This window comes from Homo sapiens, chromosome 4, assembly GCF_000001405.40.
Source record: "Homo sapiens chromosome 4, GRCh38.p14 Primary Assembly".
NCBI lineage: Eukaryota > Metazoa > Chordata > Mammalia > Primates > Hominidae > Homo > Homo sapiens.
The window spans coordinates 154,625,657-154,891,088 of record NC_000004.12 but is presented as its reverse complement, the minus strand read 5'-3'; the positions used below and the strand labels follow the sequence as shown (position 1 = coordinate 154,891,088).

Genomic DNA, 265,432 nt, shown 5'->3' with positions numbered 1-265,432 from the left:
CATGAACCATTAGGAGGTGAGATCAAGAAAGGTAGAAGCCAATACAAGAAGCATTCATGAGCAGGTTATTGCTGTGGGAGACCTCTGAGAAAATGTTTAGAACCTACCTCAGGGTTGTTGCACCAGAGGGGCAGGGAAGCTGGAGTACTTATCTGTCAAATCCTATTTGGTCGTTCATTGAAATTTGTTCCCAAGGGTTTACTTTTCCTGCCTGTCCTGAAGGGCTAAGCACACACTTGCCAACAGAGAAAGCAGGAAGTAGCAGGTTCTTGCAGAAAAGGGCCATTGGCATGTATGGAACAGTGGATGAAATAGAATGCAGCTATTAAAAATGATTTATAGTAGACAGTTGATATAAAAGATAACCATAAGATATACAATGGAAAAAACAAGTTACTGAAAGATATGACATCTTTGTTAAAAAAAAAAAAGGAGTATATTACATGCACCTGTATGCTTAGAGAAAAATTTGAAAAATATACAACAAAATAGTAGTAATTGTTATGTCTGGGAGGCAGGACTACCATTCATTTTTATTGCCTCCTTGGTGCATATTAGTATTTTCTTAGTTTTCCACAGTGAATATGCATTATATTTGTTAACAGAGAAGCCCTTTTAAAAATAAAAGAAATGAATGCATTTCTGCATTGTGAGGGCTATCTAATCTCGAAGGATTCTGTGGATCCTGATAGCAGCACAGCCCCTATATTAACAAAGGTTGGGGTAGAAACGAAACTGGGAGAGCAGGATGCTGTGAATGAGCATTTAATTTAGGATGTCCTTGCTTGCTGTTCTAGATAAACATAATCAGCATTCACTCACTTAATGGGTAGATTTAGTCAATAGTTGTTCCAATTAACAGAGCAAATGAAAATTTATTTGCCTGACTCCCTGATTTTTGCTCACATGAGTGGAAGTGGGAGATAAATAAAAATATTTATGAGATTGATATGTGGGAAAAAACCAAAGGTTTTTTTGGCCAGTGGAGAGATATTGTAGCCCTCGGCATGTTAGGGAAGTGTGAGAACCTAAACTGGCCAATTGCATCCAGAGAGCAACTAGTAAGAAGAAAGCCTGAGTGAATCATGTCCAGTAAGAGACAAGGACTGCGAAAGATATGGACCAATCCCTGAGGCCACATAAAGTTAGATCTTCTCTCTCTGCTATGTCTTTTAATTTCTGTTTCTTATTTTCAGTCTACCTTTTCCCTTCTACTGTTCTCTGAATAGTTTATTTGCTGGGTCTAATTTGCTGTTAAGTTTATCCATTGAGTTCTTCGTTTTGATTATATTGTTGTTCTTTCTAGAATTTCTAATTGTTTCTTTGTCACATTCGCTTGTCATTTGGGTCATCTCTTGCTCCTTGTTCATATAGTGGACCCTTGAACAATACAGATTTGAACTACATGGGTCTACTTATACACAGATTTTCTTCTGTCTCTGCCACCCCTGAGACAGCAAGACGAACCCCTCATCTTGCTCCTCCTTTTCAGCCTTCTCAACATGAAGATGGGGATGAAGACCTTTATGATGATTCACTTCCACTTAATGAATAGTAAATATATTTTCTCTTCTTTATGGTTTTCTTAATAACGTTTCCCTTTCTCTAGCATACTTTACTGTAAGAATACAGTATATAATACATACAACCTACAAAATATGTTTTAACCAACTGTTCATGTTATTGGTAAGACTTCCAGTCAACAGGAGGCTATTAGCAGCTACGTATTGGGGAGTCAAAAGTTATATGCAGATTTTTGGCTGCGTGAGAGTTGGTACTCCAAACTCCCACATTGTTCAAGGGTCAACTATGTTTTCAATCCTCTCTTTCATTTCTCTGAATATATTAATCATACTTTTATTCTAGGTTTAAGTATACTTTTTGAAGGTTTTTTGTGAATCTGTTTTGCTACCTAATGTTTTTCCTGGATCTCACTAATGTTGCCATATTTTTTGGGGAATTCTGTGTTTTGTTTTCTTTTATTTCTTTAAGAGGATGACATGGGCTCATGCTTCTTGTAATTTTATCTATAGGAATTTTTTTGCAGCCAGTACTATAGATAATTTCTTTATCTATAGGATTTTTTTAAGGCCAGTACTTTAGAGAGGATTTGTGTTTTCTTCTCCTATGTACCTAGAGCCATGGCAACCTAGGACAGTTTTATTATATATCTTGAAGATTTTGTACTACGCAGATAGTATGAATTTGGATTGCAAATCCACGGAAAAGCCAATGGGTGTTTACAAAATCTCAGGGAATATTGTTTTACTTCCATCCTGCACCCATGTTTGAGACATGCTAGTCTTTCCCAACTTAACTTGAAGGGGGTTGAACATGCAAATTTATTTCTACTTCATCTTTGCACTTATGGGCTGCTTTTCAATATCCTGGCTTTATGTATGAGGTCTCTGTGATAAAGGAAAGAAAAAGACCAACACAGTTACCCACAAAATAAGTTCTGAGTTTATTATACCAGACAAGGAGACAATGACAAGAGAAAAGCTTCAGTGAATGGCTCCATAAAAGATGAAAGTCTGAAGTTTTTATACTCTAGAAGGTCGATTGTACTTATGCCAATTGTGGGTGAAGTTCTGTCCTAGATTAGGCAGGATGAGTCCATAAATTATAGCCAGTTGATTTCCTGTGTGCATTCAGGAATGAGTTTTTACTTTGGCTTATTGGGGTTGCTAATATTCCCAAGCATTTGTTAGCTTTGGCTGGTGGGTTGCCCTAAGTGTTAACAGTATCAACTGCTCAAAACTATTGTGGCTATATATATATCAGCATTTGGCTTTGATTTCTCCTGTGTAGGGGTTTTGCAAATAGAAACTTCTTATACATTGTACTTGATTCTCGCTTTAAGCAAAGGTTGAGCCCTTCAGGAAAAGTAAAACAAAATTTTAAGTTCATGCAGCTTCAATGCTTACTTCTCTGCACTCCTAACCAGCTAGCCAGCTGGTTGATGTACTTGAAAAGATTACTTTACATTATTTAATCCAGTTTTTTAGTCGTTGTCAGTGGAACAGACAATCTGGATGTCCTGTCTGATGAAACTAAAAGTCAAATAAATTGTAGGTTCCTTCTGCTTTGTAATGGAATTCAAATGTGTACCTCACTGGAATAATTCCAGTCTGGATTTACCCAAATCAATAATCCTACATATATAGTTAGTGTTATTTGCCCAGTGGCAAACCAGTGGGCTTGAGTCCTTTAATTCCACAGTAAAAGACTCCTTTTATAAAACAAAATGGTTAACAATTAAATTAACTTTGAAATACAATAACTAATTATGAAACATTTCAAGAGCAAGGGACTCTGTCATATTCATCTCTTATATTCCCAGTCCTGAATGAAGAGATAAACAAATGAATGAATGATTTACATTGGCAGTAGATACCTATGTGTTAAGATATGAAAATCATTCTAAAAAATATAGAAACAAGAGGAAGTACGATTTTTTGTTTGTATTTGCCATTTAGACTACAGCGTACATTGAGTAATTGAAGCTTGCTTAAAATGGAAATGTTTTCCTCTGGCAGATATAGTAAACAAATTCCATAGAAAAGGCCTCATATGAATCACTTTTCATCAGTTTTCAGACTATTCACCTAAATTACTGCAGCAAAGTAAAGACCTGTAAATTGTATGGCCAAGCAGATGCATATTGTTACTGGAATTGAACAACCTTCTATTTCTGGAATTGCTAAAACTTCATGGGGTATTACATTAAAACAAAGGCAAGGGAAAAAATTCCATCATTGGAGGAAAAAAAAATAAGAATTTATATATAACTCAACATCAGAACTAGAAAAAGCCAGGCACAGCACTTCCTTTAAAGTGGCTTTTCAAAAAACTAGCAAAAGAAGGCAATAGTTACTACCCACAAGTTCACTGAAAGCCTCTTTGCCTGAAGTTCCTATAGTTTGCCTGTTCATTTTCATTCAAAAAATATTTATTTAGTACTTACTATTTGCCACACACTGTGGAAGGCTTTGAGCATATTAGAAAGCTCACAGACAAATAAGGCAAAGAGATACATAAATATAATACAATGCAAAATAAATTCATGCATTGTTCTTTTTCCCCATCACCCAAACTTTAATATTGTATTCAATTAAATACCGGTTAATTATAACCAATGTCCATAAACATAGATTTTATTTCCCAACTGGCAACTAATGCTTCATTCAAAGTTGTGTAATGTGAAATTCAGAGTGAAAATTTGGACCTTGAAGTTTCCTGCCTTCACAGGGTATTAGTTAATTTGAATGATTGGCTACTAGTTGCCTTTGGACACTTAAAACATAAAAAAGAACATTACACAGTCCATTATGCTGCCAATCTGAGGCCTGAGGAGAAAAGAAAGAAGAGAAAAATGAGACTAGGCATTGGAAGTGAAATGAAAGCACAGAGTCCCATTTCCAGAAGCAAATGGTCCTCATCAAGGCAGAAAAATGCCAAATCAAATTTCAATGAGCCTGAAAATCCCTTGCCTCAAAAACATGACATTATAGAAAGAGTAAATAGTAAAAGTAAACACAACTGGGGAGAGAAAGAGAATGAAGATAAATTTATATATTTAGACCAAATGTAATTCAAATGTTACCTCGAGTCCTTTGCAGAATGATTGCTAATCCTTGGTATTGCAAAATAAATGCATTCATTAGAACTAACAGAAGGATCAAAGAAACCAGACAAATGATTGTTGGAATGTGGTTTAAATGACTCCAAGGGGAAGGAAGAAATCCCCAGGTAGTCTTGCTTCCCCACCCTATCAAGCTCACTCTCTCCCTCATAATTTAAACAAGTCTTAAATTTACAACACACAGAAAGCCAGTGAGTACATGTGGATCAATACAGAGAAACAAAAACATGGTAGTAGGAAGTCAAATGCTGGAACAAGATTTCCAGTCATAAAAATCAGGCAGAAAAATGGGGAAAGGGAGACAGTGCAACAATAGAGAGATGCCATGTGATATGGTTTGGCTGTGTCCCCACCCAAATCTTGTCTTGAATTCCCATATGTTCTGGGAGGGACCCAGTGGGAGGTAATTGAATCATGGGGGCAAGCCTTTCCCATACTGTTCTCGTGGTAGTGAATAAGTCTCACGAGATCTGATGGTTTTAAAAAGAGAAGTTCCCCTGTAAAAATTCTCTTCTCTTGTCTGCTCCCATGTGAGACTTGCCTTTCACCTTCTGCCATGATTGTGAGTGGAACTGTAAGTCCAATAAAACTCTTTCTTTTGTAAATTGCCCATTCTCAGGTGTGTCTTTATCAGCAGTGTGAAAATGAACTAATACAGTAAATTGGTACCTGTAGAATGGGGTGCTGTTGAAAAGATACTCAAAAATGTGGAAGTGACTTTGGAACTAGGTAACAGGCAGGTTGGAACAGTTTGGAAGTCTCTGAAGAAGAAAGAAAAATGTTGGTAAGTTTGGAACTTCCTAGAGACTTGTTGAGTAGCTTTGCCCAAAATGCTGATAATGATATGGACAATGAAATGCAGGCTGAGGTGGTCTCAGATGGAGATGAGGAACGTGTTGGGAACTGGAGCAAAGGTGACTCTTGTTACGTTTTACCAAAGAGACTGGCAGCATTTTGCCCCTGCCCTAGAGATTTGTGGAACTTTGAACTTGAAAGAGATGATTTACAGTATATGGCAGAAGAAATTTCTGAGCAGCAAAGCATCTAAGATGTGACTTGGGTGCTGTTAAAGGCATTCAGTTTTATAAGGGAATCAAAGCATGAAAGTTTGGAAAATTTGCAGCCTGACTGTGTGGTAGAAAAGAAAAACCCATTTTCTGAGGAGAAATTCAAGCTGGCTGCAGAAATTTGTATAAGTAATGAGGAGCCAAATAATGCTAATCCCTAAGACAGTGGGGAAAATATCTTCAGGGCATGTCAGAGGTCTTCACAGCAGTGGATGCCTAAGACAAAAAAGTGGTTTCATAGGCTGGGCCCAGGGTCCCCATGCTCTGTGCAGCCTAGGGACTTGGTGACCTGCATCCCAGTCACTCCAGTTGTGGCTGAAAGGGATCAACGTAGAGCTCAGTCTGTGGCTTCAGAAGGTGCAAGCCTCAAGCCTTGGAAGCTTCCACTTGGTGTTGAGCCTGCCAGTACACAAGTCAAGAATTGGGGTTTGGGAACCTTTGCCTAGATTTTAGAAAATGTATGGAAACACCTGAATGTAGAGGCAGATGTTTGCTGCAGAGGCAGGGCTCGCATGGAAAACCTCTGCTAGGGCAGTACAGAAGGGAAATGTGGGGTTGGAGCCCCCACACAGAGTCCCTACTGGGGCACTGCTTAGTGGAGCTGTGAGAAGAGGGTCACTGTCCTCCAGAGCCCAGAATGGTACATCCGCTGACAGCTTACACCATGCACCTGGAAAAGCCACAGACACTCAAAGCCAATCCATGAAAGCAGCTGGGAGGGAGTCTGTACCCTGCAAAGCCACAGAGGTGGAGCTGTCCAAGACCATGGGAACCTACCTCTGGCATCAGCATGACCTGGATGTGAGACATGGAGTCAAAGGGGATCATTTTGGAGCTTTAAGATTTGACTGCCCTGCTGGATTGTGGAATTGCATGAAGCCTATAGCCCCTTTGTTTTGACCAATTTCTCCCATTTGGAACAGCTCTATTTATCCAATGCCTGTACCACTATTGTATCTAGGAAGTAACTAACCTGTTTTTTATTTTACTGGCTTATAGGTAGAAGAGACTTGCCTTGTCTTGGATGAGGCTTTGGGACTGTAGACTTTTGAGTTAATGCTCAAATGAGTTAAGAATTTGGGGGACTGTTGGGAAGGCATAATTGGTTTTAAAATGTGAGTACATGAGATTTGGGAGAGGCCAGGGGCAGAATGATACAGTTTGGATGTGTCTCCACCAAAATCTCATCTTGAATTCCCATGTGTTGTGGGAGAGACCCAGTGGGAGGTAATTGAATCATGGGGGCAAGTCTTTCCCATGCTGTTCTCATGATAGTGAATAAGACTGATGAGACTTATGAGATGTGATGGTTTCAGAAGAGGAGTTTCCCTGCGAAAGTTTTCTGTTTTCTGCCACCATGTGAGACATGACTTTCACCTGCCATGATTGTGGGCCTCCCGGCCAGATGGAACTGTAAGTCCAATAAACCTCTTTCTTTGTAAATTGCCCAGTCTCGAGTATGTCTTTATTAGCAGTGTGAAAATGGTCTAATATACCATGGAAAGTCAGAAAAAATTACAACAGAGTTGACCAACAAACCAAGGACCCAGTGGAGAATTAATATAATTTTTGTTGCTGTTTTTCACCATTTTTTATTACTATAAATATTTTCCCAAAACCATATAAATTTTTTCAGCTTTATTGAGACATAGTTCATATATTATACAATTTACCCATTTAAAATTGCAATGCAGTGTCTTGTAGTACATTCACAGAGCTGTGCAACCATCACCACAATCAACTTTAGAACATTTTTGTCATCCAATAAAGACACTTCATAATCATTACTAGTTATTTCTCATTTTCTCCCAGTCACTCTCACCATTCTATCCCTCCACTTCCCAGCCCCAAGTAATCACTTGTATAGTTGGTTTCTATGTATTTGCCTATTCTGAACAATTTTTTAAAGACTTTGATCTTAGAAACATTTCTAACCAAAGAATATACTTGCTAGCATATATATACTTTTTGAGACAGGGTCTCATTCTGTCATCCAGGCTGGAGTGCTGTGACATAATCTTGGCTCACTGCAACCTCTGCCTCCTAGGCTCAAGCAATTCTCTCACGTCAGCCTCTAAGGTAGCTGGAATTACAAGTGCACACCACCACGCCCAGTTAATTTTTGTATTTTTTTGTAGAGACTATTTCACCTTGTTGCCCAGGCTGCTCTCAAACTGCTGGGCTCAAGTGATCACCTGCCTAAGCCTCACTAGCTTCTAAAATAGAGACTGGAATTTGCCTTTGGAGCATACTCTCTTTTTGTTTGGAGAAGCACTACAACAGTAGGCTCTTTTGGTTATGCAAATAAAAATTAAGTAAACACCCAATTAAGTTCTGCGGGGATAACTCATATGGCAGCACTTCCAGGTTGGATGTTGTTGTTAAGTGAATATCAAAGTTGATACACCCAAGTACCTATTTGCATATGCTAATTGACAGAGAGTCCGTGAAACAGGAAGTCATGAGAAAGAGAAAGGCTAAAGGAGGGGATTTTAAACTTCATTTCGTTTGTTTTTGCAGATATTCTTCTTGGTTATAGAATTCTAGGTTGACAGATGTTTTCTTTCAATATTTTAAAGATATTTCTTCACTGTCATTATATACATTAGGACAACTGAATTTTTCCGATGTGTGGTTCTTTTTCTTTTTTTTTAATCCTATCTTCTCTGTGTACTTTTGAATAATCTCTCGTGCTGTGTTTTCGAGTTTACTAATCTTTTCACATGCCTAGTGACACCATAAAATATTAGAATTGATTGAGGAACATCTACAAGACCAGATTGTAGGCTCATAAGAAGTCTATTTTAATACTCATGCCCCCAAGAAATTGATAAGATTGGCTATCTATCAGAGACATCTAAAAGCAGTTTGACATGATAATGTCGGCTTTGAAATTCTGATAACACTGGGAAAAAGTTAGATGTATCTCCATTTTTATGCTTTATAAAGAACCCTCTACAAAATGGGACAACCTAATAAAACTCTGCTGCAAACTGGGTACTAGCCAATCACAGACCTGACATGTGATGATGGGAAAACCTTCCTCCTTCCCTATCTCCTTAAAGATAATGGACTTGTCCAGTAAGAAAGGATGGAAGAGAATGGTATTGGCAGTATTGGTAATAGAATCATGATATAAGATACAGATTGTGATATTTTTAATTTTTAGCCAAAGCAGTTATGAGAAGCAGTACCAGGTTTTTGACGTGTTTGCCTAAGTGGTATATGGAGAGGATGGTCTCACCCTATAACTTGTCTACTGGTAGATTTGTGACAGTAAAAAACTGGGCCCCCTGAATTAGGACCTGGCCTACAGTACCATTTAATGCCTCTAAATCCCCAAGGGAATTCCATGCTCAGTAAGTTTTGGAGAATAAAATCTGAAGTGATAACCTGGAAGAATTTCTTAAAAGCTATTTGTTGTACTTCTCCAATTTGTCCAGGGCTTAATGAAATGGCTACGGAGTTATCAGCTAGCACTGTGTATGACTGACTAGAGTAACCACAGAGTTAGGGTCCTCTACTTACAATGCCATTGTGGCCACCACTGACATCACCCATATTTTTACCAGGAATGTTTTTGGGTTTCTATACTTCTTGTCACAAAGGTAGATTTCATGCCATAACATTTCAATTTCAGATAATTGAGGAAAACACAATTATTTTCATTTCCAGCTTAGCTGGTGAGGAGCTGTATTCCAATATGGCATCAAATTTCACTTCTCCACCAAGAGCTGGAATACAACCAACACAGTCCTGTAACCCTATTTTAGGAAAGCTTCAGAGATGCTGTGTATAATTATTAACTATTTACATTCTTCCTGTTCCACCTCTTGCAAAACATGTAGTGTTGCTCCATGCATATATATTTTAAGTGTTCATAAATGGTCTTAAGGTACAATTGTATCCTGATTCTTACATATTTTTTCAAAGAATTCTGTTATTACCATCAATTCATGTTGCTATATGAAAATCTAGCTTCAAACTGTAGCATAGTAGTTCCTAGTGGGAAGCTCCAAGTTTTTGATTATCCATCTATCCACCCCATCCCCCGAATGCATACTAGATTACCTTCAGCTCCCTGCTATCATAAATGCTGCTATAGTGAACATCTGTAAACATGTTCCTTTGTGGATCTGTGTAAGAATTTCTCTTTTCAGTTTCATCTTCTCTTAATTGCCCATTAACATTCTTTTTTTTCTCTGCTTCTCAGTAATTTGGAAGTATTTCTTGTAAATACAGATACTTTTAAATATCATTCCATCACTCATTTTAGATTTTGCAAATAACTTCACTCAAGTTGTCATTTCTCTCTTACTCTGATCATGGTGTCAAGATTCAGAACCAAATGCAGGATGTAAGGAAATCTAGGAAAACTTGCACAGCTTATCTGTAGGACTTCAAAGGAATTGTGATCATCTGTCCTGAACTCTTTCCCAGGAAGGCTAGTTCCATCAAAGTATTGGGTTGAATGATTTCACCTGGTTCTACAACTACAACTTGAAATGAAAAAAGGAGACTTAACAATGTTCACAGAGATTTAAATGCCTGGGCTTCCCAAGGGTGCCTTCACTATAAATATATCTTGGTTTCAGTGTCCTTTCAAAAGCCATCCAAATATCACCCCTTGATAATATGCTTATTTAGGTATATCACCAAACTATGTCTTATGAGTCATTAAACATCAGAAGGAGGTCAAGTGAAGAAACGAGAATCCTAGAGAGACTTAGTATCTTCATTAGGGTGGGTGTCCAGGGAATCATTAAAGTGAGTATCTAGGGAGAAAATACACAGCTGTTGCTTTCAAAACTGAAACAGAAATGCTTCAAGATATTAAAAAAATAAAAAAATAAGTGAGCTTCCTAATGCTAAATGAATCCTAAATCCTTTGAATATTTATTAGAGTGCAACTTAGCAGAAAATTTTCACATGGAAATGTTGAAAAATAGATTTGTGCCAGATATTGCTTTTGTTTTAAACTAAAGTAGTCCATTTAAATCTCCTTTTCAAGTGGGCATATTCCTAATGCAAAGAAAACAACTGAATTGATCATGAATTTGGTCTTTGCCCGTATGTCTTTGATGAAATTAAATTTTAGTGATGTGTTCATTTCTCTTGTTTTGTTTTATTTCTCACCAAAAAAATATATATCATTCTGAAAAGGTTAATGTTAGCTTGTTTTTGTTTTAAATACAATTCTCTGCTAACATTTCCATTTTCTGAAAGTTGCTAGGTCATATCTCCTATATTAATGCCACAGATATATGTGAGATCTATAATAGGAAGACCTACATGTAAAGATAGAGATGAAGATGGAGATGGAGATAGATATGTATCTAACTGCAAAGATTAAAAGGCATTTTGAAAATTTATATCTAATCTTTACGTTAAGACTCAATCATGTGAAAACCTATTGATCCCATAAACAAGCATTCTATCATTTTGTAAGATTGAATTCTAGCATTGTGAAGCTAAATTGGTTCAATTTGATTATCATAATAAATAGCTATCAGATAACTATCAAAGTTAGGCTATTTTTTTTTTAAAGAAAAAAACCAGACAGTTAAATGTTAAGTAAATTATTGATAGTTCATTGTTCCCCTATCATGACTTCTAAAGGTGCTGATTCACTGAAGTATTAAGACTCTTCTTACAACATGGGATTTATTTTAAGCATATCTTCAGACCAGAAGTTAGAGATATTAGTACATTTATTTCAATGACCAATCATTTTTCAAAGGACATTAGGAATAAAAGGCAGTAGTTAATATGCTGGAAAATATTTTTAATCATGGACTTAGAAAAACAGAGTTTAAAATTATGAAAAAGTATCTATTAATATCTACAAATCAATGCCTATTGATCCCCCTACAATGTACTCTGCTATTAAGAAGTTTCACATACAATGTTTATGTTATCTTACGTAATTTCCACTCCTAATCCTCACAGAGACCTACATCTCATTTTCCCCTCATTTTTACAGAAACAGATAATTCAAGATAGGCCTGATTGACCCCAAGCCACTGCATGCTAATTTTCTCCTCAACAATTGGTGTTACACTTGAAATAATAAAGTTGAAATGTCCGGAAGTTCTATAGCTCGCTCACTCTCTCTCTCGCTCCTCTTTCTGCCATCACTCTCTCCTGCTCTCCTTCTCTTTCCAATAGACAGTAGGTGTTACAGTCATTCTTTCTCTGACCTGTGAACAATAAAAAAGCAGATAAAGATCCAAAAATCTGGACATAGAGGAACAAGTTATACTACTCATATTTTGAAAGATATAAAGTGAAGCTCCAGATTTAAATTCACAGTCTTCTAAATCCAGAGTTAGTCAAAGTAATTTATAAGCCTCAAATAAGATAAAACAAGAAATAATGCTAGTTAGTAAGAAATATACGTACAAAATATTTTTTGACTCATAGCAACTCATTATTTGCTTAGAAAAAGAAGCAAGGGAAGATCCATCTGTTCCAATTTGAATGAGTTAGAAAAAAATTAAAGAAAGATAAATAGGATGAAATTTACCTTTCTGCAAATGTGAAAGCTGAGAGGCTCCAAATCCATTAAGGAAGTATTCACTAGAAATTGTGCAGGCAATTCTGTCTCCTCAAGAATCTGTTTTTCTCTGTGAATCCTTTTCTCCCTCAAAATTTCAATCCCCTGTCCCCACCAATAATTCTTTCTTCCTGATAAATAAATATCCCCAAGTATTCTCTGCCATAACAAACAAGAATAAACAAGCAAATCCTTGGCAGTCCTTTTTCCTCAAGTTGCTGCTCCCTATGCATCATTTCTTCCGTTGTCAAGCTTCTCAGAGCAAGGGCTTCACCTACAGATTCATTTCTCTGCAAATTCATCCTCATCCCCCTGGGAACTGACGTATTATTCACCTCTCACCTGAATCTCTTTCCCTCCTCATCTCCTAAAGTGCTTTAATTGGTTGGGCTTTTTTCTCATCTCTCTGTTTCTCCTCAATCTCTCTGGTTGGGTCTCCCTAATTTTCTAACTCCTTAAAAGTAGACATTCTTTAAGTTTGTGTCCTTCTCATTTTGTTCTCTCTGGAGATCCTGATCTGAATTCCCAGCTGCCTGTTGGGACATCAAAAACATTGAACCAATATATTTCTCCCCCAAAAAAAATTTGTCCCTTTTCCCCCTGCGTTATCTGGTGACATTCCTATTTTATCAGGATTATGCCAACAGCTGTAATAAATGACCTCTGAAAATCTTAGTGGCTTGACACAATGAAAGTTATTGCTTGCACATGTAAGTCCAAAATAGTGGTCCTAATCAATGGACTGCTCTCTGCCAGTAGTGACTCAGAGACTCAAGCACCTTTTGTATTATGACTTTGTCATCTTTAACACTTGGCTTTTAAGGTAATTGAGTATGTCTTCATGGAGCCATTAGAAGAAAAAAGAGAATGGAAAATAAGACAAAATTTTAATTTTGATTTATTTTTGATTCTTTGGTCAATGCTGAAAATGATGCACACAGCACTTCTGTTCATAGACTATTAACTAGAACTCATTCATATGACCACATCTAAGGAAGGTGTGTGTTAGGTTCCAGCCCCAGCTGACGCCTGAGAGGAGTGGGTGGATGAGTGGTAAATAGCTGAAAGAACACTTGGGGGGGCCGTAGGCAGGTGAAATATGTTTTTATTCAGCAGCTCTCTCATCAGCAGCTCTCTCACACTATCCACCTTTATCTCAACTGTCTGCTCCGACTCTGTGGCTCCTCTCAGCAGCTGGTTCTGCAGCCCCTGCTGCTCCCATGCACAGCTGCACAGCCAGCTCTCCCTACAGGTTCCGTGGCTTTACTGTCTCTACACACAGCCCCGCTCAGCAGCTTAACTCTTTCCCTCTGGGCGCACTTGCTGGTTTCTGGCTCCTGCCCCCCATGTCCATCTGCGAGATGAACAGCTCTGCCTCAAAGGGGTCAGCAGCTTCACATTTTCTCTCTGGGCACCAGCAACACCTGTACAGTGTCAGCAAGGCAATTATATGTTTTACAGACAATAGTGGCATAGAGCCAAGTATGAGCTTACACAAACAGATTATATAGCAAGTGAAGGTTTATGCCTGCACTCCAATCCCGCTGAGTCATGCAGGCCTGGATGTCTGCCTCAGCCTAATTCTTCACCGAAGCACTTCCTTGTACCTTACAGTTTCTTAGTCTGCTTGGGCTTCCATAACAAAATACTATAGTCTGGGTGGCCAAAACAACAGAAGTTTATCAGAGTTCTGGTGCTAGAAAGTCCAAGATCAAGGTGCCAGTCAATTTGGTTCCAGGTGAGGGCTCTTTTCTTGGCTTGAAGATGACCTCCTTTTTACTGTGTCCTCACATGGAAGAGAAAAAGAGGAGCAAGATCTCTCTCTCTTCCTCTTCTTGCAAGACCACAGCCCTATCAGATTAGGTCCCCACCTTATATCCTCATTTAACCTTAATTGTCTCTTGAAGAACCTATCTCCAGATGCAGTCACATTGTGGGTTTCAACTTCAACAGAGGAATTTGGAGGGGATATAATTCATTCCATAGCAGAAGGCCAGGAAATACAACCTATCTGTAGTCTCAGGAGAAAAAGAGGGAATAGGCTTAGTAAATGGCTACTCAGGCTCTGGCACAGCCCAACCTTCTGCTCATTAAATATCCATTCCACTCTTCTTTCCACACAAGAAACACAGTTAGCCCCTCCTAGAGGGATAGAAGCCAATGTCCCATCCAGGTACTGCCTCTAGCTCCAATACCAGGGTCTTTGGGTGATGCATGTTCCCCTCCATCATGTATAGGGGTGTCTTTTTATAGTTCAGTGACTTATAACCTAAAAATATAAGTTGTCGTCTGTCCCCCTCAACACACAGTAACTGCAATAAAGATTTCCATTGGAAAAATGATAAATAGTCACTGGTCCATAACAATGCTGTAATTCTTCCAGACAGGAATTTTGAGGAAGCTCTATCCTGGAAGCTGGGGGATTTCCTTAATCAGGTACTGATTCTTCTCTCTGGAGGAAGTTCCCTTGCCCATTGTTCTCTATGTCCCTGGCTTGACCTTGTAAACCAAAAAGTATCTGAGACAGGTCTCAGTCAATTGAGAGGTTTATTTAGCCAAGGTTAACAACATGCCTAGAAAAAAGGAATATGTGGTCCATGTCTTTTTCCAAAGATTATTTTGAGAGCTATAATATTTAAAGGGGAAAAGCAGGCTGAAAAGGAAAGAGGGAATGTATGCTCACATTACTGAATTCACATGTTGCAAGAGAAGAGGAGTAGGTAGAACAATAGTCCAATTATGTATTTGTCTTGTACTCAGTAAATCAGCACTTTACATAAGATAATGTGTACATATGTACTACCTGTGGATATTTTTTAACTTTTTATCTATAGCTATCTGCTTAGGAATGAAAGGAAAGGCAGTTTCTTGCATAAGTCAGCTTTCAGATTAATTTTTTCCTTTTAGCAGCATGAATTGGGGTCCTAAGATTTTATTTTTCTTTCATAACATTTTGGATGATTCTTCTCTGTACATTGTCCTCAATGGCCACATCTGAAGTGGGTGTCGAGAAGTATGTCTTCTTTAGGGTCATATGGCTTTTGTGACTGCTTCCTACTCATTTAAGTTTGGGAGGCTGAGAGTTGTTAAAAGGCTCCTGACATTTGCAATATCATTTCTTCCAATGCCTTCTGGACTACTTATTTCCAGTCATAGCCATGTGCCAATAACCACACTCAATGCTGTTTCCTAGACAGAATTCTCAGAGTGTGTTGTATTTTCTTGCTTTCTCTCTCCAGCAAGACTCTCTCTTTTTCAATTTAATGTAGGCTAACATGAGGCTCACTGCTCCTAATCTCATCTTTGCCACAGGGCTGAGTCTCAACAGACTCTTTCAGTATTATCTTTTACAATTTTCATTCTAGAAGTTGTTGGCCTCATCATCTTTATAATCCTGGAGTATGTGAGACATTTCAAGGAGTACTGGAACAGGCTTAATACCATGAGATCAGTGTCAAGGTGTTTTATGTCTTTATGTAGTTTTTTTCCTAAAACATACCTGCCTTAAGACATGCCTGAATTTCAGACCTAATTCTGGTTTTTCTCTCCCATCATCATTCCTTTCTTCAGAATCTCTCTTCCACCCCCAAAAGAAGGGGAAACACACACACACACACACACACACACACACACACACATTTCTTTACTCATCAGAATTTGTAATGGTACCCCAGGCTTGGGATGTTAAAAACCTTTGCATACCGAACAAAGGGACAGTTAGAAATATCAGTTCTCAGTTGAGAAAGTGAATGGCTCTACTGACTGCATTACAAATCTTTAAATCTTTTTTGTTGTTATGATATTTAGATAACTATGTTTTTCACTTTCAATAGAATTAAAGGAGGACCGAATGTCAGCTGATAGATCATCAAAATACATTTTTTATATTAGAGCAATAATCCAAAAGGAATTCAAAAAAATAAGACACTAATAAAACAAAACTTCTTTCATTCCCTTTTAGTTATTTAGGTAAAAAAGTTTCTCAGCATCTAAATCTTGTTGCAGGAAGTCAGGGACCCCGAACAGAGGGACCGGCTGAAGCCATGGCAGAAGAACATAAATTGTGAAGATTTCATGGACATTTATTAGTTCCCCAAATTAATACTTTTATAATTTCTTACACCTGTCTTTACTGCAATCTCTGAACATAAATTGTGAAGATTTCATGGACATTTATCACTTCCCCAATCAATACTCTTACAATTTGCTATGCCTGTCTTTACCTTAATCTCTTAATCCTGTCATCTTCGTAAACTGAGGATGTGTGTCGCCTCAGGATCCCGTGATGATTGCGTTATCTGCACAAATTGTTTGTAGAGTATGTGTGTTTGAACACTGAAATCTGGGCATCCAAAAGGAACAGGATGGCTGTGATTTTCAGGGAACAAGGGATATAACCATTGGGCCTGACTGCCTGCAGTGCCGGACAGAACAGTCATATTTCTCTTCTTACAAAAGCGAATAGGAGAAATATCACTGAATTCTTTTTCTCAGCAAGAAACAACCCTGAGAAAGAGAATGCATTCCCAGGGGGAGGTCTCTAAAATGGCTGCTCTGGGAGTGTCAGTCTTATACAGTTGTAGATAAGGGATGAAATAAGCCCCAGTCTCCTGTAGCGCCCCCAGGCTTATCAGGATTAGGAAATTCCTGCCTAGTAAATTTTAGTCAGACCGGTTGTCTGCTCTCAAACCCTGTCTCCTGATAAGATGTTATCAGTGACAATGCATGCCCACTGGGACATGAAACTTCATCAGCAATTCTAATTTCACCCTGGGCCTGTGATCTCACTCTGCCCCCATTTCCCTTGTGAAATTTTATTGACCTTGAAGCATGTGATCTCTGTGACCCACACACTATTTGTACACCCATCCCCTTTTGAAATCCATAATAAAAACTTGCTGGTTTTGCAGCTCAGGGGCATCACGGAACCTGCGGACATGTGATGTCACCCCCAGACACCCAGCTTTAAAATTTTCTCTCTTTTGTACTCTTTCCCTTTATTTCTCAGACTGGCCAACACTTAGGGAAAATAGAAAAGAACCTATGTTGAAATATTGGGGGCTGGTTCCCCCAATAAAATCTGCAAGAGTGAATAATATAAATAGAATTGTTGACGAGCTCTGTCTCATTCTGGGAATAAGTAATATTCACACACAGATACATCAATCAGCACCTCAGCTTGTTATCCTTGCTGACTCCCCTCATGATCACAGGACAGTTCCAGGAACCACATATGGATAGCAACCTCAAAACATAAAAGAGGCACTTCCTCAAATGAATCTTTTTCTCTGGGCTAGGAAACAATTTCCAGGAGTCCTACCGAGCAAACCTCTCCTATGTCTCCTTGGCCGTAAGTAGGTTGTAGTACTATTCCCTAAACCAATCACAAGCCAACATTTCCTGATTCACCTCAGACTACCAACTATCTGAACAAAATCAAAGTTCTATTAGCAAAAACAAAGTGTGGGCAGGCAACTAACAACGTCTGCCCACTGAGACAACTAGGATGTGTTCTAACTGCTCTTCTTTCCTCCAACCTCTCATATCCTCTGTGCACAGAGATTTGCTTTGCTCCCTAAGCACAAAATGGACCGTGTTATTTTCCTGCTCACAGAGAACTTTTAAAAGTTTTTTATTGCAAATTACTAGGAGTTGTGCAGGACAATTCTGAAAGACGTGTGTCATTCTGTTATTATTTTCAAGGAATGTAGGAGGCAATGGAAAATGTAGGAGTAGAAGAGAATGGGAAGGTATTTTGGAATCAGGTAAGGGTGGTTTTGCATGCAATGCTAATTCATTAACATAGAATGAGGCCTTCCACCGTATGCAATATATTATAAAGTCTTTGAAAAAAGAATTGAATCACATTCATCTTTGAGTGTTATTATTCTTTACAACTCCTAGCATAACCTTTATATGTAATTTAATACTCACTGAGATTTATTGAGTGTTTGCCATTGACAAGAACTGTTGTAAATGCTTCTCATATAACAAATAATTTAATCTCACTGCAAGGGAGGACTTTTCATCTTCAGTTTTCAAGCCATGAAACTGAGGTACATGAAGTTTAAGTAGCAGTCACAGGTGCTACGAAGTGCAAGTGATTGAATTTGCTCTCTTCATCTTATAATACTGCCTCTAAATAGCATTCAGTAATTGGTTATCTGATACAACTTATGGAAAGCTCTCTGAATTAATAATTTCAGCTTGTTACCCAGCAATCTAGTGTTGTTGATTACTAGTTATATGCCAGTGCTGAGTGCTTTCACATGCATTAACTTATGGAATACTAGTTTTCCCATTTTACCAATGTGGAAAGTTAAATCAGAGATATTAAGTAGTTTAGCTTACATCACCCTGCTGGTAAGTACAAACCAAAAATAAAATCTGAAGCTCCCTCCTCCCCCAACCCTTTGAATAGACTTCCTCTTCTGGGCCAGGGCACTCCAAAGCTAACCTAAAAGGTTGGTTCAGTCCATTACTGGAAGGGATAGTGTTGGACATATTTAATTATGCCCTCCCTCCTTTTGGAATTCAGGAAAATCTGACCAGCATTTAACATCAACATAGACCTTAAGTCTGATAGGAAACATTTACAATCTATTCTCTCTGAAGCCTGCCACCTGGAAGCTTCATCTGCATCACAAAAACTTGGTCTTCACAACCTCTTAAAACCTGGACAGTCCTTTCTATAGATAATAACTGTTTCAACCAATTGCCATCAGAAAATTTTTAAATCTACTTATAACCTGAAAGCCCACTTGCTTCAAACTGTCCCATTTTTCTGGACCAAACCAATGTATATCTTAAATGTATTTGATTGATATCTCGTGTCTCCCTATAATGTAAAAAAAAAAAAAAAAAAAAATTGAGCTGCATCCCAACCACCTTGGGCACATGTTCTCAGGATCTTCTGAGGGCTGTGTCCTGGGCCATGGTCACTCATATTTGGCTCAGAATAAATCTCTTCAAATACTTTACAGAATTTGACTTTTTCTGTTGACATAAGTATTAGAGCTATGCTTTCTTTTCCCATTACATCAAGCTACAAGTAAGAACAATATGATTATTTATAAAATCAGGTAAAAAAATCAAATTAGCTTTTTCCAATAAAGTGGTTGAGCCCAGAGTAATTATGACATCTAGGAAAGCCTTCCCTCCATTTGTGTTTTTTAGAAATTCTATTACCTGAATCCCTTGTTTGAACTGGGTCTGTCTTACAGGAAATTTTCTATGCATTATCAAGTTCTGCATGTCCACACGAGTTGCTGTGAGGTCTGTTACTATGAATTCTTGGGTCTACAAAATGTTTAGAAAAACAATTACAAAGTTGATTTCCTCTGCCAGTGAATTTACTTAAAATGCTAATCCAAGGAAGCTAAGAATCACAATAAAACAATTCAGAAGCTGACAGACAAAATAGCCAGGATAGAAAAGAACATAACTGACCTGATAGAGCTGAAAAACATACAACAATTTTATAATGCCATCATAAATATTAATAGCAGAATAGACCAAGCTGAGAAAAGAATCTCAGAGCTTTTTAACTAAAGCCCATTAAAGCTTGACTTTAATCAATCAACACTTGATACTGGATCTCTTCCCCTCCTCTTTCCTTCTGCCTCCTCCTGTTGTGTGCTTAGGATTGTGTTAAGCATTAGGAAAATCCAAATAAGTGTTCAACAGGTTACCATCCTTTGAGGACTTTTAAATCCCATTCAGTAAATAATATTTCAACCACTAAACAATTACATACTTTATCACAGTGGTGTGTGGTATATGCTGTTATAATTACACACATAAGGTCCTAAGAAATCTTAAGATATCAAAAAATGTGTAAACACTATTAATTTAAAGAGACACAGGTTCAGCTAAACAACTTCAGACTCACTATGCAAAACCATTAACCCTGCAGGAATTTCACTAAAAAACATCATTTTTAAAACAAAATATCCTGTAAGTACATGTTGTTATTGCAAGTTAAAAACAATAAGTTGGTGGATTAAAACTGATAAAAGCAGCTGTAAAGTCCTCCTCCTTTGATCTCTAATCCACATAGTCAATAACTGTTTTTTCTTTCTCTGTCACCCATGACCTTTATTTTTGCAATTTTGCTTCTAGCAAAGTTCAAAAGGTAAACAAGAGAACAAAGGAATGCAATGATAAACAAAGCACCACACAATGAAAAATCAGAAATGCTAGAGAGCAAAAAGCAACACTGCTCTCCCAATTGTAAAGGAATAGTTCCCAGTTGTGACCAGCATTATAACCAACTGGGATCCAGTTAATGCAAATCTTGTTAAGCTGTGTCTAAATCACATAATGAAAACTGTCAAGGAAATGCATGCATAACCAAAAGCTTTTTCTTTTGTTTTTGTTTTTGAGATGGAGTCTTGCTCTGTTGCCCAGGCTAGAGTGCAGTGGCACAATCTCAGCTCACTGCAACCTCTGCCTCCTGGGTTTAACTGATTCTTGTGCCTCAGCCTCCTGAGTAGCTGGGAATACAGGGGTGTGCCACCATGCCCAGCTAATTTTTGTATTTTTAGTAGAGACAGGGTTTCACCATGTTGGCCAGGCTGGTCTTGAACTCCTGACCTCAAGCGATCTGTCTGCCTCGGCCTCCCAAAGTGCTGGGATGACAGGTGTGAACCACCATGCCACCAAAAGCTTTTTCAATGCATGCCATACATAAGTACCTTAAGAGTTCATAACAATAATCAAAAAATACTGGAAGAGTCAGCAAAGGTTTTATGAGGTGTGGAATTTTAAGCTGGGCAATGAAATGATATGTGAGATGTATATAGATGAAATGAACAGTATCTCAGCAGGAAACAATACCTATGAGAGAGTTTAAAGAAGACAAATGAACTTGGAATGGGTGTGGTAGCAAACTGATTAAGCCAGCATGGTCATTTGTAATTATCGGAAGTTTAGAATAGATGTCAGTAGCCACCCACAGGTAATAGCTATCAGGTGTAACAGCTCTACAGAGCCTCCCTACCATCTCACTGTCAATTTCCAATAAAAATACCTCTTAAAGTGAAAGTTTTTACACCTATAAACATTTATTAGCAAGCAGACAAATAAATAAATAGAAACCTGTTTCATGAGGTCAAGTCCCAGCTCTTTGTCTAAATTTTTAGTTGTCCTGACCATAACTGGCAAGAGAGGGTCAATAGAGATAAAAGTGATCATATTCCAGAGGCAGGGACAACTGATCTTGTGTTCAGCATTAGGCAAAAAGATATTTCTGAACATGAGGCGGCCCATAGGCAACATTCTGGAATCAAGCCAGGGGCACCATTCCAAATGGTACAGACTCTTGGGCCTGCTAGATTCTTACATGCTGTCCAGATTTCTGGCCAATCCACATATCTTGAACACAATTCATTTCACTAATGAAAATTTAATTTCTAACATTCCTTTTGCTAATTGACAAAGCATCTCGTGTTGATTACAGCTAACGAGAGTTGAAGAGCTCATAGGCTCTCTCTCCTCTGAGAGAGCTTTGATTAGATGCCACATCACCACCCCCAAATTGTGTATTCCCCCTTCAGGCCACTAAACACTGCCTAGGTGGATTAAAACTGATGAATATACCCCTACATCACACCATTTCTGATGAAGGATTTTAAAAATTAAATCACCACTGACAAAACAGGTGGGAAGCAGCAATGAATCCTCTAGTGAACCAGTCTGAAGCAGAGTGAATGTTGGCAGATATGAGGAGGGGAAAGCTGCTACTAGATTATGGAAAGAGCTCACTACAGGGAAGGAGTTGAACAGGCATCAGGGAGCTGCCTAGCAGGGAATGGAGCAGCGTTCTCATCACAGGGCAGCCTGCAGGAACTCAGCTCTAGAGGAGGGCCGCTGGGTGTGAACACTAACTCTACCAGTTACTAGCTGTGTGGACTTGAGCAAATTATCCGTATGCCTCAGTATCTTAATTCACAAAATGGAGATAATTAAAACACCTCATTCATATAGTTGGGAAGAGTTAATTATAAAATAATATAAGGCTCTTATACTGGTATCAAAACTGATGATATAGCTGCAGATGGAATCTGAAGGCCTGAGAATCAGGAGAGCTGATGGTATAAGTTCTGGTACCAGTCTGAGTCAAAAACAGAATACTGACGTCCTAGCGCAAAGACAGCCAGACAAAGAGAGCAAATTCTCCTTTACTCAGCCTTTCGTTCTATTCAGGGCTTCAGTGGATTAGCTGAGGAGGCCCACCCACAGTGGGGAGGGCAATCTGCTTCACTTTGTCTACCATTTCAAATGTTAATCCCATCCAGAAACATCCTCACAGACACCCCAGAATAATGTCTAACCAACTATCTGAGTATCTGTTATTCAGTTAAGTTGACACGTAAAAATACTCTTCACTGTGAATAGCTTTGAATAATCACAGATTAAGCTTGTAGCTTCTATGGCTTTATAATTCCCTCAAAAACTTGATAGGCTTCTCATCTGATTTGCCTCCAGCCGGTTTTATGTACCAGGAATTCACTCACAGTCTTTTTCTGGACATAGATCTTCAGTGCGCTTTGTGTACTGCTATACTGCTAGGTTCATAGTTTTTTTCCCTTATTTAATGGAAGCCACATTGAGGCACCTAAAACAAACTTGTGTGAGAAGGAAATGCTCTTATTCTGACCTTTGATCACAGGGCTCTCTTCCTTTGTTTGGCTGAGAAGTCTTAATGGGAGGTCCCAGGGAAAGGCTCATTGTGAAGTCTTACGCCTGCTATTTGGGGTACAGAAGACATTAGCTTTTCTAACCTGTAAAGTCCCAAATTTCTGAATTTTTAATCTCTTCTTCTGGATGAAAGCCACTAATTCTAACCTGATCATGTCTCTCTTATAATAGCTTGCTAATAACATCAGAGGGGCACAGGAATTCACATTTCAGATTAGCTTTTTCACCTCTAGGTGCCCAGGTCTAGCCAAGGTCATTGGTAGAGGCTTTCTGAGAATCACTCTGTCTCTGATGCTGCAGACTAAGAGAGTTGTCAGTAGCTTCCTGAAGGTTTCTAAGGCTTCTAGCAGCTTACAGGTGAGCTCTCAAGCACTTCTTGGTAAGATCAGCAGTGACAATCCCTTGCTCTTCACTCCCTTTGTCCTTACATTGATTGTGGGAGCCTATATAGATTGACTTTTATTTTCCTGACCAAACTCAAACTGTGGCACCATATTTCATAAAACTTAAGTCATCTCAAATGTAACACCCACCATTATTTTATTTGAAACAAGAAAAGAAAAAATGTTTGCTAAGTAAACTATGATATGTTGTACATTCTAAAAACATCCTGATTTCAGAGATATTTGACTGTTTCAAACATGCTTGTATATGGTATGAAGTAGAGTCAACTTTTATTTTTTTCCCAACAGGGATACCTAATTGTTTTGGCACTGTTGATTAAAAATGGTATCCCTTCTCCACTGACCTGCAGTCCAGCTCTTCATATATCCAGTATCTTTAGTGTGTGGTCTGATTCTGGACTCTCTAGCCCATTCTACTGGTTTGTCTAGCCCCATACCAATACCATGTTGCCTTAGTTACTATATTGTCAAAAAAATGTTTGATAGCTAGTAAGAAAATCTTCCCAACTTGCTCTTCTTCATGGCAATCCTGACCTTTTGTATTTCTATATAAATTTAGAATTAGATTACCAAGGTAAACACAAAGCACTGTGGGGATCTTGGTTAAGATGGTGTTGACTCTAAATGAAACTGGGAAAAACCAACATATATAGTATTTAGTCTTTTATTCATTAACATATATATCCATTTTATAATATTTTTCCATAGTCTTTTAATATAATTTGAAGAAGTCTGGCCCATATTTTGTTGGATTCGTTCCAAAATGCTTCATATTTTTTAAGCTTTTGTGAATGATGTCTTTATACAATTCAATTCATGTTTGCATATCATTTTTGCAAACTCTCGTATAACTCTCTGTGAATAATGACAGGTGTGTTCCCTCCTCCTAATCTTTGTATCTTTTATTTCTTTTTCTAGCTTTATTGGTCTCACTAGAACCTTGAGTAAAGTGTTGAATGGACATAGTGATGGAAGACATAATTGTCTACTTCCTAGTCTCAAAGAGGAAGGAATTCAACATTTCACCATTAATTGTGATGTTTGCTATGGTTGTTTTGGAGAATAAGAAAGTTCTCTTTTCTTTTATTTCTAGTTTGCTAAAAGATTTTATCAGGATAATGTTTTCCAAATGTTTTATTATGTGGTGATAAATGGACAACAGCATCCTAGACTGCAGTGGCTGTTTTTTTTTGTGTGTGTGTGTGTGTGCATGTGTGTCACCTACCTTTTGATCACTAATATGTAACATATCATAATGTGTTGTTTTGATGGAACACCATTCCCAGGTACCTATTTCTGAATTTGTTAGGGTAAAGTTTAAACTGTTCTAATAAAAAAATTCTCACCACACAGCATTTTATGTCTTTCTTCTTCTTCTTCTTCTTCTTCCTCCTCCTCTTTTTTGATACAGGTCTCTCTCTGTTGCCCATGCTAGAGTGCAGTGGTTTGAAGAAGTCTGGCCCACCAGCATATCTCACCATCAGTTTAAATGAAATGCTTTGTTTCCCACACAGCAGTCTGACTGTCCTGTCAGCAGTGCTTTATTTCATGTTGTCATCCACTTGAGATTCTTTTGAATATACTTTACTACCTAAAGAAAGGAAAATGTGTACTACTATTCTGATGTATTTCAATATAAAAATCATGGATGCTGCTTAAAATGATCATATCAAATGTGGCAGATTGCGAATTGAACCCACCAAGTCTGTCCTTCCCTCTTCCATGCACATGGCTGCCCAGTTAGGGGGTACAATTCCAAGCCCTTCCTTGCAGCTGCCTGTGGCCATGTGACTTAGTTTGAGAAGATGGGAAGTGAAAGAAAGGAAAGGTCACAACTTCCAGATCATCTCCTTTTCATAGACAAGCTTCCTTTCCAGGAGTCTGGCTCTTTTCTCTTTCATGAAAATTGAAAGACAGACCTGCCAACAACCCAGTTGTGAACATGCAGGTGAAGATCATGACCTAGGAGGGGGCAGAGCAGCTGTCAGACATTTTTCTATTTTTTTTTAAGAGATAGGGCCTCACTCTGTCACCAAGGTGCAATCATAGTTCACTGCAGCCTCAGATTCTTGGGCTCAAGCGATCCTCCCACCTTGGCCTGCCAAAGTGCTGGTATTACAGGCATGAGCCACCACACCCAGACTACTTTACTTATTTTTAATTTGCCTCCTCCATTCCATTAGCATAGTCACATTTTAGGAAAGATGTTTTATCATCAGCCAGTAAAATAAGAGTTAAAGAATTAATTGTAAAATTTCTTATTGCAATATTTCCATTAAAAGCTAATAACATATTCAATTCTCTAGGAAAAGAATACTGGAAGTATGTGTTAGTAAATAAAACCAATAGTTCAAGCATTTTCTAGTTTTACTTGCCACTAAATTCAAGCCTAGCAGCAGTTTTCAAGTGCCTGTATTTTGTAGTAGACATTGATGAGATTGTGGGAAATAATCAGGAATAAGACAGACACTGACTCCATGCACATACCCATTGCTCTTTCTCTATATCTCTCTTTACTTTTTCCCTGGTCTCTGAAATTTGGCTTATGAATACAGGTGTGATGGTTAACACTGAGTGTCAACTTGATTGGATTGAAAGATGCAAAGTATTGATCCTGGGTGTGTCTGTGAGGGTGTTGTCACAGGAGATTAACATTGATTCAGTGGGCTGGGAAAGGCAAACTCACCTTTAATCTGGGTGGGCATAACCTAATCACCTGCTATCACAGCTAGGATATAAAGCAGACAGAAGAACATGAAAAAACAAGACAAGACTGGCTTAGCCTCCCAGCCTACATCTTTCCCCTGTGCTGGATGCTTCCTGCCCTCAAACATTGGACTTCAAGTTCTTCAGCTTTGGGACTCAGATTGGCTTCCTTGCTCCTCAGCTTGCAGATGGCCTATTGTGGGTCCCTGTGATTATGTGAGTTTAATACTCCTTAATAAACTCCCCTTTATATATGTATCTATCCTGTTTGTTCTGTCCCTCTAGAGAACCCTGACTAATATAGCAGGTAACCACCGAAGAGTATATTTGAAATTGTTTGGTGGCTATTGGAGAGATCCCACCTTCAAACTAAATCAAATCTTCAAACTCATTTCAAACAGACCTCAAGTATTTATTGTTGCAGCACAAAGAAAAATTATCACTGTTTTTGGTTTCCCTGGTTAGACTATTTTGAAGATACTCAAATATTAGAGCAGGGTACAGTCTAACCTGTAAAAAATTCATTATCTGCTGGTCATTACTTAAAGGGATAACTAATAAAAAACTATAATAATATTTGAAGTTCACAAGCTTAGTTATATATTACCTAATATTTATGTAGTGTTAATTATGTGCTAAGTCCCTTCCATGTATTAAGTCATTTAATCCTCACGTGAAATCTCTATGAGGCAGATATTATTTGATACGGTTTGGATATTTGTCCCCCAAAATCTCACACTGAAATGTAACCCTCAGTGTTAGAGATAGGGTCTGATGAGAGGTGGTTATATCCTGGGGGTGGATTTCTCATGAATGGTTTAGCACCATTCTCTTGGCATTGTCCTCATGATAGTGAATGCTTTATTTTGATGTCTAGTTGTTTAAAATCCTGTGGCAGCCTGCCATTCCCCCTCGCCCCGCTAACCACTTGCTCTCACCATGTGAGGCACCTGCTTCCCCTTCACCTTCTGCCATGATTCTCAGTTTCCTAGGCCCCCACTAGAAGCTGAGCAGATGCTGGTGCCGTGTTCATACAGCCTGCAGAAACATGAACCAATTAAACATCTTCTCTTTTTAAATTACCAAGTCTCAGGTATTTCTTAATGCAAGAATGTCCTAACACAGAAAATTGGTACCAAGAAGTGGGACATTGCTTTGAAAATACCTGAGAATGTGGAAATGACTTTGAAACTGGGTAACGGGCAGAGGTTGGAAGGGAAGGGCTCATAGGAACATAGAAAGATGAGGGAAAGTTTGGAACCAGTCTCTGAGAGACTGGTTAAATGGTTGGGATCAAAATGCTGATAGTGATATGGACAGTGAAGTCCAGGCTGACAAGGCCTCAGATGTAAATGAGGAACATATTGGGAACAGGAGCAAATGTCACTCATGTGATGCCTTAGCAAAGAGCTTGGCTGCATTCTATTAATGCCCTAGGGAACTTAAGTTCAAACTGTGAAAGTCTGAACTTAAGAGTGATGACTTAAGGTATTTGGTGGAAGAAATTTATAAGCAGTAAAGTGATCAAGATGTGGCCTGGCTGCTTCTAGCAAGCTATTTCAAGTGCAGGAGCAAAAACATGACTTAAAGTTGTAGGTTATATTTAAAAGGGAAGAAGAGTGTAAAAGTTTGAAAACTTTGCACCCTAGCCATGTGGCAAAGAAAGAAAAGGCTCTTTTGGGAGAGAAATCCAAGCAGGCTGCAGAGCAACTATTGCTAGATAGAATTGCATGTCTATAAGAGAGCCAAGTGCTAATAGCCAAGACAATGGGAAAAGGGGACTTCAAGGCATTTCAGAGATTGAGGCAGCCCCACACATCACAGGTCCAGAGGCCTAGGAGGAAAGAATGGTTTCATGGGCCAGGCCCAGAGTGCCAAAGCCCTGCACCACCTTGGGAGGCTGTTCCCAGCATCCCCACTGCTCCAGCTCCAGCTGTGGCTGAAAGGGCCACTGGTACAGCTTGGACTGCTGCTTCAGAGGGTGCAAGCTGTAAGCGTTGGAGACTTCCACATGCTGTTAAGCCTGCAGGTATGCAGAGTGCAAGAGTAAAGGAGACTTGGCAGTGTCGCCTAGATTTCACAGGATGTATGAAAAAGGCTGGTATACAGGCAGAAGTCTGCTAAAGGAGTTGAGCCCTCACAGAGAGCCTCTACTAGGGCAGTGGAAGGGAAATGTGGGTTTGGAGGCCCCACACAGAGTGTGCACTGTCTATGAAGCTGTGGAAGGAGGTCACTGCCCTCCGGAACCCCAGAATGGTGGTAGATCCACTGGCAGCTTGCGCCCTTCACATGGAAAAGCCACAGGCACTGAACTCCAACCTGTGAGAGCAGCCAGAGAGGCTGAACCCTGCAAAGCCACAGGGGTGGAACTGCCCAAGGTGTTGGGAGCCCATCCCTTGCATCAGTGTGTCTTGAATGTGGGAGTCAGAAAAGATTATTTTGGAACTTTAAAATTTAATAACTACCCTGATGGATTTCAGAGTTGTGTGGGGTCTGTACCCAATTTTTTGGGCCAATTCCTTCCTTTTGGAATGAGAATGTCTTCCCAATGTCTATATGCCATTGTATCTTAAAAGTAAATAACTTGTTTTTTATTTTACAGGGTAATAGGTGGGAGGAACTCATCTCCAGATGAGACTTTGGACTTGATACTTTTGATTTAATGCTGGAATTAGTTAAGAGTTTGGGGGACTATTGGGAAGTTGGGAAGGCATGATTGTATTTTTCAATGTGAGAAGAACATGAGGTCTGAGGAGCCAGGGAGGAATGATATAATTTGGATATTTGTCCCCCCAGATTTCACACTGAAATGTAACCCTTAGTGTTGGAGGTGGGGCCTGGTAGGAGGTGACTGGATTATGAGGGCAGATTTCTCATTAATGGTTTAGCACCATCCCCTTCTCTTTATAAATTACCCAGTCTCAGGTATTTCTTTATAGCAATGCAAGAATAGCCTAATACATTGCTAGTATTCATATTTTACAGATAAGAAAACAGGCTCTAAATAGTTAAGTAATTTGCTCAACTAATATAATATTCAAGTATACTAGGCTTAGTTTATTAGTATAGTATCTTTGTATGAAGTCACTGTCTGGCTCTCATATTGCTTCCCTATGGCCTTGTTTTTACTCTGCCTCATTTTATCATCTGCTTAAAATGTATGTCGTAGAACTGCATTGTATACATCAATAGGTCTATCTTAAACTTTTTTAGAAATAAGCAAAATGTAAAAAAGTCAATCACTTAAATTTTATATCTCTTTACGTGATGTAAAGTCTTTAATGTTTAATTTATGTGTATTTTTCAGAGTAGTTTTATTTAAATGGTTTTAATTACTATAAAAATATAGTAATAATTCTTAACTTTTTGGAGGACACTGATCAAGTCCAAATGGAAATTTTCTCCTGTTAGGAATTTACTTTGTAATCTAATATACACAATTATCAATGAGCCATAAATATTTCCTTTATGTTAAGAATCATGCAACATAGAATTTGCCAAAAGGGTACAAATTTGTAGCAGCCCATAAACCACAAATGCAACTATGTAGGAAGTCACATATTTTATGCATCTCAACTACCAATAATAAAAACAATAAAAACAAGCTAAAAGAAAGACTAAATTATCTTTCTGACTTTGCCATAAAAATTATATTAATTATTGTCACATGAATAGGCAATAAAAAATTATGTTGCCAAAGATATAGGGAAAATGTCCTAGAAATATGTGTCAGATTGCTCATGCTTGTAATCCCAGTATTTTGGGAAGCTGAGGCAGAAGGAACACTTGAAGCTTGGGGTTTGAGACCAGCTTGGCATAGGAAGACCCCATCTTTGCAGAAAATTTAAAAATTAGCTGGGTGTGGTGGTGTGCACCTGTAGTCCCACTCGGGAGGCTAAGGTGGGAAGACTGCTTGAGCCTAGGATTTCAAGGCTGATGTGAACTGTGATAGCACCACTGAACTCCATCCCAGGCAGCTGAGCAAGACCCTGTCTCTAAAAATATACACATATTTATAAATATTTATGTATATATGTACAATGTACACATATATAAAATGTTATTTTTCTGGATTTTGTAATGATTATGGTATTATCGTCATTTCAAATTTTAAATTCGTTGTGATTTCTTTTCTCATTCTAAATAAATATACTTTCTCACTTAATTTTATATTATTTTTCTCATAGAGCACCTCCAAAGTTATTTAAACTTTAGCTTCCACCATAAAACTTCCTTTGCCTGTACTTTACACTCATATTATGTGATTGTTAGGAGGGTAAAATTTTTAAATGCATTTTAAATAACTTGAAAAAGTAAAAAGAAATACAAGACTGAAAAGTGTTGGTATTATATTACTTTTACTATGACTCATTTTTACCTAAAACTTCCACACATGGTACAAAGACTTCCATGAATAAGTTTCCATTTCCATCTCAAAGTTGTGGGTCATGACTGCTGAGTGATGTGACATCTCAGGAATTGAAGTAGGAGATATGTTCTCTGCACTGAAAAGGTTTAGGAATTCCTGAGGAATTTCCTCAGTTGCACAGGTATTCACTTGTTGAGCATCTACCGTGAGCCAGACAATATGTTATGTGACAAAATGATTCAAAAACAGATCCTGCATTCAAGGTAGTCTTAGTGATAGCATTCATTCATTAAGAATAGATTGATTTTTGAAAAATCCAAAAGTCATTTGGAAGTAATGGGGTGAATGAGTTGAACAAACTTTAATAATCATGTTTGAGGCTATAAGAAGATACTAAGATAATGAGATTAATTTTTTTTATATGGCCCATCTAGTAGAGCTTTTGAAATATTTATTTATACCATTCATTCATGACTTTATAGTCATATTTTTGTATACATTGTGGTTTGGAGATCTTCTTATACACTCTTTACTGCCTTCAGTAAAGAGAAAGCCAATGCAGCTACATTTTTACACATTAAATTTTTCAGTGAGAAATTCACCAACACGGATTGTACTTTAAAAAACATAAAATTTATTTTTGAAATTATGTATGCACAGACATGGGTGAATAAGATCACTATTTTCACTGAGGCAGAGCATCTGCTTGTAGTGACATAATTATTAATTACCATTAGATAATTAAATCTTACCTCACATCTGTGAAAAATGGCCGTTGGTTTGCAATTTTGCCCAACTTTCAGGATTTCTCCTTTCTTGATGAAAATACTCTACTTATGAAGATGTAAAAAGAAACTCATAATAATCAAATATCAAATCAGTGAAATTTTTTGTTTATTGTCTATTGGAGCCCACTAATATAACTAAATTTAAATGCAAACTTGAACCTCCTTAAATATCTATCCCTTTTGCTTATATTGACTTTGGTTTTACTTATTATGGAAATCAGTGTAGTTTAATTCCTTCACTGCTCATTCTCTCCCATTCATGAACTTCTTTCCCATCCATAGCTCTAAGAAAAACAAAACAAGAATGACATGTTAGGAAATTTAACCAATATTGAGGAGTTGAATCCTTCAACCTCCTGTGCAACCTCTAGGTCATTACACCTGTTACTGCTTTTGTTTTGTTAGCTAAAAACATAGGCGGTATGCTCAGCTTTAGCACTGGCCTCACTGGAGCCAGGACGTATCCTAATGTGGAAGGCAGGGACCTGCTCTGCTATTGACATCCCCATCTTCAATGCCTTAACATATGTTTTATATTTAAAAGGGACTTAATAAATATTATTTATTTTCACTTATAAAATACAATTTATGATGTATTAAATATGTATTTTGAAATTCATAAGCATTTTATTTACTTTTATAAATATTGCATATATGTTTACTTCAATAAATATTTAAAGTTACCAAGTAAAATGTACTCAGTAAAATCCCCCCCTTTCAAAGTTATTCTCCAGACTATAAAAAGGTGTAACTTGACGATGATGCAGCTCTGAATAAAGCCCTCCTTTTGCTCACTACTACCCTAGGTTATGACTTTTTAGCCTGGTTTATAAAACCTGACATCATCTGCCTCTTCTTAGCTCTCCTGCTTCATACCTTGCCATTGCAATCATCACACGCTCTGCTCAAGCCACAGGCTCTTCGAGTTGTATCTTTTATTTCTAGGCCCTCTTTTTAAATACTTTCAGAAACTGTTCACATTGAAATCTCCAACCAAATGAATATCTAGCCTAAAACTTTCTTCTGTTCTCTCACATTAATATATTTAAGGAGAGATGGTAAGAGATTAAGTTTTAGAATATTCATTGGAAGGTGAGCTGTTGGAGGACAAGGAGGCAATAGACCACGATTTTTAAGATAACCTCTGGATGCTCAGGTCTGAATTCCTACCAGGACATCTGCTGCTTAGAGAAAACCACTGGGGTATTCTTACGTTTCTTATTTAGAAACAAACTTAAAGCAGATTTATATTTACTTCCACCACATGCATATAAGGAAAGGATGAGATTTTCTGGAGGTAGAAAGCTCTGAGAAGCTTAAATTCTGTGCCTTGGGGAGTAGGAGTTTGAGGAGCAGACTCTTTGAGGAGAACAGGACAGTCTGCAGCAGTGATTGAGCAGCAGCAAGAGCAGTGAGGCCTGGCCAACAACTCAGGAGAAGCCTCCTAACATTGCCCTGTCCCAATGCCAGCCACCCACAACCTCCCTTGGCTTGGCTACTTGCCACCACTTTTTCACATTTCAGCTTGTACATCAGCGCCCTGGCACCCATCCTGGTAGCAACCATCCTGGTATTGAATTCACACCATCTTCTGGGATCCTTCCTGGGGTATCAAATCTTGTATTACAGAAGAATGCCCACAAATCAATACATTCTGCATTCATCAATTTTATGTTAGCCTTCTTGACTGACCAAGCACCCTTAGAATCCTTTCCCATTTATAGGATCTTGTCTTTTGCTGATACGTGGTGACTCAGTCTTGCAACGCCTTTGAGGTATATTCCCTTTCCTCCGTTATTAGGCCCAGAGCTTCCCAGCTGGATTCTGCTGAGACTTGACTCTAGGTCTGTCTAGGCCTCAAGGCCAGGAGGAGACATAGGGGAAGATCCTGGGTGGGTCGAGGAGTGGGGGTGGGGAACACACTGACTTTGAGGAGAGGGGCCTTTGCATTGTCTCCAGGCATGTAGAGGGGTTAATTCAGGGGAATCTGGGTGCTCAAGATTTGGAGATGGAGGGAATCCCCTGATATGTCACCAGTCTATATGTCAGGGTTCCATTCTATCTCAACCAGGGGGCTCTTACCTTTGTATAGCCCACCTGCCTAGGTTAGTAGTTTAAACCTTTCTGGAGCTGAGTTGCTCTGACAATTAAGTCCTGGGCGGGTCCACAGCTTTATCTGATCTCCCTCTTCAAAAGATGAGAGCCTCTTTGTAAGATACACAGGCCCTCTGGCTTTCACATTTGATTTTCAATTGCCTATTAAATGCTTTCAGCTTCTCATAATTTTTAGAGCATCCATCAAATTCACCTACAGCCATCAAATTCCATTGTTCTTAAAGTTTACATTTCCTCTGTACTTTCAAATAGTTGATGCATTGCACCAGTGACCATATTCCTTTTTACCAGTGTATCATCCCAATTCACCTACAGTGTTAGTTTTTAACAGTTGCAGCATATGCTGGTACCAGGAGCTATTCGCACTCTACCTACCAGAGATGGAGCCTTTGTTGTCAGCTCAGCAGAGAGTGGTCTGACTCCAAAACTCAATCTTATCACTTGCTTTCTCTGCAGACTCTTGGTACCAACCAAGAGTAGGTAGCAGGCTCTAGGAAGCAGACCCAGTGGTAGAGGTTAGTGTTTAGAATGTTTATTAAGGAGTGACTTTGGGATCGATACCTATGCAAGGAAGGGAAGTGGGGAAAGGAATGGAGGGAGATGTTGTCTGTGCAGGCCTGACATCTTGTGCCAACACCACAGGAAGGTCTGGCACTGAATGGCGCCTCATTATTATCTTTCACTGGGCTAAAATGGTTGTACCTTTAGACTCCCACCTTGATCCGTCACTGGAGCTCAGTACTTCCTTATCCAATTATCTTCTCAAATGTCACCCTTCCTCCTGTATAAGATGACTCTTCACTCACTTTTCCTTATCCCTGTTTTCTTCAAAGCACCTACCTGACAGTATATTTCTATGGTTATTAATTAGGCTTCTCTCCAACTAGATTATAAGCTCCAGGGGGGCAGGGATTTGTGCTGTTTACCTATATCCAGAACAGTGTAGAATGGTACCCAGCACATAGCATTACTCTATAAAAATTTATTGAATTAGTGAATGAATGAAAGCCAGTCCACAGAAAAGGTGAAGAATGATGCAGACACCAAAAGAAAAGCACAGATAAGAGACTAGGTGAAGGAGAGATGGAACCTTGACTTTGGATGAGTTTCTTTACAGTTGGTTATAATCCCTCATGAGACTAGCCTGCATTATATGCTCTTGCATATCACATTCCGTGAGATACATACATCTGCAACTTTCCAAAATAGATGCCCGTTTTTATTTAAACTGGTTTCCATTAATTTAAGTGTCTTATAAACAAAGATCCCTGTGAAAAACAACTGGAAAAATAGGTGTAGGGCAGACAGTGACAATGGAGTTCAGACCTGGGTTGGCTGTGGAAGCTTCGGGGCAAGGTTGATATAATCAGAACTAGGCTTTGGGAAGACTTATTTTTTTTTATTATTATTTTTTTTGAGACAGGGTCTCACTCTGTCACCCAAGCTGGAGTATAGTGGTGCGATTTCGGTTCACTGCAGCCACAACCACCCAGGCTCAGGTGATCCCACCACCTCAGCCTCCCAGGTAACTGAGACCACAGGCACGTGCCACCATGCTCAGCTAATTTTTTTTTTTTTTTAAGAGATGGAGTTTTGCCATGTTGCCCAGACTGGTCTGTAACTCCTGAGCATAAGCAATCCACCTGCCTCAGCCTACCAAAGTGTTGGAAATATAGGCATGAGCCATTGTGCCCATCCAGGAAGATTTATTACAGCAGCATTCATCAATCCAACTTTCATTCAACTAACAGTTATTGAGAAACTTTTATGTATTATCCTAAGTGCTGTATATACATGGGTCCTTCCTTGCCTTCAAGGAAATAGGTAATAAAAAATACACTCACCAACAATATGTAATTATAAGCTTTGTTTATTAAAGAAAAAAAGACTTCAATATCAAGCTCAATTTGAAAGCTACTACAATTGTCCAGGCAAGAACTAACCTGAACCATTGTTTCAGGCTCTAGAGAGTGTCAGCAGCAGGTAAACAAGATGGAAATAAAGCAAAATACATTTGGAAGTGAAAAGGGAAGATTTTTGTGACTGATGGAAGTAAGAGGATCAGGATTTTAAACCTCAGAGACCTGAACAATGAAGGTACTTTAGTGCTTATACACATTTGGAAAAAGAGTAATTGACTTAAGAGATAAGAGTCATGTTTGGTCAAGTTATAGATATGTTGAGTTTTAGATACCCACTAGATAACTAGAGGTCCCATGAAGAAGATCTATATAGTAATAATAATATCGTTGATAACATGCTTAGGTGTGGGAGAAGTGATACTTGTCATTTCACATAATTTCACTGTAACTCAGCTTCACTGAACTGTTAACATTAGAGAACTTGAAAGGAGGATTAAAAAATAGTACTTGTGTAACCACTTTGCAAATTGCATACAAGTAAAGCCTTCTAAGAAATGGCACTAAATGATGCAGAAAAGTTAAGGAAAGTGAAGATCTGGCAAAGTCCTCTGGGTATTGCCATGAAGTGGTTGAGGACCAGGTAAAATATCATAAAGAAAGTAAAACTGATCTCTCCTTTCTAGGCTCAAAGGCCAAATCAGATGACAACAATATGACCCATTTACCTTTCTGAAAAATAAAGTTATAAAAATCAAATTGAAAAGAAATGTTTACAATGCTTATTGACAAACATTAATTTTTTTCACTTTGAATTCAAAGTCAAAAACATTATTCACTTTGGTATCCCTAGCACGTAGCACAGTGTCTCACACATGAGACACAGTTAATAAATTTGATTGAGTGAATGCATGAAGGAACGGCAATTCCTACCCTATTCTTTTCTGAATATCTCACTCATTCCTTTAGCCTTTACCTCTGATTGTAGTCACGCTTTCTAGCTCTGCAATTTTAATAACAAATTATAGTAGGTGGCCAGTTATGCTCACGGATGATGCAGGCCATCCAAGAACTATACATGCAATAAATGTTATACAAGGGTCAACTAGGAGTTATCTAAGATAACACATATCCTTTTAAAGTTCCTTTTTTATTTAAAAAAAGGCACAGAATTATCCTTCACTAAATAAAAATAGCATAGGAATCAAGCACATACAACTTTTATTTTTAAAAAGCACATACAATCTTTACTAAGCCGGATTGCTGATGCTGTAGGGTTTGATATATATTTTATTCCTCATAAACTGGAGGATGTTTCCCCCTGCAGGAAAACTCAGGTAACTTCATAACCTTTAACAGCTTCTGGAACACTCATTCTTGCCAGGGGAAGGAAAAAACAGTGGTCCCACCTCTTTTCAGGGCTTCTGAGAGAAGGCACCTTGGAAAAAGTCACCACTGAGGTGCATTCTTTGGCATAATTTCGGCAAATCTAGGTGAAGAGGACATACTCATTGTTTTCTCCTCCCCATAAACCTCAAACAAAAAGAAGCATGATGCATGAAATTTCCTCCTTCTGGTCTGCCCTTAGAATAGCTGTGGGTTCTCTGATTATACAGAGTTGCAGGGCAGGAATATCTAAGGAGGTGGTTAAGAAGGTAGGCTAGCTTGTGACTGTTTCCTAAAATGGGGTGACAACTTGAGGCTCATTTTATATCTGGGATTATTCTCTTATTGTGGAGTGCACATGATTATGTGTTCAATTTTTAACACTTTATTTGTTCATCCACCAGGGTTTTTTTTTCTGGTGGGTCATACATAATATGGTTTGCTGTGTCCCCACCCAAATCTCATCTTGAATTGTACCTCCCATAATTTCCAAGTGTCATGGGAGAAACTTGGTGGGAGGTAATTGAATCATGGGGGCAGGTTTTTCCTATACTGTTCTCATGATAGTGAATAAGTCTCACAAGATCTGATGGTTTTGTAAAGGGGAGATCCCCTGCACATACTCTCTTGCCTGCTGCAATGTAAGACATGTCTTTGCTCTTCCTTCCTCTTCCACCATGATTGTGAGGCCTCCCCAGCCACGTGGAACTGGGAGTCAATTAAACTCCTTTCCTTTATAAATTACCCAGTCTCGGGTATGTTTTTATTAGCAGCATGAGAACAGACTAATACAGTAAATTGGTACTGGGTAGTGGGGTACTGCTGTAAAGATACCCAAAATTGTGGAAGTGACTTTGGAACTGCGTAACAGGCAGAGGTTGAAACAGTTTGGACGGCTCAGAAGAAGAGAGGAAAATGTGGGAAAGTTTGGAACTTCCTAATGACTTGGAGGGCTCAGAAGACAGGAAGATGTGGGAAAGTTTGGAACTTCCTAGAGACTTATTGAATGGCTTTGACCCAAATGCTGATAATGAAATGGACAATAAAGTCTAGGCTGAGGTGGTCTCAGATGGAGATGAGGAACTTGTTGGGAACTGGAGCAAAGGTGACTCTTGCTACGTTTTAGCAAAGAGTCTGGTGGCATTTTGCCCCTATCCTAGAGATTTGGGGAGCTTTGAACTTGAGAGAGATGATTTAGAATATCTAGTGGAAGAAATTTCTAAGCAGCAAAGTGTTCAAGAGGTGACTTGGGTACTGTTAAAAAGCACTGAGTTTTATGTATTCACAAAGATATGGCTTGGAATTAGAACATATGTTTAAAAAGGAAGCAGAGCATAAAAGTTCAGAAAATGTACAGCCTGACTATGCAATAGGAAAGAAAAACCCACTTTCTGAGGAGAAATTCAAGCCAGCTGCAGAAATTTGCAAGAGTAATGAGGAGCCAAATGTTAATTGCCAAGACAATGAGGAAAATGTCTCTAGGGCATGTCAGAGGACTTCACAGCAGCCCCTTCCATCCCAAGTCAGGAGGCCTAGGAGGAAAAACTGGTTTCCTGGGCCAGGCCCAGGGCCTTGCTTCTTTGTGCAGTCTCGGGACTTGGTGTTCTGTGTCCCGTGGCTAAAAGGGGCCAATGTATACCTCAGGTCACTGCTTTACAGGGTGCAAGCCCCAAGACTTGGAAGCTTACACATGGTGTTGGGCCTGTGGGTGCACTGAAGTCAAAAATTGAGGTTTGGGAACCTCCACCTAGACTTCAGAGGATGTATGGCAACGCATGAATGTCCAGGCAGAGGTGGACTGCAGGGGCGGAACCCTCATGGAGAACCTCTGCTACGGCAGTGCATAAGGGAAATGTGGGGTTGCAGCCTCCTCACAGAGTCCGCATGAGGGCACTGCCTAGTGGAACTATGAGAAGAGGGCCACCATCCTCCAGACCCCAGAATGCAAGATCCACCAAAAGCTTGCACTGTGTAACTGGAAAAGCTGCAGACACTCAATGCCAGCCCGTGAAAGCAGCCAGGAAGGGGGCTGTACTGCAAAGCCACAGGGGTGGATCTGTCCAAGACCGTGGGAATCTACCTCTTGCATCAGTGTGACCTGGATGTGAGACATGGAGTTAAAGGAAATAATTTTAGAGCTTTAAGATTTGACTGCCCCCCTGGATTTTGGACTTGCATGGGACCTGTAGCCCCTTTGTTTTGGCCAATTTCTCCCATTGCGAACAGCTCTATTTACCTAATGCCTGTACCCCCATTGCATCTAGGAAGCACCTAACTTGCTTTTGATTTTACAGGCTCATAGATGGAAAGGACTTCCTTGACTCAGATAAGACTTTGGACTATGGACTTTTGAGTTAAGGCTGAAATGAGTTAAGACTTTGGGGAACTGTTGGGATGTCACGATTGGTTTTGAAATGTGAGGACATGAGATTTGGGAGAGACCAGGTGTGGAATTATATGGTTTGACTGTGTCCCCACCCAAATCTTATCTTGAATTGTAGTTCCCATAATTTCCACATGTCATGGGAGGGACCTGGTGGGACATAATGAATCATGGTGGTGGGTCATTATCATGCTGTTCTCATGATAGTGAATAAGTCTCATGAGATCTGATGGCTTTATAAAGGGGAGTTTCCCTGCACACACTCTCTTGCCTGCTATCATGTAAGATGCTTCTCATTTGACTTCCACCATGATTGTGCAGCCTCCCTAGCCATGTGGAACTGTGAGTAAATTAAACCTTTTCCTTTATAAATTATCCAGTCTCAGGTATATCTTTATTAGCAGCGTATAACACATTGCAAGGCAAGAATCTCATGGTATTTTCTAAATTTTTAAGCATTTTTTCTGATCTAATTGACACTTCACCTATATTGACCTACATAGGTTTCAATGTCTCAGCTTAATTCTCTGGAAAGGTGAAAATTTCAGATACTCAGTGACTGATGAACATAACCAGCAACTTAGTAGAGATGGTTTCCACATACCAAATATAGCAAGATATTGACTCCCAACCATGCCAGTCAAGCTTCAGCACAAGAAACAGAAAACATTCTAGATATTTCACACAGAAGGGGACTTAGCACAAGAAATTGGGTGCTGAAAAAATTGCTAGACAGAAACATAAGTAAGGAGCCCACCCATGGACAATTTGGATTTCAAGATCACACCCCCTTGCCCCCAGCTGCAATTTAATCAGGTAGCTGCTGGTGTTGCTGCTACCACAACTACTGCCACCACGAGTGCCTCACACCCACAAAGTTCATGACTAGACACTAGGAATTGCCATCTGCTACTGAAAACATGTATATTTAACTATTGTCACCAGCCAGCACAGCAATAGAAAGAGGGCCTCTGTCTCACCTTCAAATTCCAGGGGTCCTGTGAGTGCATCTTATTCACACTACCTGAATCAAACCCAGAACCACCACTGCAAAGGAATCTGGAAAATGTAGTTTTTAGCCTCTCTGCCCTTACAATACAGGAGGGAATAAAGAAGAGCATAAATAAAACTCATTGCCAATATAGCATACCCTGCATACCACCTAATTCTACTAGTAGGAAAACTAAAGCTTCTCCTGATTTCTTTTCTCATCCCCAATGTCTATAGCCAATCCCTTCCCAAACCTTTCAAACCCATCCTTTCCCCTCTACCTCAGTTGCTATGTCCTAGTTCAGGCTATCCATCTATCACCTGGATTACTAAAACAAGCTTCCTAACTGGAATCTCTTCCTCAAGACGTCACTCATTACTAACTTGCCTTCTGCAAGTCTTCCAGGACTTGTCTTGGCAACTAAAGTGACTTTCAGAAATTCAAATAATATTACTTCTTTTCTCTATTTAAGGCTGTTATCTGTTTCCCATGAACTACAGAACGAAGAACAAGCTCACAAATGTCCTCCTGACCTGATCTCTGCCTTCCTCTCCAGGCTTATGTTTGATTATCTCATTCTCACCTTCTTCTAATTCTGCAATTTAGGCTTCCTTCATTCCAAACTTCTTCTAATTCTCTGTAAGTGCTGTGCCATCTCACAATACCATGTTTGCATATACTATTTTTTCTAACTGAAATACCATGCCTCCTTCTCATCTTAGAAAACTACTTTTCCTACTTCACACAGCATATTATCAATAATTGTTTACTGGCACCCCAGATAGTTAATCACTTGTACTATTTCAGTGGCATGTTGAGGAATTTAAAAGGCCAGGATGTCAGTGGATGACAATTTGGTTTGCATTCCTCTCTTACGTGTTTTCTGAATATCGTTTTTAAGCATTACCTATTGTTGGAAAAGATTCTACAGAGCCCTTTTGGAACAGGTACATAGTTACATAATCAGAGCAGAGGTAATTTACCTGAACATTTGTGCTCTATAGGATTTCATGCAATCCTGATGTTCCCCTTGTTTATTGAGGACTGGATATTGATGCAGACACTTGTTCTCAGGAATATCCCTGTCACTGAGAAATACAGAAGCTTTGACTCAAGGGGACTTATATATTGATTGGTCAGTGCTGCACCCCATGAGAAGAGGGACAGTGCACTCTCATCATTGTATATCCAACACTGATTACCACTTGCAGGTAGTAGGCATAAATTAAATATCTGCTGAGTATGTGAATATAAGAGGTTTACAAATTGAACATATAAGATATTCAAGGATGAAACTTTTCAAATTAAGGGCAAGAGGTAACTTACAGCCAGCTGCTCCTATCTTTCTTGAGAATTGCTCCTATTGCTTATTTTAGAATGTTACCATCATAGTATAATAGGGGACAGTGAGGAATGTTTAAATGTGAAGGGAGGCTTAGCTTATATAAACAGTTTTTAAAATTTTTATGTTAGTCTAAAATATATTTTCACCTACACTTATGGCATACTGGGCAACAGAAGAATCATGAAATTTTCTATGATTCAGGACACAGAATAATCTTCTACAAGACCCTGGAATTCTAGTTCCAGTAATTTCTATCCAGATGCTTTTGACAATTTTCTGGCCTCACTATGTGTATTAGTCTGTTTTCACACTGTTGATAAAGACATACCCAAGACTGGGCAATTTACAAAAGAAAGAGGTTTACTGGGCTTACAGTTCCACATGGCTGGGGAGGCATCACAATCATGATAGAAGGGAAAAGGTACATCTCACATGGCAGCAGACAAGAGAAGAGTACTTGTGCAGGGAAACTCCTCTTTTTAAAACCATCACATCTCATAAGTCTCATAAGTCTTATTCACTATCATGAGAACAGCATTGCCCACACGATTCAATTACCTCCCACTGGGTCCTTCCCACAACACGTGGGAATTTGGGATGAGATTTGGGTGGGGACACAGCCAAACCATATCATTCCACCCCCAGCCCCTCTCAAATCTCATGTGCTCACATTTCAAAACCAATCATGCCTTCCCAACAGTCCCCCAAAGTCTTAACTCATTTTAGCCTTAACTCAAAAGTCCACAATCCAAAGTCTTATCTGAGAAAAGACAAGTCCCTTTGGTTTATGAGCCTGTAAAATCAAAAGCAATTTATTTACTTCCTGGATACAAGGGGGATACAGACATTGGGTAAATAGAGCCATTCCATATGGGAGAAATTGGCCAAAACAAAGTCGCCCCATGCAAATCCAAAATCCACAGGGGGCAGTCAAATCTTAAAGCTTCAAAATGATCTCCTTTGACTCCATGTCTCACATCCAGGCATGCTGATGCAAGAGGTGGGTTTCCATGTTCTTGTGCAGCTCCACCCCTGTGGCTTTGCAGGGTACGGCCTCCCTCCTGGCTGCCTTCGTGGGCTGGGGTTGAGCGTCTGTGGCTTTTCCAGGTGCACAATGACAGAGCAGGGGCACCATCATCTCAGACAAACACCGCCACTTTAAGTTCCAGCTCCCTTTCTAGCCTCATGCATTTCAAGAAAATCACTTCTGTTCTAACTACAAGCAGCCAGAAAGAGCAGACAGTAAAACACAAATAAGACAGCTTGAGCACAGAGGGAGGTGGGGGAAAATCTCTTGTGTAACTGCCAAACTTCACCCTCACACAATGGGTCCCAGTAAAACAGTGGGCCTTAATAAGCACATTCCTTTTCCTTCAGGTGCACTAAGATGAGGAAGCTAAAAGCAGACTCAGGGGTATACCTGCAACTGCAGAAAGATGTATGGGAATAGACACACAACTCTCCCTCCCAGATAAGCACAACAAAGAGACACAGAAGCAGTCCAAGCCTCTGATAAACAATCCCACCCTGAATCCTTAAAAACTCTTAGTCTGTAAGAGAGTGCGCCTCTGACCTAACTCAACCAGAAGCTCCTCTAAGGTTTGTTTTCTCTAAAATAAAAATGTCTTGACTGGTGAGCCACCTTTTGTGTTTCTTTCCACTTTCTTTAATTCTTACACATGGTGAAACTGTCAGTGGATCTACCATTCTGGGGTCTAGAGGATGGTGGTCCTCTTCTCACAGCTCCACTAGGTGGTGCTCCAGTAGGGACTCTGTGGGCTCCTACTCCACATTTCCCTTCTGCACTGCCCTAGCAGAGGTTCTCCATGAGGGCCCCAAACCTGCAGCAAACTTCTGCCTGGGCAACCAGACGTTTCCATACATTTGAAATTTAGGCAGAGGTATGCACACCCCAATTATTGACTTCTGTGCACTCTCAGGCTCAATACTACATGGAAGCTGCCAAAGCTTGGGGCTTGCACTCTCTGAAGCCATGTCCTGAGCTCTACGTTGGCCCCTTTCGGCCACAACTGGAGTGGCTAGAATGCAGGCACCAAGTCCCTAGGCTGCATACAGCAAGGGGACCCTGGGCTGGGGCCAAAAAACCACTTTTTCCTCCTAGGCCTTGGGCCTGTGATGGGAGGGACAGATGTGAAGACCTCTAACATGCCCTGAAACATTGCCTCATTGTCTTGGGGATTAACATTCGACTCCTCATTACTTATGCAAATTTCTGCAGCCAGCTTGAATTTCTCCTCAGAAAATGGGTTTTTCTTTTCTATTACATAGTCTGGCTACAAATTTTCCACATTTTTATGCTTTGCTTCCCTTATAAAACTGAATGCCTTTAACAGCACCCAAGTCACCTTTTAAATGCTTTGCTGCTTAGAAATTTCTTCTGGCAGATACCCTAAATCATCTCTCTCAAGTTCAAAGTTCCACAAATGTCTAGGATAGGGGCAAAATGCCACCAATCTCTTTGCTAAAATGTAGCAAGAGTCACTTTTGCTCCAGTTCCCAACAAGTTCTTCATCTCCATCAGAGACCACCTCAGCCTGGATTTCATTGTCCATATCATTATCAGCATTTTGGTCAAAGCCATTCAACAAATCTCTAGGAAGTTCCATACTTTCCCACATTTTTCTGTCTTCTTCTGAGTCCTCCAAACTGTTCCAGTCTCTGCCTGCTACCCAGTTCCAAAGTCACGTCCACATTTTTGGGTATCTTTTCAGCAGCACCCCACTCTATTAGTACCAATTTATTGCATTATTCAATTTTCACACTGCTGATAAAGACATAACCAAGAAAGAGTTTTATTGGACTTACACTTCCACGTGACTGGAGAAGCCTCACAATCATGGCAGAAGGTGAAAGGCATGTCTTACACGGTGACAGGCAAGAGAAGAGAGCTTGTGCAGGAAGACTTTCATTTTTAAAACCATCTGATCTCAACAGACTTTTTCATTATGAGAACAGCACGGGAAATACCCGTCCCCATGATTCAATTGCCTCCCACCAGGTTCCTCCCATAGCAAATGGGAATTCGAGATGAGATTTTGGTGGGGACACAGCCAAACCATATCACAATGTTACATTTTATTTGTTTATATGTTTATCTGCTTTCCAGTACTATGATTTCTTTGAGGTTGGGAACCATATTAATATGCATCTTTCCAGAAGTCAGCACATAGGATGTGTTCAATCAATGCTTGTTGAATTGAATGTAAACAATTTTCATCTTGGGTCATTAGCCCTCATGATAATCTTTCCAATCATCAAAAGCCCTCTGTATTGTTGAAATAATGAGGCAACTGTGACTTTCATGTGTGTTTTATCTATTAGAACTATTTTTTGGTCTAATAGCAGGCTTTGCAATCTTGGTCCTTGGTATAATTCTCTCTAACCTAATGTAACACCATGTCTTAGCTAAGCAGGAGCTGCGGCTAGATACTTGTGGAACATAAATTCAGGAGTGGATACGAATCACTAGTTCACAATGAAACTGAGAAATCACATATGAAGTTAACCTATGAACACTGTCATCATCAAGGTTCTGTTATACACAAAAAGTAGACGAGGCCAGACGCGGTAGAAAACATTTGTAATCCCAGCACTTTGGGAGGCTGAGGCAGGTGTATCACTTGAGGCCGGGAGTTCGAGACCATCATGGGAAACATCATGAGGACCACCCCCCAACAAAAAATACAAAAATTAGCCAGATGTGAGGCACATGCCTGTAATACCAACTACTCGGGTGGCTGAGGCACAAGAATTGCTTGAACCCAGGAGGTGGAGTTTGTAGTGAGCCGAGATTGCATCACTGCACTCCAGCTTCGGTGACAGAGCGAGACCCTGTCTCAGAAAAAAGCAAAAGATAAACAGAAAAAGGTAAGACAAACCAAGTTTGTCCAAACAGAGACTAGATTTCAGGAAAGAAAAGGGTGAAACCGGATAGATACTTCATCATAAAAAAAAAAAAGAATCTGGAAATACAATCTTCTCTTTGTAATTAATAATAATTTGTGGTGAAATACTTTGACAATATGAAAATATCCTGTTACTCATCAAAAATTCACTCACTAGTTTTAGTAAATGCTGATGATTCTTGTCTTGATCAGTTTTGCTATTTAGCTTGCAAAATGGTGATTTTTCCAAATCCACCATTTCTTTCAAATTGTGTGGCATTTTATTGTAAGGAAGAGTTTTTCTTTCTCCCTTGCTTATTATTTTTTATTTACATCAATATGGATATACAGATCCTTATTTTATGCAAGAAATTATACTTTATTATTATTATATTTTATGCTCAAAATGCCCCAGAATTGACCAAAGGGAGCCCTTTAAGCTAGCTCTAGTGTACTTTTAACATATCTCCATTTTTGAATGCTGTCTTACTTTCTAGCATAAAAGATACCCCAGGCTCATCTTGTATTTTTCTTCAGCCTAGACTGAGAATCATGCAGGAGTCCTGGTCTATTTTATTGAGAAATGGCATTTAGAAGCCACTATATGGGTGCAAGGTAAGCTTATGTCTACTTGAGTGTCATTGTCTCAGAGTCTTTTCAGCAGACACAGCTGGGAAATCTCATGGTTTAAAAAAAAAAACATATCTACACAACCATAGCTAGATTTCTATTAAAAATACAAGTTCATACTGATACTTCTACGTGAAATCAAACTCCACAGGGTTCATGCTAGCCTTCTCCCATTCCATATTAGTAACACCTTTCTCCAGAAGTGAACAGCCTGCCTCCCCACATCCCAACTTCTTCAATATATTTATTTATTTGCTCATTCTTATAAAACACAGAAATAGATTCAAAATCACTAACCATATCATTGTGTAAAATAAACCTAATAGCTTAATTTTATTTTTGTTAGCCATTGTCACTCAGGGTTTGAACAAATACAGACAAAATACTGGATTCAAAATTTACTTGGGATAACTCTTCCTCCCCACCCATTTAGAGTGGCTAAGTCCTTTTGAAATACAACCAGATTCCTTTTTCTATTTCTATTTTAGGAAGAAAATAGAATTTCTCAATTTAAAATTTGAAAATTTAAAAATTTTATTTCCTCAATTTAAATGGTTCCATAATTCAAAACCATACAAAAAGAATAGAGATTTGTCACCAGCCTTTCAGTAATTCCTTCCAACGCAATGCCACTCACCTCTTTTTAAAATAAAAATGAGTTACATACACATTTTCTATTTATTGCTTTATCTACAAAAAGTAGCATACATTATCTTCTCTTCCACTTTGCTTTTGCACTTAATGTATTCTGGAAACCACTCCATATTAGTTCACTGAGTTTTTTTCCTCATTCTTTACACTTGCCAAGCATTCCATGATGTAGATGTGCTAGTTTATTCAACCAATTTTCCATGTATGAACTTTTGGGTTGTTTGCCGTGTTTTGCAATGACAAATTATGCTGCAGTGAATACAGTTGTACATATCTACTTTTATTTTTGGTATACTGGTATACATTTGTAATTCCTTTATATTTTGTCCTTATAAATCACTTTGGTTTAGATCTGTCTCTTATATAGAGCATGGAGTTGGACCTTGTTTTGTGAGTCAATTTTAGGTAAGCCCATTCACAGCTGTCTCATTACTTTAGGATCTAATCACTACATGTATTGTTATATTTACCGTGTTTTCCCCCATGTGATGAGTTTTCTTTGTTCTTTTTGTTTTCTTTTAATATTTTAGGTTTGTGCTTTTAATCTAGTGTTACTTTTTTACTTGTACCTTTCATAAGACTTTTAGTTCCTGTTATATGACATTTTGCAATCTGGCTTGTCAATTTTTAATGGCACCATCTGACTGCTAACTATTATCTAAAAGCAAAGAGCTAATTACACCTTCCTGTTTTCCTTATTCTTCTCCTATTTTTAGTTGCATTATTTTTACTTTGTGACAACATATAACATTTATGTATTATATTCCCACCAGCCCCACCTAGGCTAAGCCATGGATCTACAAGTAAATATATTAAATGCTCACTATCATTGCTTTTGCTAGTTTCCCTAGAGCTCATCCTCTAGCAGATTCCTTAGGAAGCCACAAAGGATAATAGTCTCTGAGTTTTTACAAGATGTTTTGTTTGTCTGTTTGCTTCCACATTGCCAAATACCTGTTTGAGGAGATATTTTAGTTTCGATTGCTGTGAAAATGTTTTTTCCTATTTAATGTTTGGCTTTTGGAAGAAATTTTCAAAAGCTGAAATGTTTTCATATTTCTGTTTTCTTGTAATAGTGGCTTTATAAGAGGTTTGCTTTTGTATATTCATTCCACAGATAGAATTGGCAGTTTTGTGTTATTCATAAGATTCCAAGTTCAAGAATGCCCTCTGTTCTCAATGTAGTAAAGGGCAGATTTAACAATGGATTTTTTTTAATAGCAGAAAGAGGTTGTATGTCTCTTTTTTTATTGTGGTAAAAATATATAAAATTAAATTTATCATCTTAACCATTTTTAAATCTACAATTCAGTAGTGTTAAGTATATTAACATTGTTGTGTAACAGATTTCTAAAACTTTTTCCTCTTGTAACACTGAAACTCTTCACCTGCTAAACACTAGTTCCGCCTCCTCCCTGCCCTTGGCAACTATCTTTCTACTTTCCGTTTCTATGATTTTTACTGTTTTGGATACTTTATATGAGTAGAATCACACATTTTTTGTCCTGTGACTGGCTTATTTTTCTTAGCATAATGTCCTCAAGGACATCCATGTTGTAGTATGTGACAGAATTTCTTTCTTTTTGAAGGCTACATCATACTCCACTGTATGTATATGCCACATTTTCTTGATCCATTCATTTGTTCCTAGACATTTTTGCTTGCTTCCACTTCTTGGTAATTGTGAACAATCCTGCAATGAACATAAGTGTGCAAATATCTCTTCAACATGCTGGTTTCAGTTCTTTTGGATATCTACTCAGAAATGGAATTGCTGGATCATATAGTAATTCTATTTTTATTTCTTTCTTTTTTTTTTTTTTTTGGAGGCGGCGTCTCGCTGTGTTACCCAGGCTGGAGTACAGTGGCGCGATCTCGGCTCACTCCAAGCTCCACCTCCCAGGTTCACGCCATTCTCCTGCCTCAACTTCCCGAGCAGCTGGGACTACAGGCGCCCGCCACCACGCCTGGCTAATTTTTTGTATTTTTAGTAGAGACGGGTTTTCACCGTGTTAGCCCGGATGTTCTTGATCTCCTGACCTCGTGATCCGCCCCCCTCGGCCTCCCAAAGTATTGGGATTACAGGCGTGAGCCACCGCGCCCGGCTCTATTTTTATTTCTTTGAGGAAACTTCATACTGTTTTTCATAATGGCTGCACCATTTTACATTCCCACCCATAGTGCACCATGGTTCCAACTTCTGCATCCTCATCAACACACTTGTAATTTTCGGTTATTTTGATATTAGCCAGCCTGATGGCTGTGCAGTGATATCTCATTTTGGTTTCGATTTGCATTTCCCTAATTATTAGTGTTGAGCATCTTCTTATGTGCTCATTGAGTATTTGCATATCATCTTTGGAGAAACGTATATTCAAGTCCGTTGCCCATTTTATAATTGTGTTTTGTGTGTTGTGTAGAGTTGTAGAAGTTGCTTATATATCCTGGATATTAAACATTTATCAGATATATGACTTTCAATGGCTAATGGGTACAAGAAACCAGAAAGAATAAATAAGACTTACTATTTGATAGCACAACAGTGTGACTATAGTCAATAATAACTGAATTGTACATTTTAAAATAAAAGTGTAAATGGACTGTTTGTAACACAATGGATAAATGCCTGAGGGGATGGATACCCCATTCTTCATGATGTGATTATTACACATTGCATGCTTGCATCAAAATATGCATTCCATAAATATATACACCTGCTATGTACCCACAAAATATTTAAAAAACATATGATTTGCAGTTATTCTCCCATGTCATGGGTTGCCTTTTCACTCTGTTGTTTCCTTTGACATGCAAACATTTTACAATTTGATGTAGCCTCTTTTGTCTATTTTTATTTTGTTGCCTGTGTTCTTGGTATCATATCCAAGAAGTTATTGCCAAATCCAACATCCTGAAGCTTTTCTCCTACGTTTTCTTCTAGGAGTTTTATAGCTATAAGGTTTACATTTAGGTCTTTCAACCATTTTAATTTTGTATATGGTGTAAAGATTCAACTTCATCACTCTTTCGCATGTGGATATCCAGTTTTCTCAACACCATTTGTTGAAACGGCTGTTCTTTCCCATTGTGTTCTTTCTTGTTGAAAAGGCTGTTCTTTCCCATTTTCACATTTTTTGTGGAAAGTAGTTTGACCATACATGTAAGAGTTTATTTCTGGGTTCTATATTCTGTTCTATTGGACTAAACAGCTATCTTTATGCCACTACCACACCATCTTAATTGCTGTTGCTTTGTAATCTGTTTTGAAATCAGGCCACTTGAGGCCTCCAATTTGTTCTTTTTTAAGATTGTTTGGCTATTTGGAGTCTCTTTGGATTCTGTATTAATTTTGGGATTTTTTTTTTCTATTCATGTAAAAAATATCATTGGGATTCTGATAGAGATTGCAATGAACCTGTAGATCACTTTGGGTGGTATGGCCATTTTAACAATATTAAGTCATATTAGTAACAATATTTAATAATATGGCCATGCACAGTGGCTTATGCCTATAATCCCAGCACTTTGGGAGGCTGAGGTGGGTGGATTACAAGGTCAATAGTTCAAGACCAGCCTGACCAACATGGTGAAACTCCCCATCACTACTATGAGGCATGGTGGTAGATGCCTGTAATCCCAGCTACTCTGAAGGCTGAGACAGGAGAACCACTTGAACCCAGAAGGCGGAGGTTGCAGTGAGCCAAAATCAAGCCTCTGCACTCCAGCCTGGGCAAAAGAGCTAGACTCTGTCTCAAAAACAACAGCAGCAGCAACAACAACAACAACAAACAATATTAAGCCTTTCAATCCACAAGCATGGGATGTTTTTCCATTTGTACTTTCTTTGATTTATTTTAGTAATGTTTTGTAGTTTTCAGTGCACAAGTCTTTCACCTCCTTGATTGTTTATTCCTAAGCATTGTATTCTATTTGATGCTTTAGCAGATGAAATTATTTTCTTAATTTCTTTTTCATATTGGTCATTGTTACTTTATGAAAACCTACAGATTTTGTGTTGATTTTGTATTCCAAAACTTTACTATAGTTGTTTATTGTCACAGTTTTTTTTGTGTGTGTGGAATCTTTAGTGTTTTTGACATATAAAATCATGTCATCTGCCAAAAGAGTTAATTATACTTTGTCTTTCTAACTTGGATGCCTTTTAAATTTTTTCTTGCTTAATTGTTCAGACCAGAACTTCCAGTACCATGTTAAACAGTTGCTGTGAGAGTGGACATCCTTGCTTTGTTCCTGAACTTAGAGAAAAAGCTTTCAGATTTTCATTGTTGAGTGTGATGTTAGTTGTGGACTTTTCATATATGGTTTTTATTATGTTGCGGTAGTTTCCTACTTCGTTGATTGTTTTCTTTTTTCATGAAAAGATGATGAATTTTGTCAAATAAGCCATCCTTGCATTCCAGATATAATTCCTTCTTGGTCATATGTGGGAGTTCAGTCAGGCTGGTGGGAAAAATTTTAAGATGAAGTTATAGGATATAGACATAAAGCTTCTTGGAAGGCTGGAAGGTTTTACAAAAGTCTCAGGATAGGGTTATGGCTGAAAGCAGCCTAATCCTTACCTTGAGTTAATAGCCTGGGCTGCAGATACAAACAAATGTAGAGTAGTTCATCTGAATAGCTTGTTTACTCATGTGGTCCTAAAATCAACCTTTGATCATTCACAGGCAGAATGGCACTCTCCAGGGTGGGGGTGACCAGGTTAATTACCACAGGTGTGTTCACTCAAAGCCTTTGTCAATTAAATCTGTACTAAATAAATGTAAGCTTTGCCGACTTGGAGGGGCTGCAAACTCTCTTCAGCCCCTAGTGCTGGCAGCCCCCTGGCCCACTCTTTCACTGAATATCAGTGTCTGAGTACGTGTCTCATCTGTTGTGCAGCTGGGGTGTGCAGGACAGACCCCCACAAGTGGGAGCTCAGGGGGGATTGTTCAGGCTTGGGTTTCATCTGGGACAATAATTATCAGTTCAACAGAAGCAGTATACAAAAGTATTGAAACATCTGCTTAAAGCTAGTGGAGCCTCGATTTCGCAGGCTCAATTAAGGGACCTAATGCAAACTGTTGAATCCCATAACCCGTGGTTCCCCAAAGAAAGCACACTAGACATAGAGCTCTGGGAACAAGTGGGGAGAAATCTTAAACAACATCATGTGCAAGGGCAACGGGTCCCAGTATCTTCTTTAATGCTATGGGCTTTAGTTAGGGTGGCCCTGACTCCGTTATACACCAAAGAGCCTAAAATGGGGAAGGAGGAGGAACTGTCACCTGCCTTACCACCTCCTTTTCCCTCAGCCCCCCATCACTGGACCAAAATAACAAAGAGGAAACAGAGGTCTTGCCTGAACCCCCTCCTCCAATGAATTGGGAAAAAGGCAAGGGATATGCTACAGCTATAAGACACTGTCTTAAGCAAGCAGCATTGGAAGTGGAGCTCTTAGCCTGCCTGGTAATGCTAGATTGACAAGGCAATCAGGTATATAAACTCATTTATTTTAACACTTATAAAAAGATAAGAAAAGTCATTAGAGGCTGGAGCTGCATGGCCGAGCAAGCGGTAGGTAGAAGGAAAGGCTCAGCAGTGGGTAAGCTCACAAACCCAAAGCCGGCAATTGCTCCCAAGAGCTCAGCCTGCACAGTGGCGGTGGCCACCGGAAGCCAGGCCCAGAGTGCAGGAGCTGGCCTGCTAGGGAGGGGTAGAAGGCATGCGTGGGAATGTCTGCCAGCCAGTAGCAGCCTACTGGTGGCAGGGGTAGGGAGCAACACAGAAAAAAAAACAGCATAAACAAAAAGCAGCGACTAGGTGGGCACAACACAGCCACCACCCTGGGACCCGCCTGCTTAGCTCTCCAGTTCCACAGGCAGCCCAGGGCAAAATTTCATGTGTTCCTTGTATACAAGTGACATCCCAGATTATAATTCTCTGCTAAGATCTAAGTAAAATTTAAGAATTTAAAAGACCTAATAATGGCCACTATTGTTATTTGTCTTCTACCCTTAACATAACTCTCTCCAAATCCAATTTAAATAAAATAATAACCTCTAAAGGGACAGAAATTACAAAGGGCCCATAAATTTGTTAAGGAGCAATTAAAAGCTACCCATATAGAATGATGCAATCAGTTGCTAGGTTATGATCCTGATATCATCAGGATTCCTTTAAGTAAAAAGCAATTCGAAGCATTATTGCCCTTATCGATGGATCTGCAAATAGCACTCTCTGATTACGCAGGACAAATAGAGCATGTACTTCCTGCTGATAAACTCCTTCATTTCTTATCTCATAGTCCTGTGATCTTGCTACAAAAATAGTTCACTCCCCCATACCTAATGCTTTAACACTGTTTACTGATGGTTCTGGTAAACATGGAAAGGCAGCAGTCTGGTGGAGACCACATAATTCACTCACTTGATCTAGGTTTACTAGCACTCAAAAAGCTGAAATTTGGGCCTTAATATTGGCTTTGGAAACTGTTTCTGCTCAGCCCCTCAATATTGTTAGTGATTCTGCCTACTTTTTATTTCAGAACCTTGAGATAGCCCTAATTAAGTCCACTCTGGAGCCCACCTTGTGTGCTCTTTTTCTCTGACTTCAGCAATTGCTAGATCAATGTACACATCCTATTTTTATTATACCCCTTCAAGCCCACAGCTCACTGCCTGGCCCATTGGCTTATGGCAATGATCAAGCAGACCTTCAGGTTATGACATCACTGCTTGACCAAGCCACCCAATCACATCAATTTTCCCACCAAAATTGAAGAAACTTATCTAAACAATTTCAACTTACCCAGAGACTGGCTAAACTAATTATCCTACAATGCCTGGATTGCCAGCTCACAGGCATGTACCCTCCTTCAACAGGTGTTAACCCTAGAGGATTAGAACCTGATCAGTATGGCAAATAGATGTTACACACATCCCTGAATTTGTAAAACTAAGATATGTACATGTATCCGTTGATACAAACACTCATCTAATTAGTACCCATGCCTTACCTGGAGAGTCCACTCAATATGTCATTAAACATCTTCTTTTAACTTTTGCACTTATGGGACAGCCCACAAAAATTAAAACTGATAATTGTCCAGCTTATGCCAGTTCACAATTCCAACAATTTTGTCACACTTGGAACATCCAATATTCCATCAGCATCCCGTATAACCCCCAAGGACAGGCCATAGGAGAACGTACCCATTCAACCCTTAAAAATATGCTCAAAAAATAAAAAAGGGGGAGTGTGAGTAAAGACCCTGCAACACTATTGGCGCAAGTCTTATTTACCCTTAATTTTCTAAATTTAGATGATAAATTTCAATCAGCTGTAGAAAAGCACTTTGCTGAAACCTCTCAAGACATAAAACCTGCAGTTTTATTGAAAGATGTAAACAGCAATGTACGGTGTGGTCCAAATGAACTGTTAACTTGGGGAAGAGGGTATGCTTGTGTCTACACCCCCTCAGGTCCTCTTTGGATTCCAGCATGACGCATCAAACCACACCATGGCATGGCTAGGAACCAAGCCGGTACCAGAAATGAAGGAACTGACCCTACAGGACCTGCATCCCCGGAGGATGCGGCTTCCTCAAACAACACAGGCCCCAGACATTATACTGAAGAAGACAAGTCAGAAGACTGAGCAAATCCTGCTCCGGGAACAGGCACCATTCACTCCAGATAATGTATTCCTTTTTTATTCTCTCCCTGTGCCTGCTACCTATACCTGCTACACTCAATTAAGCTCATCTTCTAAACCTGCCATTTTTCAGCCCTGTTATCTGGGCAGACACTTCCTTCCCAGCTTCTAACAATGAGACTGCTTGGCTGGAAGGGGTTAACTTATCCCCAGTGAGGTTCCTTAGTAACAGCACACATCAAACTGAAGCGCCAAGCAATGCTGCAGGTCGTTCCTTGATTGGAAAAGAATGTTGCTAATTTTACTCATGACTGTCTTATGTTATTTGCTAATTCTAGGATGCAATGCCAGAATAAGAGCAATGACTGCCTCGCCCCACAGACCTGTTGTTGCACATATCTGCATGCTTCAATCAACAGAACCTGATGCAAAAAAAAAACAGGGAAGAGGGAGATGTGGGAGTTCGGTCAAGCTGGTGGGAAAAATTTTAAGATGAAGTTATAGGATATAGACACAAACCTTCTTGGAAGGCTGGAAGGTTTTGCAAAAGTCTCAGGATAGGGTTATGGCTGAAAGCAGCCTAATCCTTACCTAGAGTTAATAGCTTGGGGTGCAGATACAAAGGAATGTAGAGTAGTTCATCTAAATAGCTTGTTTACTCATGTGGTCCTAAAATCAACCTTTGATCATTCACAGGCAGAATGGCCCTCTCCTGGGTGGGGGCGACCAGGTTAATTACCCACAGGTGTGTTCACTCAAAGCCTTTGTCAATTAAATCTGTAGTAAATAAATGGTTGCCAGCTTGGAGGGGCTGCAAACTCTCTTTGGCTGCCAGTGCTGGCAGCCCCCTGGCCCACTCTTTCACTGAACATTGGTGTCTGAGTACGTATCTCATCCGTTATGCAGCTGGGGTCTGCAGGACAGATCCCTGCAGTCATGGTGTATGATCCTTTTAATGTGCTGTTGAATTTACTTTGCTAGTATTTTGTTTACAAATTTTGCATCAGTATCCATCAAGGATATTGTACTGTAGTTTTCTTGGTGTCTTTTGATGGTTTTGGTACAAGGGTAACGTTGGCCTCATAAAATTAGTTTGGATTCCCTCCTCTTTAATTCTTCCAGATAATCTGAGGATTGATGTTAATTATTTTTCTTTACAACTTCTTCTTCTTTTTTTTTTTTTTTTGAGACGCAGTCTTGCTGTGTCACCCAGGCTGGAGTGCAGTGGTGCGATCTTGGCTCACTGCAAGTTCTGCCTCCCGGGTTCATGCCATTCTCCTGCCTCAGCCTCCCAAGTAGCTGGGACTACAGTTGCCCACCACCACGCCCAGCCAATTTTTTGTATTTTTAGAAGAGACAAGGTTTCACCATGTTAATCAGGATGGTCTCGATCTCCTGATCTCCTGATCCGCCCACCTTGGCCTCCGAAAGTGCTGGGATTATAGGCGTGAGCCACCATGCCCGGCCTGTTTACAACTTTTTTAAGGCAGAGTATCACTCTGTCACCCAGGTTGGAGTACAGTGGCATGATCACAACTCACTGTAGCCTCAACCTATCAAGCTCAAGCTATCCTCCCACCTCAGCCTCCCAAGTAGCTAGGATCACAGGGACAGGTGCCACCACACCTGGCTAATTTTTAAATTATTTTTTTGTAGAGATGGAGGTCTCACCATATAGCTCAGGCTGCTCTCAAATTGCTTTGCTCAAGTGATCCTCCCACCTCAGACTCTCAAAGTTCTTGGATTGTAGACATGAGCCACCATGCCCAGCCCTAATTTTTCTTTAAATGTTTAATAGAATCCTTCAGTAAAGCCATCTGGTCCTGGGCTTTTCTTTTTGAGAGGTTTTTGATTACTGTCTCATTCTCCTTACTAGTTATAGGTCTGTTCAGATTTTTAATTTATTCATGACTCACTCTTGGTAGGTTTTGTTTCTATAAATTATCCATTTCTTCTAGTTTGGCCAGTTTGTTAGTGTGTAATTGTTTATAGCAGTTAGTCTTTTGTAATTATTTTTATTTATGTGACATCTGTTGTAGTTTTCCCTCGTTTATTTCTAATTTTAGATAATTGAGTCCCCTTTTTTTCTTAGTCTAGTTACCGGTTTGTCAATTTTCTTGATCTTTCCAAAAACTAAGTCTTGGTTTAACTGATTTGTTTTTTCTTTTCTATCCTCTATTTATTTCTACTTTAGTCTTTATTTTCTTCCTTTTGCTAGCCTTACGTTTTATTTATTTTTCTTGTTCTAGTTCCTGAGGTGTAAGGTTAAGTTGTTGATTTGAGATCCTTTTTTTACTATAAGCATTTACCACTATAAAGTTCCCTTTTAGTACTGATTTTGCTGCATCCCATAACTTTTGGTATGATTTGTTTCTGTTTGGCTCCAGATACTTTCTAAATCTTATGATTTCTTCTATGGCCCATTGGTTGCCTAAGGGTATATTGTTTAATATCCACATATTTGTGAATTTTCATGTTTTCCTTCTGCTATTGATTGCTAGTTTCCTTCTGTTGTGGTGTGAGAGGATACTTTGTATGATTTCAATATTCTTAAATCTGTTGACTTGTTTTATGGCCAAACATGTAGTCTATGTTGGAGAATGCTCCATCTGCATTTAAGAATGTGCATTCTACTGTTGTTGGGTAAAGTGTTCTGTATGTATCTTTTAGTTCCAATTGGTCTACAGTGTTCAAGTTTTCTGTTTCCTTGTTGCTTTTCTATCTGTTTTGTCTATAACTGAAAGTGGGGTATTGAAGTATCCTAAAACCATGTGTTGCTATCTATTTCTCTCTTCAGTTCTGTATTTTCCTCATATATTTGACAGCTTTAATGTCAGATGCATATGTGTTATTTTTATGATGAATTGACCCTTTTAGTCATATATATATGTTTTATATATAATATATATATTTTATATACATATATTATATATATGATTTTATATATATATATATAAAATCCATCTTTGCCTCTGACAGTTTTTTCTTAAAGTCTACATTTTCTAAGTATGGCCATCCCTACTCTTTTTGTATTCCTAATTACACGAAATATATGTTTCTACCATTTCACTTTTATCCTGTCATTTTCTTTTTGCTTCTTTGCTTTGGTAATCTCAAAAGTCCTGTCTTGAGAATTTGCTGATGCTTTCTTGTGATTGGTTAAGTCTGCTGTTGATTCCTTCTAGTGAATTTTTCAATTCAGCTATTGTATTTTTCAGCCCAAAAATTTGTTTGGTTCTTCTTCATAGTTTCTCTTTGTCAATATTTTCATTTTGTTTTTTATAGTTTTCCTGATTTCATTTAGTTGTCTATTTGTGCTTTTAATTCACTGAACATCCTTATAACGGTAATTTTTACTTCTTTGGTAATTAATATTTCTACATTTATTGAGGGTTGTTTTCTGGATATTTATTCATTTAAATGTGTCATGTTTCTTTGTATGTCTTGTTATTTTTTACTGGAATTTTGCCACTTGAAGAATCAGCCACCTCTCCCAAATTTTATGATCTAGTTTCATACAACGAGAACTTTCTTCACTCACTCCAGCTAGAAATTCTGAAGATATCTCAAGCCTTTTCTGAAGATGTGCCCTCTCTGGTCTCGTGTGTATAATCTCCTAATTGAAGAGATTTGCCAGTTTCTACCCTGATGTCTTTCTGCCATACTGTGGCAACCCTGGTGCTATAAAAAGCCTTAGTGCTGAAGCTCCATCTAATTTCTGTGGTACCGCAGACTTTGGTGTACTTTGTTTTTGGAGAGCACCCCCACCTACCCCGCCGCCCCACAACCCCTGCCCACAGGGTAGGCCATATTCCTTTCAGTGTTTGGATTCAAGCATGATAAATACTGGCCCCTCTGGTAAATCTGAAATTCAAAATGTTGGACCTACATTCTACCCTTTTCCCTCTCCAGGAAGAAAACAGGAGTTGTAAATTTCCTCCCAATTCAGCCTCACCATGCTGGGGGTAGGGGCTCTGGTGATAGTGCCACAAATCTTCTTATTGGGCTTCAATTTGGTCTACGTATTACTAAATCCACATTTCCGTAAGGGAAGAAAGGTCTAGGGATTCCTATTCTGCCATCTTGCTGATGTCACCCATGCTCTTTTGGTTCTCTTTGTCTTGCAGGATTCTGAATTTCCCCTTTGCTTTTTTCCCTTTCATCATCCACAAAAAAAGGGTACCTCCCAGTTCTTTTTAACTCTTTTCTCCCATAAGTAATGCCTTTCCAAAACTGCCATCTCAAGTCTACGTGATTTTAAGTCATTCTCCATTAGTCAGTACTTTTATATACCAGGGTATTCTTACAGTATTTTCATACCTGGGATGGACATTGTTAGCTCACCTTTAGGGCCTCTGCACTCTTGTTCTCTCTTGTGTAGTTTTCCAGCCCCTCAAAACACCCCTTCTTCTCCAAAGGCTTGTGGCAAGAGCTAAAAACATAATTGCTGGAACTTGATGTCCATATATATTTATTTTTATTAACAGGTAATTTGAAAAGTTGTAGTGTTCTGTGGTTATGCTGAAGGTGTGGATCATGTGTGGTTTCATTTGCTTTTTATTATTTTTCTATATAGTTTGTATAGGATGTGTAAAGAGATTTGTTTTTGGTGACTTCCATTATCCTTAGGATACTAGGTTCCAAAGATTTCTCCCTCAGCCAACTGATCTTGGGTGCGTTCCATGATATAACAGGCCAAGTGATGGTAGTATGGCAGGAAGAAGCTTCTAGACTGTCACCATATTCCACTTTGTAGCAGTGCTGTTGAACATGCTCAACTTTATGAATTTCGTGATCAAATAACACCCAATTCATGATGGGTATCCCATAGTCAGTACCTATTAGGGCTTAATAACTGGCTAAGAGTTATTTCTCAAAAGCAGACTAATTCTTTGCCTAAAAGAACACAGCTTTGCATCAAATCCTACAGGCCCTCTCTGTGATTTTCCTACCAGACTGAACGTGCTTCATATCTACAGACATCATAATTAGTGAAGGACATTTCAAGTATATTGGGACCCACTGAGTCAAAAGCAGTGAAGTTCACAGCTGTTTGCAGTGCTGTTTACCATCTGCAGAGCTTTTGCCCTGGGTTTCTACTCAAAATCCACCAACTTCTGGTCACTCAGTAAAGAGATCCAGTGCAGCTTTTCCTAATGTGTTTTTGTTCAGATTACTGTTCACTAGAGCTCTTCATTTTGTTTCTGAGAACAATTATGTGTCTTTTTACTTAAAATTATTTATCATTTATTAGTGTCTGCAAGTGAAAGAGATGTCACACTGTGATCCTATCCACTTCTCTCATAATTCTTTTTTTTTTTTGCATATCCTTCTGGAGTTCTGTATGCACCTATAAGCACATACAAATGTTGTTTTCCTCTTTACCAAAACATAGAACACTGTATTATACATACATTCCTAAATAAGCCTTGCTCTTTTTCACTTAACATCCTCTCTTCCTGTATCAAGAATAGTCATTCTCTTTTGTACAGCTTCATAGTATGTACTGATAAATGTATTCTTAACCAGTCCTCTAATGATGGATACCTTTACACATGTACCATTTCACATACACACATCCAAGTATATCCCAGAGTAGAATTGCTGGATCAAAATGTTTGTATGTAATTTTGGACAATAGCTGCCAAGTTGCTTCTTATATAAATACCAATTTTTAATCCCAATGACAATGTATGAGAATACTTATTTACAGGCTTGCCAAACGTTTATCAAACTATGAATTTCTGCCAATCTGAACTTTTAATCTGCCTTTCCTATAATGACATGAGCCACCTTTTTAATAGGTTTGGGAGCCATTTGTCATCTGCCTATTCAGACATTTCATCCATTTTTTTCATGGGTGGTTACTTTTTCTGATATCTAGAAATATTAGAGATTAGCCCTTTGTAAAACAACATGCAAGTATCGCTTTTTTTTTTTGAGACGGAGTCATTTATCGTCTTTTGACATACCTGTGTTACTTCCTTGCCATGCAGACTTTTTTAAAATTGAATTTAGCAACCTTTTCTATTATGGTTTCTACATTTTAAGTCATAAAGAAGTCTTTCCCTCTCTAACTATAAAACAAACTAGGGAAGAATGATAGGGTTAATTAAACTTTCTGCATACCTTCTGATCTTTCTGCTTACAAGGGATTTTAACCAGGACAGGTCCTAGCTCCATCATAATAGGTCATAAACTTCCACATGTCAGCCATGGTTCTTTGTGTAATGTTGCATACAAAATTTGAAGTCTGTCTTTAGAACGGTTTCCCTGACCAATGAGATACATCATATGGCTAAGACTTATCAATAGTTTGTGATCATCTAAGGAACCCTCATTTGGAGCAAATGCCTTATACAGCTTATTCTGCAAGAACTACAGCAGCAAATAATTAGTAGCTATGTTCACAACTCAAATAAAATTTTATTCAGTATAAACAAGATTAATTGCTCATCCAGAACATGACAGAAAGGGACAGTGTTTGACATGAATGTGCTAATTTCTATATTTCCAGTTAAAGAGAGTAGGGATGAAAAACTACAAAGTACTATGCTCTTCATATAACTATACCCATATAATACCACCCACCACCTGAATGTCTTCCATTTGCCAGGCGTTTTACCTATCTATACTATGACTACAGAAGTGAAAAGTACGGCTAGATTAATAACTGTGTCCAGGTTCAAACAGCTGTTACTTAATGGAGTGGGATTTGACTAACACAGCTTATATGCTTCTCATCCAATCACCATGGATCTCCAAATACAATGTGTGGTTGGTAAGCTCAATTGTCTTGATTTTTATTGAAAGTGAAAAAGCTATGTGGAAACTTGCAATTATTATGATGGGCTATTTCAAACATTTCTATGAAAAACTAAGTGTCTCTTTTTCTTCTGGCTTGGAGTCTCAGTAACCTCTGTATTCCAAAGGTATTACCACAATCACCAACAAAATACTCACTGTATGCTTGCTGAGTGATATGCACCTGTGAGCCCCACATATACCTGGCAATTAAAGAGCAAAATCTATGCAATTCAAAGTTGAGTAAGGAGAAAAATAGTATTTTTTAAGCACAGTGTCTATGCTCATTTAAATTAGAAAACCTAAGGCAGTAACTGGAAGGTAAGTATTGCATATGATTTATATGGAATGAACATTAAAGGTTGAAAAAACTGAGATTAATTTCCATATAACTTCTGCTTGAAACTCGAGAAAAAAATATTTGCAACTATTTCAAATTCTGTTTACAAATGCTGTCCCATATAGCTGCACAATGAGTTGATTAAAAAAGGTAATGTTTGCTATCTGAAAGATTTCTCAGACATCAATTATAAAAACTATTAGCAATCATTATAAATGTATACTAAAATATTTAAGTGAAAATGACTTGAATTCTTTAATTATTCATAACTGAAAGGCAGAAACTTCACTGGGTCTATTAACAAAGTATTTCTATTAGTCCCTGAAAATAACTTTTGTTACTATTTTACAAAACAATTTATATTTCTTCCAAAAAAAATGGGATACATGTGCAGAACATGCAGGTTACATAGATATACATATGTGATGGTTTGCTGCACCTATTGACCTGTCTGCTAAATTCCCTCCCCTCACCCCCAGCCCCAAAAAGGCCCTGGTGTGTGTTGTTTCCCTCTCTGTGACCATGTGTTCTCAATGTTCAGCTCCCACTTACGAACAAGAACATGTGGTGGTTTCCTGTTCCTGTGTTAGTCTGCTGAGGATGATGGCCTCCAGCCTCATCCATGTCCCTGCAAAGGACATGATCTCATTCCTTTTTATGGCTGCACAGTATTCCACGGTGTGTATGTACCACATTTTCTTTATCCAGTCTGTCATTAATGGACATTTGGATTGGTTTCATGTATTTGCTATTGTAAATAGTACTGCAATAAACATATGTGTGCATGTGTCTTTATAGAATGATTTATATTCTTTTGGGTATATAAAAACAACTTTCTTCAACATCCTTCACTTGAGTCTCATAAAAGCACTGAGCCTATGACTGTGTAAGTAGTAAGTGAAATTGTTCTCAAGAAAAGCTCAAAGTGATTGTGAGAACTAAAGGTTTTGTCATTCTAATATAAAGAAAACACATAATAGAAGCATCACATATTTAATGTCAAAAAATTTGAATTCAAGTACAAAAATTAACACATGATTTCAACATTAAAAACCCATAACACTTGTTATTAACAATACAAAGAATATCAAAAACACAAAGCATAACTATAAAATGCTTAAATACATTAACAACAAAATTATAATTTGTGTCTAACAAATAACAAAAATATCTATAGTTATTTTCAAGGACCACAATGGTAGACTGCTTTTTCTTTAGTACTGCACAAAATTTGTATCTTAATCTTTTTGTCTCATCATTTCTTTTTACATAATGGTTAGATGCTTCTGGTCATATAATTGTTCTAATCTCCAGTACAGATAGTGATCCTTGGTAATCAAATCTACTATAACCATTGTCTTCAAGTGCTTTAATATTTGTGAAATACTATTTAGTAAAATTATGCAAAAAAAAAAAAAAACATAAATGACTAGGTTCTATTGCCCACTCAGAAAGTAGAAGAAAATCCTAGAAGTTTAAAAAGAATAGTAGTTTGCTGTACCTTTATCAAGAGAAACCACTGAATAACTTTTTAAACTTTGCATTTTTATAAATTCTACAACTCCATGTTATTCTGAATTATAGCTGATGTTTAGTACTTTGGAATAAATACCTTTTTAAAACCAAATATGCAAACCCGATTCTAAAATAAAACAATATTTTAATTTGCAAGTTTTCATACTACAAATTTACACAAATTTTCATACTAATGTTAGTATTTTCTTCAGAAGAAGGAGGCCTGATTGGAGATACATAGCCGCTGTCCAACATGGCTGCCATTAGCAAGTGATATTGTTGGTGACAAAGGATAGCCTGGATAAGAATAAGGCCTTGAAGTATAAGGAAGCACGCTGGGAGTCCCAGAAGAGAGGGTAGCACTAACAGGGGAAAGACTATTTATTGAGCTGCGATGGAAATTGTAGTCTGTAAATAAATACATGAACAATTATGCTGTACATCTTTATGGACACAAATTTAATTTAAAGAGACAAAGCATTAAACAATAATCACATTTTAACATAATGTTCTAACACTGGAAATCTTGATGATACTATATTGCTGGTTAAAGATTATTTCAGCATTCACTGCACTGCAAATCCTGAGAGTTTTGTCAGTATTACCTTTCCTTTACTCACGCAATGTTTCAGAGATCTTACCAGAATGAATTCTTGGATATCTACTATTTCTTGGAGTTTTGATTATAGAAAAAGAGAACGTCTCATTTCTCTTGCTCTACAAAGAAGCTTCTTTTAAATTTGGTTCTAAGGGGTAGTCCATGAAGAAAAGATAAAAAACAGTGAATTCATATTTGCTTTTTTTTTTTCTTTGAAGCTGTATTAGGCATCAAACCAGCAGAAACATTCACCCCTGGACTGCAAAAACATTTGGTATAAACTAGCTGGCCAATATTTCATTATTTAAATACTAATATAAACACTTATCTAACTCAACATACTGATTTAACATTAAAAGTCCTACTGGTATGATAAAACAGTATAATGAATCACCTTTATTAAATAAACTTCAAAAAACCATTATCAACTTATAGTTACTTCAAAAAACCATTATCAACTTATAGTACAGAAAAATATCCAATTAAACCAAATTATTAAAAAATAACATTTGAAATACTGTTTCACAATAAACATTCATCTTATGCATCAATAATTTCCTGTTTCATTAACTGCAACATTTATATGTGTGTGTGTATATTACAGACCAAATTTTTAAATCCTGTACCTTCCAAAAACTCAACTATGTTCTTTAGTGTAAAATAAGCCAAGGGTGTGACAATGACTATAAAATCATTATTTAGAAACATTATGGTGTTTCTAGGAATGGAAGAAAAGAAATTAGGTCATCTAATGTACAGGTAAGGTTTTTTTCTATAATACTGTCCTGGTACTATAAATGATGCCTACACCATAGGTGCATTAACTTAATGTTGTCATGGGACTTAATGTTTAGCCAACAGGAATGAGATCAACTGCAGGAGAGTAAGCTCAAGCAACATCAGAAAGGACCTAGTTCAGGAAAAAAAAAAAAAAAAAAGGAAAAATGAAAATCAGTTAAATATAGGTTTAATTTCCAGCATTATAAAACTCTAATTAAACTAATTTTATAACCTTTTTATGAATGGTACCATAAGATCAACAAAGCGATCTGTTCCAGGAAGACATAAATACATTTAAAGTAACCAGTTCCAAATATTTTCACTATTTTGAAAATGAATGAGGAATTACTTTGATACCATTTACTTTTCTAACATCCAAAGTAGGATGACTCTACGTACCATACAATTTATTTATTTATTTATCTTTATTTATTTATTTGAGACAGAGTTTCACTCTTGTTGCCCAAGCTGGGGTGCAATGGTGCGGTCTCAGCTCACTGCAACCTCCACCTCCTGGGTTCAAGCAATTCTCTTGCCTCCACCTCCCAAGTAGCTGGGATTACAGGCACCCACCACCATACCCAGTTAATTTTTGTATTTTTAGTAGAGACGGGGTTTCACCATGTTGGCCGGGCTGGTCTTGAACTACTGACCTCAAGTGATCCACCCACCTCAGCCTCCCAAAGTGCCGGGATTACAGGTGTGAGCCAACGTGCCTCATGCTTTTTTTTTTTCTTTTTTTTTTTTTAAAAGGATCCACTTCACCTGAAGGGTTTGGTATTGAGTATAAACGGGACCATTACCGGCTCCATGTATTCCCAAGTAACTGCTTTATTTAAAAAAGTCTGATTCTTTCCTTCTGAAAATTATTATGCAAATACAGTCAATTTCTTATTAGCCATCTATCTGTAATACACCTAGCTCTTCAAATTTTAACAATGTGGTCATCAACAATACAATTTAGAAGAGCAGGCTACTGCAAACAGGGAAATGTAGTTTTCAAAGAGAAATCACTTTTGTTTTGAGTTTACATCCACTCAAGAGGTAATGCAGCCTATTTAAGAAATGTGGATACTGAAGGTATCTTCAGGTAATGCAGCCTATTCATGAATTGTGAACACAGAAGGTTATCTTCAGGGAAAGATTTCAGAAAGCAGATAGCCAAGCAGTTGGCTACTAGCATAATGCTTAGCTTATCTTCATTCCTGATGGTCCCCACTGTAAACCTTGAACTTAAGCCCTTAAATATACAATGATCATTTGTTGTACTGCATATTTTCAAGGAGACTAAATTAAATACAAAATTAAAAGTTGATGACTTTATTCATGTAGCATAAATCCAAAGGAAAAAAATCCTTCACAAATAACAAAGATTAGGAAACAAAAGGTTTCAGAAGTTTGTAAGATTTTACAAGCATTTCAAAAATAAAATTTTTTACTAAAATCACTAAGAATCTAAATATATTCAGGAAGACATCTAGCTGGTTGGAAAATACAATACAAACCAAACTTCAATGAATGAAATGTAAGCTGAAAATGCTTAGTGGGATGAACCTAAAAGTACAATCATGTTTTCCTCAGATCTATTGTAACATATAATTTTCGTATCATAGGAAATAAAAAGTAGAAATTCTAATTTTCAGAAAATATATTAATAAATTAGTTAACATTCCTAGCATATACTTATTTGCCCACCCCTAGTTTTTCTTCCCAATTAACATCCTTAGCTCTTCAATCCCACTGTTTCTTCCTCAGACTGGGATCTGTACTTCAGATCCCTTCTTAAGGAATGATACAGAGCCAATTTCAGAATATAAGTTTTACACTAAGTGTTATTCAACTGCCTTAACACTTGGAACACTGATATACAATTTATATAAAATAAAATGCATACATCCTATGTTTATTTCAATGAGTTTTGATAATTGTATAAATCTATGTAATTGATACTCAAAACAAGATATAAAACATATCCCCAATCCAGAAATTTCCTGTACCCTTTTCCAGCCAACAGACCTTCACTTGGAGGCAGCCACCTTCTGATTTCTATTTCAATAGATCAGTTTTGCCTGTTCTTAGACTTCATATAATATGCATTAAGTATTTTTATGTCTATCTTCTTTCTCTCAACATAATTTTAAGCACATTTGAATTAATTTTTACCAATAAAAAATTAGTTACAAAAAGAGGCGGCCTCTATACAAAATAAGGATGCTTTTTTTTTCCATTCACAAAGAGAATCCACTGACATATCTTGCCTTGCCAAGTCGAAACTCAAATAGCTTGTTTCGGTATAATTGTTCCAGAAAGATAATCCAGACAATCTCTCAATATAATTTCTAAGATTCGTTCACATTGTATCTTTCAGTAGTTTCTTCATTTTTATGGTTATTACTTCATTGTGTGAATATACTTCAATTTCATTATCTATTTGCCTAATGATGAATATCTGGGTTGTTTCTAAGTTTTATTATGAATAAAGCTGCTATGAACACTTTTATACAAATCTTTTGGTGGATATATGTTTTCATTTCTTTTGGGGCAATACCTGGGAATGGGATTGCTAGGTCATAGGACAGATGACCCATACTGCTTAAAGAGTTCTCTAGTATGACCATTTTATATTCACACCAGTAAGATATGAGACTTCGAGTTGCTCCACATTCTAACATTTGGTACTGCCAGCAATTTTAATCATACCCATTCCAACCTCTCATTTCAGCTCATGTAGCTCTGCATTCCCTTGTTTTATACGCTAAACTTTCACTTGAAGTAAAGGTTGTTTTGTGGAAAACAAAAAAAAAAAAGAGAACAACTGCTCTGACATAATGATTATAGAAAACCTGATCAAATGTTATCTTTAATTTCCTATTTATATATGGAATACACATATTTTCATAGAACAAATTTGATATATACAAAGAACAGCAAATAAGCTTAACCTTAAATGGCAATTCTAATTAAGCAGTAATGGCTAACAGGAATTCTAGATTCAGAAAGATTCTGGTGGTGTGTCTGGAATAAACAGGAAAGCGAGTGACAACTTATGCCACATCTGACACAGGAGCAAGAGTAGAGACTGGTAATACATATACCACATACTTGTCAGGCCTGTTTATGTGGTTACTATAATTTGGTCTACCACCTTTCTGTATTCAACACAAAGACAGTCTGTTAGTGAATAATACCAGTAGGTTTCTCAGTGAAAATGTGAACAGTGGATAGATATATTGCTTCAATGTATTTCTTGTTTTGTTTCTAATTCGTCTTACACATCTTGACCAAACACCACTAATTCTTAGCTGCTTTTCTGTCTTAAAGATGAGGAAAACCCTTAATAGAGACTTTAAAGTGAGATAAAAGTGTCTTCTCAAATTAATTTTGACTCCCTTTTTCTTTTGTTTCTGACTAGATACTCTTTAGACTAATTTTTCATTTAAAAAATATATTCCTCATAATTGGTTTCTTTCTTCTCTGTTAGCTATGTGAGTTCTACCACCATATCCATCCACTTTCTATCTTTAAGTGTGCAACTTAGTGATTTTTATCACATGTACAACTAGCACCACTATAAAATTCTAGAACATTTTCATCATCCTAAAAAGAAACTCTGTTATCTATTAGCAGTTACTCCCACTCTCTCTTCTCTCAGCCCCAGCAACTACTAGCCTTTGTATTTCTACAGACTTGCCTATTCTGGACTTTTTGTATAAATTTATGTGGTCTTTTGGAACTGACTTCATAACATAATGCTTTCAAGGCTCATACATGTTGTAGCATGTATCAGAACTTCATCCCTTTTAATGGCTGAATAATGTATCATCATATAGCTAGATTACACATTGTTTATCCATTCATCAGTTGATAGGTATTTGGGTTGTTTCAACCTTTTGGCTATTATTTATAATACTGCTAAGGAATAATATGTACAAATGTTTGTGTGAACATATGTTTTCAATTCTCTTTAGTAAGTAACTAGGAATGAAACTGCTGAGTCATACAGTAATTCCCAGTAAAACTTTTTGAGAAATTGCTCAACTGTTTTCCAAGGTAGCTAAGACTATACTATTTTACATTCCCACCAGTGTTAAGGATGAGACACCTGATTTTTTCATCTATGAAGTATGTTTATCAGACCTTTAATACATATTTTAAGCATTTCTTTAGATACCTATGAGATCTGTATTGAAATTTTTTTAAAAAAAATCCTCATTGTACCATTTTATTATTATTTCAATTTCTAACATTCAATAACCATAACTAACTATCTCAATAACTTACTTTCACTCAAACACTAAATTTTATCTGCAAAAAAAAACTTTTTTTTTTAAGCTATACTACTATACATTCCTAGAACATAAAATATGGCAGGGTTCAAACACAGAGATTAAAATATCATATAAGCATAAATAATACCTATCATATAAGCATAAATAATACCTATCATTTATTTTGTACTTTCTATTCTAGTATAGAAAATCAAGAGCTAAATAAGCAGAGGAAATAAAGAAATGAAATTTCTTTAAAATGAAATTTTAAATTATCTAAAGATTACGATTTAAACCTTCGAAAGCAAGGGGTTGAAATTCTAGAAAATGCAAACTAATCTAGAGTGGCTGCCTGAGAAAGAGAATGGAAGGAAGAATGGATTACAATGGGGCATCGGGCAACTTTTGGGGGTGAAAGAAATGTTTGTTTTCTTAATTGTGGTGTCATTTCATAGATGTAGACATAAATCAAAATGAACCAAATTGTACACTTTAAGTATGGGCATTTTGTTGTATTTTATTTATACCTCAATAAAGTCAGAAACATATTAAATAAAAACAAATAAAACTCAAGTGTGTCTTTGGGTTAGCTTCAGTATTTCCCAAACTACATCCCATACAATTAAAGTGCAAGAATTTCTTAAAACAAGCATCCTATAGCCAAATAATCTCAAGAAAAATTTAGAACAGATAGGCTTATACATTAAACAGGTTGCTACCTCAATTACCTAGGATGCTAGTATGCACTATGATTTTCCCAAGGAAGTATTTAGTATACAGTTTTTCCCAAACCTGTTTGACCTTAGAAGCAGTTATTTCACTGAATTTTGAATATCAGGGAAGAAATCTCAATGGAGTTAATACATAATGGGAAAACATTAAAAACAAAACAGAACAAAATCTTCAAATATATTAACCACAGCAATTAAAAACTCAAATGCCTTCACAGGCAAGGCAACACACAAACAAAAAGAACACAAAGAGGGTCAAGAATAAAAAAACAGATACTTATTTGTACTGAAAATAAGTCTAGTTGCTTTCCATTAAAAAAAGAAATACATCTAGATCTTCTAGTTTGCTACCTTTGTATTAAGAGATAATTATATCCAACTCCTTTTGGTGCTACTTTCTAAGCTATTTGGAAAGTTAGTACTAGAACAGCAGCTTATGAGAGAAAAAATTACAATCAGAGCTGCAGCAATCCAGGTAGGCTTCAGTATAGGTTAAAAAAAAAGTTGTAGCTCACTAAATAAACCATGTGGGCAAAAAAGAAAAGCCTTAGAAAATACAGCAATTCTTTTCAAGTTTTATTTCTATAAGTAAAATCAGTCCTTGTAATTCAAATTTTGAACTATAAAAAGTTGTAAGGACCTCTAAGACTGGTATCACTTATTTGAATTTTTATGCTAAGATTAAGATCTGTAAAAATAAAATTTTAAGTCTCAAGTATAACAAGCATTTCTCTTTGAGTCTGAGAACAGATTTTATTAATTGTAATGGCAATATTATTAAGTGATAAAAATAACCACACAAGATTAGTACAACTGAATCCACATAACAGACTTATAAGTACTATTATTATCCCCTTTGTCAATGAGGAAGTGAAGCACAAAAAGGTCAAATTAACTTACTCAAGGACACAGATGTAGTACATGAATTACATCCTAGAAAACATCATTCTTTTGCCTCTACATGTAAAAAAAGACTTTGTGAGGTAATAATCTTGACTCAAATAAGCTATCTTTTAACTTCCTACTAAAACTTATCTTCCTCAAGAAGTACCTTGTTGAATAAACTAAACACTAAATCTTAGTAAATACAACTTTTATCCCAAATTGTTTCAATAAGACTTGGGTTTAAGGTTGAAAAACAAGAGAGTCGTATTCTCAGATACTTTTGAGAAATACTTGGATAATCTATAAATAACACAGTAACTCCAAATATATCGAATTTATAATACTGTTTACCATCTTGGTGGTTCAAGGTATACTAGCATGTTAAATGTTTTGAGAAGACCTGAAAATACAGAAACCACTTTAACTTTTTAAAACATTTGCTTAATGAGTCTATAATTAACAAGGCTATTATAAAAAATACTTCATAAAGTTTCATTCTTTTCATTATAAAGAACAATTTGAAACTGGTTTTCTGACAATTAAATATATTACTTAATATTCCTAAGAGAGTTTTACCTAATAAACTCTTACCTGTTTATTTTCTCCAAATTCTTCTACACAGGTCCAGGCTGAAGAGATTGTGTTCCCTGTCTGTAAGCAGTGAAGACAGAAAATAATTGAGTCTTTAGATTGATGTTATCCCTATCTTGGAAGTGCATGGAATCCTTGGTAACTTTAGTTAAAAACCTTTTGATCAGTAAATAAAAAAACAAATTTAGAGAAAAAGAAGTAAGGGGCAAATAGTTATTTCTGGAGTTCTATAAAGATGAACAAAGAGAAGAGTATTTTGATATTTGAATGAAAATTATGATTAATACATTATCAGAAAAAAATTTATCTTTCTAAACAAATTATCGTTTATCTTTCTAAATATTACTACCCTGCTAAGATAAAGAAGAGACTCTAAAAACAAATGAGATCACCCAATTTCTGATAAGCAGAAAGCCAAAGAATCTAAGTAAATTTGGGAAATAGAAATGTTGTATAAGGTGTAGTTATTTTACATATGAAACACCATTTCCTTGCTGTCTTAAAAAAGATAGATGGCCAAAATAATACTAAACTTAAATCTTTCTTCCCAACAGCTAAATTTTATCTACTTGAAATCTAATTTAGTCATATATAGTACAACTGTGGGCATCCATCTATTTTAGTGGTTACCTCTTCATATGCCTTAAAGCTTTCTGTTATGGATGTATATCCAAATCTATGCTAAGAAATTGTGTATAAAAGTATAAACAAATGAAAAATTTCTGATAACCTATAGAAAACTAGATATAAAAATAACCATCTAAAGATTATAATTCAGTATAAAAATAATCACAATATCTTCTGTTTTTACATGATGAACTAGGTAACACTAATCAACCCTCTTGGTAAGAACTAGAAAATGTAAGAAATTATTAAAAACAAAAACATTTGTTTCAAATCACTGAGAACCAAGACAGTGACGAATTATGGGGCTGTGATCTCAGACAAGAAGAAAACCCAAACGTATGTGCACCTCTTTGGGAGGTGCATTTCCTCTGGAAGGCTTGGCCAATTCCCAAAAGCTCCCTCTTGGGAATTAACAGAAGGTGCCAAGAGACAAATGAAGCTAGGAAGACAAAAACTAGAACTAAAGAGCTACTAACAAGGAATGACTGGAACTGAGTAAAAATGGACCAGAAACAGACAAACTTTAACAGAGACTAAATTTAACTTCAATTCCTGCCTAGATTAAAGCAATCTGGGTTTGTCAGTCCTTTGGCCACCTTTCTGAAGCCAAAATAAATCTTCTATGAATAAATATAACATCGTGCTAGCCTTCAAATTGTCTCCACAATTTTTCATACACAGTATCTGGTATTGAATAAAAAATAACCAGTCATACAAGGAGGTAAAATTACTATCACCTAAAACCAACAGAAACAGCAGACAACAGTAACAGATCCACAGGGTATTTAGATCATTAAATTTCAGAACTGAGTATTGAAATAACAATGCCTAATACACTCAAGAAAATAAAAGACTAAAATTTTTGGAAGGAAGTAGAAATCACAAAAGAGACTCAAATTTAATTCTAGAACTGAGAAATGAATCTAAATGAATGGTTCTTAGGATAAACCTTTTAAATTTTTTACAGATAAAAAAATTACAAAACAGAAGACAGGTAAGAAAATATACAGACTGACATACAAAAGGATGGACAATACAGAAGAAATATAATCAATACACAGGTTACAGTAAAAAGGTTTAACATATGTGTAGCTGGATTACCATAAATAAGAGAGAAAATGAACAAATGCAGTATTTGAAAACACAATAACGCAGAACTTACTAATACATTAATCTAGACTTCAGAAGTGGTGAAAGTACCAAGCAAGATGAAAACTAAGAAGACTATACAAAAGTCAAATCCATAATAGTAAAACTTCTGAAAATCATAGATAAAAAGAAAATAGTAGAAGTAGCTGGGTACAGGGAATGATGGCACAATGTATGTTCAAAGGAGTAACAAGCTGATCAACAACAGATTTCCCAAGAGAAACAACAGAAGCTAAAGGACAGTGGAATCATAACTACTGCAAAGGGCTGAAGTAAAATAACTGCTGGCCTAGCAAAAATAACCTTTCAAATGGCAGGTGAACTAAGAATACATTCAGACAAATGAAAATAGAGATAATTTGTCATAAGCATATCCACACAAAAGAAAATATGAATCAGTATTCTTTAGGTAGAATAAATAAACAATTCTAGTGGAAGCTTAGAGATGGAAGAAACAGAGGGCAAAGGAAATGATAAATGTGTAAATCAATATCAATGTATATTAAGTATAAAAACGATTATAACTAGATGTTTTTATTATATTGGGCATTGTGGGGTTTTAAATGTATAAGGTTTAAATATATATATATAAGTACCAATGACACTACATAAATTGTAAAAGAAATGAAAGAAGTCAAAGTGTACTAAGTTCCTTGTATTATCTAGGATGTGATAAAATACTCATTAATATTAGACTTCAGTAAGTTAGGAATGCATGTTGGCATTTATAGAGTAAGGACTAAGAGATTAAAGACTGAATAACTAATACAGCTAAAGAAAAGAAAGTCAAAATAAACACTGTATAAAAAAAAGGCAAGAAATGAAAAAATAAAACAAGCAGAGAAAACAGAACGCAAATGGCAAAATGAGAGACTTAATCCCAAGCCTATCGGCAAGGACATTAAATGTATATTTAGAAATTAATACTGAAGATTCAAGAAGAAATCAAAACATAAAAAATATTTTTAAACAAATGATAATAAAAATAAAACATATCAAAATGTATGGAACACAAGGCCAGGCATGATGGATCACACCTGTAATCCCAGCACTTTGGGAGGCCAAGGCGGGCACATCACCTGAGGTCAGGAGTTTGAGACCAGCCTGGCCAACATGATGAAATCCCATCTCTACTAAAAATACAAAAATCAGCTGGGTGTGGTGTGCGCACCTGTAATCCCAGCTACTCGGGAGGCTGAGGCAAGAGAATTGCTTGAACCCAGGAGGCGGAGGTTGCAGTGAGCCGAGATCACGCCACTGCACTCCAGCCTGGGCGACAGTATGAGACTCAGCATCAAAAAAAAAAAAAAAAAAAGAAAGAGAAAAACCAAATGTATGGGATGCAGCTCTAACCATACTTAGGAGAGATATTTGTAACCTTAATAAAAGAGGGGCTAAAAACTCTAAGATGGCCTCTTAAATAATATTCCACATATTCAAAAACGATGTAACACCAATCTTATATAAATTCTTACAGAGAACAGTGAAATTTAAAACATTTCCCAACTATTTTTATGAGGAAAAGAATGAGTCAATCTCACTAATGAACACAGATGTAAAAATCCTAAAAAAAACAAATGAATTTTAGCAATATATAAAAAGTATAATGTATAATGTACCATGACCAAATTGAGTTTACTTCGGAAATAAGATTCATGTAACATTCAAATATCAATCAATGCAACTTATTGCATTAAAAGAATAAAAGACAAAAATGATGTAATTAACTAGATGCAAAAAAGTATTTGACAAAATTCATGACCCATTCATGATAAAAACTCATACAAAGCAGGAATAAAAGAGAGTATCTTAAGTGATAAACGACTTCTATAATAAAAGCTATAACACACATCATATCTTAGTGGAGAAATACTGAAAGTTTATAAGGATGGTTTTTATCATAATTTGTATTCAATGTTGAAAAAGTAGTTCTAGCCAGTGCAGTAAGGCAAGAGAAAAAAAAAAGATGTGTATAAAGGATGGAAAGGAAGAAAAAGCTCTTTACATTTAGTTGATAAAAGTGTATGCAGAAAAATTACTGTAGAGTCAAACTATTTGACACAAATAAGTAGTTTTACCCAATATATTAAAAAATAAATCGTTTTCACATAAAGCAGGAACAATTAGAAACTGAAATTAAGATAAGTTATTTTTTATGATGACATTATGAAAAACACTAGGTATAAGTCTGGAGAAAGATGTAGAAGATATTTAAACAGTAAACTACTGAGAGAGCAAATTTTTTAAAAGCCTAGGTAAATGAAGAGAGGTATCATGTTCATGGATCAGAAGACCCAATACTATAAAAATGTTATTGTTCCCAAACTGATCTACAGATTCAATTCCGTTCCAATCAAAATCCCATTAGGATTTTGGTCTTGGATATAAAGTTACAAACTGATTCTAAAATTCATATGGAAACTCAAGGGCTGAGAAAAGTCAAGATAATTGTGAAGAAGAAAAAATAAGTGAGAAAATATTATTTACAAAATATAAAGTTACAGAATTAAGACAATATGGTATTGGTGCAAAAACAAACAGATCAATGGAATAGAATGTTAATATCCAGAATAAGTCATATATGTGTGTGTATATTAGAAGGCAGTGTATATACACATACTTGATTTACATTAAGGTGGCACTGCAGAGTCATGGGAAAATGGCAAGTCTTCAAAAAATGGTGTTGGTTAAGTGAATATTCATATGAGCGGGGCGGACTCTGATACTTCGCATTGTCACTAAATTTAGGTATGATATGAAGTTTCTAAAAGATAATAAAGAAAATATTTCATGACCCTGTGGTGAGTAAAGGTTTTCTAAGCAGGATGCAAATGGCACAAGTAAGATTGATCAATTGAATCATATTAAAATTAAGAACTTCTATGTTTCAAAACATACCTGAATAAACAGGTAAGTCATAGAGTAGAACAAGATATTTTAAAAATATATTCAATAAAGGACTTCTATATTAAGTAATAAAATAAAAAACAGACAAACCAATAAAATGAAGGAGCAAGACTTGAACAAGAAAGATACTTCACCAATACAATAGCGTAATGCCCTATAATCCTCCTAAGATGATCAATATCGTAAGTTATCATCATATAAAAATTACAATCTCAGTAAGAAATATACACTAATCAGAATATCCAAAATGTAAAAGACTGATATCTAAGTGTTGGCAAGAATGTGAAACAACTGGAACTCCCATTTACTGCTAGTAAAGTGTAAATCAGTATACTTACTTTGGAAAATTATTTGGCCCTATTTACTACAGTTTAAAAAACATGACCCACCACTTTCACTCCTATATATTCAACAGGAATGTGTGCAAATGAGCACCAAAAACACTATGTTCAAGAATCTTTAGAGTGTCATTATTCAAACAGCCCCAAACTGATAGTTCTTTATATTTTCATCAACAAAGACAGCAAGTTATATACAACACTCCGATGAAATACAGGTATCAATGACAGCAAATGAACAGTACTGCTACCTGAAATAGTATGAATCAATCCACAAACATAATGTTAAAAGAAGCCAGACAAGATGACATAAAATGTTACATAAGTTTCAAAAATACATAGAATAAGTCAGAGGAGTGGCCTCCTTTGAGCAGGAAGGAAAGTAATGTCTGGGGAAAATACAAAAGAGTCTTTTGGAGTGTTGGTATTTTATGTCTTTACCTCGGTGGTGAGTTATACCGACATAGTCCCTCATGGTAATTTACTGAATTTACACTCATTATTTGTGCACTTTTCTGTTTGTATGTAATGTTATAGCTTAAGGAGTTTTAAAAAAAAGGGGGGGAGGGGATAAAAACCTGCCAGTGATATATATAAAGGAGAAGTTGATAATGTATAATTATGATAAAATATAAAATCACTTTATAGTTACTACCAAAATAGAGCATATGTGATTCAGACTAATTTAAAAACTATAATGATTTTCAATACAGATGCTACATAGAAATATTATTAAATACAGAACAATTCTTGTCTTCATAATGGCCTTCACTATCTACCACCTGGAGTTTTAGAATTAGCTTTGTTAATCTTTGGTTTGAATGAAATCAAATTTAACAGGAAAAATGCTGGGATTTAAATTACCAATGTATAAGAATTAAATTTCTGTCGGCATATAGAAGAGATGGTGATCATTCTCACAACAAAAGCAAAAACTTAGCAGCAGAGTCTCAATTTCCTGTCAAATGCAAGGTTGCTACTTACTGGTACTTTCACCCAATTTAATTTACCATCTTATTTGTGTCATTCCTTTTTAAAAAGCAACAACTGTTAATGAATATATTCTGAGAAATTATTTCAAAAGTGATTATTTAGTAGGCAAGACAATAAGAAAGAGACTAGGGGAAAGAAAAGGCATGTCAAAAAGTGGAGAATAAGAATAGGATAAATTAAACTTCAGAGACCAGAGTCAGGATCTTTACCACCTCTCTGTAAAATGGGTATCATTAAATGTTTTATATTTAGTTTTCTATAAGTTATGCAGGAATAAGGGCCAAAATAAGGGAAAACTAAGTAAAAATCTAAGTAGGCTCCTAATTTTCATTATTTTCAACAAAACATAACATTGTAGATAGATGACTTGTTCTACAAAGATGTGATGAAGTTTAAAATGTCACTGAAACTAATTACAAAAGCATATTCTATATCTTTGAAGATTTTACTGGTCTTTAGTTTGACAGAAAATTCCATATAAATTTTAAAGTAAATGATATGAAAGATAAAAATTATTTTCAGACTCTCAGATATGTCATACTATTTCTTCTTTTGAAGACAGAAAATAACTGAGTGCACAGGATTCCGGTGTATTCCAAATAAGCCTGCTATATTAGCACCTGGAATTTTCAAGCTTTCTTCCTATTTTTAGGAAACTAAACTGAAAGGAACACCACCATCTTCTCAGTCTACACCTGTGTAGAAGAATATAAAAGTATAATGCTAGTAATAAACTAAGATTAGAAATAACATACAATAAGCGACTGACATTTCCTATTTGTGAAGCCTTGATCAAACGTTATAGATTATGCTAGATATAACTGTGGATTACATAATGAATTTTAAAAGAAATTTAAAAATTGCACATAAATCATTATATTCTATACTGTATTTGGTTGATATAAACACAAAGGTTTTCTCAGAGGGTTTAAAAATAACAATTACAACCTTAATCTCCTATTCCACTATACAAATTTATATACATATATATAATATACACATATCCAATATAAAATCATCCATATGCCCCTGTCTATATTTCAGGGGTTTCTACTATTTTGAAACCTCCAACATTAGCATGTTAAAAATTATATACTGGTAATTTTTACTTTGGTGACATATACACAGATATTTCAGCCCATTAACCACCATTCATAATTTAACCATGCCTGTGTTTATACCTGTCAACTTCCTATCTCATATATTTCTTTCCCAATCCTTTCTTCTTTCTGCTCAAAGCACAGCCGAAATGTATCTTTCCTTGTAATCTTTATCTTTTAACTTTATAGCATGTAGATTGCTTTAAATTATTTGGAAAGCACCATATGCTGAGTACTAAAGGAGACAGTACTCACCCATATAATGCAGGGAATAACAACAAATCATACAGTCCACTGGCTTTATATACACTGATGGAAGAAAAATTTTGAGTAAATAAAAAATATAAAAATTATTGAGTAATATCATAAAGAAAAAGTCATTTTGGGTTACTATGTCCAATAACAGCTTAATATAAAAGTATATAAGGATAAGCAGAATATTCTAAGCACAGTGCACAGCAATGGGAAAGGCCTAGACCTACCAATGAGCATGGCAAATTCAGATGATCACAGCAGGAAATGTATGGCTACGGTTAGGTTAAGTGGGGCCAAACAGTACAGCATTCTGAACAGGAGAATGTGGAGTTCAGAGTATTTGATTATACTACAATAGCAAGCCATGATAGGTTCCTAAGGAAGTAACAATGAAAAAGCATAAACCTATTCGGACTGATAAATTATATGGCTAAACTATGTATTGGGATGTTTTGAATATAATCAGAGTAAAATGAGTACCAAGTAACAGGGGACCAGGAAATAGATACAAACAAACTTTGCCTGTTTGATGTTCTGTCTAGAATCTGGATGGGGGAAAGACATATATCATCTGCCACCTTGACACATGCCATTCATTGGCTGGCAATGCTGATCCTAGGGTAAATTTAAAAATCATGAAGCTACCTTGTAAACAAGATATGTTTACAAGATTTTTCTAACTCAGGATAACTCAGAATTCAACCAGATGTCTCAGGTCAACATTACAATGGAGTGGGGTCTGGTACATGGGCCTGTAGGTTTCCTAAAGCCAAAATAGTCTCTGGAAAAAAGGTAAGGCAGGACTGAAAGCCCATCTCATTGTATTTTAACTTACAGAAACATAATTTGCCAATAATATTTCACAAGTCCACTGTCTGTTACCAAATGTTTAATATTAGACAAAAACCAGTTTTTCATTGGAATCATGTGAATTTACAAAGGATGGCAGTTAAGAGCACAGCCTCTTATGCTAACTAGGATCTTGGGCAAATTATTTAACATACTGAAGCCTGTTTGTTAAAAAAAAAAAAAAAAAGTAAAGAAGTGTCAACATTAAAATCCTATCTACAACAGGCCAGGCGTGCTCATTCATGCCTGTAATCCTAGCACTTTGGGAGGAAGAGGCAGGCAGATCACTTGAGGTCAGGAATTAGTGACCAGCCTGGCCAACACAGGGAAACCCCGTCTCTACTAAAAATATGAAAATTAGCCAGGCATTGTAGTACATGCCTGTAATCCCAGCTACTCGGGAGGCTGAGGCAGGAGAATCACTTGAACCCGGGAGGCGGATGTTGCAATGAGCCAAGATCGCACCACTGCACTCCAGCCTGGGTGACACAGCGAAACTCTGTCACACACACACACACACACACACACACACACAGACACACACACACACACATATCCTATCTACCACAAGGAACTGTGAGACTAATACATCATATAAAGGCATTTAGCACAAAATCTAACATGTAGTCTTAACTATTATTATTTCTAATATTTATATTACATATGATTGGAAACTGGTATCTTGGATTTGTTTTCTGAATAATTATTCTTCACTATTTACATGGTACTTAGTATATATAAAAGGGAATGTTCTGGGCCCTTTATAATTTTAACTCATTTAATACATGTAATTACCCTATGAGATACTGTTATCATCATTCCTATTTTACAAATGATGAAACTGAAGGACAGAGAAGTTAAGTAACTTTCCCAAGTAAGTAATGAAGCTAGAATGTGAACCCAGGAAATCTGGCTCGAAATGCCATACTCTTTTTTCCTGTGTTGCCTATATGCTATGCCATAGTACTTAATTTCCTTTTCCTGAAATTCTTTCTAAAGTGCAATGTACCATTTCCTGACCCCAATACCAGTTTAGGTCAGGTCATCCAATTGTATGTTCTCATAACACCCCGTACTACTTCAGAGCATTTATCAGAACTCTAACTGAATATTGGTCTCAATAGAATGTAAGGTCTATGAAAGCAGCAACTGTGTCTAATTCACTACAGTGATCCTCATAACTTTACACAAAACAGCCTTAGGTAAGTATTTGTTGAAGGAACACATTTTAACAAGATTTAACAATCAGCCATCTGCCAGTTAATAAACTAAACATGAGAAGCCTAAAGGAATGAATAGTAAGCAAAAGGGATATTCTTACGAGAATAAAAATTCCCAAATCAAACTTTCTTAATCAGTTTGCAAAAAGTAAATTAAAAAGTAAATTTCTCAGAGGGCTTGAAAATGGCAAGGCCATTATATTCCAAGTGGTATTAGGGAACATAATTCTGAGTTACAATAGTCTAGTAAAGACTCTTTCCTTCCCCCATATATTTCATGGATTTAAAATAAATGTTAAAAAATTATTTTTGTTTGTTGTTTTGTACTGAGAGAATTTTTAGCAGCTGAAAGGCTTAGATAGTTCTGACTTATATTAAGCCATAATCTACCTCCTTAAAACTTTGCTCTTTTAGACTTAAGTCCACTTCCTAGAGCTCCAAAGATAAAGACTAAAGTCTTTTTTCCACGTGCGAGCACTTCAAACATTTGAAAACTGCAATCACATTTCCTCTGTATTAGTATTTACACACTAAACAGCTCCAAATATTTCAGTTGTTCACTGTCCTATTACATATTATGGCGTTTCCAAGCTCACCCAAGTTGTCAAGGTTGAATTAAATTGTGGTGCCCAAAAGCAACCAAAACATTCCAAATATAGTCTGAGTATAATAAAATTATTTAGCCTTGATACTATGTAACTTTCCTATTTTACCTTGAGTTATATTAATTTGAGACTCTCTAGAGTAGAAAGACTCTTATTCCAATTTTGACAAAATAACACAAGTTCTCACCCTTGGCTGGCTTTCATTTTTTCCCAATTTAATAATGAAATATAGAAACAGAGAAATATATACAATATAGATGTGTATGCCTTACATAATTAAAAAAATGAAAACATGTACTCACCACCCAGGTTTAGAAATAGGAAATTACCAGTACCTCAGAAGTCCCTTTGAATCCTTTCCAATTTCTCCCTCCAAGTAGTAACTTTTAAATGTTAGTAATTCCCTGGCATTTTTATGGTTTTACCTCATAATCATCTATCCCTAAACAACCTATTGTTTGGTTTTGCTTGGCTTTATTTTCCTAATCATAATTTCCAATTGTCTCAATTTCTCCAATTTAAAATCTGAATCCTTTTGTATTTTACATATTTTTAAGGAGCCACCTCAAATCTTTTGTGGAATGAGGCAGGAATGAAAGTGAACAACCTACCCTTACCAGTAAAAACCATGAAGAAAAAACAGAGGGCAGACTAATGTAATACTTAGGTAAGTGCACTGCATCAGTATGAAACAATGTCATCTCTGCAGGTTAAGAAATTGAGTGGAGGAGAAACTGAACATCTTTCCAACTTTTCCTAAGCTGGGTTTTGTATTGAATTTGTGTAAATTTCTAGAATCAATATACTATATATTTAAAGAGCATTCTAGGATAAACAAGTAAGCTAACTATATTCAGATTATTTCCTTTCCATTTTTCATGCCTCCTATCTAAATACTTGGGAGTTGATTATACAAGTTTTTGTCATAGAAAACTCATTATAAATAATTTCAGAATAAAAAAACTAAAATTAAAAATCATTACAGAAAAATTCTGATTAAATCTAAAGGCAATGAAATCATTCTCCAATATATCAATTCAAATGAGAGCATCTGATATCATCAAGCTGCTTTCCAAGGCCTCAGAGGATTGATGAAAACCCTGTCCATCCTTCTCCCAAGCCACATTAGCTAATGTAGCAACACCCTGCCTGGAGCATAAATCACAATAAAAAAATACATAAATAAGAAAATAAAATGTAAAGATATAAAAAAATCAATAAAAGTGAGTTTTAGAACACTAGTATATTAGTGAGAAATAGAAGAGTCACACATACATATATGTATTTCAATACAATAACTTAAAAATCTTAAATCTACTAAGTAAAATAGGGAAAATATTAAGAAATAGAGAAAATCATTACTATCTCATTTGTAAATCCCTCTCCGAAACTAAGTGAGTGCCTTCACAGTGAAAGCAATCATATTTTTGCTTAGTATTGCCTCTTTCCCTTTAATTCTTAAGTGAAAAGAAATAATGTTTCAATGTTCTGGTATAATCACTATTTCTATACTTGATACACACACCTAAGTTCACACCAAGGAATCCCTTAAGGGATTCTTATTCTCTCAAGGAAACACATGTACACACATATATACAGGTGAAATGCCTTTAAATTAACAAGCATTTCACTGCTTGAATTATTTATAGTGCAGAACAGAATCTTAACCTGTTTTCCAAAGATTGATAATGGCTCACCTGGAACCTTATAACTTCTGTGCCCCAAATTATCCAATACTTTCATAAATTCGTAACTACAGATTTGGTCACCCTTGGACCAAAAATTAACTGGGCAGCAGCAGGAAAAAAAAAGCCGTCCACATACATGGCACATATGCTGCAAATTTTGTGGATATTCATTTACCCCATAATCTGGCCAGTAAACAAGCAGACTGGAACTATGTATTGTTGAAACAAAGTTAACAAGAAAAAAATTAAGTAAATGGGCTTCGGTCTTACAAAAATCCATATACAAAACAGGATTAAAGAAAAGTACAAAGAAAAAAAGTAACTCTAATAAAAACATCCTTAGACTATATAATGGAAGGACAATCAAATTGCACAAAAGAAAAAGTAAAGCATAGGTCAACAAAGATTTATCTACTCTATAAAAAGGTGGAGTTTTATATCATGGTTTACATTTTATTTAAATAAGTGCCAATCCCTTGAATTTGTGTACAGAAATCAAGGTATACTGTTTAAACACACAAGAATAGTAACAAAGTACAAAAACCAAATTATCAGGCAATACAACTGTTTAAGAGATTGATGTTTTCTGATGATTGTACTCTTATATACTTTTTAATCCAAAGTTATAAACATAATTATAGTAGAGCTGATAATATTATTAGTGTAGTACAAAGATTATATTTACTGAATCAAAGCAATGTATAGGCAAACTAAATTTATTTAGTTACCCAAATTATTTTCTTAAAATATGAACTATTGTGTACATAAAATTTCATATGCAGGCCATTCTTATAGCTCAAATGTTACTTGCTATATATGAGACAAATAAGGACCCGCATGTCATTAATACATCTCTAACCAAATACTGTCACTTAAGGAGCATGAAAATCCAAGGAGTTATTAATATTCTGGTGATTTAAAGTTTCTAATTATTTGGGGATACTAAGGTTTTTAATTATTGTCCTTCTGTTTTGAAGCTTCACAGGAAAGTGAACCATTCTTGGAGGTAAGGTACTACCAGGTCTTGGAAAGAGGAAGAAATGCTCTGGGATTGATGATATATCAGATATTAACTAGTAAGGGCAGATACTATGTTTGATTTTACCTAAAAGGCCTGGAAGAAACACTGAATTTTAAAGTAGTTAAAAGCATAAAATAAATTCGCCATAGTGAAACCATCATTCTACATCTTCTGTCTCCTTATTCATGAGTCCATTCACTTAATTACACTGCTACAGCATAAAAAATTGTCTACTAAATATTAAACAGGAAGCAGAGATAAGGGCATGATAGGCTGAAGAAGACTAAGTAGAGCATTTCACAGAGATTTTTCTGATTCTAAAAAAAAAAGAAAGGTAAGACAAAGAGGAGCTACAAATCAACGTAACATTAAATTTCCTTTTAAAGCCACATTAAAAATACGTATTTAGGGACATCATGTGGCAAAATTATGAACTGCTACATTCAAAATATGTATTTAGGGACATCATGTGGCAAAATTATGAACTGCTACTAACATTTAATTGTGTGTATATTTAACATATACACACAATTGCTAATGGCATCTGACATAAAGGGAAATTTTTAAAACCATTTTTAAAAATATGAATTAAATAAGATTAGACATTAGATTAATACAGCAGTAGCTGCTATTAAAACTAGTTTATTAGAAGGAGTATTTTAGGACCGTATTAACCAGACATTAAGAAGTTATAGGGTAAAGAATCAAGCATGATCAAATAGATTTATGAAGTAAATAAAATAATAAGGATCACCTTCATCAGTTAATAAACCTATGGGACAGATACTCCCCACATGGCATGTTTTGATACACATCATTATTTTCCTAGATCCTCTGTTACAAAAAGAAAATTTAGTTTCCAAACTTTTAAGTAGTTAACTTGTTTTCTAAAAACCTTGGTTTTGGCTATAGTAATTGATTAGCAAATTCAGAGAAGAAAATAACTGAAAAACAATTAGTTGTCATTATGCAAATAAAACAGTTGACTGACTGAATCTTTTATTTATTTATTTTTTTTTCCAGCTGTTCTGCTGTGAAGTAGGGGGGCATAAGCTTTGAATTCCATAAAGGAAGGGATATTAAACTGATGGATTATTTCTTGCAAAAGCAGCTGTTGGTTTTAAACTACTTGTACTCAAATATGTATCTCTGCAGACATAAAATATTTTAAAGTATTATTTTTGGTTCTACATAGGATTTTGACCATATTTTAAATGAAACCATAATCTTTTTAGAAAAAAGATTCCTTAAAACTTACTAAATAAAATCCTGATATTTTAGATCTGAGGACATTGAAGTCCAATGACTAAACAATTCATTTGCCATTCTAAGGTCACACAATTTGTTGATGGCTGAGAAAGGATTCTCAATTCTTATACTTTTATTCTGGTAATCATTCTATTAAGCTGCTTCTCTCACTGTACTAACTCCATAATATATATGGTGCATTAATACAAGTGTTTGTAAGATGAGAATTATAAGTAATGCTAAATGTTCATTTAAATGGTCTTTCAGAAAAAAAAAAGTAAACTTCAAGAGTAATACAAATACATTTTCATGAGGACTAAGCCCTCTCAGAGGGTCAAAGACACATAGTTGAGTTAATGGAATTTTGGTCACCACTTGGTCATATGAAAACAAATGTGTAAAATGTTGATCCTGATGCCTATTTCTCATTTAAGTAGGTAAATTTTAAAAGAAATTTTGCAAATTACCTTTGTTCTTTAAAATATGAGTTTGAATAGTATCATCCAAGTTAGAGCTGTAGTTAAAACTGGAAAAAAATTCTGAAAAGTATTATTTTTCTTCTATTTATAATTTATAACTCCATTATAATATCATAGAATCATTATTTCATGTTTGGCTTAAGTGCCTCCTAGAATTATTTCTTAAGTTAAAAAAACCTGGAGAAAGTTTCTCTTTATTTCAAAGCAATGGTTTGGAATATTTTTATCTGAAATTATTTTTTATTTTTGCATTTCTGCCCATCAATCTGGAAATAATAATAGCTCATAAGAAAAAAAGCACCAAATATTTTTCAGATTAAAACTTCTCACAATAGTATACTTTCACAAAAGTGTAACTTTCAACAACAAATTTACAAGTGATAACAGAAATAAAAGCTTCATTTGAAAAAAAGGATAAGCTAACAGCGACTATCATGCTTAGAATATATATCTACTAAATACTATTCAATTACCAGAAAAAAATGCAAGATTCTACTGATGTACGCCATTTCAAAGTCAAATATAAGAAGCAATATACAAGTCCATTACAAAATGAATACTGAAATAAGTAAGTACAAAAGATATTGTAAGAATGAATATTCACACACAAAATGGTCCACACAAATCAAGATGGATTCATCTGGGAAAAAAATACTTGCTCAGAGGAAAAGCAGATATATCCAACATAGTTGCACTAAGAAAAAAAAGCAAAGTTTTAAGAAACAGGACTAATGAAATTTTAATTAACTAATGTTTACATCTTTTCAACTCCTTTAATTCTTCCTAAGTCACACTGAAATTATGAAAGCAAACAATATACAGAACTACCTGCCATTAAACCACCACATGCTATTTTTCTAAGAGGAGTTTGCTCATGTTGTGCCCCTCTCTGACACAAACTCTGCAAAGGGTTTACAACTGAGGTCAGGGAAGCATACCTTTTTCCTCTTCTACTCCCAAAATAACCTATGCAAAGAATTTGTGTATCTGCCTTCATCACTAGACTGTGACTCCTTAAACAAAAAAACAATGTTTTATTTATCTTTAGCTCCAGAATGCTTAGGAAAGCACACTTAGCATGTAAGAGGCTTTCAAAAAGACCTGTTTAAAAAAAAAAAAAAAAAAAAAACAACCTTAATCATTTTTGTCCAGAACAACAGTACACAAATCTGATGAAATTAAATCAGTGGCACATGTTAGTGACAGGTTCTTCATCCCTGTTTTAAAAATTTTCCAATAGCCATACAAGTAAGAAAAAAATACCACTTGTATCAGTATTACACAAACACAGAAGAGATGCCCTGCTTAAAATTATTTGCTAATAAATTATACAACAAGGTGAATTATCAATACAGATAAGACTACCTTCCTCTTTCCACTAAGTATTCTCCAGGACTTTCTTCTTCAAAACTCTAACTCTCCAGGACGTTCCTTGATCTCCTTGATTTTGTTTATTCCACTTCTACAATGCAAAGAATCCTCCAAAGAAAAGCAGTGGCAATACTGAAAGACCCAGATTCAAAACAGAGTTGACTTTTAGAAAGAGAAGTACTATTCGCCTTGATAGTTTGCTTTATTACTAAACAGATAACGAGATTGTGAAGATAGAAAAGACTTACTTAAAAATAAGTGATACTGAATGACCCAAGATATCTCCATATAGCAAATATTTAATATAGAACCTATCTATTCTAACCCTCCAGTCTATATTTGGTTTAGATCATTCTTGCACTGCTATAAAGGAATACCTGAGACTGGGTAATTTATACAGAAAAGAGGTTTAATTGGCTCACAGTTCTGTAAGCTTTACAAGCATGGTGCCAGAATCTGCTAGGCTACTGGGAAGGCCTCAAGGAACTTTTATTCATGGCTGAGGGCGAAGCAGAGGCAGGCACATCCCATGGCAAGAGCAGGAGCAAGACAGCGAAAGCAAGAAGGTGCTACACACTTTTAAACAACCAGATGTGGTGAGGAATCATTCACCATTGCGAAGACAGCACCAAGGGAATGGTGCTAAACCATTCATGAGAAATCCACCGCCATGATCCAATCACCTCCCACCAGACCCCAACTCCAACACTGGGGATTACATTTCAACATGAGATTTGGCAGGGACAAATGTCCAAACTATATCAGGATTCTACCCATTAAACTCACTCACTATCCTACAGATTACAGATCCCTAAAAATAACCCAGTAAATACATAATTTCCTTTTTTTTTTTTTTTTTTTTTTTTTTTTGAGACGTAGTCTGGCTCTGTTGCCCAGGCCTGAGTGCAGTGGCTTGATGTCGGCTCACTGCAAGCTCCGCCCCCCGGGTTCACGCCATTCTCCTGCCTCAGCCTCCAGAGTAGCTGGGACTACAGGCGCCTGCCACCACGCCCGGCTAATTTTTTTGTATTTTTAGTAGAGACGGGGTTTCACCGTGTTCGCCAGGATGGTCTCTATCTCCTGACCTCAAGTGATCCGCCCGCCTTAGCCTCCCAAAGTGCTGGGATTACAGGCGTGAGCCACCGCGCCCAGCCCATAATTTCTTTTCCTGCTGGTTAGGTAATGAGTTTCCAGTGAGATAAGAGAGGTCATTCCTTGCCATTATGAAGATGAAGATAGTCTCTAATTTTAAGTAAGTGAAAAAGGATAAGGAAGGTTCTATTTTGGCATTAACCCCAACTTCCAGCTTTTCTTTTATTAAGGGTATTTTGCTTAAAATAGAGCTTCCTTTAGATAGGACCAAAAAAAACACCTAAATATTTTAAAAATTGATTTTAAGGACCTGTAAACCAAGAACTTTTGAGATGCTAGTAAGATCACTAAATGCTCACCAGAAGTAAACTCCATGACTTCTAGTACTCATGTAGGTGCCTGTTATCCCTGAAAAGACATACATTTTTTTTCATAACAGCAATGATTGCCATTTAAGCAAAGCCTAATTTTTTTTCTTTTATTTTTCAAACTTGGGAAATAGAAGTGGTAACACCAAAACTGTATGGATATTAAAAGTACACTCTTAAAGAGATCTAAAATATTAATTTAAAAAATGACTTTATATCACATATGATAGTAAAAGATCATCAAGGTTAAGATTGGATGGTAATTCCCAAAATAGCATCACACTGAAAGGGTTAAAATAAGGATACTGAGGCAAATTCTTAAAAAAAAATTACTATCCCCAAAGAAAATATCTTAAAAACAGTACTTAAATGGATTCTCTAGAAAATTTGACTTCTCAAATTCTTTAATAGAGCCAAAAGATGACTTAATAGGTAAGGAACTTCGTTTGAGAAACTCTAGGAACTAATAACAACCTCTCAAGACTTCAAAACAATTCAATCCTTGGACTACGTAAGTATTTACTAGGATGTCAAGAACACACCACTACCACCAATTGATCTCAACTCTGAGCTATTTGATGAAACCCTATTACCTTTAACTAAAAGAAGGTGTAACTAGAAAGGCATCAACCTTTTAAAACCCAGAGGCTCCAACATTAACAGAAGGGAAAAAGTGATCCAGAACACTGCTATGGCAACACTCAGATCTACTCTTAACCTGCCATATGGCAACATAGAACCTCCTCACTGTCTACAGCTCCTGGCCCTACTTTAATGACCTCTGAAGGGCTGACATTTGTTTTCTGATCAAAGTTTCCTAGACCCCTGATCTCTGGCTCTTCTGCTTCCCTGAATTCTCTTTCTCCTTCTCAGCTGCCTAAATATATTTTCCTGCCTCTAACTCAACAATCTTCACTTACATAGGTAGTCAAGCACCATAAGGATTTCTGTGTTACTGTCCATAGACAAGACCTCAGGCTTTGCGTACTCCACCGAAATAGGACCTAGGGTTTTGTTTAATCTTTTTGTTTATATGTGAATTTTGCTTACATTATATTAACTGTTCTGAGCCTGAATACAGATTGAGGAAATACATAAAATACAAATTGTTCAACTTTTTATTAAAATCAGCATTGATACAAGGTTGATAAAATCTGGAATAGATGACTAAAGCAATCTGCATGTGCCCACTAAGGATTTCATTTACTGATGTTACCTTGATCACTAATTAACCATAATTAAGTTGAAAATATTGTACCTGATTAGGTGTTTTCTTAGGGAACTATCGGTTTAACTATGCTATATAGTTAACTATGGTAATAAGGGAGTTAAAAGCTCTGCTTCCATATAGAATCTGAATCTTCTTTATGAAATGGGCAAACAATGTCTACATATAATTTTGCCATAAATTAAACTAATATGGCTATGTTGTAAGAATTTTAGAAGTTTATGTGTAAGGGAATGAGGGAGGATAGAAATTTTAAAAATATTTCAGTATTAGCATGGTAGATCAGACACAAGTATCTTGGGAGAAACTTGCTCAGCAACTAATTACATCCCACTCCAAAATAATATTTAGACCCATTTTTCTCTAAGAAACTTAATTTGAATTATTTGCTGTCTACCTAACAATTTTATCTTTAACTTAGATGGTCTTTATTGAAAGTAAAATTGAAGGCTTCTATTTTGTGCATCAATAGAAATAAGAACTAAGAATTTATTAGCTTCAATGATGCTAAATCCCCAAATATCTCCAAACTAATAATTGAAGACACTGCTTAAATGTGTCTTCAAGCAGAACCTTACCTTTAGTCCCACAAGTTTTGCTGATATCTCCAAATCAGAATCTCTTAAAAATATTTGTAATATACTTTGGGAGGCTGAGGAGGGCGGGTCGCCTGAGGTCAGTAGTTCAAGACCAGCCTGGCCAACGTCGTGAAACCCTGTCTCTACTTAAAATACAAAAATTAGCCGGGCACGGTGGTGGGCGCCTGTAATCCCAGCTACTCAGGAGGCTGAGGCAGGAGAATTGCTTGAATCCAGGAGACAGGTTGCAGTGAGCCAAGATCATGCTACTGCACTCAAGTCTGGGTGACAAAGACAGACTCCATCTCAAAAAAAAAAAAAAAATTTCTAATACTATGGCAGTGGCTATGGTAAGCCTAAACAATATATAAAAGCAAGCCTAAACAATATATAAAAATTATTCTCCCTTTTGAGAATGTTTTTCTTGACTGTTTTCTCTTAAACTTGAGAATATGAATTTTAAATACATATAAGCTTCTGTACTATGGTTCTGCAACCATATAAAAAATAATTTTCAGTGAAGAGTTTCACAATTATAATCAAGAAACAATGATAACACTCAAAAGATCTTTCTCTTTTATTTGATTCTCAGGAAACCACTACTCTTCCAATAAATATTATTTGGGACACAAAGTAATCATCACTAAAATCTATAGCCGCATTAAAAAATAAACAGGTTTTGGGGGGTGGAGGAGGGGGGAGGCTAACCTAACAGTAAAAAACAGAAAGTAGGAAAACACCATAGTGATATTATGTCTCTTCCTTCACAACGTCAAATATTTAGTTAGCATATCTTTCTATGCTTTTGCAAAGCCTTTCATAATTATCCTTCAAACGTTTTAAAGAAAATTTACTTTTTGAAAAACATGAAATTAAAAAGAGAATGGTCACAAACATCTCTTAATGATGCTTTTTGTCTTTCATGAGTGATAATGACAAATTTCCAGATTGGTGAGCATAAAGCTGTGTCTACACACGACCCATCTGAAATCCCACTGATTTTACTAACTCCCTATCCCCTGCCCCTCAAAAAGATCATTATGTAGACTTCACCAAAGATGCAGGGACACTCTATAATAAATTGGTTTAATGAACATATCTTGTAACTTATACAAAAAATTTTTATTTCAACTGAGAATTAGTCATTAAAAAAACAATAAATTAATAAAACAGGGTTATGAACACTACAGTAAAACCAAATTTTCCCACAGGTTAATGCTTAAAAAGCTAAATGTAGGCCAGGTGCGGTGGCTCACGCCTGTAATCCCAGCACTTTGGGAGGCCGAGGCGGGCAGATCACGAGGTCAGGAGATCGAGACCATCCTAGCTAACACAGTGAAACCCTGTCTCTACTAAAAATACAAAAAATTAGCCAAAAAATTAGCCTGGCATGGTGGCACGTGCCTGTAGTCCCAGCTACGCGGGAGGCTGAGGCAGGAGAATCGCCTGAACCTAGGAGGCACAGGTTGCAATGAGCCAAGATCATGCCACTGCACATAAGCCTAGGCGACAAAGCAAGACTCCATCTCTCAAAAAAAAAAAAAAAAAAAAGAAAAGCTAAATGTAGGAAGATTTTACAGGGCACAAGTTTCAAGAAAGTTATCATGACTTTATAAAATTGAGATAAAATTTATGTTACATACTTACCACTAATGTTGAGTTCAAAATAAATGAATTTAAAAATAATCTACAGTATTTCCTAATTTCATATTATACATCATTTAAAGTATTTTTAAACTTACCCAAATGAAGTAATGTAAACTGGGCTGCCAGTTCCTTTGCATCTTCTAACGTAGTACAGAGTTTGTCTGGCATGAAGTAACTCTGGGATCCATTTGCAATAGCAGGAATAACTATCTTATACACCAAGAGTACTTTCCCATCTTGACTTGTTGTTGAATATAAATAATATTCTGGTGGTGCCCAGTTATTTTTGTTGCAGTAATAATCCAAATGCATTACTGCAGAATTAAAATGATTGGATTTTAAAGAATACATACTAATTGGAGTAAGCTTTGTTCCAGGATAAAAAGGGTAAGTGCATCTTTCAACTTCAGGCGGACTTGGGCTATGCTGACCATTGAGACGAGCAGGAAGAGTTGGCAGCTTGCCTAGAGTTTTTGGGTGGCTCTCTTCTTTGTTAGCAAACACAATCAGATTTTCAGAATTTGGACTAATCTGACCATTAAGATGCTGTCTCCAAGTGTTTTCTTTATTTACTGGTTTAGCTAGTGTTACCTCAATACTTGCTCCATCAATGCATTTTCCATTCATAACAGACATGGCAGCCACTGCATCTTCTCGGTTGAAAAAGTGAACAAAAGCATAATCTCTAAGTTTCTTTACCCGTTCAACTGCACCAGGCTTAAATTTATTGAATTCTGCTTTAATTGTTTCCTCTGTAGTTGAGATCATTAAATTTCTTACATAAAGAACTTTAACTCTCTGCATGGTTTCCTCATCCACCTCTTTCTCTGGGTCAGCCCAATCTACCTGAATGGTGTGGCCCCATAGTTGGAATGTTCCTGTAAAAAAAAAATAATAATTTGAAGAGAATTAAAATAAAGAATAAAAGGTAAAGATGTTCAGTAAAACTGTTTCCCCAGAGAAGCAGAAACTCAACTACACATCAATAAATTTGGTTAAGCATTTGTTTCCTATTCACACAAAAATTTTTACTAAAGTAAATAACTAAAACTTACTATGTAATTTCAGAGTCAATAGAACAAATACACTTCAAAGATAGATCTTTATCAGAAGAATTAAGTGTTGCCCTTTGGATTTTTATTAAACAACAATTAACAGCTCAAAGTGTATATATCCAGTAAAAATATCATAAATAGGACTCATTTTACTGGAACAATTTCTTGTCTTTTAGAATCATGTAATTTATTTTACTTCATTACTCAAACAATTCTTTACTCTTCTTTAAGTGACATTAGTATTTTGATAATATTGATCCCTGATGTACTATCATCTCTCCATATTTGTAATAATGTTAATATTGAAAAACAACCTTTCAGTTTACCTGGAATTAGTTTCCTCCTTGCCATAGCAGCAGCTCTGTGAGATTCATATTCCACAAATGCAAAACCACGATTTTTGGTCTTATCAGTTGCACTTGGATAAACAATGACATCTACAACTCCTTCTGTAACTTTCTTCATTTCATCTAAAATTTCTTCTTTCTTCTTTTCCTTGGGAATAGCTCCAATAAATAATCTACAATTATCCAGGCTTACACACACACCAATAAACTTCCCTGGTCGAATTTCATAATTATTAAGAATTCTGATGGCTAATTGGGCTTCTTCTTTTGTAGTGTACATCACAAAAGCATAACCTCGATTTTCACCACTAAATTCCATCATAAGTCGAAATTCATATATCTTCCCAGCTCTTTCAAATACAGGAACTAACTCATCTTCATACATATCACGAGGTATTTTTCCTACAAAAACTTCACAGCCTCTAGGTGGAGGTGGACCTTCCCAACCTGAACGACAAAAATGAAAAGACACATAAATTCTAATTGGATATTTGTACTCACTATTCAATCATATATTCATTCAACAAATTTGCTGTGCTATGTGCCACTCACAATTCTAGGTATTGGTGATACAACAGTGGACAAAATAAAGCCCCTTCCCTTATGAAGCTAATATTCAATAGAGAAGGGAGATAACAAGTGAGTGGTTAAGTGCTACGAAGAAAATCAAGGGAGTGGTCAGGCAAATCTCTGGGTACGTGAGATTTAAGCAGAGACCTGAATAGAATGAGGGAGTGAGCCATGAGGATTATCTGGGAAAAGGGCATTTGGAAAGAAGAAAAAGCAAGCGCTTTTATGTCAGAGCAACATAGATTATGGAAGCCTGTACAGCTAACATGTACGTGAGAAAGGAAGAAAGTGGTAAGTGCTACAGCCATTGAGGTACCCAGAAGCCAGATTTTTATTTTAAGTGTGATAAACTGAAGGGTTTCGGGCAAAGGAATTGTACTGACTATTGGTAGAAAAGTCGAACATTCTATTTACCTGTTTCCATTTGGTTTTCTAGTTTAAACACCACTCACTTACTCACTGCTGTTTCAAATTCCTCCCCAGATGATCTCCTCTTTAACACCTAGAGTAGCACCCTTTTTCCTACTTTCCTAATCCTGACTTCTTTCTCAACCTAGCCCAGCTTCTTTCTCAACTGCTTCTTAGATGAAGAGCAGGGCTGAAAAAATGTAATGGTAAGACATGAATAACATTTATAATTTAACTCTCCTCAACAGTAAAAAAAAAAATGTCTTAAAGCAGTTACAAGGAGAGAGCTATTGTTTGGAATACTTGTGGGGATACACATCTAATCTACATGACGAGGTTAAAGATTAAATTTAAAAGACTGTAAACAAATCCACACCTGGAGGAGGACCGCCAAATTTCCTTTGTCCATTTTCCTGAACCATGTTGTAACCAGTCTTTTCCATCAAAGCAAGTAATGCTGCTTCATTCTGAATACCAGTTCGAACTTTACTGCATCCATTTGTTCCATCTATATTTTCTTCATTCATGGTTGCAGTTCCTAAAATAAAGTTTAATAACACTGGTTAAGTTTACAACAGAATACCAAGAATCTATAAGGCATTTCTTTGGGTTGCAGAAAAACAAAGACAGTTGTGGCTGGCATGTTTGATTAGCCTTCACTGTCCTCTGAGGTTCTGCCCCAAAGCTCTTCCCTACAGTGGAAACTTGGAAACTTCTTTCAATGTCACTGACCAATTATGCAGTACCTTTAGAAGGCCTAAGCTATAAGAAAGGGACACAAACAATGAAAAAGAGAAAGCAACAAAGAATGAAAAAACAAAATTAAGTGAAAGAGAAGAAAAAGGAAAGCAAACAGAGTAACAACAAAATGTAAGCCATCAATGAATATACCTGCCAATCTACATAGCCCAAAATTTAAATCATTTTATCATCTAAGCCAACTGGATTTTCCTGTGGCTTACATTCAACCAATAAATGGCACCCCAACAAACATATTTCCTCTCTTCCAAACTCTCACAACCAGAAATCTGGGTGTTATCCCAGAGTCCTTTGATGCACAGCTCATCAGTCACTAAGACTTGAAGATTTTATCAGATATTTATTTCATTTTTTGAGACAGAGTCTCACTTTGTCACCCAGGCTAGAGTGCAGTGGTGTGAAGGTGGCTCCTGCAGTGTTGGCTTCCTGGTCTCAAGTGATTCTCCCACCTCAGTCCCCCAAGTAGCTGGGACTGCAGGCACACACCACCATGCCTGGCTAATTTTTGTTTTTATTTTGTGTGTGTGTAGAGACTGGGTTTCACCACGTTGCCCAGGCTGGTCTCAAACTCCTGAGCTCAAGCAATCCACCCACCTAGGCCTCCCAAAGTGCTGGGGTTATAGATGTGAGCCACTGCACCCGGCCCTAAATATTTCTTGAAATCAGTCTATTCCCGTCCATCCCTACAGCCTATTCTCAGATGATTATTTTTTACTTCAATTAGTGCTAGGTTCCTAAATGCTGTTCCAACTTTTAATTTTGTTGCCCTCAAAATCTCCATAATGCTATCAAGGTGATATAAAATATATATCTGCTTAATTTAAACTTCTATTTCAAATCAAAAATAAGGAAGAAAATGACTAAATTATTAATCTTAAAATCAGGGAGCTCCTTCTAAAAAATAAGTTTAAAAGCTTCAAAGGTACCTGGGAGTTTGAGGCTGCAGTGAGCCGTGACTGCAAACCACTGCACTCTGGCCTGGGCAACAGGGCAAGATCCTGTCTGAAACAAACAAATCCCTCAAAAAAATACATTAATAGATTTTTTTACTACATAAAAATACTTTAGAAGGCAAAAGAAAAAATCCACAAAAACTAAGTCAAAAAAATTACACAGAAAAATGATCTGCAATACATCATAAAGAGCTAATTTCCTTAAAATAAAAAGGACAGCATGGTGTTATAAAGTGCAGACTCAGGTTCAAGACTGGCTAAAAAATCTGAATCCTGGTTCTTCCCTTACTAAGCTCTGACTTTGGACAAATTATTTAGCCTCTCAATGCCTATGTTTACCTGTCTATAATAAGTAGATAATAATAGTTTCTACCTCAGGGTAGAAGGATTCAGGGGATTCAAAATAAAGGGTTTAAAATAGGTCTTTGCATATAAGCACTATACATGTATTTCCTATTATTATTACCTAATAAAACAGTAAGAAAAACAAACTGCACAGCAGAGCCTGCAAATTCAAAATGCATTCATTTGTTCAACAAAGATTTATTAAGGACCAACTATATTCTATGCACTATTCCTTACATCTGGGATATTATTAGTAAATAAAAGGCCAGAATTTCTCCCTTGCATAGCTTACACTCTAATGGGGAAAAAATAACAGATGATTAAAAAAAAAAAGCAAATAATAAGAGGTAAGAATACTTAGGGAAAAAAGGAATAGGAATAGGGCACATGGGTCAGTGGAAGGTTGACAAGGGAAGAGAACCTGCCAATTTAAACAGGAAAGCTAGTGCAGACTTCACCAAAAAGGTAACCTTCCAGCAAAGAATTAAGGAGCCTACCCATGCAGCTATCTGGGAAGAACATCCCATACAAATGGAGAAACCAAGACAAAGGCCTTATATAAAGGTGTACTTGGCATGTACAAGGTATACCTTGTAAGTTAGGTAACTTCTTATAAACTTTAGCTTTTATTCTGAGTTAAATGAGGAGCTACTATAGATTCTGAGCATACAAGTAACAGGTTCTTTCATTTTAAAAGGATCATCTGGCTGTTGCATGGGGAAGTCAGTAGAAGGGCAAAGGTGGAAGCAGTGAGACCACTTATGCCTGTAATCTCAGCACTTTGGGAGGCCGAGGCAGGCAGATCACGAGGTCAGGAGGTCGAGATCATCCTGGCTAACACGGTGAAACCCCGTCTCTAGTAAAAATAGAAAAATTTAGCCGGGCGTGGTGGCGGGTGCCTGTAGTCCCAGCTACTCAGGAGGCTGAGGCAGGAGAAAGGCAAGAACCCGGGAGGCGGAGCTTGCAGTGAGCAGAGATAGCACCACTGCAGTCCAGCCTGGGCCAAAGAGTGAGAATCCATCTCAAAAAAAAAAAAAAAAAAAAAGTGATTACTACTAAAATCCAGGCAAGAGATGATGGTGGCATGGGCCAGAGAGGTTGAGGTGGAAGGGATAAGGGGTCTGACTTGAGATATATTTTGAAGTACATCCAACAGAATTTTCTGACATACTGTGAGATAAACAGGCAAGTGAAGGATGACACCACAGTTCTGGCCTAAGCAACAAGGAAAGAGATGAACACTGAGTAGAACTGGTTTTAGGGGTAAGATCAGGGTTCAGTTTAAGGAATTTTAAATTTGAATATCAAACGATCACTCAAATGCTTTTACAAGGCTCTGGCAAGAAATGTTAAGAGGTCAAGAAATGAGACCATAAGAAATGGAATCGACCGTGCTCCTATAAAGTCCAATGCACCATCTGAAAAAGGCAGTGGCTACTAAACTCCAGCAAACTAATACAAGAGAATCCAGCTTGCCTAGTTATACCAAATTTTCCAATTTTTCAAAATCTCTCAATATTTAAAAACTGAAAATTAATTTGTCAAACAGCTATGAAAGTGTACAGACCAAACAAAACACCTGCAGGCTTCCTACGGTTCAAACTCTGGGCTGCATGAGGGCAGAGACCACTTCAGCCTTCAACACTTTCTCAAGTACCCACCACAGTCTTTGGCACACAGAAGGTACTCAATAATTATCTGCTGGGAAGCCCAACAGAAAACTCAGGGAAAACTTAAGACTTCATACACTGCTAGCATGTATGCATTACTGAAATTATCCTTTTAGAGGAAAATTTGATAATAGCTATCAAAATCTAAAATACACATATACTTCATAATTACTAAAAATTTAACCTACAGATATAACTGCAAGAGTATACAAAGATATAAGCATAAGAATGTTCAGTGAAACACTGTATATAGAAATAACAGTCTAGAAAATATCTAGCTCCTCTTCAGTAGAGGACTGCATCAAAAATCAGGATACAACTATACAGGGAATGTTATGAAGCTATTAAAGAATATCATAGATTTGCATGTACTGATATGGAAAAATATTCAAGAAATACGTGAGAAAGAGCAAGTAGAAAATATATTTACTTTCATATCAACTGTGTGTTGTTTTAAAGATATACATGTACACATTCATAGATGGCTGTGTAGGAATATAAAAATGTTGAAATAATTTACAAGGAACTTTACTGGTAGTTATCATTGGTGAGTAGGAATAAGGACTCAAGTAACCCTTACTTCTCACTTTTCTGTGATTATCAAGAGCATGTGCTACTCAATTAAATAAAAAGCCCTTTCAGGGGTTTCCCAGTTCCTTAAAAATAAAATCTGAACTCTTTAGAAAGCCATAAGGATCTCTTCATCATCTCTTCCTCCAGCTTCATTTCTTATGATATGCCAACAACAATGCTGACCTATTTGCAAATTCTCAAATATGCCAGGTGCTCATATATGTTCCTTTACATAGATTGTTCCTATAGTCCTTCTCTACTTTCTTGGCCTTTCCTATTCCTAATATTCTCCAGGAAAACCCTCCCTGACCCTCCCTCTCAACTCTAAATCAAGTATTCCCTTATATGTACTTATATCACAGAATCCATTTCAGCGTGCTGTGACTGTCAATTCCCTCCATCTCTCTCCCACTACCAGACATTGAAAAGGGTCTAGCCTTTCATTTCTGAATCCAAAGCACCATGCAGACCCCTTGGCATATGATAACTATTCATTCAATGAATGAGACACGGAAGGAGAGACATCATGATTTAACTAAAAATAATGCAACTGTGTGGGAGAAGACCTGAATTCCAGTTGTTGGTCAGATTTTGGCAAGCACTTTACAACTCTGACCTTTACTTTCTTAATCTATGAAATTCCATTTTACTTCTACATTTAATGATTTAGCATATTAAATACCACATATAATGACACGCACTTTATATACATTATCTCATTTATTATTTATAGTAATCTGTAAATATTTTTCTTTTCCAGTTTAAAAATACATAAAACGAGACTAAGAGAGAAAGTAATAGTGCTATTAAATTGATAAGGTAAATATGGTATTCAAATCAGAAATCTGTTTGCCCAAATGCTGGGCTACTAACCCCTACTTGTACTACTCTAATTTTAGATATTTAAAATTCACATCTCTGAAAAGCTATGTGATTTACTTGAGGTCATGTAACTTACAAATAGCAACACAAATACCTGAATCCAGATTTTTTTCACAATTTTTTTTAGATTATAACATCAAATCAATTATTCATACCTTCTCCGAAAAACTATTTCATGCTTTTAAAACAACCCAAACATTGTATTAACTTAGATGGAAAAGTCCGGCAACAAAACTTTTTGGAAAACCCTTAATAAAAGTAATTTCAGATTTATAAGAAACCTTAAAAATCATCTAATTCAACCACCCACCTGATATGTGTATCCTCTTTATAATATTGCCACAAAGAAGATATGCATCTTATTTTTTATTCTTACAAAGAACTCATTATCCTCTAGAGCAACTAAACTTTGAATAATTATTTAAGAAACTTATTTCTTATAATGTATCATAATCTCTTTCCTGGTTAACTTTCACATTTCGATCTTGATTTTAACTTTCTGGCAAAAGTGAACCTGCCCCTTTCATATAACTGCATTTGAAAGATGATTCACTTCCAAGTACCTGGGACTACAGTCATGCACCACCACATCCAGCTAATTTTTTATACAGATGGGGTTTCAATATGTTACCCAGGCTGGTCTCGAACTCTTGGGCTCAAGTGATCCACCGCCTTGGCCTCTCAAAGTGCTGGAATTACAGGCGTGAGTCACGGCACCTGACCTCATTACCAGTTATTTTAACCAGACACTTCCTAAACTGGCATCCCTTAAAACATTGTTCCAGAGGTGATTAAAAGGTCTCCAAAATGTGTTCGATGTCTAAACACACCTGAGAAATCACTATGCATCCCTCTTAAAAGGATCACAATGATCATCTGCATATTTAAGGCCAAGAAAAGTTTCAGTTAAAAAGAACTTTCCAGCTTTAACTCAAGTGTTTCAGCATGATACCCTAATTGTCCTTAGCCTATCTATTAAGTTTCTACAGAACCATGGGAAAATGCTACTTAACTGTTTCTTATATGACATAGTTTATGTTCTCTCATTATCCTGTCTCTTCTTCCTTCAAAAGTGTGGTTGGCCAAAATTGAAAACTCCAGCAATACAGATAAACAGCACAATGGTGTTCTACAAAGCTGCATGCTATTGTCGGTTGAAATTCAGCATGCTGTCAACAAAAACCTCAAATCTGCCCCACCCTATATCAAGTATCCGAATTTAGAATCAACTTAATCTCATCTTATTAGATTCAACCTGCCAGTTCTTCCTACCTCCCGTCTGATCTTTTACTCACTTGTCCCATCCATGAAATGGCTAATTTTTCCCGCTTTTCCAAGATAAAACTTTTCATATTAGCAAACTTAAGAGCTATCTGTCCAAATATAAACAGAAAACATCTTAAAACTTCCCTAGTCTGACCATTAGTAATAGAATTCTGCATTGTCTTAAATAGTCAACATTGTTTCATAATTGTAATATCATAGAATATCTACCCATCAATACAATCTGGGCCCTGATAATTCATTTTAAGATGTATTTACATTTGAAAAACAGGTATATGTGATATTCTGAAGAAACTCATTTTGCTTTTTTTAAAAATTTATTCCCCCGAGGGGAATGCACCATACCTGGAGGTACTGCAATATCAAGTCAGTGAGTGGAGCAGATGGAGCAAGCTCCTATTCCCTCTCCTGGCTCCAAAAATCCATTTAAGATCTGTTCTCAGCACAACATATCAGAATCCCTGGGACACATTTAAAGCAGTGTGTAGAGGGAATTTTATAGCACTAAATGCCCACAAGAGAAAGCAGGAAAGATCTAAAATTGACACCCTAACATCACAATTAAAAGAACTACAGAAGCAAGAGCAAACACATTCAAAAGCTAGCAGAAGGCAAGAAATAACTAAGATCAGAGCAGAACTGAAGGAGATAGAGACACAAAAAAACCTTCAAAACATCAATGAACCCAGGAGCTGGTTTTTTGAAAAGATCAACAAAATTGATAGACCACTAGCAAGACTAATAAAGAAGAAAAGAGAGAAGAATCAAATGCAATAAAAAATGATAAAGGGGATATCACCATCGATCTCACAGAAATACAAACTACCATCAGAGAATACTATAAACACCTCTACACAGATAAACTAGAAAATCTAGAAGAAATGGATAAATTCCTGGACACATACACCCTCCCAAGACTAAACCAGGAAGAAGTTGAATCCCTCAATAGACCAATAACAGGCTCTGAAATTGAGGCAATAATTAATAGCCTACCAACCAAAAAAAGTCCAGGACCAGATGGATTCAAAGCCAAATTCTACCAGAGGTACAAAGAGGTGCAGGTACCATCCCTTCTGAAACTATTCCAATCAATAGAAAAAGAGGGAATCCTCCCTAACTCATTTTATGAGGCCAGCATCATCCTGATACCAAAGCCTGGCAGAGACACAACAAAAAAAGAGAATTTTAGACCAATATCCCTGATGAACACTGATGCAAAAATCCTCACTAAAATACTGGCAAACCGAATCCAGCAGCACATCAAAAAGCTTATCCACCATGATCAAGTGGGCTTCATCCCCAGGATGCAAGGCTGGTTCAACATACACAAATCAATAAACGTAACCCATCATATAAACAGAACCAAAGACAAAAACCACATGATTATCTCAAAAGATGCAGAAAAGGCCTTTGACAAAATTCAACAGCCCTCCATGCTAAAAACTCTCAATAAATTAGGTATTGATGGGACGTATCTCAAAATAATGAGCTATTTATGACAAACCCACAGCCAGTATCATACTGAATGGGCGAACACTGGAAGCATTCCCTTTGAAAACTGGCACAAGACAGGGATGCCCTCTCTTACCACTCCTACTCAACATAGTGTTGGAAGTTCTGGCCAGGGCAATCAGGCAGGAGAAATAAATAAAGGGTATTCAATTAGGAAAAGAGGAAGTCAAATTGTCCCTGTTTGCAGATGACATGATTGTATATTTGTAAAACCCCATTGTCTCAGCCCAAAATCTCCTTAAGCTGATACGCAACTTCAGCAAAGTCTCAGGATACAAAAGCGTTGTGCAAAAATCACAAGCATTCTTATACACCAATAAAAAACAGAGAGCCAAATCATGTGAAGCAATTCACAATTGCTTCAAAGAGAATAAAATACCTAGGAAGCCAACTTACAAGGGATGTGAAGGACCTCTTCAAGGAGAACTATAAACCACTGCTCAATGAAATAAAAGAGGACACAAACAAATGGAAGAACATTCCATGCTCATGGATAGGAAGAATCAATACATGAAAATGACCATACTGCCAAAGGTAATTTAGACATTCAATGCCATCCCCATCAAGCTACCAATGACTTTCTTCACAGAATGGGAAAAAACTACTTTAAAGTTCATATGGAACCAAACAAGAGCCTACATTGCCAAGACAATCCTAAGCAAAAAGAACAAAGCTGGACGCACCACGCTACCTGACTTCAAACTATATAAGGCCACAGTAACCAAAACAGCATGGTACTGGTACCAAAACAGAGATATAGACCAATGGAACAGAACAGAGCCCTCAGAAATAATACCACACATCTACAACCATCTGATCTTTGACAAACCTGACAAAAACAAGAAATGGGGAAACGATTCCCTATTTAGTAAATGGTGCTGGGAAAACTGGCTAGCCATATGGAGAAAGCTGAAACTGGATCCCTTCCTTACACCTTATATAAAAATTAATTCGAGATGGATTAAAGACTTAAATGTTAGACCTAAAACCATAAAAACCCTAGAAGAAAACCTAGGCAATACCATTGAGGACACAGGCATGGGCAAGGACTTCATGACTAAAACACCAAAAGCAATGGCAACAAAAGCCAAAATTCACAAATGGGATCTAATTAAACTAAAGAGCTTCTGCACAGCAAAAGAAACTACCATCAGAGTGAACAGGCAACCTACAGAATGGGAGAAAATTTTTACAATCTAACCATCTGACAAAGGGCTAATATCCAGAATCTCCAAAGAACTTAAACAGATTTACAAGAAAAAAAATCAAACAACCCTATCAAAAAGTAGGCGAAGGATATGAACAGACACTTCTCAAAAGAAGACATTTATGCAGCCAACAGACACATGAAAAAATGCTCATCATCACTGGCCATCAGAGAAATGCAAATCAAAACCACAATGAGATACCATCTCATACCAGTTAGAATGGTGACTATTAATAAGTCAGGAAACAACAGGTGCTGGAGAGGATGTGGAGAAATAGGAACACTTTTACACTGTTGGTGGAACTGTAAACTAGTTCAACCATTGTGGAAGACAGTGTGGTGATTCCTCAAGGATCTAGAACTAGAAATACCATTTGACCCAGCCATCCCATTACTGGGTCTATACCCAAAGGATTATAAATCATGCTGCTATAAAGACACATGCACATGTATGTTTACTGTGGCACTATTCACAATAGCAAAGACTTCACACCAACCCCAATGTCCATCAATGATAGACTGGATTAAGAAAATGTGGCACATATACACCATGGAATACTATGCAGCCATAAAAAAGGGTGAGTTCATGTCCTTTGTAGGGATATGGATGAAGCTGGAAACCATCATTCTCAGCAAACTATGGCAAGGACAGAAAACCAAACACTGCATGTTCTCACTCATAGGTGGGAACTGAACAATGAGAATACTTGGACACAGGGTGGGGAACATCACACATCGGGGCCTGTCATGGGGTGGGGGGAGGGGGGAGGGATAGCATTAGGAGATATACCTAATGTAAATGACGAGTTAATGGGTGCAGCATGGCATATGTGTACATATGTAACAAACCTGCACATTGTACCCTAGAACTTAAAGTATTAAAAAAAAAATTTGTCCTCAGATAGAAGACATATCAGATATTAAACTGGTAAGAACACATACTATACTTGATCTTGGCCAAATGGCCGAGAAGAGTAGAAACTCACTTATTGAAAAATAATAAAGTTATATTATAAAGATCTATCTCCAGAGAAGGAAAAAAAGCTATTCAGCTTTCCCTCAATTCCTCCTTTCTTATTCATTTCAATATGATAAGTACTATCTCATTTATATTGCTTTTAGGTTCTTATAATTTACTAACCTCACACAGTTATTGTTTTTGTTTTCCAAGAAGGAGTCTCGCTCTGTCACCCAGGCTGGAGTGCAATGGCGCAATCTTGGCTCACTGCAACCTCCACCCCCCAGGTTCAAGCGATTCTCCTTCCTCAGCCTCCCAAGTAGCTGGGACTACAGGCATGCGCCATCATGCCTGGCTAATTTTTGTATTTTTAGTAGAGGTGGGGTTTCACTATGTTGGTCAGGCTTGTCTTGAACTCCTGACCTCGTGATCCACCCGCCTCAGCCTCCCAAAGTGCTGGGATTAAAGGCGTGAGCCATCGCACCTGGCCTACTGTTTTTTTTTTTTAACCGAAGATTTAAGATGAATATCCTCACACATTTATTAAACAGCAGAAAGAGAAAGTAGACAATAATTTTTATCAAGGGAAAAGTCTTATGTCTGTATTATCAGCTTTGTATCTTACACTATACCTCATGGACAGATTTATGTGACACCAAATGCAATAAATAAAACAATGTAATATTAATAGATTCAGATAAAAGAAATGTTATTTTTTGTAATCAGAACCACTAATAAGATAAAGACTGGCCAGGTACGGTGGCTCACGCCTGTAATCCCAGCACTTTGGGAGAATGAGGCAGGTGGATTGCCTGAGGTCAGGAGTTCAAGACCAGTCTGGCAAACATGGTGAAACACCATCTCTACTAAAAATACAAAAAAATTAGCCAGGCATGGTGGCATGCGCCTGTAATCCCAGCTACTCAGGAGGCTGAAGCTGGGGAATTGCTTGAACCTAGGAGGTGGAGGTTGCAGTGAGCTGAGATCGTGCCACTGCATTCCAGCCTGGGGGAGAAAACGAGGCTCCATCTCAAAAAACAGAAGATAAGGATTGACTGAGCAACCAACTTTCAGTCTTTTGTCTTTTAAAAAATTCAATATTTTTCTATCACCATTCCTTTAAAATTAAGAGCATTTTAAGTGATATAACCACCTTTCTCAACACTGTTTGACTCTAGGTTTTGCCATTAAACCATCACTGAATATTTTGTAGTAATATTACAACTGCAAGTGGACCTTAGATGACCTCCAATACTGTAGACAAGAAAACCAAAAGTAAATACGGTGAAGAGTCCTGCTTAAAGTCACAAAATTAGTAATCGAAAAGACCAAGGGCCCAAACCATGGAGCCTCAGAAATTCATAACTCTGAACTCTCTTCAATAATTTAGTCCAGAGAGTCTTCAATGGCCTCGACATCCCACAGGACATCATACTGGCCCACTACACTAAAGATCATGTTGATAAAATGTGAATAGGGAATTGTGACATTTGTATTTTTTTAAACATGCTACAGGAAAAACAGTGAGAGAAAAAACAAGAATCTAGTTAAGACTGTTGCAAAAGTTTTTGCCATTAAAAGTAATGGCAAAAACTGTGATTACTTTTGCACCAATCTTAATATGGTACCTTACATATGCTACTTACTGGTTATAGAAATAATAAATATGCTCCCGTTTTATCCAAAATGTAGAATTTAACTTAATAAACAAGACTTTTTTTTTTTTTAACTACAATTCACAGCTAGCTCCAAATGGCTGATTTCTGCAATCCAACCCATCTCTACAATTACCTTACAGACCTATTTTTTGGGTTAATTCATGTCTCTAAAGTTCTATTTTTAAAGAGATTATTTAGGTTCTTACAATGAAATAACATGCCAGTCCATACACATTAAAGGCTCCTTTTACTAGATAATGACTAGAAACATATGCTAGACTTTGTACATCTCAAGAAATCTCAATCAAAATATTATGAAAGCTTGAAATTACAGAAGTAAAAGACACACTGAAGAGTCACCAATCCTATATTCTCTTTAGAAAAAAAAACCCTTATCTCAAAGCCTCCAAAACAAAATATATGCACGTGTATAATTCACAAGAAAGTTCAAAATTACCTAACTTTAACATATTAATTTAACAAAAGTTTATTTCTAAAAGAGGCAAAATTCAAGAATAGCCAGAGAAATATAATCAAATCTAAAACAAGCATACAATACATTCATTCTAAAATACTCCAGAATCAACCTGTTACCTAAATATCCAAGAAAGCACATCTGTCCTATACATTAAAGCAAAACTGACATACCAATTGAGGCTTCCAGACTTAATTTGTCCTCTGCCACTTTCAGGTGTGAAGTCACACTACAAAGCGTTCTAAAAACTTATTTCCTTACCCTGCTGACCCAAGTAATCCAAGTAAGAGAAGGAGGGATCCTGAGTAGAATGTCAAAAATGGTTTTGCAGACAAAGTGGGAATGAGAAATTAAAAGTTGTGCCATATTTAACTCTAGCTTTCAGATATGTATTTTTTTCCCTAAACTGTAGACTTTCAAAGATTCCTCTCTAGCTCACTTTCAAAAGAAAAAATAGAAGGAAAAAACCTCTCTAAGGTATGAAGCAAAAGGCCAAGACAGGATAGCAAATCACAAGCTATTCAAGTAACAATGTGAATCAAGCCTTTATCTTTAAGTGCTAACTATATCTCCTTTAATTTTAACCTTCTTAACAATTATCAAAAATATGTATTTTCAAATTTGTACTGCCATTCAAAAATAGAAAGTATATTAATGAAAAAAGACAAGCACAATTTAAGCAAAACATTAATGAAAATTATTTAAAGGAACTGTGTCAGCTGTATTAAAACTACTTCAACTGAAACTTCATCTTCCAAGTTACTGTAAAAATTTAGAAAGCTGTGAAAGAGAACATTATATAATCTTACTGTGGGTTTTAAAAACTCAATGTAATAATGAAAAAAATTAAGAATATCAAAGCGTGCCTTTATAGGGGCACATTAAATGTTTATGACATTTCTTGAATTACATGGTACTAAACTCCTGATTTGTTAGCACTGTTGTCATTGAGTATGGTACATGGAAACCATGGTTGCCAGGTCAATGGTTGCCAGGTCAATGGAGGTTTTCTGTTTGTTTTTAAGCAGCAATTCATTTTAGTGACAGACTGCACTACAGCCACTACACTTCTCGTTCTTGGAAAACGAGAAGAGTTAATCAAAAGTGTGTGGACATGGAAGTCTAAAATTATTTCGAAATAAGTGTACAGATGGATCAGTTCAATTCCATTTTAAGTTGTTTTTATTAAAGAATGAGAGCACATTTTATTGCTAGAAGTTAAATATATAATGGATAAAAGTTTTAATATTAAGTTTAAATTCTGAATGACTTAAAAATTGAACTATTTAAAAAAACTGTAACTAATACTTTTAAAAAATACTGCTTTGAACACAAAGGTGTATATGCTGTTTGAATTCAGGATAAAGATATCTACATATTCTTGTCCAAATTAAGTACACCATTCCTTACACAAGGTCCTTCATAATCTGTTATTTTAAATCTGTTACCAATTTGAACATAGAGATCACATTTTCTTGCCTCATCAATCATCGGGTAGTAAAATGAGAAATAACATTCGGCATTAATATGCAAATCTGGACAATTTTTACAGCAATTACTTGATTTGTAGTCACAAACTCTACTTAAACTGACATGTCTTCCTTCTCCTAACAATAAAATAACACCATTAAACCTGAGACTTAATTTCAGTCCATAAACTGGGTTTGTTCTCGTTATTAATAATTCTTGTTTCATAATATATCCAGTAATGCATATATTTTAAGTGTTGATATGTATTATATTTGGCAATAATATTCAAGTACATTACTCCAACCTCTTAAGTGAAAATCAGCAATCAAAGCAGTGCCTTAAGCAGAAAGCATTAATATTTAGTGATTGCAGGCAGCACTGTCATCTTTATGTCTATAAAGATGCAAACAAATTTTATTAACAATGCAAACAAATGCAGACAGATGCAAACAAAGTTTAAAGTAGAATGTTTTAAACGTGTGCCCTGAAAACAAGTCTATTATTAGACCCCCATAAGGAGATTCAATTCTGAAAAGATCCAAATGGAAGTCTGTCAAACTGTATATACATCGTGGTGATTCTTGAAACGAAAATATCTTCCCATTATTTAAATAAGCAAAATTCTACAGACCCTTGAACATGTCCTTTATATGTTATTCTCCTTATACACGCAACATATCCTGCTTCCTGGTTATAACGCCATTCTCAAACACAAAATCAGGCCAATTTTTAAGAGAAGCCAAGACTTAAAAAGCTCGGCGGCGATGGCTCACGCCTGTAATCCCAGCACTTGGGGAGGCCGAAGCGGGTGGATCATGAGGTCCAGAGATCGAGACCATCCTGGCCAACATGGTGAAACCCTGTCTCTACTAATACAAAAATCAGCTGTGCGTGGTGGCGCGCGCCTGTAGTCCCAGCTACTCCCGAGAGTTTGAGGCAGGAGAATCGCTTGAACCCGGTAGGCGGAAGTTGCAGTCAGCCGAGATCCTGCCACTGCTCTCCCGCCTGGGAGACAGAGCGAGACTCCGTCTCAAAACAAAACAAAAAACAAAACAAAAAAACTCCTTATGATATTTCCTCTTTGATATTTGCCTATATTAGGATTACCACATAACATAAAGGTTACGGGGAATTTATCAAGAATGTAAAGACAGTTAAAGCTTAAAGAACTTAAATATTACCTAAGCTAAATTTACATAGGAGAAAACTGGTGCCCAAATAAATCAAGCAGCTTCGCAATATCTCAGAATATCAACGCCAGGATTAAATGCCGCTGGTTCTGTGGTTTTTCCAGCAGCTCCAAAGAAACATTTTTAAATTAGGGGTTTAAAAACTACCAGATGTTAGGAAACAAAGGCGGTGCCACGACGTGTGCTGCCGTCCGTGTGTCGGGGGAGAGGCGAGCTATCTTCCCTGTGCACCCGCGGCCTCCCACTGCCCACAGCCCAGCACACACGAGGTACTCGGGGAAGAAACAGGGAGACAAAGGCAAAGTAAAGTTCGAGGCTCAGTCCCGGCTAGAACTCCACGCAAACGACTAGGAGCCCGCTAAAGCTCACCCAGCCTGAATTCAATTCTGAAACCAGACTGCTGAATCTCACCCAGCCGTCGGGACGCCCCAGACGGCGTCCAAAGCCTCCAGGGGACGCGCGGACCCTACAACGGCCAGGCAGCGGCCCGGGCCTGCAGCGGTCGTTGGTCGTCGGCGTAAGCGTGTCAGGAAAATAACACGAAATGCAGCACAGGTGGGAAGCGGCCGGAAGGCAGCGGGGGAGAGCGGAAATAAGGCGGAGAGCGCAGGGCGCCGCGGGGCGGAAGAGGCCGCCAGACGCCCCAAAGAGACTGGCCGCTGGGCCCTCACCATGCAGCGCCTGGGTGACGGCGAGGGCGCCTTCTGGCCGGATGCTGCCGGGGCAGGAAGCAGCGTCTCGGACACTTGCCCTCCCACTGCTCGACGGGGCTGGGGAAGGACGAGGGTGAACCCCGCAGCCACCGCCGCCAGCCCCCACTGTGTATTCGGCGTGAGAGTGAGCCGGGCACTATCCAGCCGTTAGCAGTGGTCTGGTAGTGACCCCGTTTCCCCTTTCCCCTCCTCACCCCTTCGGGTCTTCAAATGTTGGTCCTAAATCCCGGGGCCCAACGACCAAAAACCGCCGCCACCGTTTAGGGGACCAGTCGGTCAGAGCGAGGGGGGGTCGTCGCAGGGGGAGGGTAGCCCACCGGGACCGCTCGCGCTGGTCCTCGTGTCTCCACTCGTTTCCCAGCGCGCAGCGCGCGCGGTGGCCTAAGCAGCCCCACGAGGAGTGGTGCCTCATCCAATCAGGGATTAGCTTCGGGGCGGGGCGAGGAGGAGAGAGTGGGGCTAAAGTTTAAATGAGGCTCTTGGGCTAGTCAAAGTGCTTGGAGTGACAGGCATTTCGAGCAATTGGGGTGAAGAGAGCGATTTTTAGGGTGTGGGTGGGCACGGAATAATAAATGAAGGTCCTAGGTGCATTGTTTAGGTGTTTGAAGACGAGGGCTGCAGTGTGAAATTCCGCACTTAAGGGAAAACATAGATGCATCGTAATGGTTCTTTTTCTTGTTTGATGTAGTTTTCTTGTAAACTGCTAGTTTGGCGCAAAACAACCACATATATCCGGTGGACCTTTGAAATTAAGGGCTAGGGGGAGGTGGGTTATAAAGCTAAAAGATGGATTTGCAAATAGGACTAGAAGTATAAAGTATAAGTGGTTTAAATGACAATGACTAAGAAAATGGGTTAGATGAGGAGAACTAGCGATAGGCTTGACGCTACCACTAATCAGCTTGCAGGGACATTTGGCAGAGGCGAACTGCCGAACTGGGTTCTATGCTCTTGTAAAACCAACTTTCACAGATAGGGTTGTTTGGCATTCGGTATGCATAACTTCAGTTTTGCTTCCTTTGAAGACAGCTCGAAATTAAATGCAGACAAGGAAAGAAAAAACCACCTTTAGGAACCAACTATTTATGTATAGATAATATTAGATTCATGGAATATTAGACAATAAAGAACCTAGCTCATGTTGATTCTCTAATTAACAAGGAACTTCATGCCCAGAATATTCACCGAGTAACACAGATCTCCTTATTCCCAACCTCAAGGTGATTTCTTCCACATTAACTCCTAATGTATTTTCTCCATATATTCAAGGAACTAATGAATGTCTACCAATTTAAATTTTGTTAAAGTATATTTTTAATTTTTAAATATACTACAACAGTGAGGAATTAGCAGGGACTTTGGAGCCAGACAGACCCTGTTTAAAGTGGGGATTGTGAGAATAAAATAATATATGATATTACCAAATATTGAGCCAGATGCCAGAAACAATCCTAAGGACTTTTCATATTTTCATTTAATTCTCACAGTAACTTTGGTAAAGTTACTAGCCCTACTTTGCAGACGGGGAAACAGATGCAGAAACCTTAAGTAGTTTGGGCAAAGTCATATAGCAAGTAAGTGGCTCCAGTTTGAAACCTACAGACATAATTGCTATACTATACTGTCTCAAAATACGTCCAGAAACAAGTAGAAAACTTGGCATAGTACTTGATGCACACTGGAAGCTCAACAAATATTTTTTGTAAGCCGTCTGCCCTTTAGTCAATGAATACAAGTGTCATTTTATATAAGATGTATGCATTCAAAATAAAGCAACTAGAAAACCTAGACTGATAGATCTAGTTGGCTTTGTTTGACATGTCACCAATTCTGTACCTCGGGAACTGTGATTGTTATATTGATTACTATTTTTTGCTGCTCTTTTATTTCTCCAGAAAAAGATTCTCCTCATTCTTCATTTTCATGTCGGTACCTTCTCAATTCCTAGTAATTAATTCTAAATACATGTGTTTAAGGTTAAATTATCTGAAATGAGGTTAGGCATATTAGTGGCAATTTAAAACAAGTAATTTCTAGGAATGGCTGTAAGATCCTTAAGGAGTCACTAGGTGGAGATGTTGTGAGGTACAAAGATTGTTCTTGGAAATAGCCTGGAAGGTTGTTGAACATTGCTGGTTTTCTTGTTTCCCTTTTTGTCTTTTTTCTCCCCAAGTATAAAGAAAACCAAATAGACAAGGGCTTCTCAATAGGCATTACAGTCAGACCATAGAACCTTGCCATAGATGAGACAGTGTTGTTTAAAGACCCTTCCCATACTTAACATTGTATGTCATTTTGGTTAGATTTTGTCTAAGTTTTTATTATCCTAAAGTTTATTAATAGGTATACTTTTCAAATGCTATAAAAACTATTGTCTGCATGTACAATTAAAGAAATGACCTTTAACTTTATTTCTCAAGGCTCCCAGAGAAAGAGATCCAAAACACTTTTATCAGCTAGAATTCTTCAGTAACAGATTCCAAATTGGATTTGTTTTAAGATTATTTGAGCTTATGGGAAAAGGTGACCCAAATGAGTAAGAAGGAAGATGATAAGCAATGTAAAGGTGTTTGTGACTAAAAAGAAGTGTCGAAAGATACTTGGCATACAAGGGAGAAAATAGAAGGGGATCTCTGCAAACACCAGAAAGAGAAATAATAGTGACTGTGTGACATGGGAAGTAAAAGTTATCAATAAAAAATTGGAAGGAGCCGGGTGTGGTGGCACACACCTGTAGTCCTAACTACTTTGAGTTAGGCTGAGACAAGAGGATCACTTAAGCCCAGGAGTTTGAGGCTGCAGTGAGCTATGACCGTGCCACAGCACTCCAGCCTGGATGACAGAGCGAAACCCTGTCTCAAAAAAAAAAAAAAAAAAAAGGAAGAGATGCAAAATTCAAGTGGTTAAAAATAGTCTGAATACATGTATTTTCCCCATATAAAATGCAAGCTTTTATATCACTTAGAAGTTAAGATGCAAGCTTTTATATCACTTAGAAGTTATTTTCATATACATTCTGCAAAATACACCCCCTGACAAAGGAAAGAGAAGCAATGGGAAATCTTTAAAATGTTTAACATCCAACTTAGTCCTCTGTTCCATATAAATGAGCCTGTGCAGTGATCTGGTTTATTTTCCATGTGTTGGAGCTTCTTCAGCTTCCTTTATCACTGTGGCAGTGATATGACACAGATCCACCAAAAACATGGCAGCTACTTGCATGTTTATAGAATTAATGATCTACAGCACATCGCTCAGGAACAAGGAACTCTTTAATGTGGTGAATCTTCAATTGAAATGTCATCTCAAACCTGTTTTGGAAGTGTGGATTTGGGGTTTTGTTTTATTTTATGTGTGTAGTAAGTATGTTTATTCTAATTCACTGACCCTTACTTTCTTATCCTGGTTTAATGCATTCTGCCTGACAGATGAATTTGAACTTTTCATTATACTGGAAGGTGAGCATCAGCACCAAGATGACTATATGTGGCGGGAGAGGCGCATTAACATTGCTTTTTTCCAGTTATGGTGATGAGCCATATTTACATCCTGTCAGTGTACCCCCTATGATTAACAACCTCACTTCCCAAGGCAGCAAATCAGAACCTGAGATCTTCTTCACATGTAGCTAATGGCCTATATATGGACCAAACCCATGACCAAGGCCTCAGTTGACATAGGGGCAAACTAAAGGAAGTACTCATAAAGCTAACCCTTTTCAGATTGGTATAAGTTGTTAGTTAACATCAGGATCCACTTATCTAATTATTAAAAATAAATACATAAATAAACCACAATAATAGAAATAGGTGATGCGAAAGGAAATACACATTTTTCTCTGAGAGATCTAGGATTAACTCACAACATAAGAAACTAATATATGTAATAAAAAATAAGTTTCTGATAATGAAGACTGATTAACTTTGGTTGAGAGAGAATGTGATTAAATCTTTCCTGTCTTATCTCACTGGATAAGTTTGGTAGTGTGCTTCCCTGGGTAACAAGTTACAATGAAAACTAGAGCTGTAAGACACCTTAGCAACCATTTGGCTGGGAAAGCTGAAATTAACTTGCCCCAAGTCAAAGAGCCAGTCAGCAGCAATACTGGATCTCCAACTCCTCTCTTCTAACTTTCATTCTGATACTCTGGTTCTCCCAGAAACTTTTAAATTGCATTTTAAGTTTTTTTAAGCCATCATAAATATATTCCATGAAGAAAATTATTTTGGTTGAGGACAACAGGGCCAGCATTGGTTCAGGCACTTCAGTACACCTGGCCATGAAGGATGTGTGAGGCAAAGCACTTTCTTAGGCATGACATTTCTCTCTTAGCACTCCATGGATGGCATCTTCCCTGGATGATTCCAGCTGGGACAGTCCAACTCTGTCATTTGTCACTGCAGAGGAAGCAGAGAGAGACTCCCGTTTGGTGCCCAAGAGGGCACTTTGCTTGCATTTCTCAAATGCAGGAAATAAGGAGAGTCCATGGAACTCGAAGGGGAAAGAGGAATGCCATTATGACCCATAATGCAGTCTGGGTTCTAAACTAAGCATCAGATCTTTCTAATGAGTCACTGTATCTCTCTTAATTTGCATTGATCAGCTTGTATCCACAGTCACTAGGGCATCCCTGAAATCACGGGCTTTTTATGTTTTGCCACCTTTTACGTATTCCACTCCAATTCTGATTCTTAATAAATTAGATACATTTCTCTCAACCTGTGTCTTAACAACACTGAATTACTAAACCCTTCTGACGAGAAAAAAGAAAAAAGGCCAAAAAGCAGTCTTGTTCTGCTGTCAGAATAATTAATTCAAATGTAAACTTTTGAAACATCTACAATCTGTAATTCTGGTTTTCACCTGAGTCCTGTGGCCCTATGTATGTTTGGCAGGCTAACCAGACTGAGTTAGAACTTCCTCTCTGATGCAGTCCAGTAGCTCTGTGTAACCCAAATAGAGGTCTTTAGTTCTATTAATAAATGTTATTCTATGAGATAGAATAACTCTGTAGTATGTGTTTAGTGGGGTAAAGATTGGGTGAGTAGTTTATAGGTCAATTAGTTGGAGGTTCAAGTGGTAAGAAGGGAGTGATCAGTGGAATGACTAAGACATAAATTCAGAATGGGTGTTCAGAAGATTGATTCAGAAGATCAAATGAAGATCAAATGAATGAAATGAAGCAAGAAGAGAAGTTTAGAGAAAAAAAGCATGAAAAAAACGAACAGAGCCTCCAAGAAATATGGAGTATGTGAAAAGACCAAATCTACGTCTGATTGGTGTACCTGAAAGTGACAGGGAGAGTGGAACCAAGTTGGAAAACACTCTGCAGGATATTATCCAGGAGAACTTCCCCAATCTAGCAAGGCAGGCCAACATTCAAATTCAAGAAATATAGAGAACGCCACAAAGATACTTCTTGAGAAGAGCAACTCCAAGACACATAATTGTCAGATTCACCAAAGTTGAAATGTTGGAAAAAATTTTAAGGGCAGCCAGAGAGAAAGGTCGGGTTACCCACAAAGGGAAGCCCATCAGACTAACAGCAGATCTCGTGGCAGAAACTCTACAAGCCAGAAGAGAGTGGGGGCCAATATTCAACATTCTTAAAGAAAAGAATTTTCAACCCAGAATTTCATATCCAGCCAAACTAAGCTTCATAAGTGAAGGAGAAATAAAGTCCTTTACAGACAAGCAAATGCTGAGAGATTTTGTCACCACCAGGCCCGCCCTACAAAGAGCTCCTGAAGGAAGCACTAAACATGGAAAGGAACAACCGGTACCAGCCACTGCAAAAACATGCCAAATTGTAAAGACCATCAATGCTAAGAAGAAACTGCATCAACTAACAAGAAAAATAACGAGTTAACATCATAATGACAGGATCAAATTCACACATAACAATATTAACCTTAAATGTAAATGCTCCAATTAAAAGACCTAGACTGGCAAATTGGATAAAGAGTCAAGACCCATCAGTGTGCTGTATTCGGGAAACCCATCTCACGTGCAGAGACACACATAAGCCCACAATAAAGGGATGGAGGAAGATCTACCAAGCAAATGGAAAACAAAAAAAGGCAGGGGTTGCTATCCTAGTCTCTGATAAAACAGACTTTAAACCAACAAAGATCAAAAGAGACAAGACCATTACATAATGGTAAAGGGATCCATTCAACAAGAAGAGCTAACTATCCTAAATAGATATGCACCCAATACAGGAGCACCCAGATTCATAAAGCAAGTCCTTAGAGACCTACAAAGAGACTTAGACTCCCACACGATAATAATGTGAGACTTTAACACCCCAGTGTCAACATTAGACAGATCTACAAGACAGAAAGTGAAAAAGGATATCCAGGAATTGAACTCAGCTCTGCACCAAGCAGACCTAATAGACATCTACAGAACTCTCCACCCCAAATCAACAGAATATACATTCTTCTCAGCACCACATTGCACTTATTCCAAAATTGACCACATCGTTGGAAGTAAAGCACTCCTCAGCAAATGTAAAAGAACAGAAATTGTAACAAACCGTCTCTCAGACCACAGTGCAATCAAACCAGAACTCAGGATTAAGAAACTCACTCAAACCGCTCAACTACATGGAAACTGAACAACCTGCTCCTGAATGACTACTGGGTACATAATGAAATAAAGGCAGAAATAAAGATGTTCTTTGAAACCAGTGTGAACGAAGACACAACATACCAGAATCTCTGGGACACATTTAAAGCAGTGTGTAGAGGGAAATTTATAGCACTAAATGCCCACAAGAGAAAGCAGGAAAGATCTAAAATTGACACCTTAACATCACAATTAAAAGAACTAGAGAGGCAAGAGCAAACACATTCAAAAGCTAGCAGAAGGCAAGAAATAACTAAGATCAGAGCAGAACTGAAGGAGATAGAGACACAAAAAAACCTTCAAAAAATCAGTGAATCCAGGAGCTGGTTTTTTGAAAAGATCAAGAAAATTGATAGACCGCTAGCAAGACTAATAAAGAAGAAAAGAGAGAAGAATCAAATAGACGCAATAATAAATGATAAAGGGGATATCACCACCAATCCCACAGAAATACAAACTACCATCAAAGAATACTGTAAATACCCTACACAGATAAACTAGAAAAACTAGAAGAAATGGATAAATTCCTGGACACATACACCCTCCCAAGACTAAACCAGGAAGAAGTTGAATCCCTCAATAGACCAATAACAGGCTCTGAAATTGAGGCAATAATTAATAGCCTACCAACCAAAAAAAGTCCAGGACCAGACGGATTCACAGCCGAATTCTATCAGAGGTATAAGGAGGAGCTGATACCATTCCTTCTGAAACCATTCCAATCAATAGAAAAAGAGGGAATCCTCCCCAACTCATTTTATGAGGCCAGCATCATCCTGATACCAAAGCCTGGCAGAGACACAACAAAAAAAGAGAATTTTAGACCAATATCCCTGATGAGCATCAATGCAAAAATCCTCAATGAAATACTGCAAACCGAATCCAGCAGCACATCAAAAAGCTTATCCACCATAATCAAGTGGGCTTCATCCCTGGGATGCAAGGCTGGTTCAACATACGCAAATCAATAAATGTAATCCATCATATAAACAGAACCAAAGACAAAAACCACATGATTATCTCAATAGATGCAGAAAAGGCCTTTGACAAAATTCAACAACCCTTCATGCTAAAAACTCAATGAATTAGGTATTGATGGGACGTATCTCAAAATAATAAGAGCTATTTATGACAAACCCACAGCCAATATCCTACCGAATGGGTAAAAACTGGAAGCATTCCCTTTGAAAACTGGCATAAGACAGGGATGCCCTCTCTCACCACTCCAGTCAACATAGTGCTGGAAGTTCTGGCCAGGGCAATCCGGCAGGAGAAAGAAATAAAGGGTATTCAATTAGGAAAAGAAGAAGTTAAGTTGTCCCTGTTTGCAGATGACATGATCGTATATTTAGAAAACCCCATCGTCTCAGCCCAAAATTTCCTTAAGCTGAGAGGCAACTTCAGCAAAGTCTCAGGATATAAAATGAATGTGCAAAAATCACAAGCATTCTTATACACCAATAACAGCAAACAGCCAAATCATGAGTGAACTCCCATTCACAATTGCTACAAAGAGAGTAAAATACCTAGGAATCCAGCTTACAAGGGATGTGAAGGACCTCTTCAAGGAGAAATACAAACCACTGCTCAACGAAATAAAAGAGGACACAAACAAATGGAAGAACATTCCATGCTCATGGATAGGAAGAATCAATATGAAAATAGCCATACTGCCAAAGGTAGTTTATAGATTCAATGCCATCCCCATCAAGCTACCAATGACTTTCTTCACAGAATTAGAAAAATCTACTTTAAAGTTCATATGGAACCAAAAAAGAGCCTGCATTGCCAAGACAATCCTAAGCAAAAAGAACAAAGCTGGAGACATCACACTACCTGACTTCAAACTATACTACAAGGCTACAGTAACCAAAACAGCATGGTACTGATACCAAAACAGACATATAGACCAATGGAACAGAACAGAGCCCTCAGAAATAATACCACACATCTACGACCATCTGATCTTTGACAAACCTGACAAAAACAAGAAATGGGGAAACGATTCCCTATTTAATAAATGGTGCTGGGAAAACTGGCTAGCCATATGTAGAAAGCAGAAACTGGATCCCTTCCTTACAGCTTATATGAAAATTAATTCAAGGTGGATTAAAGACTTAAATGTTAGACATAGGCAGTACCATTTAGGACGTAGGCATGGGCAAGGACTTCATGTCTAAAACACCAAAAGCAATGGCAACAAAAGCCAAAATTGACAAATGGGATCTAATTAAACTAAAGAGCTTCTGCACAGCAAAAGAAACTACTAACAGAGTGAAAAGCAACCTACAGAATGGGAGAGAATTTTTGCAATCTACTCATCTGACAAAGGGCTAATATCCAGAATCTACAAAGAACTCAAACAAACTTATGAGAAAACAAACAACCCCATCAAAAAGTGGGCGAAGGATGTGAACAGACACTTCTCAAAGGAAGACATTTATGCAGCCAACAGACACATGAAAAAATGCTCATCATCACTGGCCGTCAGAGAAATGCAAATCAAAACCACAGCGAGATACTATCTCACACCAGTTAGAATGGCGATCATTAAAAAGTCAGGAAACAACAGGTGCTGGAGAGGATGTGGAGAAATAGGAACACTTTTACACTGTTGGTGATACTGTAAACTAGTTCAACCATTGTGGAAGACAGTGTGGTGATTCCTCAAGGATCTAGAACTAGAAATCCCATTTGACCCAGCCATCCCATTACTGGGTATATACCCAAATGATTATAAATCATGCTGCTATAAAGACACAGGCATACGTATGTTTATTGCGGCACTATTCACAACAGCAAAGACGGAGCCAACCCAAATGTCCATCAATGATAGACTGGATTAAGAAAATGTGGCACATATACACCATGGAATACTATGCAGCCATAAAAAGGATGAGTTAATGTCCTTTGTAGGGACATGGATGAAGCTGGAAACCATCATTCTTCAGCAAACTATCACAGGGACGAAAAAACAAACACCGCATGTTCTCACTCATAGGTGGGAATTGAACAATGAGAACACTTGGACACAGGCTGGGGAACATCACACATCAGGGCCTGTCATGGGGTAGGGGGAGGGTGGAGGGATAGCATTAGGAGATATACCTAATGTAAATGACGAGTTAATGGGTGCAACACACCAACATGGTGCATGTATACATATGTAACAAACCTGCACGTTGTGCTCATGTACTCTAGAACTTAAAGCATAAAAATAAATAAATAAATAAATAAAAATAAAAGTGTTCCTTTAAAAAAAATAGGAGCGGAATGACATTTGTAATGTCTAGAGTTTAGAGAAGTCTTGGATAAAGTATGTTGAAATTGATGGGCATGTGACTCTAAAATTAGGTTTTAGACAATCTATGTGGCTCTTATTCATTTATCCCTTGATGGAAATTATGGTGAAGCTTAAATTCCTGCAGATCCTAAAGGAAATTTTTCAGCCAGCCTTCTCTTTAGCCTCTGGAAGTATTCTTAGCTGGCACAGAGACTTCATCCCCTTCATCACTGGAAAAGTGGTTCAAGGGCATGTTCAACATTGCTCAACAAATATTTGTCTGAAACTTCCTGATTTCTAATAATGATAGCAAGTCTAATGAGTTGTACTTCAAAACATTTTTTGAGTCAAAGTGATAAGGTGGAAACACAGTGGGCTTTGGAATGAGACAGGTCAAATGCTGGCAGTGTGACTTCGGACATGAATTATTTAGTTTCCCAAGTCTCCACTTTTACATAAGTTACTTTTTTTTTTTTTTTTTTAGCAATATTGTCTCCCTTGTCTGATTGTTGTCTGGAATAAGGAAGATGCTGTGTCTGTCATGATGGGCTGGGTTATGCTGCAATAATAAACAGTCCCACAAATTCCAGCTTAAAACAACAAAGTGTATTTCTCTCTGGAGCTGTGGTGTCTGTAGCTCTGATCCTAAGCAGTCATCCTTCAGCTCTTTACTCAGGAGTCAAGACTGATGGAGCATCACTGGTTGTTACATTGCAGGTTGCCATGGCAGAGAGAAAGGAGACTCTGCAGGGTCCTGCATGGGCAAGTCAGTGCTAGGTTCTAAAATGGCAAGTCTTTTTCAGGTACAGGCTGTGATACAGGTGGTGGTCAATTTCAGATTCACTGTATCTTCTAAGAAACTGGTGCAGAGTCCTCCTCTTCCTCATGCAGGTTACCTTCTGGGACATTCCAGCATCTGCAGGGCCATTAGGACTACATGTACCCATGTGCCTGCCCCTTTCTGGCATGGAACCTGGGAATGGACCGTCATAGTCTAGTGGGATCAGCCCATCTTTGATCAACTTCCAGATCTGCTGGCTAGAGTTGGCATTGACTGTTTGGTTGGTTTCACTGGGATCCTATGAGGCCTTTTCGTCATGGCAGAGGATGCTGGAGGCATGCCTCTTCGGTTGCCTGAGCAAGATGTATGGCTGTGGCCATGGTACTCAAAGAAAAATAACATATCTGACTTTTTTTCTCTTAAAAATTACATTATCTTTTAGGTGAATGAGAATCAAGCAGATTCTCCTGAAACACATCCGCAAGCTGAAGGCAGAGAAGGCCTGCAAGAAGCCCCTGGCTAACCAGATAGGCCCCCAAGGTTAAGACCAAGGAAGTACAGGAGTGCCCCGAGGAGCCACTTCAGGCCAAGAAGGAGGTAACCAAGACTCTGTCCAAGCAGGAAGAGATGAAGACATGAAGGCCCCCCTCTCTTATGTAAGCATAGTGGTTAATGTGGTTTGGCTCTGTGTCCCCACCCAAATCTCATTTCAAGTTGTAATCCCTGTGAGTCCAGGGAGGGTCCTGGTGGCAGGTGACTGGGTCATGGGGGCAGTTTCCCCCATGCTGTTCTCATGATAGGGAGTTCTCACAAGATCTGATGGTTTAAAAGTGGCAGTTTCCCCTGGACTCTCTCTTTCTCCTGCTGCCTTGTGAAGAAGGTGCTTTCTTCCCCTTCATCTTCTGCCATAATTGTAAGTTTCCTGAGGCATCCCCAGCTATAGGGAACTGCAAGTCAATTAAACATCTTTTTTTTTTTTATAAATTACCCAGTCTCAGGTAGTATCTTTATAGCAATGTGAAAATGGGCTAATTATATCTATCAGTCACTCAGTAAAACAAGCCTTCATCTGCCATAAGAAAAAAGATAACATTATAATTAGCCGAATAAATATATGTGTTGGATTTTGTTTTAGTAAGGCATGTGTGAGTTGATTATGTACCGTTTGTTGTCATGTCTGAACACAACCTCCTATGATATGTATGTACACGGTTAAAAAACACACGAAACCTAGATACTGTTTAGGCTGAGAACTAGAATGACCACAGGGGCGGTCAGCTTCTCACCTATGGGGTGGACACTGTCAGGTAAAGTTAATAAGAAGTCACTCAGTAAAGATTTAACACTAGATTTCTCTTTACAGTAGAAACTTACCTCACTAATTCAGATTAAAAGGAGGAAAAGGGATTTTGTCTTGAGAAAAAATTAAAATATTTTATATGTCCAGACTAACAATAAGCATTTACCGTTTTATACAGAAATTTGAAAAATAAATTCTGACCAAATGACTTCTTTTGAGAACAGATTTATTGAATACATAAGAGTGATTTATAGTGTACTTGCAAGTAAATGGGTATAAATAAATGACTTCTTAAGAAGTGTTTGGGATCTTTAAATGATTGTCTAAAGTAATTTAAGTATTCTGTCTTGTACCCTTGGCCATGCTACTAATTTTTTTAAACTCTTGCAGAACTAAACCTTAGCCCATCCCTGTCAGGAATGTCACAAAATACAAATTGTTGAGATCTGAATTAATGAGACTTTAGGTATATCAGTACATAATTTAAAGCCACTATGTTACTGGTCTTAGTAGTGACAAGGGAATAAGCAAATTGAATGTGTTACCAATTGTTAATTCATACTGAGGTTGCCAATTTACGCATTAAGAACTTAAGAATAAAGGAAGTAGGGATTTAATACAATGGGAGAAGATACTGAATGAGTTCTTTTTTTTTCCCTTTCCCACCTCCTATGATAGATTTATTATTTTTCTGCTGATATGAAAATGATATATTCTATTTGACTAACCCACTACAACCTATACCTATCAACATTTGTGTTTTCTTTCTGATTAAGACAGGGACTTCAGAACTCTCTCAGCTCCCTCTTTTCTTCCCCACTTCCCCAGCCAAACTACACATACCTGCTTTGTTGCTGTTACATGGAATTTTAGTTTTGGATCATCATTACACACACACACACACACACACACTCACACACACATTTTTTTCTTAAACATTATTTAAATTAGTTATTTACTCAACCCTTATTCCTGTATGACTGCCTAGATTTATTTCTCTTAGGATATTTTTTCCAATAGTCTTTTCAAAATTGGGCTTTGAATACAAACTTTTTGAGCCTTGAATGTCTGACATCATCATATTTCTTGCTCCATCATTTTTAGATATTAGTTTTTCTAGGTATAAATTCTTTTTACATCAGTACCTTGAAATAGTACTTCATTATGTTTTTGCCTCCAGTGTTATTATGGATGAGTCTGATGTCAACCTAATCTTGTTCTTTTGAAGATTTTATGTTCTTCCTTTATGTAATCACTTATTATTTCTCTCTCTTTGATCTTAAATTTTATCACAATGTATCAAGGTATAGGGTTTTTTTCATCTATTTTGTTGAGTTATCTATGATAATCCATCTGAAGATTGAAATCTGAAGGATCAGAGATTTTTATCTTTCTTTGATTCTAGACTATTGTCAGTCTGTTAATATTTCCTTCTTTCTACTTAATTGTTTTCCTCATCAAGGTTTGCTGTGAGTTACGTGACATGTTTGTGTCTCTCCTACATCTCCCACAAATAGCTCTTTTGTATTTCCTACTCCTTAAAATAGTAATAGCTTATATTTATGCAGGATTAGTTATTTGCCAGAGACTCTTATGTGTACTGTGCATATATTAACTCATTTAATCCTCATTACAATCATATAGTGTAGGTACTATTATTATCTACCCATTTTATAGATGAAAAAAAGTCATTACATATTAGTTAAGTGAATTGCTCAGAGCATTTCAGCTAATATTTGGCAGAGTTGAGATTTGAACCCAGGCTTCGGGATCCAGGGTTGCACACTTTTAACCACTACGCCATGTGGCCTTTTATTTGTCCCTGATGCTATTGGTAAAGTTCTTTGACTTTGTAGCTTTCAGCTCCTAATTAACTTATTGGTTGTATCTGTTCTGCTATTTATCTTTCCTGTTGAGATTTTACTTTAAATCATATTTTTAATACATAACTGTTTCCACCTTTTTTTTTAATAACTACTAGTTCTTGCTTCGTGTTACTGTTAGCCTCCTTTATTTCTTGGAGAATATATGTTAGTTTAGTTTCATTTAGAAGATATTAACTTAATCTACTATAGCTTGTTTATTGTGTAGGTGTTGCCCTATTTGGTTATCTAATATTCTTTGTGAGTTTATAGTCACATCTGCAGTCTTCATTAGTAATGTGAATTGGCGGCAAAGGACAGTGTACCCTTCTTAGTTATTTAAGGAGTCAGCAGCTGGCCATCAGCCAGTAGAGTCTTCCTATGTTTTAGTCATAGTACCCAGTGCTCATGGAATGAATAGAGAAGAAGGGACAACTCCAGGACCTGCCTCTATTTTTATCTACTCTTCACCACAGCCAACACAACCCTGATGTAACTCTCCCACTAGGTGCCCTAGCTAGTGCTGACATTTTCCTGCTTCTCTGTCAAAGTTGTATTCCACCCAGTAGAATTTGAGAGAATGAAATTATATCACACAAGCTCTTCCCAAAATTTCTCCCACAATGATGTCCACCCTGCTACATCCTGACTGCTGTTTTTTGCCAAAACATTTTTAGTCTTCTCAGAGTTTCTCACATTTTTAACAATAGGTTTTTATATCCTTTGAGGTCTGTCTTGAAATTGTGACATCTCCAGGGTTTGGTCCTGGGGAACTGCTTGCTGCCAATGCAAAGTAGCCATCTAATGAGGAACCAGAAACCCTGAACTCAGTCGTTAAATAAATATAGAAGTGGGAAGATAATGTTTTTGACATAATACAAATAAACAATTCATAATGTTAATGAATATTATCCCTCAGTGGTACTGAATTGATAAGCTTATTTTGTCATTTCTTGCTAATGATACTTGCAAACCTGTAAGGACGGACTCCAAGGCTTCCCTCTTTTTTCATCACCCCATCTCCTTAGAGGAAGTTTAATGGAGGAAGTATAAATAGACTATAAATGGAACTTGGCTTCTGTAACCATCTTCTGCTATTCTTTCTTTCTCTTTTGCCATCATGCAATTAGGGTGAGCTGAAAGTGGGCATGGTGGTGTCCAGGGGATGAAAAGCTGGTTATGGATTTGGGCTTGTAACCCTGGCCCCAACAAACTGACCTGGTGAACATTGGACAAATGTGGCAGCACTGGGTTTTCATTCTGTTATTAATTTTGATGATGTTTGAAGAAGTAATTGAAAAATGGTTAATTTTCAGAAAAGTGATCCTATTTTCCCATTTATTAAAATCCTAAAAGAATAGGTTTAAAATAATATATTTTATAAAGTTTAACAGATGTTTTATCTTCTGGACAGAAACACACAAGGAAGATGAAACATTTAATAAAAGGAGAAAATACGGGCCAGGTGCGGTGGCTCACACCTGTAATCCTAGCACTTTGGGAGGCCAAGGTAGGTGGATCACCTCAGGTCAGGAGTTCAAGACTGACCCTGTCTCTACTAAAAAAAAAAAAAATACAATATTAGCCAAGCGTGGTAGTGCATGCCTGTAATCCCAGCTACTTGGGAGGCTGAGGCAGGAGAACCACCTGAACCTGGGAGGTGGAGGTGGCAGTGGCAGTGGCAGTGAGCCAAGATCACACCATTGTACTCCAGCCTGGGCAACAAGAGTGAAACTCCATCTTAAAAAAGCAAAAAGGAGAAAATACAAATCATAACTATCATTTATTGAGCACTTACTTTGTTAGACACTGTACCAGAACTTTAAATACCTTATCTCATTTATTCTTCACTGCAATTCTATGAAAATTGCTATTATTATCTCTATTTTACCTAGAAGGAAGCTAAAGCTTAGAGAGTTTAGGTTTCTTTGTTTTGTTTTGTTTCAGCTATCAGTTTATTGACTTATAGAGTCTGTCAACTTGGGTAAGCTGACAGACTCTATAAGGAATCTGGAAACTCAGGAAAATAGCCAAATTGACTAACCCTATTTTAGAAATGTTGGCTAATGAATGTGCTGAAGGGTGCAGGTGACTATTTCCAGAATTTGTAGTGAGAATCCCATAGATCACCAACAGGCATCACCCTTTACTTCTGAGCACCACAAACAACTTCTCATTCAAGTAACTGGTATTTCATTAGCCTAATTATCACAGTAATGAATTGCCATAATGTTGGAAAACATATCTGAGAAGTTGGAAATTTATTTATAAAGTGATGTCTTATGTGTGCAGGTATACACATACGTACATATATATTTGTCCATAGGTATATACGTGTGTGTGTATATATATATATATAGATATATAATATATCTATATATATATATCTAGCCTAAATATATATATATCTGTATATGTATTTATATATATATATATAAAATAAGATACCGTAAAAACAACACAGTGAGCACTTAATTGCTTGGTGTGTGGGACTGGTTTTTGTTTTCCTCCCCATGAGACTAGTAGTATTGAAGGACTTGGTACGCCTACTGGACTCACGCTATCCTGGTAGCAAGCTCTGGAAGAGACACCAGAGGCAAAATAGCCACCATATTTAAGAAACCGTATTGTCACTGCAAAGCTGCTGCTCATTGTTTTGTGGTTCATTCATATACCTAGACCTTTCAAAGAAATAGAAAAATGATCCGCCAGGTGTTCCTCAAGGCTGTCCACAATTAAGAAACATTTTCTCTGGTAGCTTGCAGAAGAAAATTAGGGGTGGAAAAGAAGACTTCTCTTAACAATTTATTTATTCTGCAGACCTTGATGGACCATCCCTCACTATTTGTTATGGTACTAAATCCTGCAGAATACAAGTAAAGGTATAATGTATACCAGCCCTGTCTCTGGTCTATCTCTAAGAAATAATTATAAAATTATTTATAGATCTTGTATCTCATGGCAGGTTTTTCAAAATTTGATTGTGTCTAAGAATTGTCCTAGGTGTTTATCAAAAATGCAGATTTCACAACCCTCATATATTTTAAATCAGGAGAATTAGCCAGTGGCATTAGGTCAGCTGCATATAAGACAGCAATCTAAAATAACTTCAACTGCTTCAATAAGTTAGCAGCTTATTTCCTCTGGAGGAAGACAGTCCAAGCCCGACCTGCTGGCACCATAGGGACCCAAGGTTCTTTCTGTTTTACCACCCTATGTGCCTGGCTTCCATCCACAGAGTCACCTCATGATCTGGAATGGCTTCTTGTTTCTAGCCATGCTGTCCACTTACAGGCTAGCAGCAAGAGAAACGGGAGAAGAAAACTTTGTATTCTTTCCCATTGAAGGAGGCTTCCTGGAATTCCTGCACAGCATATCTCCTTTTATTTGATTGGCCAAAACTTTGTCACATGGAAAAGAAGGCCAAGTGTATGGCTAATTCCACTTAAGTCAAGATCATCTTACTAAAGAGGAAAGGGACTATGATGTTGGGGTAGCCAACTAGTAAGCTCCAGTAGATGTAGAATGTTGCCCCAGGAACCTGAAATTTTAACAAGTTTCCTGAGAAATTCTGATGCAAGCGGCTCATGGAATGCACATTAAGTAACAGTATCATAGGAAATCAGAATAAGGGGGAAATTGGCTGATGTTATGGCGGTTTTTTAAAGTCTATTTGATGGAGGCAGTAAGCCCAAGGAAAATGTACTCTCCTTTATAATGAATATTGGAAAATTGGGTATCAGTGTTAATTAAAAATTTTAATTAACTAAGTATTGCCTTATTGTATGTGTGTTATTTTTCCAAATATTTAGAAGAAACACTGAGCACACACATGTACACACACACAGATTGATCTGTGCGAATCTTTCAGGTGGAAAGACAAGTGAATCTTTCAGGTGGAATCTTGAATGATGTAAAACCTCAGAATTATCAGTACGATTGCTAATTATAACTGAACAGTTATTTTACTTTTCTAAGTTCTGATTTCAGAGAAAGAGGTGTTCATTTATAAAACATGCTTTGGTTTGTATTCCTGGCTTCTATTATTTAGGCTACACTTCCCTTCCTCCTCCTTTCCCTGACAAACAAACTTTCTTGTTGGGCAGCTTTGACCAAAAAAAAAAAAAAAAAAAAAAAAAAAGCACTTTACAGCCCATATCCTTTCTCTTCATAAACTGATTGCTTTAAAAGAACCATCACATCCAGTTGCTGTGAGCCAAGCCAGTCTGGCCATTACTGGAATTTCCAAAAGTTCCAAAAGTTCGGCAGCTGGGTCAGATCAGTCCAATGGAGTGGGTAGAGGGACTAACAGCCACCCCAGGGCTCATGGTGCCACCCAGAAACCACAGGGCCTGGACGTGCTCCCCAAAGTTTGGCAGCAGGAGGGCCAAGCAGCTGCTTTGATTCTGAGAGCTCAGTTGTGGTGCAGAAGCTAGAAGACACAAGGATCTCTTTAATAAACGTTATCAGAAAGAATTGATATGTAGGTACTAGGAGGAACTGTAAGCCTAGAAATACTGTTCAGAATATGAAGGGGGTGATACTACCTACAGCCTCTTGGTTAGCATTTATTAAGGACATCTATGTGCCAAGCCCACTGGAGGGCTCAACATACTTTAACCTTCACAGTAATCCTGAGAGGTAAGTAGTAATACCCCCATTTATACTAGAGAAAATTAAAACAGATAATTTTCAGTGGATGTAATAACTTTCAATGGGGATCATTTTAATGGAGCAAGACAAAAATGTCAGGCCTTTTTGTTTTATCACAGAGATTTCCCCATGAAGACTGAACAGACTCATCAGAGAAAAATGAAATTGTGGTGAGGAACTGCAAATAAATGTGATCATATTTGTGAAACAACACAGAAAAATTAGAGAACTGAATAACAAAACTTCCAGTTTGACTAGTTATATTCCCATTAAATCTAGAAATGAGAAAATTATTCTGACAGTCTCCCATTAAATTAGATGGTACACAAACAGAAGAACATCCAAGAGAGGAGTAGTGTTTTTTAATTTATTTTATCTATATATATTTTTAATGATGAGAGTAATGATGGAAATGGGTAATGTAGCCAACCTAAAAGCTCACATGCTGAATTGATGGGGTTCCCACAGGCAGAGAGTGGGGCAAACACCCCGGAAAACTGGTGCTCTCAGAGCCAGTCAAATCCACTTCATATTGGTGCACGTCAAAATGGTTTTTTATATGATAGTCATCTGGGCAACAGAAGAAATTTAAGAAGACAGAAAGGAAAAATCCTTTGTACCTTAAACCCAGAGCCAATCTTAAGAATAGAGATTTCAAACTTTGGGATAAGATAAGCAAAGGATTAAATAGGAAATTTACAATGCATGGAGATAAGTGTGAGGTTTATGCATGCATGTAAGCCGCAGCCTGAATAATATCACCACTAATACTGTCAGGCGTAAGATTGAGAGACCACACAGACCTACCCTCTGCATTCTGATTGTGAGGAAGACTTGGTGTTTCTTCTTCCAAACCAGAGCAGAAACAGGCACAGCACCTGCTTTGTGCTCAGGTACTCAGTATAAACTTGTTGCAGGGAGGAAGGCAGAAAAAAGAACAAGAATGGTTGGTTAGATGTTTGAACGTAAATCTCCTGAGCAGCTAGAAATGAAAGATCTTCCTTACCTTGATTGCCTGTCTGTAGAACTTTATAAAAAATAAAATAACTCTGGGAGAACATGAAATTCTATTCACGCTTTATAATTTATGAGTGCTATGTACACTGTGACTACTAGACACTAAGAAACTCCTTTGAAAAGTGTATAATTTTGTTAAGGAGTAAGACAAACTATAAACAAGGCAAACTCATCAATTTCAAACTTTCAGCATAGAGGTGTTTTGGAATGGCTCAGCCTCTTGAGCTGTGCCTCCCTCCACTGCCCATTTTATCTATCATCTATAAGACGGGGTTTCATTGTGTCATCCAGGCTGGAGTGCAGTGGCATAATCATAGCTTACTGCAGCCTTGACTTCCCAGGCTGAAGTGATCCTCCCACCTCAGCCTCATGAGTAACTGGGATTACAGGGGTGCACCACCACACCTGGCTAACTTTTTAATTTTTTTAGAGACCATGTCTTGCTATGTTGCCCAGGCTGGTCTCAAACTCCTGGCCTCAAGTCATCCTCCTGCCTCAGCCTCCCAAGTAGCTGAGATTACAAGAATCAGCCTTTGTGCTCAGCCTCCCATCCTCCATTTTAGAATCCCTGGTAAAAGAAGGGTGCTGGACCTGCATCCACCAATTGAGCCCCCATCTGCAAAGGACACTTGGTGTGGTCTTTGTTTTCCCACACTGCTGCAAACGTTCAGGCTGGCACTTAGTAAGTGCCTAGAGGGGCCATGTGGAGCTGGAAGGACTGTCTTTATAAGAATAGACTGGACCACATGGCCTTCCAACAGGCACTGTCATGAACCACTTGCCCTGCCTGTCTTCCACTTTGCCTTCCAACACATTTCCCATCTCCTAGGCTAATTTCTTCTTCAGGACCTCACCATTCTGACCTGACAGTGGCCTCGCTCTTGGCTTCTCAACAACATCAGCAAAGATTCTAGGGCTTGGTTTATAAGTGCTAAAGACTCTGAGGGAGAACTATAGGAGGATTAAGGCCTGTCCACTCTTAGAAAATGGCCAAGACAGATTTCTGCTGAATCAACATTATGTATGTCACACATGTAAATGATATCCTTTGATTTGTAACCAGGTCTGTCATTGCAATAGGCCTGGAGGCCTTGAGAAGGATTGCACCATTGCCCACTCGTGGAGAGCCAGGGTGGTCCATTTGCCATCACTGCATCCCAGCTTCTCAGCATTGGACCAGGTGAGTTTCAGCACTGTAATTTGGAATGCACATTTTGTTGCCCAGAAATAACTTTTCCTTATACACCTAGAGAGTAAATCCCAATTACCAAGATGCCCAGTTTGGGAACCTATGTGTGCATCTGTATGTATAACAACAAACAAGATACAGGGACACATCTCTTACTATTACAGGCTTTTGTTTTATCTTAATACCTGTTGTGACGTTGCTTCACAAAAGGAAGTTGCTTTGCCAACAGTTCACTGTGGAATATAGATTGTTCATAATGCTGTCAGCTCATAAACACCATACTGTCCTCATTGGGGACTGCTGAACATGAAAAGTATGTGGTGTAACTGGGTGCAACTTGCATGGCTACTGTCTTAGCTCAAGCTGCTATAAGAAAATACCATAGACTGGGTGACTTGACAGACATTTATTTCTCATTGTTCTGGAGTCTGAGAAGTCCACGACCAAGGTGTTGGCAGATTCCATTCCTGGTGGAGGTCATTTTCCTGGCTTGCAGATGGCCACCTTCTCACTGTGTCCTCACATGGCAGGGAGAGAGAGAGAGAGAGAGAGAGAGATCTCTGGTCTCTCTTCTTCTAAGAACACTAATACCATCATGGGACACCACCCTATGATGTCATCCAACTCTAATCACCTCCCAAAGATCCCACCTCCAAATACCATCACACTAGGGGTTAGGATTTCAGTATATGAATTTAGCGGATACACAGATAGTCAGCCCATAACAGATACATTAACAAAACTAGAACCAGGCATTAATTGTGTCAGCTTAAATTTCAGGCTCCAGGGGCAGGCACTGCCATATCTTTCCATACTACTTCCCTAGGTAAGGATTTTAAGAAGTTAAGAAGTGTTATATCATGTTGAACTTTATAGTCAAAAAGCACATTTATTTATTAGAAATAAATGTGTTGCCTTCTCATCATGTCAGGTGGCCACTGGCTAACTGTAGCACTGTGATCTTGGAAAGAAAGTAATGACTATATTTACTTAGTTTCCCTACAAATAGGGCATGTGATATATTACAGAATTTTGAGTGAAAATACTGAGGTATGAGTCTTAATATAACATCACTGATTATAGGATCTTGAATAAAACATTTAGTGTGTTTAGCCTCAGTCTTCTTGTTTGTAAAATGAGAATCACAGTTACCTTGTTGGTTAAAATGGCTATATGATAAGCTAAGTCATTTGATATTTATAGGCTCAGTTTCTTCTTTGCCTTATGGGGGTGACAGTTATTAAATGAGCAAACTTATGTGAAAGTGTGTTATGAAATAATAAATCCTAAAATGCTATATATTTTCTGAAGCTGTTTTCAACTCAGATAATTGTAACTCTGTGGTCACAACATACCTTTTCCATGAGAATAGAAACTTTTGTCCTTTACCTCTGTAGCCCCACTACCAAGTTCAATGCCTAGCATATTGTGGACAGTGAATACATGTGAACTGAATGAAAGGAGTGAAGGAACTGAATTCTCTGTCATGGGAATAAGCTGGCTGCCTTGCCCTGCCAGGAAAAAGTTAATGCTTAAGGCTACAAATGTGGAACCCTACAGATCCTCTGGGTTCTTGGAAGAACTCCTTGATTCTACCAGGTATCTTCCATACCATGCAAAATTTATACAAGTTATTAGAGCCTGGCAAGGAAAAGAATCAAGCAATCCAAAAAAGGGGGCAGAAGGGATAAAAATTGATCTTTTCTACTTTTCTAAGAGTCTGCCCTGCTGTCTAGGTGGGACAATAACTTTGGGATTGAAGTTTTTCTCTCCAAATAAGCTACCAATGATACCAGTGTGGAATAAGAATCATATCTGCTGGAGAGCTTGCAAACAATACATCAATATAGAATCCCCAGAGCAGAACAGGGAATAAGTGTCAGGAAAGTCAGATTTTTGCTCTGGTTCTGTTACAAAATTTCCTGGAGTTTCCTATGTTATTATAGGTCTCTAACTTGCATATAAACAGAAGGGATTAGATTGGCTCTAGCCTAAGCCTCTCTATCATCCGGGAGCTCTGAATGTGTTGTCATCTCTGATTCAGTAGATGATCACACCAACAGTTGCCATGGCTGTCCACTTCTGACTGATAATTACTGGAGTTCAGGAGTGCTCATTATCTAAAGATTCTCCCCTACACTTGGGCATCCATGGCTCCTCAAGAAACTTGTGATCCCATTCTGTGCTATTATGAATGATATTCAGCGTTGGTCACGTAACTACAAGATAGGATTGCCATTTCACTGCACTTTGATCATAAATCAGCTTGGCAAGTTTGTGGTGACATTCCATAGTTTCAGTATGTTAATAAAGCTTTCACGCTCTGGTCTCTTGCAGAGTGCTCACTCTGCACGTTGCATCTGTTCACCTTGCATGGAAAAGTCCAGAAGAGCAGGTGAAGTCCTTGAGAGCTAAGGCACCTGAGCCTAGACATGATAGGAACATGAGCACAAAGTTTTCTTTTACATTGGAAAAAAATAAAGACCAAGTTCTGAGAATGAAAGTTGATTCATTTTTCTCTAAGTAAGAAAATAAAAATAAAATAATAATAAAATGTAAAGGGGAAACTGGCAAGTTGACAAATTTTATGTAATTAATTACACTGTAAGAGGGTAAATGTCCGAACTCTCAGGTAAAGCCATGATGACAATTATTTCAGTGATGCCCATTGAAACCACACAGTACCCCAAAATAGTGACTGAAACTTGTATTTCTGCTCTATTAGAAGAAGAAAAAGACTGCCACTAATCTACACCATTCATTCCCACTTTCTAGTACACACTGAAGAATGGACTTCCTTTTGCGGGGATAAGTTTGAGTTTGAAAACCAAGCAAAGGGCCATATTTTGAGACTAGAAATCCCACAGCTGAGGTGTGTTGAGAATAAATGCAAAAAGAACGTTGCCTCAAAAATATCTGATGAGGGAGAATCCCCATTACACTGGCTCGCAGGGTGGTCAGGACGAGCACTAGCAAAGTGGAGAAATCTGGCTGAGCTGTGGCGATGCACCAGCTGCTGCTGCAGCAGTGAGATGAACGCTGCTGGTTGCCTGCTGCTTCACTTCACAGAGGAGGTGCCCCTCAAACATACTGAGGTGGTGCAAATCCACTTCCTTCAATCTCATTTTCAGATTTTCTCCCATCTTGAATTATTCCTTAAATGCCTTTATATTTTTAAATATAAAGTTTATTGTCACCTCAACTTCCCATCCAGAAAAATTGCATGTAGTGTGAAATAATTTACCATGGTTAAATTCCCTGGCAGTCATTTGTCTGTGACTTGTCAGAGGTAAAGTAGAGAAAGATGTGTGTGGAGATGTGATGTGTAAAGAAGAGAATTGGGGGCATGGGGGGATTAAAGAAGAAATAAATCTTGATGTTCATCAAGCATGTAGCAATTGCTACCTTTTAGGTTTCTACCCAGCAGTGAGACACCTGGTCAGATCAGGTGTCTAGACCAACATAAAGCTTATGCCTGAACAGATTCTTGGGGGCAGCTGCTGCTGAGCCAGGCTTAGCAGACAAGTGTTGTTTATCTGATAAATTTTTGAATTTGGAATCATTGTTTGGCTCATCATAAACAAGAAGGTTTTTTCGGGAATACTAACATATTCTTCTTCAATGGATGGTGATTCAGTCAAGTGCCAGATAAAGTGGTCTCAAGATGCTATGTGAATTGGGTTAGTATAGGACAAAGGGATAAGAAACCATTACTTTGTCTGGTTGTCATTGGCTCTGTTAGCCACCTGGATTTATTTAACCTTCAATTCTATTTTTCAATGAATAATTTAATTATAAAGAATCTGAAGTGTTTATGAGGTCATGCTGGTCAAAAAGTTTCCGAAAGTTTGAGTCTTGCACTGTGTCTTGATCTCTCTGTTCTATCATTCCGTGAAAGGGAAGGAATGGTAATGGACTTTCCTCAACAGGTTGTTTGAATGAGAGCCCAAGAATCGAGAGTCCCATGCAGTGCAGTTTTAATTTCTACCCTTTCCCAATCCTCTGAGCCTGTTAGACTCTGAATCTGAATATGTGTTCTTTTCAAAGAAGCCAGTAGAAATGAGAATGCTCATTGATTAGACTGAACCTCTGATAGTAATCAGTCTTGGAAAAAAAGTGCAATTGTGATAATGTCACAAAAAAAGAGTGTTTGTCCCTCAGAAAATAATTACAAAAATTAACTTGCAACAGGTCACGGTACATTTTGTTCTAAAGCATGCGGAAGTAGTAAGAGATATCACGTTATACTGCTTTCTGAGTCTTTGGGCTTTATCTGTTTCTTTCTTCTCCCACCAAACTGCTACAAAGAGAAGCTCGTAGTCATTTTCCATTTAAATCTCAACCCACAGTCTGCCTTCTCCCCGCAACCGCAACATCCCTAACACCCCCATACTTGAAGTTAGTGGAATGCCTATTAATCAAGGTCACTCACAGTCTCCTTTTTGCCAAATCCAATGTAGGCACTAATCAGTTCTTATCTCATTTCTGTATCTTGATGCTGTTCACACCCATACCTTCAAAAGCTCACTCCTCCTTGGCTTCCTCATACAATCTCTCCTGTATGAGGTCTGCTCTAACTTTTTGTACCATTATTTTGCAGTCTCCTCCTGGAACTATTCTGGATCATTCTTCCTTCCCCTTGTTTGTGACCCTAGTCTTCCATCCTTATCTTAAAAAAAAAAAAGTTCTTCATAAACTTCCCCAGGATGGTCTAGCTCACTCACATCCTTGGCCTGAACCACCACTGTTATAATAACTCCCAAATACATTCCTATCCCTGAACTCTGTCTTATGAGACTCCAATTTCCTATTGCCTACCTGTGAGAACTGTGAGACCCTGGGATACTCAGACTTCATAGATCCAAAACCAGATTCATACTTCTCCCAAGCCTCATTTTTAAAAAATTCCCTAAATTAGCCATGATGCCACAGTACAATCAGTCACACTAATCTGGTGCCTGCCTCTGCCTATTGTCCCTCAGATACATTGTTGCCTTGCTCAGCAGGCTGTTTTCCAGGCTCTCCTGTTAGCTGGTTTCTGCATTAGCTGCCCAATGTGAAGTCCTCACAGGAGATTGGAGGGTAAGAGGAAAGGAAAGGAGAAGCCACGGTATCTCTTATGCACACACACCACTAGACAGTACCTAGAATGGTTTTTGTTTCCTTGGTTGGACCCTATATGAAACACTCTCCATCTTTCACACCCCTCAAATCAATCCATTCTCTCCCCTCCATCTCCACTCACACTGACTTCATCTAGTCTTCATCATTTCTCTTCTGCATCTTGGTAATAGACTTCATATTCTTTAATTTACATCTCGTCCAATCCATTCTCTATATTGCTACAGAATAAGCTCTCTAAAGTGATCGTTAGATATAGGTCTCCCATTTAAACTAAAGCAGACAGCCATCCTCCAAGTGATATCAGTTATGAGTAGCTCCTTAAGAATAAGAGTAGATCTCCATGCCTGGGAACACATGGTCGTGCAATTTGGCAACAAGTGATTAGCCTAAGGATGTCACCTGATCTGAAGGTACCAGACCTAAAGGCCATCAGGGGAATCAATGGTCCATTCAGTAGCCTGGCTAGAGAACTGTTTACTGTGACCACAAATATTGCATAGTGACTGGTCAGCTTGGTTAGATCCCTTTGCAATTTTAAATGAAAGACGGCGACCAGGTACAGTGGAGCAGAAGCTAAAAGTAACAGGGTAGAAGTGTAATGAAAACCACAAGGCAGCAGAAACAATGGTGCAGTGTGAGTTAGCGGCAGTAGGTGGGCCGCCACGCGAGTAGCCATCATAAGCTAAATGGGAGCAAATAGCAGCACCAGAATCCAGACTCGAGAAGAAGATATCACTAGAGTCATTTGAGGATGCAGGAACAGTTGTGAGCTGAGCAGGGAGCAGTGACTATTCATCTGCTGAGCACTGAAGTGATTTCTGTACTTTCCACTTCTCCTTGTAACCTTAAATGAAACCCCATCCAAAAAAAAAAAAGTGTTTCTTTTCCTCACAAACTAACTGCACACCTCTTCTTCATGTGTTTCAGAAAATCACATGGTCCTAATACTCACGGGACCCAGTTGCAAAGTTTGGGAAATGCTTTCTTTCCTCTCCAAACTTTCACAATGCAAAGTCCTCCGTGAACTTGCCTCCTGTCTGCAGCATTATCTGAGTCAGACTTGTTCTTCTCCAAAGGAATGGTGAGTTCTTTGTGGCAGGACTGGCACCTTTCTCTCACAGCAACAATATAATCTCAAGTGATTGTTCTTAACGCCCTGTTGTAACCCAACTGTGATATGGGTTCTCCTGGCTCCATCCCTTTGTGTAATAGTTGCTCCTCCCTGTGCCTGAAAGGCCTGGAAAAAGGAGGTCTTTTTCACCTTAAGTGTTCATATTCTTTACAGGTCAGTTAAGGTATTAATGAAGACTTCTGTGACGTGACACCCCTCTCCTTTATTGGTCCCCATCAGACAGGTAAAGGTTTCATATCTGCTCTTCTGACACTTGTACAAGCCTACCATTATTTTAAAATCTTGCCATTCTTTTACATTAGTCTGAGCAATTCCAGGACTAAGATTCTAACCAGTTTATTCTTGTGTGATCCTGCTTAAAGTACATAGAACGTGTGCAAGAAATAAATACATTCATTGGAGAAAAGTTTTTCTAATCCCTGGGAGACCTCAGGGAGCCATTATACCTCAGGGAGGTATAATGGAATGAAATCTGGAGCAAAGTTCTGAGTCTTTCTCTGAAGCACCTCAACCCCTAGGAGCCTGATTTTCCACATCTTTAAATATCGTTGGATGGCTAAGCATCAAGCTCAGTAACCTCTATGGTCCTTGGCACTGCTATGAATGTATTTCAAGACTGGCCCTGGAATTTGCTTCTACTCACATCCCATCACCTCCTCACCCATAAATCTGGTTACAGTGTTCCCTCGATATCTTCAGAGGTTTGGCCCAGGACCCCCATGTACACCCAAATCCACACATAGTCAAGTCTGGCAGTCAGCCCTGCAGGAACTGGAACCCACATATACAGAAGTTGGCCCTCCCTATATAAGCAGGTTTCAGATCCTAGGAATACTTGGTTTTCTGTCCACATTTGGTTGAAAAATTTTGCACGTAAATGGACCCACCCAGTTAAAACCCATGTTGTCGCTGGGCCTGGTGGCTCACACCCATAATCCTAGTGCTTTTGGAGGCTTAGGTGGGAGGGTCAATTAAAGCCAGGAGTTCAAGACCAGCCCAGGCAACATAGCAAGACTCCATCTCTGCAAAAAAATTGAAAATTAGCTGGGCATTGTGGCATGCACCTGTAGTCCCAGCTACTTAGGAGGCTGAGGCAGGAGGAACGCTTGAGACCAGGAGTTTGAGATTACAGTGAGCTAGGATTGTGTCCCTACACTGCAGCCTGTAAGACAAAGAGAGACCCTGTCTCAAAAACAAAAACAAACAAAACTTGTTTTGCCCAAGGGTCAACTGTATAGAGTTCATATTATGACTAATTATTTGTTGTCATTGTTACTTAATTTTGTGCAATGGAGAAGGGATATGTTATTTAATATTACACAGAACCTATTCCTACACAATCAAGGTAGGCTTCAAGATATGGATAACATAGATATTATCAGTCTGAAGACAGATCCACATAAAGTTTTAACTTCAAATGCATAAAACTAAGTTTGGTAATCTGTAAAGGAAGATTGGAAAGACAAAATTCTTCAGGCTACCACGCTGAAAAAAAAAGTTTGTGATCTACATTTATGTATTTAAAATTTAAAGAGAGAATAGTATGTAAAATTAACTTTATTTGACATGCATGTATACCAAATATAAAATTAGCTTAGCTGACAGATCTAGGTTGGTTAAAACTCTAAATAGATCATACAAAACAAAGATTGGCAACCATTTCTTATATGCTTCTCATCTACAACAAGGACTTTTGCCATTGCCATAACTTGATATTGCTGGAAAACATTTTTGATATTTGACATTAACAGTATGAAGTAGAAAAATAGAAAAACAAGAAACATATATATACTGAAAAAAAATTCAAACAACAAGTCTATACATAGTTGCTTGTCCTTAGAAAGAAACATATCTAACAGAGCTAAAATTAGGAGTATCCAATATACACATAGTCATCAAGTTAATCTATTTTGCAAGAACCAACTTTCTGGCAGGAAAGAAAAGTGAATGAGTCTTCCTTGACACTCCATCAGGAGTTATGCATGAATCAAATAAAAGGATTTTGCTAAAGTCTGTTGACTCTTCCTAAACAACCTTTCTCTCTACTCTCACGAATACAGATCCTTTTTTTTTTAGAGATTGAGCATCTTAGCTAGTCCTTTAAAATGAGTTCCTTTGTTCTCCATACTTTTGGGATTTATCTTTCTGAACCCCAAATCTCGATTGCCTGTTCAAAAGTCTAAACTTCTTGTTCTATACAAGACTTGTACCAGACCATTGCTTTCCTTTTCTGACATCTTTACTCAGCACTCTGCTCTGCGCTGGCCCCTGAACCACTTGCACTTGCCTGAATGCCCTGTGCAGTTCCATGTTTTCAAGTCAACAACTCATAGGGTACCTCACAGCTATGTGCCAGGCATGTTGTAGGCAATTTTCATGCATTTGTTCATGCTATTTCCAGTGCATGGAATGTCCTGCCCAAAATCTGTTTCCTGGAAAATATCCACCCATCTTTCAAGTGTTGGTACATGGTTTGTATAAATTTGGTCATATCTGTCTGTCTCACTTTCTGTTCCTTCAGTCAGTCAGCTTTATGCAAATGTCAACTGCAGAAAGTCCTAATACAATTATGTCTACTGGGCCATAAACTCTGAGGAACAGGTCCATGCCTCATTCATCATTTCATCCCTAACACCTGCCTAGTATCTGACACTTACATTAATTCATCTTAGCCCCAATTAGTCCTATTCTTCTTTCATCTGTGACAAAGAATAAAATAAGCATGAAAAAACTTCATCAGACACTACTAGGTTATCATTTCAGAAATCAGAATAGAAATACATAAATATAAGAAACTTGCAGGAGCATAAGGATGAATCTTAATGGATGAAGCCCAGAGAATTCATGAACTTCCTCAAGTTACGAGACACATTAATGGCTCAGGGTTTCTTCTTCTTTTTTTTTTTTTTTTTTTTTTTTTTTTTTTGAGATGGAGTCTCACTTTGTTGCCCAGGCTGGAGTGCAGTGGCGCAATTTCCACTCACTGCAAGCTCCGCCTCCTCGGTTCACGCCATTCTCCTGCCTCAACCTCATGAGTAGCTGGGACTACAGGCGCCGGCCACCACGCCCAGCTAATTTTGTATTTTTAGTAGAGATGGGGTTTCACCGTGTTAGCCAGGATGGTCTCGATCTCCTGACCTTGTGATCCTCCCTCCTTGGCCTCCCAAAGTGCTGGGGTTACAGGCTTGAGCCACCGCGCCCGGCCTCAGGGTTTCTTTTATAACTGTGATCAGGAAGATGTGCTTTTCTTTCTACTTGGTTAAGCAACTAATCAAACTCAGCACAACAAAACAAAGATTCTCCTTTTCTCCCAAGAAGTTCAACAGTTCTAGCGTTGTAGAACATTTCACAAATAAAACCATCCTAGTTTCCTTTTCCCATAAACAGTTGAACACATCAGTGTGATAAGATCACCTCACACTATTTCTTGGCTTAATGCTAGCATTGCCTCCTGCATACAGATTTCTCTTACCCTTCTAGCAGATTTAATTGCTTCTTCCCCTGTATTCCCACAGCACTGTATATACTCTATTATAGCTAGTTTACGAATAATAATATTAATTCTGGACCATAAAATTGCAACTGGTCAATGCCTGGCATATAATGAACACTCAAATGAACAAGGAATTGAATCTTGCTTTAATGAAGTAAGTCAAGACTAATTATGTCAGTTCCAATCTTAAGAACGTCCTTGGCTTTTAATGAGGGGTCTTCATCTTTGAACACAGATTTAGTTTCAGACAGTGGTTTTTGCTGCCTGTAATAACTAAAGTTTGCAAAAAAATTAATTATTTGAGGACACTATATTTTTAAGAAATGAATTTCCTTAAACTATTCCTACAAGGGTAATATACAGTAAGTGAAAAACCACTAACACGGTAGTTCTCATAGTGGTTGCTTTTATGTATGCATACTTAAGATAATTTTAAGTGGTTAGAATAGGTCCAGAGAACACCTATATTCTATGGTGTTGCCATTTAATGTTTTAATTATTTAAAATACTTAAATAATTTAATATTTAATTTGAAAAATTAAATACTGAGTTTGTTGTGGGCAAATTAGTGGTGATAAAACATTATTAATCTAAAATCTGCTCTTAAAATTTGTTCAGATTATCATTGACTGATTGGCCCCGCCCTCCCCATATTCACTCATAATATGATTTGTTATTTTGTGATTCTTGACAGTTAAGAAAGCAATTTTAATACCTGAAATGCAAGTCTAGCTGTGGCTTCATTTTAAGAATTTGGTAATTTTGTAAAAGTGCTTGAATGCTTGTTTTACCATTGTTATATCTCAATTCTTATAAGACCCTCAGCAGAATCAATTTACATGACTGGCAGTACTAAGCCACTTTAAAATTATTTTAAATAATTTTATTTGCTTGGGTTCTACTTGTTTGGGTTTTACATACTACTGTGGCATCCTTCTTTTAAGGATATAAACTATAATTAGAAATGATATGGAAAAAAGTGACTAGAAAACAAATCTGAAGGCTTTTAAAAATTTCAGAGTACATTAGTAAATGCTTTAAAAGACAACCCATCCAATAACATATATGCAAGTTAACACTACAAATTCAATGACATAAGAAAATAGATTGGACTTACTTTTACATTCACCTCTACAGATACTCTATAATGAACACACTAGTATGATGATAATAAAGCAATCAAGAACAATTTATCTCTCAGTCTGTGTATATGTGACTATCTACATATTTATTTCACACACACATGCCAAATACCCACATAACTTCAATCCTATATCCATTTACCTCTCAGAGTGATTTAAAGTAGCCACAGTGGCACATAAAAGGAAAAAAATAATGAATTCCAGGCTTCCTAGTAAGTAAAGCCAAATCAAATTGTTCAAGTGATACTATAGTGCTATTTTTACAGGAAAACACAGATTTCTATAATTTCTGGTCATTTACTTCATCATTAAAGTACTATTTGCCAATATTGGTTTCACATAATGACAATAAAACATTCTTGACTTATATACTACATGAAAAAAATAGATTATGAGCTTATTTTTTGACCAGTCATCAAACATGTTTTCATTTGAATAAAGAAAATTCTTCCAGTTTAATATGTTTATCAATTTGTTTTTTCAATGAAACAAAGTAAATTTACAGTAAAGTTACTGGTCTCAATATAAGTCTTCCAATCTTCAAATTCAGCCGAACAGTACAAGGATTACAGGAGAAAAAAAAACACAATTAATCTCTTGTGGCTATCATTTTAGGGGCTGGTTTTCTCATATTGCTGAATTCTACCACACCCTGTCGTATTTCCAAGGTTTGGATGGTGCTTTAAATCTGAACTGCCTGAGAAGATTCAGAAAGCCTTTGTTCTTGGGCTTACACAGTAAGCACTTTGCGTGATTCCTAATCACATTTTTATCCAGAACACAGTGTTACGGGTCACATTTTTCTCAATAATGCTTATATTGATTGATGCTCTATAAATATAAACATATTTACATACAGAATACACACACTGACATGGGGGTATGAAGTTAGCCAGCCATCCATAGGAAGAATGGAATAAAAATTGCAGGAAGGGTAGTGTATGATACCAAGCCCGTACAGACTATAGACGCCAATCCCAAGACTGCTGAAGCAAGAACACTTCTCTGATCACGAATAATTATCTTCACAGTCTCACAAAACTGGAAAATAAAATATTGGAAAATTAGGAAAGGTGGCTAAACCCAAGAAGAATCACATATATCAAACAGTAAATCAGTTTTCCCAGCTATTTTCTGTCTACCAGAAGAACTAGACTTTTTCTTATGACTTACAAAAAAATTTACAATGTTAAGAGTCCAGTTCTGATTCTATACCGTATAGTAGCAGAAATGATCCCTTAGGCAACTAATAATGGCAGTTGCCTATGTAAATACAGCATTTATAGAAAACTATAGAAAGTATAACCACATGGTTATTCAGGACTAAAGGTTTAAAACATCAAACTGCTTATCAATAACAATAGCATATTTTAAAATTAGATGAGCAAAGAGGTGTCTCTAATCTTGAGTAAAAATAATAGAATTTGGCCAATTAAAAGTAGATTCAATTCCTCCAATCTGCCATTCTAAAATCTAATGATACCAATGATAACTTTTTTATAAGTCTCAAAATCTACAGGCATAGAAAGTCTAATTTTATTGTCAAATCCCATTTCCTGACTAAATATGCTAAATTCAGGATCAATTATGTGACACATAACTGGCTGCTGGAAAAAAAGACAAATATTGTCCTTACCCCTGAGGAATGCATCCTTCTAATATGTGTAATGTTTTCCTTAGAAAAATAATTTTACTTAGAAATGATGGCCTATGTCTGAGTCCTGGCTCCAGCTCTTATTGGCTATGTCACCTCAAGTAGTCAAATGGGAACACTCAAATTGTTCTGAGGATTAACTGAGATGTTTGATGCACAAGTCCTCTGTATTCTTCTACGTGCTGTATAAACATAAGGTATTACAGTGATTATTATTAGTACTCTATTTGTTGACAGTTATCTCTACCATATTGCCGTTGATGCCAGAATGCAGTGATTGTCAGTCATTTCTATATGGGTTTTGCTATTCATACTAATTTTAAGCTCTGTTTCTAGACATGGCATTTTATGTTCTTTTAGGGTTTTCTACAGTGGCTTACATGGTACTGGGCAGCTAGGTTTCCAAATTATTAAGTGATAGAATGAACAAGTTCAATATGTTTTAATACACCACTTTGACAGTATGGTTATCTCTATCCATACTTTTACACAATTACCTAAACAAGTGTGAAACTTATCTAGATGTTGGCCTATTTTTCTATCAGACATACTATTTGTCCTTTTTTAATAAACTAGCAAGGCATTGAGAAGTATACTATTTTAAGATGGTAAAGATCAAATTGAAGTTTTCAGGACAAGGAGAAAAGGAGGTTGATGGAAGACATATTTTTGTAAATGACTAAGTTGTAAATACAGTTATCCTTATTTTTTTCCTTGGTAATTTATAATTAAGTCAATCAGAATCATTTTCGACTGTATTTCCCACAAAAGCAGATTTTTCTCAAAAAGCAACTCATGTCTAATACCCTGTTCCTGTTCACTTGGTCAGCAGACCAGCAGGCATCTTTAGTGGTGCTCAACAGTAGGAAATTTCTAGAAGGGGTCAATAAGTCTGTAGGAACACTCTTGTGAGCACTCAATCCACACAAATTAAAAGGGGCATTTGCAATCATTTTTGGCAATGAAAGAGCAGTATTAACAAAGTAAAAAAAAATCATAGTAGAAAAAGCATAAGGAATAGTAATAGTTATTAACCAAAGGAATTTTTAGTTTACAAAATACTGATTGTCAACAGTATTATAAAAATCCCATTATTTTATGACTTCTAAACTTGTAAAATAGAGTGTTACCACAAAGGAGTAAATGTTCTTTTCCAGTTCATTCATTTGCAAACTAATTGCAGTGTTTTCCTTAGGGGTAGTGTGTTCTTGAGAGTTTTTATTAACTCAAATTTAAGTAAGAGGCAACTTTGTAACTCTCATGTTAATATTAGTTGCATATATGGAGAACTCAGCAATCAGACCCAGAATCAAATAATTTCTTATGTTTCTAAAAAGTAGAAACCAGTCCTTCCTTCAGTATTAATGACCTACTTCTCTCAGTGCATGTTCAAAAACAGTTTGTAGAATTAGGAAATTTGGGATGAAAACTTTTTTTTTTCCCCCGGGAAATCTACTCTGTGGCCAAATTGTTTGTTAGACCATTCAAAGTGAAGACAAAACTCAGTTTCACAAGAGGTGCTATGCAGCAACAGCAATTAAAACACTTCTCTACTTCTGTAGACCCTAACAAAGTTTCCAAAGATGAAAAACTACTCCAACTAGTTATTTATGCAGATTAAATATTTTACTACCTTACAAAAGCACTAGTTACTGTTTTTCTGTAGAAATATATAATGCAGCGCTATATGTGTTCCATGAAAGGGTAACTCCTAATTACCTGATAGAAATACTGTTTTTCCTTAGAGAAATGATTTGCTTGGTTCCTAAGTAAATCTGACATGTTTCCTTTTGTACACTTTGGGAGCCCGTGTTTGTAAATGTGGTGGAGTTCATTTCTAAACAGGCCTGGACTAGAGCTGTGATTCTTGAATCGCTGCACAGTGCTCTAACTGTATTTTTATTTTACTTGGAAAAGAATTCCTAGATTGAGTCTTTTGTGGCTCTATAAAATCTATAAGGAGTTTCATACACCGATCTATAAAAGCAAAATACTTCCATGCTCTCCCACAGAGGATAGAGAAAGATGTTCCCAAATGGGTCAAAAAAATTAACCAAGATGTGGAGCAATTAAAAACTGGTTACATGAAAAAAACTGACTTAGCTTTTTCTGGTCCCAAAAATATCTAAACATGAAGAGTAACACTAAAGCTCATATGTTATTGCCCAGGTTTCCATTATAAAGACTGAACATTAACAATGACTTCTTTAACAAGTGCAATGAAGGCTGAGAAAGTTTCCAATTGTAAGTGAAGTTTCAGGCTTAAAATCTTAACTATTTTTAAAAGTTAAGAGGTTTTAAAAGGAAATAAAAATCCATTTTTCCCTTTGGATTTGTGGCTAATTTAATAATCATGAGTATTTTTTCAAAATACTCATAAAAATTACCTTCCAATGTTTAACATCTCTTCTTGAAAACTAATTGTATTGATCTCTGGGGAACCCATAAACAATGTAATCTACCTTCAGGGCTAATGGGTAAAGGATGCTTAACAATGAAGTCTAGATGAGGATCAAAGCCAACCCAGAAAGAATTCAGAATACCATGGAAAATACAACTCTGAAGCACCAACACAAAGAATAAGGGAACTACCAGGGGGGCCCTCTTACTGGGAATTTTGATAGCTTATAGCAAGCAATGAAAAATCCCTCTATGCAGCTTTCAAAGGGAGAAAACTGCATGGTTCCTTATTTTAAAGGCACACACTTTGTTTATAGTGTTATGGATTAAATATAAACTCTGGACCTCTTCCTTTCAAGTGAAATTCTTGGTTAAAGTTGCAAGCAGCGGTGACTGATTCCTTGTATCCCCCACCCCCAGTCACTTGCCCTTTGTCGTTTGAACTACACTGTGGGTGGACACCTGATGACTTCTGCAGCAATACTGGGCAGCTCTGGAATCTCTGGAAGCGGTCCTGCATTGCCACATCCTTTCTCTAAGCATTTCGAGATATCCTGCAAGGCACGTTGCCATTTGCTTATTTACTTAGCCTACCTTAGGAACACCAGAACTTTCCTTACTTAATCTAGAACTTTAAGAATGTTATGGAAGGCCGGGCACGGTGGCTCACGCCTGTAATCCCAGCACTTTGGGATGCTGAGGCGGGAGGATCACGAGGTCAGGAGATCGGGACCATCCTTGCTAATACGGTGAAACCCCATCTCTACTAAAAATACAAAAATAAATTAGCCGGGCGTGGTGGCGGGTGCCTGTAGTCCCAGCTACTCAGGAGGCTGAGGCAGGAGAATGGCGTGAACTCTGGAGGCGGAGTTTGCAGTGAGTGGAGATCGCGCCACTGCACTCCAGCCTGAGCAACAGAGCGAGACTCCGTCTCAAAAAAAAAAAAAAAAAAAAAAAAAAAAAAGGAAAAAGAAAAAGGATGGTATGGAAGTGGTAGGGGAGGTGTCCAGGAATTAGATCCCTACTCGCGGGGAAGAGAAAAGGTCAGGGATGGGAGGGGGCATCTCCGCGGAGCCCACTTCCCCTGGGAGTCACACATCATACCTTGTCGGACTGGGGACTGATCGGGGTGCCATATCTGCAGTAGGTCACGAAGTGCTCGCAGTTGTTCCACAGCAGGCTGTAGGGGGTAAAGCCCAGCAGCTTTTCAGCCCTCCGCGCCACCTCCTCGTTGAGCAGTGCCTTTTTCTGGAGGGACTCGTCCAGGTGATTGACCAGGATGTTAGCTCCGTAGGCGAAGTCCTCCACTGTGTCCACGCGGATGCTGGCCACTTTGACAATAACGCCCAGGATGAGACGCTTGTTGGAGACCACCTTCTGCGTGCGCCCCATGTCGTCTGTCAGGGCCAACAGGATGTCGGGCATCATGTGGGCAACACGGTTGTCTCCTAGGTAGATGCCATAGTGGGTCAGGTGGGTCCGGGGCACCTCCAGCACGTCGCCTCGGTGGAAAGAGCTGGTTTCATAAAAACTGTTCCTCCCTTTGTCTTCGCCCGCGGCGCCCGAACTAAAGAGCGTGAAGTTGGAGATGAGGAGCAGCTTCTCCAGTAGTAAAGACACCACCTCCAGCATGGGGTTCTTCATCCTGCAGGGAAGAGGGCGTCTTGGAGAGGTGCCGGTGCCACTCCGGCAGGGGCCGGGCTGGGCAAGTTAAGCTCGCCGGGCAGGGGTGCTGCGCTGCTGCTCACCTGCAGGCCAGGTGAGGTACGGCGCAAAGTACGGCCGCTGAGGAGAGAGGAAGGCAAAGGAGGACAGCGAGGCCTGGCGACCGGCTCAGCCAAGCCACAATGGGGAATGAGACGGATAAGGAACCGGTGGCTGACGGCGGGGACAGTGAGACCAGTGCTACAAGCAGCCGGAGAAGGAGCGCACCTGGGGGCCGTGCCGGGGGCAGGGCCGCGCGCGGTGCTCGGAGGTGCAGGCTTCGCTGCGACTTTTTATGGCCGTCGAGGGGGCGGAGCCGAAGGCCGTCACAGACCCGGAAAGCTCACTGATTGGGCGCCGCTGGCGCGCTGCGCTAGCGGCGGGGAGGACGCGGGATCCCGGTTTCTTTGGGAGGGGGGCGGGCCGACTCCCAGCTCCAGGGTTCTGCACAGTGATTCTTTATCGCCGCGGGATCCCGGTTGCACTACTGGCTTTTAAGTGGCCTATTTAGGGAGGTAGAGTCCCAAGGTGTGGCGGCACGAAAGGTCCTGCACCTGTCGGGACTGGGGCGAGTTCCTGGCACTTCGCGGTAGTCTTCGGTGGAAAGTCCTCTTGGGAGAGATTTCTGAGTTGGACCACCTTCCTCTAAAAGGATAGATATGAGGGACTTCGGCTTAATAAAGAGATTGCATTTACTTTGCAAAGTGCGAGCGCCTCGAATGCCTGCAGATTCTTTCCTGACCGAATCTTTCGTTTTGTTTTGTTTTGTTTTGAGACAGTGCCTTGCTCTATCACCCAGAGCAGGAGGGCGGTGGCGCGATCTGGGCTCACTGCAACCTCCGCCTCCCAGGTTCAAGCGATTCTCGTGCCTCAGCCTCCCAAGTAGCTGATATTACAGGCACCACGCCTGGCTAATTTTTGTATTTTTAGTAGACACGGGGTCTCACCATGTTGGCCAGGCTGGTGTTGGCCAGGCTGGTCTCGAACTCCTGACCTCAAGTGATCCGCCCTTCTGGACCTCCCAAACCGCTGGGATTACAGGCGTGAGCCACCGCGCCCAGCCCCTCTTTTTTCAAATGCCCTGAATCCTCCATGCTTTCAGCCGGCGCGAGGGTGTGTGTGTAGGGCGGGGGGGGGGGGGTTGGGGGGGTCGCTACCCGCGAGTCCAGTCCCTGCGCGCCGGTGATTTGAACCCGAGGCCTCTCTGCGCTCCTAGGCACCTGTGGCCGTTGAGTACGAAGCTTCCAACGGTTGGCATGAAAAACGGCGGGGTCCCAACGCCCGCCAGGAAAGCAAGATTCATGTTAAGTTTATTTCTCCGGCTTCAGGGTCACATGGACCCAGCTTCAGTTCACCCACCGAAACTTTGTCCGCCTCCCTTTATTTTTATTTTTATTTTTATTTTTATGTTTTTAAGCATAACCTCCCGGAGACGGCCAAGGAAGGCGAAGTACTTGGATGAGATGCTAAGTTCTTTGCCCGTGCGCCTGCAGCCCGACTCCAATGCCTCCTCGAGGGTGGTCCTAGGGAGCTGCCGGGTGAGGGAGCCGCTGAAGCGTTGGCCGCGCCAGGCTTGGCACGCGATGTCCCCACCGGGTGCTGAGTTCCGTGCTAATGCATTATGTAAATGCTTAAATTCTGCAGACAAAGGCCACAATGGAGAGCCTCGGGTGGCTCCACAAAGCTGCCCAGTCGGCGCTAATAGGTTTCATCAGCAGATTCTACGCACGCCTGAGGGTACTCTGCGGATGATGGATGAAGGAACATTCATTTTACCTGGAAGACGAAGGGGGCCATAGAGACCAGGCGTGAGGGAAAACGGCTCCCCATTATCCTTGGAGGCCGGGCCTTTGCTGCCACCCTCAATCTGCCGTCAGCGATCTGTCCCCGTCTCCCTGCTTGCCGGTGACTTTTGTTCATTCACAAACGATTGCGCATCACATTATAGTCCCAGCAAAGAGGAGAAAACTCCCACAAACGAGTCGAAAGAGGAAGTTGGAGAAGGGGAGAGAGCCAGTGGACGTGGAGATTTTTTTATTTTCCCAGTTTACTCCCAAAATTTAAAGAAAAGCGCCCAGGTGGCGAGTTGCTGAAACTCATCAGCTGCGCACAGGGAGCTTGCTAGCCTCTAGCAGCACAGCAGTCAGCACCCTTCGCTAAAATCGGGGGAGTCTGATAGACCTCGGTGTGTACGTTCAATGCAGACCCGACCTCACACTCTGAACTGGCTCCTCTGGGCCAGTTCTGGGAAAGCGCCAATACCGAAGCCTCTTGTGTCACGGGCCAAAGGGCCCCTGGAGATGAAAGGAAACGTGATAATTAACGGTTTCCGTCCCTGGTGGTCACTAAGGCGGCTTATAATGCTTATGACTGCCTCCACCTGGGGAACTTGAGGGAGACAAAAGCATGGAGAATTGCTTCAGGGCTCCACATAGCTATATACATATATATGAATTCTTTTATGTATATAAAAATATATACATATGTATACATTTTATATACATGAAAGAATTAGCTATAGACTCAATAGCCTTGTCCCACCGCGTTTTGGAAGACGCAAGCAGTGCCAAGCTGATTTGCGTTTCATTTTTCTTTTTCCCCCGGTGGGGTCCACTTTCTGGCCGCCTTCTTGGGAAAGGGCTTTACTTCAAAAAGAAAGGAGGTGAGAGCGATACGAGGCATGAATCTGTATAGGTGGCTCAAGATGCAGATACTCTGCTGCCATGGAAATGAATAGGGCGCGGAGTGTCCATAGTTTCTTGAAGGATATTTTTGCCTCTGATAAATTCCAATTTTTTAAGCCAGAACGTTATGCCATTAAGTGATTTATTTTGCTCAGTGGAATTGCCTGAAAGTAACCCTCTCCTGCTGCTCTGCGTGCTAGGACTTCGGCTTCCGGAAGCGACAGCCCGAAGGAGGCAGTGAAAAGTCTTCATTTGCCTTGTTTCTGAAGTCTTCCCAGAACTCTTATGCGGGAAGCGGTTAGCGATGATTAGGCAGCTTTTCAACTGCAAAAATATAGCGTGGAATGAGCTCCTCTCTCGGCTGGACTTCTCCCCGCCCCCGACCCCCCTTCGTCAAGGACCATTGCAAATTTACTTTGCAAAAGGCAGCTTCTCAATGTTCTCAAAATCTCATCTATTTCTGTGGTTGAGAGGTCAGTTTTTAATGGCTCCCTGGAGGCACACTTCATAAAAATACGTTTACACACTAATAGGCTTATGCCCCCAATAATATTTTCCTACCTGCCTCAATTTTAGCTAAACAAAGGGAAGACTATAGCTGTAGGTGGAAAGGCCCAAGAGAAATCTAACATTAGTTCTTCTAAATCAGAAGATGTCACATGGAGATAGGAGAAATTCCTCTACCCTGAGTAGCTGGAGAGACCTCTGGTTTCCCGGACCGTTAAGAAAGGTGGCTACATTCTGTGATAACGTTCTGCGTGCAAACGCCTTAAATACATGCGAATGCGTCACCAGGTCTGGCGGCGAGATTTAGAAAGAGCCTGGACTTTCCTGGTCAACACTCAGACAGACTGTGCTGAGCGGTCGACTCCCACTTTGGCCACCGCTTCCCCTACCCGCCTGCAGAAGAAGGAATGACAGCTACAGTGTCCCCGCAGGGTGGTCGGCCCCGGGGCAGCGCCCTCGCACCTGCCGCGCTCAGGCCCACGTCCATTTCCCCCAGTAACGCATACAGGCCAAGCAAGATCCGCTTGGGTCTCAGCGCAGAAGAGGCCGAAATTGAGGCTCACAGGTCCCAGCTTACTTCTGCACCTCATCTTCCCACGGCTACCTCACCAGAGGTCCCTGGAGAGTTTCTGTTCTTAAGAACTAGGACAGGGAAGAGGTGCAGAGTTCCACAGAAACCTAACGCCCTAGAAGGCTAACAGATTTCCCACCTGCAGGCTTTTTATCTCTGGATGCCCCCTGCTCCTCAGAGAAGTCTTTGGATGGAAGATATGATCACAGTATTAGTAATAATAATAACTAATATTTACGGTGTGCTTCCTGTGTATTAGGCACTGAACTAAGCATTTTCTTATTTAATCCTCATAACCCTATGAGGTATTATCTCCATTTTACACAGGAAGAAATTGAAGCTTATAACTTCGTCTAGTCAGTGTGCTAATGTGTGGGGATCAGGACTCAACCACAGGTCTCTTTTGCCCCAGGTCCTTTACCGTCACTGGGAAGGCCTGCCTTTCCATCAGTCTAACCACCCATTACACATCATTTATTGAATACCTGCTATATGGCAGGTGCTATGACCAACCCTAGAGGTTCAATAAAACACCTCACCCTAAACTTAGATCCCACAATTTCTTTGTAATCTGTAATTAATTTCCCCTCTTCTCTCATGTCACGAGGTCTAATTTTTAACATCATTTTACTGGGATAGTGAGAATAGAGCTGGTTAAGGTTCTGATTAATAGTATGCCATCACTAGGAAGGCTACAAAATCCTACACCCTCCTTAGGGTGTAGGATGAATCTGGGGTGGGGAAGTTCAATGTCTTACCCAAGGGCACAGAGTCAGGAGCAGAATGCAGGCCCAGTGTTCCAGACTTCATTATCTCAGATTTTCTTTTACTTGAGCTCTAGGCCTGAGAAATTTGGTTTTCTAAACTGCATGTTTTAAAATTCTTGTCCTTCTTAGGGATTATTTTGTTGTTCTTGGATTTTTTTAGATTACTAAATCATTGGGCTATAAATAATGATAATCTTAACATTTGTTTTTTTCTTAGCTATCCATCTATATTCAGTTCTTTTACAAATGTCCAGGTCTGGTCCCCTGGACATAAATAGGGGCCCTAACTAGCTAACTCCAAAGGTGTGGGGAAAACAAAGTTGTTTGTGAACTTTGTTCTGACAGCAGAGGAAAAGAAGCAGACACTTCTCCATGGAGCCTCCTAACTCAGTGCTACATGCAGTGTTAGGCCAATAGGGATCAATTACCCCCTGGGAGGAGATTTTCCCTGGCTTCCTTCCTGGTGACTAGCATCTTATTATGAGGACCTCACTTTAGCCTATTGTCTTTAGAAAGATTAAAAGCTGCAGCTTCAGTTGGTTGTTTCTGTTGTTGTTGTCAATGCTGTTTTGTTGTTTTTGTTTGCCAACCATAAAATAAGAACATTGAACAAAACAAAGAATTTACATTTAGCATTATGAAGACTCCTAGCCCCAATTAATACAGCTTAATATAAAATTAACAACAGGTTGAGGCAGCTGTGATGCAGAGGTAGGAGGCAGAAAGGCAGAAATCCTGAGTTAAGGGCCTGGAAGTGCCATTTACAACAAAATAATCTCAGACAAGTCACTTGCCACCTCTGAGCCTCAATTCCGTCTTTCTAAAATGGAAATAATATCCAGAGGGCTATTTTGAGAATTAAACAGAATCAAATACATTGCAGTATTCTATGAAAATTCATAATGTGATGCATCATCTGCAATATTTGTATTATTCAGAGAAACAAAGTAAGGCAGAGGGGCTTTTCCATTTCTCGTTTGACAGCACAGTCATCCAAGAATGCAGTGTAGACAAAGGACATACCTTTACTCACAAACACGTTCTGAGGACTGGCACAGAGCCACAGGGGTGAGCAGGAAGCAGGCAAGTGTTTTGGAGTTGAGTAAAATGGACACAGTCAGTATGCAGCCAGCACACAGAGACTCACACTCAGGAGATTTGGGAGCTTTCTGAGAGCTCAGCTCCTCTGGCTGTTCACCAATGAAGTGGTTTATAATCATAAAAACAAAGACTAAAACCTGGCATTTGTTCAAAAATGCCTCTCACAAAGCAGAAAACACCCCAAATGTCTATTTCAGAAATGATAAAATGATATCAAGAAATGAGTAAAACATTTGATATGCCCACAAAACATAAAGCATATTCCACTTTTAAATAGAAACAATAAACAGCAAGGCATGTTACTTCTGAGTCACTTGGAAGAAATATAGCAGCTACTTTATAAGTTAATCTTGTTTGCTTTAGATCCTAATTTATTATTATGAGACAATAATAGATATGAATATTGGATGACCCAGGATTGTTAACAAAAGGAAATATGACTATAGCCTTTGGCTACGTATTCAGAAATTCAGAAGAAAGCTGCAGTGCCACTGTATTCATATAGGAAATGTACTGAGAAATTGGGTATTGCTATCATCAAACAGACCAGCATTGAGAAGCATCAGTACTACCAACTACCACAGCAGCAATGAATGTTGCTATTATATTTCAAAAATCCTAAATAGGTAGACATTTTAGAGACATGAAGACAAATAACTTTTAATGTCATGCTTTGCTTTAAATACTCATATCTGATGCTCTGTGAGATTGCTGACCCTCTTGAGGCCTCAGAGCCCTCATGTGTATAGTGTCCTGCCTGTGCTAGACTGGAATGAGATGCTCTCTAAACCCCTCCAAGGGTTCATGGAGCACCGGGCCTACAAAAATCAAATTACTCAGGCCCTTCAGAGTGTCTTAACTGCTAGTCAATTTTCAGGGGAGTAATTATAAGAAAAAGAAGATCAATCACTGTCTAGTACTTAGAAAACCTAATAGGATCCATAATAACTGTTTTAAAAGGAAAAAAGAAGTCATTCATACTGCAGTAAAGGAGTAATTCCATAGCAAAACAAGAAGAGATTGAGCAGGAGTTTGGCAGCAATTGGTGTTGAAAATCAATGGCTCCTTTAATAATGTATCTTCAATTGCAGAGAAATTTTAAGTGACATAGGCACACTATCTCATCAATGATTTGTAGCAATACTTATTGTTGATATGTTTTTTGAAAATACAATGTCTAATATCTAAAGTTAATCTGAAAGGTCAGTGTACCATTCTGGTCTTTTGTAGTTACATTTACTTTTTCAAATGTTTAAAAATTTTTTAGTTCAAAGTAACAATTGTACAGTATCATGGGGTACATAGTGATGTTTTGATACATATCATGCATAGTGATCAGATCAGGGTAATTAGCATATCCATCATCTCAAACATTTATCATTTATTTGTGTTGAGAACACTCAACATCCTCCTTCTAGCTATTTGAAACTACATAATATTATTAACTATAGTCATCCTACAGTGTTATAAATATACTCTTATCTCACACCATGCTAAAAATTCAATGTAGTTCAACTGAAGCTGATTCATACCTAAAAGTCTCATACAACTATAGAAAAAAAAATGGATTTTTGTCTCCAACTTCTTAATTGGGAGAACTCCAAGTGGGCAGCTCTCTTAAGAACCAAGCTGCCTGTGTTTGCCTCTGTAGGTACAAACTACACACTTGACTTAAGTACACTTATTTTTATCCTGGTTTCCCTCTACAGTGACTTGCCTTTAAGTCAGATTACGTAGAATTACTTTCATTTTATTAACATCCAGACTTTACTCATAAAGAATGTGAGTGGAACTGAAATTGGATCACATAGGATTAATTTTTTAAAATTCAGTAACCTTTTCTTTCTTTCTTTTTTTTTTTTGATGGAGTCTCACTCTGCCACCAGGCTGGAGGGCAGTGGCATGATCTCGGCTCACTGCAACATCTGCCTTCTGGGTTCAAGCAATTCTCCTGCCTCAGCTTCCCGTGTAGCTGGGACTACAGGCATACGCCACCATGCCCAGCTAATTTTCGTATTTTTAGTAGAGACAGGGTTTCACCATGTTGGCCAGGATGGCCTCAATCTCTTGACCTTGTGATCCGCCTGCCTCGGCCTCCAAAAGTGCTGGGATTACAGGCGTGAGCCACAGTGCCAACCCAACCTTTTTCTTTAAAGATAAATTAAAAACCTATAAAGTTTTTAATCTACATAGCAGTTTAAACCAGAAATCACAGGCATTTTTAAAGTTCACCTAGTTTAACTTTCAAAAAGAATAATCTAGAATATTTGCCCTTTGGTCATAATTATTTCATGTTGTAACATACATTACACTTGTTCTTTTGCATCTGTCATTCTTTTATCTCATTTAATTCTAGGGTGTTGGAATCCGGAAGGGAGGGCTCTAGTTTTTTTCTGTGATATCCTCTAAGGACATTGTATTAGTCCGTTTTCGCATGTTTGATAAAGACATACCCAAGACTAGGCAATTTACAAAGGAAGAGATTTAATTGGACTTACAGTTCCACATATCTGGGGAAGCCTCACAATCATGGTGGAAGGCAAGGAGGAGCAAGTCATGTCTTACATGAATGACAGCAGGCAAAGACAGAGAACTTGTGCAGCAGAACTCCTGTTTTTAAAACCATCAGATCTCGTGAGACTTATTCACTATCACAAGAACAACATGGGAACGACTTGCCCCCATGATTCAATTACCTCCCACTGTGTCCCTCCCACAACACTTGGGAATTCAAGATTAGATTTGGGTGGGGACACAGCCAAACCATATCAGATATTATTATGATGGGTCTAATTGTCAGAGGCCAAATGGCATCTCAAAAATCATCCCTGAATACCTTAGAACCTAGGAAATCAGGGTCACAATCAGCAGGGAGAGTGACCTGGGGTCTCTTAGATCATGAGTTTTATCCAACTGTGACCTGCCTCCTGCAGAAGAGCAAGTAACCAAACCAATAATGCTGTGAACCTCAGGGTGCCAGGCCACACTCAGCAGGTCCTTACCTATAGAGGGGTCTGTAGAGGATGGCCCTGGAACCAGGTCCAAAGGTTTAGCCAGACTTAGAAATCCTCTAGATTGTTATTAGATTTCCTCCTTTTAGTCCTGTGTCACCCAGAATATTGGCACAACCTACTTCATGATTCTAAGCAAATCAGTTGAACTCTTTGTGCCCTGGTCCACTCATCACAGAAAAAGCAATAGATACTATCCATTACTCCCCTGCTGGTGACTCTCATCGTCAATTCAGCTTCTGAACCTTCCTGGAATTCAATCTAGTGATAGCTGTAGATGGTCATTCTCACATCTCACTGCCAAGTCCAGTATAAGATGACAAAGTCCAAACTCTCTTTCTGTTTCCTTAAATTATGTCTCCTCTTACATTTGTTTTTATTTCTTTTGAAAGGGACTGGATTTTCTTGTATGTCTTTTAGGGCTGCACCATTTGGTTTCCAAATAACAATTCTTCTATTTTTCATCTTTTTTAAAAAAAGTACGTGGTGCTTAATTATAATTTAACCAAGTATTTTGCTTTATAGGTGAAATTATAGAAATCTTGAAGATTTCTCTCTACTCGTTTATGAATCCTCCAATGTAAAATGTCTAGCAGAGGTTTATTCTTTTTTCAGAAAACCAAATTCAAGAAGAATAAAGAGTAATTACTGATATTACAAAAGAAAGATTAATTGTCAAGAAGCTATTTTAATTATGTGCTTTACCAAAAATGTGACTTTATATAACTCATTTTAGCAATATTATCTAGAAATGGATCTTCCTTGAGTAAGGCAACATATTCATAAGAATGTGTTCTGAGTTCACAGTGGGCATTCAATAAAGTTTTTGCTTACAATTTTATCTAACAGTTATATTGTAAGTTACACTTATTTGGATTAGTTAAGAATTTTAACTCTCTTGGCTTATATTCCATAATTATTCCTATTTAAAATTTACATTTATTACCTTGGGTAAGTAGTCATCTCTCCAATTCAAAGTCCCTTTTGACTCAAAACTTCTACACTTCTTTGAGAAAGTCAAAAGCAATACATATTTTATTTAACTATTTTAAAATTACAAATTATGTATAAAAATTATATCAATAAAACATTCCCATATTTACATAGCCAAATAGATTTAAACGTACTGACATAAATTTATCTGTTCCTGAAAACACATGTGTTGTTGCTACCAAATAAGGAAGACAAAAGGGTAGGCTGGGACAGCACACTACAAATGGAAAAAGTGTGGGATGATGGTTAAGAATGTCTACTCTGTAGCTAACTTGCCTGGATTCAAATCCTGGCTCTTCTACTTCCTAGCTTTGTGACCTTTGGCAAGTTACTTAACTACTCTGTCTCAGTTACCTCCTCTCTAAGGTGAGGATGATGATAAAGATGAAGCCTACCTCATAAGGTTGTTATAAGGATTAAATGAATTAATATGTATGTATTACAAAAGCAGCACTTAGTAAGAACTCAAGAAATGATGGCTATGTATATTTTTCTTCTAGAATACATAAAGCAATCTCTTCATTGCCTATAACTCTCATGTAAATTTGGAAAAGGTGACAAAGAGCCGTAGGGCAGTAGGAAATTCTGTAAATGGGGATGGGAGAATTCTAGGCTTGAATCCACTTCAACAGGTATTTATTGAACATTTAGTCTCAAGTTCCATGTGGACATTCCAAAACACAGCAATGAATGAAATGCAGTCCCCTCCCTAATAGAACACAGAGCCTGGTAAGGAGGAAACAGACCTCAATAAACTTTCATAATTCTGTGTGATGTGTTGGAAAAGGATCATGCACTAAAGGTGAGAAATTCATCTACTTGGGGTAGGGAATGTGAGAGAATGAGTAGCTCCTAAGCAGTACCATGAGGAGTCAGAGTTTGTTAGATCTACAGGGGTAGGCATGTGGGTACCAAGAGGGCAGGCAAAGGAAGCAGCATGAACAAAGATGAGATTTAAATAGTCCAGCTCAACTAGAATATAGGACTTATACCTCTCTACGGGTAGAGGTCAAATCCACACTGGGAGCTTGTGGGGCCCGGGTTGTGAAGGGCCTCCTGTGCCATGTGGGGAGCTCAGACTTTATTCTGTAGGTAATCAATAGCCATGAGGGACATTCAAGAAGGGGAATGATGTGATCCAAAGCAACTGTGGAGCAGAGACCAATTAAAAGGTCACTTAGTAGTCCAGGGAAAAGATGAAAAGGGGCCAGATTAAGGTAATGGAAAACAAGATGGAGGAGCACGTAAAAAAGTTAAAGATATTTTTGGTGACCAACTGGATGTAGTGGTGGTGGCAGAAGTGGGAAGAAGAATAAAATGGAACCAGGGATGACTCTGGGCAAAGAGTGAAACCCTTCATAGGAATGGGGAAGGTAGGAGAAAAAGCAGGTTTTACAGGAGGAACAAATGAGTTCACTCTCGGACATGTTGAGTTTCAGGAGTCTATGGCTTTTCAAGTTGGGATGTTAAGTAGGTGGATACATAGATTAAACAAGATCTCTGGAGAGAAGTATGGCCATAGGATACAGATTTGGGAGTCAGAAGTGTGTGGGTGCTACTACTTTGGAGTAGACAAAACTGCCCAGGGATAACACATAGAACGTGGTGAGAAGGCAGCCAGGATAGAGCCCTGCATAAAGGGAAGGCAGCACTAAGGAGTCAGCCAAGATGCTGGGGAAGGAATGAGAGGTAGGAGATGGCCAGGCCGAACAAAGTCTTATTAGGAGAGGCATGTTCAGTCGTGTCAAACAAAGAGGAGTTAGCAAGAGCGTCAAGAGACCATTTGATTAGGCAATAAGGAAGGCACTAGTGTGAAAATAGTTTCATGAGTACCTGACTGCTGAGGGTTGAGGGAGTGAGAGTTAGGCCAAGGGAAGGGCTAGGCAAAGAACAGACAAGCTTTTCTAAAGGTTTTGCAGTAAAGAAAATGAGAAATAGAGGATAAAATGGAAAATATTTTTTATTGTTATTTGCTTTTTCAATTTTCACTTTTTACATTTTTTATGGTTTTTTTTATTGCTATTTTTTTGAGATGGGGTCTCTCTGTGTTACCCAGGCTGGAGTGCAGTGGCACAATCTCGACTCACTGCAGCCTCGACTTCCCAGGCTCAGGTGATCCTCCCACTTCAGTCTTCCAAGTAGCTGGGACTACAAGCATGCATAACCAGGTATTTTTTTTTTCTTTTGTAGAGACAGGATCTTACTATGTTTCCCCAGCTGGTCACAAATGCCTAAGCTCAAGCAATTTTCCTGCCTTTGGCCTCCCAAAGTGCTGGGAGGTGTTACAGGTGTGAGCCACTGCACCTGGCCTACTTTTAATTTTTAAATTTGTTTTAAATGGAGAACACAGGAGGATATTTGTACATAAAAGGAGACTCAATGGAGAAGAAAAACACAGCTAAATAAATAAATAAATAAATGATGGAAATCAGTCCAGAGGAGGTGGGAAGCCATGGGATCAAAACTGCAGATGGAAGTTAGAACTGATGAGGAGGAAGGACTTCTGTTCCTCTGAGACAGGAAAGGAGGAAGGAGATTAAGAAGTGTAGCTCCAGAAACATTTGGAAGTGAAGTCAAAAAGGGTTTGTTCCTACCCACTTTAGTTTGTAAAGTAGATTCTGAAGAAGTAAAATCCTAAACCCAACCAGTTGGTGAGGTCATCTACCAGCCCATGTAGATGACTCAAAGCTTGATGTAACCAGGAAATTTATGGAAGTTATTGATGTGTAATAAATTGACAGAGTGACAGTAGTAGGTCATTTGCTTATATTACAAATCTTCATGAAAAACAAGTTTTAATTCTATTCCTATTTAGAGCATTAATAATTGTAGAAAATTTTACATACATGTTCCCAAAAGCTTGATCTTTCTTTCTCCTAGTTTGTTATAACAGTAAGTTCTCCCTTAGTGCTGTCAATCTTCAGTATCAAACTAGGCATGTGGCAGGATGCTGGTGAGAGAATCATATTAATGATAGACACTAGGAAAATTTAGGCTCAGAGTAATTTGTTAAAATTTGTAATCACATTTTTATTGCATAAAATCACTGTAATATCATTATCATAGTATGTACTATAGAAGAGAAAATATGTGTAGTTAATTGAAAGTGGTTAAATGTCCTCTGGGCTAAAATGCAAAAAATTTTATAGCAAACCTTGAATTTAATTTGAGCTCAAAGTATTAGGTCACTGTACCATTCATTTTTTAAACTCTGACTGAGATAGATAAAATATTCAGATTTCTCCATTTCTCCAAATTTAGTACAAGAATCTTATGAAAGCATTAAAATTGTGTAAGTAATTGTTAGATTGCTTCTTATACAAAAAATATTTATACATTATATGTATAATGTATACAATGTAATGTAAGCTTATAATAATGTATTTGTAATGTAATCTTATACATGCAAATTGCTTGTAGTAAATAATAAGATGTCTGCACATTTAAAAAGAAGAGTAAGATACTCTTAAATGAGGACAAGAATAGTACAGCTTGGATTTGGGCATCAGAGAAAGATACTCTAAACGTGAATATATTAAACAAATCACAGTTTATCAAAGTTTTTAAGTATATGCTTTACAGAAAAAAGAACATCTTCATCGAATGCCTATAGGAGATATATATATGTGTGTGTGTGTATATATATGTATATATGTATATATATGTGTATATATATATGTGTATATACATATATGGGACAAGAAGACATATATATATCATATATATATGAGACAAGAAGATATATATACATATACATATATATGTATATATATACCAGTCTTCTTGTCTCGTATGTTATATATTTGGTGAGATAGTTGGTCTACATTTGTTAAAAATTACCTACTCCCTTCCACATTCCAATGACCACATTGTTAATGCTGGTATTCAGTCTATCACGCTGGTGTTTATTTATACTGCCTATCTTGTGTATTCTTTTATCTGGGATTCAATTTTGCATTTGTCCTAAGAATAAGTTTTCTAAAGCTGAAGCTCTTTTGTCCATCCACTAATGACTTTAAATTAGAAATATCTTTGATCTGGAAGTCCAGTACCATTTGCCCAATATTTTGCTTTGATGCACAAAATAGAACATTACTGGGTGTTTTGAGCATTCTATTATTAGAATTATTATCTTTCAGGTCACACATTCTTAACAGTGACTCCTATTTAAATGCTCTGGGTAAATGAGATTGTATTTGATACAATGATAATAAGTACATTTCAAAAATGCATACTAAGGAACAGTAAAATACATTATTTGGTAGACAAATTCTATGTGGAAAAAAATTTTACAAATTAATGTATGCAAAAAGAAGCAGTTCCTGAATTAGAAACTCTTCATTTACAGGAATGAACTAGTTACAAGAAAATGCAAAAACTAGGGATTACCACAAACAGGGAAAAATAAACAAATATCTAAGTAAATTGAACATATAAAGGAACTGAAATATATATATTTTTGCTCGTGATTGACCTTATAATCTTCTGAAGTAATATCTTTTCCTGCTCATGATTCACCCTAATTTTAATTTCATCAATGATGCCTGCAGGTTATCTGCTGAAACAAGAAGCATAGCTGAAGAATGTGAGCTGTTTTAACAAACTTTACAATTATTTGCTTATCAAATGACTATAGCTTAAAATGACTTCATTATCTTTAGATGATTCAAATAATAGATTAAGAGCAGAACTACAGAAGAGCTGAACTGAGGATATCTTAGGTAGTTCTGGACTTTAAGATCTTGAATGAATAAAATTATTTCAGTGCTTTCTTATGTGTTTAATTTGAGATATTGATAAAGTATGTGATGTGGAAAGAAATATGAGAGAGATGGAGGAGTATAAAGTACATTCATTTTTAAAAAAATTAATTTAAGGCAAGTTCTGAGAATGTTTTTCATACATTAGGCACCTAAGGATCACTTTAGGGAGCTTATTTAAAAAGCAGATTCCTGGGTCTCACAATCAGTTTCCAATGGAGTAGGTATGGGGTGGAGTCAGGAATCTTCATTCTAATCAGCACCCCAGTTGATTCCAAGGCAGGCAATACTCACACTTTGAGAAACACTGTTACTGAGGCTGGTTCTTACAATTTTGTCAAACCTCAGGTCATTGCCACAAGGTAATGGGGCCCAGTGAGATCGATGGTATAGTCCTGAAGGTAAGGCAGTCCCCGTCACATATTCATGAGAACCTAAGAGATACTCCTACTAAATAAGACATTGTTACTATGCATTTATTAAAAATTATATAGCCACCACCAATTGTCAATTATAATTAAGAAGAGCTAAATATAGCAAGGTTTCAAAATCATTTGCAAATGTTAAGGCTAAGTGATACAATGGACTGAGCTAAAGTACTGATTTTATTTCCTTCTTAGGATGACCCAGGCACATGTCAACCCACTTCCATAGTATCTGACTTTAGCTGACTCTGGACCATATATTAATAAGATAATAACTTTCTTTGCCTCAAATAATGATTCATCTTAATCTATAGAATACTAAATAATCTTTAGCTTTAAAATTAAGTCATTTATGAGCACACACACACACACACGCGAAGTTAAATGTAAAGGCACTATGTTTTCTCTTGTGCTCTATGATCTTCAAATCCTCTAAAACAACACTCATTAAAATAAAGACAATTATGTTTCACTAAGAAGCTATCAAAAATGATTTCACTCCTATTTTATCCCTAATTCTATACTCTGTGTTATAATGAGTTTCGTGTTATAATGCATATACCTAGGGTCCTGTTTCATAGAATGTGTTGATAACAGCCTGACATCAACAACACACGAAAGAAAAAAGCACAGAATAGAAAATGTTCAATGCTTAGACGCTCACCTGTGGATCACTTCTCAGTGATCGGCATCAAGGGGATTTTTCAAAACGAAGTTTAGTGCATATGTTGCCAGCAATTCTTATCTACAGAAGAAAAGATGAATTAGAACATATTTTACCAAATACAAGGACTGCTAAAGGAAGTATATACTTCTGAGTAAACCCCACAAGTCGTCAGCCTTATCATGGCCATTAAAAATTAAGCTAGGAGGTTTAGATGTAAATATGTGTATAAATAGACATTTTACCTAAGAATGCAATGAGTCAAACAACAAGATTGAATTCACCAGAAGAGGAAGACTTTTTTTCCTTTTTCCTTTAAATTTTGACATCATTACAGATGATCCATAGCATTTGCAACAATTGTGTGAGGAATTCTCATATATTCTTTACCCAGATTTTCCAAATCTTGTTTTATTCTTCCCTTTGTGTGTATGTGCATACATGTATATACATATACAAATATATGGCTTTTTCTGAACTATTTGAGAAAGGGTCAGATATAATGCCCCTTTACCCTTAAATTCTTCAATATATGTTTCCTAAAAATAAAAATATTCTCTTACATATCATAGTATAATTATCAAAATCAGAACATTTAACACGTACAAAATTACCTAATCTACAGGCTTATTCAGAATTTGCCAACTATCCCAGTAATGTCCTTTAAAGCAAAAGTAAATTCTAAATTATGCATCGCAATCAGTTGTTATGTCTTGCTAGTCTCCTTTGATGTAGAATGATTAATTACTCAATCTGTCTTTCTTTTATGACATTCACATTTGGAGGAATACAGGCATGCTATTTTGTAAAATATCCAGCAATTAGTATTATTCTCATTTTTCCTCATGATTAGATCCAGGTTATTAATTTTGGGCAGGAATGTCACAGGAGTGATGGTGTTTCATTTTCAAAGCATGATATCAGTAGGCAAGTGATGTTGATTTGTTCCTGACATCTGGGATCTGAGAATACCACGGTAACCTTGGTGTTGCTAGGAGATACACTGGCACTCACAGCTGAGACTTGAAGTTCTTTTGTTGAACATAAACTATTAACCAGAACACCAGTCAAGGTCCATTTTATTGAACCAGAGCAATCAGTCAAGGCCACTCTGTGACCTTGTGACAAGACCATTCATTATCAAGTCTGAGCATAGACAAAACCATAAACATTGTCATCATCATACAAATGACTAATCATTCCTTGATCCTGGCTAGTATGCCTGTGGCTTATTTACCAATTACAGCTGGAGCTTCAGTCTGGTCTTCTTTCCTTCTATATTAGATTTAATAAGTTATCCAACCATAGAATTACCCCTGCTTCCTGAGAACATCCAATCCAGAAATTATTTAAATCCTCCACAAAATTATCTAACACAAGCCCAAATCCTATAATTCCTGTCTAACACCTTCTTACTGAGATATCCCCGTGATTTCTCATGAGGTGCATCCTCTGTCACTACAATAATTAATAACTCATCTTGTTCAACTGCAGGTGTGTTCCTGTTGGTCTTAGGCCACAAGGCATTGACACCAGTGATGATAATATCGATCAACTGGTTAAAGTATGTCTGCCAGGTTTATGCAATGCAAAGTTACTATTTTCCTTTTGTAATTAATATGTTTCTTCTGGGGCAATACTTTGAGACTATGTGCATATCCTGGTACCCCTCAAAGTTTCTACCGTTAGTTTTAGCATCCATTGATAATTCTTGTCTGGATTAGTTATTGTGATGATGATTGCCAAATGGTAATTATTCTAGTCATTCTTTCTACAGTAAGGAGTTATATTTCCATCATAAGAAAAAGGTTTCTATTCTCTCCTGCCTATTAATATTGCTGTGGATTTCATTGTATTATTTTATTCAATGGATTAGATCCATTAATATTTTTATTTCTTTTGATGATCAGGTTGTTCCAGTTTGTCCTGTGAAAATTCCTTCAGACTGACCTGTGTGTTCTTCTGACTTGTCCCTACCATTCTTTGTTTGTTTGTTTGTTTGTTTGTTTGTTTGTTTTAGAGACAGGGTCTCTGTCACTCAGACTGGAAGGCTGAAGTGCAGTGGACTGATCACAGCTCACCACAGCCTTGAACTCCTGGGGCCAAGCGATCTTCCTGACTCTGCCTCCCAAGTAGCTACAGCTGGCTAATTTTTTTATTTTTCTAGAGATGGGGGTCTTGCTTTGTTGCCCAGGCTGGTCTGAAACTCCTGGCTTCAAGAAATCCTCTCACTGGCCTCCCAAAGTGCTGGAATTACAGGCATGAGCTATTGCACCCAGCCCCTATCATTCTTTGAGCACTTCTTTACTTGCTGCCACCATAAAATGTTCCAGGCTCATCTTGTTCTTTCCCAACCCCAATTCTACAATCAATAATTTTTTTTATGTAGCCCCTGTTCCTTTTAGTGTATAGAATGGTATTTAGAAATAAAAATCTGGACACTTTGCATGTAATTGCTAGTGGGGTGCCATTGCTTCTAGATTATCTCAGCAGACAGACGTAGAAAATACCTTTATGACATACAAACACACATATGCATATATGCACACATGCGTACATACATTTATATCTATTTCCGTGTCTCTCTCATGGAAAATCATGGTTTATTACATAAACCATGAATTTATCCTAATACCTGTAATCTGACCCCACAGGGGTCCTTCCAGAGTTGAAAGGCATTTTAAGTATACACACACATCATGAATGGGAGGCAAAAAACCATGTTCCCAACAATGGCAGCTTTAACCGAAGAGCATTTTACAAGAATGAAGAGCATTTTACAAGACTGAAGAGCATTTTCCAGGTATTAGTATGGTTCTTATGGCCATGTGTGTCCAGTACTGTCTATTGGTAATTCCTCTTATAAAGCCCTGCTTACTGTCTACCAATAGTTTCTTCCAGCCGCCTTCCTCAAAGTTAGAGATCAGTCCTTCCAAATGTCAGCAATGGTACTAGTGCCCTTCATATCGGCAATGGGCTTCCACCAATCTTAAATTGATTTTTGCTCACTTTTCACTGACAATCAGTTTGAAGAAGTTTTAAGTCATGGTAAAACTTGCATACAGAAACATCTTTTGTTTTTTCTTTGCTACGGTTGCAGCACTATCACTAGCATTCTGCTGTCAGCCTTAGAATTCAAAGTTGTTTGCCAGGACACAAAGTTGGTGATAGAAAACAAGAAGTCTGCACATAGCATATTAATCATGAGAGTGGTATCAGGGTGGATATTATTTCCTCCAAAATTTTTTACCTGCAATCTTTGTTATCCTTTGATCATAGACTAGCCTGGATATCACAAAGTATGCACAGAAGTCACAATATCTCAGTAGAGGCTCATGGAAGTATTCACAGGAAGATTTACTAATGACCACAGGACAAAGCTATTTTATAACTTCTGTTCAGTGCTCACTGCACTTACACCATGAGAAAAAATATGCGTATATACACGCATACACACACACACACACACATACACACACACACACACACATTAATAGTATGTCCTAATGGATTGTTTTATTTTTATTTATTGTATTTTTTGAGACAGGGTCTCACTCTCTTCGAGGCTGGAGTGCATTGGTATGATCATGGCTCACAGCAGCCTCGACCTCCCGGACTCAAGAGACCCTGCCAACTCAGCCTCCTGAGTAGCTGGGAACGCAGGTGTGTGCCACTGTGCCTGGCTGATTTTTGTAGGGACAGGGTCTCCCTATGTTGCCAGTCTGGTCTCAAACTCTTGGGCTCAAGCAATCCTCCCGCTTGGCTTCCCAAAGTGCTGGGCCACCACACCCAGCTTTATTATTATTCTTGACCAAACAACTTTAATTTCTGTCTTCAATATGAAGTCTACAATCTCTTGAAATGCTCACCTGGCTCTTGTAAAGGCTGAGTCTACACTTTCAGTCTTCATCATTAGGAAGGATGCCTAATTCTACATCTGTCCACTGGGAAGACTCTGGATATAGAAAGTGACCCAGCACAGCATCTGAGTCTCATGACAAAAGCACCAGAGAATCCAGAACCATATTGTTGCACTGAGGACCTCAGCCTAGATCACCTGGGATCTGGTCAGTTGGGGAAACTGGATATGCACACCACCGCCCATCCGACACACTGTGCCACCTCCAGCCACCTGTGCAGCAACCTTGGAAGAGGCGGCCTCCAACACCAAGAAAAGGCCAGCTGGGTCAGAGCCCACGTGCAGCCGCGTCCCCACAATGTCACCAGGCTGCCGTGCTATCCATCATGTGACGGATTGTTTAATATGCGTGTGTATTTATGTTTATGGGTTTATGTGCTTGTGCAGGAAAAATAGTTCAGAGAATATCGGTGCTGACCAAGGAAGTGTGAAACAGGGCATTGTGATTAAAATGTGTAACTGTGAAAGGAGGAGAGGTAGAAATGGGAAATTAAATGAAAGGGGAAAGGGGGCTGAATTACCTGAATGTTGTTTAGATGTCATCCAGCAACAAAATATTAGGTTGGTTCAAAAGTAATTGCGGTTTTGCCATTGAATTTAATGGCAAAAAATGCAATTGCTTTTGCACCAACCTAATAGTTTCCTTTACTTGTGATATTTTAAACATTGTTCTTGTTATTTCTTGAATATGTAAATGAGTATAACTGAAAATATACAAGGATGTATAGAAACAAAAAATGGATTTAGAATAAATATCTTAATTAATTGCACAGGCACCAACAAGAATTTACACATTCAACATTTATTCTAGCATTAAGATTGGCAGAAGACAGCTTCATCATCTTTCTGTTTTTTGAGATGGAGTCTCCCTCTGTTGCCAGGCTGGAGTGCAGTGGCATGATCTCGGCTTACTGCAACCTCTGCTTCCTGGGTTCAAGCGATTCTCCTGCCTCAGCCTCCTGAGTAGCTGGGATTACAGGCACATGCCACCAAGCCCAGCGAATTTTTGTATTTTTGGTAGAGACAGGGTTTCATCATGTTGGCCAGGCTGGTTTCAAACTCCTGAGCTCGTGATTCGCCCGCCTCAGCCTTCCAAAGTGCTGGGATTACATGTGTGAGCCACCACACCCGGCCCATCATCTGTCTTTAAAACTATTTTTTTTAAATACTGTTTTCACATTTTTTAAATTTTTACATTTTTCACCTTTTCTTCAGATTTTCACAGAGCATATATTGTATCATAAGACTGGTATCAGAAAGGATTATTTTTTCCTCTCAACCTTTTTACCTTCAAGGAACTGAAATAACTAGACTTTATATATTTTCCTTTTTACTGTGCAATTTTTGCTACATAGTACTAAATGCATTCATTATTGTTCAAATGAATATAAGCTATATTTAAGAGCAATTTCTAAATATGTTATTTCAAGCAGAGATTAATTTTAAATAAGAAAACCTGACCTAGGTTTTCTATTTTCTTTGTAAGTTTCTAGGTTTACTATTTTCTTTGTAAGTTGATGGCTGTTAATATAAATCTGACCTATTTTTTCCTTGCACATATAACCAAGAGGAATGTGGGCTTAATGAGGAGACTGAAAATTGTATAAGAACTGTTATTAATCATACTTTCATAATTACTGCAATTATATTTAAAAAGAAAAGTCTGCTTATGAATTTCAGGTGACACAGAATTCTACCAGATTTTTTCATTTATTTCCTTATTTACAGGACAAATATTTCAGTCCTGCTGTGCTGGGTGTATACCAGCCTTCCCTAACAATCCAGGTCAGTGTGTGACAGGAATAATATAAAGTCCTTTAGGAGCTCAAAGTAGGATAAAATGTGGCCAAGACTGATTCATATTGTATAAAGTTGAATTGCTTTAACCATATTAGTGCTAGATCACAGCAAAGCCCCAAACACACATGTACCTCATATCCCATTTATCCCTTGGAGGCCTCAGTGTCCAACTCTGCACAAAGAAATAATGCAAGAGATAGTATTCTAGCTATAGAGAGGGAACTGTGGGTAGGATCAATTCCCTTACAAAAATAGAACCAAATTTCAAGTAATGAAGAATGAAAATCCAATCTAATATTTAGAAACTATAAACATATTTTAACAGAGACTTTGTACATAAGTTCCAGTATTCTATTCAAACTAGCATCAAACTAAGCTCAATAGAACCACAGTATTCAAATCTGAATCACTTTCAACTTAGTGCTAGGTGAGGGCAAAGCCCAAAACCCACATGTACCACACACCTCACTTATACCTGGGAAGCATCAATGTCCAACTCTGCACAAACAAGTAATGCAAGGTAGGATGCCACCTGGTTGCAGGGAGACAGACTGTAACAGGCATTCCTTCCCAGAGGCATGGTGATGCAGTACAGTGCTCAAGAGCATAGACTTAGGGGCTGCATTGCCTGGGTTTGAATCCCAGCCAACCACTGTGACCTTAGGCAGATTATCTCATCACTGTGTGCTGTACTTCCTACCCAGTATCCTAAGTATGTTGCCAGGAGGAATAAGTGAATTAGTAAGTGCTGAAAAGCTATGACTGGGTCAGATAGACTTTCAGTAAATAATACCTGTTGAATGAAATGATTAGCTCAATATATGCTAACAAAGTCTTTCTACATGTAGAATACTGTGCTTGGATTTAGAGGCTACTTCCTATGAAGATCTTTAATATGGTTGAGGTAAAATTACTTGATAAGCTTTAAAAAATATGATACAGTGACCATTTAATTTCCCAATAAGCCTATGTCCTCTGTACTCACTTTCACATATTTAATCAGTAGTAAGTGGGGAATATATACTTATGCTATATTAAGTGCTGGTAATATGAAGTGTGAGACATCGTCTCTGCCCTGAAGGGCCTTAAATTGTAGCGGAGGAGGTAGGATATAATAAATAAGGACGAAAAAGGGGCTATGTATCCAGCAATAACTGCGTGGCATAGATAGAAAGTATATTTATATGGGTACTGATATACAAATGAAAAATTTTTATCTGTGGCCTGATTTTTTTTTAGTTAAACACGACTGACTCAATTATTTTCCCTTGAATTGCTGTTCCAGTTTTATATTATTACTCAATGCTTGGTATTTAATTGGTCCACTCTAGTTCCCAAAATTCTATTTCTCTGTGATTTGTTTTGTTATTGTCTTGTTTTGTTTTATTTTCCTCCTGAGTTTCAAAGCAACTGGAGTTCTGGATCTGTGTCTCAGTTCTTTTTTTTTTTTTTAAATCTCCAGTTCACTTTGTGCAGTACATTATATGTATTTAGCACTTACATTATATGTAAGTGCTAAATAAGGACATATTTTGTTTAATAAATATAATATATAGGAACCAAAAGTTAATCTGCAAAACCAAGTCTGAATCAAACCTCTTTCCAATTTAAAATATATAGAGATTCAGTTCAGTTTGCCTATCTACACTGGAGGAAGATGTAGACAACTGGTAGAAGGCATGAAAGAGAGATGTAAGAGTGCTGCAAGGTTTACAAAATAGATTTTATAAAAAGCTAAAGAAACTGGTGTTGTTTAGCCACAAAACAGAATCTAATGAGTGAATGTCACTCAACAGTTGTCTGGCAGATCAGTGCCACTGGAAGGAGAGTACAGATGATTGGCTTTAAACTCTATCCAGAATTATTTAAACCAAAAATTAGAAAAATATATAAACTGTAAAGTACTGCTACTCCAACAGTGGTCTGTGGGCAGACAGCGTCTGTGTAGCGTGGGAGCTACTTAGAATTGCAAATTTGTGATCCCCACCCCAGGCCTACAGATCTGTTTTAACAAGCTCTCCAGGTGACTCTAATGTAAGTGCAAGATTCTTAAGCAGTGCTCTAAAGAATCTTTGCTGGGGAGGGTGCACTTGAAATACTCATCAGGGAAGGTTGGGCCTTTCTTTTCACAAGATTGCTAATCTGAATAGCAATCTGACTGACTGAGTGATTATCTCTGAACACAATCTAACATGGTGAGTGCTCTATTCTTTAGAAGTGTTACTTGCCTGACCCCCACTGGACTTCCCAGGCACCCAGCCTGCCTCTCAGCCTCACTTATTCCTATGATATGGGAACAAGTGAGCGGCTCAGTTTCAGGAGTCTTGAGCACCTTTTGCACCTTGAGAGCATGGCTGTCAGCTAAAAATTCCAGGAGAAGCAGAAGTACTGAAAAATGTGATAGAGGGAGATAAAGCAAAATGTCAAGAAGATAAAGTGTGACACAAGTAGGGAAAATGGGTCAGGAAAAAATTAAAATAAGAAGTATGAACAAGAGAATAGAAGAATAAAGACAGGTGAGCTTATTTAAAGTTAGAATTGGGTTAAATGAGAAGCAAGGGAAAGAAAGGGAATTTAAAGGTAATATGTGAAGAGTAATGGAAAACCTATCTGATAGAGATGCTGTAAGAGTTAAGTGAGTCAGTATGTGTAAAGTGCAACCATGCTTGGCAAACAGTGAGCACTGTGTATGGGCTAGTTATGACTGTGACTTCAATGAATAAAAAGAGGTGGAAGAGTAAGAGGTAAGAAACCACATTAGTTAGCCATGCCCCACGGTTAATACAGGCACAGCCCTTTCTGAAGTAAGGTGATGAAACAGATGACTGACCTCTTAGAAACTTTCACAGTTAACAGTTATTACATGGCTAGTATGCTACACAGCACGTATACACACACACACACACACACACATACATGCACACATACCACTTGTGTATATATATATAATTATGTAGAAAATACCTGTGGTATTTAATACTTTTTTTGCAAATTGAATAGGTATTTTTATTGGCATGTCTAGGCCATTATTTTAAAAAAAATCATCTTTAAGTTACATGAAGAATAATTTAAAAAATAAATATTTATAGAGTAGCATAGCTACAAACAAATTTCATTAAATTTTTGTTTTAAAATGTAGACATACTTTAAATTTGACAAAAACTCATAAAAATAAAAAAATCCTGTTTTGGCTGACCTAGCATACCTAAACCCAATAGGGTGCCTTCTTAATTACTTCCTTTAATGTGTTGAACTTGGTTTCAGTATTCATTAGAGATCAGACTTTCAGGAGAATTTCTTATTAGCTTTGGCTAAATTATTATTGATGAAATGTACAGAAAAATAGAAAATATCAACTGATAATAGATAATCTTTTGAAAGTATTAAATGAGAATACAAGAAAGAAAATAGATCTCGTAGAATCTAGGAATGGAAACGACAGAGGATCAGACTAAGTCTTGAAACACATGAGTGAAATTCACCTCTCTCACTGGCCAATGTTGGTATTGATTGGCACCATATGGCTTGCTCAAAGCAACTAGAAACATATTTACTCCTTCCTTCTTAGTGAAGTTACCAGATGCCCCACCTCCGAAAAGAATATGATTTTTCTCCAATTTTACTTATCCAGAAAATAAAAATCTTAAATTTAAATGTATTGCAGCTTTCCTGATTGCATCATGATTGAGCACACCCAGGAAATGAGTCATTCAAAGATACTCAGAAAGATGCTTTGTGTGTTGTTCCCTGGTACTTAGAGAAAACATCAAGAGCGAATTACTCTTTCTACGGTGAGTTTATTAAGAAGAATAACAAACCATGCTCTTTGTTCTCTGGAAAATTTCAGCAATGTGTGTGTGAGGGTTGAGGTGGGTGGACGGTGGTGATATTGCTGACCAGAAGGTAAGCCATGTGGTGGCCACATGCTTCTCTGGTTGACAAAATCAGAAAGTGTATTTCTAGGTCTAGATATTTCCCAGGATTTAGCTTTTCAAGTGTAGATTCCAAGATTATCCAGACACTGAAAACGGCCATTCTACTTTTAAATTATTGTATTCTGGAGTAATGATTCAGTTCAACATCCCACACTGTTGGTGCCAGTTATCCAGCTGATTAGAGCAAGTTGTTAATGAGTACAAGGTTGGAATCACACAGGGTAATTAGTTTTCAGTCCCTTGTACAAATGGCTCTAATCTCAGGACGTTCAAAAAATGCATTTTACAAATAACAAAGGGGACAGGGTGAGAAAGTAGAACTAACTGGTAGAAATTTATCAATATCCTTAGAGATAAATAAATATATCCCATCTGCTTAAATACTCAAGTTAGAAAGTGGGCAGGTTTAGATGACACAAGCTTTAGGCCACTATATATGTTTTACTGAACTGTACAACCATCTCCTTCAGAAACCTAAAAGTGGGCACAAATATCTAACTCTGAGTCCTACTTACACAAGAAGAAGCATCATTCAATGCCAAATACTTAAGGAACTATTATATTCTTACGGAAAATATACTTTGTTCAAATGCTGAATACTCACTGAAATGGAAATTAAAGAGCAATAAAATATGTAAGGTTTGCTTTTGTTGGGGAGGGAAAAAATAGCTTCCCTCTACCTTCCTAGGTTCTTTTGCTGGGGTACCAATGAAATTGACAGAAGATAGATTAACAGGAGAAAAACCATATTTAATTTCTTATGTGCACACAGGAGTCCCACAAAATATGAGACTTGAAGAAGTACCAGATGATAGAAGCTTCTATTGTATCTTGAGCTACAGTAAAGGAATAGGGGCATGGTGCTTCTAGTGGATGGTAGAGAGAGGTTGCAGGAGGGTGAGGGGAGGAAATGTGTGATGAATACAGATTGTCTTATTATGCAGATAAAAAGTCTCTTAGGTAATAAAAGTTGTCTCACAGCAGGTCTCTTTCTGGTACAGATACTTTTACTCATGTAGACTTCCTTCATACATGTAAGTTTCTTTTATAAAAGGGGAGCTTTTCAGAGCTACTCCTGTGTCTGCAATTTCCCAGAATTTCCCACTCAATTTCCCACTCAATTTATGCAATTTCCCACTCAAAATATGCCAGAGAAGCAGATTCTGGTCACCTACAGTCATATTTTGGGGTGGAGCATCCTAAGCCCCAATGCTGTCTTTTGACAAAATGCCTCTATTATGATACAAATGAATTTCCTTGGGCACAGAAGTGTTTGTAAAAGGCAGAAAACTAAAAATAACTAGACATTTGGAAAGTTTATTAGTTAAGTCATTGAGAGTCATTAAAAATTTCCTTTTTGGGGGTGTGGATGAACAAGAAAATAATAATCTATCAATCAGAGCTGGATTTCAGGAAGTCTAGTTTAAGCATTATTTTAAATTATAGATTAGGAAAAAATAGTCGCTCAAGTCAGAGAGAGCAATTAAAATGCTATTTTAGTAGTCTAGTTCTAGATTTTCTAGACTTGTGTTCTGTGGAACACTCAGGAGATGTTAATTGATGTGGCATCAGAAAAATGCTTCCATTGTAAAATAAATTTGTAAACCCCTATATATTATACTGCCTTAGAAGATATTTATATTTTTTAAATGAAAGGTTCAGAGAGGATACTCAGCAATAAAACCTAGTTACTTTCATCTGACCCAGTGTCTACCTCCAAAACATATTTGCTCCTGAAGAACTCTTTTCATTTTCTTTGTATGCTTCTATGAACCTTTGATAGACTGCAAGAGAGCAGATTGGAAATACTGGTCTAAATGAAAGCACACACTAGCATGGTGACAGTGGAAATGAAATAAAAGAGAAATATTTAAAATTTTTGAGGAAGACTTACCAGACTTTACTCTGGATTTAGGGACCAGGGAAGAATCAGAGAAGATTGAGGTTTGTGACATTGGTTACCAGGAAAATGATGGTATCATTGACATTGATAGGAAAGAAAACAGAGGTGGCTTTGGAAGAAGAGATGACAGATTTGCTCAAAAAATATTTGTTTAGTACAGTTGTGCTAAGCACTGTGCTATAGCTGTGCTAGGCACTGGGCCACGGATATGACACAATCCATTTTCTAAAGGAACTTCAAGTCTTCACTCTTCTTTATCATCCAATTAACATTTTTTAAAGCACTATGCTAGATGCTAGGGGCTAAAAGAAATAAAATAAGAAACCATCCTTGTCTTTAAGAAGTCTCAGGCTGGTAGCTGAAACAGTCATGTATAAAAATGATCGCTAAACACAAAATACTATACAAGAAATATGCCAAAATATTTTGGATGTCATTTTGTTGAATTTCAGGAGTAGCAGTGGGCATCCAAGTGGAGTTATCTGTCAGGAAGCTGGCAGTTTGGCCTGGAGTACAACAGAGGAGTTATGGCTAGCCATGTTTGTATTTTTCAGAACATTCACTTAGATGAGAAGGCTAAGGGCAGTCAGCAGAGGGGACCCAAGCCCAGTATCCAGTGTATGGGAAGAGGATGAGGAATAGGAGCCCCAAAGATGGAACAGCGAGAATCCTGGATTTATACAGATAGTGAAATATTAAAGTAGAATTCAAGAAAATGAAGGGGCTCATTTGGTATGGTCTCAGTCTTCCTAGGAGCATCAAGAGGTAAACTGAAGCAAAGGGAGAATAAATGATCTTTAACAAGGGATTTATCAAGGATCCAATTTTGCAGAGAAATCCAAGGAATTTGAAGAGTGAGAGAGAGTGGTTCTGGCAACTGGGCATTACTCAAGAGAGCAGAATTAGAGGGTAGAAATCAGATTACAAGAGATTTAAAATCCAACGGATGGTGAGGAACTAGAGGCAGTGATTGCATAAAACAGTTTATAGACTCTGAGCCTTCTGCTGAAGAAATGATAAGGAACATTAAGGAGTTAAGTGGCAGGTTTAAGAGTTTTGGTTTTTGCTTTTATTTGATATTTGGGATAAGGACACTTAAGCACTTGTCTAAGGAGAAGAAGGGACTGGCAGGGTATTAAAGACGCAAGAGACAGAGTCAAGGATGAGATGCAGTGGGATGTTACCAAAGCTTTGAATGGAGCTGTTGTTATCTTTGGAAAGAAGATGAAAGATTTCCTTCTGTAAGAGTGGAGGAAAGAGAACAGGGTGAACAAAGATGAAGAATAGTAAAGGGAAGAGGGAGGGAATTCAAGTTTTTGTTGACTGATATGAAGAGTCTGAGAAAACAAAAATATGAAATTGTAACAGCAGATAATCCCCAGTGTATTTAGGAAGAGCAGAAAAAGTTTCATTCAAATGCCAGTGCCAATGCCCTGGGAGTCAACTAGAAATCACTACAGGTATTGCTAATCATGGTAGTGCTAGAGGAATTCTTGGTTGTGCAGGATTTTTGTCTTGCGCATTTATAGAAAGCTTAGCATCACTGGCTCTTCTCCACTTGTGTTAGTCCATTTTGTATCACTATAAAGTAATATCTGAGAATGGGTAATTTATAAAGAAAAGAGGTTTAATTGAATCACGGTTCTGCAGACTGCACAGGAAGCATGGTGCTGCCATCTGCTTAGCTTCCGGGGAAGGATTCAGGGAGCTTACAATCATGGCAGAAGGTGAAGAGGTGGCAGGTGCATCAGGTAGCAAGGGCAAGAGCAAAGTGGGAGAGGCGCTACATTTTTTAACAACCAGGATCTCATATAAACTCAGAACAAGAATTCAGTCATTATCAGGAAGACAGTACCAACATATTCATGGAGGATCCACCCTCATGACCAAAATATCTCCCACCAGGTCCTACCTCCAACACTGGGGATTACATTTCAACATGAGTTTTAGAGGTGATAAAGATCCAAACCATATCACCACTAAATGCTTGTATTACTCCCTTGTCATTGTGATAACCAAAAAACACTGATGCTAATTTCCAAGAGTCCAGGTTGAGAATCACCTTGCAGATGTTAGACAGCCTGACAATACAGCAGATTCAAATGACCTTCCCCAGAGACACTTCGGAACCCAAGATCAGAGTTCAGTCATTTTAAAAGCTTTGATAAGGAAAGAGTAAAAGAAATATTTCTAGATATGCTTTTCCATTCATTGAGAATATTTATGTCATTCCCAATCTATCTCCACAGGCCTATTTCCAGTAAGAGCAATCCCTCAGCACACATAGTATTTTAGAGCTAAATACAGTTGCACAGACTAATTATTGCCAATTCAGAGACATTTTTATAGGCAACGTACATCTGAAACCTGATGCTAAGCCTGGCCCTGAGCCCAGGATGTTGGATGGTGGGGGCAGGACCAGAGTAAAAGTACCATGAAGGAGGCTAAAAGGGAATTGGAGAACTTAGCCTTTGGGAAATTCCCTGCTAAGGTCTCAGCTCAGAGCACTAGCACCCAACACAAACATGGGTCAGGTTTTGGGAGTTTGAAAATGCAGCTTCTGACCTGCCTCAACAAACACAGTCCTAGAAATACTGACATAGTAACAGAGCTGTCGATGGAAGAGTTTTACCAGCCCATGCAGAGAAAAGGTCTAAGTTAAAGATAGCCTCTTATCAAAATAACTCATGGAGACTGATAGTATTATCTCAGAGCTAGACCTCAGCTTCTGCTTATCTGGTTTTCTTATGTTCATTAAGAAAGTCTCGGTATGCCTTGCTAACTTGTCTGATGATGACATTGGCCTTCCCTGACCTCGTCCTATATAGCTAAGCCAATGGGCTTCATCCTCCATAGCTTTGCCCTATTTTGACCCTAGTGTACTGAATTATGGCCCTCAATTAAACTTGCCAGTGGTTCTTCAGTTGCGATCTCAGTCCATTTCAAACACTTTTCCCACTCAAAATACTGATGGTGATCTGTCTGGTTTTGGTCTCTGCCTATGTTCCCACAACTCATGCATAAATCTTCTTAATGCAATGCCCTGCCTTCTAATTCTTGTTTATTAAAGTGAAGTAGCACATTCCAGCCCCCATAGCTATTGGTCTGACATTTCCAAATGTCTAAAGTAACCAAGGCATTCCATAAGACCTACATTTATATGAAGATGGGGCTTTCAATGGCTTTATTTTAGGTGAAGAAATGCCAAGAATAAAGTATAGCTTCACTGTTGTTTTTAGTTAAGTACAAAATGCTAATGAGCTAAAAAAAGAAAACTTGCAGTGTGCTTAAGTAGGATCATATTCCAAAATCAAAGACTTTAGAAAAGATTATTTATAAAGAAATACTAGCATCTATCATACTCCTTTAGGTTTGAATGTTCTAATTGTTGATTTTGAAGTGTAAATAAATTCATTTAATTATTTTGATCCTCTGTTCTCAAACTGTTAAGGTATATGAATTTCTAAAATCAGCTATCAGAAAATGAAGTTAAATAATTATAAAATAATAAACTGATTAAAAGAAAAATTACAGTTTATTTGTTATTGAAAATGTTAATTTTTAACAAAAACATAACATAATCATATCAAACAGATATATAATTTAGAATTTTACATGCACATAATATCTCATATTTTGAATATATTTCTTTTTTTTTTTTTTCGAGACAGAGTCTCGCTCTGTTGCCCAGGCTGGAGTGCAGTGGTGGGATCTCAGCTCACTACAACCTCTGCCCCTCCGCCTCCTGGGTTCAAGCAATTCTCCTGTCTCAGCCTCCTGAGTAGCTGGGCTTACAGGCACCCACCACAATGCCTGGCTAATTTTTATATTTTTAGTAGAGACGGGGTTTCACCATGTTGCCCAGGCTGGTCTTGAACTCCTGACCTCAGGTGATCTGACCGCCTCAGCCTCCCAAAGTGCTGGGATGAACCACCGTGCCTGGCCTTGAATATATTTCTTATACTTTAAAAAAAACTCTTTAATTTGAAGAAAATCAGACTGTTTACATTTCACTTAGAGTGAGCAACTGAAATAGACTCCAATTTCATTAATATAATTTTTCCAGCATATGATACAATAATAAGATTTCTGACACTGAGGCAATGTCTAAAGACATCACATGCAACATTGCTACACTAAGTCCTATAATATAAACTTAGTTTTTCTATACTTGTATTTCTTTAAAATATGTCACACTTTGTATTTTAATTACATGGTAGATCATGTTTCTTCCTGTCAAGTCCTACCATTTCTACCAAGATTTTCCCAGCCCATGTCTCTCCCACCTACTAGGTTTAATGTTTGAAACACCCATTTGAGCATTTATCCCCCAAAGGGTCTCCTATTGACTTCTAGATGCTGCAAACCCTGTCAATTTCACAAGTGTACAAAGAGTGTCAAGCAAGGCCACCAGTTCATTTTGGAGGATAACGATCGTGTTTTCTGTTTTCCTGTATCCTCCAAAATGTGGACAAAAGGTAAAAGTCCTAGAATTGGAATAAAAACATTTGATCTCCTAATTCGAAATCGATACTCAGGACTATTTATAAACCCAAAATATAAATGTGATAATTTAGCCACTTAAATTGAGCCATGCCTTATTACTGATTTTCCTTCAGGTTGCTCTTTATGCAGAATATTTTGGAAGTAATCTCCTATGACTTGATCAGTTAGACATATTTTTAAGTATGGATAGTAGACAGGATGCTGTGTATGATATCTATTATATACAAAACATCACATTAATAAGCACATATGCTGAAGATGAATGAGATGACTAGCTAGTTTGAAGTACAGTATCAATCTGATTTTGAGATAATACTCTTTATTGGGTGGCCAGGGTTGGGGATGAGAATGGCAGGGGTTGTGGGATGTAGACTGGACAGGCTGTTGCCATCACAGTGAATCTGTTGATAGTGAATGTCACTCTTCCTGCTTTCATGACATCCAGAGATTCTCTAATTTAGACTTTCCAGATTTAGGTATATCCAATTTAAGATATACCTAAATATTGTACAAGACATACTTATGTATAAAAAGTTATTTATTGTTTATCTGAAATTCAAATTTAACAGGGAGTTCTATATTTTTTCTGGCAACTCTAAGTATCTCAAGGGGTGTTATGAAACTCTAATAACATTCATTTCTTTTAATTTTTGAAACTAAGCATATGCTATATAGGTGCAACTTGCAAAGAGAGGATTAAAGATTAACAGAAAATCAAATGAATAGTGTTAGGATATTAATTTCAATAGACTGTAAGTTTTATGAGGTCAAGAAACTTGACCATCATGCTCACTGATGTAACTCCACTCAAAGTAATGTTCTAGGGAATGGTAAAGGCTAAATAATTTTTGAGTGAAAAATAACAGAAATACATATCTTAATTTTTTAGAAAATGCAAATTCTTCTCTTTTATCATCAGTAATAAATGGTTGGCTAGCTCATTTTTTTAGTTACCTCAGCTCAAATAACTTGGCAGAAGCTACTGGTGAAGCTGAAGTCCACAAACTGGCTTTGGCCATAATCCAGATACCTTCCCAGGTGTAGACAAAGTGTACATGGAGCCACTGTTTATAAAAATACAAATATGGGCACCTTTAATAATAATTTGTACACTTTCATTCTTTTCAGCTTATAAACTCACTAGACAATAGAAATTTAGGTCCACTCTGATTTTTGCATATTAATTTTATAAAAGGAAAATAGCTTTTACAGTCCACCTAAAGGCATTTATTAGAAGATAGCCTCATTATTCTTGGGATTTCAGTAGCAAGATAAGTGAGGTTAAAAAGGAAGAAGAAGTTATAAGGGAAGGATCTGGCAATTTCTAGAAAGAAAAAAGAAAGAAATTTTAAGAGGGAAAGATAGTTTTTAAGTATATATAAATAAGGAAATATATGTGAATAAAAAATAGAAACATGGTGATAATGAAGAAATACTGTACTATTTAGAGAATACTTAGAGAAAAGAAAAAGGGAGCTCTTAACAAAAGACCAATTAATAGAATGAATAAATTAATACTATGAAATAGGAGTAGATTTTCTGACCTCACATATGTTTAATATATTTCTTTTTTGCCAAAATGAATTCTTCAGAGCCCCAGCTTATCTGAAGCATACATTTCTTCTCTGTTATGTTGGTAAGAAAATGGCTTTGAAGCAATTGACTAATTAATGTTATTGAATACAGTAAACACAGATTTTAATTGTTTGATACAAATGAAAACATTAAATGACTGCAATCAAGTTTAGAGACGGGCAAAAATGTTTTTGATAAGCAAAAGCACACATATATGTGCAGAGTTGCCTTTGTCCTGCTTCTTGCATTGGCCAGATCTTCGAAGAGATGTGTGAGTGAAGCACTTGGTAGATCTATGAATGGAAGAAAATTGAAGACATATACCAAAAAATAAAAAGATGGTCCTATGGAGTGTGGTTGTTCTAACACTGAAGTGACAGAGAGCAGCTTAGCTGGTCAAAGTTAGACAGTCCCTTTTTGGAGGAATCTTCTCTCAGCACACTAGGTAAAAGACATGTTTCTTTAGCCCTCCAAAAATACCTAACATTTATAAGGCGTAATTGCGTGTTTTGCTTAAGAAAAAAAGTCCAATTTTTAGGTAAAGCCAATAATAAAGTGAGAGTAGCTGAAATAGCCCTGCAAAAATGCTAGAAAGGAAAAGAGATCTATCATGTCAAGTAAACAAATGGGAAGCATAACATTTCAGATTTTTTTCTTTTTATAATGAATTCATGGAAATAATTACCTTTTGTCTGCATTCTAAATTCACATCTCATCTTCATGGGAGACTAAAATTTTCTAGATTATCACTGAGGTTGAATAGCATTTACTTATGCAGAGAACCATACAATGCATACCAGTTCACAAGATAAAAAATATGCAAAACTAGTAAGACCTCCTTATTTTGAATTAGTAAGAAAACCATTCCAAACAAGTGGAGAAAAGCCACCCTCAGTTATAAAATATCCTTAGAGCAAATTTCATAGGGGTACAAAAATTAAAATTAAGCTAAGAAGCTTATGGACAATTACAGTGTAAGTCCTTTGAATATATAGGCAACCCTCCCATTGCACATTTACAGTATGCACAAATTTTAGTTATTACAAATTAGTTGAATAGTGCTAGGCTCCCAAAAATATGATTCCTATTTCAGTTACCATAATATATTAACTGGGTGTAATTGCATAACTATTACAGTTCATGCACACACAGCAAACCATGTAGCTGTGTTGCTTCCTTGTCTCCCAGCGATAAACTCACATGACATTTTACAAAAATGCAAGAGAGAACTGGCCAAGAAAGACGAAAGTGCACAAATAAATGTTATGTGATAACACTGGAAGTAAAATCCGAATCCGTTGCAAATGTAACTATAGAAGAAAGAGCAGACAGGGAGAATGTTGACACTGCTGACCTTTTAGAGACTCCAGAGAAGGCAAATTTATCCATGTAAGTGAGGAAAGTGATTGTGACTAAAAGGATGAAGATGTCCCAGGGGTAGTGATGCTAGCCAAAACAGATAAACAAACAAAGCTTCACATTAAAGGAATTCTCGGAGATATTTCACAACATTTAAAAGCACAGAGGATAAAATGTTGGAAGTAGATCCAAATGTGGAAAGGAATATGAAAAGTCAGAGTGGATCTGTGGATTTATTTTAGCTACCTAAAGCTGACTGTAAAGGTTGAGAGTTTTGCAAAGTTCTCCCTCTCTTTCTCATGTTAATGGAAATTAACATTTCCATTTCGTGACTACTTTCCACAATGATTGCCTTTTCTGTACCCTTCCCACCTTCTCTAGAGTGTTAGATCTCCCCCAGCTAGGATAAGATCATTTCCCTGAAAGTCTACCTCTCAAAATCCAATCTAAAATTTTAGACTTCCACTTAATGTAGGCCTATCTTTGATTTATGCAACAATAACCTTTATACTTGCTTTGACCAAGTGGAATGTAGGTCATCATTTTTTTCCCCATGAATCTCAGTCTAGTCAGTATCTTCCATGAACTCAACCCTAAGCTCACACATGTATGCCACACTCAGGTTCTTACCAATCACAGACCTCAGATTAAACTGTTAGTACTTCCTGTCAAAGTAGTGTACATACTTCCCATATTATACTTATGTCTGCCAACAATATACTAGGAGATAGAATCAGTAATGAAGAATGAGAAAAATAATTGATTTTGTAGAAAATATCAGGTAGAGAAAAGGAACATACCTTTTAGGTCATCATCTATCCTGGGAGAATTTGTATGAAGCCAATATCTCCAGTGTAAAGGTGAGATTTTCACGAAAGAATTCAGCACGTTCCCCATTAATGTGGATAATGACTTGGAAAAAAAATTGTTTAAAAAAATTCATTTGGCCGGGCACGGTGGCTCAAGCCTGTAATCCCAGGACTTTGGGAGGCCAAGGTGGGTGGATCACAAGGTCAGGAGATCCAGACCATCCTGGCTAACACGGTGAAACCCCGTCTCTACTAAAAATACAAAAAATTAGCGGGGTGTGGTGGTGGGCGCCTGTAGTCCCAGCTACTCGGGAGGCTGAGGCAGGGGAATGGCATGAACCCAGGAGGTGGAGCTTGCAGTGAGCCAAGATTGCGCCACCGCACTCCAGCCTGGGCAACAGAGCAAGACTGTCTCAGAAAAAAAAAAAAATTCATTTTCTCCCATTCTCTAGCTAAGAAATGAGAACACAAGAAGGTTTTATGAATAAGAAGGATGGCACCTATAATTTAGTTTCATTGGAATACTAACTGATCAGTTCTTCACTCTTGTTTTTGAAGTTTTATGAAAGCTTTATGAAATCACATGGAGTATATTGCTTTGTCATTCTACTTAGTGCCAAAATAATAGTAAAAAAAAAATAACCTGCATTCAACCTCTTCTTTTCTGCTTCTGGACAAGCACTCCTTTCTCAGGAATTCCTGACTCTGCTTGCTGATGGTGAAGAGAGAGTGGCAATGAACTCTATCTGATAGTCTGGGGCAAACTCTGCTGCAGAAGCCCTGAGGCTGGCACCAGAATCAATGACTCTTTGTTTCTCGTGGGCTGGTGACTGATGCCTGCCTCATCAGTCCAGTCTCCTAGGAAGAGCATTTCCAGCTTCTTCACCCTATCCTCTGAGAATTCAATCACGTCTGAGGCACACCTTCTCTCATGTGCCAGGCCCACACAATGGAGCTTTCTGTGCCATAAGCAATGTCAGCTTCATCTTTTTGTCGGGGTGTGGTGAACCTGACTCACACATTGATGTACAGTCAACTCACATGGTGACAAGAATCTATAATAGCATGTCTTCTAAAGTGACTTATATGACTTCATTAGTTTATATAATTATACAAGAGGAGAACCATGTCTTTTTCTTCTTTGTGTCCTAATATCTAGCACAGTGAGTGCCTACAACGTATATAAGCTCTTACTAAATATTATACTAAACTGTACATTTTTTATTTGTTTGCTGTTTTTCAGGACAGGCCCTTGCAATTAACTTTTGATCAATGCAAGTGCTGTGAGAACTGGAACCAAGTTGGGCAGAGTAGGCAGGCAATAAATAATTGCATTGATCAAATCATTCCTCTTACCATTCTGTATATATGACAGGACTATTTTTATTTCCAAGCTGTTCCACTTAAACAAATAGTATCTTCACTCTCCTCCTGTCCTTTTCATTCTATTTAAAACAACTACTTAGCTTTTCTTGCTTAATATTACTAAGGCAAAAGTGGTTGATTGAATGGTGCCATTGTTACTTTTATATACAGAGAACTTGCCATTGGAAGTTCTAGACAAAGCTTAGATTCCTGGCATAATAGGTTTTATTTATTTTACAAAGTGATCTGTCAAAAACGGAGGCGGCCATCCTGAATACCGTTACTAGGTACTTCCCTACAGGGTCTCATTCAGGATGTGCTCTTTCCCAATGTTAAGAAATATACTGAGGCAGTGGCATTTAAATATTTGCCCTGAGATACTATCAAATATATCCAGATGGAGACATTCAGCAGCAGTGAATAAGGCTATCCATTTCCCTATTGTTTATGCCTATGAGGAACAGATGAGTGGTTCTTTTTATTAATGAGTAAAGAAATGCCTTCTAAAAACCAAATAATAAAAAAGAGTTGTAAATCTCCTTTAAAAATTAGTGTTGTATCCATGCCATATACTGGAAGCCCTAGAAACTCCTTATTAATTTGTTATGGCCCAAATTTCTAAAAACTATATTTTAAAAATCTGCAGATGGCATTGATCAGTGGCACTACCCACTCCTTTTCCACCATGGCACATTTTCATCATTTTTCATGAACAAGGAGACTGGATCATCTCACATTTCGATAACATCATAGAGATCCAAAACTTAGCATCCATATTGTCAATAATCAAGTTGATGTGACTCCTACAAATGAATTCATCAACATAAAACATTATAATTTGTTATTGTATCCCCTCAGATTCTATGCAATTGACTTTTAACAGCAGAAGATAATTCAGGAAGATTAGGGTTCAGGCAGATTTTAAGGGCAAGTTCAAAAACTCCTACGCAGGATATATTTTCTATGGCTTTCGACAAAGACGAAGTAATTCTAGGAAGCTGTTTTTGACAAGACCATGAGTCTTACTTTTTTTTTATTATAATTTAAGTTCTAGGGTACATGTGCACATCATGCAGGTCTGTTACATATGTATACATGTGCCATGTTGGTGTGCTGCACCCATTAATGGTCATTTACATTAGGTATTTCTCCTAATGCTATCCCTCCCCCCTCCCCCCACCCCACAACAGGCCCAGGTGTGTGATGTTCCCCACCCTATGTCCAAGTGTTCTCATTGTTCAATTCCCACCTATGAGTGAGAACATGCAGTGTTTGGTTTTCTGTCCCTGTGATAGTTTGCTGAGAATGATGGTTTCCAGCTTCATCCATGTCCCTGCAAAGGACATGAACTCATCCTTTTTTATGGCTGCATAGTATTCCATGGCACACATTAAGAATATGTGCCACATTTTCTTAATCCAGTCTATCATTGTTGGACATTTGGGTTGGTTCCAAGTCTTAGCTATTGTGAATAGTGCTGCAATAAACATATGTGTGCATGTGTCTTTATAGTAGCATGATTTATAATCCTTTGGGTATATACCCAGTAATGGGATCGCTGAGTCAAATGGTATTTCTAGTTCTAGATCCTTGAGGGATCACCACACAGTCTTCCACAATGGTTGAACTAGTTTACACTCCCACCAACAGTGTAAAAGCGTTCCTATTTCTCCACATCCTCTCCAGCACCTGTTGTTTCCTGACTTTTTAATGATCACCATTCTAACTGGTGGAGTCTCACATATTTCTAATTGGAGTTAAAGGAGGCAATAGAAAAAGAAAACAAAATATTTAGAGAGACAGCAGTTTATAATCTTCCAGAATGAATGAAAGAGCAAACTCTCTGATGCAAAAAAAAAAAGTGAATGAAAACAAAGCAAATAAGAAGAAATGCATACCTAGAAAGAACATGGTGAAACTGCAGAATGCCAACAATAAAAAAAGTCTTTAAAGAAGCCAGAAAAAGATATTACCATCAAAACACTGCCAAACTGACAGCTGATTTTTCAGCAGCAATAGTGGAATACTCAAAGTGTTTACAACTTAAGTTTTCAGATATTTCTATTGAAACTATCTTTCAAAAACAAAGGAGAAATAAACACAATTTTAAAGACTATTTTTTAGGGCAGTTGTAAAATTGACAGTAAAATTGAGCAGAAAGTACAGTGTAACCATATATCCCTCAACCCTACACACATACAACCTCTCCCACTATCAACATCTGGCATCAGAATGGCATATTTGTTGCAATTGATGAACCTACACTGGCACATCGTTATCACCCAGAGTCTATAGTTTACATTAGGGTTCACTCTTGGTGTTGTACATTCTATGAGTTTGGACGAACGTAATGACACGTATCCACCATACAGAATAGTTTCACTGCCCTAAACATCCTCTGTGCACCACCAATTCAGCCTTCCTTTTCTGCTAACCCCTGGCAACTCCTGATCTTTTACTGTCTCTATAGTTTTGCCTTTTCCAGAATGTCTATAGTTGGAATAATACAATATGTAGCCTTTTAGATTGGATTTTAGCAATTTGCGTTTAATGTACCCCCTTCATGGCTGGGTAGCTCATTTCTTTTTAGTGCTATTATTTCATTGTCGGAAGGTACCACAGTTTATTTAACCATTCACCTACTGAAGGAGACCTTGATTGTTTCCAAGATTTGGCACTTATGAATAAAGTTGCCATAAACATTCATGTGCAGGATTTTACATGGACATATGTTTTCATCACCTCTGGCTGAATATCAACAAGCGCAATTATTGGATCATATGTTAAGAGTATGTTTAGTTTTGTAAGAAACTGAAAAACAGTCTTCCAAAGGGCCTGTACCATTTTCCATTCCCACCAGCAATGAGTGAGAGTTCCCATTGCTTCACATCCTCACCAACATTTGGTGTTGTTGGAGTTTTGAATTTTGGCCATTTTAATAGATGTATAGTGGTATTTCAATGTTTTAATTTGCATTTCCCTGATGACATACAATGTGGAATATCTTTTCATATGCTTATTTGCCCTCTGTATAACTTTTTTGGTGAGATATTGCTTAGTTCTTTGGCCCATTTTTTAAAAATTGAGTTGTTCATTTTCTTTTGTTGAGTTTTAAGATTTCTTTGTATATTTTGGATAACAATACCTTTATCAAATAGGTCTTTTGCAAATATTTTTCTCCCAGTCTGTGGTTTATCTTCTTATTTTCTTGACATTGTCTTTTTCAGAGCAGAAGTTTTTAATTGTAATGAAACTCAATTTATCAATTATTTCTTTCAAGAATTGGGCCTTTGGTGTTGTACCTAAAAAGTCACCACCATACCCAAAGTCATAGGCTTTTTCCTATGTTATCTTCTAGGAGTTTTATAGTTTTGAATTTTACACTTAGGTCTATAATTTATTTTGAGTTAATTTTTGTGAAAGATGTGAAGTTGTCCCATATTCTTTTTTTTTTTTTTTTGCATGTTGCTCTTCAGATGTTCCAGCACCATTTGTTGAAAAGATTATTTTGTCTATTGACTTGCCTTTGCTTCTTTGTCCAAGATTAGTTGGCTATATTTGTGTGGGTTTAATCTTGAGCTCTCTATTCTGTTCCATTGATCTATTAGTTTATTGTTTTGCCAAATACCACACTGTCTTGATTATCAAAGCTTTAGAGTAAGTCTTAAAATTTGGTAATGTCAGTCTTTTGACTTCATTCTTCTTTTTAAATATTGTGTGGGCAATTCTGGGTCTTTTGCCTCTTCCTATAAGCTTTAGAATCAGTTTTTTGATGTCCTCCAAATAACTTGCTGGGATTTTGACCAAGATTGCGTTGAATCTATAGATTACATTGAAAAGAACTGATGTCTTGACAATTTTCAGTTTTCCTATACTTGAACATGGACTATCTCTCCATCTTTTTATTTCACTGATTTCTTTCATTGCAGTTTTGTGGTTTTTCTTATATAGATCTTGTACGTATTTTATTAAATTTATACCTAAGCATTTAATTTTTGGAGAAGATAATATAAATGGTATTATGTTTTTAATTTCAAATTCCACTTGGTCTTTGCTAGTGTAAAGAAAAGCAATTGATTTGTGTATATTAACCTTCTACACCGTAACTTTACTATAATCTATTAATTTGTTTTGTTGTTGTTGTCATTTTTGTTTTTTTGCTTTTTAGAGACGGGTCTTGCTCTGTTACCCAGGTTGGAGTGCAGTGGCACAATCATAGCTCACTGCAGCCTCAAATTCCTGGGCTCAAGTGGTTTTTCTGCCTCAGCCTCTCAAGTAGCTGGGACTACAGGTGCACACCACTGCACCTGGGTAATTTTAAAAATTATTTTTGTAGAAACAAGGTCTTGCTTTGTTGCCCAGGCTGGTCTCGAACTCCTGGCCACAAGCAATCCTCCTGTCTCAGCTTCACAAAATGCTGGGATTACAGTCATGTGCCACTGTGCCTGGCCCCAGGAATTTTTTTGATGTTGTTGATTCTTTCAGATTTTCTAGATAAACAATTATGTCATGTGTGAATACAGTTTATTTCTTCCTTCCCAATCTGTACATATATTTTCTTCTCTCATCTTACTGCATTAGTTAGAACTTCCAGTATCATCTTGAAATGTGAGTGGTGAGAAGGGACATCCTTGCCCTGTTCTTGATCTTGGCAGGAAAGCTTCTAGTTTCTTATAAACAAACGTTTTGAAGACAAAAACTGAAATTTCTACCAACAGACTTAACATCAAAGAAATTTTTTAATGAAAGTTTTTTGTTTCCAAAATGAAAGAATTTTGGAATTTTGCTTTGGTTTATGCGTCTTTGTTTTGTTTCACCTGCCATTCTCCATGACTGAAAGTTGATGGTGGTAGCTCAATAGTCCATGTTTTCTTAGTTGCTTATTATGTTCTTTTTAAAAACAACAATAGTACTTTATTGGGTACCATTTACATATGGCAATATGCAGAAATACTAAGTGTACAGCTTAATGACTACACAAACACATATGTGTAGGTATATGTATATATATATATATACACATATACATACACACTAATAAAATTTAGGTAATGCTGATATTCTAATATTAACAGAATACACTTTAAGGATAAAAGCATTAAAAGATTTTCTTGGGCTAAAATAACTGTGAGATCAAAACCAAGGAAAATTATAGATTAATATCCTTTATGAATATATATGAAAGTTACCAAGGAAATATTCACAAACTAAATTACCCAACGTACATCAGGCTCAAGTTGAATTTGTTACAGGAATGCAGGTTGATTAAACGTTCTCAAGTTTATTACTCTAATACTACCTTAACAAACTATGAAGAAAGAAAACATACAATTATCTCAATATGTAAGGCAATTATGGAGAAAATTTTAAAACTTAATTGGAAATGCATTATCGAGTTTCAGGTTGGACAAAGGACTTACAAGTGAAAGGCAAAACTTTAAAACTTTTAGAAGGAAATAAAGGAGAATAAATTACCTCATAATAGGTAGGAATTTCTTTAATAAGACATCTAAAACAAATCATAAAGAAAAAGGTTAATACATTGAACTACATTAAAATGAATAATTCTATTCATCAATAAACCCCAATTTGTGACATACATACCTAGCAATGGATTAGTCTCCAAAATATATGGAACTCAAAAGATAATTTTTAAAACTCAAAATCACTGAAAAAAGCACAGACAACCTAATAGAAAAAATGGGCAAAAGACAAAAATGGGCATTTTCCAGAAAGACAGCAGGACTGGCAACAAACATATGGGAAATGCAAATTAAAATAACATAAAATACTACTTGTACCAATCACACCAGCAATAATTAAAAAGTTGGATAATAAAAAGTGTTGGAGAGATTCTCAAGCAATAACAGAAGGCAAGTATGAGTACAGTTGGCCCTCTGTATCCATGGGTTGTATATTCATGGATTCAACCAACCATGGATAGAAAATATTTGGAAAGAAGAGGGAGCTTGCATTTGTCCTGAACAGGTACCAACTTTTTTCCTTATCACTATCTCTTAAACAATACAGTGTAACAACCATTTACATAACATTTACATTGTATTGGGTATATTAAGTAACCTAAAGATTAAAGTATATGGGAGGGTATGCATAGGTTATATGCAAATACTATGCCATTCTACATAAGGGACTTTAGTATCTGTGGATATTGATATCTATAGGAAGTCCTGGAACCAATCCTCCACAGATACTGAAGGATAACTGTATAAATTAGTACTCTGGAAAACGAGCTGGCATTATCCAGTAAATAAAGTTAAAGGTGCCCATGTCCAATAACTCAACAATTCTACTTCTAGGTAGATAAACCTAGATAAACTTTTGCATATGAATACCAGGAGATATACAAGAATGTTCAAGGCAGGCGTGTTTGTAAGAGCCAAGCAGACACACAAATAAATAACAGTCTATAAAAATTTCAATATTCACCCAAAGCAAAAATAAATTATGCTGTAAATTATAACATATTCATAAAATGTAATACTCTATAGTGATGAAAAATGAATTATTCCTACATGCCTCAACATGAACAAATCCCAGAAGATAATTTTTTAAATACATTTTTATTGTATATATTTAAGGTATACAATACGATGTTATGGGATACATATAGATAGTAACATATAGTGAAGCAAATTAACATATCCATAATCTCACATAGATACCTATTTCTTCTTTGTTTCTGTGGCAAGAGTAACTAAAATCTACTCAGCAGGTTTCCCAAATACAGTGCAATTTTATTACCTGTATTCCTCATGATGTACATTAGATCTCTAGTCTTATTCAGCCCACATATTTGACCTACATCTCCCTATCCCCTGCCCATAACAACAGTTTTATTCTCTATCTCTGTATATTTGGCTTTTTATTTTAGATTTCACAAATAAGCGAGATAACACAATATTTTTCTTTCTGCGTCTGACTTATTTCCCTTAGTATAACATCCTCCAGGTTCACTATGTGTGGCAAATGGCAGAATCTTCTTTTTCAATATTGAATAATATACATTCAGTGTAAGAGAACTATATGTGTATGTATATGTATATATCACAGTTTATCCATTTGTCCATTAACAGACACATAGGCTCTTGTCATATCTTGGCTATTGAGAATAGTGCTGCAATGAACATGGGAGTGTGGATGTCTTTACGAGGTGATTATTTCATTTACTTTGGGTCTATGCTCAGAAGAAGGACTGCTTGATCAGATCATGATGGTTCTCATTTAAATTTCTTTAGACATCTCAATATTATTTTTCATAATGGTTGTACCAATCTATAACCCCACCAAGAATGTACCAGGGCTCCCTGTTCTCCACAACTCCACCAAAATTTGTCTTTTGTTTTTTTGATAACAGCCATCCTAATGGGTGTGAGGTGATATCTCAGCGGTTTTGATTTGCATTCTCCTGATGATTAATGATGTTGGGTGCCTTTTCATATATCTGTTGGCCACTTTCATGTCTTATTTGGAGAAATGTCGACAAGTGTTCTTTTCCCACTTTAAAATCAGGCTATTTGCTTTCCTATTATTGAGTTGTATGAGTTCTTTATTAATTTTGGATATTATCCCCTTATCAGACACATGGTTTGCAAATATTTTTCCCAATCAATAGGCTGTCATTTTATTTTGTTGGTTATTTAGTTTGCTGTGCAAATCTTTGTAGTTCAATGTAGTCCCATTTATTTATTTTTGCTTTTGTAGCCTGAGCTTTTTTTTTTTCCATTTTTTGGTGTGATATCCAAAAAATTATTTCCAAGGCCAATGTCCAGGAGCTTTTTGTGTTCTCTTTAAGGAATTTTATAGTTTTAGGTCTTATATTTTATAAATTTTGCATATATGTGGAAATTCAATTTTCCCAGCACTATTTATTGAAGAGCCTAACCTTTTCCCACTGTATCCTCTTGGTGTCTCTGTCAAAAATTAGTTTACTGTATATGTTTGAATTTATTTCTGGACTCCATTCTGTTTCACTGTGTCTGTTTTTGAGTAAGTACTATACTGATTTGTTTACTATAGCTGTGTAATATAATTTTAAATCAGGAAGTATGATACCTCCGCTTTTTTTTTTCAGAAGACAATTTTTAGTGAAAAAAACTGAGGTACAGAAGAAAACAAACAGCATGATTCTACATATGTAAAGCTGAAAATTATGTAAATTTAAGCAATAGATTGTTTAGACATATATACATTAGTTGCAAAAACTATAAAGACAAGGAAGACAAAATCAAACATAAAATTCAGGTATATTATTAGTAGCCCGAGGAGAAAGACTTGCAACTCCTATTTATTTTTAACCTACTCCTCTCCCAGCCCCCAATATATAGACATAGTTTAGCAGGGAACTCAGTGCATTGCAAATTGGACACTGAAAAAGTATTAGATAAACCAGTTTGTGTTGACTTTCCCTGGTGTTTCTTCTGATTGACTTCTTGACTTCATAAAATAACTTTTTTCACAAAGCGTGGAGTGGTACTAGAAGTAAAGAAAACTTATGTTTTCTAACAATTCTTCAGTTTCTCTTCTCTCCCCTCATGTAGGTCTACAGTCCTTCTAGTTATTTTAGAAATCAAAGCTGTGCTAGGAACAGCTACCTTGAAGATTTCAATAGTGTCTTTTCAAAAGCTTCCTCTCTGAACCTTTCAGATGAAAAGGAAATCATTTGGTCTTTCAAGTGGCCTGATTGAGACTCTACATCTGACAAATCCAACTCGTAATTTCGATTAAACCGTCCATGATCTCATCCATAATTAGCATAAATTTTTATGGTATGCTTCTTTTCAGTAGATGCATTTCTAAATAATACCTGAATCCCATTTTGAAAGAACTTATTTTATATGTACCAGAATTCTTGACTATAACTGTGAGATGTAGACTTCCAATTATGGGTTCATGCTACAGTTTATAATTGCACCATACATTTCCTTTTGTAAAAATTCATATTTTCCTCATGTCTACTCTTCTTGGAGCTCCACTTTTCATGAAGAGTATCTCTGCAAGAAGAGAAAGCTGGTTTCTCCATCAAAGCTGAGGAACTGGCATGTCAGTGTCTTGTAGGATTTGAACATTTTTTAACAACGTTTGAGCCTTAATCGTAAGAAAATAAACAGAAGTTAATATGAGCCAAGCAATATAGACCTCTTCTTTGGAGCATTCTTGTGCTTCGGTGTTTAAGATAGTCAGTGTCTGGTAGGTAACTAAAGTCAAAAAGAAAAATAGGGAGATTATCTTTCAAAAAATAATCATGAACTGATTTGTCATAAAATTTAGTATGTAATGCCAGAGAAAAAGCAGAACTATGTATAATTCACGGTTGTATACTTCCGTTTGTTCTTTGCCACTTCTTAGGTAGAGAGGAGTATATAAATTCTCTAAAACATGCAAATTAACTCATTTATGTAATTGATTACTTATAGTTAATAATTATGTAACCATTTATTTTAAAAGTATACTGTACCCACTTCTGAAAAGGCTTCGGGGCAGTTTACATATTAACCCATAGTTCAAAGGCACATTATCATGTCTCAGTACTAAATGAATTAGACCCTGGAAAACATAAAGGAGGTGATGCTCTCAAAGACTGGTTATGGTCAGAGTTTTTTGAATGGCTCCCACCTCAGACACTACCTCCTCCCTGTACTCTTAAGTGGCGGCTGCTTGTTCTTGAACCTTCCACTTAACCACATGGACTGGCTGGGCTGGTGGGCAGAAGCAGGAAGACTGACATGGGCAAGAGTGTAGACTTTGCAGATGACAAACTGCCTGGGTTAGACATGGCTATGTACCTTGGGCAAGTTATTAAAGGTCTCAGAGCCTCAGTTTCCTCATTTGTAAAATGGGAGTTACAGTATTGACCTCACAGATGAGAATTACATGAATTTAGTAAATGTAAATGTAAAGCACTTAGAACAGAACCTGGTAAACAGTAAGTGCTAAATAACCATTAACACTTGCTCATTCAATATTCCTCAAATGTCCTATGAAAATCCTTCTTCCTTTGAAACTTATGCCTCTCAAATTCACCATTGTCCATCTTTTCTTGTTGTTCTCATCATTTCCTGACATGGTTTATGAATTTTCTCTCCATCCCAAATCTGCCATAATCCTGGTGTCTTCAGTGTCCGTGTGGATGACCTTTCCAATACCCAGTGCCTTACCTTCAACATCACTGACCTTCATCTCCACACAGATATCAGCAACTCACCCCTTCCCCTTAGTATTACCTGGAGCTACTCCACCTATTCAACTTTCTTTCCATCAGCTCCTACAATCCTCATTGCTCCAATCATACCTGCTTCTCCTCCACAATTGTGAAGCCCCATCCCTCTCTTTCCTCTTCTGGTTTTACTTCCTTCATCCTGCTTTGGTTTAGCTCTTCAACCTGTCTCTTTAAACAATACTTCCAACTTCTCACTCTTCTTGCTTTCTTTTGCTTCTGCAACACTTACCCAAATGTGGATTGATCCATCCTTCTTTGCTCCTAAAACCACACTAAGTAAATCACTCGACCATGTGCACTAGAGCCATTAATTCTTGGTCTGTGTCCTCAACTGAGCCCTTAACAGTCTGGCAGCCTCCTCCATGCCCCTAGCTAGCTCTGTGTTTCTTTGCCAACCTTGCACTCCCCTCTTTGCTGAACTCTCGTATACATTCACCAAGTTCTAAACCATTTCCTAAGTATGTCTTGAATCTAAAAGCCCCTTTTCATTGCTTCTCCATTGAAAGCACAATTGAGCAGCACATCAGCTCAGTTGGTCTCCTTTCCTCCTCTCCAAAATATTCTTTCTGTTGCCAAAGTGATCTTCCTAATATGCAAGAATCGTCATGTTCAGCACATACTTAATATCCTTCAGTAACTCCCTACTGCTTTCTGAATAAGTCTCACCTATAGCTTGGCCAAGGTGCTTTGTGAGCAAGCCTCTGTTTACCTCTTTTAGATTCCCTCCCAATTCTTCTAACCTGCACCCTATGCACTCAATTACTTGTGCTTCCTCAGCTGTGCCATATTCTGTCACATCTCCATGTACCTCATATGCTACCTTCTTTGCAGGGAATGCCCTGTTTTTCTTTATCTACCTGGATAATTCCTACTGGTCTTTTTGGGTTCATTCAAGTGTTACTGCTTGTCAGCTCTGGTACAGCGCCTTCCCAGACCCTTCCTCTTAGAACCTACCACCAGGCTGGTTGAGTATCTCCCTTTGCTCTTCTGCAGTGCCTGTCTCTATCAAGTACTTACCATGCTTGCCAGCAATTGGCATACAGGAAATGGCTAGTAAATGAATGAATAAGTTAAGACATCTCATTTCCATAAAGTAACAATAAAAACTATCATAGCATTTCATTTTACATGTGCATTTGTAATAGAGATTTCAAAAACTGTGGAGCTGGTTTTGGTAGGGTATGTATTACAGAGTGACTGATACTCCAGTTATCTGGTTCCTGGGCAGCCCAAATGCTCAGGTAACTATCTTAGGAAAACCAAAGACTTGACTGAGGGCTACCACTTTCTGAAAAATGCTGGGAGTCCAACGGTTTGTTAGGCACCTAGGGGTGTCTTCTCATTCCCCTCCTGACAGCAAGATGGCTTCAGTAGCTGTGGCATCACATCCCTATGCAACAACACTTAAGAGTCAAACAAAGGTCTGTTTCTCTCTTGTGTTTCTTTGTTAAAGGGGCAACAAAAATCCTTTCCCAAACTCCTCCCCCATCTGTACTACCAGAATATTTTTCTCCAGTCTCACAGCCAAAACCAGGTCACATTCCAAACCTCTAAACTGGTTACAGAAATGGGGAATGGGGGCAGACCAATAAGGATTTACTTCAATCACTTAAGGGTCTAGGGCACTAGTACACAATTAAGGTCTGTCCTCAAGGACACAGAAGGAAATGGCTGTTGAACAGGCAACTCTCAGTCTTTGCTAAAACGAGTGTCATAGTAGAACAAATATTGGATTTAGAGTCAGGCACATTGTAATTTGATTTCAATTTCTGCTGTTTCCTTGTTGTGTGACCTTGGGCACCTTCCTTATCTCCCTGAGATTCAGTCTCCTCATCTATAAGATGAGGACACCAAAATCTGACTTTTAAGATTACCAAGAAGATTAAATAAGATAACATCTATAATGTTGCTAACCCACAATGAACATTCATTCACTTAAAAATATTTTTGAACACTTACTATGTGCCAGGCACTCTGCCAGGGATATAGGGGTGAACGAGACAGATATGATCCCCCTTCATAAAATTTATTAACAATTGATGTTAGTTTTTAAAAGTTTTCTAATTTTGCCAAGAAGTTCAGTTTTCTAATTTTGCCATGATGAGGACACCAAAATCTAACTTTTCTTTTCTTTTTTTTTTTTTTTTTTTTTTTTGAGATGGAGTCTCACTCTATCACCCAGTCTGGAGTGCAGTGGCATGATCTCGGCTCACTGCAAGCTCCGCCTCCTGGGTTCACACCATACTCCTGCCTCAGCCTCCTGAGTAGCTGGGACTACAGGCACCCGCCACCACGCCCGGCTACTTTTTTTTTTTGTATTTTTAGTACAGACGGGGTTTCACTGTGTTAGCCAGGATGGTCTCTATCTCCTGACCTTGTGATCTGCTCACCTCGGCCTCCCAAAGTGCTGAGATTACAGGCGTGAGCCACCGTGCCCAGCCAAAATCTAACTTTTAAGATTACCAAGGAGATTAAATAAAATAACATCTATAATGTTGCTAACCCACAATGAACATTCGTTCACTTAAAAATATTTTTTGAACACTTACTGTATGCCAGGCACTCTGCCAGGGATATAGGGGTGAACGAGACAGATATGATCCCCCCTTCATATAATTTACTAACAATTGATGTTAGTTTTTAAAGCTTTCTAATTTTGTCAAGAAATTCAGAAGCACTTTGATTACCTTGACGATCACTTTTTAAAGAAACCTAATGTCTCAGACGTGCTTACAGTTTCTGAGATTTTATATTTAATGTCTGATTCAAAACTTTTTTTTTTTGCTTTATTCTGTTTAATTAAAAGTTTCCCATCAAGAAAATGAAAAGACAAGCCACAGACTGGGAGAAAATGTTTGCAAAAGATATATCAGATAAAGGGCTGTTATTCAAAATACACAAATAAATCTTAAAATTCAGCAATAAGTACATAAACAATCCAGTTTTAAAATAGACCAAAGAACTACACAGACACCTCACCAACAAAGGTATAGATGGCAAATAAACATTTGAAAAGATGCTCCACATCCTGTCATCAGGGAAATGCAAAATAAAACAGCATCAAGATACTACTATACACCTATTAGAATGCCCCAAATCCAGAACCCTGACAACACCCAATGCTGGTTAAGGATGAGGAGTAACAGGAATTCTCATTCATTGCTGATGGGAATGCCAATGATACAGCCACTTTGGAAGACAGTTTGGCAGTTTCTTACAAAACTAAATATTTTCTTACCATATGATCCAGCAATCGTGCTCCTTGGTATTTACCCAGAGGAACTGAAAACACATGTCTACACAAAAGCCTGCACATGAATGTTTATGGCAACTTTATTCATAAGTGTCCAAAGTGGGAAACAACTAAAATGTCCTTCAGTAGGTGAACGGAAAAATAAACCGTGGTACCTGCAGACAGTAAAATAATGTTCAGCACTAAAAGGAAAGGAGCAATTCAGCCATGAAAAGACATGGAGAAACCTTAAATGCATATTACTAAGTGAAAGAAGACAAACTGAAAGTCTCCATGTGTATGTATGATTCCAACTATGCAACATTCTGGAAGGGCTAACCTATGGAGCCAGTAAAAGATCAGGGGGTGCCAGGGTTTAGGGGAAAGGGGGAAATGAATAGGCAGAGCACAGAGGGTTTTTAGGGCAGTGAAACTATTCTGTATGATACTCTAATGGTGGAGACATGTCATTATACGTTTTTCCAAAGCTATAGAGTGTACAATGTCAAGAGTGAACATTAATGTAAATTATGGACTCTGGGTGATAATGATCTGTCAATGTAGATTCATCTATTATAATAAATGTACCACTCTGGTGGGAGATGCTGATATTGGGAGAGGCTGTGAGTGTGCCAGGGACAGAAGATATATGGGAACTCTCTGAAAACTTTTGCTCAATTTTACCATGAACCTAAAGCTGCTCTAAAGAATAAAGTTTATTGAAACCCAACACAATTATCAGAGACATTTGTATTTTTATGAGTATACTATCACTATGAATACCATCCTGATTCCTAACCTAAAGATGACTTGCAAAGTGCAATTTTTAGAAAGTGGACAATGAAGACAATATCCAAAACAACCTTATGAGCCTAGAAAAAAGTCCAGATGTGATACATATGGTCACCTCATCTGAGTAGTCATGTACATGGTCCAGAGTCAAGGCAGATGCAATTCATAGGAAGGGTTAACCTCCACTTAGTAGGAACGATCAGGTAATTAGAGTGACCCATTCCCCAACCAGGTCCACTAATAGTTTTTCCTCTTTTATATCAAATAAACAACATAGTTAAGAGGGATTATCAAGATACATTTGCTATGTTTTGGTGATAAAAGAAAAAATGTTCTATTAATCACAAACTCTATCCCATTACAAAAGTTTACTGCTTTGAGTTGGACTGGGTTATTGTTCAGCAAACACTCCCTCCCACCTTTTCCTCAGAGTGGAATATATTTTCCTACCTTTGGGCTTAGCTATGTGACATGCTTTGGCCACTGGAAATTAGCAGGTGTGATGCAAGCAGCAGTTCTCAATATGCTTGATGCAAGCGCAGTTCTCAATATGCTTGAGTGGTGGACACATTGTCTTGTTCTCCAGTGATCTGCCTGGAGAGCAAGGCCTGGTTGGCCTCTGCCCCATCATCCTAAGTTGCAGAATAAAAAATGAGGAGGTGACCCAAACCCAACCCAAAACCTAGAACCAAAACCAGCCAACGTGCAACTTGAAGCAGAGCTGCCCAGCCTGGCTGAACCTCCATCAGCCCAGCTGAAGTTGCCTGTGAGTGTCAGAATAAGTGCTTGCTATTGTGAGCCACTGAGCTGTGGAGAATTTTGCCATTATGGTGGCAATAACTGCTTTACAGCTATAATCAGAAGTGTAAAGGTCAGGTTGTTATGACTCCTCTAATAGTAATGGACTTGGCTCCATTTACCTCACTCTGCATCTGCTCTATGAAACTAGGGATTCAGATTTCAAGGTGTTTTAGTGCCTTGAAGGACCAGCGGACCTCCATCAGATCCCTGTGAAATCTGAAGGGAGGTGGAAGGAGATGGAGATAGGTGTCCCTGGGGTTAGTGAAGAGGAGCTAGAATTTAGGTCTTCTAGGGCCATAGCAACAATGGGAAAAATGGTGGAAGAGACTATACCCACATTCAGGTTAGCAGGCATGCTATTCTGCGTTTACTTAAAAAAGTGGGATGTCCTACTTTGGAGGGAGATGTACAAAGAGTTATTATAGAACATAGGTAAGTTACGTTTTTTAACAGCCAACTGTTGAGATCAGCAAAACTATAACCTAGGAAAAGTGTCACTTTCGAGGTAAAAACTGCATATATTTAGAGAAATGATACATTGTATATGCTTGCAGTGGGAATGTAAATTGGTCTAAACCCTTTGGAAAACTTTGGAGTAACTGGGAGAACAAACTCATATTCGGTAAAGTTGAAGAAGATCATATCTTAAGAGACAGTGGTTTTGCTGCTGGGTATGTACCATAGACCAATGGGTCTCAACAGAACTAGTGCCACACCTGGGAGGCAGGTCTGCTTATAATAGTGATGGAGGGTGTGTGTGTGTGTGTGTGTGTGTGTGTGTGTGTGTGTATGTGTTACTGCCATTTAGTAGGTAAGGGCCAGATATCTTGTATGTCCTGAAATTTGGATGGTTTCATTCAAAAAAGAATTGTGCTGGGTCCTTCATGACTTTAGAAGGTCTAGTAGAACATTTATATAGGTGGGAAACCCGATTATAATTATCTAAGAGTATAACGTAACCCTGTTTTAGATATAAATGATAAGTACTCTGTAAGGTCTTATTGTATACCAAATTTTTCAGAGATGCAACTACTAGATAAAGGCAGCCTGAATTGTGTTTTGTTCAGAATGTTACCAAGAGTTCTTCACATTACCAATAGTTGCATCACTTGCAGTGCTTGAGTTACCAGTCTCACAATCTTCTATGACTCTGCATCTGTGAACTGCTTCATCATGTCTCCTAATGTAGTGGAGTGTATTTGTGGTTACTGACATATTGAAATAAATATTATTTTATTAAAATTACTGTTCTTACATTTTTAGTTTATATCATAGAAAGTGTATTGCAATGATTTTTTAAAATGTGTGCAGATAAGTTATGAATTTCATTTCAAGATAGTAAGTGGGATGATACAAAATATTTATTAATAAAAGAGTACATCAGGTCTGATTGTGGTAAGAACTACAGCCCAAGATTAATTCACATATGTACCCAAAGATAACACTAGGTAGAATTGTGTTCTCCAATACGATAGTTATCAATCTCACTAATTAAAACTAAACAGACTAAGAATGTGATTCTTCAGTCACACTAGCTACATTTCAAGTGCTCCATAGCCACATGTGGTGAGTGGCAACAGTCTTGTTGAGTGCAGATATAGGACGTTTTCATCATTGCAGAAAGTTCTTTTGGATATCTTTGGCAACAATATTTATGGTATCAAAAAACTGGAAACAACCTACAAATATCTCACTTATCCATTCCCCTTTTAAGAAGCAGGGGACATGGAGGAATGGATAAGTAAGGTGGCAGGGTACAGGGAAATGCATGAGTAAGTGAGATATTACACAGCAATGAAAAGGAAAGCTTATGTGTATCAACACAAATGAATCTCATAAATAACAATGAGTGAACAAAGCAAAAAGCAGACCTGCACTTTTACAGCATTTAAACATAAAATAGTACTATATGTGGTTCAGGGATCCATATGTAGCAAACACATTTTTAAAATGCATGAGATTGATAAATAAAAAATTCAGGTTAGCAGTTACCTATGGCAGCAAGGGAGGAAATGGAGGCTTACCTGCAATGGTAATGTTTCATTTCTTCATGGGTAAGGACGGCATACAAGAATTCATTATTCTTTATATGTTTTTGATATAAAGAATATGTTTTTAATGTATTTTTATATATTAAATATTGCAAAATAAATTTTTCAATGGAGGAACATTCATGAGCTCCTAAAAGCATGGAGACCTGTTTTGCTCACGGCTCTATCCTTAATGCCAAGCAAAGTGCCTGGCACAGAGTAGATGCTCAATTAATATTTGTTGAATAGTCAGCCAAACATATAAAGGAAAACTTCACATATTATAGTTTGGACTCTAACACAGATGTAATGTGCTTCCATCCCACCCAATCAGGGTATCCAGTAACACAAACTCTTTCTTTTTTAAGAGACAGGGTCTCACTCAGTTGCCAGGCTGGAGTACAGTGGTGTAATCATAGTTTACTGCAGCCTCAAACTCCTGGGCTCAGGTGACCCTCCCACCTGAGACTTCCAGGTAGCTAGCACTACAGGTACACGCCACTATGCTTGGCAAATTTTTTTTGTATTATTATTATTATTATTTTTGTAGAGACTGGGTCTCACTATGTTGCCCTGGCTGGTTTCAAACTCCTGGCCTTAAGCAATCCTCCTGCCTTGGCTTCCCAAAGTGCTAGGATAATAGGTGTGAGCCACCATGTCTGATCACAAACATTTTCTTAATCATACATTAATGTTACAAAGATCTATTAAGGGCCAGCTATAGGGCAGGAGCTCCTCCAGTGTTAGGGTTACAACAATGAACATAAACTAACTAAATATGGCAAGGGAGGGAATACAGATAATAAAGAAAAAATAAGTACGGTAGATAGTAAGTCACATGAAGATAAGTGCCCTCAAGAAAAATAAAGCTGGAAAGGGAAGGGGAAGAGGAAACATTAGATGTTAGGCACTATTAAATAGGGTAGTCATGTTGTTCTCTTTGAACATGTGATCTTTTAGCTAAGATTTGAAGTGAGGGAGGGGGTGATGAGCATGTGAGTGGGAGGGAAGAGCACATACAGACCTCAAGGCAATGGGTGCTGGGAAAAAGAGGCCAGCAGGGCAGAAGGAGCCTGAGTGCCTGGGAGAGGGTCAGAGACTGGGCAGAGCTTTCTAAATCACTGTAAGGACTTTGGCTTTTATTCTAGGTAATACTGAGGATTTGCAACAAAGGAATGATATCACCTGGCTTACATGTTTAACGAATCACTCTTTTGAGAATGAGTGATGGTAGGGAAGTAGAAACAGGGATACCAGTTAAGAGATTATCACAGTCATTCAAGCCAGAGATGATGGCAGCTAGAACCAGAGTAGCAAGAGAGGAGGTGATAAGAAGTAGTCAGATGCTTGGCTTATTTTGAAGATACGGGCACAGCTATCATGTATCCAGGGCATGAGAAAAAAAAAAAAAAAGAGCAGTCAGGGATAACAGGAAGATTTTTGGCTTGGAGCTGCCATTTGCTGAGAAAAGGCAGGGAGCTGGTTGGATGGGGGTGGAATTGCAGTTTAGTTTGGGACGTGTTAAGTTTGAAATGTTGACCAGGCACCCAGATGGAGTTGCTAAGTACACAGCTGGTATATGAGCTTGGGGTTCAAGGGACACATAGAAGCTGGAAGAATAAATTGGAGAGCCATTGGCATATAGGTGGTATTTAAAGGCAAAAAATAAGATCAGATCATCCAGGGAGTGACAGCAGCTAGCAAAGAAGAGAGGAAAAAGGGCCATGTCTTGAGGCATCGCAATGTATAGAAGTCAGGAAAAGGAGGGGGTGGAGGATCAGATAATGAGGTAGAAGACATCCACGCAAAGGCAGTGCCTTGGAAACCAAGTTGAGAAAGTACGTAAAGGAGGGGAGGAGTGCCCAACTGTGTCAAATTATGCTCAGGATTTAAGATGATGACAATAATAGACCATAGTATTAAGCAAAATGAAGGTTATGGAGGACCTTGCCTGGGCAGTTCTGGAGGAGTGGTGCGGGGGGTGTGAGACCCTTCTCATACAGGGCTCTGGAGGGAAAGGAATAAACAAGATAGACAACTCTTTTGAGGCCATTTTCTGCCTAATCTGACTTTTAGACGGAAAGAGAATCCATGTATTCCTGACTAAACAGATGCCAATACATACTGGAATCCAGAAATCTAAACATATCATATCTTATCTCAAAAGGATAGAACACAAAGCAGCAAGAAAAGTTCACTTAAGTATAAGAGTTTGCTTCACTTACTAGAAACAAAAAGAACCACCCAGAGAAACTGTCTGAACTAGGGATCCTGGTAGAAGAAATACTCACCTAAGTGAGTTGATCAACTTTCTCTAATTTTATATGATGCTAAATAAGCCACCTTTAGTTGTCATTGAATCAGATTTTCCCACTTGTACATTAGTGGTTGGAAAAATAGATTAGCTCAGCCCGATTATGTTATTTGCTAGAAAAGCCACTTATCTCATGAGAACTTTAACCCCAGGGACCAATTAACCTGTTGATTTATCCAGGATCAATACAGGTGATTCTCAGATAAGTCAAGCTTAATGTTCAAGAATCATGACAGAAAACCAGGTGTGTTCATGCATGCCTGTAGTCCCAGCTACTCAGGAAGCAGAGGTGGGAGGATCTCTTGAGCCCAGGAGTTCGAGGCTGTAGTGTGCAATGACTGCATCTGTGAGCAGCCGCTGCACTTCAGCCTGGGCAACACAACAAGACCCTGTCTCTTAAAAAAAAAAAAAATAGAACCCCCAGTGAGCTCAGGAGAGTTAATAAACAAGATGTGCCAGAACCACAGGCCTCCAACCCCTACACCTGCCTGCTCTCACCTTTATCCAGCCAACTATCTAAGGGGAAAGACTTAGATGTGAAAGACTGACTTTAGCTTATCATCAGAAATACTTTTGGACACCCTTCAACAGCTGCTGTCAGACCAAGAGCTGAAGAAAAAAGAATACACAAAGCAATTTCCTTCTCACAATATAGTAGTTTGCTAAGTTATTATAATATAACCCTGTGCAGTCCATTATAACAGAGGGTTAATTTTCTAATATAAGGCACTATTAGCTCTTCAGAAAATACAAGTTAAAACAGTGTCCAGAATTTTTAAGTAGGAATCAGTAAAGGAAGGAATACTTTTACAATTAAAAATTCTTATGGAATGGGAGCAAATTATTCTTAGAGCCGAGAAAGCTGAAAGAGCTAAGAAGGCAGACAATTTTCATCACATTTACTGAATTGAATAGTATTTATTGGATACATTCTTTCAATTTAAGTATTCACTTTGTAGAATTACCTATTTTAACAGAAAACAAAAATCTTAAAATGTGTTGCAAAAAGTCTTTTTTTTTTTTTGGTTGCTTTTTTGATGAGAATTTCCCATTGCTCCAAAAACCAAAATGCAATCAGATATTTTTAGTCTTTTCCTCAAACAGAAACTTTTCACATGAGCTCTTTATGTCGAGAGTAGAAAAAAAATGAACTTTTTGTTCTCTCTGAACATATACACCCTCTAGTGGTTCTAGAATTTAATAAAAAACAAGAATGAGAAATAACTGTATGAGCTAATAACTCAAATTATAGACTCTAGATAGAAAGAATGCCTTAACCCTCATGCAGTGCTGGTAGGAAGGTAAATTAGTAGAGCCACTAAGGAGAATAGCTTAGAGGTTCCTCAAAAATCTAAAAATAGAATTACCTATGATCCTGCAATCCCACTGCTAAGTACATATCCAAAAATAGGAAATCAGAATATCAAAGCTATATCTACATACCCATGTTTACTGCAGCACTATTCACAATAGCCAAGATATGGAATCAACCTAGGTGTCCATAAGCAGATGAATGGAAGAAGGCAATGGAATACTATTCAGCTGTAAAAAAGAATAAAATCCTGTCATTTGTAGCAACATGGATGAAACTGGATGACATTATGTTAAGCAAAATAAGCCAGGCATTGAAAGACAAACATCGCATGTTCTCACTCATGTGGGAGTTAAAAAAATTGAACTCATGGAGATAGAGAATAGAATGATAGTTACCAGAGCCTGGGAAGGGTAGTTGGGAGGCAGGAGATAAAGAGTGGTTGGTTAGGGGGTTCAAAAATACAGTTAGATAGAATAAATAAGATCTAGTGTTCAGTAGCACAATACTGCAACTATAGTTAATAATAATTTAATGTATATTTAAAAATAACTAAAAGAATGGAATTGAAAGTTCCTAACACAAATAATAAATGCTTGTGGTGATGAATATCCTAACTACCCTGATTTTATTATTACATGTTACATGCTTGTATCAAAATATCACACGTACCCCATCAATATGTACAACTAATATGGATCCACAATAATAAAAAATTATAAATGCCTTATAAAAATATTGCAAGGAGGGCATTATAAGAAAATTAGGGTTTGGCATATTAGAATATACTAGTCTGTATATTAAGTTTATCTTTGAATGTTGTCTGGGTATTGGCATATTAGAATATACTAGTCTGTATATTAAGTTTATCTTTGAATATTGTCTGGGTATCTGTGGATTTGACACATTTGTAAAAGTTAGGGGAGAAATTAGGAAACTATTCTGTAAGGAATAATCATAAAGTTATGTAACTCTGAAGAAAGAAATTAAACATCCATTTGTAACATAAAATACTTTTATACAAGCATTCAATATTTAAATGCATTCCATGTTATATAAAGAGTATACTAGCATTCAACATTTATATGTATTTCACTTTATCCTATGTATTCACAGTGTTCTAATACCACAAATTATAGGGCCTTAGAAATCAACCAGTCTGTTTTTCTCATTTTACAGGTAAGAAAATTGAAGCCAGGGAAGGTAAGTGATTTGCTGAAGGCCGCAGTCATGCCATGCAGTGGTAGGATCAGAATTCAGATTTCTTGAATCTCAACAAAATGTTTCTCCCACTACCCCAGACCAATGAAGTAAAAAGTGGTACCCACAGCAAAGACTAAAATCCAGACATATCAATAAATAATTTCATCGTTCTATGACAGAAACTAATAAGGGGACCCAATTTAGATTGGAGAACTTTTCCCTGCAGGCCAAAAAGAGAGTAAGTAAAGGAAATAAGCGGTTCAGGGAGCAGGGAGAATACAAAAGTGCATGAGCTTTCTCACTGCTGAGGTGAAAAAGAGTCCATGTTAGAAGAACTGAAAGATGGGCTGGAGTGTGGGGACCAGGGCAAAGTCCCCAAAAGGCTCTGGGGAGACAGACAGGCCCGCCCAAGCAGGCCATGTAGGTCTGGACTGGGTTTATCCTCACAGTAAAAAAATTTACAGAAGGTAGTTAAGCAAAGGGGGCATGTGACTATATTTTGACTCTTCGAATGTTTTTCCCCTTGAATATGCAAACTACATACACATTATCAAAGTCAAGAAAGTAGTATACATTAAAAATTATCTCCCTCTTATTCCTGTCCTACAACCTCCAAGTTCTCTGTCCAGGACCAAATACCTTAAATGTCCATCAGCTGGAGACAGGCACATCTGCATATAATGTGGCTCTTAAAAGGGAATTAAGAGGAATGAAGTCTATACTCTATTTGGTTAGGAATGCACAGTGTAGAATGGTATGCCTTGCATGCCACCTATGTAAAAAGTGGAAGCATTGTATAGAATGCTACTTTTTGGGTAAAAAAAAAAAAAAAAAAGGAAGAACTGCACATAAATGCTTGTCCATGCGTAGAGTACCTCTGGAAGGATTTGCAAGACAGTGTTGGCCCTTGGGAGGGGAATCAGCGACTGGGAGTTGGAGTGAAAAGCTGACTTAATTCTCATTCGATTTTCTGTTGTCTGTTTGAATCTGTACTATGTGCATGCCTTTTAAAAGCTTAGAAAGTAAACATGTAAAGAAAATCATTCCTCCCAGCTTCTTCCACACATGCTATCTCCCTCTTGTTCCCTTCACCTGCCTGCGGGAAGCTGGCCCAGCCTTTTGCCAGCTGCGCAGCCTCCACCCTCAAATCTGCACTCACTCTCTGATTACATGACCCTAGCCAACCTCCACTTTCTGAATTAATTCTTCACCAATTGATGTTGATGCCTTTTAGAAATGTTACATGCCTCATGGGAAAGCTTCTGCTTGAACTCTGTCCTGCTGATAATTTATTCTAATAACAAATTACATCATTCAGACTTCTGTTTATCACTCTTGCTTCCTATTCTTTCTACTCTGTCATCCCAAGTTTTCCTTGCCCATGGAAAACTGAACAGAAAACTGTAAGTAACTATTATAAAATGTTTATGATAAAAAGTAACTTGATTTAAATTTCAGTAGTAAAGCCAAGATAATTTTAAAGAGTTGAGGCTTGATAGGAACACACCTTTTGAAAGACCGTGAGACCAAAGTGCAGGAATGAGTTTGCCATGATGTACCTTTGATCCCTGAGAAATTGCCTTGTCCTAACATGTTCTGTTGCAGAAAAAGAAGTGGTAAAAACACATTTTAATAATGTATTCTATACATATATATAGAGAGAGACAGAGAATATATATACTATTGGCAACTCATTACCTAAAGTTAATATAGAGAAGTATCTATCGTATTATCAAACTACAGGAATCTGAAGCTTAGGGTTCTCCACAAAGTAGTAATTTCCATCCACAGTATTAACCTTCTAATCTTGGTTCTGTTGAGTTCAGCTACATGTTTTAAATTATTCTATTTCTCTAAATTCAGAAGACAAAAAACTTTTTTTGAGTGATACTTCCCTTCAACCAAAATGGGAGAAGGTAGAAAACTGTTAAACCAAGGACCTTTCTTAAAGTGTCTTCCAACACACTTATGGGATCAGTCATAATATTTATATATACTGAAGCACTTTGAAATCTCAAGCTGTTTTAACCAGCTGTCATTTTGGTGTTAAACTTCGGTCATTTTAATGTGAAACAAAGGTCAACAGAGAGTTTGTCTTATTCTTTTCCTATTAGTGAAATCCTTTATAGCTACTGAACTCTGCTTAAACTCCCAACAAAGTCACCATTGCATACTCCTGTTATCTAGGTCGCATGGAATATTATGATTGTTCACAAACAAAATACATAGAAGAAAATTAAAAAGATGAATTAGTATTTAAAGCATTATAAACAGCCAAACATACAAGCCGGTATGGTCTTTATATATTTGGCATTGATTATAATGACACATGTACATCTAAGAGTAACCTCTTGTATGTACACAGCACCAATTCAATTGTCTATGTATCTAAAATAAGACGGCATGGATACGTTTTCATTGTTCATTCTAGAACCTATACTGTAAAGATTATTTCAATTTTTGTTAAATTGTTGGCCTTTAAAATAAAGATACATTATTTATTTTTAAAGCTCATTCACTCAGTTTATTGTTTAATTACAAAATAGTATCTTTTGTCTTCCAATATGTATCCCTGGTTTACCTGGAGATTTTTTCTAAATTTTTAACTCTGACCATAAAGAAAATTAGCTAATATTCATCAGGATAGTAAATTGAACATAAGTATTTTATTATAAGAGTTAGCCATCATATAAAAAGTAAGGGCTTAGAATTATGCATTCAAATCATGACAAATGAGGAACAGTATTTGAATATACCCATGTAGTTCCCTTTAAATGAGCTTTAGCCTGTCTAAGTGATACATTCTTCTGTATAGTATTTTGCTATCGTTGGCACCTAGTTCATCCATCCATTGACCACAAATGTATTGAGCACCTACTATGAGCCAGGATGATTCTTAGTGCTGGAAAGCCAGTAGCGATTACAACAATAACTTACCCTCTGAGAACTTACACTTTAGATGAAAGAAATAAACACATGAACAAGTAAGTCATAAATTACAGACTAAAATAAGAAGGGTAATAGGACAGAGGGTGACTAGGGGAGGCACTATTGTAGTTGTGGTGATGGAGGCTGGCCTCTCTGGGGAGGTTGCATCTGAGCTGATGCCCAATCATGAGATGTCAGAACATCACTTTCCAGGGAGAAGAGGCAGCAGCAAGAACAAGAAACCTGGGCTTGGCATGTTCAAAGAGGAAGAAGGCAGCTAATTAGGGGTGAGAGGTGGGAGGTGAACTCAGTGAGATGGGCATGGTCCCTCTGAGGGGGGCTCTGTGGCCATGGAAGGAGTTTGTTTTCTGCTCTACTGGCAGTGGGACACCGCCACAAGGTCACTCTGGACACTGTGTGGAGACAGGCTGCAGGATGTCGCAAAGGTAGTGACTGTAGGAAAATAAAAAGCCTTTACAGCAATCCAGGCAAGAGAGGAGACGGATTTAGACTGAGGTTTAGCACAAGGTTTGTGTGTGGTGTGTATACGTGTGTTGGGGGGCAGGGTAGGCAGTAGTGGAAGCAATGGGTGCTATCAGGAGACTACTGAACAAATGAACCAGTATGGATAGCGTGGAACTGACTTTGAAGATAAAGTCAACAAAATTGCCACTAGATCAGATGTGGCTTGTGAAAGAGAAGAGTCAGGGGTGATTCCATGGGTTTTGGTCTGAGCAACTAGAAGAATGGAATCACCTGTTACTGAGGTGGGGGGAAGACTGTAAGAGGCACAAGTTTTGGGAGTAGGTAAGAATAGGGAGCTTGATTTTGGACATGGTAGATCTGAGGTTCTAATTAGATATCCAAGAGGAAATGTTGAGTAGGCAGTTGCATACATCAATTTAGAAGCTGAAAAGGGAGGTTGTGGCAGAAAATATACTTCAAGGAGGCATGGACTTTCATGAATCCCTTTGAAAGTCTGTTAAAACCCTCAGATTCCTTCTCTGAATAATTTTTTTTTTTTTTTGAGATGGAGTCTTACTGTGTCACCCAGGCTGTAGTACAGTGGCGCAATCTTGGCTCACTGCAAGCTCCACCTCCCTTGTTCATGCCATTCTCCTGCCTCAGCCTCCCAAGTAGCTGGGACTACAGGTGCCCACCACCACACCTGACTAATTTTTTGTAGTTTTTTTTTTTTTTAGTAGAGACAGGGTTTCACCGTGTTAGCCACGATGGTCTCAATCTCCTGACCTAATGATCCGCCCACCTCGGCCTCCCAAAGTGCTGGGATTATAGGCATGAGCCACTGCGCCCCGCCTGAATAATATTTTAAATGCATAAAATAAAACATTTTTATATTTTTGGTGTATCTAGAATTGGTATAAAAGAAAACAAATTATAAGAAAATATGTCATCAAAATATTTTAAAAGTTATTCTATAGTAAAATACATACTTTTAATTAACACATTAAATAATGATATCAATCAGTGAACATAGTAACCACAGTTACTTCAAAGAAGTCATGCACGTACTTATTTCAAGATATCTGTAAGAAGTGAAATGAGATGAAAATATCTGTAGATTTTTTTATTGGACAGCTACAGCTAATATTCCTATGGTTTGACTATCTAGGTTCACAATTGCAAGAAATACTAAATTTCATCTCCGGGTCAGTGAAGATAAAGAAAATGGAGAAATGTGGGCTTAAAGAGGAAGGCAGTTACACGGACATAGATCCAGGTAAGTTTGTAGATATGATGATGATGGGAGAAGGAAGAAATTCTCTTCTGTTGTTTTCATTTTCTTAGTGAAATATGATGCAAAACCACCAGTTCAGAGTGCGTGAAGGGGGACAGAGAGGAGGTAAGAAACAGTGATCTAGTTCTGCAGGTGAGTGAATGGATTTGAGCTACAGAGTCAGACCCATAAAGGCCATAGATTCGTGGTCATAAATTAAAATAAGGCCCCATCAGTGCAGTCATGTTTTTATTCAGCCAGATTTGGCTGCTCAGGTGGTGGCCACAGTTGGCAGGCAATCGAAATTATCTTTCAACCCGAGTTCATATGCGCGCATTTATCACCAAAAGGCCCTGAGCAAAAGATGATGAGACATGTCTGTTTCAGTGTAGTTTTATGTCTCTAGTTTTTAAATTATAAATAATTCAAACACTGGAAACTGACTAGTCCACTGGGAGCAGAGAAGTTCATTGCTAATAACTGGGGTGCATATTAGGTGAGTCTGTGCATCTTGGGCTCCTGTGGCTGATGATGCCAGGAGCTGAGTGTGAACACAAAAGTTTCAAGATTTATGGGACCTGAAGAGGCCAAAAACTTGTGGCCAGTCCCATATAACACAGCATACATCAAAGCAGTCCAGCAGGAACAAACACCACCCAACTGACAACTTTGTATACTTTTGCACAGTTTTGAAAGTGCTTGTAAAGTTACTCAAATCACAGTCACCCTATTTTTATTTACAGATTAAATCTGTATGAAAATTTAAAAGAGACAAATAAATCATCAAGAAATTTGTGCCTGTTTAAATATCTTCAATCTTATTCCTGCATTTGGCAAATAATTTCCGTGTACATGCTCTATTTCTTTATCAAGTCTTTTATTTACATGTTCGTTTCAATGTTGTTTTAGAATTCCAGTTCCTTGATAAGGAGTCATGTCTGTATTTAGAAAAACCCAGTGTTTCCTACTGTATCCTGCATCCAGGGAACATTAATCACCAGCATTTTCAATTTTATACAAAGTAAATTTAATTTTCATATGAAATACCTCCATCTCAGTCACTGGGTTCTATTTTATTAATTAATAGTTCTAATATGGCCATAAAACAGCTACTTTATCCACTTGGATAAAAAGTATGTTAAATTTACCGTTTAAATATGAAAGCAACAGTTTATAATATTTACTCAAATAGAGGCTTTAATTGGTTTGTGTAAGAGATAATATAGATATCTTTTATCTATCACACAGTACTCAGCCACAGTCAAAGTGGAGGATGGAAAGGTTGGTCATCAAATTGGGAAGTAAGAGGATACTGCTGAAGAGAAAAGCCAATATAAGTTTCAGTTATATACACACAGGCAGATACTGTCTAGAGTGTGCATCCAAAATGAAAATCTAGAAAGACCGGAAAAGCCTTGACAAATGGAAACAAAATTTCAACATTAAGCCTACTGCTAAAGGGCACTTCCAAACCTGTTAGATTAATTTATAAAAAAAGAAATGTAGTTTTCAAATATTCTTCTTTAGCTGAGCGCGGTGGCTCATGCTTGTAATCCCAGCACCGTGGGAGGCTGAGGCGGGTGAATCACTTGAGTTTAGGGGTACAAGACCAGCCTGCCCAATGTAGTGAAACCCCGTCTCTACTAAAAATACAAAAATTAACCAGGTGTGGCGGCGTGCACCTGTAGTCCCAGCTCCTGGGGAGGCTGAAGCAAGAGAATCGCTTGAATCCAGGAGGCGGAGGTTTCAGTGAGCCAAGATCGCGCCACTGCACTCCAGCTTGGGTGACAGAGCGAGAAATATTCTGCTTCAGACTCTTTGAGTCAAAAGACAATTTGAGGACAAGTGGAAAACTTAAACACACTGAAGTTTAGGGATGATATTAGCGTTCATTCTGATTAGGTGCAATTCTTGCATTGTGGTTACATAGGAGAATGTTCTCATTCGTGCCGGATGAATGCAGAAGTATGTAGGGCTGAGGTGTCTTATTGTCTACAACTTAAAGTTTTAGATGGTTCCAAAAAAAAAGGTGTGTGATGTGTGTGAAAGAAAGAAAGAAGAGGGGAAGGAAAAAGGAAAATGTGGGGAAGTGTTAATTAGTGGAAGTCAGTGAATGGCATGGGGGGTGTTCACTGTACTACTTTTTCAAGTTTTCTATATATTTGAAAGTTTTTAAAATAAAAAGCTGTGGGGAAAAAATCCACATAAATATATATGTAAATTTATGAGACATACCTATAACAAAACAAGTAGGTAATGATTTATACAGCATAAACACATTTTAAAAAAATTAAAATATGAATTTTATACAAACAGAATTCAAAATCAAAAGCATTCAGTAGGATGTTTTATATTCACAAGAAGTATAATACAAATGAAGAATAATATTCTCATTGTCTGGTCATCACTCTTTGATAAGTCACATAATTCTCTAGGCATGTGCCCTATCAATCTCTAATCGCTAATTAAATCTCAGTGTAGTTCAGAGATCACTGTTTCATCAGTCCCGCGTTTCAAGTTCTCCAAAGAGGACATTTCCTATTTTTCACCACTCTCAAAAGTTATATTCCTGACTTCACAGATTATCTTATTTCCAATTTTAGAGACAACAGAACTATCAGATGGCAAGTCCTTCACCTGCGTGCTACCAAATTTACAAATTATCTGCATTTGCTCTGTGGTAGATGCTGCTATTTAACTAATCTGTCATTCCCAAATCTTATCTCTCTTGACTTCTCCCACTATGAGGGTAAAAAAAATCTTTCCCAGTCTCCCTTGTCGTTATGAGTGGCCATGGGACACCGTACTGGCCAATGAGATGCAAGCAGAAGTCTCCCGGAGGCCTCTGGAGACACTTTCCTGTTTAAATGACCAAGTGCAGCTAATACCATCCCTTCCCCCCTTTTCCTGCCTTGAGCACAGTTTGAAAGGAAAAGATGAAGGGAAATGCAGTGATGTCAACCCCTTAGTGCTGATATCAACTTGCAGAAGCAATGTCAGCAATTGCTTACTCTAAATTGCTTGTCATACAAGAAAAATGAATATCTGCTTGAGTGAGGCACTATTGGTAGCTGGGTTTTCTGTTATTTGCAAGTGAAAGCACTCCTAACTGCTACTGATCCCACTCTTTCCTCCCTTTACAATTGAAGACAGCCCCCTTATCTGGGACGATGGATCCCATCATTCCCACCTTCTCAGAGGCCCCCTTCTATTGATTGCAACCCTCCCCAAAGCCCCTCAGTGTCTTCGGCCTTCCCCTCTCCTCCGGTTATTTCACATCACCAGTGGTTAAACACACTCAGGTCTCTCTCATATTAAATAAAAAATGAAACTGTCCCTTGGCCTCCCATCTTCCTCCAGCTACAGCCTTATCTTTATCTCCCTTTCATTAACATTCTTCTTACAAGAGCTGTCTACATTCACTATCTCCAATTCCTTATTTCCCATTCATTTCTCAACCCGCTGCATCTGGATTCACCCTTGACCACTTGACTGAAACTGTCAAGTGGTCAACAGCAACATCCTCAGTGCAAAATCCAATGGGAACTGTTTTGTTCTTATCTTGTTTGACCTCTGTGTAACATTTGGCATGATGACCATTCAGTCCCATTTGAAAGACTTTCTTTCCTTCAATGTTTAAAAGCATTCTGTCTTTGCTTTTCTTCTCCTCTCTGGCAGATACTTCTAAGCCTCCTCTTCTTTTGCAAACCCTTTGGGTATTGGTATGAAATTACTATTTTTACGCTGATGTCTCCTCAGTCTTTATCACCAAAGCAGCTCCCCACTGGACATCCTGAAATGTCCCAAAGACTCCCCCTAAATCTGCTTCTTCTCCTGTGCTGTCTTCCTCCACGCACAGCACCACATCCACCCAGTTGCCCAAGGTGTCTGGAAAAATCCTTGATTCCCCTCCTCTCCCTTGTTTCTCGAAACCTGTTAATCAGTAGGTCCTCCTCTTGAATCTGCCTATTTCGCTTAGTGCCACTAATCTCATCCCAGGTCAGGCTTTTTCTGTTATCAGTTCCCTAACACCTCTCTCTTGCTTGACCCCATCTCTCTGCTGCAGCTGAAGGGAACTTATTTTAGTTTCTCCATAGCTGCCAACCTCTCTTTCACCTCTGGGCTTTCATACATGTTATTTCCTCTAACTATGATTCTTTCCACAAGGCTCAGCATCATTACTAATAATCTTTCCATTCTCCGTTTAAGCATTACTTCCCTGGTACCCGAGGCTGCACTGGATGCTTCTGCTGTGTATTGCTATAACATATTAGACTCCCACTATCGATGTTTCTGTTTTGTTCCACAAGGATACTTTTCATCTTTAGTAACCAGTCTCTTCCAATAGACTTTTCAATTCGATTATAATGCTAGGCTTTTAATTTTATTTGCACCAAACCAACAACTATCTATATACGATTGGCACTCATCAAAGGTTGTGGATCAACTTCATGGAATATGAAAGATTTCCATTTATGTTTAAGAACCACTTACTGTAAAATGAAAAAGAAACAAAAATGCTGGAACACATACACATTAAAATGACTTTGGTCACATTAAAAATAGTTATATTCCACTTACTGGAATGGATATATCCAATGTTTAAAAGCAAAGAGTGATCCTCCATTATCGCTGAAGTATATAAATTAGTTATTTCCTATCACAATACAAATTTCTAGAAAGAATAACTATACAGCATATGTATATTTCATTATATCTATAGACATTGTTCAAGTAGAAAAATGTATAAAATGCACTCAAGAGCCTTGACATGACATATAAATATAAAATCTAATTAAATCATATAGTTATTAATAATCATCAGAGAAACAGAGGCCAACAAGACTTAAAACAATGTAAAAACAAAACCCTTATGTAACAGTGTTACAAGTAAATTCAGAAAAAACAATGTGACATTATTGAAACATCCAGATTGTTTCCAGGATTTACTGCAATTAGTTTTCTCTACTTAATATGCATGTGCTTCAGATTATTAAACTAAGAAGCACATTTGTATGATGAACCAAAGGCTGAAACTTTGATCAGCTGAAACTTTTCACACATTTTCAACAATCTAATTGCCAACAAAGTATAACTTAGTGTGCAAAATGCTACTAAAGTACAGATATATTTTAGGGTGCACTACCAATTTTTTTTATTTCAAGGAGGAAATATATTTTTTTCCTGTTATATAAGCTATGTTGATAAAGCATAAGACCAAAAGGCTATATTGTCATATTTATTGCTGAAGCAAAACATATTCCAGTACAGTAATGTAACTTCCCAAAGGAAGAGGCTCTCTAAATACCAACACAGTCAACATCCAAAAAAAAAAAAAATAGATAAAAAAGCAAAAAGTTCAAGGAAAAAAAATCAATTTTAGATTTTACCTGTGATCTTTTAAGTCAAATATGAGTTGGCTTAGGAATATGACTTGGAGCAAAATCCTTGGCAAAAAAAAAAGCCAGTCTCTTCCTTCAAGTTCCATATTCACCTGCTTTAGGATTCAGATCATTCCCTAAAAACACTATTATATAGTTTATTTGCAGATAAGGCTCCATACTGTGTTTGCTTTTATCTATAGAATTCAATTTATGCTCCCTGAATGCAGGTTGCAATGATGTCTTACTGCCCATTAAGCCCCACACAACATTATCACACATAATAAGGGCCTGAAAACAAATTAATAAACCCCACATTACATATCGTAGCACACTACGTTTTGGAATCTGCATTGGTCACTGATTGAGGTGGCTGACTGCCTCAAAACACTTCTCTGTTAGCCTGCCTTTCTCTAGTTAAAGACTCCACTCCCTGACCACAGGACTGGGCACACAAACCAAGCTTAGCTAAGCATCCTTCTGAAACTTAGAAACTGATTCAGAAAAAGAGGAGCTCTTTTCCTCTCTGACCTCAGAGCTATTTGGATATGAGCCTTGGTACCATAAGCAGCTGCTTCTCCAGCTTGAAGGACAAGCTGGTTTCTATAGTCCACACCCAGAGAAAGCAGAGAGGGGAGGCAGGCCAGATGGGCCAGACAACCCTAAAGCCAGCTTCACCCCTGATCTTCCACAGTTAGGTTAGGAGAGCCAATAAATTCTACTTACTTAATTTCACAGGGTCATGTAAGGATTCCATCACTAGAAGCCAGAATTCTAACTAGTACAGACCCAGAATTGTATTACGGTAAGAACTCTTGGAATTCATGGGGTCCAAATCCTCATGTTACGTATTAGAACATGGATTAGTTAGAGAGGTTAAGTATCTTGCCCCAAGTCCCACAGTGAAATGTAAGGAAGCAAGACACTGTGGCGGATTCTGTAGGCTGGCTCACTCTGCACTCATTCTAACTCCTCTGTTGCTGCCTTACTGTACTATAGAGGCTGGGAAGTGAAAACATTTCCCCATCTTCCTGAAGCTAGAGTGCAGGCATGTGGCCTAAGCTTCTGACAAACAGAGGTGTCTGCCCAGGACTCGGATGAGAAATAAGCATCAAGATGGAATTTGTGTCTTCTGGGGAGCACGGAGGTGGAGCCACGTGGTTCTGAAAATACTGAGGTGGACTCTCTGGCATGCTGTGTCCTACCTGCCGAGGGCAGCAGTAGTTCCCTAGAACCCTTGGTATTTTCAGTTTTTGTTTTGACTGACTAGTATCCAAAATGGTTGATACGGTGCTCCCAAAATTCTGTAAGCCACCTAATAACTTCCAATAAACCCCTTTCGGGTTAAATTAGTTAGAATGCTGTTTGAGACCAAGAACTTTGACTTATATAGAATTTAGTCCCTGGAAATGGGGTGCAGCCACCTGAAATGTAGAACGGATTACTGAAGGAGGTGGGGATTTGAGAAAAGATACAAATATTGGAAACCAGAAAGCTGTAACTCTTGTGATGCAGTAACATCAAAGTGTGTCAAACTGTCCCACCCTGCCCCTCGGAAAGCAGACAACGTGCTGCAAATGTTCTGTTAGAAGAAAGAGTAAGAAAAATTTGGTCCAGCATGAAAATGTTTAATAGGATTTCGAAAATAATTCTTTGTACGCAGAGTTCCCAAATTCCTTCCCAAAATCAGTATCATTTAGATTATTTTTAACTACGTCAAAAACTGAAAAACCAACCAACCAACCACATAAAACCCCCAGTGACTTAAACAAAGTGGGGGTTTATTTTTCTCAGACCTGCAGAATAATGGACATTAAAGGGAGAATTAATCTATCCATTTCATGTGCTCAACAGAGCAATCCTAAATCATCAATTAAAAAGTAAAACGATGGGTAATATGCTAAGAAGAGACAGGAGGAGGTCACATGCTGCAGAAATATTTCATTAAGATCACTTTGTATTTTGCTCATGTATATTGCTTTGTAGCTCAAAACATACTTTCACATTCTCTCCCCTGTCCCTTTCCATCCTTCTTCCTTCCTCTTGTCCCCTTCTCCCTGCTGTCTTTCTTTTACAACCCCACAAACCTACATGCATCTGAGCAAGCATGATTATTATTCTTCTCATTTCAGACACAAAGAAACTGAGACTTTAAAAAGTTTGGTAACTTCCTCAACATTGAAAATTATGTTAACTAGACTCAGTATTAACCATAAATAGAATAGATCCAGGTTTTTGTGAGGCCTGAAGCTAATACAAGTTATGGAAGCTTTGTTAAAAACTGCAGATAAAATATCTTATTCTTAGAAAACTTACAAAAACATCTTGACTGTGTGAGCACAATGGTAAGGCCTTGGAAGGGGACCACACCAATGAGGGGCCTGGAGTTTAAATTTCACTAGCTTTACAGTTAATATGCCTCTGCTCTTTCTATAACGTGGTTCTTGTTTTAATTTTAAAATGTAATATTATTTTGTATTTTAACTATATTTTAGCCAACATTCGATTTCTCTCTCCATTTTTAATCATCGGGAGAGGAAGAGGGAAGTGGAAACAGAACAGAAATTTTCCCCTGGCACCAGTATTTCTAGGAAATTTTACTTCTCTTTATAGGAGTCAGAGTAGGGTTCCTGCCTTCTCCCATCCCCCACTTCACCTCTCTAAGCCTCAACCTCTCCGTATTTAAACATGGAAGCTTGAGGTATATCGAATGTTATAGTCCAGTGAAAAATTAGTTCATTGGATAAACTGAACTGAAGCCTTGAGAGGCCTGGTCCTTTAATGATCAGATCCAAATCAAGTCCATTTCAGTTGTAGTGTGCGGAAAGCAAGGGCAGTGTGGGGAAAGCAAGGGCACTGTGGTAAAGGGCCCAGTGTGCCTAGGGCTGCACAGCCCAGGACACATGAGACCTCTTTAGAGGGCACTAGGAAGGAAGAGAGGCTTGCGGGGACATGGGATCCTAATGTAGAGGAAACTGGAACATAGGATGGGGATGCAGGTGGGGCAGAGGAAACCAAAGTGAACTTTACCAGGTTTTTTTCTGTCTGGGATCATCACCCTAAATTCACAATTCAGCTTACACAGAATCTACAAACATATACTGCCATAATTAATGTCAGCACTTGATAAACTTGAAATAAATATTACAAAAATGGGTATATTCTTGACAAATGCTTAAAGGTATTAACATGCTCACAGGCAGCAGGTTATGAGTATTGCATAACCCATGTATTTAGCACACATTGCCAAGTTCAGAAGGGCTAACTAATGAGTATCATAACTGATGATGGTGAGAAAAAGTAGAGACTCTTAGAGTTGTAACTGTAAAAATATGTGTAGTTACCCATTCCAGTCCCTGCTAGTGCAGTTTCTCTAGAAAAGATTTCCACTGCCATCTTCTGTTTATGATGGACTGAAAGACAAAAGACACCTTCTAAAGGACCGTAATAACAAAGAATAGAAACTAACAAGAGCATACCTCAAAATAAGGCACAAATTTGTATTTGCATACCATGAAAGAGCATTTTTTTCTGGGTCATCTAGTTTGTATGATTACTATGAGAAGGTTATAAATTTTTGTAATTATGCCACACATGTACACACAAGATAAACAACTTACTGAAAACAGAGGATAACCCTTTTGGTCCCTCATAAATTAATAATAATTAATTTTATCTTAGGAATACAACTTGACACACAATAATGAAAGCTAGAAAAAAATCATATAAATTATATTTGTAAAATTCCTTTGTTTTTTACTCTTTTATTTAACTGATACCCATTGCTTTGTTTCATATGACTGCTGATTTTAAATGATATGTATGTAACTGAGACAGCTCTATTTCCTCTATAGAGTATCTGCAACAAAGATGGTCTGTAGTAAATAGATAGCTTATTATAGAATAAATCAGTTCTCCTAGTTTGAAACAGACTTATGGTATAAATATGTACATTAAAGTATCTAATTTGAAAATTTTAAGAACTTGTCAATCACCTTTGAAATGTGCAGTCATTTGGAAAGTCTCTGGAAAGGAGTGGAAGTCTAAGGTCTAGTTCTGCTTCTTATTCTAAATACCTGCTTGTCCTTAATTAAGTCAGTTCATTTCTTCATAACTTAATTTGCCTTTTCGGCAAAACACAGATCATATCAGCTTCCTAAGTGCTTCTTAGAGCTATTATGATGAAAAAAAATGTTCCATCAGATGTGAAACACTTCTTCAAGTACAAATATGAGATATAGTTATTTTAATCAGACCAATAATCAAAGTAAATTAATACCTTTCCCATCATGTTTATTGTCACTCACTCTCTCTCAAAATCCAACTTAAAGAATCCATTTGACAATTTAATTATGTGACTAAATTGGAGTTTATAGTCAGACCATGAAAAATAGACATAGGTAATGTTTTCAAGCATGTTTAATAAAGAGAAACTTACAAGATACAATAAGTTGCTTTCATAATAAATAACCTTTCATTTTAAGTTCAATATTTACTAATTTTAATTTAGTGAATTAAAATATGGCAATTACACTGCCAGGCAACTAACAGAGCACATATTCCTGTGTATAGAGAAATATCCGCACTGTGACGCCTGGTTTCTGTTTCTGGATTTTATCAAGCATCTAAAATTTCCCATATAATTCTAAATAGTCCCTAAGTTTATGTCTTGACCTTACCACACACTAGTCTACAAAATAAAACACAAGAAGTTCTTGTCATTTTTAGAGCTTGATAAATAAAATTAATAACAGATTGCAAAAATTATGAAAACAAGAAGCCTTTCTCCAAAAAGTGTTTTGAAGTAAAATATTTAGCCAATAGTTTGTTGAGTTTATTTTTATATAGAAGAGTAAATTTTCTAAATAGAAAAACGTCTCAATAAAGATACTTGAGTTATTTTTACTTTAATATATCTAGGACTCTAAAATACATTATTTTAATTTTATTCTCTTCTAAAATTTAATAAATGATCTTTTCATGTTATTCAAGCTTTCATAATTCAGCTACGACAGTTTTATATATTTTTAATTGATTCTTTACACTAAATGAATTTTGTGATAAATGGAACTAGACTGTAGGGGATTCAATATCTGGCCCTGTCCCTCGTTAGCTGCAACATCTTATGTATGACTTAGGTATAACCTCATGTATATATGTAGGACTCAATCTCTCTACGCCTCTTTTCTCATCTTTAAAAGGAACTACGAACAGAACCTACCTAAAAGAAAGTTGTCAGGGCACTAAATGACTTAACACAAATAAAACACTTAACAATAGCGCCTGCCACATACTAATCCCTCAATTAGTGTTAATTTGTTTTTTAATAATAATGTTTGTTATTATGCTATAAGAGCATAATTATTATTATTTTTTTACAGAAATCACTTCTGGATTTTGATACTTGAAACTAGGACAAAGTGATCTTCCCTCTTTCTAACCCTTTCCCTTTTAACATTCACCCACTTTTGTCTAGTGCAAACCATATACCAATGTAAACTGCTTCACAAAAGCCATAAAAATTACTTTAGTAAAATGTTATTCAAATTAACTTTTGTTTAGAACTTACTTAAATTATATGCATTGATACCAGTTTAGTTTTGAGAAATACCAGTCAGATATTTGTAGAATGTCCCCTACCTACATTTTAAAAATATCAACTTCCACAGGATAAACAATAGAAGATCATTTACACAATTGGCAGTTTCTGGTGTTTAATAAACAAGGGTTTATGCTTCAATTCAGTGATTTAGGGGATATGATGTTGAAGGCTTAGAGAAAATAATAAAAATTAATAACATTCTATATCCATCACATCAGGAACAGGAAAGTCTCTTTTCATTCCATTAAAACAGAGCACACGATCAACCAGGTGAAGGTAATTAACTCTGCACTGCAAGTATTCCTATTTATGCAATTTAAGGAAAAGTCATCACATACTGTACCTCGAGTCAAGAAAACAATGGCTTTAGTTAACACCTGTTTCTAGGAATTGAGCTAATGGTTTATTTTAAAAGCAAATTTCTACCTCTGTTACTTTCAGCAACTTAAGCTGGTATTCAATACATATAAATTTTAAGTGTTAATTGTTATTGTTATTGTTGTCATTGTTATTTATAAACATTTTCCTATCTTTGATTAACATTTATTAAATGAAAATAATCACTATAGACCAAAATGTCTATAAATAATCCCAGAATTAGTAAGATGACCAAACCTTCGTGAATATGATTACTGGCATTAAAAGTTCTAAAAAATATTCAAACAGATAAAAGATGTGAATAGAAAGCTTATAAGTAATACAAGATGTGTAATAATGCTGCTAGGAATAAATATATGGATAGAGGAAAGAAACTACCTAGACAAGGTCAAATTTATTATCCATAATTTAATAAGATATTGATTATACTTTAATTCTCTCATTTATATTTTTAAAGTAATCTCAAAAAGCCTCAAATTAAACTAGATTAATGAAATTAATTTTTAATGGGTAGTCACAATAGATTAAGACATGCTTTATAGTTAAAAATTTTTTTTAAGATAAGCAAAAAAAATCTTAATTCTGAATATTTGATCCCTTTTCTAGTGAAAAGCTAGAAAACTTTCAGCAAAAATAGAATATTACTTCTGTTTTTACTGATAAAGAACAGCATATATTAAGAAGTAGAAGTTGAAAATTTAAAGATTCACAGTTCCTTAAGAATTTTTTAAGAAAATCACATACGTGACACCCCAGTGCTTGAACATAGCACAAATATAAAGGTGGAGCAAGAAAGGAAGAGAATAGAATGAAAAGAGACTTTCTTGTTCCTGATGTGATGGATATAGAATGGTATTAATTTTTATTATTTTCTCTAAGCCTTCAACATCATATCTCCTAAATCACTGAATTGAAGCATAAACCCTTGTTTATTAAACACCAGAAACTGCCAATTGTACAAATGATCTTCTATTGTTTATCCTATGGAAGTTGGTATTTTCAAAAAGTAGGTAGGGGACATTCTACAAAATATGGTTTGCCATAGACAAATATAAAATTCAAACTTGTCATAGAAATACAGATCTTTTAAAATACACACACTGTATATATATATATATAAAATAAACTTGTCATAGAAATATAGACCTTTTAAAAAATACACACTGTGAAATAGAAGTAGTCCAAAATGTATAACCCATTAAACCTTAACTGGGTTGGCCTGTACAATAAGTATTTTTATACATAAGTGATTAACAATATGCCAACACATTCATTTATACTGGAATAAGAAATCTGTTCTGCTTACTCCATTTAAATTTATTGTAGCTTATGCCACATATGTTTTTTCAGATCCTAAAATCTGAATGTGAACCTCACTATAATCTAAACCAGCTTCTTGAAACGTAACACTAGTTCTGCACCAAAGTATATGTAATAAAATATATCCATGAATGTGTGGTAGATCAATTCTAACATTCCCTTAGTTTGGGTTCCTGATAGAGTTTACCCATTTTGGATCTCAATAACAATTACAGTTAAAGCAACAGGGCAATCTAAATCATTTAAGGCTTATAAGTTATATTCTAGTATAGTTTTAGCTTCAAACCACATTTGATATGTCATAGACTCAATATCCTTATTTTGTCATTAGTCTAAAATTGAACATTTCCCCTTTGATCCAATAGTTACATATGCCAGCGCTTTTTATATCTATAAAGGATTAGAATTTATTTTTGTTGTTGCTTAAGGTTTAATTATTAATTTGTTGTACTACACATGGCCAAAAAAGGGGTCTATAAAATATCTGCTTTCTGAAAAGAATTAAGGTAGTTTTGAGGATACTTGGAAACAAGGTGTATGCTTGGTTTGATGGGGGAATGTTCTATCTGCAGCTATGAATTCAATACTATTATATTATTCTAATATTTTGTGTCCTGTTAAAAATCAACTTGATAAAATATTAAGATATGGTAAAAATCTTCCATAGTAATTGTATTTCTCTTCGTTTCTCTTTAGGTATCTAATAGATCTGACTTAAGTGCCTCTGTGCTATGTTATTTGGCACATGAAAATGCATGACCACGTTATCTTCATTGTGAATATTTTACGCCACTTGAATCCAGCTTTACTATTGTTAACGCAAAATATCTGAGACAAGTCTCAGCCAGTTTAGGAAGTTTATGTTGCCAAAGTTAAGGATATGCCTGTGACACAGTCCGATTGTCCTAAACAGTTCCCAGCCTGACTTTTCCCTTTAGCTTAGTGATTTTGGGGTCCCAAAATTTATTTTCCCTTCACACTATTAATACCATCTCCATCTCCACTATTTTTCCCCCTCCCATTCTCCTCCTCCTCCTCCTTTTCTTGCTCCTCTGCCTTTTTCTTCTTGTTCCGTGCCCATTCTGGTTTTTTTTTCAACTTTCCTGCACTTTTTTGTTTCAATGTGCTTCCCAGCACTTAGTTGGGCTCTGATTTTAATCAACTGCAAGACACTATCTGTCTTGCAGTATTATAGTATTTGTTTATTTCCACTATTCTAATTTTGATTTAACTTGAGACATCTTGTTTTATGCTTTCTCTTTTAACACTTACTTTGTTTTCTCATGTTTTGGAAGAGGTATTTATTGATTCAACAATATTTACTCAAGAATAAATGTCATATATTGTGACATATACCTATGTTTTCATTGCTTTTATTTTATTTTAAGTGCCTAAGAAGGTAACTCATACTCATCTTTCAGGTTTCTCTGTTTTCAAAAAAAAATTACTTAGGTAAAGCCTTACTTTGCTGCCAAATTAAATTATGTTCCCCTATTATTCTTTTTCACAGCATCCTTTAATTTTTCCTCAAAGTATTTTGCAATTCTTTGTTTGTGAGGTTATTAGTATAATTTCTATCCACTCACTACATCCCAAGAGGTTAGGTACCTTGTGTGTCCTGCTCAGAACTATATACCAAGGGCCTAGAAGGGATTGCCATGTAGCAAGGCACTCAATAATGTTAGTTAAAAGAATAAATGACTGAATGTATGAATTAACGATATAGATAGTCTTAAACATTCAACTGTGATTATCTTGAATTTAAAAACACTTTGATTCTCTACTGAGTGATGAGATCAAAGACTGTTTTCATTTATTTTCCTGTTTACATTTTTTTGTATTATTAAATGTTTTATGATGTTCATTTTTGAAAAAAAATGACATGATTTGATATGAGTCTCTTTTCATATAAAGAAAAAATAGAATTTTTTAAATATCTCTCACCAACACTTATTTTTATTAATAGGGCTTGCCTTTTTAAACCTAGGTTTTCTTGATTAACTCTATAACATACTTTAAATACATGATATAATTCAATTTGGTTACAGAAATAATACAAAATTTCTTTATCTGGATATTTTTAAGAAAAAGAGAAGTGTCTAAAACAAATGAAGAGCTCTCCAGACACCAAACAGTTGGATGTAACATGTAAGTGGCAAATAGGTCTGTTAGTTCTGATTCCACCACCTGTGTACATTATGTTACCTTTCTGAACATAATCTCTAAGTCAAGACAAAAAATGTACAGGTTTTTCTGGTAAAACTTGGCATCTATAAAACTTTCCTAATACTTAACTTTTTTCTAGGTCTGTGCGTTACTAAACTGTAAAGTTGTTAGTATAGGGCTCATTTGTATTGCCAGTAGTACCTGTTGCTTAATGTATAATGTGCTGAGTGAATACATAAATACTCTGGGAGAAAACATTGACTGTAATAATGACTTTTGTCAAATAATTTGATCACTATGACACTTTAAATTTAGTTAGTCCCAGCTACTCAGAAGGCTTAGATGGGAGGATCATTTGAGCCCAGGAGTTTCAGTGCAACCTGGGCAACACAGCAAGACCCTGTCCATAAAAAAAAACAATTAGCTAGACTGGACGTTCGGTCTTTTTGCTTCACATACACACCTTTAAAAAATACTTTCAGCTGTTCTCATTTCCTTTTCCATTGCTTTGGGGCTCTCCTATCATGCAGACTGCAGTTGCTCTGAAACCATCATGGTAACAAGCATTCGCCTGAACCATTTTTGAGTCAAAACTAACTTTAATAAACAATTTAAAATTGTCAAAGCTTACAAATATAAACAATGAGATTACATAGGAATAACATGCCCTAGAATGGATCATACTACTGTACATGAGAAGCTTTTTTAAATAAACAAAAACTATTCTAAATATATAAATCAATAATTATGTTTTCTTAAATAATGAAATAATAATGATATTTACAGAGATAAAATAGAGATTTGAAAAAACTGTGGGAGATTATAATAGAAACATAATTTCATTGTAGAAAATTAGAAAAATACAATTAAAAACTGTTTTAATCCTATGTGGCTTTATTTTTTAATAAAGGCATATATAGAGAATACATCTATAGCAAAATTTCAAGTAACTCATGGCTCTAAAAGTGTAACTGCAAACTTTAGCATAAATGTTATTGATACTGGTTAAAATTATATGCAGAAAATTTGAAAGGCTGGCACAATGCAAACTGACAAAAGCCCAAAACAAAAACCAAAAGTAAATTGAGACTTAAAGTTCATTATAAGAAATGTGTTCTTTAAAAACTATTTTTGAGTCCCACTGAATTTAATAAACAATTGAAAATATTCACTAGTGGCCGGGTGCAGTGGCTCATGCCTGTAATCTTAGCACTTTGGGAGGCCGAGGCAGGCGGATCATGAAGTCAGGAGATCAAAACCATCCTGGCCAACACGGCGAAACCCCGTCTCTACTTAAAATACAAAACATTAGCTGGGCATGGTGGCAGGCGCCTGTAGTCCCAGTTACTCAGGAGGCTGAGGCAGGAGAACCAGGAAGGCAGAGGTTGCCGTGAGCCGAGATCATGCCACTGCACTCCAGTCTGGCAAAAGAGCGAGACTCTGTCTCAAGGGGAAAAAAAAAAAAAATTCACTAGCTAAATACTACATAACTAATTACAGCTGCCTTTGAGTGTTATTTCTGAATTCAGACAAATATTCTGTGGCTTCAAATTTCACTGCTGTTTAAGTGATTGGAAAATCACGCTTTTTGTTCTACTTGGGCAGAGAATTTGGAAACAGTGTATTGGAAGCAATCTAATGTCTAACAAGAGTAGGATGGTTACATACACTTTGATATATGTGTTCAATGAAATGCTATGAAGCGCTTTTGAAATAATGTTAAAGAGTATGTAATCATGAAGAAATACTCCTAATGTTAAAATTTTTTAAAAGATGCAAAAATGGTACACAATATGATCCAAATATTATGTGTATTTATGTTCACGTGACTGCCAGCCTTTTTTGTTTATGCTAGTTTAAGCTTCTGTCACTTGAAATAAAAAAGTCCCAATTAACATATTTTTAGATTATTAATAGAAAATTAATAAAATTTTATTTTAACTTTCTATTAGTCAGCTTTTTTAGCTGACACTTTACTATTTGAAACAATATTGCTTTGTAGCTTTCAAAAGCCTGTGTTAAAGTAAAAGGACAAAAGAAAAAATTTCATTACACTGTTAAAAAATGCTTAAATTTGATGTTTTCTGCCATTTGCATATCATGTCTAAAAAATACATCATCTTGAGTATCATGCAGATATGTTCCTGTATTAACATTTCAAAATCCAAACTAAACTTCCCTTCTATGATGCTTTATAATTGTAGTACCAAAGTATACACCTGGAGTTTAAGATAAACAATGAAAACCTCAAATTTAAGAAAACTGCCATCTTGGAAGAGTAAGTAACTATATATATATATATATATACCAATTAATATTAATCAATGTCATGAAACCAAAGATAGTCTGTGGACTTATCCCCCAACTAAGGTTTCTCCCTACTTTCTATGGGAAATTAATATTTTACCCCTAACTAAGTCTCCCCATGTATTGTACATAGGGAAATTAGTGTGCTCCTCCCTCAACTCTTAACAGGTAACGAAATAAAACAGGAGAGAAGATCTTATTAACAAAAGACTGAGCTAGGTACAATAGTGCATGCCTGTAGTCCCAACTACTTGGGCAGCTAAGGCCAGAGCCTAGGAGTTCAAGTCCAACCTGCACAACAAAGAGAGATCACATCTCTAGGAAAAAAAAAAATAAGGAAGAAGGAATAGACCTCTTTGCTCTTTGAGCTTACACTTCCCTACCTTCCAAAGCTAAACATTGGAGAGAAAAACAGCATCACTTATTTTAACATAAAATCTGTTCCTACTTTTAATGAAAAAATTATTTTTAAAAATAAATGAAAAAATGCAAAAATTAAAGAATGAAGGATATTAGAAAGTCCCTTAAAAGGAATAATAACTTATTTTGACTTCTTATACATTTAAATTACATCACTGACAAGTTCACAGCAGGTCTTTTTTTTTTTATTATTATACTTTAAGTTTTAGGGTACATGTGCACAACGTGCAGGTTTGTTACATATGTATACATGTGCCATGTTGGTGTGCTGCACCCATTAACTGGTCATTTACTTTCGGTATTTCTCCTAATGCTATCCCTCCCCGCTCCCCCCATGCCACAACAGGCCCAGGTGTGTGATGTTCCCCTTCCTGTGTCCATGTGTTCTCATTGTTCAATTCCCACCTATGAGTGACAACATGCAGTGTTTGGTTTTTTGTCCTTGCGATAGTTTGCTGAGAATGATGGTTTCCAGCTTCATCCATGTCCCTACAAAGGACATGAACTCATCCTTTTTTATGGCTGCATAGTATTCCATGGTGTATATGTGCCACATTTTCTTAATCCAGTCTATCATTGTTGGACATTTGGGTTGGTTCCAAGTCTTTGCTATTGTGAATAGTGCCTCAATAAACATACGCGTGCATGTGTCTTTATAGCAGCATGATTTATAATCCTTTGGGTATAGACCCAGTAATGGGATGGCTGGACAAATGGTATTTCTAGTTCTAGATCCCTGAGGAATTGCCACACTGACTCCCACAATGGTTGAACTAGTTTACGGTCCCACCAACAGTGTAAAAGTGTTCCTATTTCTCCACATCCTCTCCAGCACCTGTTGTTTCCTGACTTTTTAATGATCGCCATTCTAATTGGTGTGAGATGGTATCTCACTGTGGTTTTGATTTGCATTTCTCTGACGGCCAGTGATGATGAGCATTTTTTCATGTGTCTGTTGGCTGCATAAATGTCTTCTTTTGAAAGTGTCTGTTCATATCCTTCACCCACTTGTTGATGGGGTTGTTTTTTTCTTGTAAATTTGTTTGAGTTCATTGTAGATTCTGGATATTAGCCCTTTGTCAGATGAGTAGATTGCAAAAATTTTCTCCCATTCTGTAGGTTGCCTGTTCACTCTGATGGTAGTTTCTTTTGCTGTGTAGAAGCTCTTCAGTTTAATTAGATCCCATTTGTCATTTTTGGCTTTTGTTGCCATTGCTTTTGGTGTTTTAGACATGAAGTCCTTGCCCATGCCTATGTCCTGAATGGTATTGCCTAGGTTTTCTTCTAGGGTTTTTATGGTTTCAGGTCTAACATTTAAGTCTTTAATCCATCTTGAATTAATTTTGTATAAGGTGTAAGGAAGGGATCCAGTTTCTGCTTTCTACATATGGCTAGCCAGTTTTCCCAGCACTATTTATTAAATAGGGAATCCTTTCCCCGTTGCTTGTTTTTGTCAGGTTTGTCAAAGATCAGATAGTTGTAGATATGCGTTATTTCTGAGGGCTCTGTTCTGTTCCATTGGTCTATATCTCTGTTTTGGTACCAGTACCATGCTGTTTTGGTTACTGTAGCCTTGCAGTATAGTTTGAAGTCAGGTAGCGTGATGCCTCCAGCTTTGTTCTTTTGGCTTAGGATTGACTTGGCAATGCAGGCTCTTTTTTGGTTCCATATGAACTTTAAAGTAGTTTTTTCCAGTTCTGTGAAGTAAGTCATTGGTAGCTTGATGGGGATGACACTGAATCTATAAATTACCTTCTGAGCACATCCTTGTACAATGGAAAGATATTTATCTGCCTGACCAATGATACTGTCATTACTAAGTCAAATGTCAAAAAAGCTGGACTAATGATAGCTTAACATAGTTCACATTCTGATCTTATAAATGCAGTTATGTGCCATTTCACACATCTATGTCCATTAAATATAATCTCTCTCAACTAAATAAATCTAAAACACTGCTTAGAATGAATAAATTATGATCTGAAAATAAAGTGGGTGTTAAAAAGAATTGATTCTAAGGAAAGAGATGCATCTCAGAAGATAAATAGTATATACGACTGCATTTTTTTGGTAAATGTAATAGATGTATAGTTTTTTTGTCAAGAGAAGCAGAAATCTTAGCTACTATCTTCAAACCACTGAGAGCTTTCTGAAATAATTTATTCAATCTAAGTTATTTAAAGATATTTTGGAATAAAGAAACTCTTTAAATTCTCTAAATAAAGATTATAAAAGTATTAGAGTTTTATCACACTTTGATCTTTAGCAGTTATTTGATCAAACAAAATATTTTGTTTCTGGGAGCATGAAATTGTTCAAGGAGCAAGGGTTTGAGAGTCTAAGAGAACTAAAGTTGAATACTAGTTAGCTGTGTTTTCTTGGGCAAGTTACTCAAACTTTGTCTCCCTTCTCTATAAAATGAGCATGATTTTGTCTTCTGTAAAATGAACTTACATTGGAAGAAAGTTGTCAGGATTAAGTAACTCTAAGGAGCCTATCTCACACCATAGCAATAATAGTAGACTAGTTAGTGCTCAGTTAATTCTCTTCTTTTCCCAAGTGACCTTTCAGAAACCACATACATTTTGACCTGAATTCCTAGCTGAAAACTATTTAAAGTCAAAGACATTATAGCTGATTCATATTCTAAAATCTGAAATGAACTTTTAAAACCCCCTAGTATTTAAATGATTAGAAACAATATTATTTCAATTGATTCAATAAAGTTCTCTTAGAATTTGTTGTATTTTATGACCCAATTAGTTTTGTCTTTCTTTTTTTTTGAGATAGAGTCTCACTCTGTCACTCAGGCTGGAGTGCAGTGGTGCGATCTTGGCTCACTGCAACCTCTGCCCCACCAGCTTCAAGCAGTTCTCCTGCCTCAGCCTCCCCAGTAGCTGTGACGACAGGTGCCTGCCACCGCGCCTGGCTAATTTTTGTATTTTTAGTAGAGACAGGGTTTCACCATCTTGGCCAGGCTGGTCTTGAACTCCTCACCTCATGATTCACCCGCCTCGGCCTCCCAAAGTTAATTTTGTCTTTAAATATATACACAAGAGCTGGTTTAAAATCAAGGTGTCAGTCAAACACAAATATAACTGAAACTCTCTGTTCAGGCATATAATGTAACTAAACAGCCTGCAGTGCAACAAAGCCAGCAAAGTAAACACTGCCAAGAGATAACTGGCCTTGTTCCCTCTGTTGAGCATGTCAAAGTCCTGCTTCTGAAAATATTTGAAAAATCTGCCTATTTTCCATCTGCTGTATTTCTCAGAGGATAACTGAAAGTTCATGTGTAAGTTCACTGCAAGTTCAAATGTGTCATATCAGGTCATTTACAGGGTAAAAGTTCACTGGGAGTTTATTATTCGTTTTTAAAGACTGCAGTGGAGAAAGAATAAATATACTAATTGAAGCTATTTTATATTATGACCACTGCATTTTTAAACATCATAAATAAAAATTACAAGTTTTAAAAGGCCATGTGCTATGCATAATTACAATTAAAAGGACCCTACAGAAGATGATAAAGATACTATTCCTTGGGACTATCCTTAGTGAAAAAATTATAGATAAGTCTTGGTTGTTCTAGATATTATTTAAAGTAAAACAGTTGTCATATTTTACATTTTGTATTGCATATTTTATTTAAACCACACATTTAAATGCAGAAATATAGAGACATAGAAAAAAGAGGAAACATCAGAAATAATAAGTGGATATCATCTTACTATTTAGCTGAATAGAGATGATTTTTAATTCGCAGTTGCTAAGAATGCTATTTAAGGTACAATATTTGTGGGATGTTTATAGTAGAAGTAGGCAGCCAGGAGAAATATGTCTTATTTGGAATAAATCACTGAATCATTAAGAAAAAACCTAAACCACACAGCATTCGTCAATATGATTTGAATCACTGAGGCAAAATTAAGATTTTTCTTTTGGATAAAACCATAATATTTTTTAAGATTTAGAAGAATATTTTTCAAGGAAAATAATAGTGAACACATATATACATTTAGGGGATAATTTCTGGCTTCAAAGATTAAAAATATTTTCTTTCTATAAAGTACTGGTACATCACAGTGGGTATTTGAAAGCTGAGGCTAAGTCCTGCCAGCTTGGGTTCATAACAATCTTCCTTTTACTGCAAGCAGTAAGAAGAGAGTGGGGATCAATCTGACCGCCAATGCAGTAAGCCCTGGAATCAGTCTGAAGTCACCATGGACCAGAGGAATTTTGTCACCGATAGAGAGTCATGACTGCAAGTTGGCCAGGTTCCTGGCGTTTTGAACAAAGAATTGAACAAAACTCCCAGCAAAGCAAAGAAAGAATGAAGCAACAAAAGAAGGAACACAGGGATTTATTGAAAAACGAAAGTACACTCCATAGCGTGGGAGCCAACCTGAGCAGCAGCTCAAGTGCCCGGATACAGAATCTTCTTGGGTTCAAATACCCCCTACAAATTTCCCATTGGCCACTTCATGCTCACTTCACGTACATGAAGCGGTAGCTAGCAGTCAGTCTGATTGGTTGCAGAAAGCAGCCAATCAGAGGCTGAAGTGAAGTTACAAAGGTCACACTCCTGCGCAAGCATCTGATTGGTTGCGCCAAGCAACCAATCAGATGCTAGGGTGAAGTTACAAAGTTATACTTCTATGCAAATGAAGACTCGGCAGGCAACCAGTCTGATTGGTTGTGGACAGCAGCCATTCAGAGGCTGGAGTGAAGTTACAAAGTTGCAAATGAAGACTCCACCAGCAATCAGTCTGATTTGCTGTGGACAGCCAATTTCCCATCTGCCAGTGCAGAAAAGGTGGGGGGTTTACAAAGTGAGTAGCCGCTGGTCCTTTTGTTATTTAGGCTTGGAAAGTTAGGGTTTTCCTTTAAATTAGTTATAGGAAGTCAGCGTGAAACGGCCTTAGGTTCTCAGCCTCCAGACTCTATTCTCCTGCCTCAATTTGACTGGGCAGGAACCAATCATGCATAGCGCTTGCCAGGCCTCCCAGCTCATGCAGTCCTATTCCTCTGACTTCTTTCCCTTGAATCCCTGCTCCATCCAGCTAGGATTCTCATCACAAGGAGCCAGACGCCGTTTCCGCACCTTTAGAAAAACATTAACTGAATTTCTATACGAAATACATCCATTCCTCTCAGTATGATTTCTTTATCTTTGGCTCCCAGGCATCATCTGAATTTAGTCCTTATCACACACTGATAAGTCATCATGTGATTTTAAGAGGTGTAATATTAAATATAGAAACTGAATATGTAAAATACACAGTTTGGATAATTGTTATTCATCAAATGTATCATTTGGTATAATGTAGCCACTTTTCCTCGGATTCTCCTCCTGGCTGCTCTGAACCATAGTTTTCCCTGTTTTTCACCTATGCACAATATATGATTTCCCATACTGGAAAGCTTTCCGATGGACAGTTCCTCATACCCAAGCCCCCCTGCTTGGGGGGGATTGTCTTCTTTGGTACAGTGGCTGAACAGCTATCGTATGAAGTTGGTGATCCTCAGCAGATGTAACTTGTGACTCTTCCCAAGTGTCTCCTACTGAAATTCCAGGTCAGTGAATAATATGGTTTTGTTCTTAAACGTTACATCTACACACACACACACACACACACGCACGCACACACTCCAGTCTTTATCATACAAAACTGCAATTGTTTCCAACTTCATACCATCCTTTCTAAGCAAAGTGTGGAAGTAAGTTGACAATTCTGTGATATTATCCATGGCACATATCTCTAAAATGTATTGAAGAACAATAAAACAAGATCTATAAAAATGGAAAAACAAACCATTTTCTTAGATGGAAAGACATTATAATAAAATGTCAGTTCTACCAAGTTAATTATATACTCAAAACAAATCCAGTTAGAATTTCCTCCTTTGGATAAGATAATCTTAAGGCTCATGTGAAAGAACAAATGCCAAACAATAGCAAAAAATATATATATTTTTTGAGATGGAGTTTCGCTCTTGTTGCCCAGGCTGGAGTGCAATGGCGCGATCTCAGCTCACCACAACCTCCGCCTCCCAAGTTCAAGTGATTCTCCTGCCTCAGCCTCCCAGGTAGCTGGGATTACAGGCATGCACCACTACGTCTGGCTAATTTTTTTTGTATTTTTAGTAGAGATGCAGTTTCTCCATGTTGGTCAGGCTGGTCTTGAACTCCCGACATCAGGTGATCCACCCACCTCGGCCTCCCACAGTGCTGGGATTACAGGCGCAAGCCACCATGCCCAGCCACAAAAAAAATATTTTTTAAGAAAAGGGGATGAGGAAGGACTTGGCTTATCAGATAGGAGAATATTTTACTTTTATTTTTATTTTTTTTGTTGTATTTTTAGTAGAGACGGGGTTTCACCATGTTAGCCAGGATGGTCTCCATCTCCTGACCTCGTGATCCGCCCGCCTCTGCCCCGCAAAGTGCTGGGATTACAGGTGTGAACCACCGCGCCCGGCCTAGAACATTTTATTATACACCAATATGTTAATATGTGTATATGCATTCACATCCGTATATGATTATCTGAGGGTAAATACAAAGTATAAAAGAATACATGTTTGGTCTATAGCATGATTACATAGGCAGAAGCGATGCCAATAAGCAGGAGAGAGGAGCAGTGGGAAAAGAGGAGGCAAACAAAAAATAATAAGAGAACTACATTAAAGAAAGAAGATGGAATATGACCAGATTTATTCATTTATGAAAAATATTTTATATGGGTATATAGATAAAGAAATTAATTCTTTAAATGTTAAGAAGGAAAGGAGACAAAGTCGGAGAAAGGTGGAAAGGTGAGAACATGGTTGAGAAATGACTGGAGATGCAGGCTGGGCAGGCACTATAGCACAGCCTACTAGCTGTCTTCCTTAACTCTCTTATCACAGCTGCCCCTCTTAGAACTTATGTGCTTCCTCCCACTACCTCTGAATCAGATGGACAAGAACTTACTGAAACCCAACCCTAGACTTCCCAATACACTCAACTTTCCCCTTGTCCTTCCCTTCCCTTGATTCCTTGATTCTCCCCTTGTGGTCCTCTACATTCCCAAGCCACCTCATCCACTTCCATGGCTTCAACTATCAATGCTCACCCAATCTCAAATAAATCTTGATGTCTTTTCCTCACATTCCCCCAAGCTACTCTCAATTTCTTATATGTCCCACAGTTATAAGAAACTAAATGAAATACTGCTGCCCACTGCATTACTACTATTATTGCTACCATTAAAACCACCACCATCACTGCTACCACTGCTTTACTACCAATAGTATTGCCATTATTTCTATTTCTACTGGGTGCCATTTATTTAGTGTTTACTATATGTCAGGCACTGGACTCAGTCCTTACCAATGGCAGCTCATTTATTTTCCTCTTTAAACAACCCTGTGAGTAGGTGTTATCCTAATTTTATGCTTGAGGAACTCAAAAAGCTCAGGACTACGTCAACACAATTAAGATGGGCAACATATGTTCAGATGCAGTCAAAGCACATGTCTGTTCTTGTGTTAATATAGTATCAGTTTGATTCATTTACAGATATCTGATGAACATCTAAGTGCAAAACAGTAAAATAGAGGTGAACATTTTACTGAAAACTTACTACATATCTTTGGCACTGTCCTAAGTGCTTTACATTTATTATTTGATTCACACCACCTTCCCATTCTACAACCTAACTAGCACAGATTATCCTTATTCTACAGATCGGTGAATTGAGGCAAATAGAAGTTAAGTAGCTTGACCCATCTCACAGAGCTTATAAGTGGTAGAACTAGGATTCCAGGTAATGTCTGTAGAATTTATGGTTTTTAATTGCTATTTTGGGTGAGACAATGCTATTATGATAAATTCCTAGATATGCAAAGATCCATCTTTTCAAAGAGTTTACAATCTGGTTGAATAGATAAGACTATCACTACTTCAGAGTTGGAAAGCCCTGGCACTAGAAACAAGAGACAGGGAAACCAATTAAAAGACTATTATAGTCGCCTGCAGAATCTAGATGAGGAAACTGGCAAGTGTGAGTGAATATGAAAGAAACAAAATGAGAAATATTATGGATTGAAACACTGATCTCATCTGGTGATTGATGAGATAAAGCAGACCATAGAAGAGAACCAAGATTGCCTGAGTCTGAATTAGTGGCCGACTGACCATGTCACTGTCAGAAATGGACATGTCTTCAACAGGGGTGGATGATTTTGAGGTAAGAATAAAATTATAAATAAAGTCAAATCTATTCAGATCTTTCTAGTGGGGTTGTGATTCAGAAGCTCCGGTGAGACGCCAGGTCAGTAGGTATAAAGTGTGGGAGCCACCTGCTCTCCACACTGAGACCGCAGATGCTCCCCCTGAGGGAGACAATGCAGAGCCCTAACAGCAAAGGGCCTCAGCCACATTTCCCATCAGTGCTCTGACACTCGTGTTTTCACTGCTTCCTGCCAGTCTGGTGCCACATGACAGCCAAGGAGGAGGAAAAAGAAATGATAGAGAGAAGAGTGAGCAGTGCCTGTCTGGCTACAGACAAGGCTCACAGAGTAAAAGTGGAGACAAGACTGGAAAGATCTACTGTCTAGACTGACAGCGGTTTGGAATGTCATCTAAAGTCTCCTGTTTTCCACTAAAGCAGAGGCCTGTGTATTGTAAGCTTCATATTGGTAAATGAAGCCGACTTTGCTGGTGCATATTGCAGGAGCTTCTGAGAGCAAGGAGCTTCTAGGACCAAGGGCCTTCTGCTACTTCTAACAACGAAGACTTGGATGGAATAGGGTGAGAGAAAAAGTAAATCATGAGCATGTCCTGGCATTTAAGGTCTCAGTATATTCAGTGTATTCAGTCCTTAAAGGGAGAGGTTCTATTTCTATTTCAGGTACTATATTACTTTCCTAGGGCAGCCATAAAAAAGTACCAAAAACTGGGTGACTTAAAACAACAGGAATTTATAGGCTCACAGTTCTGGAGGCTAGAAATTCAAAATCAAGGTATCAGCAGGCAGGGCCATGCTCTCTCTGACAGTTCTAGGGGAGAATCCTTCCTTGCCCCTTCCCAGCTTCTGGTGTTTGCCACCAATCGCTGGTGTTCCGTGGTTTTAAATGCATCACTCTCATCTTCTGTCTGTCCAAATATCCCCTTCTAATAAGGACACCATTCATATTGGATGACGGCTCTCCCTAATGACTTCATTTCAACTTGATTACCTCTTTAAAGACCCTATCTCCAAATAAGGTCATATTCTTAGGCACTGGGGGTTAGGACTTCAACATACTGTATCTTTTTGGGGGGACACAATTCAACCCATAACAGATATAATAATGGTTTAATAACAACAAACATTGATAATAAGTTAGACATCATAATATTATAATAGAAGTACAAAAATATTGCATATTATTTTGAGGAAGTATGATCTTTAAGATGCCTTAAAGAATTCTCCTATGGCCAGGGGCGGTGGCTCATGCCTATAATCCCAGCACTTTGAGAGTCCAAGGTGGGCATATCACGAGGTCAGAAGATCAAGATCATCCTGGCCAACATGGCAAAACCCCATCTCTACTAAAAATACAAACATTAGCTGGGTGTGGCGGTATGTGCCCGTAATCCCAGCTACACGGGAGGCTGAGGCAGGAGAATCGCTTGAACCAGAGAGTTGGAAGTTGCCGTGAGCCAGGACCACACCACTGCACTCCATCCAGCCTGGGCAACACAGGGAGACTCCATCTCAAAGAAAAAAAAAAAAAAGAATTCTCCTACAACTTAGTTCTGGATCCTAATAAGATAATAATGACTAGGATATAACATTTGCTTGTGTTTCACAATACAAAGATATTTTTAAATGGGCACTACTTAAATACAGTTTAATGAACAATAAAATTTATAAAATGTAGATACTATATGCCATGCTATAACCTTTATATATATATATATATATATATATATTCATTGCTTCCTGTCAGTCTGGCACCAAATGATAATCGGTGAATATTCCACCAGTACCCTGAGTACCACATTCAGTGAGATTGCCTGCAAGACTGCAAAGCAAATAAAAAACTAGCATTACTATAGCGAGAAAAATGTTTTAATACATGTTCAAATATAAAAAGAATATATTACAAATAAAACTTTATTTTTAAAGGTATTATAAAAGCGGGGAAAATGATTTGATTTTATATCAGTGTCATTTTGGTTTTGCTTATTTGTTTTAATAAAATAAGTTAATGACACAAAAAGGCTAGCTTGGAACCATAGAAAAAACACTCATCTAAGAATCATGGGAACCTAGACCAGGTGGTAAAGTTTGAGCAAAATGAGGTTAATGTCATACCCATGTGGCTATGAGAATTAATAGATAAAACTATGTGAAAGCACCATGGAAACTGCAAAGTGTTTCAAATGTGAGTTATAACCAGACCTGAAGTGTGACATCAAATTATCATTACATTACAGGAGAGAAAATTTGTAAAATATTACTCTCCTACTTGGTATGTTAATAAGCTAAAACTAACCAACAAATTCATTATAAAACACATTCTTAAAAATCTTAATAACTGGAAGTTCATTATAGAGTTGAGAATTTTGGTCAGCATGGCATAATAAAATACTTTGGGTTTTAGTTATCTGACCTGTTTAAATCCAGGCTCTACCATTTAACTTACTCTGTAACTTAGGGAAATTATATAACCCTATTAGATACCAGTTTCCTCATTTCTGAAATGAGGATAATGATATCTACCTAATAAATACATTATGAGAATAAAAAATAATTTTATGAAGTACCTGCCACAAAGTACACACACACTCAGTAAGTGATAGTTACTTTGTTTCAGAAAATTTCTTAAGTCTTTGCATAAGGCTTATGTATTCAGCTTTAATAATCTGCAGCATTAAAAACTATAAATATATTCAGTTTAAAATGTATTTGGCATGATCTCCAGATATATGTATTTTAATTTCAAAAAAATGATTTTAACTGTAATATAGTTAAAAGTGTAAAATTACTGCTACTATTATTATTAGACTTACCTTATAGCTGCTAATAAATCAAAATAATTACTTTTCCAACCAAACTATGAAAAAACACAAAAGTTAATTATTTTATTTACAATATATCTTTTGTATGTAGAATATTTCTTTATATAAATATGTATTTGACATAAAGTAATTCATTCCTTTCTTAATCTAAAGTACAATTTAGATTACTGCCTAAATTCAAATAGAAAATTATATGGCAAAACTAACAAAAACCTTTTCATGAACACTTGAAGTAGAAATTTCACTCCAGAAAAGATGGAGTCACATGGACCAAATTTATATTCCTGATTGAAATAACCAAGAAAACAGACAAAATATGTAAAAAAACAGTTTTCAAGATACTGGACATCAAGCAACAAAGAAAAGTGATCCCTGAGATATAAAACAAATGAAGTGTGTGTATGATTGAGTTTCCAGGTCATGCACCAGGAGGAGGAACTCAGATGGAGAATGGCAGATTCCCCGAGTTGAGGAACTAAGAGTCCAAGAAGAACATAAACCGATTACCAGGAAGTCCAGGGAGTTCACAGGATAGATTGCAGGAGAGAGACAGGCATCTGCTATACAGATAGACAACTCTGGAGATCTACAGAGGGTCCCTCCGAAGTATTCCGCAGAGAACTAGCAGTGCATGGGTATGAAGAAGTTACTTAAGTCTGACAGTAGTGCCTATTCTCACTAGCTAGACTGGAAAACCTCACAATTCATAGGAAAATAGGTAGAATGCTCAGAAGGCTTTGCCTCAAAAGTGGGGAATTTAGTCCTAGACTAAATGCTGCTCTGGTCCTACCTAACATATCTTAAAAGCATGACCAAAATGGACCAGTTTCAAAGTAATTTAATCACAATCCAGAACAAAGCTCAAGATATGAACATAACTTGCAACTAACAAGGTAAAATTCACAATGTCTGTCTTCCTAACCAAAATTAGCAGGTATGCAAAAAAGCAGGAAAATAGGCTCACACTGAGGGAAAAGAAATCCATCAATTAAAACAGACTCATATCTGACACAGATGTTAGAATTAGTAGACAAGGTCATTAAAACCATTACTATAACTGTATTTCCTAAGTTGAAAACATACCTATAAAACAGATCCTTCATGTCCCTTGTTAGCTGTATTCATAGGTATTTTATTCTCTTTGTAGCAATTGTGAATGGGAGTTCATTCATGATTTTGGCTCTCTGCTTGTCTATAGTTGGCGTATAGGAATGCCTGTATAGGAATTTTTGAAAATTCATTTTGTATCCTGAGACTTTGCTGAAGTTTCTTATCAGCTTAAAAAGCTTTTGGGCTGAGATGATGGGGTTTTCTAAATATAGGATCATGTCATCTGCAAACAGAGACAGTTTAACTTCCCCTCTTCCTATTTGAATATGCTTTATTTCTTTCTCTTACCTGATTGCCCTGGCCAGAACTTACACCTATGTTGAATAGAAGTGGCAAGAAAGGGCATCCTTGCCTTGTGCCAGTTTTCAAGGGGAATGCTTCCAGCTTTTGTTCATTCAGTATGATATTGGCTGTGGGTTTGTCACAGATGGCTCTTATTATCTTGAGGTATGTTCCATCAATACCTAGTTTATTGAGAGTTTTTAACATGAATGGATGTTGAAATTTTTCAAAGGCCTTTTCTGCGTCTATTGAGATATGGTTTTTGTCTTTAGTTCTATTTAGGTGATGAATCATGTTTATTGATTTGCATATGTTGAACCAGCCTTGCATCCCAGGGATGAAACTGACTTGATCGTGGTGGATAAGCTTTTTGATATGCTGCTGGATTCAGTTTGCCACTATTTTATTGAGGATTTTTGCATCGATGTTCATCAGGAATATTGTCCCAAAGTTTTCTTTTTTTGTTGATCTCTGCCAGGTTTTGGTATCAGGATGATGCTGGTTTCATAAAATGAGTTAGGGAGGAGTCCCTCCTTTTCAATTTCTTGGAATAGTTTCAGAAGAAATGGTACCAGCTCCTCTTTGTACCTCTGGTAGAATTCAGCTGTAAATCCATCTGGTGCTGAGCTTTTTTTTGGTTGGTAGACTATTACTGCCTCAATTTCAGAACTTGTTATAGGTCTATTCAGGGATTCAACTTCTTCCTGGTTCAATCTTGGGAGGGTGCATGTATCCAGGAATTTATCCATTTCTTCTGGATTTTCTAGTTTATCTGCACAGAGGTGTTTATAGTATTCTCTGACGGTTGTCTAGTTTTCAGGGGTCAGTAGTGATATCCTATTTATCAATTTTTATTGTGTCTAGTTGATTCTTTTCCCTTTTCTTCTTTATTAGTCCAGCTAGTGGTTTACTTTATTTTATTTTTTTCAAAAAACCAGCTCCTGGAATCACTGATTTTTTTTTGAAGGGTTTTTCATGTCTCTATCTCCTTCAGTTCAGCTCTGATCTTGGTTATTTCTTGTCTCCTGCTGTCTTTGGGGTTTGTTTGCTCTTGGTTCTCTAGTTTTTTTAGTTATGATGTTAGAATATCAATTTAAGATCTTTCTAGTTTTTTGTTGTGGGCACTTAGTGCTATAAATTTCCCTCTTAACACTGCGTTAGCTGCCTCCCAGAGATTCCGGTATGTTGTCTCTTTGTTCTCATTGGTTTCAAAGAACTTTTGATTTCTGCCTTAATTTCATTATTTACCCAGGAGTCATTCAGGAGCAGATTGTTCAATTTCCATGTAGTTGTGTGGTTCTGAGTGGGTTTCTTAATCTTGAGTTCTAATTTGTACTGTGGTCTGAGAGACTGTTATGATTTCAGGTCTTTTGCATTTGCTAAGGAGTGTTTTGCTTCCAATTATGTGACTGAGTTTACGGTAAGTGCCATGTGACAATGAGAAGAATGTATATTCTGTTGTTTTGGGGTGGAGAGTTCTGTAGATGTCTATCAGGTCCACTTGATCCAGTTAATTTTCTGTCTCATTGATTTGTCTAATATTGACAATGGAGTGTTAAAGTCTCCGACTATTATTGTGTGAGAGTCTGAGTCTCTTTGTAGATCTCTAAGAACTTGCTTTATGAATCTGGGTGCTCCTGTATTGGGTGCATATATACATAGAATAGTTAGTACTTCTTGTTGAATTGAATCCTTTACTATCATATAATGCCCTTGTCTTTTTTATCTCTGTTGGTTTAAAGTCTGTTTTGTCAGAAACTAGGATTGCAACTCCTGCTTTTTTCTCTTTTCTATTTGCTTGGTAAATTTTCCTCCATCCCTTATTTTGAGCCTATGTGTGTCTTTGCACAAAGATTGGTCCTTTGAATACAGCACAATGATGAGTCTTGACTCCTTATCTAGATTGCTATTCTGTGTCTTTTAATTGGGGCATTTAGCCCATTTACATTTAAGGTTAATATTGTTATGTGTGAATTTGATCCTGTCATCATGATGCTAGCTGGTTACTTTGCAGACTTGTTAACGTAGTTGTTTCATAGTGTCATTGGTCTTTGTACTTCAGTGTGTTTTTGTAGTGGCTGGTAATGGTTTTTCCTTTCCAAATTTAGTGCTTCCTTCAGGAGCTCTTGCCAGGCAGGCCTGGTGGTGATAAATTCCCTCAGCATTTGTTTGTCTGAAAAGGATTTTATTTCTGCTTTGCGTATAAAGCTTAGTTTGGCCAGATATGAAATTCTGGATTGGAAATTCTTTCCTTTAAGAATGTTGAATATTGGCCCCCAACCTCTTCTGGCTTGTAGGGTTTCTGCTGAGAGTTCTGCTGTTAGTCGGATGGGTTCCCCTTTGTAGGTGACCTGGCCTTTCTCTCTGGCTGCCCTTAACATTTTTTCCTTCATTTCAACATTAGAGAATCTGATGATTATGTGTCTTGGGGTTACTGTTCTCATGGAGTATCTTACTGGGGTTCTCTGGATTTCCTGAATTTGAATATTGGCCTGTCTTGTTAGGTTGGGGAAGTTCTCCAAGATGATATCCTGAAGTATGTTTTCCAACTTGATTTCATTCTCCCTGCCAACTTGGTTTCATTCTCCCCATCTCCTTCACATACCCCAATCATAGTTTGGTCTTTTTACATAATTCCATAGTTCTCAGAGGTTTTGTTTGTTCCTTGTCATTCTTTTTACTCTAGTCTTGTCTGACTGTCTTATTTCAGCAAGATAGCCTTCAAGCTTTGAAATTCTTTCCTCTGCTTGGTCTATTCAGCTAGTGATACTTGTGGTTGCATTGTGAAGTCCTTGAGTTGTATTTTTCAGCTCCATTTATGTTCCTCTCCAAACTGGTTATTCTGGTTAACAGTTCCTGTAATGTTTTATCATTATTCTTCGCTTCTTTGCATTGGGTTAGAACATGCTCCTTTAGCTCAGCAAACTTCATTATTACCCACCTCCTGAAGCCTACTTCTGCCAATTCATCCATCTCAGCCTCCTCCCAGTTCTGTGCCCTTGCTGGAGAGGTGTCATGATCATTCGGAGAAGAAGAGGCACTCTGGCTTTTTGAGTTTTCAGAGTCTTTTCATTGATTCTTTCTCATCTTCATGAGTTTATCTAGCTTTGATCTTTGAGGCTGCTGACCTTTGGATGGGGTTTTTGTGGGTACTATTTTTGACCCTGTTGTTTTTGTTGCTTTCTGTTTGTTTTTAACAGTCAAGTCCCTCTTACATAGGGCTACTGCAGTTTGCTGGGGGTCCACTCCAGACCCTATTCACCTTGGTCCTTCTCACACATGGAGGTGTCACCCAGGAAGGCTGGAGAATAGCAAAGATGGTTGCTGCTCCTTCCTCTGGGAGCTCTGTCCCAGAAGGGCACCAACCTGATGCCAGCAGGAACGCTCCTGTATAAAGTGTCCGGTGACCCTGTTGGAGGGTCTCACCCAGTCGGAGGGTCTCACCCAGTCAGGAGGCATGGGATGAGGGACCAACTTAATGAAGCACTCTGGCTGCCCCTTGGCAGAGGGGGTGCACTATACTGGGGGGAATCCCACTTGTCCATATTGCCTGGATTCCTCAGAGCCAGCAGGAAGAAAGACTAAGTCTGCTGATCTGCAGAGATCACAGCCACCCCTCCCCATAGGCACTCCATCCCAGAAAGATCAGAGTTCTGTCAGGAAACCCCTGGCTAGAGTTGCTGAAATTCCCACAAGCAGGCCCTACCCGTTGAGCAGGGATGGGTTAGGGTCTAGCCTAAAGAGGAAATCTGGCCACAGTCTGCCACAACCGCTGTGCTATGTTATGGAGAATTCCTCCTGGGTCCAAACTGCCCAGTCTCCCCAATTTTCTTAGGCATCAATGATGATGGTTTCCCCTCCCCCTGAGAACTGGGTAGCCTTAAACAGTCTCTAGCTGAGCAGCCATAGAGAATCTGCACAGCTCTGTGCTTGGGATCCAAAGCCCTGGTGGCATGGGCTCATAAGGGGATCTCCTGACCTGTGGTTCACACAGATCATTGGAATAAGTATGGTTTCCAAGGTGGGGTAGCAGAATCACTCACCGCCTCCCTTGGCTGGGGGTGGGAGCTTCCTTGCCCCATGTGGCTACCAGGTGGACAATTGCTCTACCCTCCGTTTTCTCACTCTCTGTGGGTCATGCCAACCACCTAGTCAGTCCCAGTGAGAGAACCTGGATACCTCAGTTGCCAGTGCAGGATTCACTCACCTTTTTCTTTCTCCTTGGTGGGAGTCTCCAGCTGCAGCTGCTTCTGGTCAGCCATCTTGGTCCCTCCCTCTCCCCCATCTTTTAACAAAACAAACATATGAACCTGAAATTTCAGTTAGACACTAGGTCAGAAAGTAAACCTAACTCTGTAAATTAGTTATTTCATCCTCATATGTCTATAAATTTGCACACATACATACACACTATGTTCAGTAATGTGAGTTCAGTTTTCAAAGAAGCAAATCACTTGTCAGGCTCTGTGGTTATAAAAACATATGTAATACTTGAGCATTATAAAAACCCTGCCTTGTGGTTATATTTTAATGTAATCTAATTTTTTAAATGTCAAATGAAACCTACTTTTCCAGTTATAACTCACTAAAAATAGATCAGAGAAGAAACTGCTCATTAACATGTCACAAATAAATAGAAATGTACTAGTGCCACCCTGAAAAACTTCACACCTGATAAATTAACCAAAAATTCAGTTTTTTAATTTGTAAATATTTTTCTGGATCCCTTATTATATAGGGACTTCTCTGCAAGAAAATTTGATGTCTTTTATGTTTAGGAGTCCCAAAAGTTGTGCATTTCACGTACTCTGTAAATGTTTAGTGAATGTGCTTATGATGCATTAATACTTAAATGCAAAGCTATCTTACAGAAATCATCAAGAATAGACACAAAAGTATAGCTGGATGTTTATTCACTGTAGCTTATTTAAAATAGCCAAAAAAAAAATGGAACCAACATATGTATCCAATAATAAGTCAGTTAGATCATTTGTACCATATACCGGTATAATATACTGTCATTAAATATGGTATTGTGAAAATTATTTAATGATATTTTTGAAAATACATTATTAAATAAAAATCAGATTATTACAAAATATGTATAGTATAATCTCATTCTTGTTTGAAATATATATGTTAAACTCCATTTTTATAATCTGTATTGTTGTGGTCTCCACAAGAAGACATGATAGACTCCCTTCACCCCTAAACACCTGAATTGGAGTCACATATAGAGACTGATGATAATGCTACATACACACCAAGAGGATATGCAGACATTTACTACTCGCATAATGAGGCTTTCTGGGGAGAGCGAGAAAGGCTCCCAAACAGATTCACAAATGATTTGAGAGAGTAGAAGAGAAGATCAGCTTAGACTTTATTGCAATGAAGAGATAAAGCTGGGGTGAAGGCTCCCACATGTTGGCCAAGGTTTGTGTGTTGTGTCCTTCTCATTGGAGCCAGAGGAAGAAGCAACAGGTCTTTTTTACTTGCTTGCCCAAATGTAGGGGAGCAGGGGAAGGGGGCGTGGTGGGGCTTGAAAGCTGCCAGCAGTCAAACATCAAAAACGGAGTCTGACTTTTTATTATACATATATAATAATGGATTATATATGAAATATATGTAAATAAGTCTAAATATAGATGGCTGAAAAGATACATACCAAAATATTGACTGTAGCTATGTGTAGTTGGATCATTATTGCATTTATTTTTTCTTTATTAACCAAATTTTTAAATGAACTTTTTGTTTTATAAAATAAAACAAACCATGAAAATTAGATTAAAACTCAGAAATTGAGAAAACAAGCCTTACCTGTTTTTATCAAAAACACTTAAAATCTTAAGAAAATAAAGATATCTAGTGCTGGTAAAGGAATGGTTAAACAAACAAAATAATACTTCTAGTGAGTAAGTATAAATTGGTACAAGCCTTCTGCAAAGTAATTTGGTAATACATTATAAGGACCTCAGAAATGTTAAATGTCCATAACCTTTAACACATTAATTTGATTTCCAGAACCAACCTAAGAAAATCATTGTATACACTGATAAACAAATATATTCACTTGTTCAACAAAGTTTCTTGAGAGCTTAGCATGTGCTCAGGCCGTGAGGATACAGCAGTGAACAACAGACAGCTCCTGTCTGCATGCAGCTTTTGGTACAGAAGGGCCATAGAGATACAACATTGAGTGTGCACTGGTTACATGCATGGGTCTAAACCCTGGTAGACCTGGGTTACCAGACTCCTCTATCTCTTAGGGCTTCCACACATGCTCGTATAAATGGTATGGTTCACAAACAACATTTGCGGCAGCCCTCCATGGATTCACTTCAGGATTATATGTGGTGCTTAATGGTGTTCAACACAGAAACCATTCCAAACGTTCTAAAGTCAGTTAATTCTCACCACAGCAGAAGTCATTTTCCTATGTCTTATAATTGTTATAAACATAATAATTAATGATAACATATTACTTAATAGACCAAACAGTTTGCTTAACTTTTTCCTTATTGTTAGACATTTTAACATAAGCAAGAAATGAATAATGAAACTCTTTACTTAAAAAAATGTATGCAGGTTTGTCTCATTTTAAACATGCTGCAAATAAAAATTCAGATGTATACAAATAACAAAGGGCAAATGACAAATGAATTTTCTTTAAAGTAGCTGCTCTTTTCCATACTATTTTATTGTAAAAATAGTTTCTTGTTATAAAAGTAGTACTTTGTCATAAAGAAAATGTGAAAATTTTAAAAAGGAGAGAAGGCCAGGCGCAGTGGGTCACACTTGTAATCCCAGCACCTTGGGTGGCCGAGGCAGGTGGATCATCTGAGTCAGAAGTTTGAGACCAGCCTGGCCAACATGGTGAAACGGTTTCTCTGCTAAAAGTACACAAAATTAGCTGGGTGTGGTGGCACATGCCTGTAATCCCAGCTACTTGGGAGGCAGGGGCAGGAGAATCTCTTGAACCCAGGAGGTGGAAGTTGCAGTGAGCCAAGATCATGCCACTGCACTCCAGCCTGGGTGACAGAATGAGACTCTGTCTCAAAAATAAAAATAAATAAATAAATAAATAAATAAGGAGAGAAGAAGAAATTACTCATAGCAGCCGGTATAAATTACTCATACCATCTTTTGTAAATTCTTTCCTGATTCTTCCCTATGCGTAGGATTTTGACATCTTTATGTTTTCAGCATATATTAAATCAGACTACTGGTATACTTTTATCATCATGCACTCATTATTTACCTGAAATTAAATAATATGCCTTTTGTATGTCTTACAACTGTTATAAACACAATAATTAATGATGACATATTACTCAATAGAGCAAAGAGTTTGCTTAGTCATTTCCTAACTGTTAGAGATTTTAAAGTGTGTATGGGTTTATGTCTCTTTAATACTACTTTATTAAATGTAATGAGACTGGCATGGTGTACAAGACTGAGACCTACTTTTCTCTAACCTTTTATATTCCCTCTATTATGAAATCTTGCCAGTTCTACCTCCTAAAAATTTCTTCAATCAATACACTACTCACAGTTCTTTCTCATGCCCAAGCCACTAGCTCTCAATTGCCTTTCATCAGTAAGCTCCTTATTTCCATCTCTTGTCTCTAAACCACCTTGTAGCCAGAACGATATATTTAGAGCTCACATCTGATCATATAACTTATCTGCTTTTACTTTTCTTTAGTTGTTTTTTATTTGTGTTCAAAGTAAAGTACAAAATCAGAACCATGACCTTCAAAGTCCTCTCCCCTCTTGCTCCCACCTGTCTCTCCAGGCACATCACCCTCCTTTCTCTGCATGTCACCATTCTGGACTTCTCAGTTCCTGCATCCCTCCAGCATATCCCTCCAGGGCTGAAAATGTGCAGTGTAGTCTTTTCTACTTGAAACCTTTTATTTTTTTCCAGAGCAAATTATATTCACCCTAAAGATCTCAATTTCAACATCACTTCTGCTGAAAGACCATCCTCATCCCCTTCAGAACATGTTAGGACCCCCAGTTATAAATTTTCTAAGCTCCCTGAACGTTTCCTTTTCATGCAGGAGAGGGAAGCCCCAACACTGGGGCTTCGCCCAGGAAAGAATTCAAGGGCAAGCCGGTGGTGTTAGACAGCAATCTTTTATTGAACAGTTGCAGAGCAGGGCTAACACATAGACAGTGTGCCCAGAGTCAGCAATGTACGGGCTCTTGTCAGCTGTATTTATATTCATGTAAATCCAATGTCAATTACATGCAAATTAAGGAGTGGGTCAATATAAATTGAGGAATGGGTAAATTAGAACTTTCTAGAAAGGGGCGGTAACTTCTGAGTCATTGCCATAGAAATGAGTGGTCACTTTCCAGTCACTGTCATGACACTGGTGGGAGTATCTTATGCCAATAAGCAATGAGGGCAGCTAGGGATGGCTTTTGTTGCCATCTTCTGGCTTCTGCTAGTTTTTCACTTTATCCTGTCTGGATCAGATCCTGTTTTGGTCAGCAGGATTGTGACCAGAAAACAAGTCCTGCCAGTCTCCTACCTCACTTTCATAACATTCATCAATTCTCTAGTAACAATAAGCATGTTGTTAGGGCCTTAGAAACACAATGAAAAGTGAAGCCTGGTGGTTTAAAGTGTAGGCTCTGGACCCTAGGCAACCCACCTGACTTTTCTATCCCCAAGTTTCTTCATCTTTCTTTTCTTTTTTTTTTAGCTCTCTACAAAAGGATGGAAATTGCTCCATCTTTAAAGTAGGACAATGACAGTTATCTGTTTCATAGGGTTGTTATAAACACATAGATATAACCTCTTCTTGTTCTTGCAAAGTGATTTACCATATTTGGAAGGTACCAGTAGTCTATGTCTAGTAAAGAATGATGCTCCCTAACAAGCCAAAGTTAAGAATAAACTATCAATATATTTCCTGAAAAGACATGAGGTTTGTAATCTTCTCTCTTATAATCATGAGGCATGTGTCCAGGGATTCCTGAAGCAGGCATGTTTTCCCAGGCTAAGTGCCAAAGCACTAGAGAGGGCCTTTTTATAAAGGGTGATCTCTGTATCACCTCAAAAAGGAGGGTGCATGGCTAGAGTTATGGAAAACAGGTAAAAGCCTGTGAAAATTTCTAAGCCACCATAGCATCAGCTGATGCTGCTTGGGTACAGCCATTCATAAAAACTGCATATCACCTTATCAAGCCATTATAGCTGCCGAGGACATTTTCTGCTACTCCACATTGACTGATTGCTGTGGATTGCCTGTCCACAGCAATCAAAGTCAAAAAGCAAGTTCCCTACCAAAAATTAAAGCTGAAACTTCTCCATCTTTAAATCACCAATGTGGAATTTTAAAGAGTGTTATTATTTTGACAAGTATATTTTATGTTGTCTTCAGTTACTATCACAACAGGAAATAGAATTTCGGCTATTAAATTCTACATTCCCAGGCAGGTTCCTACTTCTCCTCTCTGTTCAAGGTGTTTCTGTTTCCACATTTGCTTTTTATGAGCAAATTAAAATCTCTGAGGGGTATTTTCCTTTCCATAAGGCAAAAACGGGTCCATGTTGTAATTCCATTGGATAAGATTTAGCATTTTTGTCATCACATTGTGATCATTAAAGCAGAAGTCTGCCACATGCTAGCAAACACCATATTTAAAATAAACCAACAAGCAGTTATGGCAGTGAAATCACTCATCCAGTTACTACGTCGGTAGTGTAAAAACAAGAACCTCTTTTTCGAAGAAAGAGAAAGATAAACTCAAAATACACTATCTATACAGCAACAGAACAACTCTACAATGTTATCTCCAGAACAATTTTCACAAATCATAAATCTAAACCTTCTGCATAGACAGCACATTTAGCAGGCCCCTGTCAGGGAGGACAATGGCTTTAGAAAGATAAATAACTAGCAGAACTCTTGTGTCTACGTGCAAACAAATTAGTGTTTTGTGCACCTGACAGCTCATACCAATATTGCAAATATCCATGACCAGCAAGAACTGTGTTTGGATTTCACAGGTGGGATTTTCCACCTCTTGCATTTCACTGGGAGCTAAAGACGGTGCTAAAGAAACAGCTCCAAGGAAAAGTATGACACTTGCCTTCAACATTTAGCTTTTCAAACTGAAGTGTTAATAAAAGTATTTATTAACTTCATTTCCCTTTCTGTTGTGACACGTAGAATGTATCACTTGCAGCAAAATCCATCAGTTAGAACCAAATGATGGTAAGATGAGAAAGGTGGATAACAGATTGTGCTAAATAACTTTATGATTTATAAGAAGCACAATTTCAGCTTAACCTTCTGTGTGAATTAGAAATGTCCAGAGTTATTTTAAACATTGCTTTCAGTGAAACAATACATCTTGAATACCATCCACATAGGTGGTTTATAGACATAAATCATTAACCAGTAAAGGCAGCTGACACACCAGATTTTATAAAGTAACAAGAGACCTGAAAGGGATTTCTAGAGCTCAATCCTAAGATTTATCTATTAATTACACCAAATTAAATGATCATAATTGTATATTACATGGCAGGATGGCTTCTTGCTTAGAAGCATATAATATAAATGTCAATAACATCCCCCATGACATTATCTACAGTGATAACTGTTGTATTCAAATCCACACCGGCCTTCCTGGCCATCTTATGAAGGGCAGCAGCATACTTGGGGGCTCAGTACCCCTCTACTGCTAAGAGCTTACATGCCTGCCAGAAGAGAACCACCAAAGCAATCACTCTGATGGGAGCTCAGTCACCAGTTTACATTCAATAAACTGCTTTTTCTTCCCAATTTTTTTTCCTTTTGGAGGGAAAACACTAAAGGCAATGACATCCACATGTGTTTAAGTGGCTACAGCCACTTCTGGTGTTTATGATCATTAGATGCATGGCTAGTAAATGATATAAATAGTGATATAAAGGTTGTGTCCTAATGAAAATGTCTGTGGACTACTAAAGAAATGATTAACTTTAATTTTAAAAATTGCCTGGATTTTCTAAATAATCCCCTGGGGATGACTGATACAGTCAATTACATTTCAGAAAATCTAATCCTTAGAGTGGTCTCTGAGAGTGATTTGGGAGACAGGCCATATGGAATACAATAGAGAAACGAAAGTCAGAGATTAAAAATTCCTGATATTGTATACTAAGCAGGACTTTAATGATCACCTAATCCAGTAGTCCTTAACTTTTTAGGATGCATTATCACTTTGGGGGATCTGATCAAAACTATAGACCTTCTCCCTAGAGGGAAAACCCCCTTTTTTTTTAGCTTATAATTTCAGACATCTCAGAATCTCTGAAGCTCATCCTTGGACATCAATTTAAGAAACTTCATTTATAGATGAAGCAATTAAGGAGAGGAGAGACGAGTGATTCAACCAGGGTCATGCAGCTTGTTAGTGACAGAGGCAAGATGGAAACCCTGCTTTTCCTGCTCCTTGTCTGCTGTCATCTGCTGCATCAAGCTCTATATGGACTTAAATGTTCTACTAAACCACTTCTATCAACTGGCCAAAGAATGGTTACTAAGTGTCTATAATTAGAATTTATACCCACTAGTACTCTTTCTAATCAAATACAAAATCTTTTTCTCTGTGTGCATTCTCCTAAACCTATTCAGGTCCATGTGAACTCACTCTATCCTCCTAGCCTCCTCCCCCAGCACCACTACTTTCTTAAAACTCCCTCCTTCCAGGGTTCCTGTGATCATCCAGATTCTTCCCACTTCTTCCAGGGTTCACCTCCCTCCCCTCATGTGTGTGTGTGTTTTTAAGAGACAAAGTCTTGCTCTGTTACCCAGGCTGGAGTGCAGTGATGCAATCCTAGCTCAATGAAGCCTCAAACTCCTGGACTCAAGCGATCCTCCCGCCTCAGCCTCTCTAGCAGCTGGGACTATAGGCATGCACCATGGTTCCAGCTAAGTTTTGCATTTTTGGTAGAGAAGGTGTCTTGCTATGTTGCCCAGGCTAGTCTTGAACTCCTAGGCTCAAGCAATCAGCCTGCCTCCAACCCGCAAAGTGTTGGGATTACAGGCACGAGCCACCGCACCTGGTATCCTCTCCCATTTGTTATCTCCTTAGCTGCTACCATTTCTCCTCTCTCCAGGGGTTCCCTAAAGCTCAATCCTACTCTCCTTTATATCCATTCTCAACCTTCTTACTGTTACTTCTATTGAATAGAACTCCTGTGAAAATTGTCAGTACCCAAAACGGAGTCACTTATGTCAAACCCTAACAAAATGCAGTGGGAGGCCATGAAGGAAGGGCCCTCACACATGTGTGCCTGCACCAGGAACTGCCAGAAATGACTTCCTCAACTGGAAATTTCCAGTTAAGCCACTTCTATGAAAACTCTCTCCTACCAACAGCCAGTACCACCAATGAGCAAATGCCACTGCATGTAAAAAGACCTGTAGCCAGTGGTCTTTATTTCAAAACAGGTACATGGATATCTTTTTGCCTTTAAAAGCTTCCTTTTTTTCCCAACTCCCTCGGATACCCTTATGGTCCTCCATAGCAGGCATGTATTATGTATTATGTTGATTGCAGTTCCTTGCTATTCCCTAATAAGCTTGAGAATTAATCCCTGTTGCTCAATTTAGGTTGACACCATTCTCACCCTGTTTACAGAAATACTTCCCAATAATAGTTTCAACAGGTACCTTTATTGAATATAATTTCCTCCCCCTAACCTGTTCCTATTTCCACCCTCTCATCTATGAGGCACTGGTGACTTGAACACTGCTTGTGCCCTGTGATGTCCAGCTCTATATTTGGCACATACATACATAGCAAGAGCAGTATAAATGTGGATTAACTGACATGTGAGGGTTTCCTCACATCTCAGTGAAGATAGTATACAAATAGAAAAAAAAAAGTGAAAGATAGTATACAAATAGAAAATTTAGCAACAATTCTGGTGATTTTATAAGAAGTTTTGCAAATTTGACAAAATTTACTTTTTCAAATGAAGCTTTGCTTTCTTTTTTTGCAAGATAGTATAACTAGTTTTATTCTTTTTTCTGGGCAATTGACTTCTTAAAAGAAGATATACCTCCCCCTCCTGGATGATAACGGTATTTTAAAGACAGCCCTTCCAACTCTATGGTGCATTCTGAAATGTGTCATTAATAAAACTAAGTCGTACATAGCAACAACATCCAGACTGTTAATTATTCAAAGCTCCTCATGTAGATCTAAAACAACAGCACGTTCTAAGGAATTGATCCTTCTTAAGCAGAAGTACATTTTCAGTACTTCAAAAGGAGATATTCAGTAACACCATATGATATTCAGTACTCAATTACAAAAGACTTTCTTCATTAGCTCAATAAATCAAACCACTGTGATAATGAGGCCAGAGTCCTGGATTTGGTTCTAGTTTGGGAAGCTGCTTTGATTGGTTTCATAGCCTCAAGTTTCACACTAACTCCCGGGAGTCATCATAAAATGATTCGTCCTGAGTCACAGGATATCCAGAGTGCCAGAGAGCAAACAGTTCAGTTCTAACTTTCTCCAACTGGAAATCATCCCCCAAAATGCTGGGGCATTAAAAGTGGCTTTGTATTTCTAAAAATTCTTTCACATAATGGCAACCGCCTTCTTTCCTCAGAACCACAAGGCAACTAACAAAGCCCTTTTTTTTGAGACGGAGTCTCGCTGTGTCACCCAGGCTGGAGTGCAGTGGCGCGATCTTGGCTCACTGCAAGCTCCGCCTCCCGGGTTCCCGCCATTCTCCTGCCTCAGCCTCCCAAGTAGCTGGGACTAGAGGCCCCCGCCACCATGCCCAGCTAATTTTTTTTTTTTTTTTTTTGTATTTTTAGTAGAGACGGGGTTTCATCGTGGTAGCCAGGATGGTCTCGATCTCCTGACCTCATGATCCGCCCGCCTCAGCCTCCCAAAGTGCTGGGATTACAGGCGTGAGCCACCGCACCTGGCCAATAAAGCCCTTTTTTAAAAAAAAATTTTACTTTAAGCTCCAGGATCCATGTGCAGAACATGCAGGTTTGTCACATAGGTATACCTGTGCCATGGTGGTTTGCTGCACCTATTGACACGACCTCTAAGTTCCCTCTCCTTTTCCCCTACCCCACAACAGGCCCTGGTGTGTGTTGTTCCCCTCCGTGTCCATGTGTTCTCATTGTTCAACTCCCACCTATGAGCGAGAACATGCAGTGTTTGGTTTTCTGTTCCTGTGTTAGTTTGCTGAGGATGATGCCTTCGAGCTTCATCCATGTCCCCACAAAGGACATGAACTCATTCTTTTTTATGGCTGCATAGTATTCCATGGTATATACATACCACGTTTTCTTTATCCAGTCTATTATTGATGGGCATTTGGGTTGGTTCCATGACTTTGCCATTGTAAACAGTGCTGCAATAAACATATGTGTGCATGTGTCTATTAAAGGCCTTTTAAAGGTTCATCAAGTTATTTACTTTTTGTGACTATGTAAGTCAAACAGTTTTACTAAGTGTGTGTGTGTGTGTGTGTGTGTGTGTGTGTGAGATTCTATCTTAAAATCTGACATTCTACTGAATACAAAAAATTAAGATAATCCATATGAAAAATAGTTTTCAAATTACCTTTTTATTTGGTCTTTTATATCTGGAGCCATGGCAGTCTGTATAAAATCAGGAGCATAGCCCAGGTCCTAAAATATAAAAAGAAATGTATTATTCACTATAAAATATATTTGGCTATCAAAGGCAATAATGCAGACTAGTCAACCTTTTAATGTTTCCAAGGCCATAATGAACATTAAGAAATTGTAATATTTATGTTGTTTGATATGAACTAATCCTATGTGAATTTGAAATATAATCAATTGATGGAAAGATCTGGTATTATGTTCAAGATGCACTAAACTTTCATTACCACCAAAGTGAAAAAATTGGGCTTTAAAGGAACTAAACAAAGTAACCACTTCTCTTTTGTGATCTATTAGCAGCTTTTTTGTTCACTTGTTTCTGAGGCAGGGTCTCGCTGTGTCACCCAGGAGGGAGTGCAGTGGCACAAGCACAGCTCATTGCAGCCCCAACCTCCCAGGCTCAAGCGATCCTCCCACCTCATTTTTTAAAAAATTGTTTTGTAGAGACAGGGTCTCACTATGTTGCCCAGACTGCTCTTGAACTCCTGGGTTCAAGTGATCCTCCCACCTCAGCTTCCAAAAGTGCTGAGATTACAGGCATGAGCCACTGCACCCAACTAGCCGCAGTTTTAACTCCAAAGTTTCACTAAAACCTAAAGTTACCAACATTTTACATGCCCTGAACATTCATTACCAAAAGTCTACACTATTCCTTAGAGAAACCAGTGATTTAATATTTAGTTAATAGATTATAGAAACAGATACAGAAAACCAAAAGGGTAGATTGGAGTAAGAGTTACTGTAGGTGATGTAGCTATTCAAAAGTACCTCCTTTGTGAACAAACTGCCCTTTAAAGCACAGACTAGATAATTAATCTAGGTATGTTATGATGAGGACTTTTTAAATTAATTTCACCAAATCAAAGCAGCTTCTTACATAAACTAAAAATCACAAAGTTGATGCTATAGCTATAATAATACTTACATATTCTCTAACAAGCTAAATAATTTGAATGGTTCTCTTGTCTAAATGGAATTTCTGCTGGGATATTCCATGCCTCAGGCCAATCTCTAGGCCTTAAATATTAAAATAAGAAAATTTAATCCATCTGTAGCAACTGAAATATTTCAAAATTAAGACTAAGACATTTATCAGGTACAATATATGACAGCATAAGCAGTTCTCCATGGTAATAAGGTTTTCCATAAATAAAATTTTAATGGCTATGTAAGATTTTATTGCCTGACTCTCTCCTCATTTATTTAACCATTTCCTTATTGTTAAGCATTTAGGTCTTTCCTTTTGTGTGTGTGTGTTATAAATAAGGCTACCGTATCCATCTCTGTGAACAAAAGTTCTATAATTAGCTATATTTCCTTAAGATATTCTGACATAAAGATGGTAAATAACCAAACTACTTACCTTTTTTCTAACAACAATAGCACCTAACATTTTTAAAGTTTTACAATAAATCACTTACATAAACACCTCATTGTATAATTAGCCTTTAAGTTATTGTCTTCAAGGTCTAGCCTTAGAGGTAAGGCTAGGGGGCTATTAAGGTGACTACAATAGTTAACTTATAGGCGATTTTACTTTTGTAGCAGTTAGCAGGAACATAGTTTATCTCTGAGAGATAATAAAAAATCAAATAGGCTGGCCAAGGCAGGCAGATTTCTTGAGCCCAGGAGTTAGAAACCAGCCTGGGGAAATATAGGAAGAATCTGTCTCTATAAAAAAAAAAAAAAAAAAAAAAAAAAAAAAAAATATATATATATATATATATATATATATATATATATATATATATATATATATATATATATGCCAGGTGTGGTAGTGCACTTGTAGTCCCAGCTACTCAGGTGGCTGAGGTGGGAGGATCACCTGGGAGGCAGAGGCTGCAGTGAGCTGAGATAGCACCAGTGCACTCCAGCTTGAGTGACAGAGCAAGATTCTGTCTCAAAAAAAGAAAAGAAAAGAATCTAGCTTCTTTCCATACAGTAGCTGTCTTAGCCGTTTTCACACTGCTGTAAAGATGCTATGTGAGATTGGGTAATTTATAACCAAAGGAGGTTTAACTGACTCCCAGTTCCACATGGCTGGAGAGGCCTCAAGAAACTTACAATCATGGTGGAAGGCAAAGAGGAAGCAAGACATGTCTTACATGGTGGGAGGAGAGAGACAGAAGGAGAGAAGGGGGAAACACCAGACACCTATCAAACAACCAGATCTCGTGAGAACTCCCTCACTATCAAGAGAACAGTATGGGAGAAATCACCCAGGTGATCCAATCACCTCCCACCAGGTCCCTTCCTGGACACACGTGGGGATTATAATTCAAGATGCCATTTGGTTGGGGACACAAAGCCAAACCACATCAGAAGCTGAGGAACTGGAAGAAAAACACAAAGTATATTTTACTTTTTAAAATTTAAATTTAACAATGAATTAATCAAAGTTGAAAAAATGTATGAGTAAAATATTATTTTACAGTACATTATCCAAATATAGAAGTTGTAGATATATTTTTATTCATTTGGGGTATTTCCTGCCAACCCTCTCTATCTCAATGAGTTGTCACTGTACTTTACATTTCAACCATTGGCATATTAGAGTGGTAATCCATATACTTAATTATGCTGACTAAAAGTAAATTATTATATGGTAACAGACAAGTAAGGAAAATATAGCAGTGGTAGCAGATTTCCCAATTCCCAGTGATCTCCAGGAATTATTTCCTTCCAATGGCAAAGGTCTCATTTTAAAACAAATTATATATTTCCTTTATCCAATGTACAATTGTCTTTGCTATTCCAAGCTCATAATTAAGGCAAAAATTGATCCTGCTTATTGACAAATGATGTAAACATGAGGGGTCAGTAGCATCCTCAAAGGAAAGATTTGCTGTTACCAAGCCCCTAGTTTTCCATAATCCTAAAATAACTGGTTTTCTTCAAGTTACTTCCTTATTTAAAAATGTTATGCAAAGGCAGTGCCAAGAGTACAAAAAAAGAGCTATAAAAGCCTAAAGAAAAAGTACCATCACAAGACAGCGTTTTCTTCTAAAACAGTATTTTTAAAGGTAGGAGCTTTGTCTTGATGTGTGTGTGTCCCTAGTCTCTTTGACTGTACCTGATGAGCACTTAGCAAATGTTGGCTGAATAATGGCTGAATGAATAGGAAAGCACATTTTAAAACAGCTCTTCACCTTAAAGTTTCTTCATTTCATATCTCTCACTTTTTGTAAGCTCTCATGGCATACTCCAGGATTCCTTGTCTCTAATTTCTTATTAACTACCATAGAATCTTTTATTTTGAAATTCAGTTGGAATTCCTAAAACCTACCATAAAGATTTTAGGTAAAGATCTACCAAAGATGGAAATATTTCCCACTAGGTCAGAGGCGTTGGCATAGCAGTCTTATGGAAATACATAAAATAAATGCAGCATTAAAAGTATTTTTTAATTATTGAAATATACATTTACACATTTTTTTCTGTATAATGTAACTGCAATACCCTATAAGCTGGATGGCTTTTACAATCATAAAAGAGTAAACTCAGACATTATGTAATATGCGTATGGAAAACCATTAAGATATAAGAAGGGAAATACTGAAAGATAAATGGTCCCATAATTAATTATACATTATTTATCATGGATAATAATGATAACTTAAACGCAGCTCGCCTGTTTTTAGAGCACTTGAGCTCAGAAAAATCAACAGCAACTATTTCAAAATGAGATGCAATACCCTCCAGTGAAACTCTGACAATCTCCAATTAAGCAATTCTACAAACTGCACACAAAACAGTAACTTTTCATCAAAGGTTTCAGCGAAGGAAGAAAAATCTCACTTTGGGATTTGACATTGAGATGTTTAGTAACAGGGATACAAATGCAAAATTCAAACAGGGCACAACAAGCAGTTGTGTTAATGATCGTGGGAATATTGTGGAAAGGAAGAAAAGAAAGACAAGAACAAATGGATGCCACAAAAATCAGACAAAGCTGGCTTTGTGAATGATGGATAATTCAAATGACTGCTATAGGTTCCAGAGACAATGTAAAATCCGAGACGAAGATGTAAACTGCACTGCAAATTAGTGTCATGTATTTTTAAATGTTTCCATGTTCAGATTCTTAAATCATATCTGCCAGTGTCTCAATAGTCCAGAAGCAAATGGAGTGGTCCATGAAATTTGCTTTCTTCAGGAAAGGCATTTGAATAAATTGAAGACACAGTGGAAAACTCAAAAAGCAGTCAAATGGGCTGTCAGTCTTCCTTCCTTCCCTTCAGTGTACAAGAATCGGCAAGCAGTCCAAAGCCAAGCCATTAAGGTTCAAGGATACAGCAGCAGCAGAGGTCTAGCTAGACAACCCTCTCCCAAGGGCTGCACTATGCCCTCCCTAAAGGAAGTCATTCTCTACAAGGGATGGAGCCCTGGGGAGCTCAGCTGGACTCTGTCTCACTCCAACTGTGGAGTTGAAGGTTACTAAAGAATTCAATGAACGAATGTGCTTATGTGCTGTGTTCATCAGAGTTTTAAAAAAGTAAATACAGATGAGAAGATAACAGAAGTAATCATCTTAAAGTATTTCTCTATGGTTTATATTTATACCAGCCACGGATTTTCAAAAGGTAAAAAATGTGTTAATTTTGGTATAAATCTGGAAATAAAAATACACCAAGAACAGTATCCTGGGTTCAGGAAATAGGTCGTATTCTGGTTTGTACTCCCAAGATCTAGCACAGTGCTCAAGAAATATTTATTGCCAAGTAAATGTGAGGCCAAAACAATGTCTACGTATTTCACATTATGTAGTTGTATCAGAATTCCTGATGAATAAATGTGAGGCAATGAATATTCCTAGAGAATAAAACCATGTACAGTTGATCAATACTGTGCCAGGCAAGGATGAATAAATCCTGGTCCCTGTTCTGAGAGTGCTTACAAGGCTATTTTACTTGATAGGGAAATGAAGGCATTTACTGGCCACAGCCAACTTCTTCATTGAAGAATTTCTTTTAACTTGAAGTGCACTGTCTCACGGTGAAGCAAGCTGTTCTGCTGTCCAGATCTAGAACAACTCTACCCTGGTTGAGCCCTCATATGTGGGGATCATCTTCTGGTGACCTTGCAGCATTTTCTCCTTAACCTCCACATCTGGAAGAAGCACAACCTTATTTGGGGAGATGGGGCTGCTGGGGAGGCAGCAGGTGAGAAGGGTTTGGGGGGCAGGTGGACACAGATAGTTCAGCAATGTATCTGAGTTCTTTAAGTCCTGTTCTGAGCCCGTGTGGTCATTGGGGAAGGGACTGCAAACCAGGGAAAGGGTACATCACAACCAAGACAAGATGACTTGGGTTCTGAAGCTGTCCGCATTTACCTAAGAGTCCTGTAGTCTGTGATTCTTAAACTTCAACAAACAAGAATACAGAACTGAACCTGGATTTCAGGGACCCTCAACTCACAACTCTTTGTGTCCTAAGGCTTCAAATCTAACTCATAGTCTAAAGAATATGGCCTATACCTTGAAGTTTTTGTGGAAAAACTCAAGATGAAAAGGGGAATCAGCATAGCATCTGTCTGCCTTCCTGCTGTCTTCAAACTGTGGCAGTTAAAAGCTCTTACAGACCTATATACTAGCTGACCTCCTTCCTGTCCTCAAAGAGCCTGAATTGTATACCCCTTGTAAAGCTAGGCTAGACTATAGCAAGAGACTATGAGTACCCTGAAAATAAGGACATACTATATTTCCCTTTGAATCCTCAAAACCTAGCAATGTGTGCTGAACTAAAATAAACCAGTCAGTACTCATCTAGCAGGACCATGCTGAGGAAGTGCTGACTGGCAGCTTGTCACCAGCTAATTACTTGGGTTTCATGTGAGTATGTTAAGTGGCTGAATTTGTGCACATGTTTTTTTGACAGATTGAGATAATAAGATAAGATACAATAAGATAATGTATTGCCTTCTCAGGCACAGCAGAACTACAGGTTATTGGGAAAATTATGCAGAAATAATAGGAAGTCAGACATTCAATTCCATTAGAATGTGTAAATATAGGTATAGATCCCAGCCATTATTCATTTTCTAATTTTCAGTATGCTACAAGCACTGAAACCATTCACCCTGAAATGCTTTGCACAGTACAATTCACACAACTGTCCCCAGTAATATTAGCTCTATATGTATAAATGTGGCTTTAGAGCTTACAAAATAGATTCACACATATATTCTCAAAACTGCTCATTTTCTAGCCTCCTCATAGCTGAGTCCTTTATGAGCATTTTTGTTACACCTTATGCCTAAAATAAACCTTCAAGATATTATATTATACCCATCACACAAGTGTGGAAAATGGACCTTCTGAGAAGTTCACATTACCAGTGAGTGTGCAACCATGATTGGAAACCAGGTTTCACTAATTGTAAAGCCAAGGTTTTTTCCAGTATACAAACTGGCCTCACAATGTGATCTTCACTTTAGCCCTATGGTATAAATATCATGAATATAATTTATTCAGTAAAGATACATTGGTAATCTTGCATACCAATCTCTGTTCTAGGCACTGGAGACAATGCAGTGATCAAAATGGACACAATCTCTGCCCTCTTTGGAGTTCACTTTCTGGAGTATAGGTAGGAAAAGAAACAACAAAATATTTGTCAGCTGTCAAGTACTGTGGAGAAAACTAAAGCCAGGTAAGGGGTTAGGAAGTACCAAGAAGGCTGGGCACAGTGTCTCCCACACCTGTAATTCCAATAGTTTCAGAGGCCAAGTGAGAGGATCACTTGAGCCCAGGAGGTTGAGACCAGCCTGAGCAACAGAGCAAGACAAAATCTCTACCCAGAAAAAAAAGGAAAGAAAAGAAAAAAAATCTTAACATTAGCCAAATGTGGTGGCACACACCTGTAGTCCCAGCTACTTGGGAGACTGAGGCAGGAGGATTGCTTTAGACAGGAGTTTGAGGCTGCCTTGAACTATGTTCATGCTATTGCACTCCAGCCTGGGTGACAAAGCAAGACCCTGTCTCAGTTAAAAGAATAATACCAAGAGGAATCCCATAGAATTGTGGCTACTGGATGTAGAGTGGTCAGGGGACAGCGTCTTTGATATGATAATATTTGAATGAGTAGAGACCTGAAGGAAGTGAAGTGCTTGCCATGCACTGTCTGGGGAAAGAGTGTTCCACACCGAGGGGCAAGTATGTGCAAAGTTCCCAAGACAGGGATGTGCTTGGCATATTGTAGTCATAACTGGGAAACCAACGTGCCTGCAGTGTTGGTGAGCAAAAGGGAGAGTAGAAATAGATAAGACCAGAAAAGAAGAGGAAACTAAATCAGTTTTGTAGATCTCTAAATGAGATAAACCATTGGGAAGTTTTCATCCAATGAGGGATATGATTCTCCTGCATAGGTACTCTTGCAGCTGTGTGCAGAAAAAAAACTTTGGGAGTGCAAGAGAGCAACTAGGATGACTAGATCAGAGGCTATTGATATAGATCAACTAGAGAGATGCAGGTGTGGACTAGGCTGATGGTAGACATCAAGTTTGACTGCAAAGATTTTGGCTCGAGCATGGAAAGATAGGGATTCCATTTAATGAGGTGAACAAGACTTGGGAAGAATCAGATTTGGGGTAAAGATCAGGAGTTCTGTTTTGAACATGTTACTTTTGAGATGCCTATGAAGATGTCAAGAAGGCAGCTGGATACCTGAGTATGGATTTTAGAGGAGGACAAGTCCATGTTGGAGGCATAAGTGTGGGATTCTTCCAAGATGGTGATGTTAAATGTCATAGATGGAGAGCACTTAGAGAGGATGGAGTCAGAGAAGAGGCCTAGTACACATCAAACTTTAGCTTTTAGGGTTGAGGAGGAACCAGTCAAGGAGACTGAGAAGTAGTGGGCAAGGAGGAAGGAGGAAGACCTCATGAGACTTCAAGTAGAAAGTATTTCAAGGAGACAATGATCACTTTGGTTAAATGCCACTGGTAATCAAGGAAGAAGACAGCCAAGAATTGAAGACTGAATTTAGCAGTCATATAACAATGGATGGGGGTTATTGGTCCCAGATTCCCTGAAATGAGAAAACCAAGGTTCTGAGAAGTTAAATAAATTGAACAACCAAAATCACATAGCCACTTAGCCCCAGAAATGGGTCCAGAACTAAACACTGGACACAAGCCATCTGAATCTTGTTTCCTGAATCTCAGACCAGGACTTTTCTTCAATAACATGAGGTCATCCTTCTCATGGTAACCGTGATTCATTAGGGGGACTGGAAAAGAATATTAAGACTTTAAACAAAAGGAATAAACTTCAGTAGTAGAATGTCAATGACAGACAATGCTCAAAGGCCCTCAAATCAAATGAAACAGGCAGCCACAGCAACAAGGGAACACCCAAGTATCAAAACACACTTCAACATACAAAAAAGTTTACGGCCCCTCAAAAGAAATGATCTATTCGTTCTATTTTGCTAGATGATTTCTACATACATAAATACCCGAGGCCTGATTACCTTCACTTGGTTTCTTTACCAAATGCCAGAAATGGGGTAGGAGAGGATTTTAGTAAATCAAACTAATGTTTAGGCAGAACAAAGGCACAGGAAAGCCCTAAACCATTTAAGTATTAAAAACTACTTTTAATCGTCCCTACTGCTGCCCTCTAATCCACAACCACCACCAACCTAAGAGGGCTATGATTCCAAGAGCCGACTCTGTTGCAAACCTCCGCTGGACGGTTTTGCGGACTAGGAAGTGAAGATTTCCAGTGGGAGGAAGAGCGAAGAAGAGAAGGAGGTAGATAAGCTAGCGAAAAGAAGGAGGTAGACAAGCTAGCAAAGCGAAGGTGCAGAATAGGAAAGTTACCAGGACAGGGCAGGGAGTTCCTCATGTCCACAGCAGGCCTTGCTCCCCTGGCCGGAGCCCAGGGGAGGGAGACGGAGGAAGGCAGCCACTTTTCCAGTGAGAAGTTGAGCAAGGAGTTGGCACCCGGCCCTCTCTACCTCTAGAGAAAAGGTAAAAGCTAAGCTGGATCGCGTGGTAGAGAAGAGCCCACTTTCAGAGTCCAAGTGGCATTATCTTGGAGTTCAGTGTCTGCCTCCAGGGCTGCAACTAACTCCTCGCGCCTCCCTTGCCGCCTTTCCTCCCTGGAAAGAGGAGGTGAAAAAGGTCCCAGGGCTCGGGTGGGCATGACTGCCTGGCGCAGGCCGCCGGGGGATTACCTGATACCTCCGCGTCTCCCCAGAAGGCGCGGCGCCGCCCTCCAGCCCCACCCGGTCACTCCGCGGTCCCCAGGCTCTGGTGTCTGTCCAATCTCCGGGACTCGACGCCCGAGGCGGCCGCCCGCGAGACCCGGAGCACGAGCCTCACGCTCAACGTTAGGCACTGCTCAAGGCCGCCCGAGGAGCAGAGACACCTACTGGCCGAGCGCTCCTGCGGCGGCTGGGCTGGGCTGGGGGCCGGAGCCCAGAAAACAGGGCTCCGCACACCCCCTACCGGGCGGGCTCCATCTGCGCCCCAGCCGAGTCCCGGACCCGCGTCTTGGCAGGCTCACCTACCTTGAGGTTCCCAGCTCCTGTCATCCTGTGCGCAAGTGATTTCAGCAACCATCACCACAAAACCTAGTCGGAGGGTGGCTGGCTCACAGCCTCTCCACTTTTTCGGAGTTTGTGCCAAATAATTTAAAGACCCTCCCCACCCTTTTCCAAATTCTGGCGTTTGAGAAGGGAAAATCCAAAGGGATGAGGATATAGGAGCCCCTAAGTGCTCTCCCCAGAAGCCAGGGAATTGTATTTCTGTTTCTCCAGGGCCCTGAAGAACCTGGCTTTCTTGTAATTACAAATACCTTTCACTGAAAAGTGGCTTCTTTCCTCCTGCTCCCTGCCCTGTGACAGTCAGTCCCTCCCTGTTCTGTCCTGGTAACTTTCCTGCTCTGAGCCTTGTTCCTGTGCTAGCTTATCTATCTCTTTTTCTTCTCTTATCCCGCTCTTCCGCCTTTTGGAAATCTTCACTTGCTACTCTGCAAAACCATCGGAGCAAGGCCTGCTGCGGACATCAGGACCACTGCAAATATTTTTTTCCAGGTTCTGAGAGGGATGCAGAAGACGCAGGAGCTGACAGTCTAGTTAATTTTTAGCTGACAAAGTCTCTCTCTCTCTCTCTCTCTCTCTCTCTGTCTCCCTCTCTGTCTCTTTCTCTCTCTTTAACACCTATATTTGAGTAGTTTTGTTTCCATCAGCACTCTTGTCTTTCCTTCTAGTCCTTTAATCCTGACTCTCTTCCTGGATTGAACTTAGGGAGGCAAGAGTTTAAATTAGAAGCAGTAAAATTGTATAATAAAAGGAAGAAGACAAACCAGGCCTTGCTTCTTAACAGGATGACTAATACAGTTTATGGATTATCTGGGTAGTTACATGACTAATATTAACCATTAACAATTATTGAGTTCTTAATGCTGACCAGAAACTGTTTTAAGAGCTTTTTTATAATAATAGTAAAATCAGCTCTTATGTAATGTTTTAAATGTTTACATTTATTAACACATTAGACAAAACAACCCTATAAGATGGGTAATAATATTATTCCCTTTTTACAATTGAGGAAATTGAGACAAAGAAGCAGGAACATTTCCTAAGGTCACACAGCTAGAAGTAAGTTATAAAGCTGGAATTTAAGCCCCGACAGCCTGGTGGATCATTCAGGGTACTCTAGAGGG

At 37.7% G+C, this 265,432-nt stretch overlaps 2 protein-coding genes, 2 long non-coding RNA genes and 3 pseudogenes across 24 annotated transcripts, besides 8 other annotated features; 1 reads left to right on the top strand and 6 right to left on the bottom strand.

Moving 5' to 3' along the window:
• Window positions 1-62,275: 62,275 nt before the first annotated feature.
• On the bottom strand, window positions 62,276-109,817 carry RBM46 (RNA binding motif protein 46). 10 transcript variants are annotated; one of them, NM_001277171.2, is made up of 6 exons: window positions 109,653-109,817; window positions 94,186-94,347; window positions 92,811-93,278; window positions 91,525-92,307; window positions 70,667-70,726; window positions 62,276-64,321 (listed from the first exon to the last, which is right to left on the bottom strand). In NM_001277171.2, exons 2-5 carry the CDS (start codon window positions 94,334-94,336, stop codon window positions 70,671-70,673), a joined length of 1,458 nt encoding a protein of 485 aa, NP_001264100.1. In that variant the 5' UTR covers window positions 94,337-94,347; window positions 109,653-109,817; the 3' UTR covers window positions 62,276-64,321; window positions 70,667-70,670. The 10 variants fall into 10 exon arrangements, with proteins under 10 accessions (NP_001264100.1, XP_006714183.1, NP_659416.1 ...); XM_006714120.2 differs by lacking the exon at window positions 70,667-70,726; NM_144979.5 differs by lacking the exon at window positions 70,667-70,726 and having other exon boundaries at window positions 62,276-63,221.
• Window positions 100,605-100,798, bottom strand: RNU2-44P (RNA, U2 small nuclear 44, pseudogene; annotated as a pseudogene).
• On the bottom strand, window positions 103,811-103,971 carry RNU2-66P (RNA, U2 small nuclear 66, pseudogene; annotated as a pseudogene).
• On the top strand, window positions 109,216-136,333 carry LOC105377500 (uncharacterized). Its single transcript, NR_188451.1, has 4 exons — window positions 109,216-109,300; window positions 120,595-120,808; window positions 130,048-130,164; window positions 136,225-136,333. It is a non-coding gene; the product is annotated as an uncharacterized LOC105377500 (long non-coding RNA).
• LRAT (lecithin retinol acyltransferase) lies at window positions 137,969-150,251 on the bottom strand. Of its 3 annotated transcripts, none has more exons than NM_001301645.2 (3): window positions 150,191-150,251; window positions 146,223-146,763; window positions 137,969-142,105 (listed from the first exon to the last, which is right to left on the bottom strand). In NM_001301645.2, the coding sequence occupies exons 2-3, from the start codon at window positions 146,760-146,762 to the stop codon at window positions 141,953-141,955; spliced, it is 693 nt and encodes a 230-aa protein (NP_001288574.1). In that variant the 5' UTR covers window position 146,763; window positions 150,191-150,251; the 3' UTR covers window positions 137,969-141,952. The 3 variants fall into 3 exon arrangements, with proteins under 3 accessions (NP_001288574.1, NP_004735.2, XP_047272361.1); NM_004744.5 differs by lacking the exon at window positions 150,191-150,251 and adding an exon at window positions 146,867-147,089; XM_047416405.1 differs by lacking the exons at window positions 137,969-142,105; window positions 150,191-150,251 and adding exons at window positions 142,707-142,900; window positions 146,867-147,089.
• Window positions 147,738-148,250: an enhancer, noted in NCBI's record as "OCT4-NANOG-H3K27ac-H3K4me1 hESC enhancer chr4:155663991-155664503 (GRCh37/hg19 assembly coordinates)". NCBI's record gives its function as "activates a minimal SCP1, AML or CMV promoter by ChIP-STARR-seq in primed H9 embryonic stem cells {active_cell/tissue: H9 hESC(primed)}" and the evidence as "EXISTENCE:reporter gene assay evidence [ECO:0000049][PMID:30033119]".
• Window positions 148,251-148,762: an enhancer, noted in NCBI's record as "OCT4-NANOG-H3K27ac-H3K4me1 hESC enhancer chr4:155663479-155663990 (GRCh37/hg19 assembly coordinates)". NCBI's record gives its function as "activates a minimal SCP1, AML or CMV promoter by ChIP-STARR-seq in primed H9 embryonic stem cells {active_cell/tissue: H9 hESC(primed)}" and the evidence as "EXISTENCE:reporter gene assay evidence [ECO:0000049][PMID:30033119]".
• Window positions 148,763-149,276: an enhancer, noted in NCBI's record as "NANOG-H3K27ac-H3K4me1 hESC enhancer chr4:155662965-155663478 (GRCh37/hg19 assembly coordinates)". NCBI's record gives its function as "activates a minimal SCP1, AML or CMV promoter by ChIP-STARR-seq in naive and primed H9 embryonic stem cells {active_cell/tissue: H9 hESC(naive and primed)}" and the evidence as "EXISTENCE:reporter gene assay evidence [ECO:0000049][PMID:30033119]".
• LOC124900169 (uncharacterized) lies at window positions 154,954-264,705 on the bottom strand. Of its 10 annotated transcripts, none has more exons than XR_007058346.1 (7): window positions 264,276-264,705; window positions 254,693-254,760; window positions 218,789-218,857; window positions 206,905-206,993; window positions 204,326-204,424; window positions 198,188-198,369; window positions 190,039-192,691 (listed from the first exon to the last, which is right to left on the bottom strand). It is a non-coding gene; the product is annotated as an uncharacterized LOC124900169 (long non-coding RNA). The 10 variants fall into 10 exon arrangements; XR_007058339.1 differs by lacking the exon at window positions 264,276-264,705 and adding an exon at window positions 263,940-264,127; XR_007058343.1 differs by lacking the exons at window positions 190,039-192,691; window positions 198,188-198,369; window positions 204,326-204,424; ... (1 more) ...; window positions 218,789-218,857; window positions 264,276-264,705 and adding exons at window positions 154,954-155,062; window positions 159,303-159,406; window positions 161,511-161,663; window positions 162,306-162,386; window positions 263,940-264,127.
• NDUFB2P1 (NADH:ubiquinone oxidoreductase subunit B2 pseudogene 2) lies at window positions 166,209-166,503 on the bottom strand (annotated as a pseudogene).
• Window positions 169,842-170,406: an enhancer, noted in NCBI's record as "NANOG hESC enhancer chr4:155641835-155642399 (GRCh37/hg19 assembly coordinates)". NCBI's record gives its function as "activates a minimal SCP1, AML or CMV promoter by ChIP-STARR-seq in naive and primed H9 embryonic stem cells {active_cell/tissue: H9 hESC(naive and primed)}" and the evidence as "EXISTENCE:reporter gene assay evidence [ECO:0000049][PMID:30033119]".
• Window positions 171,003-172,202: an enhancer, noted in NCBI's record as "MED14-independent group 3 enhancer chr4:155640039-155641238 (GRCh37/hg19 assembly coordinates)". NCBI's record gives its function as "activates an origin of replication core promoter dependent on BRD2, BRD4, P300/CBP and CDK7 cofactors, and independent of MED14, by STARR-seq in HCT116 cells {active_cell/tissue: HCT116}" and the evidence as "EXISTENCE:reporter gene assay evidence [ECO:0000049][PMID:35650434]".
• Window positions 171,469-171,970: an enhancer, noted in NCBI's record as "NANOG hESC enhancer chr4:155640271-155640772 (GRCh37/hg19 assembly coordinates)". NCBI's record gives its function as "activates a minimal SCP1, AML or CMV promoter by ChIP-STARR-seq in naive H9 embryonic stem cells {active_cell/tissue: H9 hESC(naive)}" and the evidence as "EXISTENCE:reporter gene assay evidence [ECO:0000049][PMID:30033119]".
• Window positions 230,185-231,538: an enhancer, noted in NCBI's record as "VISTA enhancer hs1707". NCBI's record gives its function as "enhancer in: pancreas[5/14]" and the evidence as "EXISTENCE:transgenic organism evidence [ECO:0001131][PMID:17130149]".
• Window positions 264,171-264,300: a silencer, noted in NCBI's record as "silent region_15768". NCBI's record gives its function as "represses an Ori minimal core promoter by ATAC-STARR-seq in GM12878 lymphoblastoid cells {active_cell/tissue: GM12878}" and the evidence as "EXISTENCE:reporter gene assay evidence [ECO:0000049][PMID:35858748]".
• Window positions 264,706-265,432: the final 727 nt, after the last annotated feature.

Excerpts from the sequence above, each read along its gene's own strand:
- RBM46 (NM_144979.5), bottom strand. The coding sequence starts at position 94,336 with ATGAATGAAGAAAATATAGATGGAACAAATGGATGCAGTAAAGTTCGA. Across the intron at positions 93,279-94,185 it reads ATTTGGCGGTCCTCCTCCAG|GTTGGGAAGGTCCACCTCCA; the intron begins GTGTGGATTTGT and ends TTTGTCGTTCAG. Across the intron at positions 63,222-91,524 it reads GTTTACATTACTTCATTTGG|ACTACAATTTCCATCGCAGC; the intron begins GTAAGTTTAAAA and ends ATTTATTTACAG.
- LRAT (NM_001301645.2), bottom strand. The coding sequence starts at position 146,762 with ATGAAGAACCCCATGCTGGAGGTGGTGTCTTTACTACTGGAGAAGCTG. Across the intron at positions 142,106-146,222 it reads TCAGTCCCCAGTCCGACAAG|TTTTGTGAGACTGTGAAGAT; the intron begins GTATGATGTGTG and ends TTTATTTTCCAG.